The sequence below is a fragment of the Mirounga leonina genome, unplaced genomic scaffold (assembly GCF_011800145.1).
Source record: "Mirounga leonina isolate KUSES-001 unplaced genomic scaffold, KU_Mleo_1.0 Mir_173, whole genome shotgun sequence".
NCBI classification, from domain to species: Eukaryota; Metazoa; Chordata; class Mammalia; order Carnivora; family Phocidae; genus Mirounga; species Mirounga leonina.
Window position 1 is genome coordinate 83,106,088 of NW_023270447.1, and position 214,857 is coordinate 83,320,944.

General features: G+C 48.8%; 2 protein-coding genes and 1 long non-coding RNA gene across 4 annotated transcripts; 1 reads left to right on the forward strand and 2 right to left on the reverse strand.

Annotated features, from left to right (window-relative positions):
• Nucleotides 1-2,391: 2,391 nt before the first annotated feature.
• On the reverse strand, nucleotides 2,392-124,593 carry FHAD1 (forkhead associated phosphopeptide binding domain 1). Its single transcript, XM_035019737.1, is given in 30 exon segments — nucleotides 2,392-2,619; nucleotides 14,601-14,766; nucleotides 15,285-15,505; nucleotides 15,935-16,027; nucleotides 18,610-18,734; nucleotides 19,596-19,725; nucleotides 23,204-23,336; nucleotides 24,736-24,895; nucleotides 26,506-26,612; nucleotides 27,136-27,220; nucleotides 28,573-28,798; nucleotides 30,612-30,785; nucleotides 35,329-35,436; nucleotides 39,074-39,181; nucleotides 42,413-42,520; nucleotides 42,759-42,866; nucleotides 46,097-46,254; nucleotides 57,589-57,784; nucleotides 58,707-58,859; nucleotides 59,610-59,693; nucleotides 62,347-62,454; nucleotides 66,390-66,494; nucleotides 67,545-67,634; nucleotides 69,852-69,982; nucleotides 73,888-74,011; nucleotides 77,740-77,958; nucleotides 81,348-81,457; nucleotides 90,360-90,627; nucleotides 106,814-107,020; nucleotides 124,274-124,593. Coding segments are annotated over 30 exon segments (4,215 nt in total). The 5' UTR covers nucleotides 124,367-124,593; the 3' UTR covers nucleotides 2,392-2,502.
• On the forward strand, nucleotides 5,216-7,452 carry LOC118019984. Its single transcript, XR_004681787.1, has 3 exons — nucleotides 5,216-5,671; nucleotides 6,032-6,415; nucleotides 7,229-7,452. It is a non-coding gene; the product is annotated as an uncharacterized LOC118019984 (long non-coding RNA).
• Nucleotides 124,594-145,249: 20,656 nt separating the features above from the next.
• On the reverse strand, nucleotides 145,250-200,374 carry TMEM51 (transmembrane protein 51). Of its 2 annotated transcripts, XM_035019740.1 has the most exons (4): nucleotides 200,057-200,374; nucleotides 152,734-152,808; nucleotides 148,183-148,731; nucleotides 145,250-146,044 (listed from the first exon to the last, which is right to left on the reverse strand). In XM_035019740.1, exons 3-4 carry the CDS (start codon nucleotides 148,524-148,526, stop codon nucleotides 145,636-145,638), a joined length of 753 nt encoding a protein of 250 aa, XP_034875631.1. In that variant the 5' UTR covers nucleotides 148,527-148,731; nucleotides 152,734-152,808; nucleotides 200,057-200,374; the 3' UTR covers nucleotides 145,250-145,635. The 2 variants fall into 2 exon arrangements, with proteins under 2 accessions (XP_034875631.1, XP_034875630.1); XM_035019739.1 differs by lacking the exon at nucleotides 152,734-152,808.
• Between the last annotated feature and the right edge of the window lie 14,483 nt (nucleotides 200,375-214,857).

Here is a 214,857-nt window from a genome sequence, read left to right on the forward strand (position 1 = left end):
TCTTCTTCTTCTTCTTCTTCTTCTTCTTCTTCTTCTTCTTCTTCTTCAAGATTTTACTTAGTCATTTATTTGAGAGAAAGAGAGAGAGATTGAGAGTGCGAGTGGGGGGAAGAGCAGGGGGAAGGAGAGGGAGGGGGAAAGAATCTTAAGCAGACTCTGTGCTGAGCACCGTCCTGATCTCAGAACTCTGAGATCATGACCTGAGCTGAAACCAAGAGTGGAACACTTAATGCACTGAGCCACCCAGATGCCCCAAGACTTGCTTTCTATTACAGAAGGTAAGCTCTCCCCGGGGCCTTCGCTTACATGTCATTGGCGGAAACTGAATAACATGGCCAGCTCTAGCTGCAGGGGAGGTGGGTAATCAAGGCGCTTGGGCGCCAGCCCATACAGTAGAGGAAGGTGATGACTAAGGGGCTTGTAGTATTTGCTGCCTGTCTCTCTGGGAGTCCTGGTCTCTTGTCTTTCTTGTTGAGTATCTACCCCACCCTTCTCTTTCTGAAGACTGGCTTTTGTTTTTCCAAGCACACGTGGGGAAATGGCCACCCCAGCCCTGGAACCGCATCAAGACTCTCAGTTCCAGCACCACCAATGACCTGGGTGGCATCCCAGTGGCCAGCTTTCAAATGCCAAGGGCAAAGACGCTAATTAGCCCAGCTTGAGTTAGAAGAGGAAGCTGATTGGTCTGGTTTGGGTTGGGTATGTACCGTTCAGCCAATCAGGTTTGGCCAAGAGAGCAGCATGAGGTAGGGCAAACCTGATTGGTGGAGGGGGTGGTGGTGCATTCTCAGGGAAAAGGGGGCGTGGCTGAGGAGACACCGTCAAAATGATATACCTAGTTCGAGGAGCGGAGAGAAGAAACTGCCATCATGTGTTGTAAGATTGATAGGATAAAAATTGACACGTCCTTGGAAGATGTAAAATACAGTGGAGTCACACGGGCATTGTATTTGACTTTTGCAATTGCAAATAGACATGTTCGACCAACAAAAAACATCTTTTTGCACACGATTTGGCTTCTAAACATGAGCCAGCTACCTGAACAGCTGCCTAACTAAGTGATCTTTTCTGATGCTGGAGAAAAACTTGCTGTTTTGGACTTTGGGGATATGATACAGTATAGGTAATACCATGATGTTCTTTATGGACATTTTCCAGGGTTTTCAAGAGTATTTTTAAGGTCAGGTAGTGCTCACTTTTCTCACTGACTTTAGATCCTAGCCCTGTGTAAAATATACCTTCAATGGAATATCACACCAAGAACTTTTCCTATTTCCTTCTAGTTTTAAAGATTTTTTTTCTTTTAAATTTATTTATTTGACCAAGAGAGACACAGTGAGAGAGGGAACACAAGCAGGGGGAGTGGGAGAGGGAGAAACAGGTTCCCCGCTGAGCAGGGAGCCCGATGTGGGGTCCTGGTGATCCCCAGGACCCTGGGATCATGACCTGAGCCAAAGGCAGCCGCTTAACGACTGAGCCACCCAGGCGCCCCTCCTTCTAGTTTTAATCAGTATAAAGAATCCATTTGGTTTTAAGATAGCAAAATATTTTTATTGTGGCTTTTTAAAAATAAAAAGGAAACGATATTCATGACTTCTGGCTCTTCCTCTTATTTTGTTCGGCGGTCCTGGCCACACCAGAAAGGCAAGGGGACAGATGGACGAGGAGAGGGCAGAACATGGGAGCAAGAAGAATGAGGGTCTCTACAAACACGGTGATAAAGGGGTGTGTCCACCTGGGCAGTGTGTGCTCTTCCGGGACCAGGTACTAGGGTCTGTCCTCCTCAGGAGGCTGGCGCCTGAACCCCTCAAGCAGCCGAATGGGCAGGATGGGATGGGAGTCAGAAACTGGGTTCTGGACCCAACTTTTGAATTTAGTAGCTGCATGATTTTAGACAGGCAATTTAACCTCTTTGGGCCCTATCTTTTTCATCTGTAAAATGGGGATCAGAATACTACTTACTTCCCAGGGTTTGGGGAAGGATTAGGTGAGAAGCATTTTGAAAACTGCAGCGTGCCACATAAATGTCAGTCATTATGACGGAAGCGATAAGACGACTAGGCATGCTAAATTTATTATAATAAACTTAGATATAAATGTGCTCTACCATGGCCTCAGCCTCAGCCCCGAGGTTGCCATTCTGTCCTGTAGCCCCAGTACACATCTTGCGTTTTGCCAGTGGTGGGTTTCTTGCAGTTCCACGGAGGTGGATGTGTGGGTATGCCACAGCTCAGATGTGGCGCCACGTAATTGTATCTACCAAGCCTAGGAGCCTGGGCTTGAAACTTACATCCTTTGTATGTATACATCTGTAAGTAATTCTAAAAAGAACCTCCATCCCTGCATGCTCCATAATGCAGCATTGTGCAAACACCAGTCTAGGAAGCAACATACTAGGGTAACAACCTTTAAAGTCCTATAAAAGCGTCTTAGTATTTTGACACACAAGAGTCACCCACGTGACTCACGGAGGATCACGCAAGGCCCGACGGTATGACATTTCTAGCTCCTGTCACCAGGCTTAGAAAACAGAAGGCTCTGGCTGGATTTGCTGGATGTGTCTTTCTTCAGCGTCTCCCTTTCTTGGTCCATCTTTGGGGCGGCTTTTCTGGATCCAACCTTCAATGAGCAAGAAAAAACAAACGCACAAACTCTGTAATTGTGGCAAGATCCCAAAATGTTCCACTCAAATGATTTTTTTTTACTCAAAATAAAATGTTTGTTGTAAAAAAAATTATATATATATATAATTATAGAGAGAGAGGAGGAGGGAGGGAGAGAAAGAGAGAGGGATGTGTAAGAAGAAGCTAAAATGATCCACAATTATCCCGCTACCCAAAGGCAAGCATTATGACTGTTGTGGTATACATGCTTCCAGATACACAAATAACAGTCCTTTTTACATTTTTGTGCCTTTTTTTTTTAAAGATTTATTTATTTATTTATTTGAGAGAGAGAATGAGATAGAGAGAGCATGAGAGGGGGGAGGGTCAGAGGGAGAAGCAGACTCCCCGCCGAGCAGGGAGCCCGATGCGGGACTCGATCCCGGGACTCCAGGATCATGACCTGAGCTGAAGGCAGTCGCTCAACCGACTGAGCCACCCAGGCGCCCCATTTTTGTGCTTTTGAAACTCGGAGCTTCTTATGCTGGGCATAGTCATTGTGATGGAGTTTCTTTCTCCTTGAAAGCTCTAACTGAGCTGTGTGTGTCTTCTGTCTAGGGTCTAGGCCTTTTCCACGCACCGCCCCTCCTCATCCCAGCCGCCCCAAGTGTGACCCTGTCCCTGGTCACAGTTGATTGGACACTTGGCATGGGCTATGCTTTGCATATGATCGTGCCCAGGATTTGGGGTTATGGGCTCTGAGATGCTACTCGTTCCCTGGGCTGGTCCTTTAAACGGCGGGATGGTGAGGTCATCTCTTGCAGTGGGATAACTGGAGAGAGAAGAGATGAGCTGGTACAGGGAGACCCAGAGAAGGAATATGGTATATGAGCGCACGCGTGTGTGTGTGTGTGTGTGTGTGTGTGTCAGGGAGCTGATGCCTGGGACCTGGGGCTTACCAGTTCTCTTTAGAGGCGGAAGCCTCTTTCAGCCCTTCGTTCTCATGACACATGGATTCCTGTACCCCCTATAAACACACCCCTTCCTGTTTCTGAGCAGGTTTCCCTTAGTTGCCACCCGAGCATCTCCCTCTCACACTCTTCTGCACATACTGTACATGGGATCCTAACTTGCATGTTTCTTTCCAACAGGCTCCAAATCCAGCCCTACTTCCTGCAAGTGTTTGACTCCAGTCACAAGGTCGCATACTCCTGGGGGTGGGGTGGGGGGGGTTGGAGAGGGCTGATGGGTCGTCAGGTTTGAGCTTGGCCACTTACTGCATGACTCTCGGTTTCCTCATCTGTCAAATAGGGACCAGAATATCCATCCTGACTTCCTCATGGGCCAGGAGAAGATTCTGGGTGGATTTTATTTTATTTTCTTTAAGATTTTATTTATTTGTCAGAGAGAGAGAGGGGGTGGGAATACAAGTAGGGGGAGCGGCAGGCAGAGGGAGAAGCAGGCTCCCTACTGACCAAGGAGCCCAATGCGGGACTCGATTCCAGGACCCTGGGATCACGACCTGAACCCAAGGCAGACGCTTAACCGATTGAGCCACCCAGGCGTCCCTCTGGGTGGATTTTAAAGGCAGGGACTGCGAGGACCATCTCTTGAGCTCTTTTCACTTAGGAGGTCTGTGCCAGTGGCTGACAGGGGGTCTTGAAGGTGATTTGAGACTGCATCCAAAATCATTTCAGGGCGAGAAGGGCTAGCTTCTCTACACGAGCCTACCAAGTAAATCTGGGTCGGAATGCCCAGTGAAAATGAAAACAGACAGCAAATGTCAAAAAATCTCCCCCAAACCACCTTTCCTTTATATCCCCTCTTCTTTGATTTTCCATAAAATTGCTGGCTGTGGATGGTTCCCAAATTCCAGTGCCCTGACCCATTGTGAAGTTGGCCATCAGGGTCGGAGCCAGGGATTTGGTTAAAAATAAAGAGTTCCTTGTCCCGACATCTCTATATAATTATAGAGAGAGAGGAGGAGGGAGGGAGAGAGAGGTCAACCCCTAGGTCGGCCAGGAGCTTGGGGTAGGAAGCGCCTCAGAGCAAGCAAGCTTTGCTCCACTTTTGGAGTGGCAAGGTTGGGGGGTAGCAGAAGGCAGAGGGATGACCTGGGAAGAGGAGGACACTAGGGCAGGTGGAGGGAAGGGCTGGGAAGTCTTGCAGCATCCTTACTGAACAGGGACCACAGCTGAGCACCATGCCTTAGGCTTCTCTGTCTGGGAACCACACGCCTCACCCTTGAAATGAAAGGTTGGGGATAGGGGCGCCTGGGTGGCTCAGTTGGTTAAGCATCTGCCTTCAGCTCAGGTCGTGATCCCAGGGTCCTGGGACTCAGTCCTGCATCGCGCTCCCTGCTCAGGAGGGAGTCTGCTTCTCCCTCTCCCTCTGCCCCTCCCCCCCACTCGTGCGCGCGCGCGCTCTCTCTCTCTCTCTCTCTCTCTCTCTCTCTCGTTCACTTTCTCTCCTCAAATAAATAAATAAAATCTTAAAAAAAAAAAGAAAGGTCAGGGATAGAAGCTGGGCCATTAAATGGCGACACCCAGGGGGAAATGAACTCAGCACACACTGGAGTGGCTGCTTGAGGGGACTGCAAGCTCCAGAAAGTCCCTTCTGCTCCCACCCAGTCTCAGGGCTGTTTACGTCGCTCCTCCTGGGGAGGCCTCTCCTGGCCCTTGGACTGAGTGAGTCCTTGTGAAATCTGCTCCTGAACTCAGGCAACTGGCCTTTGTTCCCAAAGCATTGTGTGCAAGGTAATTATTGAATCATTACTGTATTTACTGGAAAAAAAAAATGTCCAAGAATGGAAGCTAGAAAGGCAGGGGATTTCGTGTGTCTCTCCTTTAAGCCTGAGTTGCTCCCCCTTGTTCTCATTATTGTTCTGCACTAAGGAGCCTCCTCAGACTCCCATTTCTTAGTTGCTCCCGCCCCCATGAAATTTTAATATGACAGATATGTGTGTGCTTTATACATTACAAAAATAATTTTCCCCCTCTCAGGTGTGGTCCTGTCCCCACTGAGAATTCCTGATTGAACCCCAACGCCTGGACAGTACCTGCGATGTTGTAGGTTCTCAGTAACTATTCCTGGAATGAATGAGGGCTGCCAGGACAGTACCTTTTTGTCCACCCCTCCATCTCCCCTGCTGAGGGTGGCCTGTGGCCTAGACTAGGTCGTCAATAAATACTTGTTAACTAGAAGATGTTCCTCCTTAGCATACAACTCCCAAACAACTATAAATGCCTTTTAGCTGCAATAGAAATCAATATACAATCACTGAATGGCATTAGGAAGGACAGAAAACAAAAACCCAGAGGCCCTCAAAGAGGGAGGAGGCACCATTTCTGAGGCTTGCTAGGGATGGAGACTCTTTATGAGAGGGCAAGAGTCAAAAGCAGATTTTACATGTCCTGTTTTTTTCACAGTGCTCACGGCGACTCCTTCCCTCTAAGGACTCAAGGCACATTGTAGAGAAAGGGGACGCCCAAGCCGCACTTCGTAAGGACCATGAAGACCTTTCTGTACTGAGGGGGTCCTAGACACCAAACCTCTCAGCTCGGGCTCGGGGGTTGGGAGAATGGCAAGCTCACGCTTTGCTCTTAGCCGGACCACCATCTGCAACATTCTGTGATGCCCAGAGGCGGCCTGAAATTCCGGGGAGCTCCACAGCTCAGAGAAGCACAAGGTGCCTACAACATCTAGGGCCCATCCTGGCATCTCCTCTGTTATCTCACATTCCCAGGTGGTCCTCAGACAAGCCCGCCCTGCAGAGCAGTTCCTGCCTGCTCCTGGCTCAACCCGATATATGGGTAAGTGACAAACCTCCCCCTCATTCCCACTTGGCAGGCTGGCGAAGGTCTCAGAGGACACTCTTTCCTCTTCACATCCTGCTCTGGGTAGTAACCACCTTCCAGAATTAGAAAAAGGGTGTGGGTTGAGAAGAGGCTTCTATTTTCCCAACATGTCCCTTACCTAGAATATCTTTGTTTTTTTGAATGATAATTTTGTTGTCTCGGAATTATTGTGGCCTTTTATCAAACTCGAATACCGCTCCTGTTTCTCATTTCACTGCAACGTGTTTAGCTTTCATGCTTCCTGAGAGCCCACCTCTACTTTCTGCAAAGTGGGAATGTGGTTGGGTCAATTCCAGTTCTAGGGCTGAATTGTGAATGGCAGTGTTTCAACATGTTTAAAATTTCGGAATCTTGGTTCCCAACTCTTAAAAAAGAGTGTTCTAGAGGATGCTTCCTTGTAATTCAAGAGAAAACGCATCCGAAATGTATCAGGTTTAGTATCTGGAGGTTGATTACCTAAAGGAGGGGAGAGGCAGGGTTCACCTGGGTGGGTGTCCAGATCTGCAACAAGTTCCAGCTCTCTTATTTAGCTGTACGGCTCTAGACAAATAACGTAAAGTCTCTGAACTTCAGACACCTCCTCTGCTAATGGAGGATTAAAACAATACGTAGCCCTAGTGTTGTTGTGAAGACTGAATGAGATATAATGCCTGTCGAGGGCATAGCTCTGTGCCTGGCACGTACTAAATGCTCAGTCCATAACAGAGGGGGTATTATTGTCAACCTGGGTTTCCTGCTGACGTCCTACTGTTTTCTTTCTCCTTCTAGCTCACCTGGGGACTTGAATTCTGCATCTTGTTCTTCACCGTCTCTACAAACATTCGTCTCTTGAATACAGAAGGAATATTGACAACATTTAGCTTATGTTTTTCTTTCCCTTTTGCATCAGAGAAAAGTGTTTTTTTTCCCCCCTCCACTTTCAGATGTTGCCCATTTGGATGAAATGTTGGGCTTTCCTAGGGATGGGGGGGGGCACGGTGAGGATGTGCTTCTGCAGAAGGGGGCCCGGTTTCCGGGCGCTGCTATACTGTCCTGCCGAGCTCCTTAGGGATCTCTGCTCCAGATTCCAGAGGAATCTGAGAGGAGGAGCCTTGTCAAGCAAGGGTCCCTGGAGGATTATTGCAGCCCTCTTGGGGGACAAATTAGCTTTGGGTGGAAGCAGAGCCTCCCAGATCAATGGAAGAGGATGAAGACGTGGGTTTCTACCCAGCATCCCAACAGCCCCGGGAATGACGAAGCCACAGTGGTTGACTTCCCTGTCAGGGACGGCAGGCACCTGCTTGGGAGCCAGCATCGTGGCAAATCTGGAGCTTGCCCTTCCCCTGGGGGTTGATGACTGTTGCTGATCCTGGTCTCCTCAAGACCCTGCACCTTGGGACAGTTCGCTGAAAAAAGAGCATGTCCTAGGCACGCTGGGCACATGACAGTGAGAGCAGGCTAGGGCCTCTCTCACAGACTGACACTCTAGCAGGGGATGGTGCAGGGGTGTCGGGAAGAGGGTGTCTCTCAGAGAGTTCCGAGCCTCTGCGGGAGGTGCTAGCCAGACGCCTACAGGGGCTGGGGAAGTAAAAGCAGTGGGTGGAGTGAGCTGGGTGGGGAAGGCGGCAAACCCACAAGCCCAGTGCTTTTCTAAGGGGCCTAGAAGATGGTGGTTGTGGGACTATGGGCCTAGAAGCCCCAGATGATCTTCCAAGTTGCACAGAGAAGCTGGAAATCCAGCGTATTTTGTGGAAGTGCCCTATTTGGAAATGTTACTTAAAAAAAGACCCCCCGCCCCCCCCCCCCCAAAAGAAAACCCATGAGCCAAATGAAATGCTGGGCTGCCATTTTGTGACATGTTCTTCAGAGCCTGCCCTCTTGGCTTCCAGCTGGTGCTCAGTAAAGAGTTGTTGGTGGGGTTGCCAGATGAAATACAGGATGCCCCGTGAAATTTGACTTCCAGAGTGGAAAGAAATAAATGTTTTTAGTCTAAGTATGTCTCATGCAATATTTGGGACATACTTATACTGAATAACTATTTGTTGCTTATCTGAAATTGAAATTTAACTGGGCATCCTGTTTTGTTTTGCTTATCCTTAGCTCTGGTAACTCTATTGGGTATTCACAAAAGTCATGGAGGGAGTGAGCAGGGAGGCCCCAGCTCGCCATCTTTTGGAGAGGGCATGGGCATTTGTCTCTTCCATTCCCGCAGAAGGGTGCCAACGTGCCCTTACAGCAACTGTCTATGAAGGCTGAGGCGCCTGTATTTAACTGAATTGCCCTCTGGGCATTTTTCACTGAGAAGGCCTTGGGCCTGCAGCCTCTCAACCTTTATCACAGGCTCAGCTGAGAGGAGCTAAGCTTAGAAGACAGTCACCAACCAAACTCCTAGATAATTGCAAAGCAGGACTTTTTAAACCAGCAACCTCCCTTCCTCCCCCCTCTCCCCCAGCAGATTTAAGCAAAACCCCATGAGGAACTTGGAATATGAAACAGATAAAGGAGAACTTTTCCTGGGGAAACAAGGTCTATGTGTGTGTGTGTGTGGGGGGGGCGCGTAAGGGGGAATGTTGAGAGTCACACTCTTCCATGGCACCCAAGGGCTCCAGGGAACCCCAGTTTGAGCATTGCTCCAAAATACCTTGGATTAAATCCAATCAGTGGACGGCTGAACACTGAAAGGCACAGATCCTGGCCCCCGCACACCTGCTTTTCCTGAACTTTCCTGAACTCCCTGGGCTGTAATGACACCAGCCTGTCTCAAGAGCTGTCCTCAGACATGGCCCAGCCAACACTACGCTGTTCTTCTTGGAGATGTTATTCATTATATCACACAGTGTCCTCTCTAGTGGAAAATCCAGTACTGTCCCTATTCTCAGAACGCTTCCGAGCATTGTATCCATTGTATCTCCTGGACACTGTGAGCTCTGGGTTTTCCAGATCCCACTGTCTGCCAGAAAGCCCAGTCAAGTGTGGTTTCCCCCTTGGCAGGTAAGAAGGTCATTAGAGTTGGCACCTTCCTCCTCACTCCTGGCTCCATTTTGTGCCCACTTTCCTCCCCTTCTTGTACCCACTTATTTCACTCTTAGAGCAGGGGTTCCTGGGGCTCCCACTCCTCTCTTCTTTTCTTAGGACCTGTCTCCAAGTCCCCAGATCACTCAGTGCCTAGGGTGGTTGTTCAGCCAAAACTACACTTGCCTGCCCCCTGGGGCTTTACCTCCGGATAGTGGGTTGGATGCTTGCCTGTCTCTTAGGTTCATTTGCTCAGACTGCAGGCAAGGGACGGGCAGGGGCTGGGGTGGGGGGGGAGGGAATGGGGTGGAGGTGGAGGTGTGTGGGTATTCCTGGCTGGGCACAAGCTGGCTTCTATACCCCACCAGGTTCTACCCTTTGAATCTACTGTATCTATCTTGTGTCTGGCTGCGAGATCAGAAGACCTCTCCATACCTGCCTCTCTTTCTCTTTGAAGGAACAGTTGCAAGGTGTTGATTCTTTTGCATTTCTCTGTTGGCGATCCTCTAAACGTTCCTGAGTGAAAATATTAGGGGAGCAAGAGAGCGTTTAGTGTGACCTGTCCTGTTTCGTTCTGGGACACACCTCCGAGGTTTCTGGGAGCCACTGGGGCACGCTGGAATTGGTGGGCAGAGGATGAAGGGCGGAAAGGGTCGTCATCCTCTTTCCACCCGCTATAGCGCCCTCATCATCATGCTTGCGTGGGCCAGAGTACCGCCCACCCGTTCCCATCCTACGCAACACCGACCGATTTCTAGGTCTTGGTCAAAATCACGCAAGTGGCACCGAGGAAACCTGGATCTCGCGAAAGCTTGGGCCCAAGAAATTTTTGGAAAATCGTGATTTAAATAAGATAGTGATGATATCGGTGATGTACGTATGGGCGCTTGTATTGAGTAGTTCTGGGTGCGAAAGAGCTCGTATCCGTGCTCTCCTGGAAGCGAACGCACTGAGGGAGGTGCCGCCTTAACTCTCACCTTCCAGACGACGGATCTGAGCTCATTAAGCGCCGGGCCGGTCCAGCCCCGCTCCCCGCCGACACCACCTGGCAGCGTTGTGGCCACGCCCCCGGGCCAGGCTTTGATTGGCTGGGGGGTTGATTGGCAGGAGAACTGAGGGGCTCTCCCCAGCCAGACTCGAGCCTTTCTCACGCTAAGAAAGGGCCAGGAAGGGGAGTGCGCGCTTGCAAATGGCAGCTTCTGTGCACTTAAAAATGTCATAGTGAAAATAACAGCTTTAACCCATTCACAAAAAGTATCTGAGCTCTTGTTGGCCGTAGCCCGAGCTGTATTCACCCAACTATAAAGGAGAGCTTCACAAAAAAGCCGCTGGCTCCAGGCGGCCCGGGAAAGCGGCTTGGGGTCGGCGGTCTGTGTCAGCGGGCAGGGAGCTCTCTGGAAGAGACGCAGGCCTCGCCCCACCCGTCCAAAAGTTGTCCTTTCTCTCCCCCAGACTAACCATGCTCGCCAGGCACCAGGCTCTGTCGGCATCATGTCATTTAACCCTCTCGGACCCCCCCCGTTATCATTTTTGGTGGTGATTTGTCCAGGACTCTGAGATACAAGGCATGACCCACTTTACTCGGGGTCACCCCGGGCCAGAAGTGGGGCTTTAACCCTCTTTCTTTGACTCCAGAGGCCGCCTCTGAACTCTGAGAGACACAGCTGCCTTATCTAGGGATGGGGGAACTGGATGAGCCTGAGCACAGCCTGGGCCACGGTCATTGTCCCTCTGTCACAGGGAGGGAGCACCAGCGCCCCCCCCCCCCCCCGCATTCCTAAGTTCAGAGCTGATAACGCAAGGTTCTCTGTGAATGCCCAGCCCTGAACTTTTCCCCGCATTTTGTATCCAGTCTCATTGTCACAGCCAAAGGTATGAGTGTGGAAGTATGATTCCAGGAAGTTCTGCTTGGTGAAGAGATGTTCAAACATTCAAACTAAAAACTACATCTTTTTTTTTTTTTTTTTGAGGAGGGTACTGGTTGGGAAGCTCAAGGGGAGTAATTTCATTAACTAGTGGTTTAACCACTCCTTCTCTATGAATGGGTGAACTTTGATACATGAGACTGGAAACATTAAGGCTCCTTATGAAAATATTAGGCGCAAAACTTGAAACAAAAAGGAATTCTATTTTCCTTGAGCTTCCATTGAAAGAACGAATATATTCCTTGGAAGGAACTGCGGCCAAGACAGATGTATACAAGTTCCCTTTAGAATCCAGCAAAACTTTACAATTGATGGGTTTTTATTTCCCGACAAACAGGAATTTCCCACAACATATGAATAACAAACCTTAAATGCAAACCCAAGCCCTGGAATGAAAACCCCAGGAAGGATGGTGAGTGGAGGATGGGGGGGGGGCGGCCTCCTAGAAAGGGAGGTGCAGAGAGCAACAGGTGTGGAGAAGTGGACTGGAGTCAGGGAGGGCAGCAGGCCTGGGGCGGGGCGGGGGGTATTCCCGTTTCTGCTGCTGGGCAGCCGGGTGCCTCTGCCCTCTGTCAGCCTCTCTGAATGGGCGGCCGGGTGCCAGCATTCCTTGCAGGGTTGATGGAGAGATGAAGCGCGTGCAGTGTGGAGCAGGTGCCTGCCACTCGGGAAGGGCTCAGTAACGTCAGCACTGCTGTGATTGTGGCTGTGGTTTTTCATAATCTTTCCCTAAATTGTGACTTCCCGGAATTTGAACATTCCCAGCTCCCACTCTTCTGGGGACACAGACGCAGGGTCAACTTGGCCATTTTAGATCCTCCTGCACAGAAGGCTGTCTGGTGCCCAACAGGCTGGCACGGCCCTTGCATTGTGTATGAATGAGGCAGCTCATGAATAATGCATGTAGAGCCTGATTATGTAAATCCTCAGGTTTTCTTATATTTTTAGCCAGCACATGACAATGGCCTTTTTGGGGCCCTTTGCTGTCCCATTCTGTGGTCTGGTGTTTCTGCTTCGGGGGCTAGCCTGCCAAGTCCTAGGGCGGGGTGGGGGGGCACCTGAGGGAGGGGTGAGCTCTCCAGAGGGCACATCAAAGGAAAAGTCAGAGCTCTGTCACTGGCCCAGCTCTCCCTGACTTTGCTGGTATGAAGGGAAATCGTCCTTTGCCTGAAGCCTGTGATGTTTAATTCAGAGCCATGGATGCTAGAAACCCCGCATCTGGGGCTCCCTCAGAGCAGGGTGGCTGCTTTCATTTCTAGGGCTACAAGCTGGGGAGCCTGTTGTCTGGAAGGTTTGCAGGATGGAGGAGGGCAGCTTCCTGCAAGGAACTTATCTGACCAGCGTCTCCTAGTTGGGGAGGAGGGGACCCTTCTATAGCCTTCTATGGCTTGACCTCCTTAGAGCTTATTCAGGCAACACATACACACACACACACACACACATGCAAACAGATATATAAATATACACACAGAAACACACATACAGCGCATACGCGCATGCACTTCTTTACACTTATACACATGCGAGCATGCATGCACAAATACACAGCCCGAGCCAGGAAAACTAACATTTACAAGGAGAAGAATGGGGCGAGGCCAGCATAGAACACAGGAACTAGGGTCAGTGGTCCCGGGGCCAGGTCTAGATTCTGCTTACCAGCTACGGTGTGAACTTGGGCAAGTCTCTTAACTTTCTGAGGCTCAGTTTCCTCATCTGTAAAAGGGGGGTCATCATAGCTACCAGGCTGAGCTGCCAAGGCATTAGTAACCCCGATCGGTGCTGCAAAGCCCGGGGGGAGCCCGGTGCCTATAGATGATCATGAGATAGCGGTTATGGTAATTTTCCTTGTTTGCCTGATCTTAGTCTTGGGACCGGCTCTACCTCTGGCAAGAGTTAAGAACGAGGGAGAGTCTGGTTTGGAAATGAATGCGGGAGTGAGGGGTTATGGGTATAAACTGCAGAGAAGACAGGACAGCCCCTCTGCCGACCACGGGGCAGGCCCAGGTCTGTTGGGGAGCTTCCGAAGCGCTCGTCTGGGTGCTGGTCACGCGTGCCGGGCTGTCAGCCGCACCTCGGCCGCGTCTGAGGCACAGCTTGCCTGAGCCACCACATGTGCGGGCTTCTGGCCACATGGAGGAGAGCAGCATCCACCTGCCGAGTGCCAGGCCCTGGGCTAATGCTTTAGAGTGTCCCTCTAGGTGTCCCTCACCTCCCGAAACCACATGGCCCTTGAGTTCACACTGCGAGAGCTTGGACAGGGAGAGTACCTGCCTCGTGTGCAGTCTCCCCAACAACCCTGCAGGGCACGCGCGGTGAGGAAGCAGGGCTCAGAGAGGGGACTGGACTTGCACGAGGCCACAGGTTAGTAAGTGGAAGGGGGCGGGATCTGAACCCAGGACTAACTCCTGCGCTGTGTGACAGAGGAGATAACAAGGCGAGGGGAGGAGGGGGCTTTTGACTGGATCACCAGCCCGAGTCTCCAATCTTGGTTTCTCAAGGCAATGCTACTACCAAGTTCATGCCAGGAGGCAGATCTCTCCTCCTCCTGCCTTTCCTCCGGGGTTCCCAGAGCCCGGGATGCACACCCGCCCATGCCTCTGGTGGACACACTCCCGATTCTCCTTTGCAACTCAGTGTAGATGTCACCACTTGGAAAGCACTCTCCAAATGCTCTGGGCTGGCTGGGTGCCTGCCTCTGGATGACGCAGCCTGAGCACCCGTTAGAGACTTTAAATCCTTAAATCAGCCTGAAGTCAGCTCTTTACCCGTCTGTTGTGCACTAAAGGACATCCTTTAAGGATCTTCAAGGACATCCATCCATCTATCCTCATCCATCCATCAAATATTTATTGGACGTCACCTATGTTCCAAGCACTCAGAATAGTGAACCCAGATCTTTATTCACAGATTGCTTGTTCATCTATGTATCCCTACCACCTAGAAGCACAATAAAAATGCAAACAATAGCTACGATTTACAAAGATACACATGAGCTAGATAGTGAGTTTCAGAGAGGTTAAGGAATCCACCTGGGATGACAGAGTAAGCGGTAGCGCTAGGGTCTGAAGCTAAGTGTGTCTGATGCTAAAGCTATTCTGCCGCCTCCCTTTGCATCAGTAGATGTGTTCTGTGCTGCCCGGACCCCCGGGCCCTCACTTTGCTGTTTCTAAAGGGAGCCAAGGGGCCGCAGCCTCCGAGGTTCTGCCCCAAGCAAGACCCCTCACCTTCTGCTGCCGGATGGCCCTGTTGATTCTCTTCTCCTGGTGCAGCTGGTGCTCTATGCGCTCCAGAGCCTCCTTCAGCAGAGCCTTCTCTTCTGCCTCTTTGTAGATGCTGTCCTCCAGCTTTGCCACCTGTGACTGGTACATCCGCACGGACACTTTGCTCTGCCTGAGCGCACGGGAGAGACACAGGCTCTTTTCCCCTCCTCTTTCTCATCCATGTCCCCAACCTGGGAGAGTCTCAGAATACGTCCGGCGGCGGCTAACTTAGCGGCTTCATGGCAAGCAGATTTGGGGCGTAGAGGACAGAATAAATAGCTCATCGGGTGCCTAAGTGTAGTAGGAGGGTATGCTGCCAGACACCCCCCCCCATTTCCCAGGGAGGGCGTAGGGGAGCTGAGGCCACTAGAATAGGGTGAGCTATGGAAAGTACATATGGTGAGTCCTAAGTCAAGATGCACACAAGGTGCAGCTTGTTCGTGGAGAGAGAGACAGAACGAACACTGAGCACCTCGATCGCTGCTTTCTCACGGACAGACTCGCCTCTGTCGGGCCCTAGTCATCACCGCCCCCCCCCGCCCCGCCCCCAAGGTCTCTCTGCCTGCCCTGGACCCGGGTCTGCTGCTGCCCCAAGGTTCAGCCACGAGAACGGACACCTGGTCCTTTCTGTGGGGTCACCGGCGGTACCTGAGCTGTTCTATGTCTTTTTCGTATCCTCTCAAAAGCTCCTCTTTTCTCTCCAGCCGGTTCTTGAGTTGGGTGATCTTATCAAACACCAGATCGAGGTCCCTTTGTCGGAGCTGGTTGACTCTCTCTCTCTCTTTTGCAGAGAGGTATTTCATGGATATGTGACCGGACATGTCCTTGATGTTCATCAGACTCCCGAGCGTTTTGCTCATGTCCATGTACTACGAGGAAAGCGTTTGGCAGATAAGAGGCCTGGCCCAAGGCTGCTGGTGGCTGCTCTGAGGAAGCCAACATCTAATTCTGTCGTTCATTTTCTACAATTGCCAAGAACACACCCATGCTTGGAAGCGAGTGCCACTGGGCTTTCAGTAGGACTTTCATTTACTCCACATCCCTTTATGCTATGCCTTTTTGAGAACCAGGAGGAAAAGTGACAACAGACATAAACATTCATTCTAACTACCTAGTTTTTCAAGGAATTGGCCTATGCAACGTCTGACCCATGCTGGGAGAGTAGATGGGTCTTGCGGAGCTATTATTACAAGTAAATATGCGTGCGAAGCTGATGTTTAGTTACACTCTCTGGTGGTTAACGATGACCGTGGGGGACCCAGCTTTGGACAGGAAGGGACGGTGCTGTATGTACATACCAGCTTTTCACTGAGATCTAAAGCCTCAGCTACATCCATTTTCCCTGACTTTTCCATGGCTGGGATGGCTGAGTTGGCAAGGCCATTCTGAGGCTGAAATAAAAAAGAAGTGAAAACTCTCTTGGCATGCCATTGTGAATGTCTACATCCTGGAGATAAAACACCGTAGTTATCGAAGAATGACTCGAGAGAGTTGATTTTCCTTTCAGTTCCTGACCAGCCCGTCTGATTCCTCTGTCAACTGCTTTCTGGTAACTGTGCTCCCACCCTTCAGAACATGACTCTCACTTGCCTTGTTCTCTGGTTACTTACTGTCTTCCCTCTGGACCAGTGGTTCTCGGTCAAGGGTGATTTTGTCCACCCTCCCCTGCATGCCCAAGACCTTCGTCAATGCCAGGATACATTTTGGTTGTTGCAGCTGGAGGGTGGAGGGCAAGGATGCTGCTAAACAACCCACAGTGCATCAGATGGCCTCCCAAACAAGGGATTACCTGGCCTAAATTATCAGTGCTGCTCAGGTTGAGAAACCCCAGTCTAGAGGACAAGCTTCATAAAAACAGCGGTCGTGTTGCTTTTGCGCACTATTCCATCTCTTGCGCCCAGCATGGCACCTGGCACAGAGTGGGCAGAGAAAATAGCTTTCCTCCTTTTATTAAAGGAATCTCATTTTTAGGCAACAGAAACTATACCATCACCAAATCTGGCCAAACCTTCTCCTAGTGCTGGAACCTGCTGGGCGAGGATCCCTTCAGACCCATTCCAGAAACAATGCCCAGTGGTGTTCACAGCTGTGCCCTCTGTAACACCCTCTCAGCCAGCTGGCTGCTGAAAGTCCCTACTGACCACACGGAAGAGCCACCAGACAGATCAGGGAGTCTGGAAGACCATAAATAACTGTAATAAATCTCCCTAAAAAGCAAACTGGGTTTTGAGTGCTCACCCCGAGCATCTCTTGGCCCATAGCATCTGCTGGCACTCCACTGTAAACCTCTGAGATTAAAAAAAAACTGACTACAAAAACATAAAGGCTCAGCAAGTGACTGTGATAGATAAGCGTGAGCTATTTGTCTCTCCATCTCTAGCGCTGAGTGTGAAGGAGGGGATTTGAGGATGACAGAGCCTGAAGTACCACTCAGTGTCTCCAGCCCTGGGCGGTGTCTTCCGTATCCCGCTCCCGGTTCCCCTTCTTTTCCTGATGGAGGGTCACCTAAGGCAGAATCTGGTGGATGAGGTTTAATCACATAGTCCCCATGTCCTTCTCTGCAGACTAGCAGGGAGCTAGACACAGTCCTGGGTCCATCAGTCATTATGCTGTGACCTTGGGTGAGGTACCTGACTGCCTGAAGTCTTAACTTTTCTTATCTGTAGAATGGGGATCATGACAGTAACTCCAGCACAAGGCTGCTGTGAGGGTTGAATGATAACTGGCTGAATGATAAATGATAGCTTAGCTCAGTGCCTGGCACACGGCAAACACTTAATAGATGTCAGCGAGCCTTCCTCCTGCTCCTTCTCTTCTTTCAATTTGCATTATTGCCAACCTTAGAGGATTGAGCTCTTCCGAGAGGGCTGGGGGCTCTCCTGCTCTGTGGCCGTGGTGGTGGCATAGGGTCAGTGCTAGGGAGAAGGTAAATCTTGGGAAGCAGGTCAGGATAGGAGAGCCAGCTGAGTTCCCCACCCGGAGACTGTCTCTCCACTTCCAACCTCGGAGAATGAGGGCTTATCCAGAAAGCCAGCACATTCCTGAAGACTCACATCCCTAGCAAATGTCCAGAAAAATGGTGCAGGAGAATGTTGGTACAGATAGGATGACTTTGTTCCGTGGTCTAAAAGCCTCTGCGTGGTGTAGATCCAGCTGTGGAAGCAAGCCACGCCCAGCAGATCCCGTGATTGACCGTGACCCGAGCGGTCCGTTGTCAGGTGTCAATCAGGCACCCATCAAACATCCATTTAGGGTACAGGGCACCTTCAACATAACGGTCAAATCACTTCTGAAAATCCTAGCAAATACAACTATTTCCCTTAAGAGAGGAAGGGTTTCTTGAGTGTCACTATCTAAATACTATTAAGCAATCATAACAGCTATCATTTATTAAGTGTTTGCTCTGAGCCGACGCGGGGATAAGCACTTAAACCAGCCACCTCTAGGTTCTCATCAGTGCACAGCTGGGCAAAGGAGGCCCAGAAAGGCTAAGAGCCCGCCCGAGGTCACACGGAGGGCGGGACTGGCATTCGGACACAGGTCCCTCTGACTCTAGAACTTGCGTCCTCTTAATCAACCCTCCGGCTGCTCTTTGTGTGTTCACGCTTCTCAGTTTGCCGTTCAAAGCAAACTTCAGGCAAACTCATGGCATAATGTTAAAAATTAGCCTGTTGAGTATTTTCTGTGGGATATAACACATCGTGTGAAAAGGAGGGCCCACCAGAGATTGCTCTGGATCAGGGTCAGTGCAATGATTTAACACGCTGGGCACAAACAGAGAGCAACCTCTCTGTTCAGACATGGGGCTGCTGGTTCACCAAAGCCTTGAGCCAGTGGTGCAGATGCTGGCCTCCCAGGGAGGCCTGGCCCCAAGCCCCTGACGTGTGAGGCCGTGCTGGGGCACTCGGCTAGTGTCTGCCCCCACGCCCACCCTCACCACGTGTCACCGCAGAGAGAAACTTTCTTTGGTTACCGCTCCGATCTCTATTCTTGAGAGAGTTGGCAAATCAGGTTTTGCGTGCAAGAATTTCTGGACATTTTTTTCCATTCTGACCGTCTTTAAGTCTAGATAGGATTCAGTCAGGTGGTCCTTATGATCTATAAAATAAATGAAAGTCAAAAGAAAGGGTCAGGAAGAAGTTATTGATTGTAATAATCACAGCTGCTGGGCACCTGGATGGCTCAGTTGGTTAAACATCTGACTTCAGCTCAGGTCATGATCTCAGGGTCCCGGGATCGAGCCCGAGTTGGGCTCTCCTCTCAGCAGGGAGTCTGCTTCTCCCTCTCCCTGCCCCACCCCTCAGTTCGTGCCCTTTCTCTCTCTCTCAAATAAATAAATAAAATCTTAAAAAGAAATCACAGCTGTGGTTTACTGGACCTTACTGCAGGCCAGTGCTGATCTCCACCACCCTCCCTTGGCAGGTGAGAAATAGGCCTAGACAGGTAAATGGCTTGTCCAAGGTCACACATAGTTAGTAGGAGGCTGGGGCCTCGCAGGAGCCAGGGCCGAGACATGGACGGTGAACTTTCAGCCACAGGAACCAGGCTGGAACTTGAACCCTGGCTTCTGGGGCCTAGCCCAGCACTCCCCCCCACCCCCCAGCAACAGGTGCAGTGTCTTGAAAACGTTATCCCTTCTAAACAGAGTATTCTAGGAGGTTCCCAAGCTGATCCTTGCACTGTTAGTCCATGACAAAGTTCCCACCAGGCCACAGCGAAATAAGAAAAAGGACAATGTAGTGAGTTTTTTATGAAATCCCATTTATTTAAGATTAAGGCTTGCCCTTGACTCTGAGATCATGCCTGCCATCTTTCCTCATATGACAATGTCCTTTCGGCTATGAAGTGACAGGACAGAAGACGGTGGTCCTGGCCGATGTCAGTGCCCAGAGTGACCTCTAGAGTCTGGGGCTCAGGGCTCTGAGCAGGGAGAGGGAGACCAGCAGGGAGGGAACTTACTTGATGAGCAGGTCTTCTCAAGCTCCTTAATTCGCGCACGCAGTTCAGACAAGGCCTTTTTCTGACGCTGAATGATTTCCTCATGTCGGGACCCTTTGCACTTGGCCCCTAGATCCCTGAAGGATTGTTCCTGTGGCCAGAATGGTGTAGAGGTTAGTTTTATCAGGGGTCAGAATCTCTCTCTCTTTTTTTTTTTTTTAAAGATTTTATTTATTTATTCATGAGAGGCAGAGAGAAACAGAGGGAGAAGCAGGCTCCCAAGGAGCGGGAAGCCCGATGCGGGACTCGATCCCAGGACCCCGGGATCATGACTTGAGCCAAAGGCAGACGCCCAACCATCTGAGCCACCCAGGCACCCCAGAATCTCTCTCTTATAGTCCAAGAAACATGTACAACTCATGATTAGCAGAGACCCTGTCACTTAGTACCTTGGAAGCTACTGTAAGGGGCTTCAGTGCAGAAGGAATTTAAATTTTTCATTTCAAATATAAAGTCACATCTAGGAAGATTTCCAATTCTCTTACCTACTTAGCATATCTATAAATAAAACCCCCTCTATGTTCCCTCCCTGTGTTTTATATTTTCTTCTAATATTCTTCTAAGCTTGGGTTTCCATTTGTTGTCATTTGGGTCTTGTCTCAGAATAATCACATCAAATTCTGCTCCAGGAGGGGGCATTTTTAGATAAGAACACATGGTACTTTCTTTCTGACTGGAAATAGGGATGGCTCTTCAATATTTGCTAGGGGGAATTTGATAGATTGGCTCGCGGTTGGTCTGGAGAAAGGAAAACCTTCCTCCGAGACTTCTGGAGGTTCTACTGTCCAACAGAACTTTCCGGGATGAAGGAACGGTTCCACTTCTTGCTCCATCCAATATGGCAGCCACCAGGCACAGAGCACAGAGCTAGTGTAGGGCTTATGAAAGGCATAGACAAGGAAAGGTCTTCTCTATCTTTTAAGGGTTATGCCCACCTTTCAGATTCAGAAGAATGCAAGGTTCCATCTTTCAGAAAAATTCCCAGACACACAAAAATTTGCGTACAGGGGCGTCTGGGTGGCTCAGTTGGTTGAGTGTCTGACTCTTGATTTCGGCTCAGGTCATGATCTCAGGGTCCTGGGATCTTGCCCCGCATCGGGATATGCACTCAGTGGGGAGCCTGCATGAGGATTCTCTCTCTTCCTCTCCCTCTGCCCCTCCCCCCTGCTCTCTCTCTCTCAAATAAATCTTTAAGAATTTTGCATGCAGATTCTGGAGGTTCAGGGCCCCCCTGAAGCCCAGTAATGAACTCTATGCAACACATGTGCTCCGTGAGAGCAAAGTCTTTGTCTCCATTGGAGACTGTGGTGTTCCCAGGGCCCAGCACTGTGCCCGAGCTTAGTAGACGGTCCACAGTTACGGAGCCTGACTGAAATGAGGTTAGAAACAGGGTGGGAAGGAGCTTGTTCCAGCTTTCTGGCTGGGACCAGGGCTCAGCAGCAAAAAGAAGGGGACATGCCACTCCTGGCTGGATTTAGTAGGACCTCACTTGACCCTGACATGGGCTTCAGCCTGCTTATAGGCTGCATGGCTGGTCCACTCTTCCCAGGTTGATTCTACACTGGCCTTGCTGTCTTTGAGGATGTATGTTTGCCCAGGAATGTCGTGTGTGTGTGTGTGTGTGTGTGTGCGCGTGCACACACGTATGTAGGAGTGTGGAGAGGAGGATAGGGTCTACTGACCTGGGGCTGGGGCAGCCACAGCAGCGAGGCTTGGTGACAGCCTTTATTCTGTCTGAAGAGTATGCCCGAGCCCGATGTGACCCTTACTCATGGCTCTTCTGGGAATTTGTTTATTTAGAGAAGAAGATGGAGATTCTTTCTCATACAACTCTGAAGCCCTCTGACCCACTCTGGCTTAGAAAGCAGGAAGTAGCCTGAGTTTGGAAAGCCATTCGGAGAAAGAACAAATACTTTTTTCCTTTTATCTTGCAGCCTCCCTCCCCCATCCTCGTCAGTTAATCCTGCCTCATAAGGGAAACTAATAATCTCGGTATCCAGTCAACAATCCGTTCTAGCAAACTCGTGCAGAGTCGGAGGGGGTCTGGTGTGAACAGGAGCCCTGGGCCTCCCCCTCTGCGCCCACCCCGGGCCTGGCATGCAGCAGACACTCTATGGTTGTTGAGCGAGTGAACGAGTATGGGCTGGGTCCTGCACTGAGAGCTCGGGATTCCGACAGGTCTGAGACAGGAGCGAGACTTGCTCCCCGCCCGGCAGAGCTCAGGGTGCGGGACCGCTGGCGCTTCCCCGGGCACCTTCACCTTCTGTGAAATGCTCTGGACAGCGACGGTGCTGTCCAGATGGCTGGACCTCGAGCCCTTTCGTTCAAGCTGCGTGCGGCCCTGGCTCACTGCTGTTTGGCAGGGGAATGGCATCTTTGAGAAAGCAGGAAGGCAAGCTGACACATTTGGCCCTGTTTCCAAGTGAAGATCCAAAGCCCATTACTGAAATGCCCTGTTCTCTAGTTTCATAAAGCAAAGGGGAAAAGGATGTCCCTGGGCTCCAGGAAACCCGAGGCCTCAAGGAATCGCTGCACCCGCAGTCAGCCTTCCACGGACAACGGGAAGCATCCCAGGGCAGAGTGGGAGTGCCACCTTGGGGGGCAGCGTGGTGAAGGCTGTTCTCACTCGGAGACACGCTCCCTGTGTTCTGAGCAGCTGAGGCGTCCAGACATGCAAAGGCTTCTGGCCAGGCACCCCAAGAGGAGTCAGGGAGAGACGGGCATGCAGCAGAAATGGTACATGGCTCTTTGGGGAGACAGTCTGGCCCCATCAAGCACAATTTGGGATGCCCTCTGGACCCTGCATTTTCACATCTGGGGAATTTGTTCTATGTACAAATCTACAGGGACATTAACTATAGCAACGTGTGAAAGTAGACACAGCCTCAGTGTCCATCCGCAGGGGACTCGGGGTGGACAAGAGGGAGGCAGTGGAATTCTATGCACCCAATTAAAAGAACAGAGTGGTTCTTAATATACTTACTAGGAAAGAGGGTCTTTATATATATAGTGTTCAGTGGGGGAAAAAAACACGTTGCAGAATATACATGGCTTAATACCATTATTTTGCAAAAAGATCTCTTGTATAAACATGCATATATAGGGTGTGTGTGCTTGTGTGCATAAACAAAATTTGTTTCTCTACAACCCCACGCGGTGGTGGCTGTCGTCCTGCTACTTTCCAGACAAGGGAGCCGGCATACAATTACCTCCCTGGGGTCAGCGTTTCTGGGTGCAGGAGTCCCACCCCGGGATGGAACCCGGGTGGCCTGGAGCTGAGGCTGGTCTTCGTACACTGCGGGGTTGCGCCTGTATGAGGGTAGGGCAGGCTCTGTGAGGAAAAAGGCTGATGGTGCATCTGTCAAACTGCCCACAGCTGTGACCTCCAGTGGCCTCGGGAGGAGGGCGGGGACTACCGCTTTTTGCTGTGCGCATTTCACATAAGCAAGTCAGATCTTTGGAACTTAGAATGCAAATATTTTCAGAAGCAAAGACGGGCACCGTGGGGCTCTTTTTTTTTTTTTTTTTAGCATTGTCCCCCTGAGTGGCCAGGCCTCAGCAGCACTCACCTCTTGACTGCTCAAGAGACTGTCAGTGTGGACCGGTTCTATCTGCACCGAGATGTCACACATCTGGGCCGTGTTCCTGGGCTTCTGTTCCTTCTCCTTGTACAGCTGGACTCTGTTTTTCTCTTGGGAGGCCCTAGGGCAGAGAAGATGAGTCACTGGACAGCAGGATGGCTGGCAGCCTGAGGTCCCAGGAACCACGACTGACCTTTGGAGCCAATGACAGAACAGAAAAAGGAACTCCATTTTTTTTTTTTTTAAAGATTTTATTTATTTATTTGAGACAGAATGAGAGAGACAGCACGAGAGGGAAGAGGGCAGAGGGAGAAGCAGACCCCCCGCCGAGCAGGGAGCCCGATGTGGGACTCGATCCCGGGACTCCAGGATCATGACCTGAGCTGAAGGCAGTCGCTTAACCAACTGAGCCACCCAGGCGCCCCAAAGGAACTCCATTTTTATAGGTAACTGAAACCTTCGGGTCTTCAAGTCTCCTGCCGGCAGATTTCTGGAGACTTTAGTTTCAGGGGACTTCTAAAATCGTGGCCAGGGCAGCAGACACCTGTCCCCTTTTGCTCCCCATACTAGGTCTGCGGGACACCCGCTGGGGCATTTGCTGGGGCATTTACCGCGTATCTGCTGTTTCTAACACTTTGTACTTGTTAACCCTTCTATTTCTCGTAACAATCCCATGAGTTGGGGACTCTCTTTGCCTCATTTTACAGGCAAGGAAAGAGACACACAGCAATTTGCCCGTGGTCATGAAGCTTGTAAGTGAAGGTGGCTGGCTTTGAATCCAGGCAGCCTGTGTCTTTAACCACTATGTGAATCTGTCTTGGCCAGGAGCCGGGAGGCATATGAAGCTACAGGGTAGTCACAAGATGTGGCTTTTACTCAACCTTTCTTGGAGAAAACATTACTCTTATGTCAAAATAAAGGCAAGTTGTGGATGAAACTGCAAACTCACATGTATTTTTCAGACTAATCCGTGGAATGACAATGAAATCTTACATTTATTTTAAGCTGACTTCTTTTACCCCAGTTTATACGTTGGTTCCATCAATATTTATAAAGTTCCCTATGTGCCAGGCACTGTGTGAATGCTGGGGAGTCAACAGCAGGCAAGGTCTGTATGGGGTCCTTATGGGGAAGGTGGATAGTCAAACAGGCCATAGCAGCCTGGCTGTGTGAGAAGTGTTAGGTTGTACAGAGTGCAGGGGCTGAGAGACCCCGGGCAGAGTAGGAGCCCTTGGCTCTGTTTGGTGAGGGTAAGTGACAGAGGGCTCCTTAGAGGAAGTGGCATTTAAGCTGAGGCCTGTCCTCTGGAATACTGGGCAGGAATGTTTGCGAGGCACAGAACTAAGCAAAACCCTGTTTTAAATGATGAGGTTGTGCAGTAATGAAACACATGCCTGCCTGCCATCCATCCCTCCCTCCCTCCCTCCCTTCAACATTTACTGAGTGACCTCCACGTGGGAGGCTCCCTGGGCACTTGGGTGTGTCTGGGCCCCCTATACCATGAGGGCCTTCCCACACACCTGAGCGCCTCCTTGAGGACCTCCAGCTCCCTGTCCTTCCTTTCCACCAGGCCCGTCAGCTGCACCATCTTTTCCTTGAGCGCTCTCAGCTCGCTGCTTTGTTGCTGGACCAGCGCCACGTTCTGCTCCAGTTCCATCTTCTGCTTTTCATTAAGCTCCCCTGGAGAGACAGGAAAGCTGGTGAGGGGCTCTCCCGCCTCAGGGCTCTGCCAGGGCCACGGCCCATCGGCCAGGTCTACAAGAACCATGAGGCGGTCCACGCTCCAGGAATTCTTGCGGCGGGACTAGGGGGGTGTTAGTAACAGCCAGGGGGTCTGCCTGTGTCTTAGCAAATGACAGCAAAGCCCTGTCTGACCCCAGTGTTCCAGAAGCCTTTGCACCTGTGGCCTCTGGGGGCTCCCTGGTCCACCTTCGGCTGCCTGCTTCTGCATCTGTTTGCCTAAGGGTGTTCCTTCTCCGGCCTCTGGGGTCTGCTCTGCTCCTGGGTCTGCCAGGTGCATCAGCCTCCACCCAAGACTGGAATTCACAGCCCAGTTCCCCTCACCCCTGGGGCGGGCGACCCGGGGGCTGGGCTGTACCCTGCTCCCCAGCGTTCGCCCCCTGCAGAATTCAGCTCCAGCTGCCTGCTCTGCCCCTGACTGACAACACAGCTTTCTTTGCCTTCGTCCCTCTCCTGCCTCTAGTCTACCTCCATTCCTGCTGGTCCTGGGATCGCCTCTCAAACCCACCACCGGCAGGAGCATTCTGGTCTCAGGGTCAGCCTCTGTTGGCAAAACCCAAACGGAGACACTTGCATTACCTCAGATTTTCATAGCAACCCTCCAAGTGAGTTACTGGTCACAGCCCCACTTCACGGAGGCAGAAACAGGCTTGGAGAGGGAAAGGTGCTTGCCGAAACTCCGGGGACTAAAATAAGTAGCAGATCCAGAACCAGGTCCAACGTCTCCTAATTCTAGAACTGGACCTGCTAGCCTCTCTACTATACTTTCTCCTACCTTAGTATGAAAACAATCACTCTTGGGAAAATTCAGCCATAAATGCCCTGGGGGCATTGACAGTATAGCTCTAGGGGGAGCAAATACCACTGAAGGTTTTGGGGGTACACAGGGTTTGAGATGGGGACAAGACAAGAGGAGTGCTCTTCGCCCTCCCTTGACTTCCCCAAACCAGGTTCTGTCTCCTGACTCCCACCTGCCTGTGCATTTTGGGGCTGGGAAGGAGAAAATGTCTATAAGAAGCAAAAGAGGGGAGGCGGAAATAAAAGGATGGGGTTGGGGCGGGGAGAGAAAAAGAGCAAAAAGTAGGAATATTCAGCTAGACTGGTTCGTGCTCTTTGGTCCCTAGTGTAGGAGGTCCCTAATGTCCAGCCAGCTCCAGGAAATAGGTCTGTTGTAGGTGATTTTGCACAGGAGGAAGGGGAGGTGAGGAGAGAATACCTTGCTCTAGGTCCCAGAGCTGGGGGGTGCTGGGGTTTATGCCCTCCCTCCCAGCCTTTGCCTCCAGAGACAAATCCTCTAAGGCAAAAGGGCATTTTTCTCAAAAGGAAAGTTGCATTTCAATGCAGAGGTCTGAAGCCCTCTGAGAATGCTCCCTGTGGCCCCCTGATCAGGCATCTGTCTTGCTGACCGAAGTACAAATGTTCAAATTCTGTGACCGCCCAGGAAAGCAGGTCAGCAGGATTTTTAATGCTAAGCTTTCCAACTCTTAAGCCTGTTCTTTCCTTTCTCAAAGTGGGTCAGGAAGTCAAGAGACACAGGCAATCATACAAACCTCTCAAATCTGACATTCGGTTGTGGGCTTCCGTGAGGTTTTTCCTTAGCCTCATGATGACCTCCTGCTGAGACAGGATTTCCTTCTGAGCGGTCAGTAGATCCCCTCTGAAACTCACAAAGACAGGCCAAGTCAGCTCACCTCAGTCTCCAGGATGTCCCCAGTGCCTGGAAGGGGCCAGGTAGAAATGCAAAGTGATCCTTCTTCAGTGCGGGTCCGAGGGATACCAGTCCCAGCAAGGGGGAGAAGCACGCTCTTTAAAAATTCTCAAAGCAAAAATTCATTTTGATGCAAAAAAATATATATATATATAGGGAAATAGGACAGAGGATCCCAGCTGGGTTCAATCTGAGGCTGAGCTATGACAAGTACCAGCTTATTTCACAAGTGATTAAGCTAAGGTGCAGTGATGGGACGTGACTTGCCCAGAGCCACACACCTGCAAGGGGTTGAGTTGGGATCTGAACATAGATCCACCCAGATCTTACCATGACATCATCCTGACCTGCTAGAGGATCGAGAAATTCAAATGACAGCGAGAAGACCCCAGACTCGACTCCTTTTTTTCAGGGTCCGACGACGTGGCCAGAAGTGGGGGTGGGGAGGGGTGTCTCTGGCCTGGGTACTCACATCAAGGTGTCACATACTTCGTCTTTGACACTGCTCTCCATCGGAGGTGCCGCTGGGGGGTCTCGCTGCATCACCTCCTCCTGGGCTGAATCAGAGGGACCCGTGAGCGTCATTACAGTCCGCATGCAACTGATGCTCTCCTTCCCCTGGGCTTATAAACACACCTGCGTCTTTTCCAACTTAGCCACCCCCCTACACTCTGCCGCCCTCTCCACCTAATGAGCCCCACCATGGGTTCTGCAGCACAGACTGGGACCCCCCACGTACGAGCTCATGAAATATTTCCAGCTACTCTATGAGGCAGGGATCATGAACTCCATTTGCAGGGGAGGAAATGGGCACAGGAGGGACAGAACTTGCCGGTGGCCAGTCAGCGAGGCCGGTGAGGAGTGGAGCCCCAACCACTGGACCACGCCTCCTCCCTATTTGGCCTTTCCTCCCAGGCAAGTCCTGTCCTGTCCTCTCCTCACACTTACTCCTCAGCCCACCGCCTGCCGGTTTCCATCCTCATCCTTGGTCGCACCTTTAGTCGTTCATCAGGTGTTTATGGAATGTCTGCTTTCTGGCAGATTCTGACCTAAATGTGACTACTTTGTTGTCACCCTTCGGGTCCCAGCTCCCTCTGACCTCACCTTGGGTTGGGAGACTGAGTCCCGCCTCATGCCTGGGCCATGGTGCCCTGTTCCGACTGGGTCACCTGTCAGGGCCGTCATTTGATGAACTGCAGGGACTGTGCCTGGATTCCATATGGAATCCCCAACGCCTAGAGTAAACTTGGAACCTAACGAAGAGCGTCGAGTGAATGAAAGCATGACGTGAGCCCCGACAGCTTGTCAGCTGGCTGGAGACCAGGACCATGGTTCCCAATCAGGGGTGAGTTTGCCCCCCTCCCCGGGGACATCTGGCACTGTCCGCAGACGTTTCTGGTAGTCACCCTTGGTGTGTGTGGGGGGGTGCTGCTGGCACTCAGAACAACCCTGGCCCGAGGCCTCAACTCTCCTCCGAGAGCTCAGCATCTTTGCAATGCATTGCGTCGCCTCGGTCATTTAGGGTGAGTACGTGCTCACACCCTTAGTTCTTTTCTCAGCCCCTTTTGGATTTCTTTTTAAAGCTGGTTATGAAAGGCCATTAGGCAAAGTCGCAAACTCCTGAGGGCAGAGAGAAGGCTCTGAAAGGCCTGGTAGTCTGTGCATTTCCACTGGCTCGCTGGCTCAGCACAAAGGACGTCCTGTCCCGTTGTTGTGACTCTGTCTAACCTGGGCCTCGAGGGCCCCTAACCTTGTTGTGCAACGGGAAGAAAATGGTGCCTCCAGGGAAAAAAGGAGTGTTCAAGCGAGGTGCAGCCTTTTTGGGCCCCTCATCAGCCTATTGAGACCCACGGGATAATCAGAACCTGCCCCAAACGCTAAGATTTCCTCAGCTTCTCTTTGGACCGACCTGGATCACTGTCCTTCAAGGTTGCAATCTCTCCTTCTATTTTTTTATGGTGCTCAGTCACTTTTTGGAGTCTTTCTTCGAGGCTCACGATCGTCTGGGAGTGCTGTTTGATTTGCTCCTTATATTCCCTGATTTCTGTTTCAAATCCGTGTTTCTGTGAGTCCTGTTCTTCCTGGAGGGCCTTCACTGTCTGCTGTTCCAGCTGTATCCGCTCCTCCATGATGAGCTGGGAAAACAGGGACATCATTAGTGTGATCTTGGGAGCTGGGTGTGATGTCAAGGACGACAATAGCAATATGCCCCTTTTGCACCCACAGGCATGGAACTTGGACCCACCTCAGGGCCTTTGCACGTGCTGTTCCTGCTGCACAGTACTCTCCTCGTCCCCAAGCTCCTTGCATGGCTGACTCCTTCTCATGTTTCAGGTCTCAACTCCAATGTCACCTCCCTCAGAGAGGCCCTTCCTTGACTGCCTGTCTAAAGGAGCAGACCGAGACACTTTCTATTCCATCTTCTGCTTCCATTTTCCGCGATGTGCTTATCACCATCTGAATGATCTTGTTTCTTTATTTCCCATTCCCACTAGAATGTAAGCTCCAGGAGAGCAGAAACTTACTTTTCCTTATTTACCAATGTACCCACAGCACCAGTGCCTAGATCCCTGCCATAGCATCTAGACCTAGATGCTCAATAAGTATTTGTTGAATTAACAAATGAACAATTTTATAAGAAAAAGAGAATGAATTCGTATTTTTTTTAAATTTCTTTTTCATTTTTTAAAGTAGGCTCCACACCCAGCAGGGAGCCCAACGTGGGGCTTGAACTCACGACTCTGAGATCAAGACCTGAGATCAAGAGTCAGACGTTAACCAACTGAGCCGCCCGGGAGCCCCAAATTTCTATTTCTTTTTTTTTTTTAAGATTTTATTTTATTTATTTATTAGAGAGAGAGAGAAACAGCATGAGAGGGGAGAGGGTCAGAGGGAGAAGCAGGCTCCCCGCCGAGCAGGGAGCCCGATGTGGGACTCAATCCCAGGACTCCAGGACCATGACCTGAGCCGAAGGCAGTCGCTTAACCAACTGAGCCACCCAGGCGCCCCCCAAATTTCTATTTCTTAAAAGCAAAAAGTCCCAATCATCACCAAGAGGTGAGCTGGACCCTTTCCCTCAGCCGCCCTGCCCTTCCTGAGGCTCTTCTCGGGGCTTCTCGATGCCTCATCCTTGCTCCCCTCCTGCTTCTCTGACCACTCCTTCCTTGGCTCTCCTGATGACATCAGACTCCTGCTCCTTATTCCCAGCTGACATGTTGGGCTGCAGCCCCCGATCCTGAAGCTCACACACACACACACACACACACACACACATTGTTTTAGCGATCATGCCTCCTCTAAATTGAGATGTCTTGTCTTGCCACAGCCTGAGCTGGCCTCTCCAACTCCAGTCTCTCTCAAATTCACTTTGCGTACTTTGGCCAGATGAGTCCTCATTACTTCCTTGCCCACAGACCTGTTGGTTGAATGTATGAATGACGAATGAGTGCAATATTGAGCCCTGATGGTGGAGGGCCTTGAATGCCGAGCTAAATTTTAAAACATTATCTTAAAGTCTGTGGAATAGTCATTGATTACTAAGGTCTGGGGCTGCTCAGTCCTTCAGCCTGATCCTGTGAGGACCCTGTATTACAACATCTTAGAACTCCTGGAGAGAGGGCATTGTAGCCTCAGTTCACTTTTTATTCAAGACCAGTGCTTCTCAATAGAGGGTGATTTTGCCCCCCAAAGGACATTTGGCAAAGTCTGAAGACACTGCGGGTTGACATGTCTGGAGGGAGACTGCAACTGGCATCTAGCAGGTGAGACCTGGGGTGATGTTAAGCATCCTGTGATGCAAAGGATGGCTGCGCACAAGAAAGGGTTAACCAGCCTGGGGCACCAGCAGGGCCCAGGCTGAGAGCCCCTGGTCTAAATCATGAGTTCTCCCAGCGTTGCGATCCTTCATTGAGGGAAAGATTCTCCCGGCCCCGGAAGGCACCAACTCACCATTTTTGTCTTGGCGGTTTCCAGTTCAGCTAACGTTTCATTTAATTTCATGGTGAGGCTCTCTGCTCTTAGGCTCTCAGCTGTCTTGGTTTTCTGAGTCTCTTCTACCATGGCCAGTGCGTCATTTAATTTATTATTTAAAAGATCTTCTTTTTGTACTTTTAAGTCTATTTCCTGGACAAACAGCAAACATCAAATTAACAGAAATTCAGGAATGAATATTTCCCCTAGCCGCCCCCTGGCCCGGCCCCCCATTTTCAGAAAGGAGGTGAACTCCATTCTGTTATTGTCCCTTTTTCAGCCCAAAGTCCATGCTTTCCTGGGAAGGTCCCAGTTACTATAGAGCTTGCTTTTCTCTCCAGCTGAGACTGTCTCCTGGTGATTTCTGGTCTCTGAGCTCAGTTCTGTCACCTGGAGTGCACTGAGCAAGTTTTATTTCTCTTTTATGAGACAGCCCTTTAAATATTTGAGGAGGGCTGTCATGTCTCTCTCTAAATCTATTTTCCAGGATAAATGTGCTGAGCTCCTTTACCCCTTCGCCATAGGATCTGCCTTCAGCACCCTCCTCCGCATCCCTCCCTGGCTTCGGAGGGATGGCCTCCCCTCTTCCCTCTGGGCTCCGGCAAGGTGGACTCCCCTCGTCATGTCCGTGCACACCTCATCCCTCCTCCTGGATCCACTTTTCCAGCCTTGGACTCCCCAAATTCTACTCTCCTCTGGGAGCCCCTCCTCAGGCCATGCGGAATGTAAGCTTTGTGACTGGTCCTGGGTGGGGGCTTCATGAACTTTATTTATTTGACTTTATTTTTTAAAAAGATTATTTGGGGCACCTGGGTGGCTCAGTCGTTGGGCGTCTGCCTTCGGCTCAGGTCATGAGACCAGGGTCCTGGGATCAAGCCCCACGTCGGGCTCCCTGCTCGGCAGGAAGCCTGCTTCTCCCTCTCCCACTCCCCCTGCTTTTGTTCCCTCTCTCTCTGTGTCTCTCTCTGTCAAATAAATAAATAAAATCTTAAAAAAAAAGATTATTTATTTGAGCGAGAGAGAGAGAGAGAGAGAGAGAGAGAGAGAGAGAGCATGAGCAGGGTGGGGGAGGGGCAGAGGGAGAAGCAGGCTCCCCACTCGATCCCAGGACCCTGGGATCATGACTTGAGCTGAGGGCAGATGCTTAACTGTCTGAGCCACCCAGGCGCCCCTACTTGACTTTGTTTTTGAAGAGCGGTTTTGGGCTCACAGCAAAATTGAGAGGAAAATACAGAGCTCTCTTATACGCTCTCCCCACTCCATTGTGCGGGATCATCAACATCCTGCACCAGATGGTACCTTTGTTCCAACTGATAAACCTGTGCTGACACACACGGTCACCAAAAGTCCGTAGTTTATGCTAGGGTTCATTCACTCAGTGCTGTACACTCTACGGGTTTGAACAAATGTATAATGACACGTATCCACCATTATAGTATAGTGCAGAGTAATTTCACTATGCTCCATCTAGTCATCCCTCCCCTCCACCAACCCCTGGTCTTCGGTCTCCATAGTTCTGCCTTTTCCAGAATGTCACAGACTTGGAATCATACTGTAGGCGGGCTTTTCACAAGCATTATTTCATCCAATGTAAAAGAGCAGTTGATGAGATGTAGTGCTGGGTCTTCTCAGACTCTGTTGCTGGCAGGATAAACTGGTAGGACCTTTTATTTGGGAACGTGTATCAAGAGGCTGAACATGTTTACACCCTGTGACCTGGCGATTCCACTTTTGGGAATCTATCCTAAGGACATAACCGCACACATTCGCGAGGACTGACGTGCAGGGCTGTTCAGCCAAGCATTTTTTCACTCGAGTGGAAAGTGAGAAACAGTCCCAGGGCCCAACCACAGGGGACAGGTCAATAAACTGGGGTCCACCCAACGCAGTGCAAACCCTGGTCAGCTGTCCGTGGCAGGTCGTGGAAGAATGTTCCATGCCATAGAGACGTTTTGGTAATGTATTCAGTTAAAATATAGCACCCAGGTCAGCGTGCACAGTGTAACGGGGTAAATCACTTTGTAACAAATGGATGTTTGCGATGTCTGTAATAAGGATCAATGTGTAGATGGTCTGGGAGGAAGCCCATCAAAATGTCACTAGTGGTAACTCTGCTCAGTGGAAATCATGGGCAGTTTTTTATCTTCTTCCGAATGGTTTTCTGTAAATAGTTGCTCCTTTTATAATTGGGAAGGGAAACGGATTTAAAAACAACAAGAAAAATCCATTTTCGTCATGTGATTCCTGTAAGCCTCACGTGGGAGCCACTTCGTTCTCTGCGTATCACCACTGAACTCCACCTGATTCTATTTCGGGGCCTTCACATCACCGTGACTGTTGAGAAATCCCAGTGCAGTGCAGACCACGTGCAGCCCTGGCCAGAGAAGGTGCTCACCAGGGACGCGGGCAGGCATCCCACGGAGCCGCCTGTCACCTGCAGCGAAACACTCGAGCTGTCCCCGAGAATCCACAGCAAACCGATGGTTTCTTTGATGGGCCGCAAAGCTGCCCAAGGGCAGAACGCACTGCCAGGCATCTTTGCTCCTTGCCAACCACTCAGCCTCTTTGACCCAAGGACAGGACAACAAAGTTGACTGTGCCCCCGGGTCTGGATTTATTTTTCTTCTCCCCGCTCTCCTTTCTTTGTGCCCATTGCTCTTCTGTGTATATGAGTAAAACAGCATGTGAATAAGCAACTCTATGTCTGGGTGGTTCTTTGACCTTGCCCTTCCTTGGTATTTCCTGGTACATGGGGATTTCCTGGGGAGGGGTCCCGTTTCTCCTTGTCCGGTGTGATGCCCCCCCGTCTGCCTGGAGGGCCGTCACGAGACCTCGCCCTCTGATGTCACTGTTGTTTTCCCTGAGGCTGTTGAGGGTGTTGAATGCACAGCAGAGTCCTCTATCTGATGATCCTTAGGACAGATTCTCTCTGGGTTGAGTACCGAGAATGGCTCAGTATCCGCGAGCCATCAGTTCACTTTGATCCAGAGAATTGTGCAGCCCCCTGAGCCCTCCCTTTCGCTGTAACTGTTAGAGTAAAAACTGACCATTTGTTGATTTCACTGATACACGTTTATTTTTTATTTTTTTTATTTTTTGTGGGGTTTTGTTGGCATTAGTCTCATCCCTGATCCATTTGATGTCCTCACTAATCTACTTTAAAAATGTTAATGTCTCCTTTCCTCCTGCCCCGAACTGAAGTGTTTTATGGAAGATCCATGGTGAATCGTTTGGGGAAACAAGGCTGTGTGTGAACAGATTGCGCCCTGGGGGCTCTGTGGGCCCGCAGTGTCTGCCCGCCCTCCCTCAGTGCACCAGCCTTGGCTGACAAGCCCTGCATCATTTCCCCCCGACTCTGGTCTGCCTTCTCTGGGCACGCTCCAGTTGGTTAAGGTTCCTCTTAGGAAGCCGTGCCTGGGACTGATAGGTCATGCAGATGTGGTTTACTGATGCCCATCTCTCTGGGGCAGCGGTGTTCCAAATGCACCAGCACCACGTGGGGCTGCTTGTTAAAGATGCAGATTGCTGAGTCCACCCCCTAGACGGTGAATCCGAATCTCTGGGGGCAAGGCTCAGGAAATGGGCATTTAAACACCGCCCCCCCAACCCCGCCTCAAGTGATTCTATGCATGCTAATGTTTGGGAATCTTGCTTTAAAGAAAATGATCTAAGATTGATGTGAATAGACGCAAAGACCTTTCTCGTCCCCTCTGGTCTTCAAAGTCCTCTGAAATTGTGTTTACCTGCATTGAAATTTAACCCCCTATTGTCAGGGTGTGTGTTGAATCCCTTGCCTTGACTTTTTCGATATTAGCCATTGTGTGTGTGTGTCCCTTGTACTGTTGGGACCCAGGAGGAGTGAATTCTGTCCTACAGCGGGGAGGTGCCTAAGACAGGGTCCCATCAACAACCTGTCTGCTCCTCCCAGGAACAGTTGTCAGTGCGGTCTGACTGGGCAGGTCGTGGTGCCCACGGGGACAAGGTCGGCGGAGACGCTGCTGTCCAGGTGGTGGGAAATTCAGGCATCCCTCTCCTGACATCCCCTCTGTGACCCCCAGCAGCTGAGGCTACACACTGTTCAAGGATAGTAGGGAGAGGAGGGGGACAGTGTGGGGTTCAGTTCTGCCCCTCCACATCCCAGCTATGAGCTCATAATAATAATAATAATAATAATAATAATAATAATAATAAAATAAAAGGAGCCGACACACAGAGCATTCACTGAGTGCTAGACACTTTCCTCTGTGTTTTATGAGCTTGTGAGCAATCAAGCCTCACCACTCGATGGGGCTGATCTATGGTCATTATCTGGACTTCATAACTAGGGAAACGTAGGCACAGGGATGGTAAGACACTTGCCTCAGATTGCATGGGCAGAAAGCGGCAGAGGTGGGATTCGAACCCAGACCGCCTGCCTCCAGAGCCCTGCTCTTTTTTAAATTTATTTTTTTTTAAGATTTTATTTATTTGCGAGAGAGACAATGAGAGACAGAGAGCATGAGAGGGAGGAGGGTCAGAGGGAGAAGCAGACTCCCCGCTGAGCAGGGAGCCCGATGTGGGACTCGATCCCGGGACTCCAGGATCATGACCTGAGCCGAAGGCAGTCGCTTAACCAACTGAGCCACCCAGGCGCCCCAGAGCCCTGCTCTTAACCGTGCTGGGCGTCTCCGTGTCTGCTCCTCTCTGAGACTCTTACCTCTTTCTGCTTGGTTATGTGGTTCTCCAGATCTTGCACCTTCTTCTTTTCCTTCTCTATGGCCTCTTTTGCTTTGTGTTTCTCGTAGGCGAGGCTGCTCTCTGAAATCTGGAAGTCAGGGACAACTGGTTTGAGGGAGTGTATGCGAGGGAGGAAGGGAAGGGGCACCATGAGGGAAGCCAGGATTAGTAATTGCCCAGATCAGTGAGTCAGGGCTTGGGAATAAGGCTCAGGGAACAGGATGCTCACGGGAGAGAGGGGTGGGAGTCTTGGCATGCCCGCCACGGCGGTGAGAACCTGAAGGTCATGTCTGTTTGTCACCGCATAAAAGAGAGGGTTATTCATCGTTCAGGATTTCGGGCCTGTGTTCAGGAAGTGACGTGCTGGTGAGTGTTCGGGTCAAGGCGTTTGGCACTGAGCCACTAATTGAACTGGAATGTGGGCCCTCCTTTGGGAAGTACCTGGCTTCTTGGGAGGTGGGGCAGGAGAGGCAAAGTGGAGGGGAGACACCTCCTGTCCCAGCAGACCTGACACACCTGTGGCTTCAGGCTCTCTCCAGCCTTCAAAGGCTTGGGTCCAAAAATTGATGTCCAGGACCATTTGGAACTGAGAACATGTAGCCCGCGGGTCCAGTGACATGGAGGTGGGGATTGAGGACCAGCCTCACCTACACAAGCCCCAGGAAGTACACAGTGCAGGGGGGGTTGGAAAACTCAATTTGCAGCTTGGAATCCTTGCAGTGATGCTCCCATACAAACACAAAGTTCACAGAAAAATATTTTAAATATATGCATGTATGCATAGACAAGGGCCTGAAGAGATGTGTACTGAAATGTAAATACCGGTTATTTTGGGGGATTGGGATTATGGCAATTTACATTTCCTCTTTTCGCTGGTCTGTATCTTCTATATTTTCTTGCGTGAACATACATTATTTGGCAAAAAAGAAAAATGACTGCAAATTGTCCTAGGGAATGCGGTGCTGGGGGTAGGATGAGGCTTTGGGGCTGCGTGGCCCTGGAGAAAGAGTCTTTCCAACAGTCCTGCCATCGGAGCCTGTGTCTGCGGTCGCCATCCCGCCTGCCCTGCTCTGCACAGGCCTCCAGCCCCACCTGGGCTCTGACTCACCTCCCTGCACGAGCTTGGCATTTGCCTGCTGCCATGTCTGCTTAAGATTGCCCAGCCCCCACCCTGCCAGCCGGAAGAGGCTGCTGGCCCCCTTTTGCGTGCCCCGTGGGATTCTGCGCCGCTTGGCGGGTCGCAGTTGAAAATAATGATTGACACTGACTCCTCTTGAAATGCTTGCAACACGAGTGCTGGGCACCAGGCACTGAGTGCATCCGTGCATCTCATCGGCAAACCCCCAGAATGTCTGCCCAGCGAGTTGCATTCTGCAGGTGAGGACATGGTGGCTGTCACCGAGGCAGTAAGGGGACGGATAATGTACAGAGGTCACGCCACCAGGGAGTGGCGGTGCACGCTGGGACACCAGCGCCCTGCCCTAACCATATGGCCACTTGGCTTCTGGACCTTGACTTATGTGTCATCCTGATTAAAACCCCACCCTCCCCAGAGGCAGAGACCTGCTTCTACGCCCATACCTAGTCGGGCACAGTGTCCACCGCACCACGGCAGGAGCCAGCGCCTCAAGACCCCACTCCTGGCCCATCTGTATAAGGGACACTCTAGGCACAGCTGCTAAGTTTGACCTCACTCCCTGCACGGGCTGACACAGTTCCACTGCCAAGGTCTTTGCTGGACTGTCTGCCCCCCCCCCCCCACCTCATTGGACCCACACCATCCTCCCCACCCCACCTGGACGCTGACCTCACCTGGGCAGGTACTTCATAATGAATACACTGACTCCTCACGACAGACGTCTAGGGTGGTTCTGCCACTACACCGTTACAGATGGGGGCACAGAGACGGCAAGGCACTTGCCCAGGGTCAAACAGCATGTTGGGGCAGAGCTGGGATTTGAGCCAGAATTGGCACTTTTTGCCTACCAAGCTTTCCTGCTTTACCGCCTTTGCGTCTCCCTCCGGCTTTTTTCCCCGGGACCCCTCATCTGGCTTCCATCTTGTTCCAGCTTTGTTTCCTTCCTCACACCGCTGCCCCTGTCCCTCCGGCTAAGGGAGGTCCCTGTCCCCTGCAGCTGGGCCACTTTACCCAGTGGCATTTTCTCCCCCCCCAGATGTTCCCTTCATGCTCCTTCTCCCCTCCAGGTCTCACTCAAGTGTCACCTCCTCAGAGAGGCCCTCCCTGCATGGGGCCACTCTCTAGTCCACCCCTTTGATCTTCCCTGCAGGCTTGTGGCCCTGGAGTTCTCGTGTGCCCCTGGGTATGTGGTGTCTGTCCCTCAGCCTAGAGTGGAAGCTCTGGGAGGACTGTGCACTGTGGTGTCGCCTACGCCCAACAGGGCCTGGCCCCTGCTAGGCACTCGGGAAGCACTTGTGGGTGGATGAATGGAACAGAAATGAACAATTCATGGAGTCAGTACTCTGTTCCTGGGAGTTCCCTGAGGGCCAGCACACGTCGGTGCCCCCTGCGGCCTTGCAGCCCAGCTCACGGAGCTGCCACCGCAGGTCACTGAGTTCTCGCCCTGGCCTCCAGCTCCTTCTTTGACTTCTGGGGGGGGGGGGGGGGGGCGGTTGGGGTGTTTGGGTTAACCTGAGTGACATCCCTCCTCTCAGCCTTAGGCCTGCCTTCCATGACTGCTCCAGGCCCGTGTGGCTGGTGGGCCCCGTCCCCAGGCTGGTGGAGGTGGCTAGAGGTGGACGTTTCCAGCGCTCCCCAGGCATGGCGCTCGGGCCTGCCCAAACCATTGTCACCCTCTCCCTGAGGGTGCACTTCTCATCCGCTCCGGATCTCCGGCACTTGCTCATGGGACTGCTATGCGAGCCTGTCAGGTACCGGTCTATGCCATCTTACTCCACAACTGTTTGTGTCTCTATAAAAGATCTATGAAACCAGGAGACCAGAGCTGGGAGCGAGTGTTTTTCTACGGTGCCCATGCTGGATTGTGTCATAAATACCTTTCCGTGAGGAGGAGGGGGTTGCTGGCTGAGGGACTGACCCAGATGCCAACCCAAGGGTTCTCTCCTGGAGCGCATCTCTCTGCCTTCAGTGGCTGGGCGGGGAATGCTTATGTAGAGGGCCATCTACATGCAAGGTGCAGGTCTAAGTCCTCTGTCTATATTACTCATTTAATCCTGCCAGGCAGGGGCTGTTACCATGCCCATTTTACAGAGGAGGCAACTGAGGCCCTGGAGGTTAAGTGACCTGCTCTAGGTCATACAACTAGTGAGTTGTACTTGACATTGGCCACTTCCCACGGAAGTGCCACCCAGACGCCAACCCAAGGGTTCTCTCCTGGAGCGCATCTCTCTGCCTTCGGTGGCTGGGCGGGGAATGCTTATGTAGAGGGCCATCTATGTGCAAGGTGCAGGTCTAAGCCCTCTGTCTATATTACTCATTTAATCCTGCCAGGCAGGGGCTGTTACCATGCCCATTTTACAGAGGAGGCAACTGAGGCCCTGGAGGTTAAGTGACCTGCCCTCGGTCATACAACTAGTGAGTTGTACTCGACATTGGCCACTTCCCACGGAAGTGCCACCCAGCACCTGCCCACTGGCCTGCCATATTCTCCATTGGGGCGTAGAACCATGGCCTCCTGTCTGGCCTCAGAGCTCCTTCCACAGGGGTTTTGGCCGCTATGGCCCATTTATCTCTCTGCTCCTCATACCTCCTTCTGTTGGGTCAAGTGGTTCTCCAGATCTTGAACTCTTCTCCTTTCTGTCTCTAAAGCTTCCTTTGCTTTCCTTTTCTCATGGGCCATGCTGCTCTCCAAAACCTGAAAATCAACGACCAGTCTTTTCGGTTGCCTGCGCATTTCGGGCGGGGAAACTGCTCATTCTGGCCATATCACTAATAGTGGTAGCAGGTCCCACGCTGGGGGGTGGTGAGTATCCCCTGCTGGGGCCCATGGCCAGCACGTCACACACAGTGAACCCTATCACGGTGACCCTAGCGGACGAGTTAGTGGCCCCAGCTTGTAGACAAGGAAGCTGAGGAACAGAAAGGTGCGGAAGGCCCAGGGGTCATGCAGTTTGCTGTAGGTGAGGTCAGGATTTGAGCCCTGTGCAGAGGACGGCCCACGGCCTGCATCCGGAGGCCCTCGGCAGGGAGCACGTGAGCAGAGGGAACCGGGTCTGTCTTATTATCACTGCACCAGGCAGTCGCTCTGATAAGGAGAAGAATCTCATTAATAATGGATATCCTATTATTAAAATAAATCTCCTAAAGAGAACCAGGTTTCAAGATGCGGACAGTGTATTGAACTCATGAGCCGCAACACCCATTTCTAGAAGGGGTGGGGGTAGACCTCGCACGTGGGGCTCGGAGAGGGCATATGGGGAAAAATGTGGTTGGGTACTCGTGCTCAAGGAATTTTATTTAGGAAGTAAATGGCTAACACCAATCGCAAAGGATAGAAATTGCCCACAAGGCCCCCGTTTCTAGTCCCTGCAAGAAAGGGCACGTGAGCTTTCAAATGGGTTGAGTTCTAAGCACCAGCTTGACCATAAGATGTCTGGAACTTGGAACATGGTTTCCATTATAACCCGTGGCTAGGGTCCCAGAGATTAGCCTGCCCTGATGAGCCTGGCTGAAATACTATCTATTTTGTAGTGAAAACTCATTACAAAAAAAATCCCAATAGCAGCCCTAGAGAAAGCAGAAGAACAGTAGCATCATGGGACTTGGCACACTGCTTTTGAACATTTGGTCGGGGGGGGGGGTCGGGGTTTCCTGTAATTTGTGGAAGAGACTCCCAAGCACTTTCCAGTGACTTAGGGTCAGCTCTGCTGCATCTGATCTCGCATCTATACTCACGACTTTGCTCTCGGCAGCTCCTTTGCAGCTGAGAGGGGCACTAAGGGGAAGATCGTCTTTGCACGACGCGACACACACGGGCCCTGGCCCCCTCCGCTGCTCTGCTCCCAAGTTCCCAGGCAGGTAATGGGAGTTCACCTCTAACGTTACCTCAGAACTTGCATTATGGCCTAGCATTCTGTTGCCCTTAAAAATTCATCTGATAATGTGGCAGAAAGCCTAATAAAAAGAAAAATCAAAGAACCATTTGAGGTTGCTTAAAGTCTGTGCCTGGGACTTTTTATCTCAGATTTCCCCATCAAGAAACCACAGAGAGATTCTGCTGGGAGAGGTAGGCTGCCGTTTTCCTAGGCTTGGGGTGACCCAGCCACAGCTCCTCCCCTGCAGTGAGGCTGACCCCATCACGCCTTCTTCCTTAAATCTCTCTCCTGAAGTCCCCCGTGACCTCGACATCTCTAAATTCAAGGGCTGCCCCGGGCCCTCGAGCTGAGCTGTTGACCTCTCAGTGGCATTTGGCCCCCGTGAACCCTTGGGAGACTCTGTTCCTCGTCAGCACCCCTGGAGAGATAACTCAGGGCCAGGCCTCTGTGACACTGTTTACACAGGCCGCCGAGCACAGCCATACAGGTGACCCCAGGTGACACCTGGCACATAAACATCTTCCCTCCTTGGATCAGGTGGGACCGCACGGGCTCTGCCCGGCCCGCCTCCTTGTCTTTCTGGCAGCGGTGCGTGGGCGAGGACTTCCCTCTGGGCAGTGAGGATGGGGAGGGGGCCGATAGGGAGAGAAGGGCTTGTGATAATTCTAACAGCTACACTGACCGAGCAGCAACTCTGGGTCAGATGCTTCACCGTGCATGACCGCCGACCCTTGCAGCCGTCCCAAAAGGAGGAGGGTCCTGAGCGAGCTGCCGAGGCCCGTAGGTCGTCCAGCCAGGATTTGCACCTGCTTCTCACATGGCTGCAAGGCCTGCGCTCTTCACCCCTCTGTGCCCCTCGGGGTGCAAGAGCTCATGAGAACAGTATGTGAAAAAGACTCCGAGGTCCAAGGGCGACCACAAGGCAAGCTTGAGCCGACGAGGTCATAGAGCGCTCCCCAAAGTTGGTTTGGGAGCATCAGTACAAGTGCAAAATCTTCCAACAGGGGAGCAAAGTCCTGCCCTGGGCCACCATGGCTGGAGAACCGGGGCCGATTCTGGCCACCGCACTTCGGGAAGAAAACAGAGCAGGGGTTGCAAACTCAGGTGTCTGTAGGGGCCAGACAGGTGCCAGCAAGGAAGTGGGCTGCGTTGAGCGCAACAGGGAATGGTGGGGACGGTGGGAAATCCCTGCTGCTTGGTTGAGCTCCCATCCACTTCTGCCAAGTGGAAATGGGGCCAGATTTTCTGACTTTTCAGGAGAGGATGGAAATCTGGATTTTTAAGTAAATGTTATGAATTCAAAATAAAATACTTGGGGGCCAAACGTAACATGTCCCCAGGCCCTTTTCAGCCAGTGAGCTGCCAATCTGTGCCTTCTGGAGAACAGAGCAGGCCAGAGGAGGGGACCAAGGCCAGGCTCCAGGAGAAACAAGGGCATATCCGGGTCTGGAAAGGAGCAGATGTCTCATTTTCAAGCCTCTAAAAGGTTATTATGTGGATGAGGAGGTGGACAGGCCTTGCAGGGGCCTGGGAGGCCAGTGGGGGATTGATGCTCTTCTGGGAGAAAGAGTTTGCTTGTGCTCAACCTAAAAGAAGAACTTTCTGCCAGCCCAAGGCATCACCACTGGGTTGGACTGCCCTGGCCTGTACAAAATTCCTTGATGGTGGAGCTGAAGGCTAGATGATTTTAGGATGTTGTTGGGAGGACTGACACAGCCCTGAAGTCCCAGGACCCTGTACCTCCTGCCTGTCTATGCTTTGGGACACAGTCTCCATGCAGAAGACGCTGTGTCACCAGCACCAACTTGTCTCTCAAGTTCCATCTATGTCTGCATGTTTACAGTTTTTCCAACTGGCTGTCCAAGTTACGACTCCAGGGCTCTCTCCTTGAGCCCCACTGCTTCCCAGAGTAGCCGAACCCTCCCAAGGACAGATCACGGTAGGAAAGCTCTGCCACGCTCTACCCCCATCATCCGTGGTTCAGAACTCACTTCCACATGGCCCGCAAGCCGGACTTGGGCTCGAGCCGACTGTCTCCCCCAGCTGCATACCTCCTTCTGGCGGGCTAAGTGATTCTCCAGCTCTTGGACTCTGGTCTGTTCTTCTTCTAATGCTTCCTTCACTCTGTTTTTCTCTTGGGTAATGCTTTCCTCCCAGACCTGCAATCCAATGGCCACTGTTTAATAGACATAGTTACCATGGCAGGAACCTGGACTCTGTGCCAGGAACTACACTGGTAGCCCTTCGCTGCTCACCACAACCCTACGGGGGAGACTGGGCAGCCAGAAGCAAGGGATCCGGAGTGGGCAGGCTCAGTTCAGAGCCCCAGGTTGGTCCTCCCTGGGTGCGTGACCTTGATTTGGGCTCAGGCCGACTCTGTCTCCCCCAGCAGCATACCTTCTTCTGGCAGGCTAAACGATTCTCCAGCTCTTGGATTCTCTTCTGTTCTTCTTCTAAAGCTTCTTTTGCTCTGTTTTTCTCTTGAGTAATGCTTTCCTCCAAAGCCTGAAAGTCAATGACTGTTGTTTAATAGACATAGTTACCATGGCAGGAATCTGGACTCTGTGCCAGGCACTGCACAGGCTAGCTCTTTACTCCTACAACAACCCCATGGGGGAGACTGTGGGTAGCGAGGAGCAAGGGATCCAGAGCAGGCAGGCCCAGATCAGAGCCCCAGGTTGGGCCTTTCCAGGTGCATGACCCTAGGAAGGTGAGAAGCGATAGAAGCCTCAGTCTCCCTATCTGTACAATGGGGACAATAATAGTGCTTCCTGCATTGGGTGAATGTGAGGGGCAGATGAGAGGCTGAACACAGACCACTTGGCACGTGATCACCGTTCATTAATAAGGGTCAGTCATTTCTTCTGTGATCTCTATTTTGCAGAGGAGGAAACAGACTTAGAGGGACTAAGGAATCTGTCAAATTTGCTAGCAAATCACATGAGCAGGGATTCGAATACTGGTCCATTTGACTCGAGAGCCTGTTTTCTAAGCCAGGGTTTGGCTAACCATAGCCTACCAGCCAAATCTGGCCTGCTGTCTGCATTTTGTAACTCAAGTTTTATTGGAACACTTCCTTGCTCACTGTTTGTAGATTGCCTATGACCGCTTTTGCACCAAATAGCAGAGCTGAGCAGTCACGACAGAGCAGCGTGGCCCGCGAAACTGAAAATAAATACTATCTGGCTCTTTATGGGAAAAGTTTGCTGACCCTGATCTAAATCATGAGTGTGTGCACAAGTTAAGTGCACGTTGTTAACATTTCATAACAAAAAAGGATTAGCTTGATAAAGCAACCTAGAATTTCTTACTTTTCAAACAGTCCTCAAATGAGTCAGGATTCATGAGAAGGAGTTTAATTAATGAATTTTGACACATGTATTTTTAGAAAGGGTGGGGGTGATGGTGTCTTATGGTGTAAGGAAGGTTCATTTAAAATTGGGACCCCCGCAGGGCTCCTGGGTGGCTCATTCAGTTAAGCATCTGCCTTCGGCACAGGTCATGATCTCAGGGTCCTGGGATCAAGCCCCGAGTCAGGCTCCATGCTCAGCGGGGAGTCTGCTTCTCTCTCTCTCTCTCTCTCTGCCCCTCCCCCGGTTTGTGCTCTATCTCTTTCTCAAATAAATAAAATCTTTAAAAAAAATAAAAATAAAATTGGGACCTGTGTTGTTAAGTCTCGGATAGTACTTTCAGCTGAGTCCCTCGGGTCAAGTTGATCTACCAAGTGTCTGGTGAGTGATGACCCTCAATGGGATAATAATGACCATGAGCAGGGTACCGTCTGGGTGGGTACCTGATAGTGCTTTCCCCTCCTCGTGCGGTGGTGTGCACTGAGGTTCATTCTGTTTAAAGGGGATTTGCAAGGCTGGCTTCAGGATCTTGTCTGCATCAGGATCGAGGTTATAAATGGGCATCTGGGAGGCCCAGGCTTGTGCCCAAGTTGGCATTGAACACAGTGGGGCCGAAATACTGCACACCCGCAGTGGAAAAAGTCAACCCCAAATTAAAAGTCAAATAAGACATTTGGAAAGGGAGAGGGTAATCAGGGAGGAGCAAGGAAGCAGGTGGAGAGCTTTGTGAGGACTTTGAAGATTTCCAGTTCTTTCTGGTTTTGTTTTCCTCTCTTGAATGACACTGGCTTTTTCCATGTCGAACTGACCTTCAAAACGGGCTCACCTTGATTTAAGGCTATTGTTAATACTGCCTTCAGGGGACCACATGCAATTTTTAGTGTTCCCTTTTTAGTCTTTTCCTTCATAAAAAGCAGAAAGGGGCAAACAGAAGAAGAGGTAGAAGGAGGAGAGAGATTTCTTGAGATAACTGGGCATGAATCAGAGGCTGAATGAGGCAGAGAGGTCTGCAGAGCTGGTGCGTGTGACAGGGAGGGGGGGTACAAGCCAGAAGTCATGCAGCTGCGACTGAGGAAAGGTGCAGAGGGTGTCAGGTGCAGCCCTCCTCAGGGGAGGAGGGGGGGTCCAGCAGATCTGGGGCTGTGGTCTCCAGGTGGGTGGGAGCCGTGACAGCGTGCCGTGGTTCTCAACCATGGCTGCATATTGGGAACCACCCAGGAGGATTTACAGTCCCAGCTACACCCTCACCGCAATTAGAGCTGAACATGGGGATGGGAGTGGGAGGAGAGGGGCCAGGCATTATTAGGACCTTTTTTTTTTTTTTTAAAGATTTTGTTTATTTGACAGAGAGAGACACAGCGAGAGAGGGAACACAAGCAGGGGGAGTGGGAGAGGGAGAAGCAGGCTTCCTGCCGAGCAGGGAGCCCAATGCGGGGCTCGATCCCAGGACCCTGGGATCATGACCTGAGCCGAAGGCAGACGCTTAACGACTGAGCCACCCAGGCGCCCATTATTAGGACCTTTTAATCTCCTAAGTGACAAAAGGGCAGCCAAAGTCATGAGCCATGGATCTAGGGTGGTGGCAGTGAAGTAGTTAAAAATTCATGGCAGTCCCTGAATATCAAAAAGGGCCGACTCTTGGACAAAGATGAGAACCGGTTCATTAAATGCTGTTTCCTGGCCTTCTCCAGAGATTCTGATGTAGTGGGTCTGGGCTGGGGCCTGAGAATCTGTATTTTTAACAAGTGTCCAGGTGGTGCTTATCAGGTAACTTTGGGAAAACCTTCCTCCAAGATTTGCTGCTGAAAATGTGGTCTGCAGACCTGTGCTCTCAGCCCCAGCTGGGAGCTGGTTGGAAATGCAGAATGCCAGTTTCTGCCCCCAGACCTTCCCGAGTCAGAATCTGCATTTTAACAGCCTCCCCAGGTGCTTCCTGGGCACCTCTAAGTTTGAGAGGTGCTACTGCAAAGTATCTTGTAACTGGCTTGGTTTTTAGAAAAGTAAGTAGCAATCTTGGCTGTTTGTTTCCTATGATATGTATCAAGAGAGAGCAGAAGACTAATGTGAAGTTGGTCTTGCACATACTCAAGAGACAGTTGGTCGGTTACAAACCAGGGCCGGCAGCAATGACTCGAACTTGGTAAATCGACTGTGGTATCTGAGCTAATAAGGTACCCTTTCCAGGAATTTCAATAACTTTACTGTTTTAAATTGAGTTTTCGAATTCAAGCTTCATGTTAATTCCTCCAACATTACTCACCTATTTAATTAATTTACTTCCATAGCATCAAACGAGGAGTTGCTGAGATTTCTCCTCCCAAGTACATGCTCTCAGAAAAGGCCATTCTGTCAGTTTCCAGGAGTAAAGAAAACGACGGGGACCACCTTACCGCCTTCTCTTCCATCAGCCGTTTGATTCTGGCTTTTAGCCTCTCCTCTTGCTGCAGCCTGTCCTCATTCAGCTTCTCCTTCTCTGCCAGATGCTCCCGCAGCTTCTCTTGCATGAAAGACTGCTGAGTTTCCTGAGAACTATGGATCTTGATCTGAAACGAGAGGAAAGGAAACTGAAGCTGATGAGGGGGAAACAGGACTAATTAAAGGAGTCATGTCAACATTTTCCTTTTACAAGTTCTTTACCTTTGGGGGTACAAAGGTTTCCACAAAACTTTCTTAAAAACACAGAAATACTATGCTTAGCCTAGTTTCTGGTAGTGAAGCAGTAGAGTAGAGCAGATAAGAACTCAGACTCTCGATCTAGATAGAATCTCAGCTCTACTTCTTTCTAGATGCTTCTTCATTTAGAAAATAAGGATAATAATGGTATCTGCGTCTTCGAGTAAGGACCGAGTGAGAGCGTGATGGAAAGCTTTTAGCACAGTGCTTAGCACAGAGTAGGTGCTCAGTTAATGGCAGCTAGAATTATTAGTTATTATTTGCTGAGTGGAAGAGAAAAAGCAGTGAGCTAGGGTCAGAAGGCCTGAGGTTTTGTCTTGATTCTTCCATCAACTAGCTGTGTGACATTGAAATAATCACGTGCCTCTGAGGCTCTATATTCATATCTGTAAAATAAGAAGAATGGACTAGATCAGGGGTTGACAAAGTGCTGTCTACAGGCCAAATCTGGCTCACTGCCAATCTTTATAAATAAAGTTTTATTGGAACAAAGCCACGCCCCTCATGTTCATTCATTTGCATATTGTCCTTGGCTGCTTTTACTCTACAGCAGTAGTTGAGTAGGTGTGATAAATGCTGTATAGCCTGCAAGCCTAAAATATTGACCATCTGGCCCTTTGCTTTAGGAAAAGTCTGTCGACCGCTGGACTAGATGGTCTGTGGGGTTGATCATGATGGTGGTCCCAATACTTCACCCTTTCTCCACCATGTCTTTGGCTATGTACGTTGCAGGGACCACCCATATGCTGCTTTGACACTGAACTCAGCCATGTGACCTACTTTGGCTAATGGGATGTTAACACAGCAGAGAATTGAAAAGCTTTCCATGACTGGGCTGCTTTTTCTCCTGTACCTCCTCATCGCCATGGGAACATGGCCAGGCTAGTCTGTTGGAGGATGAGAGACAGGTGGAGCAGAGCATAGCTCCTCCAGCTGAGGCCGGCCTAGACCAATCAAGGCCAGCCAACAGCCAGACACTTGGGCAAGCCTGTCCAGGACTGGTGTACCCACCTAGTGGCTGACCCCAGACATGTGAGCAGTGAACAGTAATTGTGGAATGCCACTAAAGTTTTGTAGGTGTTTATTACAAAGCCTTGTTATGGCAGTAGCTACCAGAGTGAGTACAATCCCTAAGGATCATTTGCCTCTAAAATGTGGACATTACGTAACTTCTGGTAATCCTGCTCCCCATATTGTGGGTAGCTGTGTATTTAATAAGCATAATTCTCAAGATCTGATGGCATTTAAATCTTTCTGATAATTTTGACAGAAGACAACAAGCATCCTGTCTTTGCCCTTGCCCTCCTGGGAGATTTTAGCCACTGTTTGAATCTTTTTGTGTCAAGTGGAGATATCATATCACATCTTGGAGAATGTGGACTGACTAGTTAACAGAGAAAAAACAGGGTTAAAATGCACAGTGCTATATAAACGCTCCAAGGAGGAGCTGAAATGAACTTTCAAAGTTAAAATATTACCTGAAGTTCCTGGGTTTGGCTTGTAATTTTTTTATAATATACCAGAAGATATTCCAGGTACAAAGACAATCCTTGAAAAGAGAAGCAAGAAGGTAAGTATCAATTTGATTCACCTCCTTTGCTTTCCAAATAGTGTTGTAACAGAGCTTGCTCGCAGGTGGATGCGGGCAACATGGCCCCCCCATCAAGAAGACATGAGTTGCCATCCAATGTGTGTTTTTAAAATGGTTGGTCAGCCTTAAATGGGCTCAAATCCAGTTTCTTTTTGAAGGTGGGAAATGAAACCCATCAACAGAGCACCTGTTGCCTAAATGTCCCCTGTGTGCAAAGCCATGAGCTGAGTGTTGGGGGCGGGGGGCAGGGGATGCTATGAAGCTATTTCTCAAGGTTCAGTCTGAGGCACGGGGTCTAGCTGTCTGATGGTAGATAGGCAGTGGCTCCATGTAACATGTAAGTGACTGCTGATGGAGTGCGGGAGTGTGAGAGTCTCGGAGGAGGAGAGGTCATTAGCCTGGAGGGATCATAGGAGGCTACTTGGCCAAGGAGCTACTGGGCATGGGCACTGCTGGGTAGGCAGAATTCAGAGTTGGAGGGGAGGGCATTTCTGAATGGAAGATGTACATGCCAGGCTACATGGTGGCCGCCGAAGATACCCACGTCCTAGTCTCTGGAGCCTGTGAATGTTACCTTACGGAGCAGAGGGAACTTTGCAGATGTCATCAGGTTAAGGACCTTGAGATGTGGGGGGTTAGCCTGGATTATTGGGTGGACCCAGTATCATCCCATGGGAGGATCTGACTCCAGACAGACAGAGGACAGATGATGTGAGAGAAACAGAGCCTGGGAGATGCCGCGCTGCTGGCTCTGAGGATGGAGGAAGGGACCACAAGCCAAGGAATGCGAGGAATAAAGCTCTAGAGACTGGAAAGGCAAAGAAATGGATCCTTGCCTGGAGCCTTCAGAAGGACCCAGCCTCACTGCACACCCTCACTGATTCCAGGCTTTTGGCTTCCAGGACCGTACGTGAATAAGACACTGCATTTGTGGCACTTGTGAGAGCAGGCACAGGAAACTAACACGGGGCAGCGGGGGGAGGCAGGTGGGGAGCTAGGGAAAGGCAGCGCGTATCCCGTGAGGATGCTGCGCTTAACTGGGCCGCACGGATGGTGCAAGGCAGGGCACGGAAGGTTGGGTCAAGTTGTGGTGGGGTTACAACAGTAACCTACAAAGTGCAGACTTGATTTAAACATCTCTGAAGTGTGCCGAGCATGTGTGTGTGCCCGGCTCTCTGCCAGGCGGTCAGTGCATCACCCCACTGTATCACCTGATCATCCCCCTGTGTGACAGGTGAGGCAGCTGGGCTCTGGGACCTGTGACAGCCGAGCGCCACAAGGCTGGCAAATGGCCCAACCGGGCCTTGGGATCAAGTCAGCGTGACGCCGGTGTTTGAGTCACTGTGACTTCAGTTGCTGATGGAGCAATGAACTGCCCTGATGAAGAGTGTTTTGTTGTTTTGCTTTTTAAAACAATTTTTCAGAAAAATAGCTGGGATGAATTAGAGGCAAAGGGACTAGCAGGGTATCCTAATTGAAGCTCTACTGAGCTGGGGCTAGGCAATTCTTTGTTTGGGGGGGGCGTCCTGTACACTGTAGGATGCCAGGAGCACCTTCCGCCCCAGCTGTGACAACCAAAATGTCTCCAGACATTGCTGGGTGTCTCCCAGTGGCCAGATCCCTTCCTGCGAGTTAGAGGCTGAGAGCCCACGGACGTCCAGTCTTCAGTGCTGAAGTTCTAAAAGAGGGTGGGAGAAATGGGGATAAAAAGGAGAGAGAGAAAGCTCTTTCTAGGGGTTGGATGGTGGCCCCACTGTCAGACAGAAGAGACAGGTTGGGTGGTGTGGGGGCTGGGGAGAAGGGAGGAGCCGCCAAGCTCGTTTCAGACAGGTGGAATTTGAGGTACTGGAAGGACTGTCAGGAGGGTGGTCGGCAGAGAGCAGGAATAGCCCGGCCCACCCACGGTCTTTGTGAGATTAGGAAGGTGCAGCCTTCTTCCTGGTGGACGTGGCCCCGGCCAGGGGTCCCACCTGCTGCCATTCCTGGCAGCATGGATGTGGGGGTGTCCCCTTGGCCACTGCTGCCATGGGAGGGGTTGTTGAAGCACCTGGATGGAGACTTTCTTATTGAGAAGGGAGACAAGAGAGAGGGGAGGACCACCGACTGCACTGGAGGAGACACTCGGGTAGGGGCAGGAATAGGTGAAAGGGGCTGCTGAAAACAAACGGAGAAGGTCCAGAGATGGGCAGGGTATGCCAGTCCCAGGAGAGCCAAGGGGTGAGAGTGTTTCCAGGAAGAGATCTAAGAGCTTTGGGTGCACCAGTGAGAACACAGGCTGGAGAAAGATGGCGGGCCTGTCAGTGCAGGAGGGCTCCGTGTCAGTTACATGCAGGGGCAAAGCAAAGAGGCAAAGACAGAGCAGGACATTTGCAATGAAGACAGAGGACGTAACACACTTCCTCAAGATCATAGGTGGGACAGGAGAGTCAGTAGTAGAAAAAGAGCTAGAGATGCAGCAGGTTCCAGGGAAGGATTGCCCTCTTGAGAGGTGTGCTTGATGGCAAGAGGAGGAATAAGGGGGAGAGAAAGGCTGTAGGTGCCAGAGAAGGAAGTCATAATTCCGGACCTTGTGCACAGGCTCCCTGGGAAGGGACAGCGAAGGGGAGACACGGGGAGGGGAGGGAAGGAAGGGCTGCATCTGGAGAAAGCAGTGAGAATACAGTGGGAATTTGGAGGGGAGAAAAGACAGTCGAGAGAGAGAGAGAGAGAGAGAGAGAGAGAGAGAGAAAGGAAGAGAGCTGAATATGTTCATGCCTGGAGCCTTGATCCCTGGCAGTGCAACTTTCAGAGAATTTCCAGCATGCAAGAGTAGAGCAGTAATATTATAATAATAGCTATCAAGTATTAAGAACCTGCTGTGTGCCAGGCACCATGCCAGGAGTTTTACACGTGATACTTTCTCATCGTTATAAACAACCCAGCAAGGAAATGTGTTTGCATTTGTAGGTGAGGCAACAGAAACTCAGCAAGGTTGAGGTACAGAGCTGGTTAAGTGGTAGGATCAGAATCCAGATCTCAGTCTGTCATTCTCTTTCAAGTGACTGGGTGGCAAATATGAAGGGTGCACCAGGAGAGGTGCTCTGTGAGGATATCAAGATGGCAGGCATCGGGGGAGGTGGCCTGGATGATGTTGGCATGAACTTTAGGAGCACATGAATTTGGGGTGGCTAACTTGGGATTCAATCTGCGACCCAGGAACCCAAGGGGAAGGAGCAAAGCATGAGTAGGATTCAGAGAGGATTAGGGAGAGGAAGGACTCAAGAATGTTGAAGGGGAAGAGGGAGAGTGCGATCATGTGTCTGGGTTCGATGATGAGCTGTAATCATAATAGGATTTCTCTCTTCTTGAGAAGCAATTCTTCATTATATTTCTGGTTACAAAAGTTATGTGTCTCTTATACAAATCCAAACATTATAGACATCCATGACGTGGAAAGTGTTCACTGCTCTAGCTTCCCGGGCCGGCACACAGTAGGTCTGCAACAAATAGTTGATGAACGACCAAGTGAAAGCAAAGGTCCTGTGTAATCCCACCATGCTGGATAATGCTCCCAACACTTGCATGTCTTTTTCTTCAGATTTTTCTTTTGGTTGGATACTGATACTTAGAAATGGGAGCACACTATGCATATTGTATTACAACCTCCTTTTCTCATTTAAAAATGCTGCGTTTTTTGGATATCTGAGAAAGAGTGATTTTTCTATGCATGCTGGGAAGTCTTTTATTTGTAACAAAGTCTTGCAGAAATAGAGACAAACAACTGACCTTGCAAGAAAAAATGCAGTCCGTCCTTTCCTTTATCAAAAGAAGCCGAGAAACCAGGCAGGAGGAGTGGGGATTAACTTTCAAGGTCCCTCTTTAGACATTTTACATCTTCCCAGCTGGACCACACAGCAAATCCTTCACCAGTCAGGTCTTTAGTGGCAACACCAACCTTCTGGGTCCCTTAGGATGCTAGCCAACAATACTTCAAATAGTTCCCCTTTACATTACTTGACCTGCATTCCCCTGGGGGATTTATTTCAGGATTTACAAACCTAGCTGTTAGGTGTGCTTTACCTCTTAGGACAGTATTGGAAAAGGCAGGTGGTATGGTAGTTAAGAGTAGGGGCTTGGCGATCAGAGGGATCTGAACTGAATCCCAGATCTACCACTTGGCTGTTGGGACACTCGGCCCATTTTCATGACTCTAGGAAGGAGACCTGGGGAGAGCACCCAACTGAGTGCTCATGGCTAAGAAAATCCCGTTTGCTGCCAAGTGGAGATGGGAGGTTGCAGGTCAAGTTACCTCAGTGTGAATAAATCAAGCTGTACGGCCTATACATATACCTATCTGACCCATGTTTAGGTCAAATTAGGTCAACAAATATTTCAGGTTGGCGATCATGGCAGCTTCTGTTTATTAAGCCTACTGTGGCCCAGGCTCCATGATTGGTGCATGCATCTCAGTGTTTAATCCTTACAACATCCCTATGGGATCTTAGCCCCATTTTATGAACAGGAAAACAGGGGCGCACAGAAGTCAAGCAACCTGCTCACACAACTAATAAGTGCACAGTTGAGATTCAAACTTTGGCAGTTGGTCTCCATGCTCAGAACAATTCTGCTGGGGAATGCAAATGAGTCTTCAGAGAGGCTCATCAGAGAGGCAGCTCACCTTGGGGAGTGAGCACTCTTAGCTCTTTCTTTGCCCAAGTTGATGACAGAATCTGTCCTCTAGGAATTGGGCATGTACCTGGTACCTCTCTGGATCTTCAGAGAGAGTGTGGGGTCACAGGAAAAAAAACACAGGTATTAGGATCACACGACTTGTTTGACTCCTGACCTTACCAGGTACCAGCTGTGTGACCTTGAGCAAGTTTCTTAATGCACTGAGACTCAGTTTCCTTACCTGAAAAATAAAGACAATAATAGTACCTCGCTTATTGGGATATGGAAGGATAAAAGTATACAACGCCTATAAAATGTCTAACAGTGATAAGCTCCCAGGAGGAGCTTAAATAAACCATGGTTTCCACCCTTCTCTCGGGAGCTGGGGACACAGAGGCCTTTAGGAGTGTTTGTGGATGGCGGTGAATGACTGGGGACCCCCTGCTGGCCTCAGTTATGTGAAGTACCTTGAATCTCCTTATCATGCTGGAATACTCACAAAAAGTGGTTTTTGAGACATTTTCTTCATTTCTAAAATGAGGATAACAGTACCTGCCTCACAGAGTTGTTGTGAGGATGAACTGAGATAATGTATGGAAATGCTTGGAATAGCATCTAGAATAGAAGTGCTCAGTAGTGAATGATGACCACCACCATCATCATCATCACCATCCTCCTCCTCCTCAACATTACCACCATCGCCATTTGATCACTACCATGATTGTCATACTTATCGCCATTATCCTCTACTACCACCATCATCATCCTTAGCACCATCATTCTCCCCACCATCACTGTCACCATCACCATCACCATCCTCCTCACCATCATCATCATCATCCTTCCAACCATCATCGTCATCCTCCCCACCATCATCATTATCCCCACCATCATCATCATCATCACGACCATCATCATCTTCATCACCACCATCCTTACCATTATCATCATCATCATCCTCACCACTGTCATCATCTTCACCACCATCATCATCATCCTCACCATTTTCTCCATCCTATCAGTACCATGGCGGCTGCCATCTGTGTGTAGATGGTTCTGTGTTAGGAATGAGGTATACAGTAGTACTTACCACAGAGAATACAGGGAATTCTCTAGCTCATCCCTTTCTTTTAGTCTTTTGGGACCTTGCCATAATACTGCTTTTACTGGAAGAGAAATATACCTTTACCATCAACTTCTCCTGCCGAATGAATGAGGGATGGGCCCTACTCACTGACCTTTCTGTTATTACCCTCCATGCTTCCTCTTTGACTTCTCTGAACCAAGTAGTTGTAATTACAGAATATAGTCTGTGTTTCCCCCACAGGTGTTCCACAGAGCATTATTCCAAAAGATATTAGATGCAGGTGAGGACAGCAAAAAAGGAGAAATGTGTTTTGGGAACACTGCATTCTTTATCCCATTTTTCTAGATCCATAGTGCATATTAGTATAGGAGGGACTCTGCGCCTGAGATGGCAGGTCTGAGAAATGTTGCCTGAAATGACTCTTTGTCAGTCTTTCTGGAATTGCTGGCCTGAAACTTAACTCTATAATCCACATTTCTTTATGAAAACATGTATGACTAGGTTTATGGACATAAGCTACAATGACTAAAATGGTCTTGGACATGGGGAGGGGATGGTACACACATGGCTTGGCCCCACTATTGCTAGGATAGAGATGACGGTCTTTGTTTTAGTTCTAATCTTGAAGAACAACTAGCACTGTGATCCATGTGTTACCTGATTTCATGTTTGCTCAAGACTGCCAACATTACCACAGTAACACTGGGATTGGGGAGCCACTGGGTGGTCCGGAGAAGACCAGCTCTCCTCTTTGTGCTGTATATGATGGGCAGGCAGTTATAGAAGTTAAACTTGCGTTTGTTTTTGCTTTTGCCTTCTTTTTAAAATAACTTTACACCACCTTCAGACTACTTTGGAGAAATCATGGCTAGGGATGTTGAATAATCAGAGTTGAAAATCACTCTATTCTCATTTATTGCTATAAGAATGTCAAAGTCATTCTATGAAGGGTGACTTGGCAAGGTGTAGCAACAATCTTCAAAATGTCAGAGTTCCTCAAGGTGTAGCCCTGGGCTCTCTCCCTCATATACTTTCTTCCTAAGTGACAGCATTCACACCTATGGCTTTAATCATCCATCCATCCATCCATCCATCCATCCATCCATCCATCCATCCACCCTTCCATCCCCCCATCCATCTATCCACCCACCATCCACCCACCATCTACCCACCCATCCCCCATCTATCCATACATCCCCCCATCTATCCATCCATCCATCCACCCACCATCCACCCATCCACTCATCCGTCCATCCATCCACCCACCCACCATCCATCCACCCATCCATCCACCCATCCATCCCTCCCATAGTTATTTATTAAGCACCCACTATGTGGCACATGCTTTTCTGGGTTCTGAAGATACACCACACTAATGTTTATTTCCAGACTAGACATACAGGGTGACAGCTGCATCCTTGGCACCTCATCTTGAATATCTCACAGGCACTTCTTTCAAACCTGGTCTTCATGCAGTGTTCCTTATTCTGGATTTTAGTGAAGGAAGCATTGTCCTTTTACACAAGCCAGAAACCTGGAGGTCTGTAGACCCCTTTCTCTCTGTCACTTCCCTTCTAACTACATCCAATTCCACTACTGAGGCCTGTTGATTTACCTCTTAAATGCCTGAGAAACTTCTCTCTTTCTCTGTCCCACCCCTGCCCTGGAGCTACCATCATCTCTTGTGACAGCCTCCTAACTGGTTCTCTGGCGCTCTGTGGTGGCCATTTTCCAGGACATTTTCCACTCACAGCCAAGAGGATTATCTCCAAAAGCAAACCTGTTCCATCAGTTCCCTACTTAAAATCTTTCATTGGCTCACTGCCCTTAGGTTAAAGCAGAGTTTCTTAGGAGGGCCCTGCAAGCCCACACGGCACAGCCCCTGCTGACCTTCCCTGCCAGCCCTGTCCCACCTCTGATCCCCATTTCTTTCAGTCCCTTGTGTTCTTCATGCTCCCCTCCCACCACCATGCAACTCTTTTTGCCCAGAATTCTCTCCCCTCCCCTCTTTGGCAAATAACTCCTATGCATCATAACTCCTATGCATCCTGCAGATGCCCTGCCCTCCCTGACCAGGTCAGAGTTCTGCATGTCTTCTTTGTAGCACTTGTCACCTTTAAAGTTTTATGTGTGAGTGATTTTTCAATTTGTGCCCACCCTCCCCTCCCCAGACCACAAGGTCTTTGAGGGCAGGAATAGTGCCTGTTTTCCCCTCAATATTTTAACATGGCAAATTTCAAATGTACATAAAACTAGAGGAATTTTCCAGCTAGCACCCATACACTCTCGACCAGGATTCCACCTGTTTCTGGCCCCACTACATCTCTGCCCCACACAGTGCTGATGTCTAGTAGACATGCAATAAGTCTTTGCTGAATGGAAGTGGTTCGATGTCCTTCCACCTCTAAGATGACAAATGTAAGGTGAATAGGTATATGTTCAATAGCGTTCACTTCAGCATTATCTGTAAGTATGGAAAACTGGAAATAACTTAAATGTCCACGATAAAAAAATTTTTTTTAAATGTATAGGCAATGCCTACTCTGTACCAAATACAACTCTAAGTACTTTGCATATACCAATACATTTAATCCTCACAACAACCTTAAGGGGTACGTACTCCTTATTATCCTCATTTTACACATAAGGAAACTGAGGCAGAGAGAGTAAGAATCATACAGCTATTTCCATGGGAAAATGCTGTGAAAGTTACACCTGAACTATAACAGTAGTGACAACATCAAATGCTGGCAAAGGATGTGGAGCAACAGGAACTCCTGTGCATTGCTGGTGGGAATGCAAATTGGTGCAGGCCCTTTGGAAGATAGTTTGGTGGTTTCTTTAGAAACTAAGCCTACTCTTACTACATGCTCTAGCAATCATACTCTCTGGTATTTATCCAAAGGAGTTGAAAACTTATACCCACACAAAAACCTGCATGCAGGTGGTGACGGTAGCTTTACTCCTAATTGCCAAAACTTGGAAGCAACCAGGATGTCCTTCACTAGGTGGATGGATAAATAAACTAGCCAGACAATTATTCAGTGGTCCGTCCAGACAATTATTCAGTGCTAAAAAGAACTGAGCTATCAAGTCATGAAAAGACATGGAGGGAACATAAATGCATATTACAAAGTGAGAGCAGCCAATCTGAAAGATTGTATGATTCCAACAGCGTAACATTCGGGAAAAGGCAGAACGATGGAGGCAGTAAAAAGATCAGTAGTTGCCAGGAGCTGGAGGTTGGGGGAGGGATGAGTAGATAGAGAGCAGAGGATTTTTAGGGCAATGAGACTCTCCTATATGATATGATAATGGTGGATACATGCCATGATACCTTTGTTCAAACCCACAGAATGTGCAATGCCGAGAGTGAGCCCAATTGGGAAGCACGGTCTCTGGGTGTAATGATGTGTCAATGTAGGTTCACCAACTGTAACAAATGTACCACTGTGGTGGGGGATGCTGATAACGGGTGGGGACTGGGCATGTGGGGGGGGGCAGGGGGTACACGGGAAGTCTCTGTACTTTCCTCTGTTTTGCTGTGAACTTAAAACTGCTCTTAAAAAAGTCTATTAAAAATTATATATGTATATATATATTGGTAGTTGCTTCTGAGAGATAGGATTTAGCATAATTTTGATTTAATCTTCCTTTTGCTGTGTCACGTCTCATTTTTCTTCAGTAATCAGGTCTCACTTTTTTTTTTTTTTTTACCCCCAAGGAAAAATCACTTCTCAAAGAAAGTCTGCAGAAGGGAATACTTGGCCACATACCTAAGAAGCCTTCCTCAACAGATGTCCCACCATGATAAGATTCAACGCGACATTTTAGAGTCATGGGACTATGTGAGAGAAAAAAAAAAGTGCCATTAACCTGTGTCTGAGCTGGATAACTGGATCCCGACGTCCCGGAGGAGATGCTCCGTTTCCTCCAGCCAGGATAGCGACAGGCGCAGGATGTCCAGCACCACCTTCTGGAGCCCTGAAACAGGTGGGCTCACCTGAAGGGTCTGAAGCATGTCCACCTCCTTCTTCAGGTCCTTGCTACAGCAGGACATCTTCATGCAAGCCTGGAAAGACACGAGGTCATGAGGCGCCCAGACCCTGTGGCCAGAGATGGCACCTGAGCAGTGCCCTCGCCTTTGCTCTGAGGCAGATGATGCCCACATGCTGGATGCACTGGGATGGCTCCGTTGTATTTACCATCCTTTGGGGGCAGCTTTGTTTTGTTTTGTTTTGTTTTTTTGCACTCTAATTTGGACTTTGGATGGTCAAAGAGACCCCACTTTTAGGTATCTGCAGTTCCAAAGCCAAATTGCCAAGGATATCTGGTGGCAATGGGAACCAAGTTTGGCGACTCCTGTTCATCAAAATTCCTGTTGAGATCAATGCATCAGCTGGTCAGAAAGTGGGGTTTCCTGATTTCAGAGTGCTGACAAGCCAGCATTTGCATGGGCTCCCCAAATAGTAGCTGCTTATTTCCAGAGAAAGCAGAAGCAGCTGCCCGCTCTGGAAGGCTCCATTTCAGTGTGGGAGCCGCGGGGGTTCAGGCAAACTTCTGGACCCGTCTCCTCCAGAGTCAAAAGCAAAAGAGGCACAAAAAAGACACCCAAACAATAGCCTTCCCACTGCCGGGCCAAAAAAAAAAATAATAATGCAAATAAAGAGCTGGGATGTTTCTTTGGTTTCTCTGGAAATAACAGGGGACTTATTTAGTTATTTACTTATTTTTTGCCGGGGCCTGGGGTCTCCCCAAATCAATACCAGAAGTGTGTCAGGCCTCTTTTCCTTGGCCACACCAAATTCACCTGGAGGCATTTTTTTGAGGCTCTTTGTTTTCTGCTCCCAAACAGATTTCTCCGACAAGAGAAAAGGACAAAAGAGAGCAGAGCATTTCTGCCCGACCTGCTCCATGAACCCTGGGCAATTTCCCAAACCAGCAGCACAAGAAAGAGACGAAGGGGGCGTTTGTAAAAAGCCAAGAGAGGCCACCTGGCAGCTTTCTAAAGATGCCTTCAGCTTCTCGACATTCTCTGTGATTGCCTCCTGTTTGGAATTGCTGAGCTGAGTCTCCTTCTGCAGCGTCCATTTTTTCTGCTGAAAGTTGATGTTGTCCTCGGTGACCTGGGTAATCTTCTCTATTAGCTGGTGAGAAAAAGGAGAGAGAGATTTACAGAAAAGCGTGGCTCTGGGAGGGGAGCTGGGAGCATAATTCAAGCTCCCGGGTCCACAGCTGAGCAGGGAGGCCCTGACATGTCTTGGTGATGGCTCTGGAGAAGGACATCGGCTCTTGTCCCCAGGACATGTCTCCCAGGGTCTGAGATGGCTTTTAAGAGCCAAAGGTCTGTAATGTTGTCATGAGTTTGTTCTAGATTCTTCTGCATAGTAGCAGTGATTTGTAACATGGAGCCTGATGCTGTGGGCTCATGCATAGCAGGTCAGTGTCCACAGCCGACGAGAGCAGCCCATGGTGTGTCTTCTCACATTTGCATGGACACAGAGGGTTGGAAAAGAAAATCGGAAGAATGACCAGGCAATCGTTATGGCCAGAAGTCCACCCCCATTACCATCTCTTCCCTTGAAGGAAGAAGTGAGAATGCATCATCTACAGAGAGGCAGCCCCCCCCTTTTTTAAGGTGCTAACGAAGGGTAAATGTGTGTGTCTGGAGACCAGAAATAGGCCTGAGTGGTTTAATTTGATTTTCACAGAAACATTTCAAGGGAGTTTAACTGGCTTTTACTTTAAAAGCCAGGAAATCCCATAAAATCAAAACAAATCTTTATGGTGTAGCAACAGTGTGAAAAATATGTACCACCAACAAAACACAGAAGCATATGCTCCCAGTGTCTGGAGTCCCAGGTCCCCGGAGGAGGAAGTGACAACGCGAGACAAACCTGTTGATCGGTGATGGGCTTGTCCAGGAATGGCTTCACCCGTCCGTAGGTGGCCTTGATGACTTGACTTCTGAAATGCTCCAGCTACAGCACAAAGGGAAGGCGACAGAGTCAGCGGGGCTGGCAGGGGGCCCCGCAAGCCTGGGTGCGGAACTTGCGGCGCGGGGCGGGGGCCCAGGAGTGAGGAGGCTCCACGCACTGCTAATGGTCATTGTGGGTCATGAAAATCTTCACCTCTTGCTGGAAGGGGCAGTGCCGACAGAAGAGAACAGAACAGCGGGTTTTAATTACTTTTTCGGTCTGCCTGCCCAACCCAACCGACCCACGTGGTCAGCGCACACACGTCTGGTGACCTCGGAAGAGCCACTTGCTGCCAATTATCCAGTGGGATGTCTAGGGCCGGGAGCGCTCTGCGATAATTGTTAAGTTGGCACCAGACTGTGAAATAAATATTGAGGCTGTCAGCCGAAGTAAATGGTGTCATCAGCCCGGGTGCCCGGCGAGAAGGACAACGTGCTCCCTTCTGCCATCCTGGGCCTCCGACCATACGTGTCCTGAACACGGTGTCTATTGTCTTTGTCTCTCCAGAGCCTGGTACGGTGCCCGGCAGTGTGGGCGCTCAATACATATTCATCGGATGCTTGTATGCAGAGACATCTGTCACAAACCCGGGGCCTCTACTCCGGTTCAGTTGGCTTTTATCGAGTGTCTCCTGGGCGCTGGTGTTTTCAGATTATGGCCGATGAAACGGCACAGTTAAATTAAATCAGGGCACACAGAAGTTCAAGTTCAAGGTGTCCAGTTCTCCAGGAGAAGTGGGAAGCAAAGAAGCCCCACTTTCTCTGAGAATTTACCAACACGACCTGAGTTTTTGGTTCGCTAGCAAAATGTGGTCATTGACTCTAAAAGAGAGCCCTGAAAATTAAAAAAATAAACAAAAGAAGAAAGAAAAAAGAAAACAAACACACACTCACAAACACACAAACAAAACAAAACAAAACAAAACAAAAATAAATAAATAAATAAAACAGAGCCCTGAAGGGACCATAAATGCCACTGAATCAACTTAAAAATCAAAAGGTCCTAATATGCAGGGTTTACTATATACTGTGGAGTTCTGGGAACCCAACAGTGGAATGATGAATCTCCTAAGGATGCCGCTGCAATCAGCCAGCCCAAAGCTGACTGGGGGGGTGCCTCGAGGCATTCCAGGCCATCCTCTGGATCCACAGCCAAGGGGAGGGTCCTAACTAGCCCAGGAAGAGGAAGAGGTTATGTGGAGAGGAGAGGCCCCAGTGAATGATGGCTCCCCATGACCACCAGAGGCACCCTAGAGCACTGCTCAGGGACAGGTCCTCCTGGTTCTAGGGCTCAGTCCTGGACCCACTTGCCTGGGGACGGGCAGAATCTCAGACAGGGAGCAGGGCCATGGAAATACGGGGGGTGGGATGGGAAGGTGGCAGAGACAGGGCTCATCCTCTGTCTCTTGGGTCTAGACCTGGAGGAATCTCAGTGTCTCTGAGGGTCCTCCCAAAGACTTCTCCCCAGGGCCATAACCTGGACCATGGTACTTGGGCAAGTGACACAGATCATGCCTTCAAATCAGGTGTGTGTTGGGGGCTGCAGAGCACAGGAAGGCTGAGGGGCTAGTCCAGATGCAAAAGGGAGGCCCAGATTGGCAGGCTCTCTGCCCTTGCTCTGTGCTGGCCCCCTGCAGAGATGACACTGGGGGTGACATTCGTTGAAGGGGCTTTAAGATCTGCCCAATGGTCAGCGTCATTATTTAACTTGTGTGCGCCTCTCACAAAGCCAGGTCACGCTGCCCTGGGAAGGCTCAGAAGGGCTTTGGGAGCTGGGCCTCGTGGGATAGAGGGCTCCTTTAAGGCTTGTGGTTCTTAACTTTTCTTGGTGGCTCACAGACCCTTCGGAGAATCCAATGGGCGACATGGTGGACCCTCCTTCCCAGAAAAACAAAAGCACAAACACATATATACACATAAAACGTTCTTGGGTCCCCTGGAGCTGTCCGTGGTTGTCAGGAGAGAGCCCCTTGGGGAGAAGTCCAAGGTGGGTTGCTCTTGGAGGGCCATATTCTGGAGGGTCAGTGCCCCCATTCTGGCTTCCCGTTTGCTCTCCTTTAGCCTTTGGTGAAGTCTTGTTTGCATGTTCTGGCCCTCACATCTGTGCCACACATAAGAGGAAGGGTCACTGGGCCACCTGGAGTCAGAGTATTAGAGAAATGGCATCCCCTGTCAGAGCCTGCTCACCACCCTGCCTAGGGACTTCCCCATTGAGCAAGTGCTCTGACATTCTGGGGTCTTACTTTATTTCCTTAAGGACACTGACTGTGAAATCTGCTGGCGAACAGAGGAAGCGAGATCATGCTAAATGTCAAGACAAAAAATGTGAGGAAGAAAGTACTAAAAACACCATGGGATCAAGAGGTTCAAACTTCCCCAGAGGGAGCCGCCCAGCGGGTTAATTGGGGCAGGCATGGAGCCGGGATGGGCTGCCTGGGTCTCAGACAGGGAACTGCTTGTGTGGGCAGCTTCCCAGCAGGAGAAGCCTGTTCGAGGTGTTCACTGGGATGCAGAAGCCACACTCGGCTTCTCCTCTGGGATAAAAGGGAGAATTCAACCACGGCCAATGTCCTCCTCACTCATCCCCACCAGCGGCTTGGGTGCAGAAAACCCATGGGGTACGTGGGCCACTAAAGGGGGCTCTGGAGCTGGCCTACCTGACCTACTGCCCTTTCCAAATTGACTTTAATGAGGTTCTCTCTGTTCCCCATTTCTTGTAGCTGGAGCAATTTCCTTCTGGAATCCTCCTGAAGCTTCTCTTCAACCTGAAATGATGATGAAAGCATGTGCTCGCCACTAATGTGATCATAATGCACTCCGGGGGAACTTCCTCTAGGAGGTCTAATGGCCATGGGGGAGTCCCAGGGGGGCGGGGGCGGTTGCAGCCCAGGTGGCAGGGGTCACAGGCCAGAGCAGGGTGGAGGCAGGCTCGCCAGAGCTGTCCCCCAGGGGAGAGGGCCGAGCTCTGTGCCCCCCCGGGGCTCAGGCTCCGATCCCCTCTAGGTCCCCAGCAAGCCGTGTGACCTCGGAACAGTGTCCTCATCTATCAAATGGGGATGATGATCCTAGTACGCCTCATAGGGTTATTGCGGGGATTCAAAATGTTTAGAGTAGGGCCAGTACCTCCTGAGGGCACTATGCATGCACCAGGTGGTGTAGTCCGTAGAGGTGGACAGGAACGTCCACCAGGCGGCGTCATTCTAAGGCCGCCAGGAACTGGCCCATGGTTAGTACTTGGTAGATGTTATTATTAGGCTTATCATCGTAACGATTTGTCATTGCCACTTTTAGCACACTCACCGGTGGAAGCCGCTCTAGGGGCTTGCTAAGCAATGTCTTTTAAGAATCGCAGATTTCAAAAGAAGGCGTTTACAGCGGGGGAAACTTGCCCATTTATTCCCCCTTGCTTGGTCAGTAGTCAAGGCGAGGCGAGCTTGCAGGTGCTCGAGGCTGCCCTCTGCTGGCTGTTATGGGACCCTGCAGCTGAGCCGTTCTTTCCTGAACAATAACATTTTGGAAGCACCTGTTGAACCAGGGCTCTGGCACCATTGGGAAATGAAGCAAACTCCCCTAAATGAACGTGAGGATTTTGTGCTGAAACAACTTCACGAGCTGTTTCTTAGGGGGCTGATGGGGGGGAGGGGAATCACAGAAGTAATAAAAGACCCAGAAGAGCCCTGTAGAGCTTTCTTCTGAGCAGTGTGGCATGGTGGCAGGGCCTCTAAGTAGCGACGGTACCTTGGCAAAGCCATCTAACCTCCCTGGGCCTTAGCTTCCTCCGCGTACATCCCCCTAAACATGTCTAAACATGCTCCGACTTCTATTTCAGCAGACTTTCTCGTACGCCGGGAAAGCCAAGTCCAGCCCGGACTCTGCTCTTAGCTACGCTCCCCGTCGAATGAACAGTCCCTCATTCCCCGCCCCAACCCTGGGGGTCTTCCTGCACTGCCACCCCACTCTGCCCCTCACGCTCGGTGATCTCCAAGCCTGGGGCTCCAACCTCTCTCACATCCAGTCCACGCCTCCATCCCTAGCCTGGCGAGCCCCGCCACCGGGCACTGGGCACCTCTGGCCTGCGGTGAAGTGGCCTCCTCCTTCCCGTTTACTTCCTTCCAGCACATTCTCCACGGTGCTGTGCAAGTCACCAGGCTGTGGGGCAGCTCGGTCTGACAGAGCTTTCTGCAGCGATAGAAATGCCCCACGTCTGTGCTGAATAGTAGCCACATCTGGGTCTCAAGCACTTGAAATGTGGCTGGTGTGACTGAGGAACTCAATTTTGAATTTCACCTAATCTTGATTAATTTCAGTGTGAAGAGTCGCGCGTGGCTACTGGCTGTGCCCCAGTGACTGGAGCCAGACAAGCCTGGCTTCCAGTCTTGGCTTCGCCTCCTGCTGACAGTGTGGCCATGGGCTGGTTACCTTACTAGTGACTAAGAGCCTTGATTCCCTCATCTGAAAAATGGAGAGGATAAATGTTTGAGAGAGATGAAATGTTTGGCATAATGCCTAGTACATGGGAAATGATAGCTATTATAGCTATTGTTTTCACCATTATTATTATTAGTTGTACAGGATTTTATTTATTCGATTGAAAGAGAGAGAGAGAGCACAAGCAGGGGGTCAGGGCAGAGGGAGAGGGAGGAGCAGACTCCCCGCTGAGCAGGGAGCCCGACGCAGGGCCCGATCCCAGGACCCTGGGATCATGACCTGAGCCGAAGGCAGATGTTTAACCGACCGAGCCACCCAGGCGCCCTTCACCATTATTACTGATCACAATGTAATCATACCAGTTCCCTGTTCAAGAGCCTTCAGCAGCTCTCCACTGCCTGTGTGGTAGGTCACCCGAGTGCCACATGAATGCAAAAACACCCAGCCAAGGATTCAAGAAGCCCATGTGAATGCCAAACAAGGTAAATAAAAATGAATCCACATCTAAATAAATCATAATAAAGCTGCTAAAAATGAAGAGAAAAGAAAATCTTAAAAGTGGCCAGGGAAAACAGATTACACAAAGGCACAAGAGTTAGGCTTCTAAATGACTTCTAAGTGGAAACAACAGGACCCGAGAGACAAGGGAATGATGGTCCTGATGCTACGGGTAACGCACCGGAAGAATGTCATCACCAATGCAGAATTCGATACTCAGTCAAAATGTGTTTTAAGAATGAAGGTTAAATATTCATTTCCAAAGATGCATGTGCAAAAATCTGAGAGAATTTGTCATCAGCACAGCCATGCTGAAGGAAAACACAAAGTAAATAAAATAAGATAAAAAATAAAATAAAATAAAAGGAATAGTCTAGAAAATGACAACAGTGGCATACAAATCTGGAGGGGGATGAGCGAAGTAAGTGTTCTACAGTCATTGCCTTACCAAGGAGAAGTGAATAATTATCAACTAATGTTGGATCTTGGTAAGTCAAGAATGCAGATTATAGCCATTAGGTTGACCATTAAAAGAATAAAGAGTGAGAAATTCAATTACTATTGGATTTTGGTAAGTCAAGGCTGAATGCTATTGTCTTGCTATTACTAAAAGAGTAGTAAAAGAGGAAAGAATTTCCAAGCTAATAGAAAAATGAAATGACAGAAAACCACTAACTCAAAAGAGGGCAAGAAAGGAAGAAAAGGGAGCATCACACAGATTGTACAGCTGGTACTGAGCAGGAAGGTAGATTTAAACCCCAATAAACCAGCAACCACTTTATATATAAATGGACTAAAAAACAAAGATTGTCAAAGTGGATTTTATAAAGATGATGTGCTATTTAGAAGAGATGTGTCTAAAACACAAAACAAAGATTGACAGAAAAAGTAGGAACAAGATATGCTATGAAAATTCTAACCAAAAGAAAAACCAGTGTGGCCACCAGTTTTATATATATGTAGATTTTATTTATTTATTTATTTATTTATTTATTTATTTATTTATTTATTTAAGAGAGAGAGAGAGAGAGAAGCAGAGGGAGACGGAGAGGGACAAGCAGACTCTGCACTGAGTGCAGAGCCTGATGTAGGGCTTGATCCCAGGACCCTAAGATCATGACTGAGCCAAAACCAAGAGTTGGACACCGACTGAGCCACCCAGGTGCCCCACTGCCAGAGTTATATTAATGACAAAGTAGACTTTAAGGGGAAAACACTACTAGAGATGAAGAGGGATGTTTTATGATGATCAAAGGGTTTTTTTTTTTTTCCAATGAGAAGTATTAAAATTCTAAATTTATAGGCACCTAGTAACACAGCCTCAAAATATACAAAGCAAAAGTTGGCAATACTAAAAGTAACAATACACAAATGCACAATCATGAAATTTTAAAAAATATAACTCTTCAATGACTGATAGAACACATAGCCAAAAACATCAATAAGGGCATTTAAGTTTGAACAACGTCATTGGCAAACTTGATTTAATGGATCAATTCTCTTCTGGATAAATTTTACCAATTACGAGTTGAAGTCAGTCTAGACTAGCAGTTACACACAAGAGCACTGGAGTCAGATAGACCTGGGTTCAGCTTCTGAATAGTACAGCTACTTTATCTGCGTGAACTTTACCTCTGTGAGCTTCGGTTTCTCAACCGTCAAGTGGGGTTAATACCGGTATTGACCACACGGAGTTGTTGTGAGATTCATGGAGATGTTGCGTGCAGAGAGCCTGGCCCAGAGCCGTCACTGGGCCACACTGTCCTTGTCTTACCTTGCTCTTTTCTCGCAGCGTTTTAGAGATCATGTTCTGTTCAGTACAACTCTTCTTCAGGTCCTCCCTGAGCTTCTTCATTTCTTTCTCCATGTCTTGGATTTGCTGAAAGAGTTTCAACAACAGGAAGTCAACTTCCCTCACGGGAAGTGGGAGTTGCCCTCTAGGCTGAAAATTCTTAATCTCTGTAGCTCATTTCATTGGGTTCATTAAGGTAGAAACCTAGTCTGGTATTAGCTTAATTGCTTCCCTTGGGGGAAAATTCTACATCCGTGGGGCAAAGTAGATGTTTCTTCAACTGATGTATGGGAAATTGGGTAAAGGGAAATGATTAGTTTCTTTTGAAAATCAGCATGGACCCTGGATTAAACAGTACAAGATATCTATCAACTCATTAGAAGCTCTTCTCCTGGGGTATCTTCTTGAGATCAATCTAAATAATGGCTGCTTGGATGAACAATGGACACGGTTTGGAAGGACAGAACAATGAAATTTTTCTTTTTTCCCATTTCGAGGCAGAGAATAGCAATGTTCCTGGCACAGAGAACAGACGTGTCTCCTCCTCGTGGTGAAGGCGCTGTACTTCCCAGCATATGGAAACTCATGCCTGCTGTTGGGGAAGAGGGTTCAGCTGGTGCAGGCGATGAGCATTTTCATTTGAGTGCTCGTATTTTTGTCGTTGTTTATTTCCAAAGTCATCGTCTATCTAAGGCAAATGATACCTTTTCTTTTTGTTTTGTTTTTATGAATTGGTGTAACGTTGGTTTATTTCCGCAAAAATACTTCAAGAAGAATTTTGTGTTAATAACCGTGTCCATGCCTCTGATAAACTCTGACAGGGGAACATGACAGTGTGGGCACCATGGGTCCAGGGGCCGGGGCTGTGTGTCCCACACCCAGGCCCAGGGGGAATGTGCCCACTGCCCAGAGAATGCTGGGAGAGTGTGTTTTCTACGGTATTTTCAGCCATCTCTTCCTTGAGGCTAGAGGCAGCATTTCAAAGAATTAGGAGGCTAGGGTAATGAACAATCATTAAAGCCCCACAGCTTGTGCTATCTAATGGTCCAAGGAACCCCTCCCCGGCCCCCCAGAAAACGCTGAGGGTCAAAGTCTAGCTTTTCTGGGGACACTTAGCAGTAAAGAGACTCAACTCACAATTTTGCAGAGTTTTAACTCTTTCCCTTGGGCTTCCTGGTGCTCCTTGTGAGCATCTTCCTTCTTTAACTCTTCTTTCAGCATGGAGCACTATGGAGAGAAAGGACAGCAAGACCACATGGGGTTGTCTGTGGGTCCCTAGTCCCCGTATTTGCCCCTAAGAGCATTTCTTGTTGTTTCATCCAATCACTTCCCCAAATTCCCAGAGGCGAGGCCATTTGTGTCTGGGGGACGCCCCGGGCCCTGCAGCAGTTCCTAGTCACCCCTCTCGTGATTCCCAGGGGTAACATATGTAAATTCTTCCTCAACGAGTGCCTGGGTGGCTCAGTTGGTTAAGACTCTGTCTTAGGCTCAGGTCATGATCCCAGGGTCCTGGGATCGAGCCCTGTGTTGGGTTCCTTGCTCAACGGGGAGCCTGCTTCTCCTTCTCCCTCTGCCTGCAGTGTCCCCTGCTTGTCCTCTCTCTCTCTGTCAAATAAATAAATAAAATCTTTTAAAAAAAGAACCAGCAATCTACACGATGGGACAGACACAGCTTTGCAGAGTCTGGATCCTTAGGGTGGAAGGATGGGTGTGTTTTCCTCTGTGACCAGCCAAGAGAGCTTGCAGGAATACTGGGAGGGTCTTGCTAGTGAACTTGGATGGCTCTCAGTGCTTTCTGCAAGTGACATCTCAAAACACAGCCACCTGGCCGTGGAAATGTAAGTGAAACAGCCCTTCTGGAGGGCAGTTTGGCAACACGCATTAAGAACATAAAGATGTGCCTTCTTTTGACCCAGAAATTCCCACTTTAGTATTGTCTCTTAAGGATGATGATTAGAGAAATCAGCAAATCTGTAGGTTCGGGGATGTTCTTCACAGTATTGTTAGCAACAGGAAAAAAAAAAAGAAAGGAAAAAAGAAACAACCGTGTCCAACCACAGACCATTTTATTACATTGTGTACATCCAGAAAAATATTATGTAGCTTTTAGGACCGATGATATGAGCTCTTATTTATTAATATGGGAAAATAGTAAGTATTTAAAATTTTAAAAATGTGTATAGTATATATGTTAAAATATTTATCCCTTTATTGTATATAGAAACAAGATTGGAAGACTATATATTAAAATATTAATGTGGATTTCTAGGGTAGCATTTTCTTTCTTATCTCTCTAGTTTTGCTTCTCAGTATCATCTACTTTTATTTCCCTAAAATTCACACGCATGACAAAGGGAATTAGAAAAACAAAAGATAGGCCTCCCACATGCTCCTCAGAGCCAAACCCTTGGGGGCAGGACCCCTGTGTGCTAATGGACGGCACAGCCTAGGGGAGGAGGGATACCTCATTCCAAGGTCAATGAGGAAGAGGAAATGGGGAGAAAAAGAATCCAAATGTACTTTAAGAAGTAGAACAGTCAAAACGGGGCTGTTTTTCCATATCTCTTCCGCTTAGCATCAGCTCTGCAACCCGCCCCCCCTCCCCAACATGCACGCACACACCCACGCACACACTCACGTACCCCACATAAAGCAATGATACTGTGCATCTAGGGAGTCAATCTACCTGGGAGAAACGAATGTATGGACGGGGCTCGGCCAGGCAGCTGACCAGGTGCAGAGGCAGAAGAGCACAACTGAAATCTGCCTCTCACTTCTCAGAAAAATGGTTTTGTTATCCCCATTTCACAGATGTGGAAACAGAGGCCAAATAAGTTACAAGAAAAGAAAGCTCTGGGATTGGATCCTGGTCTGTCCAACCCCAAAGCTCACGTTCTGCCTTTTCTCAGTTCCAAACTGAGTATCGTACTAAGCACCCGACTTTACTTCTTGTGCCTTTTCTTTGGAACTTCGAGCTCTATCCAGCCACCGCCCCCCATCCCTGCAGACTGAGCTACCTGATCAGGCAGCCACTGGAATCTCTGAGCTGCCGGCCAAGATGACAGCTATTGGGTTTTACCTCGACTCACTGAAACACACAAAGCACGTGCATCCTGAGAAATCGTCCTCTACAGGATCAGGATTCTAAAGTCAGGATTGAAGGCATCATTTGCAGAGTCAAAGTTACACTTAAAAAGCTCTTCACCTTGCAGAGAACCTGGCCCCTGCCTTTAGTCTCTCCAGGTGGGCCTTTGGTGTTTTGGGCCACCTAGCGGCTGTCCTCCCGGTGGATACCAGCCCTTGGGCACCAGTCCATCTCACAGTGGTGGGAGAGATGGGAGTGACATTTAAAGCTGGGGCCCGGGGTACGTGAGATGAGTCATGGGGCTCCGCTCTGCTTTTGGGGGACAGCTACAAGGATGACGATGGTGCCCCGATACTCACTCTGGAGCTGAGGGCTTCAAGCTGGTGATTCTTTTCTTTGTTCTCACTTTTTAGTTGGTTCACCTCCTGTTTGAGTTGTTGAATCTCCTCATCCCTTGTTAACACTTCTTTTTGCAATGATGACACCATCCCTGTAAAAACAATAAATAAATAAAGACTCGCAGAGGTCAAAGGGGCAGGAAGGATGACCGTCACCACAGCTGTCGGCCAACTTGTGGGGGAGCCCCTTACAAGCCCGGGAGGCCCCTGGTCCTCGTCTGCAACTCAGGAGCTTTTGTCCAGGCTCCCGGAGCTGGGACAGGGATGACCCTGAAAAGCGTGGAACAGTGTTTGTTTAAGACCTCAGTGAGAACAAGAAGTCAGCGAGTGTTGCTGGGAGAAGAAGAGCCTTTGGGGGGCCCCCGTGGGCTCAGGTTTGGCAGGAGAGGCCACGCCATGGGCCTGGGGAACAAAGGCCAGTGCGGGGAAGGACCAGGAATTTTTCACCAGGGGCCATAAAAAGTCTTACGGCAGAAGGAGGCTGTGAGCAGGGTGGCTGGATTCACACTCACCCGAGTTTGGAACCCGTTTCTACCACTTAGTTGTGTGGTGTTCTTGGACAAGTTATTTTCCCTGTAAGTATCTTTCACTATATGTCCCCCATGAGTTATTATAAGGGTTAAAGACATATAAAGAATTTAGGAGAGTGGCTGACCCATCGCATTTGTTACAGGGTACCCATTATTTTTTGTGGTAGCCGGTTTCTAAAATGGCCCCAGTGATCCTGACCTCCCAGAGTTCATGCCCTGGCACAGCCCCTTCCTACCATGAGTAGGTTGACGTGTGTAACCAGTGTGATTTTGTGGAAAAGATGGACCGTGACTTCCTAGGTGGGTCATAAAAGATACTGCAGCTTTCCTTTCGCTCTCTGTCGGATCACTCACTCAGCGGGGGAAGCCAACCACCATGTTGTGAGGATGCTCAAGCCGCCAGGGGAGAGGCCCAAATTGTTCAGAATGGAGGTGTCCAGATAACAGCCGCGTGGATGAGCCATTCTGGAAGCAGATCCTCCAGCTCCTGATACGGCTTTAGATGAGGTGACATTTGCCTCAGCCAATGTCCTGACTGCCCCTCATGGGAGACCCTGAGAACCAAGTCACCCCCTCATTCCTGAGCTCCAGAAGCTGGATGATATAATAAATAGTGGTTGTTGTTTTACCCACGAACTTTTGGGTTGTCTGTGGGTCCCTAGTCCCCGTATTTGTTAGGTAGCAGGAGATCACTAATACATTATTGGATTCTCAGGTTGAGGACACGTGGGAAGAAGGGCGTGGAAATGCTGTGGGATTGGATTATCTCACGTGGTTCTTTTCTTGGAAGAACATCATGCCCAATTTCATTGATAGCCATCAATCAAAAAAAGTATGTGAGATGAAGGACAGTGTGACCCAGAATTTCATTTAAACAATGAGCTCTGTCACAGGACACGGTTAAGTTACTTTGAAACAAGTTGATCCCTTTGGGACTTGCCTTCTAGCTTTGGGAGGCGGGACTGGAGCAACACATATTTACTTATTTATTTATTCATATTCATGTGGATTTTAATTTTATTCTTATTTTTAATTTTTTTTTATTATGTTCATTTAGCCAGCATATAGTACATCATAAGTTTTTGTCGTAGTGTTCCACGATTCATTAGTTGCGTGTAACACCCAGTGGGCACCCCAACACATGCCCCCAGAGCAACCTCTAGTCTAGTGGCATTTGGGCCTCATGACTGAGCCAACACCTTTTTGACTCTACCAGATACCCTGTGGATTATGAGGCCGCTCCGTTCTGGAGGCTGGGAAAGTCAACCATTCTTGGCCTGTGTGAGCTTCGAGATGGTCCCCTCTGCTCCTGCTGGGTTTTCTTTCCCTGCCCACCTACTTGTGCTATTCAACACTCAGCTGAAGACTGGTGGGGGACCCTCTAGAGATCACCTCTCTGTGCGGCCTCTCCTCCCTGGCACGCTGCCCAGCGCCCCGGAGCTGTGTTGGCCTCTCCAGTGCCATCCCCTCAAAGTGGGGGCCCACTGGTTTGTTTCCTCTCTCCCGGATCATGGTCATGTGAAAATAATTATCGCAGATATATTTTTTCTTTTTTTGGTTGTTTCGGGCAGGAGAGCAAACTCAGTTCCCGTCATTCCATTTGCCCTGTACGTCTTTCCCGCCTCTCTCACTGTGGAAGCAGGCGCTGTGATGGCCTCTGTCAGCCTGGTCCCTGAGTGGCCACGATGAGAAAAGCCCCTGCTAACCCACGATGGATACCACGCGGAGGCAAGACATGAGCCCATCTGTTATAAGCCACTGAGTCTCAGGGCCCATAGCTGCAGTGTAACCCAGCCCCGTGCTTCTCGAGCTTGAATGTGCATACGAGACCCCAGGGACTTCAGCAAAGTCAGATGCCCTTTCAGGAGGTTCTGGGCTGGGGCCTGAAATTCTGTGGTTCTCACCAGGACCCAGGGCAGGCTGATGCTGCTGGTCTGGGGACCACACTGTGAGTGGGTCCAGCCCACCCCAAGTGTTACCCTAACGCAAGTCTGTCCAATCCCTGAGTGAAGAAGGTGGTATCCGAGACAGGCCTGGAGCACAGATGAGATCTGACAGGCCGGTGTGGGCAAGGAAGACAAGGGCCCAGGATGTCTGTGTCTGGAGCCGCACCCGGCCCACAGGAAGGGCTCAGCAAATATCTGAGGACATTGTAAATTAGGGAAGAGCATGAACAGGCCTGGCAGGTGGTGGGGGTAAGGGTGGGAAGTTGCAGAGTGAGGCAGAGGAAAAGCCAGTGGTCAGGCTGTCCTGGTGCATGGCACCCGGATTCAGAAAGAGATAGATGGCGATTCACCTGTGGCTCAGCGCTATGCTCGGCTTTCACAGCTATGGACGCGTTTCCTGCCGTGTAGCCAGCACTCTGAGAGCAATATGCCCCTTCCAGACTCACTGCCTGCTCCCCATCCCCCCTGCTTCACTCCCTCCCCTCTTTCTCTGTTAATGGCCCATCCTTCTCAGGCATGTGATTTCTCTCTAAAAACCCTAGTGGCTCCCCATCACCCTTAGAATAAAACCCAGACTCCTCCCTGTGACCTACCCCCTGCGTCCCTCTCTGACCTTGCCCGTCCCCCACTCCCACGTTCACCCCACTCCAGCCACACCGGCCTCCAGCTCCTCCCACGCGGCCAGCTGGCCCCAGCCTCAGGCCCTTTGCATTTGTGATCCCTCTGCCTGGAACACTGTTCCCTCTGGCTTCCTCACTGCCCTTCCCTTTCACCTCTTCAAAGACCTGTCCCTTCCAGCCCACTAAGCTATTCTCCCTTCACTTCTGCCCCTCAAGCACTTTGCTCCCACACTGCCCACTTGTCTCTGAAATGGGCTTGTTTATTTACCTGTTTACGTTTAGTGTCTGTCACCCACTTGCACATGTGAACCCTAGGAGTACAGAAACATTGTGATCAGGGCTGTCTCTCCCCAGCACCTAGAGCAGGGCCGGACACCTAGTAGGTGCTCAGTAAACACGTGCAATGAATGAAAGGATCCAGGGTAAGAAGCAGCTGGCCTCTGGACGATGTGCTCGCCCCACCTCCCCCAAGTCTGTAGTATGCAACCTCCTCTGCTGGCCAATTAGGAAATGTTTCCACCGGGGTCCAAGTGCACCAGGGCCCTAACGTGGTGACCCCACTCTGTCCACATTCTAGCTTGCACTGAAGGCAAGCTGGCTTCTGGAACCACCCAAGCCACACGGTGCCCTGTGTTCTCCCTGGTGAGCCTGGCACTCACTAGACATAGCTAAGTGATAACCTTCACTCAAATCGTTATCAGGCCCTGCCCTAGGAACCGGACGGCAAAAACCCTCTCTTGAGGGCAGGCTGCAACTCACAGACGCAGGTCACTCAGAAGATCTCCGAGGCTGCACCCCAGATCAGTGAGCAGTGGTGCGGTGGTTGATTGGTGATGTCTGCTGTGGCCTGGGAAGGAGGCGGAGGGGAGCGGCTCTCAGGCCCACGTCAGAGAGAGCTCACCTGAGGTGACGGCATTGTCCCTCCGCAAGTTCTCGCCCTCGTTCTTCAGGGATGTGATCTCTGAGTTCCTCTCAGACAGGGTCTGGCACAGCACCTGGCTGTAGCCTTTCTGTAAGGCACTGATCTGTGGGAGGAGGCAACACACGGTCAGAGGGGGCCGGCCCAGGTATACTTCTCCACGGCTGGACAAGAGATTTGGACTGATCTTTGGTGGGGTGTTGGGGAAACCGAGTTTTTAGTTTTAACTAGTGGGAGGGACAGGAGAGGGCCTGTTCCTTCAGTGACCACCGCATCATATGGAATGAAAACGTGAGCCTTAGCTCTGTGTCCACAAAATGGCTCAGGTGCAGCTGCCTGGGGACAGCTGATCCCTAACGTGCCTTCCTACCACCTTTGGACTCCCCGCCAGAAGGAGACCAGCTGTTGGTTCCGGGTCATCCAGCGCCGACCAGATGCAGAGCAAAGCTCACGAGAGGGAAGCATGTTATAAAATTAACTTCCTCGAATGAGAACAACAGTGGCTTATATCTCAGAACACTCCAGAGCTCACAAAGCCCGTTCCCAGACGCTACCTCCCTAGCTCCTCACCGCATCGCAGGAGGCTGAGCTTCCCATTAACGCTCCCAGGTTGCAAGCGAGCATCCCGAGTCTCACGGCCGTGGGGCTGACATGGCCGGCAGAGGTGGAGTCCCGATTCGGCTGGTCTCCAGGTGCCCGGTTCGCGCTCTGCCCCCCTTGCCGGGTGGCTCTAGGCACAGGAGTCCGGGCTGCAGGCTGTAAAGCACAGCGTGGACTTGGGAGCCCGACTGTGGCCTTCAGATTCCGTTGCTGCCACTCACCGGCTGAGGAACACACCGGGAGAACACCGGATTCTGTCTCACTGTTTCATTAAGTGGGGTGATGGCAGTCCCAATCGGATAGGATCGTGAGAAGTATTTTAATAAGTTCCCGTGGATGTACAAGCGCCCAGATGGTGCCTGGCCCACGGCATACAGGTGGTAGATGCGACTGTCCTCTGACCTCACTACCCAGGTGTCACTACCCAGGTGTGTGTGAGCGGCAGCTCCCCGAGTCAACCCCACAGCTCCCTGTCAAGCCTCTTACCCTGCTGGAGGCGTGGCTTAAAGAACGAAGGCAGGTGGGGCGCGCTCAGGTAATGCGGGTGCGGGCGCAGAGGCCTTGGCCAGCAGAGGGCGCTCACGGTCCTTGTTCTTGGTGTCTGTCCCTGAAAACCTTGTCATTCTTACTCTGGGAGAATTAACAGAAGGAACAAGGTTTCACGCGTTCCCTGGCTCATTTCACGCACCATCATTGTTCAGATTCTATGACAGCGGGGGCAGGTACACTTACTTTTTCCCTGGGGTATCTGAGACATTGGGAAGGGGGCGTCTGCAAGAAGGTGGTGGGGACACAGATGACTCTGTCCCCCACCCTCCCCAAGGCTATACTTTTGCATGTTTGTGCTTTTGAAACTTTGAGTGAAAACGTTTCTTTCACCTCTTACTGTTCTCGGTGGGGGACATGCAACTTTCCCATAAAAGGTACTTGGGATAATTTTTAAGAGTGTTTCTAGCTCTTCTCCACGTCGTGCTTTTTATTTGCACAACACCAGAGGCACAGGGCAAAGAGACAAGCTTCCAGAAGGGATGGGAAGACATATGCCCGCCTGCCCAAAGACGCCAGTGTTTCTGCTTCTGACAGACAGAAGATAATTCAATCTAGGCACCAGGGTTTGAGGATTTCGGATTACGAGGAAACTCCAGTCTTCAAACCTCTGTTTCCTTCCCCGCCCAAATAAGTATCCAGATTGTCTCTAATGGGCATGTATCCCAAGAAGTTGCATGTCTGCTATCCTGGGTAATAAGATGGGCACCGAATCTTAAGAAAGCTGATAGTGTTAGGAGGATGGCCTCGAGAAAATAATTCGGCTGTTAATTAGCTCAGGCGTTCAAGAACAGGCAGGGACAAAGCACTTCCCAGTGATACTGTAGCGGATGGAAGACTGTTGAGAGACCTCATGATGCACACACTTTCAGGGGGACCTGATGACTACAGAGTAATCAGAACAATAAATCAACCAGCCGCGTGGCTTATATTTCTGGCTGAATGTTCTGCAGGCAGTAGAATATTTAAAAAACTAAAATGTGAGCGGATAGAACTTGATTTGGGTTCAGACTAACTGCAGTTTCCAGCCCAGATATGCCTTGTTACAAAATACTCTCTTTCGGTTACAAGTGAAGATTCAGGGGTGGGGGGCGGCGACAGTATAATGAATCGGTGTAATTATTTCTAGATACTTTCTTTGTGAACATTTTCCCCCCAGATATCACTAGCCACTTTAAACAAGTCTCGAATTGTGACCTACGGATGCTCAAAGATACGTGAGGATTACACTTTACATGTCAAATATATTTGACTAATAAAGATTATGTGGGAATTATTCACCCTTGTCCACGGACCTGGACAAGACACGCCACTTGTACTCAGGAAAGCTCTGAGATGGGAGAATAGCCGAAAGAGATATTACCCTGTCCGATGGCAAAATTGGGTTCAGATCAAGAACAAGATGCCCGTCAAGGAGTTAGCTTCCTGTCAAGTAGCTGTCAAGTAGTAATTCCTATAGGATCTACTACTTTCATTGTTTTTCCCAAAACACGTCCGACAGAGAGTCATTTGTTCATTTGAATATGAGAGCATATATTTGTTTACTTATTAATTCTGTCTCCCTCATTGGAACATAAAGGAGGGAAGGCAAAAATCATACCTGCCTCGTTCTCTGCCGAATTCCCAGAGCCCAGAAGAGAGCATGGCACAAGATGGGCACCCAATAAATCTTACTTGAATGAGTGAATGAACAAATGAACGGACACAGTCCTATCAGTGTTCTAGAAAGTAGCTGGGCCCACTCTTTGCTCTCACGGAGCTTACGGTCTCCTGGTAGAATCTCCTAGGTTCACCACGCACAACCTAAGTCCTTTCCTGGGGCACCATTTCTCGGATCAAAGCCACACACCCTGAGTTGCTTAGAGGAGGGGAAAGGCAGTGACCAGGGAAGCAGAGAACAGAGGCCCCAAGCATAGGGAGTCTACAGGTTTGGGCAACAGTTTATACCAAGGCCACAATTCATCAGTGGCCAGTTTGTTGTTGTTGTTTCAAATCAACTTTGTTGACATGTAATTTATGTACAAGATCAATAGCCAATTTTAAAGTAGTTGAAGAAAATTTTTTTTTGGATCTAGTTAGTCTCAAGGATAATGTAGAAATTCTGCATGGAGAATTTTTGTTTGAGGAAGTTCCCTACAAGTGAGGCAGCAAGTGCCTTCGGGCTTGGGTTTGGAAAACGGGGGATTCCTTCTCCCCGTCTCCAGCTGACTACCTACAGCTCTTTCTGGCTGGGGTTGGGGTTGGGGGTGAGTGACCGTCACTGAAGCCATGGAGCTGCGTAGGTGGGATGAAAGCATAGGGTCTGCGAGTAGGCAGACCTGCGTTCAACTTGCACCGCCCCCTCTAACTTGCTGTGTGAACTGAACCAATTCCCGGGCGTCCCCAAGCCTGCCTCAGTCTCCTCATCTGTAGAATGGTACATGTCAGAGGACCGTGCGGTTTAAGTGAGCCAATGCATCTACAGCACTTACACCAAAGCTTGCTCCTTGAACGTGGTTCTCCTGGGCTAGGAGCCTGCCACGCCCCCGATTCCTGGGATGTGTGCTCATACCCACAGCACTGTGCGGACCATCCCTTTTCTATCCATCTGGGTGACTCCCCTCCATGCTCCCCTGGCTCTCCCCGGCAGCTGCCGCCCTGTGTCCTGACTCTAAGGCCTCCACCAATGTGTCTCCGAGTCCTACCTACCTGGTTTTTCAAGCTCTGGATCTCTCTGCGTTTGGCATCGATGTCTTCATCCAGATCCTGGAACTGACTCTGCCTGGACGAGGCGGACTCCGAAAGCCTCTGACTCAGGCTGGCCACTTCATTCTGCAGCTTCGCTATCACGGCGTCTTTGTATTTGGATTCAAGTTCAAAATCCGAGAGACGGCTGATTTCTTTCCCCAGCAGCAGAATGATTTCATCCTGGGTGGAGGCCAGATGGGGAGTTTAGTAGGTGTGGGTCCGGGGTGCAAGGCTGAGCCCATTTTTAAAAATGTAGGGAAAACGGAGTGTGATTCTTTTGGGAGGGTGAGGACAGGTGGGGAGGGGAAAAAGCGTAGTTTCAAGGTTATCTCCATCACAAAATGACATACTTGTATACAGACTCCTGTAATAGGTGTTTATACTTCACAGAAAATTTCCTTTCCCATGAAATTATACTTTCATGTTGAGAACAACTGCCCCACATGGGAACTTTTGTTGCTAGGGAGTTTATTTATAATATTTTTGTTTATAATATTCAGCCTAGCACACTGGGGACCCAGGAAAGGTAGTTAGGAAAACGACATTCTATTTGACCACATCCTGCATATAATGAGGACTATTCTTTAACTTAAAAATTTTAATACATTCTGAAATATTTCTTTTCCCTTTCCTCCCTTCTGGTACTTCCTGCCTCTTTGCGTTATTCATGTAAAAATTTACTCCAGGTAACTGAATCTGCAAGTAAATGAGATAAGAGTGGTGATTTATTCGTGTGGGCTCATCAACTTTGGGTCGGGGAAAAAAAAATTGCCGGCTGACTTTACCCACAAGTATAATTAACCCAGTTCTCCATCTCTCCAAAAGAAAGAGCTCTAAGGCCAAAGAATTTGTTAGGCTTCCCCACCAAAAAGAAAAAAAAAAAATTCCCCAAACTTTTCACCGGAAGTCATCAATAAAATGTCCAAAAAAACTGAAACACAAGTCCCCAGATGTATTTGCAAATGTAGCTACAGAATTTCTGCTTCTGAAGTAGACCCTGCTCTTCCAACCATTTCCCACCGGTTGGAAGGAGGTAAATGAGTCATTTGTAAGCCAACTCGTTTCCTGGGGAGCTTTACCCAATCAGCCTCAAGACCTTCCAGCTCCCCGACCCATGGAAGGACAGGGTTTCCGTTGTGAGGACGCTTCTCTGGCATTGCCAGTTGCTGCCAAGGGTCTTTCTTTGAATCCCTGCAAATGCTTATGGCAAAGTTTCAAGGGATAGCATCAAACAGATTCCATACTCCTGGGCAGCCATGCCTGCTTCACCCAATTACGGTCAGCCAGGTGCTTAGTATCTAGTTATGCAATAAACATCTATTGAGCAGCTACTATGTGCCAGGCCCTGTGCTGGGCTCTGGAGTATAAAGAAGGCTGTAAGGCGTGCTGTACAGATGGAGTTTAAGCCTTTCTGTGAGGACCCCAAGCTCTTCCTTGAGAGAGTCCTCCCCCTTCCATGTGGTCTTGGTAGGACTGTCAATCATGTGCCCTGCTCCTTCCTGTCCCGCCTCCCCATGTGCACGTGACCCAAGCTGGTCAATCAGGGTTTTCTCAGAGATTTCATGCATCCATCACAGAGGGAGAGGATCATGCCTCCTTTTGGATCACAAACTTTAAATTTATGGGCTTATGTGCCTGAGTTTGTCTTTTCCAACACATGAAGTCTGTGTGCTATAGAAAGCCAAGATCCGAGGGAAACAGAGGGAAGAGATCGGTAGTAGGGAGTGTTCTGATCTCGCTTAAGCTCCTGTATCTGGCCATGCCTGAAGCTAGTGGGCTTTTAAATTTCCAAGAAGATGAGCCAATAAATGCTTATTTTTTATTTATTTATTTATTTTGCTTAAGCTAATTTGTTTATTGGCACTTGCATTTGAAGGAGTCCTGGAAAGTCAGGGCATAAATGGCTTATAAATAGGAAAAAATATATAAATGTGGTTGCATCCTATTTCCAGTTTAAAACTGGGGTAGATTGGGCGCCTGGGTGGCTCAGTTGGTTAAGCGACTGCCTTCGGCTCAGGTCATGGTCCCAGAGTCCTGGGATCGAGTCCCACATCTGGCTCCCGGCTCGGCGGGGAGCCTTCTTCTCCCTCTCACCCTCTCCCCTCTCATGCTGTTTCTCTCTCTCTCAAATAAAACTGGGGTAGATTGAAAAATGACCACAAATGCTTTGTACCTTCTGCCATCAAGCAGAATTGGACCTCCCCATTCCCTAAGTTGGGGCCGGTCCTGTATCTTGCTTTGACCAATAGAATATGGCAGAAGTGATGTACAGCAATCTCCAGGCAAGTTCTTAAAAGGCTATATGGCTTCTGTTCTGGCCCTCTGGGAAGCCTGGGGCCACTCTGCTGTGAAGCAGCCCCAGACGATAAACCATGTGCAGAGAGAGGCCTATCACTCCAGGCATGCTGGCTGAGGTCCCAGACATGGGAATGAGGCCATCTGAGACCACTGGCTGGGCTACGCCACTGATTGACTACAGTTGCATGAACGAAGCCAGGGGACACCAGCAGAAGAACATTCCAGGTCAACCTGTAGATTCTGGGAAGTAATAAATTCCTCGTTTTTGGGGTTTTTTTTGAGTAGGCTTCACACCCCACATGGGGCTTGAACTCATGGCCCTGAAATCAAGAGTCACATGCTCTACTGACTGAGCCAGCCAGGTGCCCAATAAATTGCCATTTTAAGCCACTAAGTTTTGGGATGGCTTGTGCACGGCGAGAGAGAACTAATAACCGCGTCTGAGCCTGGCTTCTCGCCTCACTGCAATACTTCTCCAAGGTTTGGTCCTGGGACACCTGCCACCTGAAGTCGCAGATTCCCACGCCCAGTCTGGACCCCACGTGGTTCTGCTCCTCACAGACTCAGAGAATTGCTGCAGGCTCAGGCCCCGGTCTTTAAGGAAAGGAAGATATCGCAGGACTGCTTCTTTTAGGATAATTTCAGGTTGTGTCTGTGTAGGGAGAAATCAACCTGGACCCTTCCCAGCATGGCTTGGATTCATCTGCTCTGGCTCCCATTCCCATTTCATTCCAAACCTCTCTGGTTCTTCAACAAACCTCTGTCTTCCCTCAGTCCTCAACTTCATTGCTCACTACTTCCTGCCAGGAAACGTGTCTTCCCCACCACTATGCCGCCACTCATGTTTGACCAAGCAGTTACTGTGTGGGACCCAGGAGCACCAGCTTGCAAATTAACCAGGCCTACCTTTGAATCCCAGCTTTGCCCCTCACTCTGTGCAACCTTGGGCCAGTTACTGAACCTCTCTGAGCTTCGGCTCCCTCCTCTGTAAAGTGAGGGTAGTTTAACATTTATTTTGAAGGTGGTGAAGATTACTGAGCTAATTGAATGTCAACGGCCCAGGAGACAGTCCAGCACACAGTAGGTGCTCAATACTTTGTGCTTGTAGATGTTGTTATTTGGGATAAAATGAGCAGTTACCAAACCTTTGGTTGAATGTCCCGGGAGTCAAAGGTGGTTTCTTGGAAGTAGTAAAAAAAAAGGCACTTCTAGACCACAGAGAACAAGAGACAATCCCTCTACAGTCTTTCTTGCTGCTGTAGAGCCCTCACCTTATCCTGCTGGGCTGGGTCCTGGTCCACGTAAATATCCCTGGAAGGTCCTGCCCCGGAAATTCCTTCGACCACTGACTGTTCCGACAGCTCCACAGCATTGGTCCACACTAACGCCAAGATCAACAGAGAGCACACAGGACATTGTGAGTGACCCTGAGGTCTAGAAGGATCTTTTTAGACCACCTTCTTAATTCTTTTCCTGCTGTTATTAAAAATGGTAAAGCGGTGTCTACATTCACGGCAAAGCGATGAAGAAGGCATTACAGAAGTATAAGAAAGGGAAAGAACAGCCTCCTCCCTCTTCTCCAGGGTTAGCTGCGCTGATTCGCTTTGCTGCACCCCTTTCTAGGCTTTTTGCTATTCCATGTAAGAGCTGGTGACCTTGGGCAGGTCATTAACTCTCTAAGCCTTGGTTATATAACTTACAATGTTACCGTCTCTGTTATAAAGGACACTTTGAGGATTAACTGAAGTAGTAGAGCAGGGGTTGGCAAACTATGGCACTAGGGACAAATCTGGCCTCCCAACTGTTTTTGTAAATAAAGTTTTATTGAAACACATCCACAGTCATTCATTTGCATATTGTCTATGGCTGCTTTCCAGCTACAAAGGCTGGGTTGAGTAGCTGTGATGGAGACGATATAGCCCACAGAGCCTAAAATATTTACAGAAAAAGCTTCTCTTTACAGAAGTTTCCTACCCCTGAGCACTATACTAACATTAAGCACGAAATGTTAGCGATTTTTATTGCAATTATATCTTAAAAAAACAAAAATGGATTTCTATTGCAGAGATTTTTCCCCAGCTTGCTTTTTCACTGACACTATATCAAAAACATCTTCCTATGTCAATATTTGTAGCTATGCTGTGGTGTTTTTTTTTTTTTCTATAACTAGAAGTTTGTACCTTTTAATCCCCTTCATTATTTATATTGTATTCTGTTTTTTTTAAGATTTTATTTTTATATTTTTTAAAGATTTTAGTTATTTATTTGAGAGAGCGAGAGTAAGAGAGAGTGAGCACAAACTGTGGGGGAGGCAGAGGGAGAGGGAGAAGCAGACTTCCCACTGATCAGGGAGCCCCATGGGAGGCTGGATCCCAGGACCCCGGAATTATGACCTCGAAGCAAAGGCAGATGCTCAACCGACTGAGCCACCCAGGTGCCCCAAGATTTTATTTTTAAGTAATCTCTGCACCCAGCGTAGGGCTCAAACCCATGACCCTGAGATCAAGAGTTGCAGGCTCCATTGACTGAGCCAGCCAGGCACCCCTATGCTGTATTTTTTTTAATGGTAGTGTTGCAGTCCATCATACAAATGTGCCAAACATATTTAACTTGGATCCACTTGATAGACATTCAGGATTTCCTGATTTTTTTTTCTTTTTTTTTTTTGCTTATTTCCCCACAGTATTACAAGGGATGTTCATGACTTTCAGGAGGCCTGGCATTGTTATGCTTGGAGGCCCCACTTTGTATCTCATCAAACACACCACGATTCACTCACATTAACACGGAATACATTTTTTTTGGGGGGGTGTACAAACTTTTGAAAAGATTTCTATATTTCTGTTTTTGAGATCATTTGGCTCTAAGTGGCATGTTTTAAATTTCCAACTGACTGATTTCTGGGCAATCATTGCACATTCTTGTCTTCTTGTGAAGTGAGAAATTGAACCAATTGTTTTCAAAGGCTATGAAACATTAATGAATGTTAACATTAACAATTAATGAAGTACACACCGTCACATTTGTGGACATTTACTCAATCATTGATTCTCTTTGATTCTGCATTTTTTATTTATGCATTTCAGAGCCAACGATTTTCTCCCCCAGGTCTCGACCGTGTTTGTGGACTCCAGAAGCACGAGTGGACATAGTCAAAGGCCTGTGGTGCCTGGCAAATGCGTGGCCTTGCGTGTTGGATGAGTGGCCTTGGACAAAATGTTTCCTGGGCACGTGGAAGGGAAGGGGCCTGGGCTCCCAACCACCCTCCCTGCATCTGCACCAGAACAGGCTGGGATAGGCCTCCTGGTGTAGCTGGACCTTGGGTCACATCCCCTCCCTGGCTAACATCTGCCATCACTTCCTTCTTTTTATAGGGTCTTTTTACAGGGTCTCAGGCCACGTTCCTCTGGGAGGGTACTCTTCAGCCACACTGCCCAACGTCTTGCACTCGTCCCACCCACCACCCACCCTTGCCACTCACTGTCCCTTCCACCTGGAATGCTGTTCCCTCCCCTCTGCACTTTGTGAAGGTCACTTGCCTTTCAGTGCTTGGCTTGAGTGTCACTCCCTCGGGGACACCTTCCTGATCCCTCAACTAAGTCAGGGCCTTATAGTTACGAGCCAATGGGTACTGGGCATCTCTGCTGCCGAGTGTTACCATGATTACCATTTTATAGCTGTTGTTCTGTGATCCTTTTGTTAATGTCAGTCTCCCCAAATGAATGGTAAGTTCTGTGAGATTGGGGATCATGTCTCAGTTTGTGCCCCTTAAAATGAATTGGCTAATCCCATCTGACAGATATGTAAACGGGCACAGAGAGAGTAAACCTCTGCCCAAGCTCACAGAGCTGGAAAGAGGCCAAGCCCTCACCTGTCTCCATTCTGGGATGCGCTCATGGACAGGGAAAGGTGCTCAGGAGTATTGTCGAAGCACAAAAAGCTCGGGGCCTGGCCCACTCTTGACCAATAACTCACGAAAGGCTTGTTGGCCACCAGTGCCTTCCATAAGTCAATGCTGGGGCTCACAACATCCGCTGTGAGGCAGCTGCTGTTACAGCCATTTTGAGAAGCCCAGGTGCAGAGAGATGGAGGCCACGTGTCTGGTATGGGGCAGTCAGGTCTGACCCAGTCAGTTTGGCTCCGGAACCGGCGCACACACCCGCACGTAGGAGGTCCTCCCCGGTGGTGAACATGTGAATGAGGCCGTGAGTGAGGAATTTAGGAGCTGGTTCGCCATGACAAACCCGTCAACGAGGAGCAGTTTCGCATGGACCGTGTCCCATGGAGTGTCTCCCTTCCTATTGATCGCCAAGGACTGGATTTGGGATTCACTTGATGGAGTTTCAGCCGCTGCCTGATGAAACTGGTCAAGTGACCAACTGTCCTGGTTTGCCAGGCACTGCGGGGCTTCCTGGGAGGGGAGACTTTCCGTACCAAAGCTGACGAAGACCCAGGCAAACCAGGACCAGTTGGTCTTCCTAGAAATAGTCGAGAAAAGAAAGCTCCCTACTTACCCACCTACACACCCACTTGGTTTCCTGTGTCCATGCTGGAGGCCAACAGCGCTATGGACAGAAAAGGCTTAGGGAAGAAGTCCTGCTGGGTGCGCTGGCCTCAAATCTCAGACACAGGTGTGCTCACACCACCCCTGAGCATGGGCCTCCCATGTTCTGTCAGTATTCTGTGCGTGGGGAGCAGGCCTGGGGCCCAAAGCACCAAGATGGCGACTCCCTCTCTCTGTGGAATGCTCTTCCTGCTTCCTCCCCAGGAATTCTGGAAGGTGGCTGCCCCTAAGTGTGGGGGGAAGGGCAAGTGCGAAACAGGGTAAGGGGCAACAGAAGGGCTTCTTGGGGAATGTCACTGAGCAGCGCTGTCTTATAGAAAACTGATGGGAGCTACATAAGAGAATTTAAACTCCTCTAGCACTAGTCACATTAAAAAGGTAAAAAGATGAAACTGATTCTGAAATGTATTTTATTTAACCCAGTACGTTAAAACATCACATTTCCACACGTAATCAAGACCAAAAACGATGGAGGTGTTTTACATTCTTTTTCTTTTGGGCACCAAGTCTTTGAAATCCAGGGTTCCTTTTACATGTCTAACGCCCCTCGATTTGTAAGTTGCATTTTCAACAGGAAGACTTGATCTGTGTTTGGGCTTCACCATAACTTACTGTTGGGAAGAAGCAGATTTGCATACTCAAGACATTCTGGGCATACTTTAAACCTTCCAATAACTGAATCAGGTATCGGTTTTGAAATTTAAATTAATGCAAATTAAACATTTTGTTCCTCTGTCCCATTAGCCACCTTAGCTCAGTCCCTGTGTGGCTGGTGGCTACCCCATCAGAAAGCACATGCCGGGCAGCATTACATGGACAGGCCACAGTCCAGAGACAGCTCTGACACCTGAGGCTTTCCTAATTAGCAAACTGAAGACCAGAGATGGGTTTTTATTGGTAAAATTGATGGCCCGTGACCTTGTATGCTCTATGTTAGAAACAGGCTCCCAATGGTCAAACGGAGGAAGGAACTGCCTGAGGGTCAGCCAAAGTACTGGGGAGCCCCTCCCGTGTGCTCCCCAGGAGGGACCTGTGTCCAGATGATCTTTGCCATCTGATGCCATCTCTGGGAGTAACTCCAGATGCCCTTGTGCCCTTGTCCTGGCTGTCTTGAGTGAGCCTTTTCTACCAGGTGACAGCTGGAGCCCTTAAAGGACAGAGAGCCTGGACTTGATAAAACCTACAGGGCAGGCTGAATGAGGCTTGGGACCCCTTTGCTATATTGTTTACTGGAAGTCTGCATGGGAGTAGAATTTATCTGAGACTTGCTTTCCTTATACCCAGGCAGGGAGGTGCTGGAGCAATTTCCCCCACCGGCCCCAAATGTCTTTACTGGCTCCTGTTACATTTCAAAGAGAACCCAAGGGGCCATGTGTGACCAAACTGGCTTAACTCAGTTCAAGACAAACCCTCTAGCTGCTGGATCATTTGGAGGTCCCAGTGGGGAGAACCCCGAGGGAGGGATGGGATGGCTGGGGCAGTGGGATGGCAGGAGTGGGAGATAGAGGTGCTTTAAGAAGTTTCAAGGTACAACTATTTGCCAAATGGGAGAGAAGTTGCTTCAATATTTTTTTTTTTAAGATTTTATTTATTTATATGAGAGAGAGAGAGAGAGCACAGGAGGGGGGAGCGGGAGAGGGAGAAGCAGACTCCCTGCTGAGCAGGGAGCCCGATGCGGGACTCGATCCCGGGACTCCAGGATCATGACCTGAGCCGAAGGCAGTCGCTTAACCAACTGAGCCACCCAGGCGCCCATTGCTTCAATATTTTAACAACTGTCTGGCTCTCCCGGAACTTATCAGATAATTATCAGTTCTCACCAGGGACAGCATGTGTGTTCCTGCATTGTGTCTTTAGGATTTGGACTGCATGCCTTTCATTGTGTGGTGGCCGGCCTCCAAGATGGCACCAATGGTTCTTATCTCCTGCTATCCACACCCTTGGATTGTCCTCTCCAACAGTGGATGGACTTTGCAATGGTCAGCTCAGCGGCCATGATGAAATACCATAGACTGGGCAGCTTCAGCAATGGAATGATATTCCTTACAGCCTGGAGGCTGGTAGTCCAAGGTCAAGATGCCATCAGGGTTGGTTTCTCCTGAGGCCTCTCTTCGTGGCTTGTAGATGGCTACTTTCTTTCTGTGTCTTCACATGGCCTTTCCTCCATGTGTAGGTATCCCTGGTCAGTGTGTCTGTCTTATTTCTCTTTCTCTTCTTATAAGGATCCCTGTGATGTGGTGGCAGGAAGTCTTATAACACATTGCCTGTGGTGATGGGGAAAGTAGAAAATGTTCCTAATGAACTGGGTGATGGAGCCCAGGCAGAGTGCCACCTGACTCCTTTCTGGCACTTACTGTGAATGTGGGAGGGGACAGAGGCCAACGGAGGGACTGTTGAACCACAAGGACCTGGGACTCAATTGGGCTTGAAGATTCCCTGCCTCTCCACGTGGCAAAAGAAATGCAAGACATAGGTTCTGGGCAAAGGTCAAATCCAGGGCACTCTCAGGAAAACATGCTCCGAAGATGAAGCTGAGTGTAAGACTGTAATATCCTTTGTCAAGAATGCAGAACAATCTGAGCCAGTGTCTCAGAGAATGATCTGGGCAAAGCATAGGGCTTCTAAGAAGTGCTGTCCCTCCCACTCTTGGCAGAAGCCCAGGGCAGAGGAGTGCTTATGTCAAAGGAATATGTGGGCATGGCTTTTGCCTAGTTGGGTGAACCCCAATAAGGGACACTACCGATGTGGATTGAGGGAGGCAGAGACCCAAAAAAGCAAAAGAAGCCAATGAACCCCACACGTCTATAGGCAGGTAGCTGACTATAAAACTATACAGTTGCAAACATGTGATGTCCTTCATGGAAAAGGTAGGAGGACTCAGAGGGCCGATCCAAGGAACCAGAGGGCAGAGGCGAGCGCCATGGAGGGTCATTTCTGGGCAAGAATAGGTCTAAGTCCTAATCAGGGAACTTCCAACATTTTCCTGGCTGGATTTCAGAATGCTTTGGGCCAAGCACTCCTGTGTGTTTGTTTTTCCCTTTTGAACAGAAGGCGTGTCCACAGCAGTATGCTATGTGTGTCCCACCAGTGTATGTTGGGTGTGTGAGGGACAGACGACCCGTCTCTTTAGTTCAAAGGTCTTCAGATTGCTGGAAATGGTACTTGAGAAGCTGAACTTAAGGAACTACACCTAGTGAGCCTCATCTGCTCCTGGACTTGATTTAGATGATGAGATTCTGGAATTTAGGCTGATGCTGGAATGGGGTCAGACTTTGGGGGAACTTGGGAGAGGGTGAGGGAGTGGTACAAGTGAGGTGGGGTGAATCCTTGAGGATCAAAGGGCAGACTGTGGTAGCCAGCCTCTAAGATAGGGCTGCCAATAACACTTGCCTCCTGGTATTCAGGCCCATGGGCTGTCTTCTCCCAACCTGGATGGAGCTGACTTGGGTAATGACAGAGTAGCTTTGGAGGCTTGCCCTAAGAGATGTTGTAGTTTCCATCTTGCTTTCTTGGATCACTTGCTCAGGAAGAGCCATCTGCTATTCCATGAGGATTCTCCAGCAACTGTCTGGATAGGTCCCTATTGTGAGGACGTGGGGCCTTCTGCCAACAGCTACGTGAGTGCGCCATCTTGGAAGCAGATTCTCCAGCCCCCGTCAAGCCTTCAGAAGACTGCAGTCCTGGCCAACAGCTTACCTGCAACTTATAAGTGACCCTGAGCCACCCTGCTAAGCTGCTCCCAAATTCCTGACCCACAGAAACTGTATCAGATAATACATGTTTGGGGTTTTGTGTGTGTGTGTGTGTGTGTGTTTGCTTTAGGCTACTAAATTTTGAGAGAATTTGTCATGCAGCAATTGATAACTTATATATGTTGCAGTTAATTTTACATCAAAAAGACAAAAACTGTTGAACTCTGGTTACTGTTACATATATTAACATATTAAGGGGGAAGACTATAGATATGTGCAATTTATTTTGAAACATACCAAAAAATAAGATGGGTTAACAAATGGGTAGAAGGATGGTTAGACAGATATGCAATAGAGTATAGCAAGATGGTTTTTTTTTAAAGATTTTATTTATTTATTTGACAGAGAGAGAGACAGCCTAAGAGGGAACACAAGCAGGGGGAGCAGGAGAGGGAGAAGCAGGCTCCCCGCCCAGCAGGGAGCCCGATGTGGGGCTCGATCCCAGGACCCTGGGATCATGACCTGAGCCGAAGGCAGACGCTTAACGACTGAGCCACCCAGGCGCCCCGAATATAGCAAAATGTTAATGATGCAATTAGGTAGGATGTTCTCTGTCAAATTCTTTCTACTTTGCTGTATGTTTGAAAACTTTCATACTTATAAAATATAGGGGGGAAATGGCTGAGTAATTTCATTTGCTGTTGATGGCACGTAAGGGTTCCTCTGATGATGAAGATGAAGGTGAAGATGATATAACTGCATTTCATTTACTCCTCTGTTTGTATATTTCACAACAATAACTATTATTTGAATGGCTGAGGGAGGTGATTAGGTGAACGGTCCCGAGTGACACCCGTGGAGGATGCGAAGCCACAGAGACACCTGGGGACTCCAAGGGGTCTGGGGCTGGGATGCAGAGGGCAGAGAACGGGATCTTCACATCACAGGCATGGAGGAAACCGGAATCATGCCAGGGACTAAATCAAACCCGCTGGTGAGGCCAAGAGGACAGTGACAGGCAGGAAGTCCCCTCCTCAGATGCCATGAGACCTTCTGGGAAAGGGGTTGAGGAAAGGAAACCGGGAAGGCTGGCCCCCAGAGGGACCAGGCTGTGAGTGACAGCGACAGTGACTGAGATAACCAGCCTTAAATTTGACTGAAGGGCTCCTGGGTGGCTCAGTCGTTAAGCGTCTGCCTTCGGCTCAGGTCATGGTCCCAGGGTCCTGGGATCGATCCCCGCATCTGGTTCCCTGCTCAGCAGGAAGCCCGCTTCTCCCTCTCCCACTCCCCCTGCTTGTGTTCCCTCTCTCGCTGTGTCTCTCTCTGTCAAATAAATAAATAAAAAATCTTTAAAAAAAAATTTGACTGAAAAATGTTAGATTGGACTAGATTGAATATGTCACATCTAGGAGGTAATTTTCCTCAATAAGCCTCAGCTCCTCTCACCTGTAAAATGATAATAAAATATTTAAAAACCTCCTAAGGCTGTTGTGGCCAAGGGGGATTTCAGGTGCCAATATTTCTGCACATGTGAGTCAAAGCTGTGAGTTTACAGTCCTGCTACACATTCATATATAAGCACACACACACACACACACACATTGACACACACCCACATCCACACACTCGCCACAGGGACACTGACGGGTGCCAATGTGCAGAGCACGAAGTCTGAAGGGATATGCCCCAAAAAGTCAACAGGGGATATTGGGTGATGAGGGTGACAAATGGTCTTTAACTATTTTCTTACTTTCTCTTTATCCCTGATTTTTTTTTTTTTTAAGTAGGCTCCACCCTGGGCTTTTGCCAACGTGCGGCTTGAACCCATCACCCTGAGATCAAGACCTGAGCTGAGATCGAGAGTCGGACGCTCAACTGACGGAACCATCCAGGCACCTCTAACCCCGATTTTCTCACAATTAAATGTGTTCTACTTTTGGAATTGGAGAAAATAAGCAAAAATCAAGACCCACCCTTGTGGCTCTAAGCCCATCCCCAAAGCCACCAGGGGAAGCGCGCATGAATACCTTGCTTGATGATGGGAGGCCTGTGAGTGCTATCCACCACAAAGGAGAACATCTTCCCACCAGCACTCACAGGCCGCTTGTGGGAGGCAGGCGGGACCATGGTGGGTCTGGGAAACCCCTGGGACCAGCTCCTCTGCACTGGTGGTGTCCGGATGCCTGGGTGGAAGGGCATCTGTGGTGGTGAGGGTGACTGTTTCGACTGCTGTGTGGCTCGAGGTGGCTGTGGTCTTGGCCAAGGTGCCGAACCACTCATCCATGGGAAGGAGACCTGCAGGGGCAGACAAGAGGGTCAGAGGAGGTTCCAATCTGCTGGGGGGTGGTCTCCACTCTTGTCCCAGCCCTATAATTGCTGCCCTGGGGCTCACCTTATAAGTCTCTTCCCCCAGGAAGCCCTCCCAGACTCTCCCCAAGTTTGCACATTGCACACTATCACACCACCATTAATTGGGGGCAGCCTTCATGCCAGGCATCCTGGCAAGAGGTTCACGTGCACTGCCCTATTTAATACACCCAACACTCTTCTGTCGTGAGACTGGGGCTGAGCAAGACCTTGTGACTTTCCAAGATCACAGATTTGCCGGTGAGCCTCTGAGCTGGTAGAATGTCACCTCTAAGAGAAGAGGGCTTTTTGTCTATCTTGCTCACCCCTGTATCCTCAGCACCTAGAATAAGTGCCTGGCACATACAGAGCAGGCCCTCGAATACTGGGTGAAAGAATGAGGGAACAGATCACTGAGATTCACACCCAGCTTTCTAGGACCCCCAGCCCGCTTTCTTTCCATCCATACTGCCCATCTCTTGGGCACTTCTACGCCATCTGTCCTCCGAAGCCGAGAGCTCTGGGATGACAGGAATCCCAACTGTCTCATTAACCTTTGATCCTCAATGTCTACCACACCTGATTCTTGGGAGATGCTCCGTAAATATCTACCAAGGGAATGTTTCAGCATCTGACCCGTGGAAGATGTCTGCAGCCACTGTCATTGGGAAGCAAGCCCAACTCCATCTAACCTCGGCCAGGCACATAGAGGGGCTGACACCTGGCTTGTGCCTGGGTTTAATGCCTCCGTGGTGGCTTCTCCCTGTGTCTAGGGGTTAAACAATGACACCGGGGCGGGCTGTCATTTATTGCTCTTTCCTTATCCATTCCTCACAATAGCCCTTCAGGTATCCTGATTCCTACTTTACAAACTGAGGCTTGGTGAGGTTAAGGAATTTACTCAGGCTCAGGTCGTGGTGGGGAGGGAACTGGGATGGAGGTCTGATGACCCCTGTTTCTGTTTCTGTCTCTCAACCCTCACTCCCTTCTCTTGGCAGAAAAAACACACTAAGTTCAAATGTTTGTCAGGACCTATGTAGGGCCACACATCTATTCCCCTTGGCTCACATTTCTCCTTCTGTAGACTGGAGAGAATATGAGTTCAGAGGCACACAGAGAGAAACAGACACTTCCAAAATATGAGCACCAGCTTGCAGAGCTTCAGTTGGATTTTATTCAAGAGGAAGGCTCTCCCGCTCACTCAGTCTCCTGAACCAAGCTTTTGGTCCAGTCTTTCCCCAGCAAGTCAAGGATCCTGTGCGTTCCCTCTGAAGACTCTTTCTTGGAGCCGATGAGAACAGTGTTCGGGGGAAATCAAGCTCCAAGCTCCAACTGCCTGGAGACATCTGGCCCAGGATACCTAATGTTACTGGCCCACTTTACATCTGCTTCAGGAATAGACTTGGCAGGGTGCTGGGAATCTGTTACCCTCTGCACAGTTTCGAATTTCTCTCCACTGTCAACACCTTAGTCTCTCCATCTGTGCCTTCCTCCTGTCTTCACTCTCCGCGGCCGAGGTGCCCTGCCCCTGCCCTGACTTCTCCATCCACTCTGTCCCTTCCCTTCCCCTCCTCTTGCCTCAGTCACTCCTATAACTTTTCCCGTCAGTTTAATAAATGTTTATTGAACAAATGGGCCCAAGGTGACAAAAGGTAAATTCTAATGTGGTTTACCCCCAGCCTGCTGGTGAGCAAATCTAGAGGTTACTGGCAGGGGTGGAGGAACTCCCTCTCGCGCTGGGGTCCTCAGGTAACCTGCTCACCGCTAACCAACTGCAAGGATGCTAGCAGGAGTGAACACACCGGGGGTCTCCAGTGCTCCACTTCCCTAGCGCTCAGGCCAGAACCCACTCGGGTCCTTTGGGAGATTCCCGGGGAATCCCCCACCCAATAGCCGAGCTCCTTCTTGTGGGTGGGGCTACACACTCAGCCAATCACATCCCCTGGGCATCGTGATTGGTCCAGTAGTGGGGCATGTGATCCAATCAGAGGACCCGTGGGACCCGCGGCTGGACACCAGGATCTGGAAAGACCTCCCAGACTCGAGAATGTAGCCCCCGCGGATGATGGAGTGGGGCCCAGGCACCGAGAGATGGAAGCTATTGCTGTTTTAATTTGGTAAATCACACATAACATAAAATTTGCCATCTTAACCATTTTTAAGTGCAGGGTTCAGGAGTGTTAAGGACACTCACATTGCTGGGAGACAGATCTTCAGAAAGTTTCCATCTTGCAAAACTGAAACGCTGTCCCCATGAAATAACACCTCCCCTTTCCCCTCCCCCCAGCCCCTGGCACCCAGCATTCCACTTTCTGTCTCTATGAATTTGACTCTCTAGGTACCTCAGGTAAGTGGAATCACACAGCATTTGTCTTTTGGTGACTGGCTTATTTCACTGAGCAGCGGGTCCTCAAGGTTCATCCACATTGTAGCAGGTGTCAGAATTCCCTTCCTTTTTGTATACGTCACATTTTGTTTATCCATTCAGTGTCAGAGGGCACTTGGGTTGTTTCCACTCTGACTATTGTGACCATGCTGCTATGAACGTGGACGTGCACGCGGGGAAGCTCACTTTGAGCCCTGGCTTGGGTGCCCTGAGCTGCTTAGCCCCATGAGGCCAGCTAGAACAGCACAGAGCCCTAACCATAGGGTGTCTAAATGGGGAGGAGCCAGGGACTCCCGAATGCAGCAAAGCCTCCAATCGGCTTTTTGGCTTCAAAAATAAAACTATAAAGCTTTTCATTTTCTTTCTCAAGCTTGTTGATTGTGGATAGCTTTAGTTGGAAGGTTAAAGTTGATTTTTTCTGGTTTGCCTGCTTGCTCTATAATAGGCAAGGTCAAGGTTTTCTCAGAAATTGCTGCCGGTAACTATAAGGAAATAGGCAGGGGTAAAGCAAACACAAAAAGACTCACATTAAAAAGCTGGTTCTGGGCTGTGCTCACATTAGAATGTACACAGAGGTTGGGGTCAAGGTCAGTTATCAACAAGTCTGCTTTTAGAAACTTTAGTTTAAAAATACATGCTAATGCCTTTTCTTGTTCTTTTTTTCCCCCCATTCTCTGACCCTATGGCATGTTGCATGTTTTTTTGTTTTGTTTTTGAGGGAGCATATGTGATGTTCACACTCTCTCTAAAATAGCAGGTTGTCAACCACCTGGATTAACCATGACACAGCCACTGCTGAATTTATATCAGCTTGAACAAACACCTGGAAATGATTTACTCAAGAAAACATAATCCATTTTTTTCAGATTATCTACTTGTTCTTTGTGTTATCTTTCCAGTATGTGCTTTTAGCCCTGTGCAGGCTGAATGGGACACTCTAAAGTAATCAAGGTATTTTGGATACAGGGTGCCTACAGGACACACGCATTCTGCCAGGAAGCCCTGGAAGCTGGGTAGAAAGTGAAGTATACCTTGCCCTTGGAGAGCCTGTCACAAGCTCTGTTGTTTGTAATTGCCGATACTTCTATGACTATGAGCCACCATGTCGAGAAGGCACACATGTGCCGGAGACTGTGTTGTGCACTGAACATATGTGTTCTCATCTGTTGCCAGGATAATCTCGGAGGTGGGGAGGCATTTTTACCCCCATGTTGTGGATTAAGAAACTGAAGCTCAGAGAGGTTAAGTGACTTGCCCAAGGTCCCACAGCCAGGAAGAAGTGATGCTTCTTGACTCTAACACCGTGCTCTCAGAGCTTTGAGGTTATTCAAAGTCATGATTTTATACCTGCTTTCTATACCCACGAAAGGGTCTTAAACGATTGATTAGTGAGGAATAGGAGATTTTCTGAGTTATAAGAAAGAAAATAAGAAAGAAACAGTGTGAAGGACCACAAGATGTTGCACGGAAACAGGATTTTCTAGGAACACTGACAACTCTTTTATGGAAGTGTTATTCATATGGCACACGCTGGATGTTACTCAGAGGACACCAACCTCCACCCGAGCAGGACGGGGGCATGTCCTCTGTACCAGGGGTGTGCTGGGGCCAGCCGCTACCAGCTCGTGAGAGCCAGTTACTAAATGCCCAGGAGTTTCTTTTTTTTTTTTTAAAGGATTTATTTATTTGACAGAGAGAGACACAGCGAGAGAGGGAACACAAGCAGGGGGAGTGGGAGAGGGAGAAGCAGGCTTCCCGCCGAGCAGGGAGCCCGATGTGGGGCTCGATCCCAGGACCCTGGGATCATGACCTGAGCCGAAGGCAGACACTTAATGACTGAGCCACCCAGGTGCCCTGCCCAGGAGTTTCTTGAGCTGGTTGAGAGACACAGCCATTAATAAAAATCAAATTACATAAACATACAATTAAATGATATTAGAAACAAAGGTAACAGATAGTTAGAACTCACCCTTCCTGATTATTTTACTATATTTTATTATTATTCATGCTCTTGAGGTTATTTAACTCTACATATGTGTGCGTTACCGCTCGTCTCTCTGCATCTCTGTATTCAGTGAGGTCTCACTGGTCGCTTGACATTGGCCTTGATGGAAGTATGTATACCACAGAAATCAGGACATACTGTAAATCAGAGCTTGATCTTTTTGGTTTTGCTGATCGTCTACACTTAAGGAGGTTCTGGCGAAAATGTTAACAATGTAAATTATATAAAAGCATGTTATGTCTAGAGCCATTAAATTATGAGTAGCATGTAAAATCGGCGAAATAGTTCTCGAGGAAGTATTCAGAAACTATTATCTGGTACAGCAAAGAGGCCACTGATAAACACGTGAAGTTCCAACATACATCTTCCTTGTTTACTTGTGGATGCAAACAAAGATATCCACCCACGTTCAGGTTGGGAACCCACTCTCTCGTCAGTCATGAAGGTAAGTTGGCTGTGGGTGTGAGCATTCAGCCCGTCAGGGAAAGCGCTCTGTGAGAGTCGATTGGCTATATGCAACTTACGATAAAGAGCAGTGTATATTTTATTATTATTTGTAGAGAATGTGTTACACATTCTCTCCATCAGTAAGGCTTACACTCTGTGTGCATGCTTTACTTTTTCCAGAGAGCTGGTTGGTAAACATTTTCAAGCGGAGCATGGCTGTGCCCAGCACCCCGAACCGTGCCTGGGACGTGCTGCGGGCGTCAGCTGGCTGAACTGAATGGGACAACTGGCAAACAGAGCACAAGTCAAGAGGCCTTTGGCTGATTCTGGAGGTGGGGTGGGGAAAATACACCACAAGCCTGGCTCATCTTATACTAGCAGAAAGTAAGGAGGTCCTCCAAAGCCAAGGGTGGGGACCTGTCAAGGGACATGGCAACCAACCTCAAAGAGCTCCCAGTGGCCAAGGCTGGAGTTATTTGAGCGGCAAGACAGAAAACGTAGTATTGGATCATAACCCAAAGTATACACGGAATATACACAAGTTCATACTGATATAAATACATGATTCAGGAAATACATAAACAGGGAAGGAGAGACAATCTTCCTTACAGAAGAATTTAGCATATGTAGATAGGCCCCCCTCCAGGAGGTGGAGCTTGATTCCCACTGTCTGCTCCTTCCTCCCCTCTCCTTTGGGGTGGGCTATACACATGACCTGCTTCCAAAGACTAGAGTACGAAAGGGGAAAAGTAGTAACTTTCTAGTGGAGAAACCTGGCAAAGACCAGCTTAGCCAAGGGAAGACATTAACATCCCCAGGGATGTCATGTGGATATTGGGTACCCCCTGATATGTGACAAGGACACTTCACCTTTGTGGCATGTTTTCTGAAAACCATAACCCCAATCTAATAAGAGAAGAGGATCAGGCAAATCAGATATGACCACAATGCAATCCAATCAGGTATCCTGGAGAATGACCCCTGGTCAGTATTCCTCAAGACTATTGAGGTCACGAAAGACAGACCAAGAAATTGTCCCAGACCAGAGGAGGTTAAGAAGACATAGTGATGAAAGGCAGCATGGTGCCCTGTGTTAGGTCATGGAGCCTGAAGTTCAGTTAATAATCGTGGGCCAATGTTGGTGTCTTGGTTTGGAAAACTCTACTATGGTAATGTAAAATGCTTAAAATGGGGGAAATGGAGGGAGAGGTATACAAGAACTCTCTGTACTATCATTACAACTTTTATGTAAATCTAGAAATTATTCCAAAATGAAAATGTTATTTCCTTGGCTGGGGGCGGGGGGCGGGGAAGAAAGGCTTTGAGTTACCAGGAGAAAACCCTACAAAATCCTTATGCAACTACTAATGTAGCTTACTCATGGGAGAGTTCTCTGGGACTGCTTCCAGCCCCAGAAGTTTACAAAATAAAGTTTACTAAACTTTACTCTTGTAGCTACACAACTGTAATGACTGGAAGGGGTGAAGGTGGAACACAGTCACACTGACCACAGCAAGGAGGCTCAACTGGATAGACTAGAAAACACAGCGGTTAGCGCCAACAGCCAGCAGGGGGCACTCTTTGGCACAAGGGCCAACAGCCTTCCCTACCTCAGCCGCTCCTGGGATGTTGCACTAACTCCAAGTGGGGTAAAAATTCTAAGTCCCCTAGAAAAGGAGAAATTGTGCCCAAGACTTTCAGTGTGAGAAATCGGGATTATGCATTTGGAACAGGGACGGGACAGGTTGTATATAATTTCTGGAGCTTCAGAAAGGCGGTCTGTTTGAGGGGTTCATAAGAATCATTCATTTGGATTTTTACCAGCTGGGTTAAAAAGGAGATCTGGCCCATTGAATTTCTCTGTAAGTCTTCTAGCCTAGAGTTTTCCCTTTCTTTTCTTTTTTTCTTTTTTTTTTTTTTTAAGATTTTATTTATTTATTTGAGAGAGAGAGGGAAAGCAGGGGAGGGGGAGAAGCAGAGGGACAAGCAGACTCCCCACTGAGCAGGGAGCCTGACATGAGGCTCAATCCAGGACCCTGAGATCATGACCTGAGCTGAAGGCAGATGCTTAACCGACTGAGCCACCCAGGCACCTCCAGTTTTCCCTTTCATGTTCTAACTAGCTTCCTGGTCAGTCCACAAAATGGGAAATAGAGTCTAATGAGAAAAGACCCAGATTTTTGCAAATAGCCTCTTCTACCCCTAGATGAGGTCTATTTCAGGTCAGTCTTGCCAGATTGAGACTGAAGGGGTCAAAGAATGATTGATTTCCCACTAAGTTAAGAAAAGAGAAGCAGCAAGGTGGTTCTAGTGTGATCATAGAGTGTGAGCTTCCAGAGGACACTGTAAGCAGCCACGGTCGGTCCCTTGTTTCCTGGGCTGGGTTGTTTTGCCTGGATGCTAAGGCTTCACCTGCGCATTTCTCTCTGCATCCCCGCCCTGCCCTCCGATGTCATCTGGGTGGCCTGTAGACATCTGATGACAACACAGACCTCAAGAGTCCTTTTGTGTGAGTTTTTGCTGAGGACACCTCCTGAGGCATGTGCTGCCCAGGCCCTACAAGCCACTGGCCTCAGAAAATCTCCTCTGACAAGAAACACCTGGCCTCAGGGCACCTCATCACATCAGCAGGTCCCACACCTACGAGATCAGGTTGGGGATGACAAAGCTTGCCTAGCAAGAGGTTTGTTCTGAAAAGCTCTCTGGTCCATTTGGTCACAGGTCCCTCAAGCCTGGGGACAGGCAAAGCCACATCTTCTCAAGAATGGAATCTATGCAAAGGTGCCATGAAGATGGAAGTGCCACCCTTCTCCAGGATGGACCAATAAGCCCCCAACTCCATGAGCTTCTCATCACACCCATTCACCAGAGGAGAGGAATGAGCTACTCCGCTTCTTTGGGGATTGGCTTGGGGCTTTTCCAATGGAAAAGTGGATTGTTTCTCATTTTCTTCCCTCTTCCCCCAAATTCCTACTCTCAATCCTATAGGAAGGTTCGGTTGAGGCAGGGGTAATGCTTCCTGATGTCACGGACATCTGGAGTTTCTTTGTTTGTTTTGCCTACCCTGCATCCATTTCTCCATCTTCTGGATGTGCACCTTAATTTTTGTGGAGCAGACAGCCTGCCCCCCCCACTTTTGGTCCATGTAATTCTGGTGGGGCTGATCCCTTCTGCTCCAGGGGAGAGACCATGACCCAGGCCTGGCAATCAGAGCATTCCTTGTCCCTGGCCTCAGTGATTGGTTCAGGGATAGGCATGTGGTCCAAGTCAAGCTAATTAAGAAATTTCTACTTTTCTTGGAACTGCTAAATTTAGAGGGTGCTGGGGATGCTGGCCACCACCTCACTACAGGTAAGGCAAGGGACTGCCTGAGATTGTGAAGCTAGATGAAAAAGAGATTCCTGACCATTGTTTGGGCACCTGGATCCAGCTGGGCCTGAAGCTGGTACTTTTGGCCTTTTCAGTTACATGAGCTCCTCCCGCCCACCCCCCGCCCCATGCCTTAGGCTGTTTGAGTTGGGTTTCTGACACTTGCAAACAATAAAATTTCCTGGAAAATATGCTTATTGAGACTTTAGCACAAGCATCAGGATGTAGTCAGAATGAGAGGTGTTATGCAGGTTATGATATACTCAAATACAACCCACCAGACTGTAAACAGGCACCACATTTATTTTTAAACTTGTAAAAATAAAGCAGTGGCCCAGAGAAGAAGTGATTTAAGACCAAGGAACCAACCATAAGACCAGTAGTGAAACATCACATAGAGAAACGTTGAAAAATAAACAGTTCTCTAGCTACAGCGGACTTCAGACTACAAATCCCAAATATCTTTTCAAAAGTTATACCAGGAACAACATTCCAAGTTTTAAAAGAAAACTTTCCAATGGAAGAAACAGTAAAATGTATAATATGCATCTGTTGTATATATTATATATTAACGTCTAGGATATCTATCAGATATGTCTTAATGTGATTATATTACGACATGTGCAAATGCATATATATAATGTATCTACATATTTAGAACCACATATTTCCAGCTTTTTCAAAAAAGATGTGGTGAAAAGACTGTTCAAATCTATTTTTTTAGCTTGCCTATTTTTTTTCTTATTCCTCAGTTAACCAAGTAAAAGCAATTGAGCAGCAGTTTCTGGAACACAGGCGGGCTCGGGCTGGGCTAGCTCCTTCTCCCTGTCCTCATCTCCATTTTCAGCTCTTCTTTCAGAAAACTAAGGAAAAGAGGAGAGTCGGTGGAGCATGGGGTTATAAACAGAGGCTGGTCAATGTTTCCCGTAGAGCCAGGCAGTAGATGTTTCCAGCTTTGTGTGCCGCATGCTCTGCCCAGCTAATTCTGCCGCCGTAGCGGGACAGCAGACTTAGCTACGCCGACGTGAACAGGATGGCTGGTTTCCCATAAAACTTTATTTACAGAAACAGGTGATGGCCTGGATTTGGCCTGTGGGCTGTAGGTTGCCAACCTCTGGTTAGGAGCGTGGGATTCAGCATTGCACAGAATCAGGTGCTGCTCCCTCTTTGTCCCTGACCATCTGTGTGACCCTGACGAATGTGTTCGTTTTGTGCCTCATCTGAAATATCAGGATGGTAACAGCTACTTCTTAGTTGGTGAGAAGTGAACGAGATAGCGCATGTACCACGCTTAAAGTACTTCCTGGTACGTGGTATGTGAACACTGAACAGTAGCCATCAGACATTATCATCAGCAGCAAAGAGGAAAAAGAAAGGGTGTGGCTGGATTTGCCCAGGAGCTGCAGCAATATCCGGGTAAAAAGTTAGTGGAGGCAAATAAGGAAGCCAATAAGTGCAATTGCATTTTCTTCTGCTATTGGTGGCTTTCGTTTTTACTGCCATGATACATCTTCCCCATCAGCAGGTGCAATTGCAGGCTGGCCTGGGGCCCCCAGGACGTGCCTTGACCGCCCTGCAGTGAAGGACCTGCCTGAGCTCTCGCAGCACCATGGGGCTCCAGGTGCCCCACTGTTAGGAAAAGCCCCTGGACCCCTAGGGACTCAGGAGAGCAGCCTTTCAATCCCAGCGCTGGCTGTAACCAATACATAACCTTGAGGAAGTCGCAGGAGATCTTTGAGCACCATTTACACAATGATAGGGTGGTCCCAATGACCTCTACAGAAATTCTGAAGGGAGAAGGGGGACCTGTGATTAATGAGTATCTCCTTGGCAGAAACTGGAAACAAAAGCTTAGAGAGGTGACATAAGTTGTAGCTGGAATTTGAACTTGGGTCTATCGAACTCCAAAGCGCTTGCTTTCTTCACTGTATCTGCAGAGCTTCCCCATCACAGCGGCAAGCAGCAAGGGGTGCGGGGCTGATAGAGGTGCTCTTTGTGTTGGGTGGGATGTCATGACATTGCAGGAAGGACGAAGGAGGTATCCAGGTCACATGGGACAGTGTGGCTGGACTGGGAACAGGGCCAAGCAGCTAAAGGGAAGGGTAGTCATGTTTACCACTGTGGGGCCCCCCACTGGCCCCTGTGGGCAAGGGTAGCCCAGAGCCCGATCTGGGGTGGTTGCTGATGGGGCCATGCACGGGGCGAGGAAAACCGCTGCCAAGGGCTGTCAACCCATTCATGAAACAACTGTACACATCACTTGGGACGTCTGGCTGCCTTTCTTCCTTCTGCACATTTCCCTTAGACTTGCCATATTTCAGAACAGAGAAAGACCCGATTTATAGATTTGGGCAAGGTGGGTTTCCTTGCCCCTCTGCTTGATCAGAATACTACTACCATGAATAGGACAGCTTGTTTCCACACCTCCCTTCCCGGAGATCAGAAAGCACTCCAAAAGGCAACCACAGACAAAACCCACAATATGGCAGCCATGTCCGGATGTGACTTCAATTGCCCATGCCTCATGCTGAAGCAGAGACTCTCTTATTACTTAACTGTTTTTTGGGGGGCATTGCAAATGTCCCTGCAGCTCATGTCCTGCCTAGCTGGGGTGGGGGGGTGGCGCCCTCCACATGGACTCTGATGTGAATGGTGACTCTGGAGTTGTGCAAAATGGCGGCCCTATAGACTTCGGCGGAAGAACTATGATTTACAAAGCATGTTCCTGGACATATCCCCCGGGGGCAGGTGCCAATGTATTTTGTCAACCAAGAGGGGTTTTGGGGGTATTTTTTCATCTTGGATGTCATCCCACAGGTAATTTATATGGACATGTATCCATCTGCTGGTTGGGGAGGTTTTGGGGGTCCTTCCTGTCCTGTCTAACTCCCAGAACAGGCATCCTGGCTGCTAACATGCTTATTTGCTTGGTTCTAAAGCTGAGAGTTACCATGACCTTGTCAGAGGGGCTGGACGCCAGGCCAAGCGATTTACATACATTACGAACTTAACGCCACAGTAACTTCATGCGGTAGGGACCGGTAGTGCCCTGAGTTTATAGCAGCAGGAACCAAGCTGTGAGAGTGGGGTGACTTGGGCACGAGCCCACAGCGTAAGCACAGGGCTGGGACTGTGCTCGAGGCAGCCTGACCAGGACACACACTCTCCCCACCGTGACATCTACTAATACATGTGGCTCCCCGACCTCCCACCACCCTCCACCCCCCATCCCCAAGAAAAGGCGGTCACATCCCTTCTGATTGGTATGGTCACCACAAAGCCTGAAATAAATGTTTTCATTTGGGAACTCTGTCAGGAAGAGAATAGCTCTGATCATGCCCATCCCTTTTGACATCATGATGATCCTCCTTGAAAACTCTACCTCAGGGGAAAACACAGTGCCCTCACCAGGGACCCAAAAAACCAGCCAGAAACAAGAGTATGCAGCAATCAGGATGGCCACAAATTTCCTAGAAAAGCTGGACCTCAAAGTATTTAATGAGAGATGCCCTTCACTACCTCCTCTTCCTTCCTTCCTTCCTTCCTTCCTTCCTTCCTTCCGCCCTACCTTCCTTCCGTCCGTCCTACCTTCCCTCCTTCCAGTCCATAAGCTTACCCTCACCCAGGCCCTGCAGAGGACCCCTCCATTACTAAGAGCTCAGAGGATGCTTGCATGAAAATCTCTCAATCTAGGAATGCCCTGAGCAGAGAGCACTTTGGGGAGGATGGAGGAGGGGAGAGCCTGCAGGGAAAGGTAGCTCCCTGGGAAAGCCCAGGCTGCTATAAGTGCCCTGGGCACAGGCCTGCAGAACATTTGTGCAGCTGATTGCAGTCACTTGAGGGAATGAAGCGGGACGCAAATGCTTATAGAAATAAGAATGAAAAAAATGTGTGTATATTCAAGTACCCACAAACGTGTGCTTTGCTGTCTTTGAAAACCAGTCGGGGATATTGCTCTGGCTAGCGTTAGATTAAATGGTTTTCTTCCCTCTGTTCCCCACAAGTGGGGACAGAGATGAATTCTGCATTGACCAGCTGTGTGATGCTGGGGAAATCACTTAACTTCTCTGAGTTTTGGATTCTTTGTCTGTAAGATGGGGATCATGAGAGAACCCACCTCGTAGGTTGTTGTGAGTGTTAAATAAGGGAGAGCAGGCAAATTGCTTAGCACGGTGTCGTTCATATCCGTAACTCCTGCTACTCCACTGATTTCTCTTTTTACCAAGCGTCCTCTCCTTCTGTAGTCAAGGTTCGAGGTTGTCATCATTGTTTCTTACACTTATATCAGAAACACCTCGTAAAGTGAAGTACCCCTTCCATACTTAGACATCTCTGTGCATGACACCCTTATTCACAACAGCCAGAAGGTGGGAACAACTATCGATGGATGAACGGCTCAACGACATGTGGTGTAGACCCACGATGGAATATTACTCAGCTCAAAAGCATCCCTTTACTCAAAAAGGAAGGGGATTCTGACACCTGCTACAACATGGATGCACCTTGAGGACATGATACTATGTAAGTGGAGCGAGACAGTCACAAAGGGACAAACACTGTTAGATTCCACTTACACGAGGTGCCCAGAGCGGTCAGATTCAGAGAGACAGAAAGAACGGCGGCTGGGGGCGGAAGGAGGAGGGAGTTTTTATTTAATGGGCACCAAGTTTCAGTTTGGGAAGATGAACAGAGTTCTGGAGACTGCTGTAGAACCATGCGAATGTAATGGCGTGGAACTCTATACTTAAAAACGGTTACGATGGTGAATATTTTCAGTATTTGGCCACAATCTTTAAAATTAAAAATTAAAAACAAAAAAACCCAAGTACCTCCAAGGTTGCTTGTTGTTTTTTTTTAAGATTTTATTTATTTATTTGACACAGAGAGAGACACAGCGAGAGAAGGAACACAAGCAGGGGGAGTGGGAGAGGGAGAAGCAGGCTCCCCGCGGAGCAGGGAGCCCGATGCAGGGCTCGATCACAGGACCCCGGGATCATGACCTGAGCCGAAGGCAGACGTTTAACTGACTGAGCCACCCAGGCGCCCCTCTCCAAGGTTTTTTGGGGGAGTAACAGAAATGGATGGAAATGTCCTGAAAGGTTGTGGTGATGTCTTACTCCGTAAACATACTAAAACGGGGGGCGCCTGGGTGGCTCAGTTGGTTAGGTGTCTGCCTTTGGCTCAGGTCATGATCTCAGGGTCCTGGGATCGAGCCCCACATCGAGCTTCCCGTTCAGCTCTCCCTCTTCCCCTGCTTGTGCTCTCTCTCTCTCTCTCAAATAAAAAATAAAATCTTTTAAAAAAACATACAAAAATGGGCTGAATCACAGGCTTACAATGAATGAAGTTTATGTTATGTAAATTTTACTTTACATAATCAAAGCCCATCAGATTTTATCCTTTAAACATGTGCAGCTGATTGTATGTCAATCATATCTCCATTAAGCTGGGTTTTTTCCCTTTTTTTTTTTTAAGTGGGCTCTATGCCCAGCTTGGAGCCCAATGCGAGGCTTGAACTCACGACCCTGAGATCAAGAGTCAGACGCTTAACTGGCTAAGTCCCCCAGGCGCCCCTCCATAAAGCTATTTCTTAAAAAAGCAGCACAGTTTTCCATATATGAACGCACTCCTTGTAGTTTTTTCAAACAAGGCCCCCTTTTGATGGATATTTAAGTTTCAATTTTTGTGTCCCTATAAATAATACTTCCATAAATATCTTCATATGAAAAAAATGCAAACACTGTTGGTCTTTCCCCTGCTGGCAAGCCACAAAATAAGAATTTCCCAGGCAGGGCTTTCTGGGAACCTGTAATTTTGTTGAACATTCCAGAAACATTCTTATAATCAAACATATTTGAGAAACATTGACTCAAACTTCACAAACTTGGATTTACAGGCTTGGGGTTTGAAACTCCATTTTCTCTGGTTCAGGAAAAATATCTGTAAATGCTCTATACAAGGGATTCCATATTTAGGCTTCCCTTCTATTGGGGGTACATCGGAATCACCAAGGAGCCTGTGAGAATGCATATTCCCCAATGCAGGCCCCACTCCCAGGGAGGCTGTGTAGGGTCACCAGATTTAACATAAATAAATACGTAGATTAAAAAAATAGATATAGGGCGCCTGGGTGGCTCAGTCGTTAAGTGTCTGCCTTCGTCTCAGGTCATGATCCCAGGGTCCTGGGATCGAGTCCCACATCGGGCTCCCTGCTCGGCGGGAAGCCTGCTTCTCCCTCTACCACTCCCCCTGCTTGTGTTCCCTCTCTCGCTGTGTCTCTCTCTGTCAAATAAATAAATAAAATCTTAAAAAAAAAATAGATATAAATGAAATATAGAGTATCCAATTAACTCTGAATTTCAGACAAATACTAAATAATTTTTTTAGCATAAGCGATCCCTTGCAATATTTGGGACATACTTATACTAAAAGATTATTTGTTGTTTCTCTGAAATTCAGATTTAACTGGGTGTCCTGTGTTTTTTCTGGCAACCTTAAGTATAAGTCCTTGGGCCTGAATGAGGCCCAGGGATCTGCATTGTTGGTCTGCTCCCCACAGGGTTCTGATGTGGGTGTGTGTGTGGGGGGGTCCTTATTATCCATGTTGAGAACTCTTGATCAGGTCAACACCTTCTGGGTCAGGAGCACCGCCCTTCAGTGCTGCCCCAGGACCCTGGTGCATTCCATGAGCAAACATACTTTAATGGTCTAAGGAGGATAAGGTAGCTGAGCAGCAGCTGAAAAATCTGCCTGCCCCACATCTTCAAAGCCAAATGTGATGGATGTGGCATCATGACCCACGCAACCTGAGGGACGCCGTCCATCTTCCTGGGGTGCACAGTTAGGTCTGCCTGTGGGCTCAAAACCCCAGGAGTCTGTCTAGATCCTCTAAATTTGATTTATTTATACCCAGCCTTATTCCAGAAAGGATTTTAAGCCTTGGAGGCCTCAGTCCATGTAGCGTTCTTGGGGGGCGGTGAGTAAGATAAAGATGCCATCTCTCTTGGACACAAGTGACAGATGTTAACTGTGTGCTCACCGTGAACGGGCACCATGCTAGTTTTACAATTATAATCATCTCTTTCCACCCTCAAGGTGAGCCTGCAAGGTAATTGCTGTCATTGGCCCCATTTTATAGAGGAAGAAAAGGAAGAAACGGGAGGTTGTGGGGGGTCCAGAGGCTTGCTCAGGAGCGCATGAGATATGCGAGTGGCAGAGCTGGGATTCTGACCAAAGCCTGAGCCACTAACCAGCCCCCCGCGCCCCCCGGCTCAACTTGGCCCCAGCCTGCCTCCCCCGTGAACGGTGTGTTCCTTGGGACTGAGCTTTAATGAGGAAGTTTTGTATTGCATTTTGCTTAAACTGGTGCCATATTTTAGGTCAGGATCCCAGGGATGTTTCTGATCGGGGGTATGACAAGAGGGGCCATGTGCTGACTCTCTGCCGGAGGCGGACACTGACTTTCACGCTTTACAGATAGGTACCCTCTCAATGCCGTGCAGCATCGGAAGCCCGAGACCCGGGCATATAAAGAACCCTGGCTGAGGTCACAAAGCAAGGAAGCTGCAGAGTACTGGTCTGCCTAAAAAGAAGCATCCATTTCTGAGTTTTCAAAAGCACACGCCTGCTTTCCTCTTGCCCTAACCAAGCTTTGCGTTTCCAGGAAAATGCTATGGTTCGGAGTTCGCCCCTGTACAACTCTTACACGTCATTCCAGGAAATGCCCAGAAGAGGGCGCTAGGATGCACACCCCACCAGGATCGGGCTGGATTGGTGTGAACCTTGCAAGGTCGGGTGGGTCAATGTCACTTGTATGCACAGCATGAAATCCGGGTGGCATGTTCTGGACAAGCACCACCCTTTGGATGCACAAAAGGCAACAGGACATGGCGCCTCTGGCCCCCTACCCTGCAAGGGCATGGACTCACCGAGGGTGGGTTTTCGATGACCAGTTCGTAGGTCAGCCCTCCAGACCCAAATCTCAGGATGTCTCCGGGTAGCAGCTTCACGGCCACATTCTGAATGTGGCACTCGTTGACGAAGGTGCCATTTCGGGAATTGAAGTCCTGGAGAACAAAGCTGTCCTCGGCCTCATTATATTCAATAAGTGCATGATGGTTGTCGATGTCAGCAGACTGAAATACAGAAGGAAGACAGCTGTAACCAGGGCCCCAACATCTACTAGTGAGCACTGGGTACCGGAAGGTGCTAAGTCCCTCGCCTGGCCGGCTGGTCACCACAACCCTCATTTAAAAATGATAACGCTTGGCCTCTGGGCTGGGCATGGAGCCTGCTTAAGATACTCTGCCTCTCGGTCTGCCCCACCCCCACAACACTCTCTCCATTAAAAAAAAAAAATGATGACACTCAGGGTCAGAGAAGTTAAGTAACCTGGCCAAGGCCACATGGTTAGTGTGTGGCAGAGCTGGGGTATGCACTCTCTGACTCCAGACCCAGAGCAGGTGCCCAAGTTGTGAGGTGGGGAACCAGGCAGCACAGAGGCAAAGGGAACTCAGGGGAGTCTGAATGAGCACATATTCTGGCCAGGGAGTTGGCCCCTTTCTCTTTCCCTGACCCCACATAGGTACGCTTTTGGTTGTCCAGAATGGCAGGACAGAAAGCAAAAATCACCCCAAACACAAACTAGAAAGATCAGTTGGCAAGTGACAACTGTCCACTTTCCTGCAAGGAAAATACCAAGTTTGCGGAATAAGGTACATAGAGCTAAGGAAGGGGAGAGTTTCTAATGATTGTTGTTCATTAATTTTTTTATTCATTTTGAAAATAAGATTTTAAAAGTGTTACAGAAAATGAGAATTGGAGAAAAGCACAAAGAAGGCTCCCATCCCCCAGAGGCAGGCACTGTTTTAACACTGTGGCTCACTTCCTTCCAGTCTTCTGTCTATGCTTACAATCTTTTTAAAAAGTTCAAACAAAATTGAGATCACACCACATAACATACAGTTTTATAACTACTTTTACAAAACCTTGGTGTACAATGAAGGTTTTCCCATGTGATTAGTTATTTCTATTGCTTTTTAAAAGCTGCTCAGAATTTATCTCATCGGTGATGATCTGCTTTTCAATGGGGCCAGGTGTGACTACATTTCCAGAAAGAAAGGAACTCCAGCCCAGATAGTGTGTCTGTGAGTTGGCAATGTGGGGCAGAAGGCTCCTCCGTACTTTCTCTTTCATTAGAAGAGTGAGCAAAGTTTAGCACCCAGGAGGAAAGACTACATTCCCTGAGTCGTGGGGCTCTGGACTGTGGCTGTAGGGCACATGTGAAGTCTTTCTCTTTTCAGGACACTGTGCCTATGAGACATCCACCCCGGCCTGAGACTTTGCAATTAGTTTCTAGATTTATCTTCTCGGAGTGCCTCATCTGACATTCTTACAGAGTACTTGCACTTAGAAAAGTATAAAGTCCCATAATACAGTACAAAGTGTAAAGTCCCATAATACAATGATACCAATAGCTTGTATTGATAATATAATAATAGCTTATATTATTGAGCTTATATTGTTATACAGTAATATAATAACTTGTATTAATAGAATATATTAATTCAACATTACATGCCAGGAAATTTGCTAAGTGCTCTACTGCATTATCCCATTTCATCTACACAATAATCCAAAGGGATGGTTCTCTATTTTGTAGATAAGGAAACTGAGGCACAGAATGATTAAATTTGCCCAAAGTCACCCAGCTTGGCTAGCCTGGATTGTATTCAGATTTGCTTGATTCAAATGTCTGTGTTCTTACCCACTTTGCAAATTTTTATCATATACTTCGGTATTCAAAATATTGAAACACAAAAAGAAAGCAGGAGGAACTATATTAATTTCAGATGGAACTGACTTCAGAGCAAGAAGTGTTACTAGGGGTAAAGAGAGGCATTACATATGATGATAAAGGGGTCAATTCTCCAGGAAGACATAACAATCCTTAATTGTATGTGCCTAAAGATAGAGCATCAGAATAGGTGAGGCAGAAAGTGATAGAAGTCTGAGGAGAAATAAACAAATCCATTATGATAGTTGGAGACTTCAACATCCCTGTATCAGTAATGGACAGATTCAGCAGGCAGAAAATTAGTAAGGATAAAGCTGAACTGAACACCACCATCAGTCAACTGGATCTAAATGACATGTATAGATTGCTTCACCAAATAACAACAAAATGCACATTGTTCTCAAGCTCACATAGAACATTCACCAAGATAGACCACACTCTGAGCACAAAACATAACTCAACAAATTTAAAAGAACAGAAATCATACAAAGTATGCCCTCAGCCTATGATGGAATCAAACTAGGAATCAATAGCTGAAAGATAGTTGAAAATTCCAAAGTATTTGGAGATTAAACAACATGCTTCTGAACAGCATGTTGGTCAAGGAAGAAGTCGTAAGACAAAGAAAAAATTATCTAAATGAAATGGAAGTACATGCAAATGAAAATACAACTTATCAGAATTTGTGGGATGCAGGAAAGCAGTGCTGAGAAGGAAATTTATAGCATAGAATGCATATATTAGAAATGAAAGAGTTTAAAATCAATAATCTAAGCTTCCACCTTAGGAAATTAGAGAATGAAGAGCAATATAAGCCTAAGACAAGCAGAAGAAAAAATTAGGACAGAAATGAATGAAATAAAAAACCAGGAAAATAATAGAGAAAAATCAATGAAATGAAAAGTTGATTCTTTGAAAAGATTGATAAAATTGGCAAGCCTCTAGGAGGCTAACCAAGAAAAAAAGAGAGAGGGTACAAATTACTAAAATCAGAAATGAAAGAGAGACCATCACTACTGATCCCATAAACATTAAAAAGATAATAAAGTAACATTATAAATAATTCTATGCCCACAAATTTGATAACTTAGATGAAACTGACCACCTCCTCGAAAGATACAATGTATCAAAACTCATACAAGGAGAATTAAATGATCTGAATAGGCCCATATATATTAAAGAATTTGAATCAATAGTTAATAGCCTTCCAAAACAGAAAGCACCAGGCCCAGATGGGTTCATTGGTGAATTCCATCAAACACTTAAGGAAAAAATGATATCAGTTCTCTACAACCTCTTCCAGAACATAGAAACAGAAGGAACACTCCCTAACTCATTCTATGTGGACAACATTATTCTAATACCAAAACCAGACAAAGATATTACAAGAAGAGAAAACTACAGACGCATATTTCTCATGAACATAGAAGCAAAATCCTCAACAAAATATTAGCAAATTGAATCCAACAATATATACAAAGAATTGTACACCACAAGCAAGTATGCAGGTATGCAAGACTGGGTTGACACTTGAAAATCAATTAATGTAATCTATCACCTCAACAGGCTAGTGAAGGAAAGTCACAGGATCATATCACTGGATGAAGAAAGAGCATTTGACAAAATTCAACACCTATTCATCATTAAAAAGCAAAAACACAAAACTTTTGGCAAATTAGGAATAGAGGGGAACTTCCTCAACCTGATAAAGAACATCTACAAAATCCCTAAAGCTAATCACACTTAATGATGAGAAACTAGAAACTTTTCCATTAAGATTAGGAACAAGACAAGGATATCCCTTTTCACACTCCTTTTTAACACAGTACAGTGTCCTAGCCAGGACACGCAATAAGACAAGAAAAGGAAATAAAAGGTACGTAGATTGGGAAGGAAGAAATAAAACTGTCTCTGGTTGCAGATGACATGATTGCCTATGTAGAAAATCCCAAAGAATCAACAAAAACACTCTTAGAATTAATAAGCAATTATAGGAAGGCTGCAAGATACAAAATTAATATACAAAAGTTGATTGCTTTCCTGTATACCAGCAATGAATAGCTGGAATTGGAAATTAAAAATACAACATCACTTATGTTAGCACCAAAAAAAAAAAGGGAAAAGAAAGACCAGACAGACAGACTTAGGTATAAATCTAACAAAATATGTAAAGATCTATATGAAGAAAACTATATGATGTTTAGCATCTTTTCATAGGCTTATTTGCCATCTGTATATCTTCTTTGGTGAGGTGTCTATTCATATCTTTTGCCCATTTGTAAACTGGGTTGTCTGTTTCTTAGTTGTTGAGTTTTAAGACTCATTTATTTTGGATACATGTTTATAGTATTCTTATTCATAACTTCCCCAAACTGGAAGCAACCAAGGTGTCCTTTAAAAGGTAAATGGATAGGCAAATTGTGGTACATCCGTACAATAAAATAATAGTGATGAAAAGAAATGAGCTATCAAGCCACAAAAAGACATGGCGGAACCATGTAAATGCACATTTCTTAGTGAAAGAAGCCAGTCTGAAAAGGCTGTACGATTTCAACTATATGAAATTCTGAAAAAAGTAAAACTATAGAGATGGTAAAAAGATCAGTGGTTTCCAGTTGGATGGAACTGGAATGGAATGGAATTCCAAATGGAATTCCAGTTGGATGGCTTCATCCCATCCAAAGCGATGGATGTGGGACGGCATGAATAGGGGGAGCACAGGGATTTCGGGGCAGTGAAACTATTCTGTATGACACGGCAGTGGTGTATACTTATTATATATTTGCCAAAACCCACAGAATATGCAATGCGAGGAGTGAGCCCTAATGTAAACTATGGACTTCAGTTAATAATAATATATCAACATTGGTTCCTCAGTGGTAACTAATGTCCCATGTTAAAGCAAGACGTTAACGATAGGGGAAGCTCTGTGTGTGTTTGCAGGGGCTGGGTATATGCGAACTCTATGTACTATTTGCTCAATAACCTATAAACCTCAACCTGGTCTAAAAAAGAAACTTTTTTTTCAATATTAAAACACATCAATTCTTTGGGAAATGCCACTCATGTCATGGTCATCACCATTCTCATTGATCTCTGTGCTCCATGAACTCTTGATAACCCATCAAAGAGAGAAATTCTATGGGCTGCATTTTGTTTTTCTTTTCCCAGGCCTCATTTACTTTCAGTTCCTCAGTAGCTGTCAGGCCATTATTAAGAAATCAAAGCAAGCAGGAAGTTTTGAATGACTCCATAAAATGGGGTGAGCCCCTGCCACATATTGGGCCAAGAGAGTGCTTCCTGGGACTGCCCTATCATTCCAGACCGTCCACTTCCTTGGAAAATTGAAAAGCTACTATTGGGACAGAAGCCCTGCTGCTCAGATAGGCTGAATGTGTAAGCTCCACCCTGCTGAGCTGTCCCACGATTCACTGGTGGGAATGTTAAAACGTGCAGCTCGATGTGGAAGACAGTTCCTCAAAAACTTAAGAATGAAATTATCAGATGATCCGGCATACAACCAAAGGAACAGAAAGCAAGGGCTTGAAGGAATATTTGTACGCCCATGTTCACAGTTTTATTTGCAATAGCTGGAACGTGGAAACAACCCAGGGTCCACTGACAGATGAGTGCATAAGCAAAATGTGCCAAGTACCTACGATGGAATATTATTCAGCCTTAAAAAGGAAGAGAATTCTGATGCATGCTACAATATGGGATGAACCTTGAAGACATCACGCTGAGTGAAATAAGCCAGTCATACATAGGCAACTACTGTCTGATTCTACTAATATGAAGTAGGTAGAGTTGTCAAGCTCATAGAAACAGAAAGTACGATGGGACTGGGACTGGTGGGGGAGGGGAAGTTGGGCATTATTTGGTGGTTTAATGGGTATAGAGTTTCAGTTTTGCAAGATGAAAAAGTTCTGATTGGTTATACAACAATGTGAACACTCTTAACACTGCTAATCCGCACACTTAAAATTGGTTCAGGTGGTAAATGTTATGTGCATTTTACCACAATATTGAAAATGGCTAAGATGGGAGCGCCTGGGTGGCTCAGTAGGTTGAGTGTCCAATTCTTGGTTTCGGCTCAAGTCTTGGTCTCAGGGTCATGGGATCAAGTCCCGCGTTGGGCTCTCTGCTCAGCGCAGAGTCTGCTTGTCCCTCTCCCTCCCCCTCAAATAAATAAATAAAATCTTTAAGAAAAATGGCTAAGATGAAGTGCCTCAGCCAACATCGAGATGCTGGCACATGGCACTGTCAGAACCAAAATCTGTGTCCTTGACTTATCCCTTATGCTTTTCACAGTAGACAGTGATTTAATAGTGAGACAGGAGTGGGGTGGAACTGAATATGGGACACGAATTTTATTATTTATTTATCTATTTATTTGAGAGTGAGAGATCGCAGGCACACATGTGTGTGCATGGCGGGGGAGAGAGGCAGAGGCAGAGGGAGAGAGAATCTCAGGCTGACTCCATGCTCAGCATGGAGCCTGACCGGGGCCCAGCCCAAGTGGCTGCATCGATGGGCTGATGGGCTCCTTGCTTCTGGTTTCTGGTTGGGGCTGGCCAATGGGGGATCAGAGACCCAAGCAGGGAGGAGAGAGGGTAGGGTAGTTGTTCTCCTGGCTCCCTCCCTGTGGGGTCACCATGAGCTGGGTGCAACCCTCCACCAAAAGCCACAGCTCCTGTTGGGGGTTCCAGGAGATGTAACCCCCTCACCCTTCAGGTCTAGGGGGTGGGAACAGCCCCTCACTCTTAGTGGCTCTGGGCACTGCACCATCCGGAGTGGTTTCTTTAAGTCTGGCCACCCCCTGTATGAGTCCCTTTATGAAACCCACCTCTGTCTCTCCACACCCATTCTGGATGGCCCTCTGCCCCCTGCCAGGACCTGGAGTTCCAGCAGGGAGAAGCTGTCAGATATGACTTTCAGGTCCCCTTCTCTCAGCCACGGAGGGGCTCAGGGTGGTCTTGTCATTACCCCACCTCGTCTGGTCCCAGCTCACGGAGGGTCTCCTCTTTGTATCTTCAGTCTCAGCATGACCCCCTGACCCGTGACCATGTTCACCATCCTCACAATGCCTCCCCTCCCCATCCCCCATTCCTTTCCATTGGTATCAAACTGTCTCGAGAGTGTTCCTTCCCACCTGAGCCCTCAGCCCACTGTCACTGTCACCCATGGTCCCCCAGCTTCTGCGGCAGCTAGCACTGTGGTCAGGGGAGGCATGTGGCCTCCTGGTTAAGGGGCTGAAGAGGCAGGACGGTGTGGTGCTTATTGGACTGGCTTTCATGGTGGGGGGCCTGGGCTCAAAGTCCAGCTCTCCTACTTCCTAGTTGGGTGACCTTGGGCACGTGACCTATTCTCTTAGTGCCTCGGTTTCCTTGTCGGTGAATACAGACAATAGAACAGCTTAGTAGTTATCGGTGACGTATAAATGAGATAACACATATAAAAGCACTGAGAACTTTGGCACATATAGAGAATGCCAAAATGCTCACTACTGCGAGCAAGAGGACGGGCTCTAGGGTTGGAAAGCCTGGAGTCCAATCGCACCTCCACCGCATCCCAGCTCTGCAGCCTGGGGCAAGTCTCTTGCTTCTCCTGCAAGAGTGGGTTTCATATGCTGTGCTTTCTGACAGATTTTCCAGGCAGAGCAAGCAGGAAAGGACAGAGTGGTTGCTTCCCCTGCAAAAGTGGGTTTCATATGCTGTGCCTCACAGGACTGACAGGAGGTACTCTTTGAAGGAATTTTCAAGGTAGGAGGACAACATTTTAAAAATTAAATGGTGTGTGTATGTGCATGTGATCTATTTCTTTTCACCTTTTGGTTCTTGGCTATCCCATTCCCTTGCTCCATCTTCCTTACTGCCTCAAAAAGATGTAATGCAGAAACAGTGAAAACTGGGGTTTTCGAAAGAATAAGGAAATGAGGAAACAGCTGGGCTCTGGTAAGACAGTGAGTCTGGGAGGAGAAGGGCAGGGGAAGCGTCTCTCCTTCCCTCTGTCAGTGACACCCACCTACCTTGGTCTCCCTGGGAAGGCCCCGAGGAAGGGCAAAGCCTCAAGAAGAGGCTAGTTCCTAAAATCAGACTGCCTGAGCAGGGTTCCCAGCCCCCAACCCACCCTGTGTGACCTCAACTTCCTCATCTGTAAAATGGGGGAAATGATAGTGCCTGCCACGTAGGGTTGTTCATTGTAAGGATTAAATGAGTTAATATACTCGGAAGTGCCCAGAACAGTGCCTGGCACCAAGTAAACCCTCAGTGTGTTATGTATATGTTACTGATAAGTTCCCTGGCCTGGCCACAGCTTGCTGGCTCTGCTACCTCTCTGACTACTCCTAGGTCTCCATGCTGGACTCCTCTCCCTTTGCCTGCCCCCGGATTCCATGGCTCCGAGGAGTCTAGGGCCAGCTCCCTTTCCTTCTCGCTCCATCCACAGGTGGGGCCACTGCACCACCCCCAAATTCTCTGATGTGTATTTCCAACCCCCAGCTCATCTCTGGGCCTCCCAGTGACCGCCTGCCCCTGGATGCTGATGCACTCACCTCACGTTGCATCCTGCCTCCTCCCGTCCCATATAACCCTTCCCAGCTCACCCACCATCTCTCTCCATGGCTACTGGCATTGTCCTTACTGGTTCCTCCAAAATGCTCTCAAACAAGCCCCACAAGGCCACACCCTCCCCGTGGCAATGGTGCAAGCAAGAGGTAGGATTAACCACAGTAGGTAGAATGGCCCCCAAAAGAGATCTATGCCCTAAACGTGGATCCTGGTATGATACTCCATTACATGGCACAAGGGACTATACAGATGTATAGGTTACTAATCCATGATCTTAAAAGAGGGAGGGTATCCTGGATCTTCCAGGTGGGACTAGTCTAATGCCATGAGCCCTTAAAGCAGAGACTTTCTCTGGCTGGAGTTGGGACAGATGAGCCAGAACTGGGGGTCAGAAAGATCTGAAACACGAAAAGGCTTTGATCCAATGCTGCTGGCTTTGAAGATGAAGGGGGCCACCAGCCTGGAATGTGGGCGGCCTCTCTGGGCTGAGAGCCACCTCCATGGACAGCCAGCCTCCAAAGGAGACCTCAGTCCGTAACTGCAGGAGCTAAGTTCCACCAACTACCCGAACCAACCTGGCGGCGGATTCTCCTTGGAGACTCTGTGTCAGAGCCCAGGCCCGCCAGCACCTTGATTTTGGCCTCCTGTGACCTGGGGCAGAGAAACCAGCTGAGTTCACCCTGACTTCTGAAGTAGAGCACTGTGACATAATCCCTTTGTGCTGTTGTAAGTGGAACACAAATACAATAGCCAACATTTACTGCAGAAATGACAGCACCAGGCACTGATCTGAGCCCTTCGCAGTAATTATCTCATAACGTGGTCACTGCAACTGTCCCCGTGGTGCATATACAGAGACTGCAGTGGGGAACAGCTACACAGCTTGCCTGAGACCCTACAGCCCACCAGGGCGGAGCCGGGCTCTGAACCAGCTGCCTGGTGCCAAGGTCATGCCCTTGACTGCTCTGTTCCAGGGCCTCTCTGCCTGCTCTTCTCCCACCCAAATAACAAAGACCATCAGTTCCTCCCCAGCTTTAAAAGCCTTTTTCAGGGCAGGAGGCGGGGGAGAGGGGGCACAGAGGTTCCTCCTCAAATGCTTAGCCTGGCTTCCATTTTACACATTGCCACCAACATGTCCTTTTCTCCCGGGGCCACATTATTCACCAAACCTCTCCGGACCTTTGCACATGCTATTTCAACACCTCGGGTGTCCTTTCCTGCTTGCTCTGCCTGGAAAATCTGAAGACTTCTCTTTTAAAGAGGCAGCTCAAGCTTGGTTTTCTCAGAGGCGTTTCCTGACCCCCAGAAAGGATTCTCGTGGGGCCTCAACTTACAGCCCCAACGGTCCTCTTGGCTGGAAAGCACTGGGTCAACATTCCCTCCCCCACACAAGTCCCCCACTAGATGGCGCCACGCCAGCTAGTTGTGGGCATGAGGACCACAAGAAAATTCATTTCGTGTTTCACCTATGATCCTCACTTTGGATTTCACGCTCTGGAACTTCCCTAGCTCAGTGAACTATTTTAATATTCCAGTGAACTCACAAGGAATTTCAGATATTTAGATTTTAGATGCTCCCAAAGCTAAATTCACACTCAGGGAATGAAACTTCTTTCTCTAGAAGCTTTGAGTCAGACGGCCCTGAATCTGAAATCAGCCCCACCTCCCCTGACCAGCTGTGTGGTTTGGGGAAAGTTACTTAACCTTTCTGTAAATGAGGATAATAATGATAATAGCAGTTCCTATCCCATAGGGTTTTTTTGGGTTTTTTTTGAGGGTGTAATTTTGTAAATAAACGTACAGTACACAGAATATATATGAAGCCACATGAGGTGTGGTAAGTAGTCTAGAAATGCACGCTCTAGCTGTTTGTATTATTTGTGCTATTGAAGAGATCATGATCTTCCACCTCACATGCATTAGAATGGCTACAATAAAAAAAAAAACCGGGATAAAACCAGTGTTGGTGAGGATGTGGGGACAGTGGAGTCCTTGTACTCTGTTGGTGGGAATGTAAAATGGAGCAGGAGATGAGAAGAATGGTATGGCGGTTCCTCGAAAAATTAAGGATAAAATGATATATGATCCAGCAAGCCCACTTCTGGGTATACATCCAAAGGAATGGAAAGCAAGGGCTGGTAGAAATGTTTGTACGCCCGTGTTCACGGCATTATTTCCAGGAGCCACAAGGTGGAAAGAACCCAGGGTCCACTGACAGGCGAGCGGGTAAGCAACGTGTGCCGAATGCATACAACGGAATATCCAACATGGGCAAACCTTGAGGACATGATGCTAAGTGAACTGAGTAAGGGTCATAAGAGGACGAACACTGCGTGATTCCACTTACAGGAGGTACCTAGAAGAGCCAAATTCATAGAGACAGAAAGCGGAAGGGTGAGGGCCAGGGGCTGGGGGAGGGGCACCGGGGATGGTTGTCGAGTGGGTGCAGGGTTTTGTAGGGTGACAAGCTCTGGGGATGGAGGCAACGATGGCTGCACAAGGTGAGTGTATTGAACACCACTGACCTGTACAGCGAAGAGCGGTTAAGATGGAACATTTTGTGTTCTATTTTACCACAATAACAAAAAAAAATGAGCAACATGGGATCAACCCCTTTCTATAAACTTTCTCCCCCCTTGGAAGCCCTCCACCTGCTGGAGGGAAAGTCGGCTCATCAATTGCTGCAGTAGGGGGGCGCCTGGGTGGCTCAGTGGGCTAAGCGTCTGCCTTGGGCTCACATCATGATCCCAGGGTCCTGGGATCGAGTCCCCCGTTGGGCTCCCTGCTCAGTGGAGAGTCTGCTTCTCCCTCTGCCTGCCACTCCCCCTGCTTGTGCTCTCTCTCTTTCTGACAAATAAATAAAATCTTAAAAAAAAAAATAAAGGAATTGCTGCAGTAGGAAGTGACCAGTGAGATCAGTCCCGAGTTCCAGCTGCCAGTTCTTGAATGGGGGGGGGTGGGGGAGGAAAGTTCCCCTGGGACTCAGGAGAGCAGGTGGGTGAATCCCGGAGCAGTGGAGCTTGGGGAGGAGCCAGGAGTGAGCATGGGAGCACAGCCCAGGTGAGCAGGGAGCAAGAAGAGCGGATGGAAGGGGCGGCGACCGCCCGTGTCTTTCTGCGCCTTTCCCCACAGAGACTGAGCAGGGTAAGAATCCTTATCTAGCCCGGGTCCACCTGTCACCTCATCTCTCAAAATGCAGGGGTTTGCTCATAAGAGAAACACAAATGAAAACGACATGGATGCCGGGTCTGAGCAAAGATCCAGTGGGTGGACAAGGCACACTGGGGCAGGGCTGTCCAGTGCTGATAACCTCTGGTGGGCAATCTGGAGACGCCCGTCAGAAGTACAGATGTGCGTGCCCACACGTCTGCGAAGTGATGTAAATAACGGGACAATTGTGGCAGCCTTGTTTAATAGTGATAAACAAGAAGACGTGGGCTCTGATGGCTCTTTTCTAAGAGGCAGCCCAGAACAGGCAGGTGCCAGGCAAAGGGACAAGAGTCCTCTGGCCATATGGGTGCGGGTGTGTCTGTTAGATCAGTCTTGCTCCACGACTCTCAGATCCCACCTGAGAAGGGGCTGCCACGTGCTAGACTGTTCCAGCTGGAAAGGAACCAGCTGGTAGGTACTGAGTGCCCAGGCCAAATGTGCAGGTATAAGCATTTCACCCCCTGTCATTTTTGTCCTTTCTTCTTCTCTTCCATCTCCCCCCTCCCTGCCACAGCATGGTGCTGACTTGGGCTGTCCTGTAGCTCAGTCTTCGAGGGGATTTGGAAACCTCTCACGTGTGGCCCAGTTGAGTTCTTGGGGAGGGGTAAGGGTGGGTCAGCTCTCCACTGTGGAACTCTTGCTTCTCTTTCCCTCAAAACAGAGTATATTGAAATAGTATGTGCCCCTCCCCCCAACAGGGGCTCCCACAACATCATCTCCCAAAAAAAATGTGTGGTCAAGAAGAAAGAGGGAGGGCCCTCAAAGCATGGTCCTGGAACCAATCTCCATGGGACCCCAGTCCCTACCTGAGCCCGGGGAGCATATATAATGTGAAGATTCCTGGGCCATACCCTGAAACCCACAGGGTCAGAATGTCTAGGGGTTCAAGTTTAACAAGCACTCTGATACAGATGGAAAATTCTACAACCACTGGCTTGCAGTATTTCTTCATTCTGGAAGAACTGAACCCCTTTCTCAGTGGGGTTAAGTAACAGCCACATCTAACTCGAAAAATTACAGTTCACAAGCCACATCCGATCACACAAATTAAAATTCACAAGGTTTATGTCTTAAATGAACAAGGCTGAGGCTTTCAAGCTCTGGAAAATGGGAGAGGGGAGATTCTGAACAGAGCTCTTTAAAAAAAATTTTATTTATTTGAGAGAGAGAGAGACAGAGATAGCGATAGAGAACACAAATGGGGAGAAGAGGGAGAAAGAGGCTCCCTGCTGAGCAGGGAGCCAGATGCGGGGCTCGATCCCAGGCCCCTGGGATCACAACCTGAGCCAAAGGCAGACGTTTAACCAACTGAGCCACCCAGGCTCCCCTGAACAGAGCTCCTGATGGCGAGTCTGCACGTGGCAGCCAGGATGGTCATTTCAAAATGCACGTCTCTCCCCTTGCTTAAAATTCCTCAGTTTCTTCCCATACTCTTCAGATATGGTGGCTGAAGGAGGCTTACTCATCTCTTAAGCTCTCTCCGTTTCCACTCTTCTGGACACACTGGTTTTCTCTCAGTCCCTTGGGCTCATAATATTCTCTTCCACCCCAGTGCCTCTGCACATGCCATTCCCCTTTCCCCTTGTCTAGTTAAATCTTCCTTATCCTCCATATTCCTTTCCTTTAGAGCCCCAATGTGAATAGAACCATATGTGTCTTTGTGGGATCCTATTACTTATGTGTCTCTCTCCTAGCAGCTTCCTGACTGTGGGGACCATGACTTATTCTACCATTGCTTTATCCCCAGGCTTGCCTCAGTACTGAGGCTCCAGGTAAATATTTGTGGAAGGAATGAGTGATAACAACCGTAAAAGCTAGCCTGGTGAAAACAGGCTTCCTTTTGCCGTGAGAGAACCAAACTCCTTACAGGATAGAGAAAGAAGTCTGCAGGGCAAAACCCTGCAAAGATCAATATTGATTTTTCCCTGAGCCAAATGATTACAAGTGACTTTTATTTTCTTCCTTATCCCATGCTTTCTCCCATTTTTTAAAAACAGTAAGTGTGTAATGACCTTCCATTATCGGAAAAAGTAAATGGTGTCAAAATCTGATGCCATCAACAATCAGAACAATATGTCAACCTTGCCATGAGTATAAATCCCTAGAAGTAAGACTGTCTATTCTTTAGGATTTACTCAGGTAAATAAAACGATCTTTTTTTATTTGCTGGATGTAACCTCTGGGTAATTTTGGAGATTACTTTTTATTAATATGTATTTCTGAACTTTATTTAGTGAAATGACTTCTAGTGGTACAAATAACATAAACTATAAATTGACTGGTGATTGATTCCTCAGGGTGGCCCATAGCTAATCAAGGGTGATTCTTCTCATCAGAAAGGCCCAAGGAAGTCAACAGAGCAATTTTCAACTTGTCTTGTTTTATAAAACTAGAAAATGTTGACACGTCCGCAGGTTTCAATTTTTCAAAATGGACCTGTGTCCCCACAACCCCTTTTAAACAAATTTCCTCTCCCAAATCCATTTAAACTTGGGGAAGAGGATTTGTTTAAGAGAAGATAGAAGCACCCATCAAAAGTCTGTTCACAAAACATTTGGCAATTCATGTGTCATCTGTTCTCTAGGGAGCCAAGATGAGCTCGTGCTTCTGGAAACACAGCCGAATGCTCATAAATCAATGTGACTGTGGCTGGCGGGGGTGATTTACTTCTTAAACTAAGTCTGAGGAGCAGTAGGTGGTCAATTATTTTTATACAGTGAATGCAACTCAATTTCTGTCTATATAAAAATTGTCCTCATTAGTTCCTTTTCCATATAGCTTGTTAATATCAGTGGCTCCTCATCTTAATCCTGTGCACCTTTAAGGATTCTTCTCAATCTCCATTTTATGAGCCTATATTAATGATCATGGTGTCATTTACTTAGAATCATGTGCCATTTTATGTGCATTTCTCACTTATTCCTTACCACAACCCTGTGAGATCAGTGGCTTATAGACAGGGAAAATGAGCTCAGAGAAATCAAGTAATTTGCTTAGAGTCACAAAGCCAACCAGTGGCCTAATGAGATTCAGTCCCAGATCTGTCTCTCTCCAAAGCCTACAGTTTTCTAATATCATACTCGGGTTCAAAACACAGATCTCTGTTTCTACTTTGGCCAGACATGAAATGAAACTACCGAAAACCTGTCCCTTGTTGTGATAAAGAAGAATCTTCAATTCTTCTTCTTTTCCCCCACTTTGTGCACTAAACAGAGATTTCTGTGTCCTTCCTTGTAGGGAGACTACATCATGGATAAGAACCTCAAGGGGAGGTCCATTGAGTTATTTTTAAATTTGAGAGTTTCTGACAAACACTCTCAGAAAATTAGGAATAAGCAATTATAAAGATTTATACTGCTTTGATCACTGTTATTCAACAGAGTACTGGACGTTCTAGCCAGTGCATTAAAGCAAGAAAAAGGAAATTAAGGGTATTTAAGATCTCCTTTTCTGAAAGGAGAAATAAACTTTTTATTTGTAGATGGCATGATTGTTTATGTGTAAAATCCCAATAAATCTGTAAAAACTTCCTAGGAGTATCTGGGTGGCTCAGTCGGTTAAGCATCTGCCCTTGGCTCAGATCATGATCCTAGGGTCCTGGGATCAAACCCCACATTGGCCTCCCTGCTTGGAGAGGGGGCTGCTTCTCCCTCCTTCTCCCTCCCCCCTGCTGCTGCCCCTGCTTGTGTGCTCTGAGCTCTCTCTCTATGTCAAATGAATGAATAAAATCTCCAAAACAAAAAAAAACACAAAACAAAAAAAATTTTCTAGAAAGTTTAGTTATGGTTGCAAGATACCACATAAGCATACAAAAATCAATTGTATTTCTATATACTATTAATGAACATGTGGAAACCAAATTAAAAATATAATACCATTTACAATAATTAAAAAAAGATAAATACTTAAGTGCATATCTAACCAAACATGTACAGGGCTGGTATGCTAAAAACTACAGAACATTTATGAAAGAAATCAAAGACCCCCTAAATAGAAGGAGAGACATACCATGTTCATGGATTGGAAGACAACATAGTAAAGATATCAATTCTTCTCACACTGATATATTGGCTTAAATACAATTCCTATCAAAATTCCAGCAAGATATTTTGTATATATGGACAGGCTTATACTAAAATTGGTGTGAAAAGGTAAAAGAACTAAAATAGGTAAAAAGAAATTTTTTTTTTTAAAAGAAGGATAAAATGGAAGGAATCACTCGACTTGAGTCAACACTTACATAACTTCAGTAATCAAGACTGTGTTGTACAGGTAGAGGGACAGACACATAGATCAACGAAACATATAGGAAACTTGGAAATATCTCCCACACAAGTATGGCTAGATGGTTTTTGACAAAGTTCCAAAAGTATTTCAATAGAGAAAGGACAGTCTTTTCAACAAATGGTGCTGGGACAACTACATATCCACACGCAATGAAGAAGAACCTTGACCTAAATCTCATGTCATATACAAAAATGAACTCAAAATGGTGCATATATTTAAACACAAAACCTACAAAACTTCTATAAAAAAATATGAGAAATCCTCCGGATCAAGGACTTGGCGACATATTCTTAGACAGGACATGAAAAGCATGATTCATGAAAAGAAAAAATGATCAACTGAACTTCATCAAAATCTAAAACTTCTGCCCTGTGAAATATTCTGTTAAGAGAATGAAAAGACAAGTTATCGACAAGGAGGAATGATCTGCAACCTCTGTATCTGAAAGAAAAGGGACATGTCTCTAAAATATTTTTTAAAAAACTCTCAAAACTCAATAGTTAAAAACCAAACAACGTGATTAGAAAATGGGCAAAAGACATGAAGAGACATTTCACCAAAGAGGATGTGCACAAGGCCAATAAGCCCATGAAAAGATGTCCAACATCACTAGCCATTGGGGAAATGCAAATGAAGACCATGGGGAGACATCACGACACACCAGAACAGCTAAAATTAAAAACCAGTGATAACACCAGTTGCTGGTGAAAATGCAGAGAAACCGTGTCTCATACATTTGATGGCAGGAATGTTAAATGGTACAGCCACTCTGGACAACAGTCTAGCAGTTTCTTTAGAAAACATACACTTCCCATCTGATCCAGCAATCACACTCCTGAGCATTTATCCCAGAGAAATAAAAACTTGCGGTCACACAAAAACCTGTGCACAAATGTTCATAAGTAGATTTATCTGTAACAACCCCAGATTAGAAACAATCAAAATGTCCTTTAATATGTGAATGGTTAAACAAACTGGTACATCTCCACCATGGAAATATTACTCCCAACAAAAAGGAACAGGCGAACAACCTAAATGGATCTCAAGGACATTATGCTGAGTGAGAAAAAAAAAAATCTCAAAAGGTCACATGTGGTATAATTCCATTTATATAACATTCTCAAATGTTATACACATCACAACAGTCTCCAAAAGCTCTGGAAAAGGCGAGAGGCCATTGTTCAAGCCGAGTACTTCAGGTGGCCCTCGCTGTCAGGCCCAGAGCAGGTGAAGGTCAAAGCATGAGCTCCATGCCCCCCATTTGGCTGGGGGGAGGGGACGATAGGTGGGGCATCCATACACATGGTCAGCAAAGGACAGAGGGCACATCACACTCTATCTCATACTCATTTTCACTACACATGCTGAGGAGACCCAGTACATTCCACAGGTAGTTATGGGTCGCACATGGAGGGAGGATGTGGCTGTTAGCTAGAAGATGTGCTTTAAAAAAGACTCGAGTCCACAGAACAGCAGGGACGTGTGGAGGGGGTGAGATGCTGGGAGTGGGCAGGAACAGTTCTTACCTCTAAAACAAGGTCTGAGTCTTCATGCCTTCCAACAGTAGTACTTTTATTCAGGACAAAAAAGCCTTCTGCGCTCTTTAGGTAAGCTTTCATACTCTCTGCTTTCCCTATAGAAGGTTTTCAGAAAAAAAAAAAAGTTATTAGGAAAATGCAATCTTCTGATTATTCAACATCACATTTAGAATGGATGAAATGCACCGTCATGTTAAAGAAGAAATCAGCAGAGGTTGCAGAGGATAGATGGACTTTACAGTTTGAGCACAATTTCTGCAGATTTTTAAGACTATCTTTTTAAGCAGTGACATCTAGCAAAGATGAGCTTGGTTCTGATCATCAAACAGAAGACATTTTTTACATAACTCAGTGCCCAAACCACCAATAACAGAAACAACCCAACAACAAACCTGAATTCCACTGATAATCTCTGTCCACCTCCCATGAAGCTCAGTACAATGTTAGTTATCTGACACAGGAGGTATTCTGTCCCATATTCTTAACCTACCGCACACTAGCTCTGTGACTTTGGGTGAGTTACTTCTTTCTCTATGCCTCAGTTTTCTCATCTGTAAAATGGGGTTAATAATACTCTGTAACCTAAAGGGTTCTGTGAGGATGAAATGCAATCATGTGTGTGAAGCTTTTGGGGTGGTGGCCGCTATGCACTAACCACACATTTGTCCTGTTATGATGATGATGATGATGATGATGATGATGATGATGATGATGATGAAGAAGAATCTTGGGCTTATTGAACTTGAACCCAAGGAAGTTTAGCCTTCTATAGAGCTTCTGAAACTGCTGAGTTAGTCATTGAGGGAATGGGCTTTAAAGGATACTTTCTTTGTAAATCACTCCATTTCTTCATAAATTAGGGGGAAAAGGGTAACTTTGAAAGGCAAACCATCAAGAGTCTAGCTTGAACATATGATCAAGACTCTGTACTTATTTTCCCCCAACCTTTTTTTATGAAAATGTCAGATACACAGGTGAACTCCTTTATACCCACCACCTAGATCCTACAATTGACATTTTGCTATATTTGCTGTATCACACAACCCTCCATCTAGCCATGTATCCACCCATTTTGTAGTTAGATGCATTCCAAAGTAAGTTCTATACTGGTTTTTTAAAATATAAAAATCTCAGTGACTTCAGTAGGTTCCAAAATGTTGATAATTCATATGACGCTTGAATTCTGATTTGAGGTATGTCCAGTTACACAGTGGGACATCCTTCATCTCAGTGCCGTGTCCAAGAGCCAAAGTCCCTCTCTTTCCTTTTCAACTAAAAGGTCACTGAAATGTGATGCTGTTGGACTGTGGATAAAAACAAAGACCAGGGGCGCCTGGGTGGCTCAGATGTTTGAGCGTCTGCCTTCGGCTCAGGTCATGATCCCAGGGTCCTGGGATCGAGTCCCGCATCGGGCTCTCTGCTCCTTGGGAGCCTGCTTCTCCCTCTGCCTCTCTCTCTCTCTGTCTCTCATGAATAAATGAATAAAAATCTTTAAAACAACAACAACAACAACAACAACAAAAAAAAAAACCAAAGACCATCTAGTTGTGATCATAGGGGTCTTGGGTCTGATTCTGCTTTTCATCCACATCTCCATCATCAATGACTGAATCCCTCCTAAGTGCCAGGCACTGTGCTATTTTTTTAAAATTTTATTTATTTATTTGAGAGAGAGAATGAGATAGAGCATGAGAGGGTCAGAAGGAGAAGAAGACTTCTTGCTGAGCAGGGAGCCCAATGCAGGACTCGATCCCAGGACTCCAGGATCATGACCTGAGCTGAAGGCAGTTGCTTAACCAACTGAGCCACCCAGGCGCCCCTGTGCTATTCTTTTATACACACTGTCTCTTTTCCTCCTTGGAACAGCCCTGTGAGGTAGGTATTAGTACTGTCCCACTTTACAGATGGGGAGACTGAGGCTCAGAGAGGTTAAGGACACACAGCACCAAGTGTCAGGGAGACAGCTCTGAGCCTTTGCATGTAACAATCAGCCGGCAGCTCAATTTCCATGTCCACTGCTGCTGGACAGAGAAGGGTGGGGGGAGTTGCACTGTGTCTTGACACCTGGGACATGTCAGAAAGTCCTTGACACCCAGATTCCATCCTCTGAAAGGAAGAAAAGACCCAACCTGGGGGTAAGAGAAATAAAAATAAGCCAGATAGTTTATTTTATATTTGTAAACTCTGAGAGCTACGGATACCTCACAAATATGTTTTCCTGTAATGAGAAATACATTTTATTAAGTTCAATGTCATTCACAGAAAGGGAGAGACATTTCCTCTTCCCAAAGAACCATGCTCTGTTAGCTGTCAAATCACTTCAGTTATTCACTTCAATGGCAGAGGACCATGTTATCAAGCAACACATTCAAGCCTAATTAATCTGGAATGCAAACTCGGGAGAAAAGTCTCTTCTGCAGGAAAACTGCAGGGAATGCTACTAAATTAAACGCCAGAACTTGGGTCGTGTGCATGCTTGATTTTTAGCTCTCCCCCTAGATGTTCCCAAGGCTGGTGTCTTCTCTCTGCTCAGGTGGTCCCCCTGTATGGCAACCACCTGACCACCCTAGCTAAAGGCACCCTTTAGTCACTATTGGCATATACCACCTACTGTGTTTCCTTCTTTGTGCTTATTGACCTCTGACATTTTCTGGTTCCTTTATTTAGTTGTGTTTGCCGTTTATTTTCCTTTCACTGAGATATATGTTCCCAGAGAGCCAGAACTGCATTGTTTCTGTTAAGAGACAATTCTTCATGGGTACCTTGTATTTGTACCCATTATGGAGCAAAGGCATTGACAAATTTTGTCCTGTGTCTTCTGCCAGCATCTATAAGCTGGCCAGGCTAACTTATTAGCTTGCAAGCAAGGTAAAAGCTCAGACCCTTTGCAGTTCCTCACAGTTTCGTTCATTACCCCATCTCCAGCATCTGCAGCCTAAGTCTTCATGCCTTGAGTCAAGGCATGAGTCAAGTAGGGTCTTAGTAGATGCTCAGTAAACATTTGCTGAATGAATGAAAATGCAAATGACACATCAAAGCAAATCTGTGCTGCCAGCTGGCTAGGAATCTTCCCACCTGGTGTCTACCTTAGATATCCTTTTTGGAAACCCTAAATTCTACCTGGAGCTTTTGGGTTGAACACTATCTCTCCATCTTAATCTTGCCCTGTGCAGTCACTCCCCTGCCTGAAAACACCGTAGAAAGTAATTTGAATGTGTTAAATTCTGGAAATTCGCTCTTAGTGCTGTGAAGCACCAGGCATAGTAAAGAGCAAATCACCTGCATACCCCCTGACCACTTGGGATGGCTCAGAACTGGGCTAGAGAAGCAGTATGTCTTTTCAGGGCTACAGGTCTTCAGTGGCCTGGGAGCTGCAAAAGTTCCTCAAGGGAGGGAAGGTCAGGTAAGGGGATCTCTGGCCATTGGGTGGGTGTTGTCCCTAAATCAGGGGAACCAGAGGGCACCCCTCCTAATCCCAGCTGTACCCCACTGGATATCTAAGAGCGGTATGCTTGGTGCCCAGGAGGGTCCTGAAGCTCCCGCGCAGGCTACTTCTGGAGGCGGGATGGGGGCCTGCATTTTAGGGCGGACGGGCTGGTGTTGGAGCAACTCCTCTGGGTGCTCCTGGGGACCTGAGCCTGGATCGAGAGGAGTTCCAGCTGGGGGTGGGGCTGCGTCCCGCACCTCGCCTCCAAGCTCTTGACCTCGCAGAGCCCACCGGGTCTGGCCCCAGGTCTCCGCCCGCTGCCTCCTCCCGCGTCGCACTCACCTGGCCGGAAGCAGAAGCCCACGCTCTGTCCTCCGCCGAGAGGCCGGCGGGGTCGGGAGGAGCCCGGCCCGCTCCCGGGCGAGGCCGCCTGGCCGCGCTCCCGCGGAGTCTCCAGCCGGCGGCCGGCACGCCGCGCGCCCGCCCGGCCTGTGTACGCGCGTCGCCATGGCAACGCCGCCGGGCCGGCGAGGGGCGTGGCCTGCGCGGCGCAGCGCAGGGGGACGGGCGTGGTGGGGGGGGTGCGAGGGGCGGTGTGCCGGACACCACCTCGAGGATCGCAGCCTGCTGCAGCGCCTGGAAGTATCCCGGGGTCTGCCGCTTAGGGATCCTCAGGCCCGTTTCACAGATGGGGAAACGGAGGCTCAGAGGTCACAGAAATAGCCCGCGGTTTTCCAGCGAGGAAGGAGCAGACTCGAGAGTCCTTCTTCCTACTCTCTGCTCCAGGCTGGGTGCGTGGAGGCGGGGTGGGAGGGCGATGGAGCTGAACCAGGAGAAGCTTAGAGGTTAGAACCCCTGCCCCACCCGAATCTCGACTCCTCTCTGTTGCAGAAAATAGAGTAAGCTGGGGGGATCACCACTTCTGGGGGTGGGAGACGGATGGGGTGGAAGGAACAATTTTGAAAGAATGAGGATTTTTTCCCATGGGCTGGGGAAAGGATACTTCCAAACCGCCAACCCCGCTATGATTCCTGTCCTTCCCTGTCAAAACCGACGTTTATTCGGCCATTTGTTCTTTATCTCTACAAACATCTCCTGAGTCCCCAGAGTTGACCTGCATCGGTTACTGTCCTTGAAAGCCCCACCCTGGGCGCAGGACTGGGGGAGGGGCTCTGTGGAGAAAACATGCAAATCCCAAAGATCTCCCACCACCCCCATGTCACCTTCTGCCTGGGAGCAGAACAGCCCAGCCGACTCTGCCTACCTGGACAATGCTTCCCTTCCCTGGCAGGAAATGGCCGGCAAGGTGCCTCCAGAAAACCTCAAAAAACATTTAAAAAGATGAAATGTGGCAGACTCTATCCTAGGCAATTAGAACAAGATCTAAGAGAGAACTCATGGAAATGGACATAGTGAAGATGCTCAAACATGCCTAGGGGCTTTTAGAAATGCAGATTCCCAGGCACAGACCCCATCACAGATTCTGAGCAGGCAAATGCGGAGGGGCATGGTCTGGGAATGTGCATTTCTTACAAACTTGGCAAAACCCTGTCTTAGAAAGTTGAACTGCAGAGACCTTCCCCAGGGCCTATTCCTGGAAATCTCTTCCAGGGCCTCACGCAGCCTGGAAGGTTGTGCCTGGGGTCAGTTCCCCACATCCAGAAAGACCCTAGGCCTAAAGTCGGAGGAGTGACCACAGAAACTGGGGCCTAAGGAATAATAGCTTCACAGGAACAGGAAGGGTCAGGCTCAACTCCCCAGGGCCTTTCTGCCTCAGGGCCTTTGCACTTATGTTTTCTCTCCCTAGAAAGCACTTCCACCAGGGATCTCCTTCATTTCTTTTAGATTTTTACTCAAATACTGCCCTACTTCAAATTCTTTTAAAAAACCAAACCCAATAAACAAGGAAGAGCAACAAGAACAACAAAACAAAACAAAAACCTCAACGCTCTCTCCCTCTTCTCATCTGACCGCTTATCATCTAACATCCTATTTGATTTATCTCATTCGTGTGTCTCCTTGCCCCACCCTCCTCCAGGAGGGCAGGGAGTTTTTTTCTGTTTAGTTCACTGCTGGATCACCAGTACCTAAAACAGTGCCTGAGTGAATGGGGGGTGGAGGGGACAGCCCCCGCCCCCAACACTCACCCACAGCCTGACTTCCTACTTTCTCCGGCCACTGAGCTGATCTGTCCTGACCCCAGGACATTGGCTTCTCTTGCCAGCTGTCCAGGCAGTGGGCTCACAGGAGGCCTGAGCACCACCCCTACCTGGACCTCCACCTCCATGTTTGATTTAGCCCAATTCTTGTCCCCAGTATGAGTGCAGGATGCAAACTTGCTTACTGCCAGGCAGACCCTAACAGAAGCCAGGCTGGCTGTGAGCCAGAGCAGCCCAAGGCCCCAGATAGTCTTTGAGAGGTCGTATGTCGCCAGTAACCCATCCCTCTGAAGAATTCTAAACTGAGAGCAAAGCTGACATTCAGACCCACGCGAGCAGAAACTGCTAAATCTTGATTGGGCTCCCCTCCCCGCAAAATGCCACAGTTATCTCAAAGGGTGTGTACAATCCGTGAAATGCAATAACATGTAATCCATTTTAATTTCAAAAACAGAACATAAAACACCCCAATAACTTATGGCTTTATGATTTCTTGGACTGAGAGAGAGGGTTGTAACTTGCAATTAAACCATGATGGGGTGTTAAAAATATTGCCCTTGAAGGAAAAAATAGAGGTTTCTAGAGTATATGGGTTCCTTGGTGATGCTTATGATCAATCAGTGTTATTCAGCTGTGGGTGGCTACCAAGGCCATATTGTATCGTGACTCAACGGCAGAAGTGCTGGCATCTGAAGGGCCCGGGGTTCGAGTCCCGGCTCCGTTGTTCCCAGCTGTCCTCATACAAGGGACTGAATAATGTAAAACTGAAGGCTTGCCTGAAGCAAGGAGAGAAAAGGGCCAGGGAAGGGGCTGCCCCCAAACTCGGAGGCCCAGACACTGGGCTTCCTTCCTGGGGAGAAGGGGAGGGGCTCTGCCCCTGTAGGACCTCATTCCGTGTCAGCCACCTTCCCTGGGCTGTCCTTGATCAGGGAGATGGCACCCACTGCACGCCCTTCGCACCCTTCCCAGACCTGCCTGTCCCTCCTAGTGCCTTTGCATTCCAAACTGAAATGAAGGTAGGGAGGCTTGCCCAGCCTCTATGGGGTGAGGGAGAGCCAGAGAAAGAACAGGAACAGGCGCAAGGGAGAGCAAGAGGGAGGAAGAGAGCGTGAGGGCAGGAAGTAGCCAAGCTGCTGAGTAGGATGACGGAGGGGAGAGCAGACCGCCTGGCCTGCTGGAGACTCCAGAGCCACTAATAACCTGGCCCTTCAGCCTTAGGAAATATGGGTTTTATTTACGTACACACACACACACACACTACACACACACTCACAAAAATAAATTCAAACTGCAGAAAGACGAACTGGTCACTGAGGCCTTCTGCCGCTGTCATCGTCCCCTTCCCTTGACGGAACATGAGAAAACATGCAGGTTTGAAGATTTTTCTCAAATGGATTCTTCTGTTGCTTGCTCAACGCCTTCGTTTCTCTTGCAAATCGGTCTCCAGAGTCAAGTCCCCTTGGTTCCTCGGGCTTTGCCACGGGAGTGGGTGTGTGCCTTCTGTTTGCAAACTGCTAAGTGTGCCGATCCCACCATGGGTGTGTTCTTCTGATTTCTTCTGTCCTCACTTCTGCCACCTGTCCGGTGGAGATCGCAAGGCCAGGATGGTGAGGATTCAGGGGCCAGTAAGTGTAAACTATTAAACTGTGCCCAGTACAACAGACTTGCTCTGTGAGTGTTTACAATTATTAGTGGCCGTTTGGTTTGTTTGTTTTGGTTTCTGGATGATATGGGAGGACAGCCCAAGGTCACAGACACCCTGGGGAGAACTTTGATTTGCATCAAGACTCAGTCCCAACTCAGAGCAAATGTGACCTCTGACCAGTGGCACATCATCTTCCCCTTTGCTCTGGGACGTTTCTGGGAGTGGATGTCAGAGACAGCTGAGCTCCCTCCCGTGATGTCCCCTGGAGGGCTTCCTGAGAACCCACCTGGTCTCTCTGGGATGGTACCTGCTGGGCAACTCCATAAATTCTACTTTCAGGCATCTGGACAAACCTCTGCTGTTTTTTGTTTTTGTTTTTGTTTTTTTTTTTTTTGCGAGTCAACAATGGATCTTTATGGGTGTGGTTAGCAAAACCAGCTAATATATATCTAGGCTTGTGAGGTGCCAGCCACGATGTCGTGCACAATTTTATTCAATTCTTAGCCTAACCCATTTTACAGAAGCGGGCACGGAAGAGTCAGGTGACTTGCCCGGTTACAAATCTTGTAAGAGGTCAGACTGGGATTCGACTCCAGAATGCTGCATTTTTGGCAAACTTGTTTATCAAAAAATAACACATTTTGAAATACTGAAAAGTGCGCCAATCATAAGTGTACACTTGAAGAATTTTCGCAAAGTGCATGGATTCACCTAACCAGAACCCAGATCCAGAAGCGGATTGCCAGCCCCTAGAAGCCTCCCTGTGCTCGCTTCTAGTCATTACCCACCCAACACCCTGACCTCCAATATCGTAGATTAGTTCTGCTTGATTTTGAGCTTTGTTTAAACGGAAGTATACAGATTCCATTTTCCGCCCGGCTTCTTTCACTCACCATGATGTTTATGGGATTTGCCCTTGTTGTGTGATGTCACTGGCTCATTCCTTCTCACTGCTGTACGGCATTCCACAGTGGTGGGTAGTTTCCTGTTCCTGCATAACAAATTACAACAAACATAGTGGCTCAAAACAACACACCCTTATCATGTCATAGTTTCCGTGGGTCAGGAATCCGGCCACTGTTGGGGGTGGCAGATTTCTGCTCAGGGACTCTCACGGGCTGCACCAAGGGGTCGGCCAAGGCCAGGGGTCTCATCTGAGACTCAGATGGGGAAGGATCCACTTTCAAGTTCATGTCGTTGTTGGAAAGATTCAGTTCCTTGAGGATTGTTAGCCAGAGGCCCCCACTCTCTGCCGGGTGGGCTTCTCCCTAAGGTGGCTTGCTTCATGAAAGCCAGTGAGAGTCAATGGAGGGAGTCTCCTAGTGAGATGGAGGTTACCATCTTACGTAACAAAATCCCAGAAATGACATCCCATTACCTTTGCAGCATTGTGCTAGTCAGAAATAAGGTACAGGTCCCACCTACGCTCAAGGGGAAGGGATTACCCAGAGGTGTGAACACCAGCGATAATTGGGGGCCATTGTATCTGTCTTAGGGGTATGCATACATGCACCTAGGAGTAGACTGGCTGGGCCTCGGAGAACCCAGAGGCCCAACTGTAGAAGATTCTGCCAAACATTTTTCCAAAGCACCGGTACCATCTACAATCCTTGAGTGGTGTGTGAGCGTTCCAGCCAGATCACCTGCTTTTCAAGACTATCCCCCCAACCCCTGCCTTACAGAGGGGGTTTGATCTGGGGTTCCTCGGGACAGGAGGTTCTAAACCTGGCCCTAGGTCAGAATCACCAAATTTCGGGGCCACATCTCCAGACTTCCTAATCATTTGAGGGCTAGAATATAAACTGAAAGTTACACTCCATGAGGCAGGAATCCTCGTTTTCTTCACTGATGCATCCTTGGTGCCTAGAGTAGCACCTGGCAGGTAGTTAGCACTCAGTAACATTTAAAAAAAAAAGATTTTATTAATTAATTTATTTATTTATTTTAGAGAGAGAATGAGAGAGTGTGTGCCTGGCACAGGGAGAGAGGCGGGGGGGGGAGGGAGAGGGAGAGAATCTCAAGCAGGCTCCATACTGAGCGTGGAGCCTGATATGGGGCTCGATCTCACAACCCTGAGAAACCAAGAGTCAGAAGCTTAACCAACTGTGCCACCCAGGCTCCCCTACATTTTTTTTTTAATTAAATGAATGAGTTCAGGCACTGTTGTTCACAAAATAGGCCTTAGAGAGGGTGTGAACTCCTGAAACCGGGAGGAAACTTGGACGTATCGGAGCCCTGTGCATTTTTCAGGGAAGAGGGCCCAGAGCCTTAACCAAATTCTTCTCCGCAAAGGCTAAGAGCTGCTGTGATTGAATCCAGTCTGGCTTGGTTATCTGATTACGGTAAGAAACAGCTAGTCCTGGGGAAGAACAGAGTTTAGAAGAGAGAAGAGGGAGGGCGCCTGGGTGGCTCAGTCGTTGAACACCTGCCTTCAGCTCAGGTCATTGTCCCAGGGTCCTGGGATCAAGCCCCGCATCGGGCTCCCTGCTCCATGGGAAGCCTGCTTCTCCCCCTCCCACTCCCCCTGCTTGTGTTCCCTCTCTCACTCGCTGTGTCTCTCTCTGTCAAATAAATAAATAAAATCTTTAAAAAAGAAAAGAAGAAAGAAGAGGGAGAGTGCTTGCTTGGAGGGCTCACAAACTGACACCTTGCCCCATTTGGATGTTTGACCCATGGTGACTTTGGGTCCGGCTGGCCTAGCAACTGCCGGGCTTCGTGGGGAACTTCCCTGTGTCTGTTTGTTGAATAGCACTTACAGAAGCCCCAGTTTCCTTCTGCGGAAGCCAACATGAGCCCCACCTTTTCAGAAAGCCTCTCGGTGTATCCAGTTTGAGATGACCTCATCGTTTGTCACCCCGTGTCTTGTCTTCTGGAGGTTTCCCAGCATCTTGCTGCTGTCTGCATTCTTTTATCCTTTGAACAGTGCTCCTATTTTCAGCTTTGGGTCATTCCCATCACATGCCTTTTATCTTCCTTCCCGAACAGATCAACCTTGTACCCCTCTAAGACATTTCTTCTCCGGTTTCCTCTGAATCATTTCATTCGGTCCAGATATGGCCAGCTTTTCCTCCTTCCTCACGGCATTCAACATAGACCCTCTCTTTTCCCCAGAACAACCGCTCTTTCTTTCCAATCCCTCACTTAGGTCCTCGTCTTTCACCATGTTTTCTGACTTCTCCTGAGAACGGATTGTTTTTTGAAATTCAAGTCTCAAAGATCATCCCTTCTAATCTGGTTCTGAATTTGGATCACCGTCAAGAAGCACGGGGGACAGGAATGTTGCTGGGTAATTAGGCTCCTCGGCAGAAGGGCCGAGTGCTCAAGGGGGTGTCAGAGGGACCTGGGCAGAGAGAGGAAGGTACATTCTTCTGCTATGGGGTGAGACCTGGGGGGAGGCCCTCAGGAAAGGCTCTTTTAAGGAAAAAGGAAGCATTTTACCCGAGTCTTGAAGGATGGGTAGGATTCAGGTGGTAGAGCAGGGAGAGAAGATTCTATGGAAGGAAGGGGCAGTGGGAACAGAGGCTAGAAGCCCGGGAATAGGAGAGGCTATGTATGATCCTACAGAGTAGGAGGGGAGGCCAGGTGCTGAGACTGGAAACGGAGACCCATGTCAGCCCTGAGAGATGTTTGTTTGGCTTTCATAGTGTCTTAAAGACTTTTAAGTAGTAGCTGAAGGGTTTGGCCTCCTTATGTGGAGTGAAAGAGAAACCAATTCCAACTGGTGTCAGCATGAAGCAAAGTCACTAGTTACCATGAAAGAAAAGTCTAGAGGGAACAGCTGGGTTCAGGCCCAAGTGATGTCATCAAGCCCTGGCCTCTCTTCAGCTCTTAGCAATGCTTTTAGCCATGTGGATCCAAGCTCAGAGAGAATCCTGGTATCATGGTCACAAAAGGGCTGCCATAGCTCCAGCCGTTGCATCTTCTCAGGAATCCCATGGGGAATGAGGGTGAGTCTTTTCCTGAAGTTTCGCCCAAAGGGCCTCACTGCTTCTCATTTCCTCTGATTGGGGAACAGGCCCATTCCTGAACCGATTATTGAGGCCAAGAGACTGCTCTGCTCTGACTGGCTGAGGCTTGAGTTACATGCCTCTCCCTGCCTCCAGGTGGTATCCACACCATCTCTGTGAGAGTAGGCTGAGACAGGGGGAGAGGTATGGTCCCCCAAAGGGGGATCATAACACCATACTGTTTTTTTTTTTTTTTAAGATTTTATTTATTTATGAGAGAGAAACAGAGAGAAAACACGAGCAGGGTGAGAGGCAGGAGGAGAAGCAGATTCCCCGCTGAGCAGGGATCCCGACGCGGGGCTTGATTCTGGGACTCCAAGATCACGACCTGAGCTGAGGGCAGACACTTAACTGAGCCACCCAGGCGCCCCACCATACTGTTTTAGAAGAGAGGTCCTGAGTGACAAAAACTGCAGATATCTATCACAGTGGCCAACATGTACAGACCATTTTAACTTATATTAAATTAATGCCTTTCCTTGGAAAATGGGAACATGGGCTGTATTCTTGCATATAGATCAGCAGTCTGTGAGGGCCGAGGAGGGACTGCCCTCTTTAGATACTCTCTGTGTTCCCCCTGCCCACTGCACCGCTCACACTTCCTCTCTGGCTTCTGGGAGCACTTGGGCTTTCATCCCCAGCATAATTCAATTCTGTAAATAAATCTGTTTCTCCTACCAGAATGGAAGTGCCAAAGGGTACAGGGGTCAGATAGCTCTCCCCGTGCTCCCATAAACTCCCGAGGACAAATGCCTACCTTTTTTGCTAGTCTCATTCCTTGCCCATGGGTAAATCCCTCTGAAAAAAAGATTTCATACATCATGATTTTAGAAGCTGAATCTGAGAATTCCGGTGTCTGAAGTCCTTGAGGGTGATTGGGGGATGTGCATGTCTCCTTCTATGGTTTGCTTCTGCCCACTCTGCCTCATCCTGGCTTGTTTCTCAGATGCATAGTGATTTGATTTTGATCTCATTTTGGATTGAACTTAACCTGTGGGAATCCTTCGGGGTCTGATTCCCGGCTGCTTTCCTTTAGGAAAGCTTTTTGTTGGTTTCAGCTGGATGCCAGGGATGCTAATAACCTGTAACCACTTACATTTACTTCCTTAGCTTGGAGTTTTCCCACTGAACACATGGAGTATAAATTTGAACCCCAGCCCCATGTGGTTACAGATCCTCAGGGTCTCAGGGTGACAGGCATCTTTATTATTATTGTGGCCTTAATTAAAATTTTCCCTCCAGACCCACACTGAAAACAGACAGATTGCCTCCTAGGCTCCCTTTACTGGCGGTCCAGGAAAAAAAATTTTAAAGCCCTCCCTTTGCCTTTGAGGGTGCTGGCTCAGTCTGGGCATCTGAGACTTGGCTAGCGCACTTGGCAAAGGTCCAAGTCTTAACCTCCCATTTCTGGTACCTGTTAACTTTTCAACTAATAGTTTTAGCCTTTTTTGAGTATCATTCTCTAGATCCACTATTTCCTTTGGGGTTGCTAAGTTGTGATTTTTCTGATTGCTATTCCTTTGGTAAGTATTAGCTAGAATTCTTTGAGAAAGAAGGGTTTTCCTTCATCAACTATTTGTTTATGTTTATCATAAAATAGGGTTTGTTCAGGAAAGGCAGAATAAAAAATTGGTTCTTTCTTTTTATGTATCAATATTCAAAGTAAGAAGCAACTGCCAAAGTGACCAGTGAGTTTTTAAAAATATCATTAGGAATCTTTGATTCAAAAATCTGTAGGGGTGCCTGGGTGGCTCAGTCAGTTGGGCATCTGACTCTTGATTTCAGCTCAGGTTATGATCTCAGGGTCATGGGATTGAGCCCTACACAGGGCTCTGCGCTCAGCGGGGAGTCTGCTTGAGATCCTCTCCCTCTGCTCCTCCCCCCGTGCTCTCTCTCTCTAAAATGAATGGATAAATGTTAAAAAAAAAAATTTGTAGAGGTGCTTCAGCTCATCGAAGCCATTATTTGGGTTGAGGATCACACTATGCAATCTCAGGGGTCCACTGAAATGGGCTCTGTGTGCTTTGTTTTTCCAGGTGGAAACCACACAATAATTATAACTATCTATGTTAGTATCACCTTGGTGTGGTCTTTAGGTAAACATTTTGTCTTAGTTTCCTTCTCTGTACAAGGAAGTTGGACAAGATGAGCTCTAGATCCATTCCAGCTCAAGACTACTTTTTGTAGCATTTTCACATATAGTTTACTCATTCGACTCTCCCAGTCTGGTGACCCGAGGCGATTGTCAACATCTGCATTTTACAAACATGGAAAGTACCACCTGAAAGATAATATGTTTTTCCAATTTCCCATCCTGCACTTCTCCCACTAGACTTCAAGCTCTGGTTCTCAGGGATATTTTACATCTCAGGGGACTTGTGACAATGTCTGGAGACCTTTCTGATTGTCACACGTGGGAGAGGCTACTGTCCTCTAGTTGGGAGAGGTCGGGGATGCTGCTAAACATCCTATGGTGCATAGGACAGCATGCTCCCCAGCCCACGTCAGTGTCATCCAGCCCCAAGTGTTAATAATGCCAGAGTTGAGAAACCCTGACTTGCATATTCCTTTTAATCTAATGTTTATTCAATGAAAGGATGTATAAAAATGTACACATCTGAGGGCGCCTGGGTGGCTCAGTCGTTAAGCGTCTGCCTTCGGCTCAGGTCATGATCCCAGGGTCCTGGGATCGAGCCCCGCGTCGGGCTCCCTGCTCTGCGGGAAGCCTGCTTCTCCCTCTCCTGCTTCTCTCTCTCCCACTTCCCCCTGCTTGTGTTCCCTCTCTCGCTGTGTCTCTCTCTGTCAAATAAATAAATAAAATCTTTAAAAAAAAAGGTACACATCTGAGAATTCCAGTATACAAGAAATAGAATGATGGGACAGTCTGTTCCTAACATATCCACACAACTTAGCCATTTGGCGTTCTCCTACATTTCCCCTTCTTATTTCTGGCTCCTATTTTGCCCCTTGAGACTGTTCTATTATTGGCTTAAGGGAAGATTAATGGACAATTTATATTGCTTTCAGGCCAATGGGAAAACATTATGCCTTGATTTTTTTTTTCTTTAACTTAGGAAATAAATATCAAAATCAAGTTTTATCCCATACAGCAGTCAGCTTTTTTGGGTCCCATTCCTTTGCCATTTTGATCAATTGAATGGATGTTTTCCATAAACTTAGCATTACCTTTGAATGTCGTTAAAGTTATGGCTCACGGCTTCTCCTGTATCCCTTCTTCTGCTGCATTTGTATTGATTTAAAACAACCCACTTGGTGCTGAAGTGAAGTGAATTTACCAGTGGAAAGTGCTAGAATGGTACTATTTGAAAAGTCAATTTGTGGACAAGTTGAATCTGATTTTTAAAAAGACAACTAATTTGTCAGAAACAAAAAATGCAGCTTTTTATTTTATTTTATTGGTTCAATTTTTCAATTTGAGGTAAGGCAGATGCATTTTTTCACTTGCTTACATCAAGTACTCACACACTTTCTCTTATAAACACATATTTACGGCTTGTCTAGTTGCTACCACATTGTTACATTATCTTTCCCTCTTTTGTGCTTTGCTAAAGTAGATGCTAATAATTTTTCCTGACTGGACACAACTACCAAGATGCTTTCTAAAATAAGACATCTTGAGGATAAATAGTAAGAACATTCTTGGGTTTAAAGTTTCCATGCAGGGCACCTGGGTGGCTCAGTCAGTTGAGCATCTGCCTTCGGCTCAGATCATGATCCTGGGACCCCGGGATCGAGCCCCGCGTCGGGCTCCCTGCTCAGCGGGGAGCCTGCTTCTCCCTCTCCCTCTGCTGCTTCCCCCGCTTGTGCTCTCTCTCTCTCCATCAAATAGTAAATAAACAAATAAATAAAATCTTAAAAAAAAATAAAGTTTCCACGCACCTTTCAAATTTTATACAGTACTGAGCCCAGCTTCTCCCTGAGAAGCTTGCTGTATTATTGACATTTTTTCTGAGAAGACTTACATCCCAGAAGATCAGGCCATAATTTTTGCTTCTCAAATTATATTGTAGTTGTTTTATTTTGAAATATAGCCTTCATTAGTATGCTTTTAAGTAATCTAAACTTTCTTAAAATCTTTTTGAGTTTGTAAATACTACTATTATCTTTCCCACATCCTTTAAATGACAGTTAATAAATTCCAACGGAGAGTTTTTAATGCACAGAATAGGGACTGGGGATGGAGAAAAGGAAGAGATCTGTTTATACATGCCGTGGAGAATTAGATTTATAGTTCTATTGGGGAGGGATAGGAAAATGGTCTTTGTAAAAATGACAGGTTTTTTTTTAAGGAAAATCATAAATACCACACTCAGGCTGATCTCCAAGGATGAGTGTTTCTGGGTTTTTGATAGAGCCGACCCTGGGTGGCCAAGCTCTATCCCCAGAGTCCCCACTGCTCAAGAGAACAGATCTTCCTTTGTCCAGGGCAGGATTTGTCAACCTTGGCACTCTTGACATTTGGGGCAGGATAACTCTTTGTTGTAGGTAATGTCCTCTGCACTGTAGGATGTTTAATAGTTTCCTGGCCCCACTAGATGCCCTTAGCAGCCCCCCCATTCCCCCCACCACCACTGTCACATTCCCAATGGCCCCTGGGCAGCAAACTCAATCCTGGTGGAGAACCACTGATCTAAGGTGAAGATGTCCAGGTCTGGCATTTGTGTGAACATTTACCAGTGTCACCGGCAGCTGAGAATGGTTTGTCACACGTTGTGTCTGGGGGCTGGTTGGTTTGTATCAGCATGTCATCCATCTGACTGCCCTCCTCCCATGTGAGGTTGGCTCTCCCCTGAGGTGTCGGGTTCTGGGCCATCTTGTGATCATTGTGATCTTTTGCTGGGGCCCTCACTGGCGATCTTTGACCTGAATGCCACGCAACAAGGAAGCTAACGGACAGCTTCGTCAATGAGCTGTAGGACTTTGGACATGGCTCTTGTCTGCTCTGGGCCTGATTCTCCCCCTGCAGAATTACTGGGTTTGGCTCAATCACCATTCCCTATGGGGTAGTCCATGAAAGCTGACCATGGAAGAGCCTTTGTGGGGAAGAAAGGTGGTGAGACCAAATTGGTTTGGGAAATGCTATATCCTGCAACATCTGCTTGGAGATTCATAATGTGCATAAGCATGTGAGAGGCTTTCTAGAATTCTCTGCACCCAGATCTCTATGTGGCTCACTCCCCACTTTTCTCCAATGTTACTTCCCAAGAGACTTTTCCAATCACCCAAACAGGCGACGCTCTAGTGCCTCATCTTTCTTCACACGGCTTCTCATTTCCTGACATTATAGCTTATGTATTTATATCTTTGTTCATTGTCTGTCCCCCTCAGCCCAGAACATAGCCTTGGTGTCAGCAGGGACTTGGTCCATTTGTTTGCAGCTGATCCCTAGCATGTGGCACATAGTAGATGCTCAGTAAAAATGTTTCACTTGTGGATTTCCAAATGAATTTAATCAGGGACTTTTCCACTTCCACTCATCAAAGTCTAGGGAAGCAAGCTTGGGAATCAACAAGGGAGAGGGTCTCTAAGTCCTGATAGCCATGGCCTCCTGACATTCACTTTCTTAGTATGAGCCACTCAGTTCTAAAGGTACCGAAGAGCTGGTATCAGGCCAGAGAGCAAACAAAATGGACTGATTTGCCCGCTCTCCATGATGGGAGTTGCTGTCTTGGGAACTGAGGAAGAGAGAAACCTTTTGCCTCAATGATCTGCTCGTGGCTCCCCTTCGTCAGGACTCTAACCAGTCTGAGAAAAGTGAGAGTAAAAATCGGGGATAGGTGGAAAGGGTACGTGCACCCCGATGTTTATAGCAGCAATGTCCACAATAGCCAAACTGTGGAAAGAGCCAAGATGTCCATCGACAAATGAATGGATAAAGAAGATGTGGTATATATATATATATATATATATATATATATATATATATATATATATACATATATATATATACACACACAATGGAATATTATGCAGCCATCAAAAGGAATGAGATCTTGCCATTTGCAACGATGTGGATGGAACTGGAGGATGTTATGCTGAGCGAAATAAGTCAATCAGAGAAAGACATGTATCATATGACCTCACTGATATGAGGAATTCTTAATCTCAGGAAACAAACTGAGGGTTGCTGGAGTGGTGGGGGGTGGGAGGGATGGGGTGGCTGGGTGATAGACATTGGGGAGGGTATGTGCTATGGTGAGCGCTGTGAATTGTGCAAGGCTGTTGAATCTCAGATCTGTACCTCTGAAACAAATAATGCAATATATGTTAAGAAAAAAAAAGAAGAAGAAGATAGCAGGAGGGGAAGAATGAAGGGGGGGAAATCGGAGGGGTAGATGAACCATGAGAGACGATGGACTCTGAAAAACAAACTGAGGGTTCTAGAGGGGAGGGGGGTGGGAGGATGGGTTAGCCTGGTGGTGGGTATTGAGGAGGGCACATTCTGCATGGAGCACAGGGTGTTATGCACAAACAATGAATCATGGAACACTACATCTAAAGCTAATGATGTAATGTATGGGGATAATATAAGAATAAAAAAATTAAAAAAAAAAGATTATATATATATTATAAAAAAAAAAATCGGGGATAGGTGGAGTGCCCACTGTGTGCTCAGCACTGTTTATGATGCAAAGGCAGTGCCTCCCTTCAAGGACTTTGGCTAAATTTAGGGTCAGAACTCAAAAGGGGGATTTACTGGGAGGACACAGCATCTCTTACAGAACCCAAAGGCTGGGCTGGGCTTCCCAAGGGACAAGGACCAAGGACCAGAAAGCCATCCGGAGACAGCTATTTCCGAGGTCTCATTGTTCATGTCTGCCTCTTTCTGCCTCTTCCCCTGCTTTGCTCACCTGTGGCCCATCACGATGGCGCCCAAACTGCCCCCTAATCCCTGAGACCCCATCATCCAATGGCCTCTCCATCCATCACAGGACCAATTCCTGAGGGAGCAGGGCTTAGCCCAGCTCAGCTTCTGATTGGTTCTCCTGGGTCAGGTGGACACACACCTCAGGTCCAATTAGCTGTGACCTGAGAGAGTAGCACTCACGTGACACCAATATAGTGGCTGAGATTCCTCCTTTTTGGGTGGAGTGGGAGCACTAGGTGGGATTTTTCTCTGCTCTTGGCCCTGGGGCTATTTAGGCTCAAGAAGCCTGGGTGGCTTTTTGAATTTTCTCCCATATTTCTGTCCTTTCATGTTTACTTTAAGAACAGAAACATGATGGAGAGGAAAGGGCTAGAGGCTTTATTCTGGCTTTTACCCTCTGCCCCCCACCTTTTTTTTTTTTTTTTTGAGTCAAAAGATGGAGGGCCCTGATAGATCTGGACCAAGGGGCAAACAGGATGAGTGTGCCTTGGGGAATTTTGAGGTGAAGGTGGTCCCCTGCTTTGACAGGTGGTTTTATCTTAATACTGCAGATGGATTTTTTCTTTTTTCTTTTGCTTCTCTAGGCACTGTTCAGGTCTCCAGCCCCCAGGCCACATTTCCAGCTAACATTCTCTCTGCCTTCCTATAGACAAAGGTGAACCATGCTCTATATGCTACATGTTCTAGGCAACAAATTCCCACAGACTTAGTAGCCTAAAATAATAGAAAGGTATTTTCTCATGGTTCTGGAGGCCAGAAGTCCAAAACCAGCATCAGCTGGGCCACAGTCAAGGTTGCAGCTCCTGTGGATGCTTAGGGGGGAATCCCCTTGCCTCCTCCAGCTCCAGGGCTGCCGGCAGTCCCTGGCTTGCAGACACACCAGGCCAGTCTCTACAGCCGTGGTCACCATGGTTCCTCCCCTTCTATGCGTGTGGTGTCCCCCAGCTCTCATTTGCAAGTGCACTTGTGGATGGCATCTAGAGTTCACCTGGTGATTCCCGGATAACCTCATCTCAAAACCCTTAATTTAATCATGCCTGCAAAACCTTTACCTTGTCAGGTAACTTCCGCAGGTCCTAGGACTTAGGTCCTGAGATCTTTCAGGGTTACCATCCAGCCCACTACAAGCCCCAAAACTTTCTCCCCCCAGGAGGGTCTAGGCTGGGCAGACGCCCTGCAGGATGATCCACCAGAGCCCAGACTGAGGGCCCTTTTTTTTTTTTTTTTTTTGAGGGCCCTTTCTATCATTTGGAATCTTGCTATTCTCCTTTTCTTTTTTAAAGATTTATTTATTTTAGAGAGGGGGCGGTGGAGGGACAGAAGGAGAGAGAGAATCTCCAGCCGACTCCCTGCTGAGCGTGGAGCCCAATGTAGGGCTCTACTCCGGGCTCACTCTCACGACCCTGAGATCATGACCTGAGCCGAAGTCAAGAGTCAGAGGCTTAATCAACTGAGCCATCCAGGTGCCCTGCTCATCTTTTCTTTTTCCTCCTGTTTGTCTTCCCATCAGGAGGAAGCATAAAGACTAACTGAAGAACAAATCCAGCCCCCAGATACATGGAGAGCCACAGGTCTCTGGTGTCTTAGCCACGAAGCAGGTCCTTGCAGCTCCCTTTTAATAGATGGATTTGCATAAGGAAAGTGAAAGGTTGGAATTTAGACCGTACTGCCCATCCTGAGATCAGGAGTGATTCATTCCCTACCTGCTGCCCCTTCTCTACTTAGAAGTTTTTAGGAAACATCCAGGGCCTCAGAATTTACTCTTCTCCTAGCCATGCAGACTCCACTTCATGCTTCCCAGTATCAGGAAGGCACCCCTGGACTCAGGTGTGTCTTCCCAGACTCCCACTCCACGGTCAAGACCCTGACCCCAGTCGTTCCTCTTCTGGCTTAGTCTCAGCAGTCAGCAATCCCCTGGGCATCCTCATTAGTTGAACTGCTTTCCTGGGTTCCACAGGCAGGCACTTTGCCCCCTGCATGAGGACACACCTGGCCTTTCTGAGCATACAGCCCCTCGGCTCCCGCTGGGCCGGGTCTCAGGAGGGGGATGCTGGGGGGACGTTTAGGTCGGTAGGAGCTGCTGTCTAGACAGCCACCATGTTCTGTTGGGTATGTGGGTCGAAGGGGCAGCAGTAATAGCTTCCCCTTCCTGGGAAGCACAGATCCTCATTCGAAGTTTGAAAAAGCTCTTTACGCTGAATGGCACAGTAGAGCATTTAAAGAACTCAGGCCCTGGAGCCAGACGGCTGGGGTTCAGACTCTAGCGCGGCTACTTCCTAGCGATGTGACTTGAGGCACTTGAACCTGAGCCTCTGTGAGCTAACCTGCAAAATGGCAGTGATACCAGGATGCAGATGAAATGCCGTAACACGCGTGAAGTGTTTTGTGCAGATTAGCAGCAACTATTATTATCAGTGATATTTCTCCCTAAGCAAGTCAGTGTTGGAAGAGCTGCGACAGTAATTCAGCGCCCAAATGTACTACATATAAAATATTTTATTATAAAAAGCTCACTTGCACGGCACTTTAGAAGGAATAAAATATCTCACACAGCTTTCCTTTGTTGCCCTTACCCAGAAGGCACTAGGAAAGCGTACCAGTAAAGACTCTGATCTTATGCATCACCGGGCCTTGGGCCCTCCGAGAGCCAACAGCTTCAGGGGCTCTGAGAGAGCCCCAGCTGGGCCTCACTCCCACATCATCGATCAGCCTCTTGTTTCACTTCATTCCCGAAATGGCCCCGCGTCCTTTCTAGAAAGCCGAGTCACATCTCCTACCCACAGCTCAGGACTCCGGTGAAGAAAGCAAAGGCATATCTTGTTTTCTTTTTGAAACAAAACAGTCCTAGTGGAAGCAAAACAAAAATCACAACCTAAACCAGCTGCTAGGCATCCTCTCCTGTTTGGAAAGAGAGGTGTTATGGCCAACAACCCAGAGTTGGGGAAAAACGATGGGGAAGGTGCGTACCCCGCGAGGACCCCGACGGGGTCCACATCCCGAGATCCGAGGCAGCAGCTATTCCCGACGCACCTGCCACGTGAGGTTCTGTGGATGTCAGTCAGTCCCTAGTCACTGGACTCCCCACGCCCCCCTCCCTCACCCCCATCCACATCAATCTGTATGCATCTGCCCCCTCCGCTCCTCAATTGCAGCTGAAGTGGCTTCACGGGGGGTCCGTGGCGTGGAGGGTGAGCGACCGGAGGAACACACCTGAGCGGGGCCGTCAGTCAGGTGGCCGGGCATCAGGAGCCTTCTGCTGGACTTCATCATACTGTGGTGGGGGGGTCAAAGGCTCGATGGAGGGAGGAGGGACGTTTTTGTCCGGGAGGCTGATCCTGAAGTCTTTGAGGTGAAGCTTTTCGGATTTAATCCTTCGAACTTTGAGTGGCTTTAGGCGTTTGGCCAACTTGGAGTTCTGCCTGTCGGGTGGATTCCCCGGGCTGGTCTCCACGTTGGCCCTGGCAGCTGTGGGGCTCGTCTCGTCAAGACCCGTCAAGGACTCATAGGACGGGAGAGAGATGCTCATCCTCGGGTTCTGGTCCAGTTCCCTCGCTTCTGAGTAGTTTGTGTTCATCACTTCCTCGTAACTGGGGACATAGTACCTGGAGGAGGCGTCCTCCTCCTCCTCCTGGCTGCAAGACAACAAGCACCAACATGGAGAGTGTTAGCATGTGCTCCCGCCATATTGAAAATCACAAGTAGATGAACTCCGGATCCTGTGTCAGCACCGGGTCCACATACACCAGCCTTGTGAACAACCCGTGGGTGCCAAAAGTAATAAAAGCTAACACTTGAACCGTGTGCTAGGCGTCAGGTACTGTGCTAAGTACTTTAACACATATCAACCAGTTTCATCTTCCTAACAATGCTATGAGTTAGGTACTATTTTCATACCCATTTTATGGATGGGGAAACGGATACGTCAAGGTTATGTGACTTGGTCATGTACGTGGGAAGTGGGAGAGCAGGAACTGAATGCCACACTCAACGACTACACTGGATGATCTGGAAGTGTTAACACGAGGAAGTGTGAACCCCCCTTTGCTTTTAAGACTCATGCTTAACCACATGCCAGATGGGCTGTTCTGGCGCCAAGCTGGGTCCTTTTGCCAAAGGCCACACAAACGTGCACGAAGCAGCAGCCAGTTTGAAGCAGAATGGTTGTCCCCAGGTAGAGAAGGGATGTCTACTATAAAATTTATATGTATTTCAAGGTATTCTGTAATTTTGTCTTCCAAGTTCACTATAAGGCTCAAAGGTCTTATCCTCAGGCTTAGTCTCCTTTGACTGTTGAAAGAGAAAACCAGAAAGTCAGGTGTCTTTTTTTTCTTTCTTTCTTTTTTTTTTTTTACACATGTTGAGGGAATAGTGCCATAAGCCATAGTCCAGGACTCTGCACTTGAACCTGTAGGGTGATAATGGTCAACATCAGCCCCTCCCTGTTTGTCCAGGCCTACCTCTCATTTCCCTTAGCATGTGTGTGCTCCTGGCTAGGGTGGGGAATTAGGGGAGACTGATTCTCCTTCTTTGTTCTTTTCTGTATTTCCTGAATTTTCGAGAATATGTGTGCATGATCTTTTATTATCAGAAAATAGGTTTCGTTTTTCCAAGCCAAAAACAACTCCCTTCCCACTAGAAGGATGACAAAGTTGCAGAAAATCTAAACACAGGAAAACCTAAGGCAGAAAAGAAAACCGTCCCATCTCCTTCCACCTGGAGACAACCACTGTTAATACTCTGTTGTACACCTTTCCAGACCCCTCTCTAATCCCACAGCTGCAACATTTGATGCGATTAGGACCTCACCACAGATGCCGTGTTGTAACCTCCCTTTCTCACCACGGTGCATACGGTCCCGCATTAGCAACTACAGCTCAGCAATGGCTGTGCAGAATGCCACCGAGTGGGCGTGCCATGATTTAGCTTGAATGGTGGATATTTAGGTTGTTTCTCAATTTTTTGCTATTCTAAGCAACGCTCTGATAAACCTAAAGGCACAGACTCCTTTGCACTTGCGTGATTTTTTCTCCCAAGGGTGAACTCGTAGGAACAGAATGGATAGGGACACGCATCTTCAATATCTCCTCTCACTGTGAAAACTCTTCTTCAGAAAGGTTGTGTCAGTCAATACCCCCATCAGTGACCCATTTCCCCACAGCTCTCCAACACCGAGGGCTGCCCGGCTTGGCCATTAATATAGGCAAAGAATAACGACACCTTCTTTTTGTTTGCATTTCATGACGAATGAGGTTGGACATCTATTGTCTGAACATCTATGAGATGCTTGCTTGTATCCTTTGTCCCTTTTCCTACTGATATGCTCCCCTGTCATACTCATTTGCAAGGGCTCTTTTTCTAGTAGGGATGTCAACCTTCATCATGTGTTCCCCGATTTATTGCTTATCTCTTAAATGTGTTTGTGGCATTTTTGTCCAAATAGAACACTGGTTCCCAACCTTTTCAACGCAAAGCACGTACACACAGCCCGTCTGGAGGCTCTGGCTGCCCTGGGCCCCATGCAGCTTTCCTGCTGGTGTCAAAATCTTGATACACCTGTAATCCATTCATACCGCATGATTTGGGAAACTCTGGGATAGAAGTATAGAGTTATTTGGAAAATTATAAACTGCTTTACAGAGCCTTAGTGGGGGAAAGTGGGAAGGCAGAGCCTCCTAGACTAAAGCAGTCTCGTCAGTGAATGCTGTGGGTGTGAGTGTGTGTGTGTGTGTGTGTCCATCCCCCGGTCCGAGGGCGGTCAGCCCGTCCTCACCTGTCTTCCTCCCGGCCGTGTGGCTCGACCCCCGGCTGGTGCTGGATGTGGGCCATCTCCTCGCCTTGATGCTGCTTCCTCTTGTCCCGGATGCTCAGGCAGATGGAGAGCAGAAGCAGCATCACCCCAGCCCCGACCAGCACGTAGGCCACGGAGAAGGTCTTGCTCTTGAGAATGCCACTGCCTATCTCTGTCTTGTTGTTCCCCTGAGCTGTCGGCTTTTCGTGGGCACTGAACCCGGGCACCAGGTTCCACATGGCCATGATGACCCCGAGAACCAGCATCCCCAGGCCGATGGCGGTCAGCGCATAGTGGGAGCCGTTGGCCTTCGACTGGGCCATCATGCCAGTGGGAGCGGGCCGAGGGCCGGTGCAAAGCAAGAAAGTAAATAAATGAGCGCACCAGCAGCCGCAGCAAGAACAACAGAAACCCCTTCAACGCACGGAACGAAATCCCTAGTGCCGCCCTAAAGAAGCAGCGGCTGCGCTCTCGAGGGACGGCTTCCAGCAAATTCGAGGCATCCTGCGTGGACAGCTGCGGCCGAGAGGTCTGGAAGGAAAGCAGAAAGAAGAGAGAGGAGGCTCAGTTCGGATTCCGGACGCGTTTGTGGACGCAGCGGCGCACTCTTGAAGGAGTCCCGGAGCGGGACCGAGCCGCGCGCTGGCCGGGCCTGGCCGCTGATGCATTCCAGATGGCTTACGTGCCTGCAGAAGGAGGGCTGATCCGCCTACCCCACCCGAAAAGGAAAAGCCAGACCTTTCCATGCAGGAGACCAGAGAGGTCAGCACTCTGGGGCCTGAAAACATTTTGTGGAATTTAATGAAGTGCAGTGAAATCTCGGCGGGCACGGGGCCCAGCGAGGAGCGTGAACGATGGTGTGCGTGAGCCGTGGTCAGTAGCTGTACCCAAATCGCCTGGGCGACGGGCATCCATCGGGGGTGTGTCCCAGTCCACACGGCCTGTGGGCTGCTCCTCACCCTCCATGGCTCCCCATTTCCTGCAGCAGAAAATCTGGGCTCCTGGAGTCACGCGTGTGACCGCCTCTCCCCCCTCATCTCTCACCTCGCCCTTCTCTGCACACCCCCCTCCAGCGTTTCTGCAGTTCTCTGGTCCCCCCTCCTCAGCTGCCCCTTCTGTGGACTCCCACAGGCCACCAGTGACTACTGTGGCCAGTCTCTCTCTTCCCATGACACATCTCTGTGCCCAGAACACAGCAGGGACTCCAAACATGTCTGCTCACTCACTGAATGAAATGAATGGAGGCCACCTGAAGTCTTCCTGCAAGACTCGCCTCCCTTCAGCCCCACGGAGTTTTGCTTTTCTTAAAGGGGCAGAAGCCGGCCTATTCACCATCTTAGCTGCTGTGCCCAGCTGGGCGAGAAACCCTCTTCCCACGAAGCAGCTCAGAGACCTTGTGCTCAAGGGAACAAACCCACCGTCCTGGGATTCCACAACCATTTGTAAGCTGGGAGAGTGAGCCAGATAAGCAAGTCACCTGAAGGTTTAGCTCAGAACCCTTTCAGGGGCCAGGAGGACCAGTGAGCAGCACCCTTCCTGGCTAACTGCTCCTCAGTACATTATTCCCAGGCCAGCGACCTTTGCAGAACAGTAAAGCCTGACAGATGTTTGGATGGGCAAGGTCCTATTTTCAACTCTGCATTCTTTCCGATCTTTCCAGAAGGACGGCCAACCAGGCCACTTGAAATCTAATGCTGCAGAGATATTTTCTCATCAAACAACGGGCTCAATCTGAAAGTGGCCACTTTGTTAAAAAAATACTCTAAAAATATTTGGGATAATATCCTTTATCGGCTTGAGGTCTGTTCCTTCTTTTTTTTTTTTTCACTCCACAAATATTTCTTGTGCATCTGCTAAGCAGTGTTAGGCACTGGAGGGACACTGGTGAGCAAGTTAAGGGTTAGTGGGGCTCTGGGCCAGCAGAAAAGTCTACAAGGAGTAACAACAAAGTGGGAAGAAAGTCTAGAAACTGTGGAATTTGGTAGGTGGGTGTCCTAACTCAGGCTGAAGGGCGTATGGAAAGTCTCTGTGAGAGACAAGTCCCACTTCAGATAAGAGGGTCTGCACCCGGATGGTGCAGTGCTAAATGCACACGTGCACACCCACATATACATGCATACTGATGTGTGAACATGTATGTGTAGGCATGCAGGGCACTGAACAGGGATCCCATCCCACTGCAGACAGTTGCTGTGGATCAGCTACCTAACACACGAGGGTATTTGTTTCCCAAATATCACTCATAGCCAGCAAGGGAAAGGATGAGGGCTTTAGCAGTTCTGCCAAATGGCCAGAGGAGGAGGAGGAGGGCACAGTGGTGTGGAGGTGCAGCCGGAAGCTGGTGTGGGAAGCAGGAGATGAAAAAGCCCATGACTGAGCACCTGCTAGGGGTCCAGCAGGTAGGCCTTGTCCTTGGGAGGTGGAGAGTGTGTTTTCTAAACCAGTGACTGGGGCTACTTTAACCTCCTACCCTCCCTGCTCTCTCGACTCAAGCTTTGCCTTACCTGTCACATGAGTAAAACAAGCCCCAGATGAGAGTCACCAAAAGAGATGAAAATGTCGGGATTCACACATTTGGGCCTGTTAAATGGTCAGTGATGGAAAACAGGCAATAATACCCAATGTGGGTAATGGTGTTGGGATAAGCGATTTTATACAATTTTTCCGGACGGCAAATTTTGGCACTGATGGATCAAAAGTTTCAAAAATGCTTATACCCTTTGGCTCTGTAATTCCAACTTCTAAGAATTATGTACAAGGCAAGGATATTCATTGTAGCTTTGTAGCAGTGAGAAACTAGAAACTGTCTCAATAGCCAATAATCTGCATCTGGTTAAATAAAACATGGTACACGTGCTGGTTAAATTATGGTTTTAAGCCAGCTAACGATACATTTTAAAGTCAAAGTTAAAAAAAAAAAAGTATGTTCAGTGTGATTCTAATTTTTAAGAAGTTCTATATACACATCTGTATACATGAATATATAGGAAGGAAGACTGGATGATCCTCCTTACGTTAAAATAAACAAGAGACAGAAGATTTTCATATATACAAACATATATGTAAAAATCTCAGGCAAGACACATTCCAAACTTAGCAATGATTGCTTCAGAGAATAGAGAGGGCTTGGGAAGTATACCTGTTACTCTGTTTCTGTATTTTGGATTTGTTACAATCAGAAGGTGTTGTTGCAAGGCAAAGCAGTTATGAACTTTGGAACCAGGCTGCCTGGGCTCAGATCCTCACTCCCAACTTTCCCAGCTGTGTGGCTTTGGCAAATTACTTAACCTCTCTGTGGCTCAGCTTCCACAACTGTAAAAGGAGACCAAGTCTTTCTGGTATTCACCTCATAGGAGAGTTATGATAAGTGAACAAGAAAACATACATAAAGCACCTAGATTTATATGTGACCAGCACATAGCAAGTTCTTCTAGAAAGGTTTGTTATTTAATTTTATTTAAAGCTTGCATTCCCAGTGGGGTGAGACCACCCACGGTGGGCGGGGGCAAAAATTCGTTCTTGGGGATGGTGTAATATAGTCTTAGGTATTACAATGGTTTGTGGCCCTCCACCATACATTAACAGACACACAGGATATCTGCAGTATTAAAATTTCATGGGATGGGGGTAAAATGGGGGCATTACAAAAACAATGTCTAAAAAGACTCTTTAGGGAACAATACTGGGAAAAAAGGCTGAGAAACACTTATGTTTTTCTTTTTTTAAAGATTTTATTTATTTATTTGACAGAGAGAGACACAGCGAGAGAGGGAACACAAGCAGGGGGAGCGGGAGAGGGAGAAGCAGGCCTCCCACTGAGCGGGGAGCCTGATGTGGGGCTCGATCCCAGGACCCTGGGATCATGACCTGAGCCGAAGGCAGACGCTTAACTGACTGAGCCACCCAGGCGCCCCGAAACACTTATGTTTTATATTAAATTTCAAAACACTCAGATTATGCATTCCATGGTCTTTTTAGTTGTTTTCTGCACGGTGGGATTAGAGTGATTTTTATTTTCTTTTTCTTACTGGGAGAGTAACAATCGGAAACACACAAATGTGTATGTGTTGGTTTTAGAATAAAAAAATGAAATAAAGGTTTTTGTGTTTTGGGTTCGTGGCAGGGTTATGTGTCCTGGGGGTCGCTTAAAATTGTCCGTCGATTCTGCCCTCCCTCTGGGGACCAGGACCCTGGTGGGTTCACCAGGGGTGTGGAACCCAGCTCCTGAGCTGCAGCTGCTGGCTGTTTATCTTGTTTCTGGCTTGTTGACCCATGTTATATTTAGTAAGGTGTTCTTTCCCTTTCAAAAATATGGAAAGAAGCTAATTTTGTGCTTAGAGGATTTGGACCACATAGTTTCCAACACATCCCTAAAACAGAGCAGCCTTGGCGGGCAGACCCGGGTCCCAGCTCCGCCAGACTCACCTCTGGCTGGACTCTGGCTCATGTTCGGGGAGGCCCTAAAGGATAAGTGAGTGATCCTATACCTGGGTTTTCAAGAAGAGTGGTTAATCTGTTAAGAGAGGCACCTACCTGTTGCTTCGTGGGGGCGCTCAGGGCAGGCCTGAAAACAACTCTTCATGCTAAACTTTTGAGTTAAGGACCCACCTGTAAAAAACCAGAAACACAGCTTTCTAATCAAGCTGTGAGCATTTCAATTTGAGACGCTTATGAGGGAGGAATGTGTTTTTGTTTTTTCTTGGCGTGGTGGGGGCATAGGTCGGGCTGGAGGCACAAGCGAGAAAAGTTGTACCAAAAAGTGGGACCGCAGAAGGATGACAGTCTGGTAGCTGCGTTTACCAGACCCTTCTGCGGTTTTATCTGTCTTCCACAAGTGCCCCGGAGGCTAAAAGAAGAGGAAACATTTCCCCAAGTCATTTTATGAGCAGTGTATAACCTTGATACCAAAACCAAACAAGGACAAGGCAAGAAAGGAAAATGACAGGCCAATCTGATCTGTCTGCACACAAACAAAAATCCTAAACAAAATACCAGCAAATGGAATTCCACAATGTGAGAAAGGAATCCATCAACGTCCTAGAGGAGAACGCAGACGGCAACCTCTGTGACCTCTGTGACAAGCAACTTCTTGCTAGACACGTCTCCAAAGGCCAGGGAAACAAAAGCAAAAATGATCTATTGGGACTTCATCAAGATAAAAGGCTTTTGCACAACAAAGGAAACAATCAGCAAAACCAAAAGACTACCGACAGAATGGAAGAAGATATTTGTGATGCCTTATCAGATAAAGGGCTAGTATCCAAAATCTATAAAGAACTTATCAAACTCAACACCCAAAGAACAAATAATCCAGTCAAGAAATGGACAGAAGACATGAACAGACATTTCTCCAAGTAAGACATACAAATGGCCGACACATGAAAAAATGCTCCACATCACTCAGCACCAGGGAAATACAAATCAAAACCACAACGAGATACCACCTCACACGAGTCAGAATGGCTAAAATTAACAAGTCAGGAAACGACAGATGTTGGCGAGGATGCGGAGAAAGGGGAACCCTCCTACACTGTTGGTGGGAATGCAAGCTGGTGCAGCCACTCTGGAAAACAATATGGAGGTTCCTCAGAAACGTTGAAAATAGAGCTACCCTACGACCCAGCAATTGCACTACTGGGTATTTACCCCGAAGATACAAATGTAGTGATCCGAAGGGGCACCTGCACCCCAATGTTTATAGCAGCAATGTCCACAATAGCCAAACTATGGAAAGAGCCAAGATGTCCATCAACAGATGAATGGATAAAGAAGATGTGGTATATATATATACAATGGAATATTATTCAGCCGTCAAAAAAATGAAATTTTGCCATTTGCAACAACATGGATGGAACTAGAGGGTATTATGCTGAGCAAAATAAGTCTTTCAGAGAAAGACAATTATCATATGATCTCACTCATGTGGAATTTAAGAAACAAAACAGGAGCATAGGGGGAGGGAGGGAAAAATAAAATAAGACAAAATCAGAGAGGGAGACAAACCATAAGAGACTCTTAATCATAGGAAATACACTGAGGGTTGCTGGAGGGGAGCTGGGGGGGAATGGGGTAACTGGGTGATGGGCATTAAGGAGGGCATGTGACGGAATGAGCACTGGGTGTTATATGCAACTGATGAATCTCTGAACTCTACCTCTGAAACTAATAATACACTATATGTTAATTAATTAAATTTAAATAAATTAATTAGTTTTAAAAAGATAAATACATAATACATCACAATCAAGTTGGGTTTATCCCAAGTATGTAGGATTGGTTCAACATTAGAAAATCAAATAAGGCCATGCACCAGGAGAAAGGATAAGCCATGACAGCATTATTCCGCGAGTCCCACGCAGCCACGAATATGTCATCCGCAGCTATGTGCACCAACGTGGCCCATTCTGACAAACGTGACATTGAACAGAAAAGCAAATGCAGCATGTTTCCACTTCTGTGATGTTCCAAACCAGGTAAAACCAAACAATATATGGGTGTTTATTTATTACATTATTCCTTACACTTCACAGATACCTTATAGAGACCCTTTTCATTGGCTGAATTACTTTGTAATAGGAATTTCCAACACCCATCAACACCTTTCCACCACTCTTCGCATAAATTCCAAACTCCTTTCCTGTGGCCTCAAGCCCCACCAGATTGGATTGGCTCCTGCCTTTCTCATATCTTCTCTCTTGGCTCAACAACCCTCAGTGCTTCTGTTCTGTTTTTTACCCACACCAAGCACGTTCTGCCACAGGGCCTTTGTACTTGCTGTTCCCCATGCCTGAAACACTTCCATCTGTCTCTTTGGTCTGGCTACTTCTTTTTTTAAATTAATTTTTTTTAAAGATTTTATTTATTTATTTGAGAGAGAGAGTGAGAGAGAGAGAGAGAGAGCACAAGAGGGAGGAGCGGGAGAGGGAGAAGCAGACTCCCTGCCGAGCAGGGAGCCCGATGCGGGACTCGATCCCGGGACTCCAGGATCATGACCTGAGTCGAAGGCAGTCGCTTAACCAACTGAGCCACCCAGGTGCCCTGGTCTGGCTACTTCTTTACTACTTCTGTCTCTCAGCTCAAATGCCACCTCCTCAGGGAGGATTTCCTTAACCATTCTATATAAAATGTCTCTCCATAACGCAGCTACTCTTAAGCCCCATGCTTGGTTCCTTGATGACATTTCTTCCCATGGATGGATAACATTACCTCACAATCTATAATAGTATTGTTTCGCTTTCTTGTTGGCTCCCTGTCTCCCCCAGTGGAGGATAAACTCCCCGAATGAAAGTTCTCATTAGGGAACCTAACAGGTGCTTAATAACTATTGGTAGAATGAATATCTGGCAAGTTAAAAAGTTTGACCAATATCCCGTATCAATTTGGGGAAATTCCTAGTCCACGGTTGGCACCGAGGGGGAGAGGATTAGTTTGAGCAACTTTCCGGAGTATCTGTAAACAAACGATTTGCCAGCAACATGGGAGAGGTGCCCAGGCTAAATGTGACTTCCATTCTGACCCAAGAAGGTGACTCTACCAACATGCCCTGGTGGAGGGGTTTTTTTTTTTTATATATAGATTATTTATTTATTTGTCAGAATGAGAGAGAGAGAGAGAGAGCACAAGCAGGGGGAGCAGCAGGAGAGGGAGAAGCAGGCTCCCTGCTGAGCAAGGAGCTCAATATGGGTCTCGATCCCAGGACTCTGGGATCATGGCCTGAGCCGAAGGCAGGCGCTTAACTGACTGAGCCAGGCATCCCTCCATGGTGGAGTTTCAGGTTTCAGCGTTCCCTTGTGTTCCTAGGCAGAAGTCTGCAGGGGTGAGAGCCCGAGCCTCCCTCCTTTTGGGCAGCCTCTGTCTTCCCTCCCACCGGGCACCCTTGGCGAACCAGAGCCAGCAGGGATGTCCGGGGTGGGGGCGGATAGTCACAGCTCTGGACTTTAGAGCACTCCACCTGGTTGAGACCCGAGTGTGGCCATCCCGCACCTGGACTGGAGTCTCTATGAATCTAATGTGAAGACAATGCTTTGAATAAATTGAACAAAAGAAAGAAAGAAAAAAAAAGAAACGGTGCTGTCCTTGCTGAGGCAGAGCAAAGGGTCCCAAGTGATAGCTAAGCCTTCCCTTGTCCCGTTCCCAGAATTTCTGAATCCCAGAAATTCTATGGGGATTTGGAAAGCAGGGATCTGATCTAGACCCCTGCGTGGACATCAAGCTTGCCCCCTGGCCCTGGAAGGCACAGTTCCAGGAGCGCCTGGCCCGGCCCGGCTGCCTTTCGTGGGGAGGGGAATCTCAGCGGTCCGAGGTGCCTGGCAGCTTGACCAGATCCCAGGACAAAGAGGCTCCTTGACCAGTCTCCCTGTGCCCCAACCTCTGCCTGCCAAGCTGCATAACTGGGAAAGGGATCCCCAGCTGCATTCCCAGGGAACCAGGCCACATTCCCATCACAAAGGAAGAACTCAGTGGGGGCCTCTGGGCCAAGTTTCAGCCCCTAGTCACTTTGGTCACCAAGTTCCGGTCCCAGGCAGTGGGGGACGGGAGGAGAAAGGCGCTGAGCCACCACCACCATGCTGCCCCAGTCCTGCCTGGGCATTTCAGGCCACCTCCCTACCAACCAAGGTCAAAGATGTCAGGTTCCCATTCTTTGAGAACAAGTTTTTGTAGCTTGAGCATTCAGGAAAAATGAAGTGCAGTGAGTGCAAATGAGTCATAAAGGTAGAGGGGAGGAGAGAGGGCTGCCTGGGCCCGAGAAAGCTGACGGGGGTAAAAGGAAAGAAGGGATGTGCAGGAATCTGCCAGGCAGAGCGGTAATTATAGGAATAGTAGTATAAGTACCAGCAGCATCCACCCTTCAAGGAATGATTAGCCCCACTATCTCTGAGTCTCAGAGAGGTTAAGTAATTTGCCCTAGGTCACACAACTCTAGGCAGCAGGCAAGATTCACAATCAAATCCCCACTGACTTTGCAGTGTACCTCCTCCTCTCGCACCACACCCCTCCCTGGGCAGGGCAGGCAGGCCAGCAGTGAGCACTGCACTTCATCCTCAGAGAGATTTCGTCACAAAAGCACTGGGGGTAACAGATGTGCCTTTGTGAAACTGGCTTTCTAGAGAGTTTGAGTCCAACAATTCCCGGGTTCCTATTGTGTGCCAGGGCTTTGGGGGACACACATCCATGCACAATCCTTCGAGAGCTATTATATTTGTTTTACAGATAAGGACACCGAGGTTCAGAGAGGTAAAGTAACTAATCCAAAGTTACACAGCTAGTACAAGGCAGGGATAAGGTATGTCTGATTCCAAAACCCATGCTTTTAATCACCAGTACTGCTAAAATGGGGCTTAACAGGAGGCTAGAGAGAGAGCAACAAATTAGCTTTGGAGCAGGTGGGGGAAGGAAGATAGAGCGGCAGCTGGGGGCGCCTGGGTGGCTCAGTCGGTTAAGCATCTGCCTTCGGCTTGGGGCTGCTTCTCCGTCTCCCTCTGCCCTTCCCCCCCTGCTTGTGTGCCCTCTCTCTCTCTCTCTCTCTCTCTCAAATAAATAAAACCTTAAAAAAAAAAAAGCAGCTGCTTTGCAAGGCCTTATGTACATTTACCATGGGTGGAGTTTGGGGGTACGAGGACATGAAGGAGACCTGTGGGAAGGGTTCAGCCTGAGAAATTGCAGAGATGGGGGAGAGGACAGTTCCCAGATGTTTGCCACTTGTTGCAGAGAAAAGAGGCAGCTTCCCCCCTCCCAACAGAAGAGCTCCATGGATTTTATAAGACCTGACATTTCCAGTCTCCTTGCTCATCCATTTAAGTGTTAGTGAGATTAAGGAAGTCAAACACGTTCTGATGACTCCAGGAGTCATCAACAGAAGGAGTGAGTTAACAAACCGGGTATTGGGGCGCCTGGTTGGCTCAGTCGGTTAATCATCTGCCTTCGGCTCAGGTCATGATCTCAGGGTCTTGGGATCGAGTCCTGTGTCGGGCCCCCTGCTCAGCTCAGCCTGCTTCTCCCCCTGCTCTCGCTCGCTCACTCTCTCTCTCTCTCAAATAAATAAAATCTTAAAAACAAAACAAAAACAAACCGGGTATCTAAGTCTTCCGGAGCTTGACGCAGTATCTTTCTCTAAGCAAGTTGCTGGTGTGTCACCCTATTTGCAAGGCTGGCACTGGGAACCAGTCTCAAGGGCTCCAGCCACATTCAGTCTTTCTTGGGAAAGGTGACATCGCTGTGTGTCCCCTGCCAGGACAGAGTCTGGTGCCCATGAGACGCAGGGCAGCAACCAGAGCTCCTGTCACCACCGATTCAAAGGGAGTCTGACCGTTTGATCCCTCTCCAGGCTCTGGGATTGGGCCACCAGTGGCCTCCCACTCTGGCAAGCAAGGCTGAGTGCAGGCGCTGACCATCCCAGCCGGCCCCAGCCTGCAGCCAGCAACGGATACATCTGCTACTGTTTCCCAGACCCTAGAGTGTGCTGGGCTCACACTGAGTGCTTGGCATGGGTCAGCTCATTTGTTCCGCCCAAGCATCCTATGAGAGAGGTGCTCTTATCCCCCCTTCTGTCCACGTTATCACTGAATACACTGAGGCACAGAGAGGTTGAGAAACTCGCCCCAGGTCACACAGCATGTAAGTGGTGGCCCTGTGCAGAGTCTCCTTGTTCAAAACTCCCTCATCCACGAGGCAGTAGGAAAGCAGCCGTTCAGCCAAACTCACCAAGGCAGGGCAGGTGGCACCTGTTACAGGTACCCCCCGACTGGGGCCAGCGAGATGTCGTAGAACTTCCCGGGACAGGGAGCTCATGGGACCAGCGGCTGTGCTCCCACCTTAGCCCGGCTCTTTCACACTCGCTTGGAGGCTCCCTCTTACCTTTGTCCGCTTCAGCAGCCTTACCGGTCGGGGGAGCTGGACTCGGATCAACCTCGCGGGTTGGTATGCATGATGGGCTCAAAGTTTGGGGGTTCGGGTATTTAGTGATTCACTCGACAAAACATTAACAGAGCACCTACTGTGTGCCGGGACCTGCTGTAAGTGCTGGGGATAGAGGAATGGCCAAGACAGACAGACAACCACCTGTTGGAGAAAACTCCATAGAATGCTGGGTGGGGAGGACAAGCTGGGAACAATAATGCTGATACCCCCCTGGGGAGGGGGTAGGGAGTGTGGGGGTGGGGACTTGAAATGCAGTGGTCAGGGAACACAGTTACTGAGAAAGCGATATTTGAGCAGGGGTTTGAAGAAGGTGGGGGAGGGAACCATGTGGATATTTGGGCGAAGGACCTTCCAGGCGTAGGGAACCACAGAACAGAGGTCCTGAGGCAGGAGCCTGCCGGGCTGTTTCCAGGGACAGTAAGGCTGGAAAATCCATGAGTGACTGCATTACGAGCACAGAGTACCGGCTCCCAATGTGTTAGCTGTTATTTCCAGACTTGTGGAGGCAGGTGAGCATCTACCATCTTTACAGAGGCCCGGGGTGGGGGGGTGTGAGAGGCTAATTCAAGGCCATTCAAGTTGGGGGCAGAGAAGAATCTGGGGTTTAGCTCGGGGCTATTTGCCACTCACCCACTCCGTGTTTCTCAGAATTTGGGAGAAGGTAATGGGAGGCTGAATAATGATCCCCCACCCCACCCCAAATATCCAGATTCTAATCCCTGGAATTTGTGACTGTTAACTTTATATGGCAAAAGGGACTTTTCAGGTGTGATTAAGTTAAGGATCCTGAGATGGGGAGATTAGCCGGGATTATCCAGGTGGGTCCAATTTAATTACAAGTGTCCTTAGAAGAGGGAGGCAAAAAAGGTCAGAGGAGGAAGCAGGAGATGTGAGGTCAGAAGCCAGGGGCTGTGGCCACGAGGGGTGGGGCCCTGAGCCATGGGGTGCAGCCACCTCTGGCACTGGAGAAGGCGAGGAAGCGACTTGTCCCCCTCCGCTTCCAGAAGGAACCAGCCCTGCAAACCTGCTGACTTGAGCCCATGAAACTGACTGAGGGCTTCTGGCCTTAGGAACTGCAAGAGAGTTCAGGCGTGTTGTTTCCAGCCACCCTGTGGGGTAATTTGTTACAGCAGCCGCAGAAAATGCACGCAGGCCGCCCGCACAAGCATACCCTTCCTCTGGCACCTGCCGGTGCTCAGACCGTTCACTTGTCCAACAGCTCCTTTAATTGGGCACCGTTCCTAGATCCTGATCAAATGGATCCCTTGGTGAATTTTGCACCTCTTCCTCGTGTGGCCAGGCCGGAGGGAGGCTGGGCAGCCTGGCCCTCCTGCACTGGGTTTACATTTTAACCCGAGGTTGCTCTGGAGGCAAGCCTGCACTTGTTCTAACGTGGCTGGGGTGGAATCCGACAAAGGCGTGCATTCTCACGCTGTATCAGCAGGCACCCGCTTTCCTGGTGGCTCATACCTCCAGTTCCTCAGCCCTCGGGACAAAGCTTGGCAGACGTTTATTTTCTGGGGTCCTTATATGGGGGTTTCGAGTCAAAACTGGAGGTGTGGAGAGAAGACAGGCAGACCTCCGCTGGCCGATGGATCCTGCAGAAGCAAAGCCCTCCCCGTTCCCAGGCCTTTAGCGGGGCTGCCCTTGATTGTGGAGGCCAGGACACAGTCCGAGAGCGTTTATCCTGCCCATATCTGGACATTTTCTTTTTTAGCCACAGTGATGCTGCTTCCGCAGAAGGGGTTCCCAAACCTTCTGCCAAGCACCGTTTTGGAATCCACTCAAGCTTGTCCAGCTCTCTCCCTGCCCTCTCTTCCCGTGCTACCTGTGATTCCCACTGGAAGCCCCCCATCTCCACCTGCTTCCAGTTTTCGGGAAGTCACTTCCCTGAAAGTCACACCCAATTCTTTTCCCAACTGTTAACGTTCTGGGATCACAGTAGGCATCCGTGGACGGTCTCCTAAGCGCTTACCAAGTGCTGGGTGCTTTCCATGCATTTATTATTATTGTTATTAATGGCATTTAGACAATTTGGTATATCTTACTTGATATAAATATTAACGATTTATTATTTCTATGATTTAGTTAATATACTTATTTTAAAAATGTATCATATATTAACACATTGAACATTCCCAAGAACCCTGATGAGAAACTTTCTGGAGTAATCCCCATTTCACAGATGAGGAAATGGATGTTCAGAGAAGTTAAGACGCCTGCTCGAAGTCATCCAGCTAAGCTTCGAACTGGCTATGTCTGAGGGCAGAGCTAGTGCTCCACCGCCCACTCCTGCCTCCCGGTGCCCCGCACCCCCACTGAGAGCACCCTCGCGGCACCCTGGATGCTTCCAGCCCTTCTGAGGCTGACCTCAGTCTCTGTGGTCAGGTGGTAGAATTCCTTGTTTCCCTTCATGCTATTTCCCCTCCATAAAAACCAACTTCTCCCATGTGAGTCACTCAGCCCCCTGCAACCCCTGATAGTCATCTGGACATGTAAATAATTGACGCTGGGATGTTTAATCATAAAACTGGAACCGAGGTTAAGACAGGGCAGCCCGCAGGAGATGAGGAGGAGAATAACAGCCCATGGAGGAGGCTTGCTTGGTGGGGCTGGCACCTCTGTTGGGAAATAAAAGGAGAACGAACCTCCACGAGTGCTCACGATGTCCACAGCATCGCTCGCACTCCCCAACACCGTGTCCCTTGTTGCTCCCAGTAGCCCGGGAGGAGAGTGCTCCTATAACCCCCCAACAATACACAGAAGTTGGGGAGCACAGTCTGTGCAAGGGTTGGGGTTCAATCCCCTCTGTCCAGTAGATCAGGCAGTGTCAACCTCATAGGGTTAAGGAGTGAAGGGTTAAGGGACAGATGACATTTGGATTCTGTGCTCGCCACCATGGGAAGTGGCCTCATCGTCAACAGATGAGCCCCAATGAAACCCCTGAGGTGCGAAACGATTTCTCAGGGGCACCAGCGGGCGTGCCTTGGCTGCCATTCCTCTCTGCCATTCTGGTCTGTAACTGCCAGTCAGGCCCCAGCTAAGGGCTGGAAAAGGCGATGACCTCCTCGGGATGCCCCAGAACCAGCTGGCCGAAGTGAGATGTCACCTGGAGGGCACAGCTCACCTCCCAGCCCAGCTCACCTGATCTTTTCTTCTCTTACCTGTGCTGGAGGGAGGGAAAGAAGAGCAGGTAATGTTGACTCACTAGCCTGATATTCTCAGTAGGGTGGTTTTGTTCTGCCAGCTCATGGTTCCAAATATCCACTCTGCCCTTCCTCCACTGTAAGGAAACTCCTGGTGCTTAGTTTTCCAGGGCTTCCCAGAATAAAGAGCATTACCCAGCCTCTTGAGCTGTGCCATGCCACAGGACTACGTTCCCCCCAATGGGACATAAGCAGAAGTGTGTATCAGGGGAGGGGGACATTCAGGAAGGGTTTGTAGAAGGGACATTTAGAAGGTACATCTCTCTCTCTCTCTCTCTCTCTCTCTCTCTCTTTTTTTTCCCTTTCCTCCTTTCTATTGACCGTGGTGTAGATGTGATGGCTGGAGCTCAGCAGCCCTGCTGGAGCATGAAGTCGAGGATGACAGAGCAGTAAGAGAGGAGCCTGGGACCCTGCTGATTGCTGAGCCATCCTCCCAGCCCTAGACTGCTGAACTCTGGACTCTGTTTACATGAAAGAAAACAAACATTTACTTTATTGAATCTATTGTTATGTAGGGCTTTTTGTCACCTAAACCAGCCCAGGCCTGGTGAATAGTAACCGTGAATTTGTTACTATTTATAGCCTAACAGCTATGCCAAGGATACTGCTAAAAGCTCTACCTATAGAGTTTATTTAATCATCCCATGAATACCGAGTCAGATGGTATTGCCCCATTTTACAGATGAGGAAAATGAGGTCTTGCCTAAAGCCAAACAGCAGGTCTCTCTGACTCCAGTCTCCCATCCTGCCATTAAGAAAAGATAATCAGAGGGAAAGTATATGGCAGGCAGACTCATAAAGTGGCCCCGCGGTCCCTGCCTCGTGGTGCTTATGCCCTTGCGTGACCCCTCCACTTGAGTGTGGGAGGAACCTGTGGTTTGCTTCTGGCCAATAAAATATGGCAAGTGATGGGATGAATATGTGAGACTATATTATGTACAACTGTAATGTCCCACCTTGCAAGGAGATGTTCTCTTGCTTGCTGACTTTAATAAAGTGAGTGAACATTTTGGGGAGAGACCCATGTGGCAAGGACCTGAGGTAGGCTCCCAATGACAAGTGTAGGCACCAATTCTGCCGTCAGCCACAACAGCTTGGAAGTGGATCCTTCCCCACTTGACCCTCCAGATGAGAACCCATCCGTGGCCTACACCCTGATTGTGGCCTTGCAGAGAACCGGACTGAGCTGTGCCTGAACTCCTGACCCACAAAAACTGAAATAATAAATGTGAGTTATTTTGTGCCACTAAATTTGTGGTAATTGGGTACAGAGCACCAGACCAAGAGGGGAACTTTATGAAGAGGGTAACAGCGTGTTCCCAGTGGGCTCTGGAGAGATTAGGGGAGGTCAGTGAGGACCCCATCTCTCCCCATAGGAGGACTAGGGGTGAGGACTGGAAAGGGTGGGGCAGTCTGAAAGTCAGGCTGAGAGGCTTACAACGGTGGGAGCGAAGCCTGGAGGCTGGCTGTGGGCAGGTGCAGCTCTGTAGGGCAAAGGTGCCACATTCCAGAGCCAGGCCTTGGCGACTGCGCTCCATGTGGATCGGGAAGAGAGGGGACTATGGCCCTGCAAGGCAGGACTCTGTACCGGCCGTGGCTCCTCTGTTCAACTAGCTATTCCTTATACCCTATGGAGCCTCAGTGTCCTCATCTGTAAAATGGCAATAACGATACCTTCCCGAAGACAGAATGTGCAGAGAAAGTGCTCGTCGGTGGAGTGCTGGCCAAGCAGCAATCTTCACAGGAAAGAGGGGCATGAGAGGCTTAGTGCAGGCTCTCTGAGAGCCTGAACCTGACCTGGGGAAAGAGGACAGCCTGGACGAAGAAGCTGAGAAGGGCTCTTCGGGCAGAGAGGCCGGGAGTCGGGAGGGAACACAGGGTCCAGAGGTTCCGGAGGTGGGGCAGGCGGGGAGGGGTAATGGTCAGCCTCAAGCAGCCTGGAGGCGTCTAGAGGACTCTGCTCTTCCACCGGCCCATGGCCATTCCCGTTCCTAGTGGAACGGCACTAGGATTTTCCTTTGCCAGGACCTCCCGGCTCTCAGTCCAAGTGTGTGACCCTAACCCTGACTCCAGGGGCAGCACCTGCCAATCACAGGGGCCAATCAGGGCATTTGCCAGGGTGGGGGATGGGTGCTGGGAGAGGAAAGGAGAATGGAGTGAGGGGAGGGGAGAAAAGGGGAATAAAATAATAGCAGCAATAATCAAACAAGACAGAGGCCCTGCATGGCTACTGAAGATGATGTGGTGCAAATTAAGAGCTGGATTAATCCAACCTCCTGAGCTGAGGCCCAGCACCTCCACCCACCACCCCGCAAAGAAATGCTGGTTCCCTAATTCCACAACCACCCAGCCACAAGAAGCTGCAGAGCCACGTGGGGCCACTGCTGAGCCATCCTCGACGTTAGCAGGGACGGACTGATGGCCGTGGAGCTCCCAGGGTGGCACGACACAGGTTGCACCCAGGTCACTGGATGGGCGTCAGCTGTCTGCCACAGGGGCACTGCCCAACAGTCGCTGGCCACACGTGGCTAGTGAGCCGCTGAGATGTGGCCGGTCCACACGGAGATGTTCTGTACAAGTGCAAGGTACACATCGGATTCCAAAGACAGAGGAACGCAACAAGAACATCTCATTAACATTTGTAATCAATTTTGGGCTGAAATGATATATTTCAGATATACCAAGCTAAATAAAGATCACGATCTTTGCCTATTTCTTTGTACTTAAAAAAAAAAAATCATGTGGTTACAGGAAATCGAAAATGACACATGGGGCTTGCATCCTATCTCCACGGGACAGCGCTGATCCAGAATGTGAGCTCCGCAGGGCGGAGCTGTTTTGTTCTGGTCTGTTTTGTTCACTGCTTTCCCTCTGTCCTAGAACAGGCCTGGCGCATGTAGGAGGAGCTGCATCATTGCTGAATGAAGGAGTGGCATGACATAGCGGTATCGTGGAAAATACATGGGTTTTAGAGTCTGTCCAGGCTTTGCTTAATTCTGTATGCCCCTGGCAATGCACTCCACCTCTGCGAGTCTCCGTTTCCTTCCCTGTACAAGGAAGATGCTGCTTCTGAGGGTCCAGTGTCATAACCTACATCAGGTCTGGCCGACTGCTAGCGGCTGTTGTAATGTGTGGGAACCCGGAAGGTTCTGCCGCAAAGCTGGTGCTGTTTTGGGTGCGTGAATGATAAACCCAAGTCAGGTGCCAGGCTGTGGCCTCTAGCAGCTGCTAAGAGGCAGCTTGGAGAGGCACCAGAAACTTGGAGAGGGAGGCCCAAGGCCAGGGAGGCACACTCCACAGCGCCCGTCCTGGCCGGGATTTAGAAACCCTCAGAGCCATGGGACACGCTGTTCTGTGGGGCTTCTCGCAGTCTGTTCCAGAAAAGAAATGACTGGTGAGAATACACCTGCATGTCAGATGTGCTCCACAGGGTCAGGGAGGCCAGACCCGGAGGGAAGGTGGTTGTCCTAACACCCAGCAGGGGGCTCTGGAGGCCAGCCGGGATACTCTGCACCTGTGACTGTTGAGCATCTGCCTGTCAACATGGGTGGAAATCTGAAAAGGACCACAGACCCTCTCCTGAGAAGGGCTTGTTGGCTTCCCGTGCGGTGACAAATCACCGAAAACTTCGTGGCTTAAAGCAACTCCAGTTCATCCTCTGTGGTCCGGGAGGGCAGGAGTTCTAAAATCAAGGTGTCAGCCAGACTGCATTCCCCCTGGAAGAGTCAGGAGAGAATCTCTTTCCTTGGCTTCTTCAGCTCCCAGAGGCTGCCGGCGCTCCCTAGCTCCCGGGCCCCTCCTCTGTCTCCCAGGACTTCATTCCCACCTCTGTAGCCATCAGCACACCTCCTTCTGACATTCCCTACCCCCTCTTACAAGGACTCTTGTGACTACGACACACCCATCTGGATAATGGGAATCCACAAAGGCCTTTGATCAAGGAAGGTAACATAATCACAGGCTCTGAAATTAGGTGGACATCGTTGGGGGGAGGAGGGTGCCATTATTCAGTAATACATTTGTCATCCAGCCTACGGTAAGGGCCATAGGCACAATCTTGCCCAATCTCGGGTTCACAGGCCTTTCCGGGACTGTCCTCCAGGATGAGAAACCCCAGTCTGGAACCTACCCGCGTGGCTCTTGATGCTTCAGGTGAATCTGGATACAGACAACCCACATCAGACGCAAATTGGGGGATTACACGTTTTACAAAAGGGCCCTTTGTTTTCAAAAGCATGTGTCTTTAAATCATGATAAGAACAGCTAACACGCCTTGGATGCTTACCCTGCGCAGGGATTATCTCACTTCATCTTCACAGAGAGGCCGCTTACCATCACCCCCATGTTGCAGATGCAGACACTGAGGCCCGGAGAGGCTAAGTAACCCGCCCAAAGTCTCAGGTTAATAAGTAGCAGAATGAGGCGGTGAACCAGATGGTCTGAGTCCAGAGTCCCTCTAACATCCTGCCTCTCCTCTGCCCCCAAGCCAGGCTGTAAAAGCATGGTTTTTTTGAACGGCTACACTGCTTCCACGAACAAGGCACTCCTTTGTCCACTGCGGGCAGCCAAGCTTTGCTGATGGCACAGAGATGGAGAGGACTCGGGTTTGTCCCAGGCCGCTCAGTGACCAAGATAAACACCAGTGTCTTCAGTAACCTGCTTGGAAGTCCAGGGTCAGGGCTGAGTGCTGACCTTGCGCCTCTCTGCCACCCGGGCTCAGCCCCTGTGACTCGGGGCTTCAGGCGGCTAGTCACATGTCCCAGGCCACAGCACAGCGTTGGGGGTTGCAATTCCTTCCTGGCACTGAGCTAGACACTTCTGCACATCAAAACAGTCGCCGGCTGCTCCGTCGTCCCCACTGCAGAGGGAGGAAGGGGGGCTGAGGCTGGTGAGCACTCAGACACCACAGCCTCTGTTCATGTTTGAACCTGGATCATCCCCCTGGAAGCCCCGCAGCATGTGTCCCTGTCCCCTCAGGCCAGGGGCTATGCCAGATGGTCTCCACCCTACAGGGGGCCCAGGCAGTGCAGGACCCACATGCTGGGCAACGATGGAGGAGGCTGCCCGGTGAGAGTGGGTCCTGGGGGGCAGGAGCAAGGCCGCCGACCTCTGTCTTGCCTGCTGTCTCCTGGCAGTCTCTCTGCCCACCCCCAACGTTAACTGGGCACCCACGGCATGTGCCGGGCGGAAGTCCAGGTGCTGGGGGACTGAGGCGGCCAGCCCCACACATAGGCCCTCTCTTTACAAAGATCCAGGATCAAATTGGAAAATCCCCAACTGGGACTCTGAGGGTTACCTATTATTATCACAAAAGTCTCTGCAGGGACCCTTGGAATGAGGCACTGCTGTGCTCTTCGCAGCGCCAAGTTGTACAGAGCCCCTGGCACAAGTCACTCCCAAGGAGGGTCCCTGGAGGCCTGGGAGGCCGGGCTATGCTGGGCTGGAGGAGCCAGGCTGCCCAGGGCTTACCGGCACCGGGCACAGCTGCCCTGTGGCCAGGCTGGTGCTCAGCATCCCAGCCCCCTTCTCCAGGCCCGAAGTCTGGGCGTGACCAAGCCTGGCCAATCAGATCTTCCTATTTCTCAAAGGGCGGGGCCTGGCCCAGCCGGGACCAATGAGACTCAATTCTTCCCTGTTGGGGAAATGCCCGGGAGGGGAACCCCCGCTGGGTTTGCTGGCGGGACAGGAGGTAGTTGGTGGCAGCTGGTGGCCATCTGGTGGGAGAGGCTGCCCGAGGAGGGAGCCAGCACGGAGGAAATGAGAGCCGGACGCCAGAACACACCACTTGAACCCAAGAATCCCGCTGGACTTCCCAATATGCCAGTTGCATGAACCAATATAAACCCTCTTGCCTAATTAAAAAGAAAATTAAAATAAATGACTTAAAAAAAAAAAAACCAAAAGCAAAACCACACTGGCCCAACCCTCCCCTTTCTGAGGCAAGCTTGGTGCTGACCAAGTGAGCAGTGGCCACCACCTTCCCCTAGGACACCTCCTCACACATCCTCTCAGTTTGCAAGGTCAGGCCACGAGCACCTGCACAGGTAGGCGTTCTGGAATGCAGGGCCAGGAATCAAGACCCAACTGCAGGGTTATTGGATCTCCTTCCTTGGTCGGGATGTTTTGAGGATGACTGTTAGGGCTGCTGACTAAGAGAGGCCTGGGGCCACGGCAGTAACTGAGGAAGGATGCGGTCCATGGGCTGAAAGCTGGGGGCAAATCTCTCCGTGTGTCACCGCCCTTGAACCCCCCCACCCGGTAGATACTGTCATAAATCACGAGGCTGGGAATGCCTCTAGGCTGTTAGCAGGAATCACAGGGCAGAAAGAAGAACCAGGTCTGCCCTTGAAAACGTTACTGCCAAGGTTATAATGCACAGCCAGCCGACAGACACACGCAGGAAGAAAGAGAGGAAGAGGGGAAGGCATTGGAAGGGCATGAGGGGACAGGCAGACACGCCCGAGGGGTCGCCATGGCTCTACCCCGTGGGCTGGACACTGTGCTGGGCACCGAGAGAACCCTCAACAGCACTCCGCCCTCAGCCTCCTGCATGCCCAAGAGGAGGAGAAGGAAGAAATACGAGGAGAGATGACACAGGGAGCGGGGTGGGGGTGGGCACCAGGGAACAGAGAGGCTCAAAGAGGGAGCAGAGATGGAGGGGCCCCGGTGAGAGAAGGAGAAGAAATGGTAGTAGGAGGAAGAAATAGCTAGTAGAGAGCAGGAGCCATGAGGACCTGGTCCCCAACAGGCAAGGGGGGGTTGCTGGGGAGACCACTGTGGGGGAGGGCGCAGATACAGGGCTAGGGTGTGGGCTGGATTTTTTGGAAGGGAGGGTGAATCCGGTGCTGCTGGGTTCCCACTATGGGCAGCTACTGTCCCTCTGGTCAAACAGCCGGAGTTGGTTGTCTGGCAGCTGTCCCAGGGGCGGGCCCAGCATCTGCACTGTGTGCACAGCTAAGGCACAGAGAAGCCCGGAGCTGGGGTGCTGGGCAAACATCTGCCTCCCCACATTCAACGCAGCGGTTGCCCGAGCACAGAGGGGACCCAGCAAGCACGTGGGCCCCTGGGAAGAGTCCCTACCCCAGGATGGCCCGCCACCTCCTGCTCAGTAAAGGCCAACCTCACCTGGATGGGGACCATGAAGGCCTCCTCTGAGGCCTCCCTGCCTCCCAGCCTGCCCTCTCTATGCTGTTTTTGGTGGTGGTGGTGGTGGGGTCTTTCCAAAAGGCAACTGTGATCATACCACCCTCAGTCAAGATCCCTCCATGGCTCCCCATCACCCTCCTGGCCCCTAGCACCTGCCTGCAGCTCCCCTTGGGTCTGGGCTGATTTCCATGCACTCTGCATGCACAATCTTGTTTCATCCTCCCCACGCCCCTGGTCTCCCCCCATTCTACAGACAACTGAGGCTGGGAGAGGGTCCGTCCTCATCTGGGCTCGAAAGCTAGCTCATCTGTGATTGCTGGCTCTCCCTAGTCCTTCCCATCAGCCCCTGTCAATTCAAAGGTCCATTAATTCCTCCTTTTCTGCTTCAGCTGCTACCAGTCCGGCATAGTGCCTTACACCCCGGGGTCCCTACCTGAGCTTCCTGCCCCACTGTCTTTCCTTTCTATCCAACTCATCCAGCATGCCGTTGCCCTTTTGATCCTCCAGAAACAGCCTTTTTTGTCCTGTTACTCTCCTGCTCAGAAACCCTCGGTGGCTCCCCAGTGCCAGAGAATCAAAGACCAAAGCCCTCAGCTTGGCATTTAGGTCCTTCTGCCCAGCCTGAGGGGTCTGGGACATAGGTAAGGAGCCCTCCCAGGGAGCTATCTGGAACACAGCTAATAAGCTCTGGTCTGTGGTAGCCAGTGAGGGGCGGGGATGGGGGTGCATTAGGATAGCTCCCTGGGAGGGCTCCTTACCCATCCTAATGCACCCCCTGCCCCTCTCTAGAGGTTTCACCTCTCCCCACTGGCCTGCTGGAGGGGGGCCACGGGCTACAGCACTCTGAGTCTGAGGCTGTGCTGGAAGGTGACCGGCACATGGTTGTGGCGCTCCACGGGCATTTGAGGGTGACGCCGAGCCTTGCCTTCAGTTCAGCCACTGAAAAAAGATGAAACCAGGACTTCCAGACCCGGGAATTCACAGACCAGTAAAGTCCCTCCCAATCTTTGGAGAAGCCTGACATTGGGTCATAACCTTTCTCTTCTACCATGGAAGGGCATTAAAGCAAAACAAAACCCAGACAAAAAGCATCCTCCCTTCTACCGCCGTCTTTGTGGTAGAAAGCTTCGTGTCACAGTAAAAACAGTAGGAGGGAATCTTGGGTAAAGGGCACACCCTTAGATGCCATTAATTTTTATTTGGGGGAAATTTAATACATTGTCCTTTGTTTTCCAGCTGTGAACTGATGAAGTGTTTCTCACTGCCAGGCCAGAGCCTCCACGCAGCCACTGAGGAATGACAAGGCTAAATTATGTCTCCTCTGTCAGCCATCGTAACCAACCTCACATAGGGAAGCCACAAAGAAAATAAAATCAGAAACATAAGCTATCACCACACATCACAATAAAAATCAGAGATTAAAATCTCTGATCCCAATAAATTAAGAAGAGACTATCTATTATAAAAGGATCTTCCCATTCACAAAAAAGTCTCTGGCCTCAGTTTTTCCATCTGAGACACAGGAGGTCGGGCGAGACTGCAGATTATCCCAAAGTTTCTTCCAGCACTGAAATTCTCAGATTTCCTAAGTTAGCCCTGTTACAGAGGCTTCATGAATCATCAGGATATGCAGTCTGTAGAGAGTTCTTTGGAGAAAAGGAGGAGTTTCACAACTTTTAGAGGAAATAGGTTTTAGGCCACTTGCCCACCTCCCGGCTCCTCTGGCTGGGCCGTGACCTTTATTGTGGGGTGAGAGATTCAGCAAAACAGATGCCCTCCTCTAGACCCTCCTCCCAAGTTTTGAGCACTTGCCTCGTCTTCCTTGCCGGGTGAGGTGATTTACAGGAATCTGCGTATCTGCAGCGAGCAGCCCCTGGACGGTTATGCAGCAAACCTGTCATGGTGGTCATCTTTGGGGCGTGGGTGGGGTGAGAAAAAGGGGCAGCATCCTTCTGACTTTCGACATTTCTACACCAGGGCTTTTCCACCTCGGCACCATTGACATGTCGGGCTGATCGTTCTTTGTCGTGGGAGCCGTGCTGTGCATCACAGGATATCTAGCAGCATTTCTGGTCTCTATCTACTAGAGGCCAGTAGCATCTCAGTCCCAGCTGGGACAACAAAAATGTCTCCAGACATGGCCAAACGTTCCCTGGTGGGGGGGGGGGGGGGGGGGGGCGGGGGGAAGATGCCCCCAGCCAGGAACCACTGCCCTAGATGATTGGTTTAAGATTTTTTTTTTTTTAAAGATTTTATTTATTTATTTGACAGAGAGACACAGCGAGAGAAGGAACACAAGCAGGGGGAGTGGGAGAGGGAGAAGCAGGCTCCCCGCAGAGCAGGGAGCCCGATGCGGGACTCGATCCCGGGACTCCAGGATCATGACCTGAGCTGAAGGCAGTCGCTTAACCAACTGAGCCACCCAGGTGCCCTGGTTTAAGATTTTTTAAAAGAAGCATGCACAATCATTTTTATGGAGATTATTAAGGATATCTCTAGTCAACACCTTGGCAAGTGTTATCTATTCTCCTTGCCCAAAGATCCATCACCCCCAAAAGTTCCTTGTGTGTGCCTTCACCCAGTGAGCCCAAAGACACCTACACCTATGTCCACTGTGGCCACCCTCACCTGGACGACCGCATCCGCCTCCTGCCTGGTCCCCCCGCTGCTGCCCTTGCCCCTGTGGCAGCCCAAACGAGCTTCCAGTAGTGCCCTTCAGTTACATCACTCTCCTGCCTGGCTCCCTACTGCCCTAAGAATAAAATCCAAACTCCCCACCTGCCTTCCGGGCACTCTGTCATCTGGACCCTGGCTCCCTCCGCCTTCTTCCAGGCTTCCGATCTCACAACAGCCCCCTGAGGAGGTGCACGACTGTGCCCATGTTACAGATGATGAAACCGAGGCTCAGAGAGGCAGACAGACAGATCCTCAAGGTCACACAGCCACGAAGAGAGTAGGAGTTTGAATCCAGAAGTGACATGCCATGCTGTGTCGTCACCCTGCTTTCAGCCTGCTGCAGTCACACGTTTGTCATTTATAAACCAGCCTGCACGTCTCACCAAGGCAGCTGGATGTCACAGCTTGACTTTTGCTTGCAACCCAGGGGAAACAGAGAAGCTTGAGAAACCCACATTGTGATTCCCAAGATGCAGGCGATCAATCAATGAATCATGCAAAACCAACAAACAAAAGGGGTTGTTTGTCCCCCTTGAGCTCGGTCTTCTGGTCTTGTCGAGCCGGCTCAGTGGGGCGGGAATCTCTCCCAAAGGCGGCCACAGGATGGGCAGGAAACAGAGCCCGGGATGAAGGCTTTGAGTTTTTCAGGTGAGAGAATCCAAGAGAGGGTTTAATCGCAGATCTTCAGATTCCTTGGACATGGTTCAAGAAGGCTTTTTGCTACGTGTTGCCACAGGCCACCCTGGAGACTGTCCTGTCACTTCCTCGAAGTCGTGGGGGACAGCTTCGGGTGCATCTGCCCCCGGAGCCCCTCCTAGCTCAGTCAGGAGCGGAGCAGATACAGTAAATAGAGCTGATAGGTGTGACGGGCTTACCATGTGCCGGGGGCTGTTCTGCGTGCCCTGCACCTAGTGACTCACGTCATCCTTGCAACAGCCTTTCAAGGCCGGTATTAGCAGCCCCGTTTTACAGATGAGGAAACTGAGGTGGTTAAGCAACTCATCCAAAGTCCCACACAACTGGTAGAGCAGGGATCTGAACCCATCTTCAGAACTAGTGTGTACGGCCTTCCCGAGGAAGGGCACATCTCTCACTCAAGCGGGGATGGATACTCATTCCAGTACCCGGGGGTCTTTTACAGTGAGACCCCCATCCCACAAAGCTGATGGTGGGTACGGTGCAGTGGAAAGCATCAGGAGCTAGGCGCCCCAAGTTGTAATTCCAGGTCCTCCCTGTGTGACTTTGGGCCAGGGGCTTGGCCTCTCTGAGCCTCAGATGTTGCTCTCTAAAATAGGGATAAGAATAGCTCCTAACCCATAGGGTTATTAGGATTAAATTAGGTAATAATAATAATAATAGCCAACATTTCCAACATGTTTTCCATGCTTAAGGCACTATGAAGAAAGAAGTATTGCCATCCTCTTCATTTTACAGATGAGGAGCTCAGAGAGGTTAAGTTACTTGCCCAAAGACACACAGCTAATTGTAGAAATGTGGGGACTTGAGCCCAGGTTGCCTCTGAGCCCAGGCTCTTAATGATGGCATCCTGTTATTGAATTCAACACAAAACAACCAGCATAGTGTCCATAACACAATAGTTCCTCAACATGCAGCCAAAATCATTAATATCTGGAGGGTGGCCAGGGAGACAGAACCCAGAGAGGCCCTGTCTAATTCTGCCTGATGCCCAGCACCTGGCAGGCGTCTGCAGCCCCGCGTGGAGTCCAGCCCTCTGTTCCTAGCATAGCAGACCCTGTGATGCCTGGCACATGACCAGGATCGGCGTGGTGACTGAGGGCGCTTTGTCCATGGCTTAGAGCTGGTCTTGCCGGTTACGGGGAGACAGCCCCAGGGCCAGACTTTGACCCCAGTTAGGTTTATGCTTAAAAACAGACTAGCAGTAAGTGCTCGACATCTTCAAAGACTCAACTGTCTTGGCCAGAAGAGACTTTCATGATTAGAGCCTGAGGGTGAACATCCCAGGTTGGGGGTCACCACTGTCTGGGCCACTGGTTGAAACGCAGATGCCCTGGGGTCCCTCCCAAGACCTGCTGACTCAGAGTTGTCGGGCCCGGGGCGGAAGCATCTGCTCCTTTGCTTATTTGTTTACTTAAAGTATAATTTATATACAGTAAAATGCATAGACCTTAGTGCACAATTTGACGAGTTTTGACAACTGTATACGCCCATGTAACCACTGCCCAGATCCATCACCCCTGAGAGTTCCTTGTGTGTGTGCCTTCACCCAGTGAGCCCTCACCCTCCTCATCCAACCACTGATCTGCTCTCTGCCATGATGGGTTAATTGTATCTGTACTAGAGGTTTCTATCAATGGACTCCTACAGCACGCGCTCTCTCTCTGCCTTCTTGCCTTCATCCGCAGAGTTGCCAGTCTTTGTGGTTCGTTCTTTATCTGACTGAGCAACAGTGGCACAGTTTACCTGTTCACCTGCTGATGGACACCTGGGCTGCTTCCTCCTGCAGCCTGTTATGCAGAAGGCCACCAGGAACGTTTGCGTAGGAGTCTTTGCGTGGGCATATGTTTACACTTCTCTCTGCAAATACCCAGCAGGGGAATGGCTGGGACACAGGTAGAGGAATTTATTTTAACCCTCTCTCCAGGTGCTACAGCAGTCCCGTGGGGGGGGGGGGGGGCTAGGATTCCCTGCTATACTCTCTTCAGCCCTCTGTCCAGGTGGGAGGCCCCTGGAGATTACAGGACATGCTCTGGATCACAGAGGAATCAGTTTCCTTAACCAATGATCATTCTACATTTTGATTCACATTTAGCTTTGAAAGCTGAACTAAATCTGGATGGTTTGTTCTGACTAATGGTGTCAGCTGTTCATATTAGGACTTAAAAGCCCACGGAAATGGTGCAAGGAATATTCTGGGTACCAAGGCTTTTTTTTTTTTTTTCCCCAAGATTTATTTATTTGAGAAAGAGAGCACGCATAAGCAGGGAGAAGGAGAGAAGCTGACTCCCCACTGAGCAGGGAGCCCCATGGGGGGCTCAATCCCACAACCCTGAGCTCATGATCTGAGCCAAAATCAAGGGTCGGCCCCTTAACCGACTGAGCCACCCAGGCGCCCCTGGGTACCAAGGCTTTGGCCAAATTTCATGGCTCCTTCCCTTATAGTCTACAGACTGAATGCACTCATGAAAATGCATCATTCACGGCCCTTCCTCTAAACCCCACCAGGGGCCCTCAGGGACCCCCCCCCCAATACCAGTTTAGCAGAGGCAGTAAAGATGGTTAGAATCAGTGATGATTAAATCCACATCTTTCTGAGCCTCGTTCCCCTCATGTGTAAAATGGGGATTCTAGGAGTACTACCTGTAATACGGAGTAAAGATTAAGCAGGCTGAGGTGAACAGCGGGAGGTGGCAGTGGTCGGCTGAGCAGCAGATGGGGGTCAAGAAGCAGAGGGAACAGTACCTTGAGACCCACTGCTACCTGAGGACTTCTGCATCCCCAACCTGGCATAGGGAGGGCAGGGTTTGCTAAATAAGCAGATTCTGGGGCCCAGAAGCTCCCTAAGTGGTCCCAATGCTCACAAAAGCCTTGGAACTCTCATCCCCAGTGTGGGCCCAGGCAGAGCCCGGGAAGTCCATTGGACACGAGGATGCAGAGACAGGTGGAGTGGAAGGAAGGGCAGGTGATGCTTGGAAGAGCCACAGAATGGAAGGAGGCCAGGGAGGACCAGAGATGGATTTATTCCTTCACCAAGACTGCCTCCTGGCTCTGCCCAGGAGCTCTGGCCACATGTGCCTCATGTGGCCTGTGCATCAACTCAGCAAAGTGCTGACAGCTTAGCGAGTGTGGCATTGTTGGGCCAGGGCTAAACGTTCTGGCTCCGGAGTTAGGAGGCCCTGGATTCGACGCCCAGCTACACCACTTCCTGGCTGGATGAGCTTGAGCAAGTTATTTCAGATCAGCTGTAGAAAGAGCCTAATAAAATGTAGGGGGCTTTTCTCATACAAATGCTGGAAGGCGGTCATGAGCTCGAGTGGGTAGAGCATTTAACACCGTCACGTGGCGTCCGTCACACGGTCAGTACTGAAAGCGCTAGGACTTTATCTTGCTTCCTCTTTTGGTTTGGGGATGCATTTGGTGACTCCTGACAACTGAGAGACTGTCCTCAACCCATACAGCCCCGGGGACAGAGGACACGTCTGGCCGGACAGCCTCTTTCCCTCGGGCCGCGTTCACCTCCTTTCCGTCTCAGCTGTAATGCATCTCCTCCAAGATGTTCCGAATGTACCCATTTGCTTAGCTCTGTACAGATAGATAACGGGGTCTCCTGCTAGCCGGGGAGACCCAGCTCTGCAACCTGAGTGGGGTGGGGTGGGGAGCAAGCAGCTTCACTGCACTGGGTCTCAGTTTTCTCATCTGTAAAGTGGACATGATACTGAACCCACCTTAGTGCACTGTTGTGGGGGCTTCAGGAAAACATGTAAGCCAGATACACCAACTAACCTGTGCCTGGCTCACAGTAAGTACTTAGCCTCTAGCCTGTGTCACCCTCCCTCCTGCTGGCGACTGTAAGCCCCATGACCACAGAGGGGCTTGTCAGACAATCTACACCTTGTCAGACAATCTACACCCAGGGCCTCAGGATGCTCCGTGGCATCTCTGACCAGGGAGGTGGCCGATGACTGTTCTTCAGGACCCCTCCCCCCATGGCTGGCGTCCCTCAACGGTGAAAGGAGGTTCTTCTGAGCTGTTTAGGGTGTGCTGCAGCGTTAGGTGGCTGGGGGCGGAGAACAGACTGCATCAGCTGCAAGATTCCCCTCTGCCTTCCACCTCCAGCCAGACTGTATTCAGATTTCAAGGGGATCTCCACGGTGGGACTCCCGAGGCCCAGGCAGGATGAGTGGAACCAGGAAGGGCCCTGGGTTCATCGTGTCTGTGTCCCTCATTTCAGAAGAGAAGGTGGGAGCCACACAGGAGGAAGGAGAGCCAAAAGACAACAGTTTCAACCATCATGGGTGGGACACGAACACTGGGGAGGGGGCTGTGGATGCCTCCTCCCAACCCATCAGGGCTGGCATTCTCATACACGGGTAACAAAGACCCAGGAAAGCGGGGCCTGAAGGGACTCTGCTCAACGTCCCTGACAGCCAGGGGCTGGGCCAGGACTCGAACCCTGTCCCTACGTCTCTAACACCAGTGTCCTTACGTGTGCCTCCTGCCAGGGGCCAGATCAGGCCATCTTAGGGGGCGTGGCGGGGGGCGGTAGATAAAACACAAAGACAAAAATCAAAACCAGAATAATCCCCTTAAAGAAGCACAGGGGGCCCAGAGAGACCACTTCCTTACTAGTCCCCAATTAAGCACAAACAGGCCCTCCCTCCCATCTCAAACCCACCGCCTTTGCAAGTCAGCAACTTCCCCAGCTCATAAGACCATCCACCTCACTTCAACATCTTCCACTCCGCACACCCCTCTCCTTCCGACTTCCTAATTACAGTGCAATGGCTCACTCTTGTCCTGGTGACCTGGTCTTGAAATCTCAATGCCCTTGGGCATTCTCTCCCCTCTTTACTCTATCCCCCAGAACACACACACCTCCGGGTCTCAAACTGGCAGCCTGAGGGCTGTATCTGACCCATAGAAGTATCTTCTTTGGACTGTGGAGGGTTATTTATTTTATGTAATATGGAGTGGTAGCCAATAGTGAGAGCATGGGTGTGATCTCACATATAAAACTTGAAAATCTGGTAAGCCTGGCCCCAATTCTCCCATGTAACAAGCAGCTGGTGCTGAGTCAGAGCTGTGTCCTATGGAAGGGGCCTGCCTTCCACTTTGCCACGATCCCCACCACTCCCTGAGGCCTCACGCCTGGCCTGACTCTCTCCTTAACACACCCCCTGCTGCCTCCTTTCAGACACATGTGTTTGCAACCCCTGTCTGCTTCTGGACTCAGCTGGTCCCAAATTCATTTCTTCTCCCTTCCCAAAGCCTTTCTTTGGGCCCCGTCCACCTCCCTCTTACTTCTCAGGCCTGGCTGACTGTGACAATTATTATAACCCACTTCTCTAAGGCTGTCTCAGCCCCCCGGCCATGCTAACCCTCCAGCCACTGTGTCTATCAAAGCTGCAAAGGAGTCCCTCACAGCCTACAGGACAGGAGCACCCGGACCCCCGTTCAAGCTTACTTCCTGTGCCAGTGTTCCTGGAGTACCCGCTTTGGCTCCTGTACCAGGCACCAGAAATACAGGGTGGAGGAAAACGTGCTTTCTCCCAGGAGAAGGATCAGTGCAATGTCAGGGACGTGTCCAAGGGAGGGAAATAGTCCTGATGTCACAACTCCAGTCACATGGGTCTGCCTTCCATCCTCTGCATGCTGTCCCGTCTCCCTGCATTGGCTTTCTCCCCTCCCCCAGCTGACCATGAAGGCCTAACCTCTTTCCACATCCAGCTCGCATGCCCTGTCTCTGTGAAGCCTCCTCCCATGGCCAGCGAGAAGGAGCTCTCCTCTTCTCGAGCTTTGTCAATGCCGGTCATTGGTATGAGCCACCTGATCCTGACCATTTAGAGAGGTCTGGAGGGTGTCATTTTCATGCTACTTTCTCTAACTACATTTGAAGTTAAGCAGGCAGGGCTTAATACCTGTGTTCCTCTTATTGCTGCCTCTGGGCATTTTGACATTTCTCCGGGATTCCTCTAACACTGGGTAAAGAGCTGTATGCATCGCAAAGTCTTAACAAATCTCTGCTGACTTCATTCATTCATTCAACAAATGTTGACTGAGCAATCCTGGGTGCCAGACACAGGAATGGACACAAAAATGAGCAAGACGAAAGGCCTGTTCTTATGAAGCCTCTCTTCTAAACATTGGAAGGGATGGATTAACAATTGTTCAGAAAAGAAAACAAAACATCAGCATAAAGGTGAAGGTGGTTCTTTAGATGAGGTGATGGAGGAAGGCCTCTCAGAGAAGGAAACGTTTCAGCTGGGATCAACAAGGTAGCAGCACAGCAGAATGGGAAGGTGGGAGGAGTCCTGGGTGGAGACAGCAGTGAGTGCAAAGGCCCTGAGGCAGAAATAACCTTGCAAATGGGCAAGGCAGAAGGGCAGCAGGGAGCCAGTTAGGAGGGTACACTCCTAGCCCAGGGCAAAGTTGACTAATGGAGATGAATTTATCATGGATTTGATTGGGGAGGGAGAGTGGGGTGAGGGGGCAGATGATTTTAACCTGAGCAATCGAGAGGATGCTAGGGCACTGTTAAGAACTGAATTTAAATCCATGTTTCGAAGCCCTAACTCCCAATGTCCTGGTATTTGGAGATGGGGCTTTTGGGAGGTAATCGGGGTTGAGGGGGTCATGAGGGCGGGGCCCTGGCCTGATGGGATTAGTGCCCTTACAGGAAGAGACTCTAGAGAACTTGCACGCGCTCTCTCTCTCCCTCTCTCCACACCTATGTCCCAAGGAGAGGCCATGTGAAGAGACAGCAAGAAGGCATTCATCTGCATGCCAGGAAGAGAGCCCTCACAAGAACCTGACCATGCTAGATCTTGATCCTGGACCTCCCAACCTACAGTACTGTAAGAAAATCAGTTTCTGTTACTAAGCCACCCAGTGTATATGGTATTTGTTCTAGCAGCCTGGGCTGACTAATCCGGGTCCTTTCCGGAGATGGGGAAAGCGCCCCAAACAATGAATGATTACAGATGTCTCTAAGACGAAAAATCTGAGAGTTCAGACTGATACGGGAAATGGTGAGATCACATCACTGAAGCCTACAGAGGTGTGTCTAAGGTGTGGAACATTGCATTCACTCCGTGCCCTTGGGCCTCGGCCTAATGTTGAAAGCTCTTCTCCAAAGGTCCCCCCTTCCCTGATTTCTGACCATTAAAAATCATCCTTTCCCTTTTCACCATTCTAGCAGCTGAAATGCAAAAGCTTCTGTTTTCGTTATTGCTGCTTTTGTTTGCTTTGGGAATAACAGGCTTCTTTAAAAGCTCACTTCAAAGCCAAAGCTCCTTTTATCAAATAGCCTGGCCCGGGAGGTACCGCTTTCATCCACCGAGGAGCAGACCTTGCGAAATCTTCCAGCTTTGCTTTCTTGGAAACGCAGGTCGTTCTATTACACAGACCACAGCAATTGACTGAGTGTCAAAGTGACAGACATGGAAGGAAAGATGTTTATGGAAATGTTCCAAGAAAACAACAAAGATTCCAGATTCAAGGAAACGTTTTGAGATGAAACCGGGCTGGAGGTTGGGGTGGTCTCGATGGAATCATTTTTGTTTAAAGATGGAATTTGTGAAGTTTGCCTAAAGAAGAAATAAGCAACTGATATTTTTTTTGAAGAAATTATTCTTTTTTAAAAATTCCAGTATAATTAACCATACAGTGTTATATTAGTTTCAGGTGTCCAACATAGTGGTTTGACAATTCCATACATTACTCAGTGCTCATCAAAACAAGTGCCCTCCTTAATCCCCATCACCTATTTCCCTCATCCCCCTCCCCCCACCAACCTCCCCTCTGGGAACCATCAATTCGTCCTTTATGGTTAAGAGTCTGGTTTTTTGTTTCCTTTTTTCTTTGTTTGTTTTGTTTCTTAAATTCCACATTTGAGTGAAATCATATGGTATTTGGCTTTCTCTTGACTGACTTAATTTCACTTATTCCACTCTCTAGCTCCATCCATGTTGTTGCAAATAGCAAGATGTCATTCTTTTTTATGGCTGAGTAATATTCCATTGTGTGTGTGTGTTTGTGTTGTGTGTGTACATATATGTCACATCTTCTGTATCTATCCACCTATCGATGGACACCTGGGCTCTTTCTTTTTGAATTAGTGTTTTCATTTTCTTTGGGTAAATACCCAGGAGTGGAATTACTGGATCATATGGTAGTTCTATCTTTATTTTTTTGAGGAACTCCATACTGTTCTCCACAGTGGCTACACCAGTTTGCATTCCTACCAACAGTGCAAGAGGGTTCCTTTTCTCCACATCCTCACCAGCAATCTGTGGTTTCTTGTGTTTTTTGATTACAGCCATTCTAAGAAGTGTGAGATGATCGCTCATTGTGGTTTTGATTGGCATTTCCCTGATGATGAGTGACATGGAGCATTTTTTTCATGTGTCTGTTGGCCATCTGGAGGTCTTCTTTGGAGAAACACATCCGTTTGTGTCTTCTGCCCATTTTTTAATTGGATTATTTGTTTTTTTGGTGTTGAGTTGTATCAGTTCTTTATATATTTTAGATATTAACCCTTTATCGGATATGTCACTGGCAAATATCTTCTCTCATCCTGTAGGTTGTCTTTTTGCTTTGTTGATGGTTTTCTTTGCTGTGCAGCTTTTTATTTTGGTGTAGTCCTGATAGTTTATTTTTGCTTTCATTTCTCTTGCCTCAAGGGACATATCTAGAAAAATATTGCTCCTGCCGATTTCAGAGACATTTCTGCCTGAACTCTCTTCTAGGATGTGTATGGTTTCAGGTCTCACATTTCAGTCCTTCATCTATTTTGAGTTTATTTTTGTATATGATGTGAGAAAGTGGTCCAGTTTCATTCTTTTGCACGTAGCTGTCCAGTTTTCCCAACATCATTCATTGGAGGGACCATCTTTTTTCCCCATTGTACATTCTTGCTGCCTTTGTCATAGATTGAACGTAAAAGTGTGGGTGTATTTCTGGGCTCTCTGTGCCATAGCATATCTTGATATTTGGGAGTGTGAAACCTCCAGTTTTGTTCTTCTTTTTCAAGATTGAAGCAACTGATCTTTATATGAAACAATGCCTGGAGTATGAATAGAGACACAGGAAAAGCAAGTCTGGTTTTCATGATGTCAGGAAAACAATCTGTGTAAGAATATGGCCAGGTGAAGGCCCAGATTCCTAAGAAGAAAGAGAAGACTCTGGGCCCATCTGACACACCCCTGGACGTGTATATGCACAGTTATTAACTGTATTAAGCACCATAATATTCACGTGCCAGAAGTTTGTGATACATTCTGTCATTCAGTCCCCACGACCCTCCACGAGGAAGGCAGGCATTATGCCCATTTTACAGATGAGTCAACAGTCTCACATCAGAAAGGGTTAGCTGCTTGCCCAAGATCACAAAGCTAATACTTATAGAACCAGAATTCAAACTCATGTCTGCCTGGCCCCAGAGTCTCCTTTCTGCTCCACATGTCAGGAGTCCCAAACTTGGCTGGATGTCTGAATCAGTTTCAGAGCAAGTGAAAAATCTAGATTCCCGGGTCCTGCTGTCGGAGGCCTGGGCTAGGGCCTGGGAATCTGTTTTTTGTAAGTTCCCTAACAGGTTCGAATCCAGCTGATTGATGCTCTGAGCAAAGGATCGCTGGGGATCGCTGGCCACATCTGTGCCAGACAGAAGGTCCTGCTGGGAGAGCTGGGGAACCCCCAGCCAGGCCCCCCAAAGCACCCATGGGCTCAGGGATGCAGCTCCATGGCAGGGATTGACTGATCTGTTAGGGTAGCTTATGCTGTGTCAATTTGGTGAAGTCGGAATTGCTTTCCCCAGAATCCTCCTTCCTATTGGCTCTAGGTTAGAATTGGCCCAAAGAGGAGTCTGTGGGAAATCTGGAAGCTGGAAGTGAAGAAGTAGCCAGCCATTAGGCTCTTGAGGTAGATGCAGTGATGGACAGGCCCTGTGGGGCCCAGCAGGTTTGAGCCCGTCCTGCTGCCTGATCTGTGTCCAGCTCTTCTCTCTGACTGCTGGTCCTGCTGACCCACAGTGTCCCCAGGCCTGCCGCCGGACACCTGGCTGGGCACCCACCAGGCCATAGCTGCCCACGGGCTTCTCCACTAGCCTCCCTGTGGTCTCACCTTGGTGGCTGGACACCCTGGTCCCTCAGTTCCTGTTTCATCTTCACTTCTGCTCCCCCCCCCCCCATAACTGGGAAAGATCTAATTCTTATCATAAATTCCATTGGTTGCAGTCCCCAGCTCCCCGGGTTCAGCCTGAATGAGGTCATCATCCGCCCTTTCCTGCAGACCTTGCGATCTTAGGCAGTGGTTTTCCAAGTGTGGTCCCGGACCGACAGCATCAGCACCACTGGGAGCCGGTCAGAAAGGCAAGTTCTTGGGCCCCAACCCTCCAGACCTACTGGATGAGAAATTCTGGGGCAGCTTCTAACACGTGCCGAAATTTAAGAACCACTCCTATAGGCATTTAAAAAGCCTTCCTCCATTTCTGTCTAGGATGATGAAAAGATTCTGGAACTATAACAGTGTAAAATATGTTGATTTATTAATGTAATTATGTCATATGGATTTCTGAGGCCTAACCTGTCTGTGAGCACTGGCAATTCCTGAGACATTGTGCTAAGGCTCCGCAAGCTTAGGACCACTTCATCCTCACCCCCACCCTACGGTGGTGGCATTCAATTCTATTTAATCGATGTGGAATCCAGGTAGTCTGACTCAGAACCTGAGTTATTTCTCTGTGCAGTGGACAGAAACCGGACATCAGCCAGAGCGCCCCTTGGCCGACAAATTTTTTTTTCTCTTAAAGATTTTATTTATTTGTCAGAGAGAGAGAGAGAGAGAGAGAGCGAGCACAAGCAGGGGGAGCGGCACGCAGGAGAAGCTGGTTCCCCACTGAGCAAGGAGCCCGATGCGGGACTCGATCCCAGGACACTGGGATCATGACCTGAACTGAAGGCAGTTGCTTAACGAACTGAGCCACCCAGGTGCCCCCTTGGGCAACACTTAAAAGCAGCAGCTCAGTCACTCAGCTCTACCCTGCCCTACAGCAGAGGCCAGAGGGACGTCAGGGGTGCACACTGGCCTCCTCACAGGTCCACAACCCCAGGCCTGTTGCAATAAAGCCCCCACCTCCCACTACTGGAAATGGTTCATTTGGATTTGGAGTGGGCTTGTCAGAATGGAAGGTTTTTTAAAAGCAGTTATGACAATAACAGCATCTAAAAATGTACTGAGTATCTACCATGTGTACTTTTTACCCATAGCTCATTTAATCCTCACTAAATCCTACAACTCTCTTCCCCATTAGGAGACATTCAGCAATTACCCAAGTCAGTCCAGTCCTTAGGGCCAGCACTTAAATTTTGAAATCTGTAACTTTAATACAAAGCCATACGTGGTTCTCTATAGGAACTTTAGAAATGGTAAATATTCAAAATCTTAAATTCTTTGTATCCTTTTTAAAATGAAAAAAGCGGACTGCTTTCAAAATCTGCTTTTTCACATTAAGAGATTAGAATTGTCTCGTCTACGGCCATACCACCCTGAACGCGTCCGATCTCGTCTGATCTCGGGAGCTAAGCAGGGTCGGGCCTGGTTAGCACTTGGATGGGAGATTAGAATTGTCTTTCGAGGTCTCTCAAGGTCTCCATCACCGCCATGTTTAACGGCCGTGTGGCATTCCCTTGTGTGGATGTACCACAGTCTATTGTCTGGGCTTTTATGTTGGACATTTGGGTTGTTTCCACAAGAAGACACTTCAACTGGGGAAAAAGGTTTTAATCAGGGTGCTGAAATTTAGCAAAACCTCCTCCCTACAACAAGCAGCAATACGGGGCAGTCACAGCACGGATGATGTCTGTGGCGGAAAGACCCGCGTGCCAGGCAGCAACGAAGCTGACGCACATGTATTTCAGGTGCAAACTTTTGGGGGGAAAGGCTTTCATGTTTATGTGCAGAAGATGAGGTAAAAATGTCCATGACATTTACCCAGCTCAGTCCTTAGGACTGGCATTGGCAATGAGGCGCCAATGTTCTCCAGAACGCCTCGTATTCTCCCTCCCTCCAGTTCTGAGGTGACACACCACGTAAATCTAGCTAAAAGCCAGGGCTATCATTTCTTACTATGATGTAGTGGTTAAGAATACAGACTCTGGAACCAGACTACCAGGACTTAAAACCTCTCTACAACTAGTGGTTGGTGTTATTAGCTCACCAAGCCCTTGGAAACCAAGTGCTGAAGACAGAAGAAGCCTGGGTCCCTGAAGGACCTTGTGGAGCAAAGACTCCACACCTTCCCCACCCAGCAGGTGACACTGTGACCTAATTGTCTTGGGCCCTTGAGATGTGGGGCTGTTTGCACAGTAGCTAGCATACTCCTGCCTCAGTTTCCCCATGTCATTGAACTGTTATGAGGATCGATGAGTTATGAGTTAATATACACAAAATGCGATGTGCATTTAAACCAACACGGGAACTACCTTGTAAGGTCAGACCCTCTCTCCATCCGTCCAGCCAGGATCGGTCTCCTCCTCCAGGGCCACCCCAAAACAAGGATATGGGGAGCCTGGTTGTTCCGTACCCTCCACCCCATCAAGAATATTGACCCCATGAAGGACATTTCCCCACACGTTCATGACTTTCAACACCAACCAGATATGGCTTTGGCTCTCAGGAATTTCCCTAAAATCTTTTTGAATGTTTTTCAGCCGGAAATCCTCTTGTCAGAAGGAGGTTTGTCTCCTCCTCTCTGTGAGAAGTTCCCAGTGAATGGGTAACTCCATCCCGGGCAAGAGCATGCCTGTGTTCTAAAGCTGCCAACACACTTCCCCACAGGCAATGACTCAGTAGAAATACCCAGGGCTGAAGAGCTCGGTGAACTTCATGGCTGTTGGCTCAGCCAGGCACGGTTCCCCTTAGCCCGGGACAAAACTGTTCAATGGCTCCATTGGCTTCCAACCACAGAACTAGGGACCAGTGATCCATAAATTCGGAACTTGCACCCCCAGCTGATTACACATGTAACTACTTTTTGTCAGTAAAAGGTTGCTTTTCTCATACCCGCCCGCCATGCCTTTTTGTGTAAGCCATGTTTCTTCCTGTGTGTGTGTGGGGGGGGTGTGCATGTGGGTGGGGTGTGTGTGCACAGACCCCTGATGAAAGCTACTGACCCTCCACCGAAAAACGCAGAGATGGAAGTTTGCCATAAAATTTCAGGTGGGTTGTGGGTCCTCAAAGGCAATCCGAGGACCCCGATATGAGTGATTACGAGTTTAAAAGTACCCAACAATTTCGGAACGACTGGACAACTATAACACTTGAACATCGAAAAGCAGCATTTAAAAGCACCTTATCCACACAGAACATTTCTGGAAGCCTAAACAAGAAACGGTGAGCCGTGGCTATCTCTGAGGAACGAGACTGGGGGTCTGAGATGAAAGGGAGATTTGTATTTTTTCATTGGATATCCCTTTATACAGTGTGTGATTTTTAAAAATGTTCACCACGGGTAACATTTTTTTTCTAATGAAACAAAAAGAGTTGAGAAAAAGTTATTTAAGTTAAGAACTAGACACAACCCACTGTGACCGTCTTTGCTGTGACATGGGGAAGGGGCAGATCACCAATGCAGAAAAGGTCAACTGACTTGCTGGCGGAGTAGGACCCACATGGGATGGGGAAAGGCAAAACGTCAAGGGGGCGGGGGTGGTGTGACTCTGTTTCTTCTGGGTGTTCAACATCGGTCATTAAAGTTCCAAGTTGAGGCAGGTGGTGATTCATATTTCATTAGGTCCATACACCGAGTGGTGCCGGCAGTCGGAACTGGGAAGAACCTTCTTATGGAAGTTCAGGGAGAGAGCCCTCAACCTAATCGACTTTGAGCCATTACTCTCTAGTGAAGATAGTAAATGCTAGAACAAAGTTGGAATGTGGAGGGAAGACATTCGGTGGAGGCTCAACAGTCTGCCACCGCAAACCCTCTCCAAGTTCAAAGACAGTAACTCTGCGTTAATTGGTTTGAAATGTATGTCATTGCCTGTTCTGTGGGTCAAGGGGTAGCCGGAGCTTGTTATTTCCTCGGCTGTGCTGACGACCACGTGAGGCCATGCGCACGAAGCTCCTGGTGCTGTGGGAGGCACACAGTAGGTGCTCAGCAAGAGTATACTCCTCCCACCCACCCTCCCCTCCCTGGATCCTCAGCATGACACATTCAAATTTGGCCACTTCATATAAAGATCCACTCCTAGAGGAACCATGAGAGAGGATGGACTCTGAAAAACAAACTGAGGGTTCTAGAGGGGAGGCGGGTGGGGGAATGGGTTAGCCCGGTGATGGGTATTAAGGAGGGCACGTTCTGCACGGAGCACTGGGTGTTATACGCAAACAATGAATCATGGAACACTACATCAAAAACTAATGATGTGGGGCGCCTGGGTGGCTCAGTTGGTTGAGCGACTGCCTTCGGCTCAGGTCATGATCCTGGAGTCCCGGGATCGAGTCCCGCATCGGGCTCCCTGCTTGGCAGGGAGCCTGCTTCTCCCTCTGACCCTCCCCCCCTCATGTGCTCTCTGTCTCTCTCATTCTCTCTGTCTCAAATAAATAAATAAAATCTTGAAAAAAACAAAACAAAACAAAAAAACTAATGATGTGATGTGGTGATTAACAAACAAAATTAAAAAAAAAAATCCACTCCGGGCGCCTGGGTGGCTCAGTTGGTTGAGCGACTGCCTTCAGCTCAGGTCATGATCCTGGAGTCCTGGGATCGAGTCCCGCATCGGGCTCCCGGCTCAGCGGGGAGCCTGCTTCTCCCTCTGACCCTATCCCCTCTCATGCTGTTTCTCTCTCTCTCTCTCTCAAATAAATAAATAAATAAAATCTTTTAAAAAAAAATCCACTCCTAGGTGTTTCCTCAAGAGAAAGGAAAACCGTGTGTGTTCATACTCCAACCTGCACATGACTGTTCATAGTGACCTTAGTCATGATCGCCCCGGAACTAGAAATTAGACACAATCCACATATTCTACAACAGGTGAAGGGATAAACGGATTTACCCATGCAATGGAGCAATACGATATGGAAGAATCTCAAAGCGGGATGCTGAGTAGAAGCAGCCAGACTCCAAAGGGCTTCATAATGTCTGATTCTATTTGTATGACGTCCTGGCAAAGGGAAAACTCTGAGGACGGCCAACACCAGTGGTTGCTGAGGACCAGGGGGAGGGAAGGGGCTGGCAACAAAGGGGCAGCACGAGGGAATTTTGGGGGGCTAATGAAACTTTTCTATCTCCTGATTGTGGTGGCGGTTACACAACGGTATGCGTTTATCAAAACCACAGAACTACACATGAGAAAGGGTGAATTTTACTGTTTGTAAATTTAGAAGGATGTATGTGACATAATGACATAAATGACAGAGTGCTGGGAGGGTGGTGTCTTAGCTCAGGCTGCCGAAACAACCATCACAGACCGGGCAGCTTAATCAACAGACATTGACTCCGCCCAGTTCCAGAGGCTGGAAGTCCAAGGTCAGGGTGCCGGTAGATCTGGTGTCCAGGGAGGGCCTGCCTCCTGGCTTGTAGATGGTGGCCTTCTGGCTGGGTTCTCCTGGGGCCTCTCCTGGGCCCCTCCAGGGTGATCTCTCTCTCCTCCTCTGCTCTTAAGGGAACGAATCCCATCAGGATAGACTCACTCTCAGGACCTCATCTAAACCTAATTACTGCCCAAGGCCCTGCCTTCTAATCCCATCACATTGGGAGTAGGGCTTCAACATACGAATTTGGGGGAGACAGAAACAGCCTAGAACAGGTGGTTTTCACAGGTGCAGGCGAGTGTGCTACTGTATTTTCACCATGCTCCCCTTCTCAGCTTTTTAAGTCTGGGAAGGGAGAACCAGATGCTCAAAGTTAAAATCATAAAAGAACCACCTGGACTAGGGGCTGATCTAACGCAAGCCCTCAACAGCTCACAAGCACCTTAACTAGCAGTCATCCTTGGGGGAATCCACTACAACCCTAGGAGATTTTAAAAAAACAACAACAACATTTTTCTCTTATTATAAAAACAATGCTTCTTAATTAAGCAAACATTAATGAATCTAGATTAGCAGAAAGGAAATGAAAATCACCGATTACCCCACCATCCCTAACTACTGATAATACCTATGATGGTGTTCAGGCTTTCTTGTGTGTTTTGTAAACAAACATACTTTTTCTTTTTTCTTTTTCCTTTTTTTACAAAAATGAGATCTTACTGCAACGTGGCTTGGTGCCCTAACTTTTAAAATGTTGATCCATAACAATTTTGCACAGCACCAGTATTCCTCTAAACCATAACTTTTAGTGGCTGAGGAATATTCCAGTACGTGGAAGACTCATAATTTACATAACTAACCAATCCCCTACTCCAGATACATCGTTGGTTTCTAATTTTATTGCTATTAAAAAAAAATAACAGTATTGAAACTAACTCCTTACACAATTGTGTTTCCTCTAGATAAATTCTTGGTATTGAAACTGCTGTGTTTTTTTTTTAAAGCTTTGACATGCATTTCGGACTGTCCTCGGCCCCACCATGAGCTTGTGAAGGATCAGCCTTCTTTTTTTAACTTAAAAGTTTGAAACGTTCAAAACATTAAAGATTTCATATGTGAAAGATGGTATTGTTTTAAGTGGCATTTTCTTTAATATGATGGGGGGTGAATGTTGGGGTTTTTTCCCACATGCTTATTGCCTAAGGGCATTTCTTCTTCTTCTCCTCCTTCTCTGCCCCCTCCTCCTCCTCCTCCTTCTTCTTTCTTGAACTCTGACCTGCTGTGCTTTCTGATGGGATGCAAGACAACTATCCCACAGCGCATATGAAAATGTCTTGCCATAAAAGTTTAGAACTCATCCAATCATGAGAGGAGAAGCAAAGCAATTAAGACATTGGCTCCATCTCTTCAAAAATGTCAATGCCGTGGAAGACCAAAGAAAGTTTGGGGACTATCTTGGATTAAAGGAGACTAAAATCAATGGGTGGCCCAGGGGAGTAAGGAGGGCACTTGTTGTAATGAGCACTGGGTGTTGAATGGAAGTGCTCAACCACTATATTGTACACCTGAAACTACTATTACACTCTAGGTTAACTACCTGAAATTTAAATAAAAACTTAAGAAAAATAAAATCAATGGGTGATCCCAATGTGGACCCTGATATTGTGGGGACTCTTGAATAGGGACAATAAATTAGATAATATTGGTATATCATTGTTACATTTCTTGGTTGTTTCTTTTTCTTTTCTCCCCACGTGCTTGTTGACCAACAGCATCTCTTCTTAGTTCCAACTCCTTTTTGTTTTTGTTTTGTTTTTTGTTTATTCCATTTCTTGAGGGCATTTGACTTTTCCTTACTAACTGGAAAAGCTCGGTATGTATTCGGAAAACAGCCCCTTGTCTGCCATGTGTTGCAAATGTTGCCCTAGTTTATCATTTGCTGTATTGAAGTTTTTTAATTTTAGGAGCCTAATCTATCAATCATTTTCAGTTATTTCTTTTATAATGTTACCTTTTACTATCACCCTATAAAAGCCCCCTCCAAAAAGGGGCTGTAGTAATTCTACAGTGGAGAAGTCTTGCAGACACCACTTTTAACCAAATGATCAAGATCAGCATCATTGGTGAGTCATGTTGCTATATATCGTGTAAATCCTGATGTGATGCAATGATAAGGATACTTCACCTCTGTTGCATTCTTTCCCCGAACCCCAAATCCCAGTCTAATCATGAGATGACATTAACCCAAAGTAAGGGGCGTTCTAGAGAATACTGACAAGTACTCTTCAAAGCTTTCAAGGTCACAAAATTCAAGGAAACGTTAAGACACTGGGATAGACCGGGAGAGACGAAGAAGACAGGACAACTGAATGCCCTGTGGCGTCTTGGAATGGATCACAGGGCGGAAACAACAACAAAATAACCTGGTGACATCCAAATAAAGTCTGCCATTTTGTGAGTAATAACATGAATTTCTCAGCTTTGTTGCAAACGCCACGTTAGGTAAGATGCTAACATCAGGGGAAGCTGAGTGAAGGATATAGGAAAGCTATTATTTCTGCAACTTTTCTATAAATCTAAAATTATTCCAAGATAAATAGAGTTTGGGTGTGTTTGTTTTTTTAAGAGTTTTGTCTAGGACAGAGAATGGTCTAGGCAGAAAAGCAGAAGGAATAGAAAGAGAAACACCATCACGGTTCATGGCTATGGGTGGGGGTGTAGGAGGGAGGCGGAGGTGGGAAGTGGTTCTGGTTCCTTACAACTCATCCATTGGTTGGGGGGAGAGGGCGGGGCAGCAGCAAAGGGTCTGGAAAGGTAAACTGAGTCTGTACTCTAAAGAGTCCAGTATTTAGGAGAGTCCAGTCTTTAGAACTTTGAAAGCTAAGGGTTTTAGCTTAGCCTTGATCCTTAGCAGGCAGTTGAGGGAGTGGTAAAGATTTTAGTTCTGTGAGTATATGATTGTTGGTTACTTCACTTATTTGTGTCCTAATTTATTGATTCCTCGCTCTGCCCCAATAAGGTGTCAGCTCTACGAGAGCAAGGACCATGTCTCTCTTATGGACCATGTCCCCCCAAAACCCAGAATACCTGGCCTGTAGAAAGAAAACTCAATAAATACCAGTTGAATGAATGAGTCTCACTTCCAAAATGACTCTTAAGAAGAAATTGTATAAAAGGTTTTTCCCATCCCACCCTTCACATCTAGTATCAGCCCATGTCAATTAACCTCTTCTGCTGCCAACCTTCTGCCCCCCTTCAGATTTCAGCATAGATTCAGTTTTCTGAAAGCCTGCCCTTGACACTCCAGGTCTGAAAGAAATTTCCTCTTCCCGCTCCTGGGCTTCGTCATCCCTGTCAACTGAACTGCAATGGTGCCTTTATATCCAGCCAGCCCTCTAGTTCTCCACTGGCACACAGAACATCCCAGTACATTTCTTAAAAGCCACGGCTTGTGGTGAGCCAAAGATAATGCCTCCCACCACCACAGTAGAATCTGCACCTGTCACTGGTTGAACACAATGACCCAAGGGCAACTCCGCTATGTAATTGCTACCGTCCAAACTGCAGCTAATGAAGACGTAATATTTAGGGTCCCAAAGTGTGTTTGTTTTTTAATCATATCTTCCTCTACCAAATATCAACAAACCATGCCTATAACGCTAACCAGCATGGGCATACCTCGGAGATATTGTGGGTTCAGTTCCAGAGCACTGGAATAAAGTGAATATTGCAATAAAACGAGTCAAATGACTTTTTTGGTTTCCCAGTGCATTCGAAGTTATGTTCACACTAGGTCATAGTCTATTAAATGTGCAACAGCATTACGGCTGAAAAAAACAATGTACATGCCTTAATTGCGAAATACGTAATTGCTAAAAAATGCTAACCATCGTCTGAGCTTTCGGCAAGTCGTGATCGGTGATCACAGATCACCACACAAAATATAATAATAATGAAGAAGTTTGAAATATTGTGAGAATTACCAAAATGTGACACAGAGATAGGAAGTGAGCCAATACTGTTGGAAAAATAGCACCAAGAGACTTGCTGGACACAGGGTTGACACAAACCTTCAATTTGTAATATACACAGTCTCTACAAAGCGCAATGAAATGAGGTATCCCTGTAGACGCCCAGCCAGTAGGTGTGCAGAAAATGTAGAACAAGGGTAAGGTAAGTAAATTCTCTTTCCCAGAGCAGATGTGGAGAGGAAAAAATGGCAAAGACATAAAATTCACCAAGAATTAGAGCCACCTGGTTCTATATCCTGAATCAAAGAAATAGCAGAACCTTCTGGAGACATCCAGAACTGTCCATCATATGAGGCCACAATATTAAAAAAAAAAAAAAAAAAAAAGGAACTCACCTACCATGGTGAGTTCCCATCCTGGATCTGCCACGATTTGCTGGGTGACCTTGGTCCCATGACCTCTAGGATGCTTCCATTAGTGAAGCTCTGGTGACATTAAGAAAAGAAGAAATGCCGAAATGGACTTACCAATCCTGTAATGAGTTTTAGATGCTGACACTGAACAAATTAATGTTTTGTGCACCATGGCAATATAAACTGGGCCATGAGCATGACAGTTATGGGCTTTATGATAAACATGAATTCCTGGTGTACATGAACGTGTAACCTGTGGGCAACTCAGGCTGCATGGTGAACGTGTTTCAGGCCAACAGCTCCGTCTGATACTGACTTTGGCACATCATTTGGAGAGGTGTCAGAGGTCTACACTTAGAGACCCTTGAGGGTGTGGCTGGAGACCCCACCTGCCCCGTACAGACCCTCTGTTTTCTGGCCTCTGTTTCTTCTTCTAAGAATTGAGGTGGATAGATAAGCCACTGGTTTCCAACCTGCTGTTTAGTATTGTTTTTAAAGCCACAGAACTTTTTTTTTTTTTTAAAGATTTTATTTATTTATTTGACAGAGAGAGACACAGCGAGAGAGGGAATACAAGCAGGGGGAGTGGGAGAGGGAGAAGCAGGCTTCCAGCAGAGCAGGGAGCCCGATGCGGGACTCGATCCCAGGACCCTGGGATCATGACCTGAGTCGAAGGCAGACGCTTAACGACTGAGCCACCCAGGTGCCCCAAGCCACAGAACTTTCTTAAAGGAATCTTTCACACCCCTGACATCTGGAACATTTGTAAACAGAGCTTCCTTCCAGCTGGCCCTGCCTCCCACTACTCAGCTCTGTCCCCTCAAACCCCTGAATGCCTCTGGGACCCGTCCAAAGAATTCCAACTTTCCCAGAATCACAGTATAAAAAACAGCGGACTGTTTACACCATACACAAAAATTAACTCACAATGGATTGAAGACTTAAATGTAGGACTTGAATCCACAAAACTCCTAGGAGAAAACAGAAGCAGTAAGCTCCCTGACACTGGTCTTAGCGATGTTTTTTTGGATCTGACTCCAAAGGCAAGGAAAACAAAAGCAAAAATAAACAATTGGGACTACGTCAAACTAAAAAGCTTCTGCACAGCAAAATAAGCCATCAACAAAATGAAAAGAAAACCTACAGAATGGGAGAAGACATTTGCAAATCATATATCTGATAAGGGGTTAATATGCAAAATATATAAAGAACTCACACAGCTCAATAACAAAAGAAACCCACAAAGAATCTGATTAAAAAATAAGCAGATGATCTGAATAGACATTTTTCCAAAGAAGACATCCAGATGGCCACGGACACATGAAAAGATGCTCAACATCACTCATCATCATGAAATGCAAATCAGAACCACAATGAGATAGTACCTCACACTTGTCAGGATGGCTATAAAAAGATAAGAAATAACATGCATTGGCAAGGATGTAGAAGAAAGGGAACCCTTGTGCATGGTTGGTGGGATTGTAAATTGGTGCAGCCACTGTGGAAAAAAGTGTGGAAGTTCCTCAAAACACTGAAAATAGAACTACCCTATGATCCAGCAATCTCACTACTGGGTATTGATACAAAGAAAACAAAAACACTAATTTGAAAACATACATGCACCCTTATGTTCATTGCAGTGTTATTTACAACAGCCAAGACATGGAAACAACCTAAGTATACTTCAATGGATGAGTGAATAGAGAAGATGCGATATAAATATTTATATATATAAATAAATACTACCTAGCCATAAGAAAGAATGAAATCTTACCATTTGCAGCAACATGCATAGACCTAGAGGATATTATGCAAAGTGAAATAAATCAGACAGAGAAAGACAAATACCACCTGATTTCACAAATATGTGGAATCTAAAAAACAAAACAAACTAAAAAAAACCGTAGACTCATGAATACAGAGACCAGATTGGTGGCTGCTAGAGGGGAGAGGGCTTGGTGGGGGCAAAATGGGTGAAGGGGATGAAGAAGTACAAACTTCCAGTTATAAAACAAAGAAGTCATGGGGATGTAATGTACAGCATGAGGGATATAGTCAATAACATTGTAATAACTTTGTCAGGTGATAGATGGTAACTAGACTTACTGTGTTGATCATTTTGCAGTGGATACAAATGTCAAAATCACTATGTTGTCTACCTGAAACTCATATAATATTGTATGTTAACTGTACCTCAATTTAAAAAGAAACCCAATGGACCGGAGCAAGGGCTGCCCAAGGTTCTTACCACGCAGATGGAAATACAGTTATCTGGTGACTCAGTGAATACCCATATACAGATAATTGAGATGAAAGTTTTACTAAAGAATGCTTCTCACGACAGGAGATGCATTTTGTTTTCAAGTCTGCTTTCTTCTATTTCACTTTTTAAAAGCCAGTGGAAAACTACTTAACTGATTTTAAAACCCACAAAGTTGCTGCCCACAGTCTATAGGCATTGGCCTAAGGGACCCTCCGAGATCACTTCTAGCACAGACAATTTACATGGCATTAATGAAGCTGTGATCTTAGAGTCTGAGAGGTGACACCAGGTGACCCTGTCCCAAAGGTGAAGTTACCAACCTGGATCACCTGAGTAAGCAACAAATTCTGGCTTGCCATCGAAACAGTCATCTTGCTGTGCAAGATGCAGGGCTCGGAGACAAGCAAGCGGAATACAGTCCTGATTTTCCTAGGGACCCACACTTGCCACCCCAGTGCCTAATCCTGGGGAGATTCAGGGCAAGGGGTGGTAACAGGGTGGTGGGAGCACTTGGCTGGGTTAAAAACCAACACAGAGGAAACGAAGACTTCTCTTTCCCTCCTATAATCTTTGGATCACACCCATCCCACCGAGATGGCTAACCTCCTCCATTTCTTTTTTTTTTTTTTTAAGATTTTATTTATTTATTTGAGAGAGAGAGAATGAGAGAGAGAGAACACATGAGAGGGGATAACGTCAGAGGACGAAGCAGACTCCCTGCCGAGCAGGGAGCCCGATGCGGGACTTGATCCCAGGACTCCAGGATCATGACCTGAGCCGAAGGCAGTCGCTTAACCAACTGAGCCACCCAGGCGCCCCTAACCTCCTCCATTTCTAAGATGCTCACTGAGAATCGGATCTTTGCTTCAGATTTTTGTAAACATAGCCCTTTCCCAAACACCATGGTGGTGCGAGACATGGCCCCCTGAAGTCCCACACGGTGAATAATTTGCATAGTGTGCTAGGATTTTTGGTGGCTGGAGTATTCTGACATACCACAAAAAGCTGGCTTCCTGAGAACCTTCCAGCCATCAGAGGGTAGAAGTGTGTGAGATTGACAGGTTAGAACTGCCGTGCTGTCACACGGGGAAAATACATGTTATGACAATGAACCCGGATATTAGATAGCAGAGCAAGCAAGCAAACAAAAAAACCCATCCAGGTTTTCTACAGTGAGCATGTACTTCCTTGGTGATCTGGGGGAGAAAACAACTTTAAATGCCGATCCATTCAGAGGTACATTATAAAGAGCAGCAAATAAGGTCGGTTAATCACTAGCTTACTCCCTGGCGTTAATATCAGTTTGAACAGATAGGACCTGAAAATGTCAAGATACATACTCCTTGATGTGCACCCCTCGTCTTCCGGGTCCCTCAGCATGTACTCCTCCTGGATAGGTCACTGTGGACGTCTCCAAAGCACCTGCCCGTGTGGAGCGTAGAGAGACAGAGGCTTCGGGGGAGGGGGGGTAGGCTCCTCTGGTTTTATTGTGTTGGTTTATTTTCAAGAACCATCCCTGAAATCAGGAAATGGGGTCTAGTCCTAGCCCTGAACTCAGGTGAGTGCCTTCCCTTCCCTGGGCCTCAGTTTCCCCATTTGTAAAATAAGCAGATTAGACGTTCTGACGGCTAAGGTCCCCTCTGGCTCCAAAATTCTAAGAGCTAAAGGGACCAGCATTCAGGTTTAAGGGCTGCTAGGTCTGATAAATCTAGGGCAAGAGAGAATAAGAGACTGTTGGCAGCTTAGCGCAAGTAAACAACACTGGATAGAAGGCAGGGCCAACCAGCCTCAGGAGATAAGGGTTGGGGCCAAGGGGAGGGAGGAGTCAAGAGTCTGAGGCCACAGCTAGTCGGGGAGAGCTCAGCAGAGAGTCTCACAGGGCTGCCTCTGGCCAGCGTGTTGGGGCAGTCTGGCCTGAAGCAGGGAAGACCTGTTTCTTTGGGGGGCCAGAGCTCCCAGGAGGGCCAGCCAGTGCACCAAGGGCTCAATCCAAGGCGAGGAGAACAAAAATGTTGCCAGGCCAAGCTGGGCCACCTGTCCAGGCTGGGGAGGAACAAGACTCTATGAAGTGGCCAGCAAGACAGAGGTCCTGAGAAACCACCAAACCTGTACTAAACTGGGGTCTAAAACAAGTCTCTGACCTGAACGTGGCCAGTCTCCTGGGAGAATGAACAGTGGTCAGGGGGTGAGTGGCAGTCCCAGTTCTGCTGCTGACTTGCTATGTGCGCTTTTCCTCTCTGAGTTTTATTTGTCAAATGAGAGTGGTCCCCTCCACCCAAGACATTCTGGGGTCCTCCTGGTGAAAGACAGAGTGTGGTCCCCTTCCAAGCAAAGGGAGACTTCCATCACAGAGGACACTCTTAGAGCTATCAATTGCAAGAATGACCCGTCCAAGCTTCAGAACAAACTGAAAGCAAAAGCCAAGAGCCAGAAGCAGACCCCTCACCACATCCCCAACAGAAGACATCTGAGCTTCTGGAACTTTCTCAGCACTTAGGGAGAAAACTCTGCTCAGTCCCTTGAATTCCACCTCAATTTGGAATGGGGAGAAGAGAAGCCCAGAGCCAAAGCCCCTCTTCTAGCCTGAGGGTCCTGAGAGGTTTACTGCCAGCCGCATGGAGGGAGAGAACATTTACCAGAACCGTGACCCAGGAAAACAGGAGCCCTAAAAGACGCAGGTTGCCCAGGAGATGGGCTCCTGGCTCTGCCTGCAGCTTTGCCATTCCTCACATAGAAACTCCTAGGTTTTGTGCCTTCTGGAGTCTAGGAGCAGGAAGGCCACAGCTAGAGGGGCTTGGGCCCTGCCAAGGTCCCCAGCACTCGCCCGCGCTCTCTGGTGGAAGACAGGCTGGCAGTTTGGGCCTCACACCAAATCCACAAACTTCACCCTTGAGCAGTGGTCACGTGTGAAGACCACATGTTAATCTCTGCCTCCTGTGCGGGGCTCCACTCTAGCCCCCCGTTTCATCCCCACTGCCCCCAGCCTGCAGACCAGCCTCCTCTCTCCCAGCAGTCCTCCCCAAACTCTCATCCGACTTCCACACAGAATTATCTTCCTCACATAGACCAAACAGGGTCAGATGACTCCCCTGCTTAAAGATCTTGAATGCGATTTGTTTCTTTGTCTTTCTTGTTCAGTGATCCATCCTGAGCACCTAGAACAGTGCCTGGCCCATGGAAGGCACTCAGTCAACATCTGTTGAATGGTTCCCAGACGTCCACATGATAAAATCCCACGTGCAATGATTGGCCCCCATCCCAGACCCTCCAATTCCTTTTACTTTCCCCACCTTCCCACAAACCCATCTGCCATTGCCTGAGCACACTCCCCTAGGCCCACCCCACCCCGTGTACCTTTGTACCTCAGTGCCTTTGCTTGCGCTGTTTCATCTGCCCAGACACCCTTCCTTCCCCCTCCGCAAGGGACTCCAATACACTGTTGCACAGTCCAACATCCTTTTCTTAGCAGGGCGTCCCAGCACACCTCAGCCTGAGTTATTTTCTCTCTCCTGTTCTCCCTTAAGCCCTGTAAAGGAACTTCCTGCTAGGCATGAAGGTCCCACCTAGGAGGTTATCACTCCCATCGTACAGATGAGGAAACCCGAGGGCCAGTGAGGCGGGTCACACAGCCAGGCAGTGCTGGGGCCTGACTGTAATATCACCTCTGAGCGACTCTTGTCATTTACTACTCACTAGGCTGGGAGCTCTTGAGGTCCCTAGGCTCTGCATCTCTGGGGCAGGCCTGGCCCTGCTTCATGCCCAGGAGGCCCTAATCATCCAACCACTGGACAGAACACTGTGAGGAACAGATGCGCCACCAGCCTCCTCCCCTTCCTCTCTTCTGCCTTTTGTCCCAGTCTGGGCAGTACCTCTGGCAAGCTGCGGAGGGAAGCATTTGGAGGGAAAGGGGCTCCTTCCCAATTCCGTTCGTTCCTATCAACTTCGGTCAAGATCCTTGTGTGACGAGTCTCCCAAGTGTGAAAGCCGCTCACAGGTCCCAGAGCCGACCCTCCACTAGAGAAGCCATACTCCAAGAGCACCACGTCCAACGAGAGCCAAAAGCCAGCTCTAGAGGGTAACCCCTCTCCGGCAGCTCTCCTGGGCTGGCTCCGGCCCCGCCCACCTAGGCCCCGCCCGCGCCGCTCCAGCGGCGCCGGGAACCCGGGCGCCTGGACCACCCGCACTGCTAGGAGGGATCTGGCCCCGGCCACACAAGCTCATCCGACAGTGCACAGGTGCCCCATGGCTGCTACCGGCCAGGGAGGGCCCAGGCAGGGCTGGGGAACCGTAAGGACATCCAGGTTTCCTGTTTCCCCCACCCCTTGGTTAGGAAAGCTTACTTGCTAGAAGTGACCATCCCTTTCAATTAGACTTGGCAGTCCCAGGCCACACGCCTCCCATCGGGAAGCAGACAAGAGATCTGATTTGGATTTTAAGTACTTGCTATGTGCTAGGCACGAGTGCCCCACCTCATCCCAGGAGGTTATCATACCCATTTCACAGTGAAGAAACTGAGTTTCACCCCACTTCGCTCACGCCCGATTTCTCACCTTTTTTTTTTTTGCCTCTGGTACGTTAAAACACACACACGAATCTAAATTCCCCAAAAGCCTCGGTTTCCAGAAAAGAGTTAGGGATGGGGGAAGGGGGATCAATTGGGCAGCGCCAGGGTGGTTTCCGGGGACTTACTGGGAAGTTCTGCTCTAAGCATGGGTGGAAGGTGCCTCTTGGTCGAGGCCGAGAGCTCGAAACCCACCTGGCGGATGGCGCCTGTCCTCGCCAACAGGGGGCCCCGGAGGCTGGCTGCCTTCCCCGGGCCGAGGTCAGCGCGGTGCCGTGGAGGCGGGGTGTCCCGCACCGGCGGGGCGCGGCTCCAGTGGGTGCGGGTTCGGAGTCCTCCCGGCCGCAGACCCGGGACAGGAAACTCCCGGACGGACGGACAAACAGACCCCGCCAGCCCTCGACTCCCTCCCCGGCCCCGCCAACAGTCACTCCGCGGGGCGCCGCGGGGCGGAAGGCGCGGCGGCGCAGACTCACCCGGGCGGCTGCGGGTCCAGCACGGTCACGGTCGGGCGGCCGGGGACCGGGGGCTCCCCGACCCGGTCCCCCCCGGGCTGCCTCCTTCGGAGCGCTATGATCCCGGGGCCGGAGGTTCGGCGGCGTGGGGGGGTCTCGGTCGAGGGAGGCGGTGGCGTAGAGGGCGCACAGCCCGCTCCGCAAGCGGGATGGGGACGCAGGAAGCTCGGCCTCGGAGCGCCGGCGGGCAGGAGGGAGGGACGGCGAGAGACAGAGGGCGGCGCCGGCCCGGAGCGGCCTCCAGCCCCGAGAGGCGCCGCCCACCAGCCGACCCTCCCTCCCGGCCCTCCGCGCCACCCTCAGGACTGGGGCGCGGACCCGAGCTGCGGAGGGAAAGCACCCACTCCCTCGCGTCGGATTGCGGGGGGGCTGCCAGCGGGTGGGGGGACGCTGGGCCAAGTCCTCCCCCGCCCCCGCCCTCCGAGTTGGCTAAACAGGGATGTGGGAAGGGAACAGAGCCCAGACATCCCTACCCCCGGGCCGCGGAGGTGGAAGTGGGGGTGGAACGGGGGACGGTGACTCGGGACCGGAGTCCAGGTTATTTAAATGTTAAGTAGAGCTGGGAGACCCCCCCACCCCACCCCACCGCATACCCCAATCCCCACTCAGGCGCGAGTAAGCAGGTACAGCACTGCGGACCCACCTGCCGCGCCTTTACCTGGCCCCGCGCTCACCTGGCCGCCCGGTGCGCCGGCCTCTTCCCCCCCCCCCCCCCTCCCGGGGGGGCCCCCGAGGCCCCCCCCCTCACCCCTGGGCGTGTTCGGGGCGCTGGGACCCGTCTGCACCGCCCAGGGTTGGTGGTTTGCGAGGTGACTGATGGGTGGAGGTAGGAAAGGAGGAAGCAGGTTTTTAAAAAGCGAGTCTGTTCCTGCCCTCGGCCCGGCCCCCCACCCTCTCTCCGGTCCCCTGCGCGCCCCCTGCAGGTTCCCGGTCGCACGGTCCGGGTGGAGCCCATTTCGGGGGGCCCGCGCCTGCATGCATACGGGATGCGGGCGCCCTATCCCGAGAATCTCGCCTACTGGGGGCTTTCATTCCCAGCTTTCCGGAGAACTTTCCCAATGAAATACCGGCTGTCGTCGTCCTGACCACCAGGTTGCAGGCGTTGGCCCACCTCTGCTTAGAGCCCCAGAACTGCTGCCTGAGGCCTGGCTCTGGGGAGGGTAAACCGGAACTGGTGAGGGTGCCTCTCTACCGCGGCGGCTCTGCCTCTGCCCCCCCGCCCCCACCTGGAGGTTTGCCCTGGAACCATGCCTCTCCCGCGCCCAAACTGATCTCAGCCAGACCACAAAAAAACCTGGATTCTAAACCTAGAGGGAGAAGATAGGCCGCCGTCTCTCCCAATCTTAGATTGTTTTGAATTCCAAGAGAGGCCAGTTCGGGGGTCCCCTTCTCCCGCAACTGTCCAGTTCTCTGAACCCTGAGAAAGGCCAATAGGCAGCTGGCCGGGTGTCAGAGGATCCAGCTGAGGACAGAAGGCGCCTCCTACTGGGAATCTGCTTTGTCCCAGACAGAAATTAGACACCCTGGTGGAATTGTAATCAAGTCCACCCTGGTGAAATTGTAATCAAACTCCAAGTTCATGGGTATCCATCATCCAAAGGTATGTATACCTATGTTGTCCCACGTGGGTATTTTCTCCCATTGTTGCTTTTTAACTTGACCAGTAACAGTTCCACAGGTCCCTGGTGTCCACAAATAGGCAAATTTGGGGCTGACTTGTGATTTGGTGATGAGGAAAGCATTTAGGGAAACAGTGATGAATCTCTATGAATATAACAATAACAGCTTATTCCTCACATCCTTACTATGGACCCATCACCAGGTTGCTACTCACTTCCCAGCCCATTTAATCCTTGTAACAACCCCAGGGATGCTTTTTGGTTACACCCACTTTATAGAAGAGAAAGCTGAGGCTTCAGAAGGTGAGGTCATCATTGCCCAAGGTCACACAGCTGGGAAGTATCAGCAATTAGACCTCAATTGTTCTCCCAGCTTTGGAAGAATTCCTTGTCACTCTGCATATACTCTCTCCCCTGAGGCAAGGTTCCCTGCTTCTCCTGTCTTTCAGGAAGAGAAGTTACTTTTGTCTCATTCTGCACAGGGACATAATTCTTTACAAGTCTGCCTCCTGCTCTCCTTGAGGATAGGGACCCCTGTGTCCTGCCCACTTCTCCTGGCCCCCTGCAGGTGCTTAATAAATACTTGTTGGCTAATTGAAAGCCCCAAATAGTAACATTTTTTTATTGAATGGGGTGAACTGTTTGTGTAGGCAAGTACCTGTGATCACAAGCTCACATTGGAGAGCTGTGTGTATTCCATCACAAAGTTTAGACAATGAATTTGGGAACCTTCCAGTCTCCAAATGGTTGATGAGAAACAGTCATGTAGCTCTCAGATAAGACCCAGAATCTGGCTTTCATTTCACTCTGCAAGACCAACTTTGGAGAGGCTCAGACTGGGGATAATCATTTCAGACAGTGGCTCTAGCTCCCATCTGGAGGCAAAGAACCTCAGTACTTTTCCATGCCAGGATCCAACTCCAGATCCATCCTGCTGTGCCTAACTGGGCAGGTCTCATCTATCTCAGCAAATCATCTTCAGAGTGTTCCTTTTAGGCAGGTTCACCCTGGCTAATCTGGGAAGAGGCTGGAGAAATTTCCATCTAAAGTGGAGCCACAGGCAAAACTAGAAAGTGGTAGAGGAAGTGTGTTTCTCCTTGTCATCCTACCCTTCACGGCCCTCTCCCTCTCCATGGTAAGTTTCTCTGATTCTTCCCTGGTTTTCTAGGTCCTATTGAGGAGACTGACTTCATTGAACTGCCAACTTCTCTGTCAGCTCACAAGGGCCTGAGATGTGACTGTGTCCTTGGGGAAAGAGCCAAAGAAGTAAATCTTGAATGGTGGAATTTCCGTTACCCATTACCATAACAGGCGGTGGGGAAGATGACGGTTCCCATGTAGGCAGATGTTTATGCCACCTACCTTTTCAGCTAAGCATCCACCATATGTCTCTTCTCTAAGAGGCTCCGTGATACAATCTGCACCATGGATTTAGAAAGAAGGCAGGATTTCATCAGATCTGTCTCTCGTTTCTGAGTCCTCTGCCGCTTACGAGCTGTGTGACCCTGGATAGATGTCTCATCCTCTCTGAGCCTCAGTTTCCAAATCCTCTGTAAAAGTTTCTGAATCCTCTGTAAAAACTCCTGCTCTGCAGACTGACATGAGAGTCAGGTGCGACAGGATGTGGCTGAGTGCCTCGTCAATGGCCCAGTGTCATCTGAACACGAGTCGCTTGGCGCATTAGCTTGACCATTTCTGGAAGTCTGGATTCTAAGAGGAGAGAATGCTGCTCTGAGCCTTCTCCTAGCAAACATTTGTATCTGCTCCAGCTGAGTGGGCAAGTAACTAGTTTAAAGTATTAGACTGTCTCTGCTTGGTGACTAGACCTCAATCTGTAAGGAAGTGAAGCTGAAAACCTACTTAGAGGAACAGATCATCATGTGGAACTCACATAGGTGCTCAAGACCGTGTGTTCAAGGATTTTCACTGCTGATTATTTAGAATGGGGAAAATGGTTACCAACCTGAATATGTCCCCAGTAGAAGATAGTTAAGTCATGGTGTAGGCTTGTGCCGGGATGCTATGTGGTCACGAAAAAGAAGGAGATAGAGCTGACAGGGAAGAATAGCCAAGATGTATCATGAATTGAGAGAGGCAAAAGACTGGGCATTATGATGCCACACAAGTTTTTTTTTTTTTAAGCTATAGACACACATATATTTGCTTATGCCTAGAAAGTATATGTGAGGGGGCATTGGGTGGCTCAGTCACTTGAAAGTCCGACTCCTGATTTCGGCTTAGGTCATGATCTTAGAGTTGTAGGATTGAGTCCCGTGTTGGGCACCACGCTCAGCAGGGAGTCTGCTTGGAGTTCTCTCTCTTCAGCCCCCCGCCCCTCCCCCCCACCCGTGCTCACTCACTTTCTCTCTCTCTCTCTAAAAAAAATAAAAAATAAAAAAAGAACATGTTATGAAGGAATGAAACCAAACTGTGGTTGCCCTTAGAAATCGAAAAGCAGTGTGTGTATGTGCTAAGAAAAAAAAAAAAAAAGGCATCCAGGAGGCTTGTGTATTGTCCCTCAGGAGCACACCCTCCCTTGCCCCTGTGTCTTCCCCCATCAGCCACTCTTTTGCTCCATTCTGAGCAGGTGACCCCTTGTTCCCACTCACTCTGGAGGAGGGCTCATTTCTAAACCCTTGAGAAGCTGAGCAATGTCTCCACTGTGTGACTCTTGCCAAAGTCAGCAGTAATCACATACGTACGTGTACTTGTAACATGTCCCTCATCTGGAGCGGATCCCATTAGTCACTGGGAAGGGATGTGCTCACAGGCTGGTTTCACCCGGGACGTACTGGCCCAACCTCTTGGAAGGTTGCATCAGGTCTGGGTGGCAGAGAAGTTGTGCTCATACAGTGCAAAGTGAAATTGGGTAGGTGGACTATTGGTTTAAATGAAATCATTTGGATTCAATTTCCCAAAAAATGCTTCAGAAACTATGTCTCTACCTCAGTTACCATTGTAACTGGGCCTGTGTAGACGAGTCAGACAGTCCAGAATGGAGCTAGTGAGGACCTCCTTACTTTAGGGTACCAGTTCTTGAGGCCCCTGAGCACAGAGAGCCAGCAAGTCTCTCTCCTTATCACCCCGATTGTTTGGTGCCCCATCCCCTAGAACCTTCCTCTGTGTCCCATCTGCAGTTCATCCAGCTGCTTCCTAACTGGTGTCCTTCTTCCAGGCTGTCCCCCTTGAATGCGTTCTCCATGTCTCACGGTCAGCGGTGTGACACACAGACCTGAGCCATGGTTCCCCGGGGCCCTCAGCATTGAGTCTGGACTTCTTGCCCAGGAAACAGGACTTCATGAGCGGGGAGGCCCCTCTGACGTACTCAGCCTTGTTACTCATGGCTCTCTCAGGCTCCAGGCCCTGTCACGCTTCCGTGGTCCCTTTTCCATCAGGGATGAGACCTTTCCCAGAAGCTCCCTGTAAACTTCCTTGATAGCTCCCTTGCCAGAACTGGGTCACATGCTCACTCTGAAACCCATGACTGGCAAGGGCCCTTAAGACTCGTGTAGACTTTCAGGAGTCACTGGGGTTGGTGCAGACGCCCGAATCAGATGGAGCCTCTGCCAATAGGAAGAAGAGGCCAGTGCACCCAGTAGGCACCTAGAGCAGCACCCCCCCCCCCCCCGGCCCGGGTGCAGGGAGGTCGCCAGTTTCCACCAAGGCAGGAAGCTGGCTGCAGAGAGAGCACGAGAGGGAAGCTCCCCGGTTTGCTGTCCGCCTTCCTTCCTTTTTAGTGCTGAGCAGCATTCCTGTTTTTCCGATGAGTTTCCTTTTTTACTTAAACTAGTCTAATGACTAGTCTTATGTTTCTTGCAACGCAAGGATCCAGAGAGAATCCCTCTGATGCTCTTGCAAGGAGCTGACAGCAGTGCCGGAGGCCGGGCACAGACGCCCTGACCCTCTCTCGGTGAAGCGACTGCATTGAAACCCCCAGCAGCAAGCCCCGGGGCCCTGTGTGACCTGGATTCCAGGAAACCCATTCACTTCTAGGATAAGTGAGTGACGGCCATAGCAGCCAGCCCCCCTACAGCGCTGACTCCGCGCTGGGCCGTGCTGGGCACCATTCTACACAGTTTACAATTTCTGTCTCATTAATCACCCTCATAACCACAGGAAGGCGGTATTATATTCCCCCTTTTACAGACTAGGAAACTGAGACCCAGAGACCTTAAGTGACTTGATCAAGCTCACTCAGCTGGTAGGTGGTGGCGTGTGGCTGGGAACCCAGGCTTCCTGCAGTCCGGGCACCCACACCCTTCTCTACCCTGGCTCTCCCGCTAGTGCGGCTTGCGATGCTCTTAGGGACTTCTGATCCAGGTTTGGAGGATGGGAGATGAGCCTGGGGACCGAGATTCAGCTGTCCCTGGCTGGGAAGGGCCCACAGAAGAACACATCGGTGTCTTCCATTCATTCCTCACATACTGCTGGAGTGAGCTAATACTTCATGATAGCTATGAAAGGGTTTTTTTTTTTTTTTCCTTTCCTTTTTGCTCTTTCAGCCAGTGGCTCTTCTTATTTCGGGGTGAACCAGATTCACCAGAAAAGCAGAAATAATGTTTTGATTTTTAAGAATCAAGACTTTGGGGTTGTAAGAACCTGAGCTCTGAGTTTCAAAAGTGGGAGCCCTGGGCGTAATGTTTATGTCATTAACGAAAGGTCTGGGTACTAAGTAAGATCCAACAACCACTTGCCCAGACCCAGATAAGATCAGGTGTCTCGGGGCTGGGGGTCCACGCAGAGGACCAGAGGAGAGGGGAAACAGCTATGATGATGTGGGTCTCCAGGGAGGTGAGTGGTGGCCAAAGCAATGGTCCTGTGGCAGCTCTGAGAGTGGGTGTGGGCTGGGGGGAGCCTCGGAGGATGTTTGTCCCTCACCCAGGATGGTACCAGAGGGGATGGTCACATGGAGTGGCGACAGTCCTGCAGCAGTTTCCCTGGCCCTGCCAATGTCCCTCGTGTGCCTAAGAGGTGGGCAGAAGAAGCTGAGAGAAGAAAGAGGGAGAAGCTGGGTGAAGAGAGGGCATCCAGGAGGCCAGGAAGGCACGTCTGCCATCCGGAAGACAGAAATGAGGCCATGTCAGCAGGTGCCAGAGAAGAGCAGATTGCTGCTGGCCCCTGTCCAGGTCTTGGCACGTTGTGAGCTCCCTTCACCAAAAAAAGAAATATAGATACAACTTAGAACAAGCAGTAGGGAGACTCTGATTAATTGTGATTTTCTCCCACCCAGCAAAACGGGGACTTGAAATCGAAATTAAGCCTAGTTCTGAAAACTGAGGTTATGTTTCTTGTACACTCCACAATGCAGACTGAGCGTCCTGCCTGCCTCCCGGTTGTTCCTAAAAAGGCTTTGCATGTTCAGCTCTGCTCTCTGGTCCATTTCTGCATGAAGGAGGTTAATAAGGTTCTTTAAGAGAAATGGAAGAAGAGAGCATGGAACAGAGGAACGGTACCCCTGCATGTTCTGCATCCTCTTTCAGGCAGCCCTCCAGGCTTCATAGTGACCCTCTATCAGCCCCCGACCAACAGTGTGCTGCCTTCACGAGAACTGCCATGCAAATAATTGTGTGTTCAGTATTACACACTGCTGTCTAGGTAGTTGCTGTCTTTGTCCATGACATTTAGGGCACTTTACACCAGAGTTTTGCCACCTTGGCACTATAGACATCTGGGTGGGATAAGTCTTTGTCGTGGGGGCTGCCCTGAGCACCGTAGGATGGTTAGCAGCTTCCCTGAACCTCTACCTACTAGACACCAGTAGCAACACCCCTCTCAAGTTCTGACAACCAAAAATGACTCCAGACATTGTCAACCGTCTCTGGGGGAAAGGGAGAATCACCACCCGCCCCCATTAAGAACCACTGCTTAAAATACTGCATACAGGGGCGCCTGGGTGGCTCAGTTGGTTAAGCGACTGCCTTCGGCTCGGGTCATGATCCTGGAGTCCCGGGATCGAGTCCCGCATCGGGCTCCCTGCTCTGCAGGGAGTCTGCTCCTCCCTCTGACCCTCCCCGCTCTCATGTGCTCTGTCTCTCTCATTCTCTCTGTCTCAAATAAATAAATAAAATCTTAAAAAAAAAAAATACTGCATACAGGATCCCCAGCATGTGCTTTTTGCTCTGAAGTTGATGTCAGTGAAGATAGATGGCAAAATCTAACCAGAGAATTAGTGGCCTGGAAGTCAGAAGTCCCGGGGTCAAGTCTCACTTCCCACCTGTGTGCCTTTAAGCAAATTATATAGCCTCTCTGAGCTTCAGGTTTCCCTGATGAGTATTGGGGATAATCAACGAGGAAAGGAATTTGAGTCTGTTTTGTTCACTCCTGTATCCCCAGTTATCTAGAATAGTACATAGTACATAGTAAGTGCTCAATAAAAATGTGTTGACTGACTGACTGAATCTCTGCCCTGCCTCCCTCCCAGGGCTTCTGCAGGGTTCAAATGAAAAAGTCTGTGCAAACTTCCATCATTGAGGGATCATGGAAAATATTGCACCTTGTCCAAACTCAGAACACAGATGCCACTGGCTGGCATTTTCTGAGCTAATTTTATAAAAACATAAGGATTCATAATGGCCAAATACCGGAAACAACCTACATGTCCTTCGATAGATGAGTGGTTAAACGGTGGTAGATCCACACCGTGGTGGAATACTATGTAGCAATAAAAAGGAACAGATCCTCGAGGCATGCAGCAATCTGGATGGCTCTCAAGGGAAGCATGCTGAGTTTAAAAGCCAATCTCGAAAGGTCCCATACTGTATGATTCCATTCATAGAATATTCTTGAAAGCACCAAGTTTTGGAGATGAAGAACCTTGCCAGGGGGTGTGGTTGTGCCGGCATGGGTGTGGCTTCCACCGCGCAGCAGGATGGACCTTGTGGGAACGGAACAGTTCTGGATACTGAGGGGGAGGGGCCGGTTACATGAACCTGTACACATGATAGAACTGCACAGCCCTACACACAGATAGACTCACAAATGAATAGAGGTGGACCCGGAAATCCAAATAAATTCTGTGGGTTGTACCAATGTCCATTTCAACGTCAATTTCCTGGCTGCACTATTGCTCCAAAGGCTGGGTGAAGGACACACAAGACCTCCCTGGGATTTTTTTTTTTTTTTTTTGCAATTTCCTATGAATCTGTTATTATTTCAAGATAAAGATTTGAACCTGGGGAAACTAAATACCCAGGGACAAAAGGGAGGAAAGAATTCCCCAAAACATGTGCAGCATAAAAATAGTTAAATTCCCCAGATCACTAGAGGAGGTGAGAGACTCGGACCACAAACTCAAGCTGGCAGGAAATGGAACTATTTTTCCATGACTCAGCCTGATTTATCTAGGAGCCCCTATTCTGCCAGGTGGCAGAAATGCTTTCCTTCTCCCCCCCCCCCCCCCCCCCTCTGCTGGGGTTGCATCTAAATTCTGAAGCCTTGTGTCATGCCAAAGCCTCCTAGGGGCACATCTGGTGCAAATGCCATCCATCCCTGTCCCCACACTGGTTGCTGGGCTGTTGGTCCCTGCAAGTCCATGCTGAGCCTGAGGGAAATCTTGCAGGACAAGTCACTCCCTGGTATCCTCTGACTCACATGTAGCCCACAGATACGTTTCATTTGATCCATAGCGTATTTTAAAAGATCACTTGCCAATATCTGAAATGGGAATTTTCACATAAGCGTCTAGATATTTGAAAGAAAAACAAGATATTGGTGTCTTGTAAAAAATATGTTCGTATTTTGTAAAAAATAATATTTTTATGTCTTGTAAAAATAATATTTTCACATTTTGTAAAAAATAATAAAGATTTTCATGTCTTGTAAAAAAAAATCTAGAAATTTGGAGCAGATCATTCTGGGGACACATCCCAGTGGGGCAGCAGTCCCACTGCGTGGTGGCTGCCCCAATATACCAGGCATGCTCACTGTCGGCTTGCCACAGTCCCCACCATTCCCTATTATGGGGCCTGGCTCACTCATTTGCAAAATCTGCCTAGCCCACATAGTCGCTTGAGTTGGCAACCTCACTCTTTCCTATTTCGGTGTCACTTTTGGGTCCCTGGGCCCCATTTTTCTCCTGCTCCTTGCTGGGGTGCAGAAAAGCACTGTGGAGCTGTCTCAGACCCATCTGCCTTGATTTATCAAATGGCCATTCAGTCTGGGGTCTTGCTGCCCTCCCTGGCTCCACACGGGAAAGGAACACAATGGGACACAGCCCAGGGCCCTCATTCTCAGTTTCCCTTCCTTTCAGACACTCCCTCCTCCTCCTGATCTGGGAACCTTTGTCCGCCCTAAGAGGCAGGAAGCCTTGCTAGTCCAGCATCTGTGTCTCTTTCCCCGCCCTGCCCCCCCCCCCCATTCTATTGTCTAAACACACCAGTCCTTTCTATTTCCCCTGATTTCCTAGGCTTTCAAAATCCAAAGCCAGGACTCTTTGGTTCTCTTTTTTTTGCTGTGTCATCCCTTTCTGGAGGCATATGATAACAGCTGCCTGAATTTGGGGGGTGGAGAGGATCTTGAAGCAGTAACAAAAACTGGGAATGAAAAACGCATCAGTTAATTTAAGATGTCACCCTTCATCATCTTTCTACACGCCAGGTGCTGTGCTAAGCTCTTTACGTGCGTTCTCTCATTTCAACCTCAAATTGGAAATGAGGCCGAGATGAAGTGTTTGTCCAAAGTCAACAGCCAGCGAGGGGCAGACCTGAGACTTGAACCCAGAGTAGATCATCCTAGCCATCTGGTTCCCCCAAAGGTGTGGCTTTATTTCACCTACACCCTTCCGGCTTCCCGAGCTCCCTGGTACCTGACCACCGTGGCAGAGGCCAGTCCGAATCCTTACCTGGGTGAAAGTGAAAGGCCACTGGTCGAACTTTTACTAAGCCCCGCCCATCCCCCAGCTGATTGGCAGGGTGGCCGTGACTGACAGGTTGGCCATCCTTGGCACAGTGAAATATATTGACCTCCCACGGCAAGCCACTTTAACCGCAGCATGAGAGTCCAGACGGCCAGGACAGATCGACCCCCTGGAGAAGAACAGGGATAAAAATGGAAGGACAAAACAAGAGGTTGAGTCAGAAAGTTGGCAAACCTCGTTACGGGAAAGGATAGATGCTGGCTGCCATCAATTTGTAAATCAGCAGCCCGCCTTGCAAGCAGGATAAAGCTTTCTTCTCCAAAATCTAATTATAAGACAGAGCCTAGAGAGCCATCCTGGGTTTTCTGCTCAGCTCCCTGCAGAACTTCTTCCCCCCACCCTGCAGAAAAGACAGACCCACCCCAGGTCCTTGGGCTTTCTCCCAGGCGGCATCCACCCGCACAGCATCTGGACCAGGTTTGGATAGCACCATCGAGCTAACTTGGCCCTCTGGCCAGAAAGAGGGAAGGGTTTTGTTTTGGTTTTAGTTCAGTGTAATTCAACGTTTAAAAATGGGTATTAAGTGAGATTGAGATAAATTCCTGCTAGAAACATAACGCTTTCTTTCACCTACATTGCTCTTTAGCTAACACTGGACACCATTCGAAATGCTGGCACTTGTATTTAGCGTTGTTCCTATAGGAGGGAGTCTAGCTCGGTACTTAGAGGCACATGGCCCTGCAGCTGGGCTGCCTGGGTTCAAATCCTGGCTCCACAGTTACTGACTACAGCTCCTTGCGGGAGGCATTTAACCTTATGGAGCCTCAGCTTCTTCATCTGCAAAATGGGGTTAGTGGGAGTCCTGACCAAGTCAGTGTCAGTGAAGGGCAGCAAACAAAGTTGCTCTGTAAAGGGCAGATCTTATTATTGAAGAAAAACTCGCAACACAAATGAAACTGTTCTAGGTCAGGTCAGGGAGGGGTGGGGTGACAGGGTCGCTGCACTTGAGGCTGGGGTTACTCAGCAGACCTCTAACTGGAGTGTCAAGGACATAGTGCTGCCAGTTGAACTAGACTCTCCAGTGTCTCGGCTGGCACTGGAGAACCAGCTTCGGGACCGACCCACCGAGCCACTGAGGCGAGGAGGGAGGTGCCCCGCTGCAATTTCTTCTCCAGCTCATCCTGGATTATGGAATACTGTTTGGGGAGGAAGGCAAGGGATGGAGAAATGGGACCCACTCAGAGGGCTCTCAGGAAGGAGGTAGGAAGGCAGTGGAGGAGGGTAAACAGCTTGCGGCCAGAAGCAGCTGTGCCCTGTGTCCTCTAAGCTTCTGGGGAGAGGGTTACTCAGAAGGAGGAAGTCGTGGCCAGATGTGCTGAGTTCTGAGTTAATGACATTGCTGGCTGCTAGGGGAGGTGGGAACCGCCACCCAATCCTGTGGAAATCCCCTGTGGATGGGTGGCGGGGGGGCGGGTGGAGGGCCTCCCTGTGCTGGAACTCTCCTCCGACTCCAGCCTTTTACTGATTTTTATTTATTTATTTTTATTGAGTCATAATTTACATTTAGTGAAGTGCAAAACTCTTAAGTGGACAGCTCGATGGGTTTTTACCTATGTATATACCTGTGAGGTCACCACCCAGGTCAAAATCTAGAGCATTCCCAGGACCTAGGAAGGCCGCCTCCTACCCTTTCCCAGCTCAAGACTCCCCAGGGTCCTCAATTCGAACCTTTATCACCCTCATCTACTGTTGCCTATTTTTGAACATCAAATAAACAGAATCGTACAGTATGTATTCTCTTGGGACTGGCTTCTTTCATTCGATATTGTGTCTGGGTTTTCGTACATCTGTACTTCATTTTTCTTCACGGCTGTATAATATTCCATCGTGGGAATATCCCATAATTTATGTTTGTATTCAGTTCCTTTCCAGCTTGGGACTGTTATGAATAAAGCAGCTGGTTTTGGGGGCACAGAAGTTCCCGTTTCTGTGAGACATCCACCCTGGAGTGCTTTCAGGCCTTTTAGACATTCTATTTGAAAATGCTCCAAGATCGGGGAATAGGGAACTAGCGTGTTTCCTGCCCCTCCACTCCCCTCCCCCTGCAGAGCCGTGTCAGGGTGGCAGGCGTGAGAGTCTGAGAAGCAGAAAGGAGACAGAGGGTCCCACACCACAGCAGCCACGTTCAGAAGAAGATGTAAAAATACGTCGGCCCCTTGCCAACAGCATTTCCCCTTTCAAAAATGTCATCTGACCTCATGCTGGCAATGTATGTAGAGATTTTCTGAAACTTGGAAGAAAGTTCTGCTCTTTCTCTTGTGATGGTGCCTGCTGAAGTCTCGAATGTCGTGTAGGAACTCAGAGATGACTGAGTACATTTTTCCCATTTTACAGATAGGAAAACTAGAAGCGACCTACCTAAAGCCTCACAGCTGGTAAATGGCAGGACCGGGGACACAAAGAATCCTGGCCTCTAGTGGCCTCCTCTGTAAGTTAGGAGGAAGGGACCATATTCTTTGGTTTTTCCCAGTGCTATCTGGCTAAACTGGAACTGTCGTCCCCAAAGTTTAGAGTCTCCTAGTAATCATCCTTCCATGATTAGTGGATGTCAGATTCTAGATTTACTCTATTGATCGCCTACTATGTGCCAGGTAGGGTTTTAGTCTCTGGGCATACAGCAGGGGAGGAGAGAGATTAGCACTCCAGCCCTCATATAACTTGGCATTGTCACAGGGGAGAAGGCAATAAACTCATAAGTAAGTACATAAAGTGAAGTAAGTTGGATAAAGATCAGTGCTATAAGTAAAACAAAGCAGGAGGGACGATGGGAAGTGCTAGAGGCTTGGGGACAGGGAGGGTTGGAGTTTTGAACAAAGTGGTCAGGGAAGGTGACTTTCAGAAGCCCTGAAGGAGGTGAGGGATGCCTGGGGGGGGGAGAGGTGGGGGCTGTGGGATAGGGAGAGTGTTCTGGGCAGGGGGAACAACAAGTGCAAAGGCCCTGAGGTAGGATCCTGGGGTATCCGGGGAACTGTTTGGCAGAAATGAGTTGAGCAAGTGGGAGGGGTATGGGAGATGAGGTCAGAGAGGTGAGGGACAGAGAGGCCATACAGGTGGCGAGGACTTTGGCTTTTACTCAGTGAGATGCAGTGCCTTCCGAGTTTCCCCAGAGGAGTGACGAGGTCTGACTTAACGTTTCTAAGGGGAGCTGGCTGCTACGTGGAGAATGGATGGGGATGAGGACAGAAGCAGGGAGACCAGCTAACAGGCTATGACAATGATCCAGTGACCGATGATGGGGCTTGGCTAGGCAGGTGGAGACAGTGGAGGGAGACGTGTGCCAGTAACATTTTGAAAACAGCACCAGTTGGACTCCCTGGTAGGTTGATGTTGGTTCTAATCCCAGACCACCCTGAATGCAGAGATGTGCTTTGCAAAGAGAGCCATTGAGTTTCAGGTACAAGGTCTTCTTCTAGATCCCTCCTAGGGATCCCTTCCCCAAAGTCAGCCAGGGAGTTTCTCTTTTCTCTGGGAGGTGTTTGACAAAGCTCTAACCACTCAGCTGACCTACAAACACCTGCATGATCAAACCTCATGTAAGGCTACGCTCCTTGAATATGCACCAGCCCCGCTGACCTTTCTCCCTGGGGCCCTGAGCCTTTTCCACCTCCGGGCCTTTGCACTTGCCGTTCAGACCTGCTCTGACTGCCACCTCTCCCTCATCTTTCAGGTCATAGCTCAAATGTCACCTCCTCGGAGAGGCCTTCTCTGCCCTCCCTGCTGGAAATGAGTCACCCCAGCAGCTCTCTGCCTTCTTCATAACACTGCAGTTTGTAATGATTTATTTATTTGTTTACTTCTTGATTGTTTCATCTCTCGTGCTATAAGGCATCAGAAGGGCAGAGAATGAGTTGGTCTTGTTGACTGTCAACTCCCCAAGTACAAAGCTCAAAACGTAGAGGGACAGAACCTCTGAGATGGCGTGGGTGAGCCCCACCTCCTGGTATTCACACCTTGGGCATCCCTTCCCACACCGAATAGGGCTGGCCTTAAGTGACCGATAGAGCGTGAGGTGACGGGGAGGTGACAGAATGTGCCTTCCATGCCATATATACATATATACATATTTATCATACATGAAGACTTTTAAAGGGTAATTCCTCCCTCCTTCCTTTCCTCCCTCCCTTCCTTCCCTCTTTCCTTCCTTCCTTACTACCTGTCCTTCCTTCCTTTTTGTCCTTCCTTCCTTCCTTCCTTCCTTCCTTCCTTCCTTCCTTCCTTCCTTCCTTCCT

Coding starts and splice junctions, on each gene's coding strand:
- TMEM51 (XM_035019739.1), bottom strand. CDS start 148,526: ATGATGGCCCAGTCGAAGGCCAACGGCTCCCACTATGCGCTGACCGCC. Junction 146,045..148,182: donor CACGGCCGGGAGGAAGACAG/GTGAGGACGGGC, acceptor GTTGTCTTGCAG/CCAGGAGGAGGAGGAGGACG.